At 44.4% G+C, this 272,948-nt stretch overlaps 14 protein-coding genes across 20 annotated transcripts in view; 7 read left to right on the top strand and 7 right to left on the bottom strand.

Moving 5' to 3' along the window:
• Window positions 1-2,090: 2,090 nt before the first annotated feature.
• Window positions 2,091-6,834, bottom strand: itfg2 (integrin alpha FG-GAP repeat containing 2). Of its 4 annotated transcripts, none has more exons than XM_061667750.1 (13): window positions 6,767-6,834; window positions 6,513-6,676; window positions 5,769-5,864; window positions 5,650-5,691; window positions 5,415-5,583; window positions 5,193-5,332; window positions 4,895-5,061; window positions 4,731-4,825; window positions 4,540-4,593; window positions 4,175-4,266; window positions 3,976-4,093; window positions 3,088-3,261; window positions 2,091-2,304 (listed from the first exon to the last, which is right to left on the bottom strand). In XM_061667750.1, the coding sequence occupies exons 2-13, from the start codon at window positions 6,606-6,608 to the stop codon at window positions 2,120-2,122; spliced, it is 1,428 nt and encodes a 475-aa protein (XP_061523734.1). In that variant the 5' UTR covers window positions 6,609-6,676; window positions 6,767-6,834; the 3' UTR covers window positions 2,091-2,119. The 4 variants fall into 4 exon arrangements, with proteins under 4 accessions (XP_061523734.1, XP_061523736.1, XP_061523733.1 ...); XM_061667752.1 differs by having other exon boundaries at window positions 2,091-2,230; XM_061667749.1 differs by having other exon boundaries at window positions 3,976-4,266.
• Window positions 6,835-10,130: 3,296 nt separating this feature from the next.
• Window positions 10,131-10,858, top strand: ascl1a (achaete-scute family bHLH transcription factor 1a). The gene is made up of 2 exons (XM_061668160.1): window positions 10,131-10,684; window positions 10,770-10,858. The coding sequence occupies exon 1, from the start codon at window positions 10,131-10,133 to the stop codon at window positions 10,668-10,670; it is 540 nt and encodes a 179-aa protein (XP_061524144.1). The 3' UTR covers window positions 10,671-10,684; window positions 10,770-10,858.
• A 44,052-nt stretch (window positions 10,859-54,910) lies between these two features.
• On the top strand, window positions 54,911-69,081 carry pah (phenylalanine hydroxylase). The gene is made up of 13 exons (XM_061667744.1): window positions 54,911-55,050; window positions 56,296-56,415; window positions 64,669-64,851; window positions 66,097-66,186; window positions 66,544-66,611; window positions 66,957-67,153; window positions 67,231-67,366; window positions 67,447-67,527; window positions 67,770-67,824; window positions 67,898-67,993; window positions 68,318-68,451; window positions 68,549-68,664; window positions 68,743-69,081. Exons 1-13 carry the CDS (start codon window positions 54,979-54,981, stop codon window positions 68,784-68,786), a joined length of 1,392 nt encoding a protein of 463 aa, XP_061523728.1. The 5' UTR covers window positions 54,911-54,978; the 3' UTR covers window positions 68,787-69,081.
• A 326-nt stretch (window positions 69,082-69,407) lies between these two features.
• Window positions 69,408-72,847, top strand: th2 (tyrosine hydroxylase 2). Its single transcript, XM_061667537.1, has 12 exons — window positions 69,408-69,668; window positions 70,421-70,595; window positions 70,672-70,760; window positions 70,841-70,908; window positions 70,977-71,027; window positions 71,104-71,249; window positions 71,736-71,871; window positions 71,944-72,013; window positions 72,085-72,141; window positions 72,296-72,391; window positions 72,471-72,604; window positions 72,682-72,847. Exons 1-12 carry the CDS (start codon window positions 69,435-69,437, stop codon window positions 72,845-72,847), a joined length of 1,422 nt encoding a protein of 473 aa, XP_061523521.1. The 5' UTR covers window positions 69,408-69,434.
• A 3,431-nt stretch (window positions 72,848-76,278) lies between these two features.
• On the bottom strand, window positions 76,279-92,850 carry nup37 (nucleoporin 37). Its single transcript, XM_061667884.1, has 10 exons — window positions 92,788-92,850; window positions 91,914-92,108; window positions 91,370-91,491; window positions 88,556-88,628; window positions 87,534-87,628; window positions 78,989-79,079; window positions 78,557-78,738; window positions 78,420-78,470; window positions 77,819-77,912; window positions 76,279-76,451 (listed from the first exon to the last, which is right to left on the bottom strand). Exons 2-10 carry the CDS (start codon window positions 92,091-92,093, stop codon window positions 76,338-76,340), a joined length of 1,002 nt encoding a protein of 333 aa, XP_061523868.1. The 5' UTR covers window positions 92,094-92,108; window positions 92,788-92,850; the 3' UTR covers window positions 76,279-76,337.
• Window positions 92,851-93,112: 262 nt separating this feature from the next.
• Window positions 93,113-104,096, top strand: parpbp (PARP1 binding protein). The gene is made up of 10 exons (XM_061667650.1): window positions 93,113-93,184; window positions 93,432-93,587; window positions 94,080-94,319; window positions 97,788-98,063; window positions 98,367-98,521; window positions 99,436-99,616; window positions 100,376-100,557; window positions 100,631-100,712; window positions 103,151-103,304; window positions 103,393-104,096. Exons 2-10 carry the CDS (start codon window positions 93,438-93,440, stop codon window positions 103,641-103,643), a joined length of 1,671 nt encoding a protein of 556 aa, XP_061523634.1. The 5' UTR covers window positions 93,113-93,184; window positions 93,432-93,437; the 3' UTR covers window positions 103,644-104,096.
• A 148-nt stretch (window positions 104,097-104,244) lies between these two features.
• Window positions 104,245-106,798, bottom strand: pmch (pro-melanin-concentrating hormone). The gene is made up of 3 exons (XM_061668244.1): window positions 106,363-106,798; window positions 104,407-104,533; window positions 104,245-104,323 (listed from the first exon to the last, which is right to left on the bottom strand). The coding sequence occupies exons 1-3, from the start codon at window positions 106,558-106,560 to the stop codon at window positions 104,271-104,273; spliced, it is 378 nt and encodes a 125-aa protein (XP_061524228.1). The 5' UTR covers window positions 106,561-106,798; the 3' UTR covers window positions 104,245-104,270.
• Window positions 106,799-110,321: 3,523 nt separating this feature from the next.
• Window positions 110,322-127,225, bottom strand: igf1 (insulin-like growth factor 1). Its single transcript, XM_061667800.1, has 5 exons — window positions 126,879-127,225; window positions 126,191-126,350; window positions 115,228-115,490; window positions 114,498-114,533; window positions 110,322-113,540 (listed from the first exon to the last, which is right to left on the bottom strand). The coding sequence occupies exons 1-5, from the start codon at window positions 126,927-126,929 to the stop codon at window positions 113,481-113,483; spliced, it is 570 nt and encodes a 189-aa protein (XP_061523784.1). The 5' UTR covers window positions 126,930-127,225; the 3' UTR covers window positions 110,322-113,480.
• Window positions 127,226-132,347: 5,122 nt separating this feature from the next.
• On the bottom strand, window positions 132,348-137,974 carry LOC133397142 (zinc finger protein 420-like). 2 transcript variants are annotated; one of them, XM_061667685.1, is made up of 8 exons: window positions 137,635-137,974; window positions 136,568-136,770; window positions 136,245-136,346; window positions 136,074-136,169; window positions 135,897-136,007; window positions 135,428-135,551; window positions 133,753-135,329; window positions 132,348-133,486 (listed from the first exon to the last, which is right to left on the bottom strand). In XM_061667685.1, the coding sequence occupies exons 1-8, from the start codon at window positions 137,660-137,662 to the stop codon at window positions 132,506-132,508; spliced, it is 3,222 nt and encodes a 1,073-aa protein (XP_061523669.1). In that variant the 5' UTR covers window positions 137,663-137,974; the 3' UTR covers window positions 132,348-132,505. The 2 variants fall into 2 exon arrangements, with proteins under 2 accessions (XP_061523669.1, XP_061523668.1); XM_061667684.1 differs by having other exon boundaries at window positions 135,897-136,169.
• A 518-nt stretch (window positions 137,975-138,492) lies between these two features.
• Window positions 138,493-195,430, bottom strand: btbd11a (BTB (POZ) domain containing 11a). Of its 3 annotated transcripts, XM_061667763.1 has the most exons (17): window positions 194,384-195,430; window positions 163,016-163,168; window positions 157,942-158,188; window positions 155,219-155,371; window positions 154,804-154,969; window positions 150,904-150,993; window positions 148,966-149,067; window positions 147,984-148,077; window positions 146,495-146,630; window positions 146,172-146,407; window positions 144,733-144,911; window positions 144,059-144,164; window positions 141,988-142,090; window positions 141,832-141,913; window positions 141,668-141,736; window positions 141,475-141,588; window positions 138,493-140,660 (listed from the first exon to the last, which is right to left on the bottom strand). In XM_061667763.1, exons 1-17 carry the CDS (start codon window positions 195,276-195,278, stop codon window positions 140,427-140,429), a joined length of 3,159 nt encoding a protein of 1,052 aa, XP_061523747.1. In that variant the 5' UTR covers window positions 195,279-195,430; the 3' UTR covers window positions 138,493-140,426. The 3 variants fall into 3 exon arrangements, with proteins under 3 accessions (XP_061523747.1, XP_061523748.1, XP_061523750.1); XM_061667764.1 differs by lacking the exon at window positions 148,966-149,067; XM_061667766.1 differs by lacking the exon at window positions 163,016-163,168.
• Window positions 195,431-197,590: 2,160 nt separating this feature from the next.
• On the top strand, window positions 197,591-204,729 carry cry1a (cryptochrome circadian regulator 1a). The gene is made up of 13 exons (XM_061667463.1): window positions 197,591-198,443; window positions 199,695-199,803; window positions 200,014-200,156; window positions 200,234-200,418; window positions 200,501-200,589; window positions 200,682-200,822; window positions 201,217-201,528; window positions 202,038-202,392; window positions 202,648-202,764; window positions 202,965-203,066; window positions 203,146-203,211; window positions 203,960-204,080; window positions 204,169-204,729. The coding sequence occupies exons 1-12, from the start codon at window positions 198,286-198,288 to the stop codon at window positions 204,052-204,054; spliced, it is 1,872 nt and encodes a 623-aa protein (XP_061523447.1). The 5' UTR covers window positions 197,591-198,285; the 3' UTR covers window positions 204,055-204,080; window positions 204,169-204,729.
• Window positions 204,730-221,483: 16,754 nt separating this feature from the next.
• On the top strand, window positions 221,484-222,408 carry tnnt2c (troponin T2c, cardiac). Its single transcript, XM_061667620.1, has one exon. It carries the CDS (start codon window positions 221,513-221,515, stop codon window positions 222,332-222,334), a length of 822 nt encoding a protein of 273 aa, XP_061523604.1. The 5' UTR covers window positions 221,484-221,512; the 3' UTR covers window positions 222,335-222,408.
• Window positions 222,409-243,900: 21,492 nt separating this feature from the next.
• The window catches only part of LOC133397019 (liprin-beta-1-like), a 36,930-nt gene continuing 7,882 nt past the window's right edge, over window positions 243,901-272,948 (top strand). Inside the window, 9 exon segments of the mRNA XM_061667406.1 lie at window positions 243,901-244,065; window positions 257,794-257,865; window positions 258,093-258,345; window positions 266,083-266,279; window positions 270,485-270,564; window positions 271,332-271,537; window positions 272,040-272,120; window positions 272,273-272,386; window positions 272,450-272,560. Coding sequence (XP_061523390.1) covers window positions 270,501-270,564; window positions 271,332-271,537; window positions 272,040-272,120; window positions 272,273-272,386; window positions 272,450-272,560 — 576 coding nt within the window. The 5' untranslated portion in view covers window positions 243,901-244,065; window positions 257,794-257,865; window positions 258,093-258,345; window positions 266,083-266,279; window positions 270,485-270,500.
• Window positions 245,753-252,251, bottom strand: syt10 (synaptotagmin X). The gene is made up of 7 exons (XM_061667405.1): window positions 251,921-252,251; window positions 249,875-250,280; window positions 248,261-248,822; window positions 247,478-247,598; window positions 246,624-246,795; window positions 246,407-246,536; window positions 245,753-246,127 (listed from the first exon to the last, which is right to left on the bottom strand). The coding sequence occupies exons 1-7, from the start codon at window positions 252,120-252,122 to the stop codon at window positions 246,056-246,058; spliced, it is 1,665 nt and encodes a 554-aa protein (XP_061523389.1). The 5' UTR covers window positions 252,123-252,251; the 3' UTR covers window positions 245,753-246,055.

Raw genomic sequence — 272,948 nt, 5'->3', positions numbered from 1 at the left:
ACTCAACATTTATAGAGATTTAGATGCAGAATTTGTATCTTGGCTCCAATTAGACTGAAGATGTGGCCAAAAAGAGCCAGCACAAGCCATCTTCTCCTTAATCCTCCCCCGCTAGTGAGGTCTCTCCTTTCTTCAAATTGAGCTGGTCAGGCACATTTGCTTTTTTTTTTGTTTTTCTTTTTTTTCCCCCCCCCCTCATTTCGGCGACGAGCCAAACACGAAGGCGACAACGGAAAAATAAGAGAAGGCGTGCGAGAGAAAATCCCCCGCTTCAGTGAGCCGCCTCGCTCGCTCTCTTTCGTCTCGCCACATCCTGTTAGTGAGCTAGCAGTGATACCTTTGCAATAAAAAAAAACAAAACACACACACAAAAAAAAAGCTATTTGCTTCTCAAGCACAACCGGTTGAAGTAGCAGCAAAATGTGAACTGGCGTCCCAATACTTTTGTAACTAGTGTAGCTCAGCTCGTCTCTCTGCAGGGAAGCCAACATTGATCGATCCGCCTGTGCGCGAGGCTTATGTAACGCTCCCCAGAGAGAGAGAGAGAGAGAGAGAGAGAGAGAGAGAGAGAGAGAGAGAGAGAGAGAGTAGAGAGAGAGAGAGAGAGAGAGAGAGAGAGAGAGAGAGACCCGTGAACCAGCCAGACAATGAAAAGCTCATTTTAAGTACCACTCTCGCTATATTTCCACACACATGCTCACAAACCCGAGGGTGCACGAGCATCATGCAGGGGGTGCGCCACATTAGAAGGTGCTATAATATGAGCATTTCAAATCTAAAATAATTCGGCCCAATGAGCATTTGCATTGCTGAGTCCTGTAATATTTGTTGCATGCATTTTTAAGCGTGGTGCGTGGCTTTAAATGTGAAGCAAAACCCCCCCGAAATCTGCCTCTGCAAAGCTAACAATACTAACACGATAACAGGCTTATTATTGTTGCATGATACGGGTCAACGTATTGGAAACGGCTCTCGTCGGCGGTGTCAGCTGATGAACTTCCCGAGGCGAGGGGCGCTGTCACTGCTCATCGGATCAAGCTTACGTAACGTGCTCGCCAACCAAAACGGCTCCAAAACAAGCAAGGAGAGTCTTGCTCTGGGCTTACATTTCCCTTGAAAGGTAAATAAATACAGAAAATAAAGATGAGAACAACAACAAAACCCTGACCTTCCTTCCCAGAAAAAGTTGTTCGGGGTGTGAAAATCGATGCGCTCACATTTGATCTTCAAATCGGACAGACGGGCCGGGTCATTTGGCGATCAAGTAAAAATAATAACGATCATTGTAATTACTCAATGAAATCCATCAATCAAACAATAATTAAAACATGCATGTAAAACGTTGAAATGAGAAAATAATTCGTGCCATTTTTGAATTTTATCATTCATATTTTTTTAACCTATTAATTGTTGAATAAATTGAATGAATGAATTTTAAAACTGGAGTATGTGAAATTGTTTTAGTTGTATTTAAGTATTTTCAATGATTCAACAATTTATTGAATGAGATGAATAAGAAATATAATTTCTTTTTTTCCATTTGTACATAAAATTAATATTTATAAATGTCAAATATTGAAAAACTTGTTATAGACTATCTGATGTATATTTCCAATTAGATTTTTTTTTTTTTTCAAAAATTTAACCCCGGTCCTCAGAACTGTGAGGCGGATGTGCTACATTCACAACAATATATTAAAAATAAAAGTTTATTGAAATAGCAACTGTATTATCGGCATCGGCGGGCCTCATTGACGACGAGGGTACGACTCTCCTGTCTGCTGGCGTCGCCCTTTTAATTCACGCTCGTGCACGGCGAAGCCGCTAAAAATGTCACAGTTGCGTTGAACGCGCTTCCAGTGCGCCGCGGCGACATGACATCAAAGGTCGGGTCGACGCGAGACGAGCGGCGTCGTTTTTTTTGGATGACGGCTGACGGTCATCCAGGCGGAGGTTACGAAATGTCTTTGAGGAGAAGAAGATTGACCCGTGGGAAAGACGGAGGAGGAGGCGCGGAGCGACTGAAGCGCTTTCACCGGCCTGTCACGTTTGATTGGCGGCTGCTTACTAAAAAAGAGGAGGAGGAGGAGGAGGAGGAGGCGTACTGCCAAGTGTTTATTCATATGCACAAAACTAGAAGAAGACGAAGAAGAAGGAGAAGAAGATCAGTGCGCATCCTTGTAGAGGACGTCTGACAGCAGAGATCTGACGGCCGCCGGGTCCTCGCCACCTGCGGAGAGGAGGGGCGACACAAACGAAGACCTCTTAGGGTCCTCCCGGAGTTCCGACTTATGCCGATGTCCGCTTGAGGCAGCAGAGAAAGAGAAAAGAAAAAAAAAAAAAACCACCACTAATTCATTTGGTTAAAATTTGGGAAAACTGCCAATCATTGTTTTCAAGATTGGTTGCTACCCAAAAAGGAAAAAAACTCAAGGGAAAAAGGGAAAAGCAATCGGAAAAAAATGTTTGGAAAAAAGAGAAATACACTCTTAAATTCACAGATTTGTTTCTGAATATATTATACACGTATGAACGCAACTGCGGAAAAAAGGTGCAAAGGTGTTTTCTACATTTCAGTTTTCCGGATTTTTGGGGGCGTGGCTAAAACAGTGCCTAGTGACACACTTAATGGCAGGAAAAGCCTACTAGAACATCTGAACTTTATTTGGGGTTCATCAGAGGCACTTGAAATGGCGTCATACCAATCAGATCAGTTCATTCTGAACAAAGCCACATCCCCAGTTATTAGTGGGTGTGCACACTTGTGCAACCACATTATCTCAGTTGTTTATTTTCGGTGAACTTGTTTTTTTTTTTTTTTTTTTAATATTTTTTTTATAAAATTGGGTTGTACAGGAAAGTTTTGAAATGATTTATCTTGGTCTCCTTTTTTGTATCACAAAAATCTGGCATTTGAACAGGGAGGCGTGTGCAGACTTTTCCCACCCACTGTAATTTAATCATGTCTCCCGAGACTCGTTTTCTCCGTTAACGAGCAGCCTTCCGAGGTGACGCGCCGCTGACCGCGCCCGACCGGTGAGCTCCGACCTCGGCCGGCGACGAAAGCGAGCGTAAGCGCGTCCTCACCGACTCCGAGCGCCGTCAGCCGCCGCCTGAAGTCGGGCCGCTCGTCCAGCACGCGCAGCAGGTTGGTGGACTCCATGCGCTCCAGCTGCACCTTCCAGTACACGTAGATCTTGTGGTTGAAGCTGACGTAGACCAGACACGGGCTGTTCTTGCCCTCCTTGCACGTGTACTGACCTGGGCACGCACGCACACACACACACACACACACACACGCACACACACACAAAACCAGAGGAAAAAAATATTAAGACAGCAAATAAATCGCTTGCTCATGGTAATAAATCTTGAAAAAAAATGAATGAACATTGGATATTATATTTCAGAAGTTAATTAGGTAATGAAAAATTAAAGGAGATGCTTTACATTCGAATATGTTCATATTGAATTGGCTTTATATTGAAGTGGCACAAAAATAATCCAGTGCAAGATGGATGGAGAATGTGAACCTCTCTGCTGCCACCTGTTGGCCGAATGAGGTGGGTTATGTTTTCATTTTGTTTTTAAGGCAATGACACAAACGTCCATCCAGCCGTCCACTTTCCGTACTGCTACAATGATGCAAATTAGAATCATAAAAAATAATTTGAAATTTTTTAATAAAATGAAAGATAAAATAAGATATATAGAAATCAAAAAGTTTGAAAAAAAAAATGAAAAAAAAGACTGATTCCATTTTATCTTCACTAATCAATCAAATGGTTTCCATTTGGGAGTTAACATTACTTCAATAAATACTATTTTTCATCTATGAAAACAATGATTTAAAAATCTATTTTAAGTAATTCGTTTGAAGGATCCTTTCTTTTCGGAGATTAAAATGAGTAAATAAAATTCGATTTCAAGAATGAAAAATGAAAGAAGAAAGCTAAGACGGAGGCCATTTCTCACCCGCGCAGAAGGCGTTCACGTTCTCGTCAAACTGGAAGCGCACCACGGCCCGGTTGTGGTCGATGATGTACGTCTGGCCGTCCCAGGCGCACGCCACCACCTCCTCGCGCCCGTCCCTCTGAAATCGTACAAACGGAACCTTGGAGTTCTTCCTTTCTGAGTACAAAACATCAAGACACAAAATGGCGAAAATTGCCACCGTGACGTCGAGCTTCTGCAGGGCGAAGAGCTGATGGTCCACCTGCACCGACCACAGCAGCTGCTCCGAGCTGTCCATCAACTTCAGGGTCCCTGCAGCACACAAGCACACATTACGATTCCATTTTGGGGGGACATTTTCTTTTCATTTCTCATCGGAAAATGAGGGAACATTCAGAACAAATGCTGTATAATTTCATCCAAATGCCTGGGTGGAGGTCTGCGCTCTCCCGGGTGTCATTCTATTTCATCCCGGGGGTCTCGTTTTTATTTATTATTTACTTTTTTTTTTTTTTTAAATCGCACACCGGCGGCCTCGGGGGAGGTCGCATAATCCCGCTCGTCGTGAAATATTGATGCGCTTACCGTCCAAAGTGCAGAGAGCAAACAGTCCGCATTTAGAAGACTCCTCTTTCGAGCCTGGAAATGACACGTCATCAACGTAGAGCGTACACACAAATTAAATCTCGCATTCATTGTTCATATAACTGGGCGCTTCTCAAACAAGGAATGGGCTGAAAAATATGACGTACGAAGGAATCAATTCAATGTGTCACCTTTGCCGATGCTCCCGATGAGATGCGTGGAAACGTTCTTGTTGTGGATCCGCCCGGTGGTCAGATGGAGAACGACATCTCGAGAGGGCCCGTCGCTTCAACGCGACAAAAGCGACTAACTTGAGTTGTTCACATTTCCCGAGATCTCGCTTGCGTTTTCGTACCCGGCGGACGCGGCCCGCGCGTCCTCCTCCCCGTCGCCGGCGTCGCGGGGGGGCGGCGAGTCCCGCTGCGTCCACGAGCAGAGCAGGACGGCGTAGCCGCAGCCGGGCTGCGACACCATGAGCTCCGGCAGGCCCTCGGGACCCGGGTTCACCGACAGACTGTCCACCTGAAACACGCCGACGTTGTTGAATTCGGCCGCTAGATATCAAGATCATCTGAGCGGATTTCCCCAAAGTCGGCAATCTTTCCACAGGGAAACTTGACTAAAAGTCCAAAGATTTTCCAAAAAAGTGGAACCTGTCCTTCCAGCAGCCATTTCTTGAGCAGAAGCAGCTGACCCGATCCGGCGTCGGAAGCGTCCGAAGGTTCTTCCCATCGGAACGCTCGCACCACCCGGTCGGTGTAGCCCACCACCAGCTCGCTGCGGCCGTCGCCGTCTAAGCCGCGCGGGAATGGAAACGTTGAGGTGAAAACGGCTTCAATGAACGCGACGGAGGAACAAGACGGAGCCGCCGGTACCGATATCGCTGATGAGGATGACTTTGGTGTTGGCGGGGATGTGCTGCGTGAAGAAAGGCTTCTGCTCGTCGGCGGCGAAACCTTCGTGCTGACCCGACGGGTCGGCCTTGGCGGCGCTCAGGTCGAAGAGGTGGAACCAGCCCTCCGCTCCCACGGCCACCACAAAGTTCTGCGCCCGAACATTTCGTGAGGACCCAACGGCGACGGCGCGCGCGCGCGAGAGTCTCGGACGTACCTTGCCCTTGTTGCGCACGTCTCCCACGGCGACGCACGTCAGCTGAGGAAGACCACGCACGCCGGGTGAGGAATTATTACGGCGGCGAACGTGAAATGAACGGAGCGGGTTTTGCTGACCGTGCCCACGCAGCTCCTGGTGATCCAAGCCTTGCTGTCGTCGTTCTTGTACACGTGCAGCTTGCCGCTCGTGTCGCCCACCACGAGCTCGTTCAGCTGCACGCGCGCGCAAATGAGCGGCGAAATGCATTCGGGCGAGGGGAAGGGAAGGGAAGGCGCAAGGAAGGGCGGGAGAGGGAAGGGAGCAAGGAAGAGAGGAAGGAAGGAGGGGAGGCAAGGAGAAAGGAAGGAAGGGAGGGAGGATGACGGAAAGGAGGAAGAAAAGGAGGCAGTGAGAATGAAAGGATGGAAAGAAGGAAGGATGGAAGAAGGAAGGAAAGAAGTACAGAAAGCTGGAAGGAAAGAGAAAAAAAGGAAAAGCAGATAGGAAGGTCACGAAGGAAAGAAAAAAAACAAGCAAGCAAGGAAGGAAGGAAGAAAAGTGGGTCTGAGTTAATGAAGGCAGCGAAGAAAAGAAGTAGGAAAGGATGACAGGAAAAAAGTGGACTTGGAGGAAAGAAGAAGGAGAAAAGAAGAAGGGAAGGAACCAAGGCAGTTGGATGTAAGAATGCATGAATGAAAAAGCGGTTCTGCGGGAAGACAGGAAGGGGGAAAGGAAAGGAAAGGAAAGGAAAGGAAAGGAAAGGAAGGAAAGGAAAGGAAAGGAAAGGAAAGGAAAGGAAAGGAAAGGAAAGGAGTGGCAACGAAAAAGATGCCGGACACTCAACGCTAAAAGTCATGCGGAGCAACGTTTTGACAAGTTACCGTGTCGTTGTCGGCATCTCCCAGGCAGATGGCGTGAGGGAAGAGCGTGCCGGTGAAGTCCAAACTCACTCGCTGCACGTAGTTCAGCGACCTCATAATGTGCTTCTGGAGCCCAATTAGAAACCCGCTCGTCAGCTGCTGCTCGATTTCAATGAAAACACAACCTTAAAAAAAAAAACTATGGCATTATTCAACAGCCGATTCCCAACGTGCAATAATGAAAGTCTTTTTTTTTTAATTTGAAACAAGCTTACTTTTGCTTCGTGGTTCGCTAACTCAGTTGTCGCTGGTAAACAAAATCACGTGACCAGCCACAGTACGGAATCTCAGGAAGGACGGAAAGCACTAATTCGCGAATTGTCTTTTACCAATTATGTCCACAGGAGGGCGGTGTTCGCTACAAGTTGTCATGCTCAGACGATGAGATGAGCAGGTCACGACTGTAAAAAGACATGAATTCAAAAAAAAAAAATGTTTATGAATGAGTTTTCATTGTGTAGGACTTTGGTATACATTTGTGCTTGAAAAGTTCTGTAATTTGACAGAACTTTTTGATTAGATATGTTGTTGTTTATTGATGATCTATAAAACATACAGGAAGCTGCAGTTAAACACAAAAAAATCTGTGCATGCAAATGCACTTTCTATTTAGTTCTGTTACATATCTGCAGTTATATTGTCCAAGGTTCAAATCTACTTCCTTTACATTCCCAAAACATGTATGTGAGTTACACTGAAGAAATGATCCAATTCAAATCTAATCATAAAAATGTAAAATGTCCACAGGTTGTTTGTGGTGAGCAGTCCAGGGTGTACTCCACCCGAAAGTCATCTGGGATAGGCTCAACCTTAATGAGATCAACTGGTTAGAAAATGGATGGATGGATAAATGTGTTTTGTTGTTGTTTTGTTTATGTTTTTTGTTTTGTTTCAAATAATCCCTAAGAGTGATTCTCAATGAGTGGTGGTGAACGAGCTCCCTCTGGTGGTACGACCCCCAAAATCACGGCCAAAGTACACCAGTACGATTTAACTTTTAAGTTCAATACATTTAACCTTTAAGAACTGAATGTTTTAAAACAGTTATTTAGGAAAAAAATGTTTCTCTAACTTTTATGTGCAATACATTTTAATGGAACCATTATTTCAGTGCTATTTTTTCAGTAGCTGAAATCCAATACCTCCTATCAGCAGGATTTTCTGATTGGCGGATTTCGCCCTGACAAATAGCATTCTGTTTAAAAAAAAAGGTTAGTTTTTTTTCTTTTGAATATAACATTTTTGCATTCAGGTACAGTGCATAATGTCACAGTGGCGTCCGACAATATCGTTGTATTTTTCTTGTTTTCAGTGAACACGTAGGCCACTAGCTACTAGTGATTCTATTTCTTGTTCGTTAAACAGTCCCAGGGAGCGTGTGGAGAAGGGCGCCCAGATGTCACGGCGTTGATGGCGGTGCACGACAAGCCCCCCCCCCCCCCCCCCCGTGGGCCAGCCTGTGCACGAGCGCACTGGAAGTCCCCACAAAGCGCTAATTGGACTCTGGAAGCGGCGACGAATGCGCGGATTGGTTTCACAGGGGCCGGCCGTGGCGAGGGGCTGCGGGCCCGGCCTGAATAGAACCCACGCTCCTTTTCGAAACTCCCTTGCTGTGCCAAACAGAGGCAGGACTAAAGGGAGGGAAGAGGGGCGGGGGGGGCAAATAAAGGGCAGTATTGGTGGAGTGAGAGAGTGGGGGTCTCCTTCAATGCAAGCTTGATTTTGAATGCCACTACCAACGCAGAAAATTGCACAATTTATTACAATCCCTCTTCAGGACACAGGGACAGGAATAAAGGAGGGAGTATAGGAAAGGAAGGGGGGTGCAGAGGTGCATGAGGGAGGGGGGCCCGGGTGTGGTGTGTGTGTGTGTGTTTGTATGTGGGGGTGTGGGGGGGGGGGGTCCGGCGGGGGCTCCACTTTGCTGTGTTTTGTTCCACCCTGACTGACAAGTCTTATTATGTCGCACTCTCCCAAAGCGACAAAAACACACACAGCACAGCGCCTGCTGGACGCTACTGTAACACTAGCAAGTGGAGACAATCGCACACAAAGACCCACCCCCTCACACACACATCCAACACCATACCCCCCAACACACACACACACCTTTTAGCCCCACCCACCTCTACCACTTCCAATCAAAGTGGAAAATTTCAGCCTGGAACATCAACAGAGGATGCAACTTCTCTTTTTCAATTTTTGCAACAAAATACAACAGAAATTTGTGTGATTTCTAATGTTTACATCACGTGATTATATCATATATGTATACAAATCAACAGGCTGTTTTTGTGTAAAAAAAAAAAAGCAGGCCCACTGGGAGAAACTCAGGGTTCAGTGTCTGGCACCTTTTTTTTTTTTTTTTTGCAGGGTCTTTTTGAAAAGTGACAGAACATACTCAAAAAGTGTAAATTTGTTGTTTTAGAAATGCGCTAATGGGCATATTTATACTCTTTTAGAATAGAACACATTTTAGATGAGCGGAAAAATTACATTTAAATTGGAAATAAACTCACAGGGTATTCATCCTACTATATTTACGATAGTAAAATCTCATGAAACCACAAAACAGAGCAGAAATATCGTTAAAATGTCAACCTTAACGACCACAATGCATGCATTTGATTCGCTGAACGTATTGAACTCGTGAAATTATTTCATCATCTAGTTGAAATAGTTGAATGTTTGCTTCTTGGCATCTTTTGTACATGCCCCCCCCCCCCCACCTCGCCCCCCCCCCCCAGGCCCAGCCCCCTTCATATTTATCTTATCTTCATTTTTTTCCCCCATTATTTTGAATTCTACAATCAACCCATTGAATGTTGAAAGTGGAACAAAAGAGACAAAAACAAAAAGTGGCAAAAACAAACGCCACTTTGAAATGATGGCGACGCAATGGGAATGGAAATATTTTGCTTCTATATCTGACGTGTATGCATGTATGTATTTAGCTATATCATGCACTGCGTATGATTTTCACTGCACTTGTTTTTCGTCGCAGACATACAAAAAGAACACACACACACACGCACGCACGCACACACAGACACACGCACACACACACGGTGTTTGTTTAGTGCTCCAAGTGGCACGCGTCAGGTGGGCGGAGCCAAGGTGTGGCCACGCGGCCGGCCGTTGAAAAGCGGCCGTCTCTTGTCTGCTGGCCACACTCCATGCACGACGCGACGCGACGCGGCGCGACGCGACGCGACACGGGACGCACGCACCGAGGAGACGCTTGCGTCAAACCACGTGACCGGCACGAGCGCGACACGCACAGAGAAAACTTTCATTGAATTAAACATTGATTTGAATTTATTTTCGGGCAACATTTTTGATAGCGTACAAGTGTTATTTCCCCCCCAAAACTTTTTCGCCCCAATTTTCTTTTTTTGGTTCCACGAGCGACAAGCACAACAACGTCCAAACTTTGCGGGAGGGGGGAAAAACAATCAATTGCTTCTCTGCTTTTTTTTTTTTTTGGGGGGGGGGGGGGGTGTTTCCCTCAACTTTCTGTCACTTTAGAAACTTTTTTTTATTTTTTATTTGTTGAATTTCAAATTGTCGGCGCGCACCATGGAGCTCGCTCCCCCCGCCTGCTTGTTCACCGCGCAGAGCGTCCCGCTGAGCCCGAGCGGCAAGCCCGTCTCCGCCAAGCGGCCCCGGTCGTCCTCCCCGGAGCTCCTCCGCTGCAAGCGCCGGCTGAACTTCGCCGCGTTCGGCTACTCGCTGCCCCCGCAGCAGCCTCACGCCGTGGCCCGGCGCAACGAGCGCGAGCGCAACCGGGTCAAGCTGGTCAACAACGGCTTCGCCACCCTCCGCGAGCACGTCCCCAACGGGGCGGCCAACAAGAAGATGAGCAAGGTGGAGACCCTCCGCTCGGCCGTCGAGTACATCCGCGCCCTGCAGCAGCTGCTGGACGAACACGACGCCGTCAGCGCCGCCTTCCAAGCGGGCGTGCTGAGCTCGTCGCCCGGCGTGGCGCAGGCCTACGCGGCGGCGGACATGAACTCCATGGCCGGCTCGCCCGTGTCCTCCTACTCGTCGGACGAGGTGTCGTACGACCCCCTCAGCCCGGAGGAGCAGGAGCTCCTCGACTTCACCAACTGGTTCTGAACTCCTACTGCCGGGTAAGGCCGAACCCCTAAACTAAGACCCCCCACCCTTCCTTCCCCGACATCCGATTAGAACCGAGCCTTGTTTCCCTTCACACAGGTGTAAGGATGCAGTCCGGAGGAGGCTCGAGAAGCACCCAGCTCTGGATTTTAAAACAGAACAAGGACCGCGAAAGACTCGGAAGGGGGTCTGGCGACCACACCCAAAAAAACGAGCAGCACATTATTTCATATTCACAACAAAAAGCAAAAGAAACTATGCTAAATCCAATCAGCCCGGAAATGCTTCCAAGTTCGAGAAAATGCTCTGTTCTGGGTTTTTTGTTTTTTTTTGTTTTTGTTTTTGCAAATATATTTTTCTATATGTAAAGAGATTCATAGACCTTTTTGTACACATCTTTTTGTGTTTTTGTATATATTTTGCTTACATCAGTCTATATATGTCACGTGTATTATTCCTTCAGCTTGTTCCCTGAACGCAACACCGACGTGTCTTATTTAAATATGTCAACTTGTCCATGATCAAAACTTATTATGCAGCTAGTGTCCAAACAAGCCGGCGTCACGTTGGCAACAATTGTTATTATAATGATCATCCGAATAATAATAATAATAATAATAATAATAATAATAATAATGATGATGATGATGAACATATCTTCTATAGTGCAACAATAAATGATTTGCTACTGAATTATATTGTTTGTCCTTCGGAAGCTTTTTTTGTGGGAAGGATGCCGCACGCACACACACGCACACACACACACACACACACACACACACCAAAAAAAAGCACAAATGGGACATGTTTGGTCATTGTACACACAATTGAACACTTCATCGTTTGCAGTTCAGCTGTTAAGTGAGCTTTTGCGGTGGCGCTAATCATCCTCGTGAGCCCCGAAACGACGTAAATACACAACAGAAGTGTGCACAAGTGGAATGGAATCCCGATTTTGGTGCAGCACAACAAGGAGAAAGAGTGTGATGTGGTGTGCAGCAAGAGGGGCGGGGTTGTTTCAGCCCAAACCAAGTTTGACAGGCGAGGGTGAGGGCCCGGGAGCCCGTGGCGTGTGCCCGCCGCCCAAAAACAAGCGCTTTGGTGCGCTTGCTTCATTTTAGTTTCAACCAATTGAAAAACACGGCAGGATGCAAAGGAATTCAAACGAAAGAAGAATCCCTGCTGAAATGAATGAAAACAATGGCCGTCGAACTGCCCGATCGCCACATCATTTGTCATTTCGCCGGCGGTACTTGAACGCCACACGTCTGCTAAACGTCAGCGTGACGAGCGATACAGAAAGTATACTTGTGCGGTGATGAGTCTGAGTCCCAAGTTCGGGCGCGGCGGGCCGTCAGAGCGCGCGGCCGTGTCTAATTGCCGACAATGGCGCCGTCTAATATCTGATGGGCGGATTATTCATTGTCGTATCGCCGCATTTGCATGAGAGACCCCGATAAGGCCGCCCCGTGCAGCACGGGAGCCGCGTTGCGTACGCAAACTGTTGGGTCCGATGGGAAAAATAAATCCTGACTGTATTTCCGAGTGGACATGGGGAATGGACAACTGCGACCGAGTCAAGGTGTAAAGCGGGTCAGAGTTTCAAGTCGGCAAATATTGCCAAGACAAGGTCAAGGAGAGGTCAATATTGCCGAGTCAAGATGTCGAGCGGGTCAACGTTGCCGAGTCAAGGTTCCGAATTAGAACCGAGACTTCAGGACCACAGACAGCAACCTGCGCTGACGGTTTCTTTTTGTTTTGGCTTTTATTTCTTTATTGTTATTTTCATGGGGCACCTTTGATCTTTCAGGTCAACACACTCACAGGACACTTCATTAGGTACAATCTAACGGCATCCAAAAAGGACTTTCGGCGGCCGTTGCCGAATTGCCTTCCTATTTGGTGCGAGCGTCGGTAGGCGGTCAGAGCCGCGAGGCGTCGTCGAGCGGGTGTGGATGAGCGTGAAGAGCGGCAGGTAGGCCGGGAAGTCCAGCATGTCCGGCGGCGGAAGGTTCCGGAGCTCGGGCGCGATGGCCGCCCCACGCTCCGGGCCCGCCTTCAGTTCCAGCAGGAGCTGCTCGGCGCTGATGAAACCTCGCCGGCCGCCCGAGTCCGCTCGCTGCTCCTCCAGGAGGAACAGGAAGAGCCGCTACCATTTTTGAGATTATGAGTGATATTCATATGTACATCATGTCAACATCATCCGACCAGCTGAGCAGGGCCGGGCAAACTTTGTGCGCGTGCGTGTGTAGCTATGTGCGAGTGCGCTCCTCAGGCGGGCCTCAGATTACCTCGGCTTGCTTGCGCTCTTGTTGGAGTGCACCTGTTTGCGCAGTTAATGCAGGCTGGATAATAATTGCTGGGGGGAGGAGGAGGGTAAGGGACGGGGGTGGGGGGTGGGCTGCCACTAATCCCCGCCCTGGCAATTAGCCAATTTCCTCCTGTAAAACCCGCAGGATAACAACGCTATCCCTGACAGCTCGGCCACGATCAAGCTCAACTACCTGCGAGGCGGCCGGTCTTTTGTGTGTGCGCGCCGAGTCCAAGGCGGGGCGGCCTGGACGGCGTGTCCACCGCGGGCGCTTTAATGAGATTAAGGCGGCGCTAATCTGTGAAAAGGGAAACGCAGACGCCTCCTTCCCCCCGCCGGGGAACGCTGCGTCATCGTTACGCCCGCGACAGACGACTCGCTTTGTTTTGGGACTTCTTAGCAACTTTGGCCAAAAATGTCAACAACCAAAACCCAGCCTAGGCAGAGCCGTGACCGAAATTCCGGTCCGACTCTATGGAGTGAAGCGGTCTTGCGTTGGAAAAGTAGGCAAATGTTGCCGAGTCAAGGTGTAGAGGTCAATATTGCAGTCACCATCGAGTAAGACCGAGTCGCAGTAGTACGTAGAGGAGTCCGTTTTGCCGAGTCAGCGTCTAGACGAGATCAATATTGCCGAGTCGAGGTGTGAACTCGTTCTGTTTGGCCTGGGTGGTATGTAGGACGAGTCGAGGTCTAGTGGAGGCAAATCTTGCAGCGGGGCCAAATTGCCGAGTCAAGTGTTACCTTGACTTTGAAGAGTCGCGCTTCCACAGAGCGAAAGTCCATGTCGGTGACCAGCGACCACTGCAAGAGGGAAAAAAAAGACCGCAGCTCCTTTTGGTGCCGGCGCCGTTTGGCGGCTGACGTCATTTTGGCGGGTCTCGTGCCGCGTTGCGTTTGCGTCGCGGTGATGGTAAAGTGTTGTGAGTTCATTGTGGTTGCTCAGCGCGGCCTGGCTGCCAAACAATGCGCGGGCGCGCACGCACGTCCCGCCACAATAACGGCTACAACTGCTCTGGGGAAGAGGGGCGCACGGGGGCCGCCGGAGCTGAGAGGGTGGCGGCTGCGGGGGTCCTGTCGGGGTGCGAGCCGTTCGTGTGGAAGCTGAGGGAGGGGCAGCGTGCGGGTGACACCGAAAAGTAGGTCTGGCGGGACGACGAGAAACAATGGGGGATTATTTGAAATCGTGTAATATTCCAAAAAAAAAAAAAAAACCTTGTGAGGAGAAGCGGCTCACAAAATGGATGGATGGATATTCTGAAAAGAACATTTTAGAATAAACATTTTCTACGCACCACGAGAATGTTTAGCCCATCATAAGCAGGAGGCATTTTTCATGAAAGATTTATTCTCTTTTTAAGAGTCAAGAAAGTCGTTTGAATTTTTTCAAACCACACAGTTGAAATGGAATTCTTCGAGGTATGCAAATAAATAGGAAAAAGGAATGTTTTGTGCAGTATGACCAAGAGGGATTTTTGTTCAATAATAACATTTTATTCGCATTGCTAGTAATAATAATTCAAGAAAATAATTTCATGTAATATACATTTCAACTATTTTCAGGTTTTTGTCATCATACATTTTAACCTTACAAAGAATTGTCAATTATTTTAACGGATGTCATATTTTTCAAAATATTTTCTCAAGTAATAATGATACATTTTTTAAAATAGAAATCTCCTAATTTAAATGGCACCATCCTCGGATGTATTCTTCCCATCCTTAAAAGTATTTGCCCATTATAAACAAGACGGATTATTTGGTGTGAAATATTTGTAAGAATTGTAAAATGGTTTTCAAACAAATCACATCATTGAAATGGAATTTAATTATTAAATAAATACTACAATAAGAATATATATTTGCACCCACTATATACATTAGGGGGAAAATAGTTGAATATTTTTAAGAGTCATTTTCTCAAAACTGCAAAATTTAAACGGCAATATTCGACATATCAAAATCAATATTTTTGGGGAGATGGAGGACAGTATAGGCAAAAGGAGTGTCCGGCGTAAACGAGCCCCTGCCGGCCGGTCGCGAAAGAATGAGCGAGCGCACGCTTACGCCTCAGCGCCCCTGCCCTGTGATTGGCCGCGGGCCGGCGGGGTCTTTTCGGGGCAGCTTGACGGCGATGAGGCGGGACAGGCCGGCTAATGATCATTAATTGCACTTGGTTAGAGGTAAAAGAGTCCAAATGCGACTGTGTGCCGAGGACAGCGGCGCGAGAATGTCTCACGTGAAGCCGCCTGCGTGCCATTTTGCCTCCCCGGCCCCCCGCCGGGCGCACACGGCGGCCTTCTTGCTTACGTAATCCCCTCCCCAAAACGTTTTGGCGGTCTCCACCAGCGTCTCGCGACCTACTTCGAACCGCCGCGTCGGTCGGCACCGATGACGACTTCCCGTCGGCGGGTCATGTGACTCGAGCGCCCTGGGAGGTTTGGCGGGAGACGCAAGGGGATAGATTTTTTTTCTGCTGCCGTTGACACGTCACACTTCTATACTGTCATTTTGGCATATTTATATGAAAGGTCAGCTTTGATTGACAGTATTCTTAGTGCGGTGATTGCTTCCGATGTTTTTGCGGTTCCGCTTTTTCTCCCCCGGCAGGCGTTTCGTGCGAGCTTAGCGGGCACAATCGATGCAAATCGGAGACGCCTGCTCAGCTTTCAAAGGGCGGCGAGCGCGAAAGAAAAGGCCGATTGTGTAAGTACAGTTGCAGCTCGCACGTAAAGCGGGATCAGACGACGGCGGGATTAGCCCGGGCCGCAGGTAAGAGGATCGGATCGGACGCTATTGTTCTTCTCCTCCTCGCTATCGTCCGCGCCGATCTCCTCGCGACGCGCGGATCTTTCCAATCCACCGGCGGCCGCGACAATGAGGCGGCCGTAAATCTCGGGCCCCGTGACCCCGGCGCTGCCCTCGCAGCGGCGCGAGGACTCCGGGAACGGGCCTTGACCTCCCCGCTCGGGTGGCTGCGGGCTGGCTCCCGTCACAAGGAGGCCACCGAGACCCCCGGGGCAGCAAGACGGGCGGCGCTGTGTGTGGGAATGAATGTCAGCCATATTGGGGGGAAAGAAGAACAAGGCGTTTTTGTGCGCACAAAAGTGCCACGTGAGGCTCGCAGCTTTTGGAAAGTGTCTTTTCTCTGATTCGTTTGCCGCGACAAAAGCAATGACGATGAGAACACGTACAGTATGCATGTTGTCAATTGTTATATGATTTGTCAGAATATTTCTGTGAAATGCTATACGTAAATATATATACCCTATATATTCAGCAAACAAAGAATGCCCATTGTTTTTTTAATGGGCAAAACGTCCAAGGATGATGCCATTTAAATGAGGTGAAAATTGTCTTCTCAATTTTTATTTGTACTAATAAGACATATCTATATGATTTGATGACAACAACAGCAAAAATCCCCATTTTTCAAATGGGAAAAGCTTCAGAAAGAATACTTCCAAGGATGATTATTAGTTTAAAAAAAAATACATTTCTAATGACTAAATATAAGGACAAATATAAAATTACTTAAAATTAAATGTGCATTGTTTATAAAAAAAAAAAAACATACTAATTTATAATATTACCCCCCCCAAATACCTTGTGTTTATATAAAAAAATATATATCCTATTTCTGCATGCTTTAAATGAAATTTGCTTTGTGTACGCAGAGTCAGCAGTTGTAATGTGAAAATTAATTTAATCTGGATTCAATCCAGATTAGGAAAGTCTGAATGTAGCCAAATGTATAAGCGTTCAAGACATTGTATATCGAATGTCATCAGATTGTCATGTGCTGTTTTGTGTCGTATCGTGACCTGTTTTTACCTATTAAAATTCTGGAATGACTCATTAATTTCGTTTCGATAAACGTCCAAGCCTCTCTGTGCCCGCACGGGAGAGGTTTCTTTGGGGGGAGGTTTTCATGAGCCAGTCACGAAGGACGACCGTCGTATCTGACGCATCAAAGCGCGCCGCGCACACTCGTGTTTTTCACATTTACAGCGGGGTCAGCCACTTACTCCATGGCGGCGATCTTCTGCGACAGGCTGGCAATCACGGCAAAGAGTGTCACGTCCACCAGGCCATCGGTCACGCGGAAGTCCACCAGGGCCAGGATCTAAACCCCCCCCCCCCCCCAAAAAAAACATGGTGTTTAAATATACTACGAATATTGAAACACCAAAATGTTCAACGAAACCATAAAATAACAAAAGTCTGCTCGCTTGGTGCTAACATATAATGCGATATGTCATAGACGAGCTCACAGAAATTAGCATAGATCTTCCGGTAATTGAAACCTTCAAACAAATGCTACTTTAACACACGAGGCTCAGAAACACATCACTTAAAAAAAAAAAAAACAACATCAGCAATACAGCGAGGAACCCTTTAAACCGATCGAAAACAAACCAACCCTGCAGACGTAAATCTCCTCCTCTTCGGACAGGATCTCGGTCCACCACTTGGATGCAGGAGACGTAAGCGTCAGCGTCGGAGTCTTCCTACGAACACACATGGATCGTTACATCGGGGCTGCCCCGATATTGACCTTTGCCCATACAAAGTGTTGAATTGACTTTTTTGGTTTCTTTCTTTAAACTCACTGCTTCAAAGGCCTTTTTTGTACTCTTCCAGCTTCTCTGGACTGAAGATACAATACTTTGCCAAAAAGCCGACCGCAAAGACAACAAGAAGACGGACGTTGAAATTGATAAGAACTTCTAAGGACGCCGAAGTATGAGAGGGCTGGAATTGTCCCCTTCTGGCCAGCGTGGGGTCAGGCAGGCAGACAGGACGACGCAGGGCGAGGGGGTCACAGGAGCAGGTCCACTTGGCCTGAGGGCGTGTGTGCGAGCGTGTGAGAGCGTTCATAGTTCCTTCGACAAAGGCGGCTTAATAGATGTCGGAGGAGTCGTAGGGGAGGCCGCCGGGACAAAGATTCTTGATGAAATTCCCAAAAGGACACCACAGCATCAATATGCTAATTTATTCATGATCTTCCACGGGGGAGGCCCAAAGAGACACAAACAATGGCTGGTCAGTTCATTAGGTACACCCGCCCCGTCCGAAGAGATCACAAAGTCTTTCTTTACCCAACGGGATGGTGCACACAATTGCCTCGGGGAGCACCCCTTGGCATTGTTTGGGAATTCAGCCCCTGAAGCCAGTTTCTTTGAGCAACATGAAAATTGCCAGACTTGTCAATCGTGAGTAGGGCCACAAAAAACGCCCAAGTCACTCAGGCCCAAAAGACACAGGAAGTCTGTCAGTTTGCTTTGAACTCGATATTTTAGGAGTTATTTCTAGGGATCCTTTTCAGCCCCCAAAGCCAGTTTTACTGAGCAACGTAACATTTGGTAGACATGCCCATCATGAGTAGACTCCCAAAAAAGTCTCCAGAAGCCATGCCTGGAAGCGCACAGAAAGTCCGCCATTTCGGTTCAAAGCAACCATTTTAGGGTCATTTCTAGGGATAGTCCACCTTGGATTTTGGGGGGCGAAATTCAGCCCGCAAAGGCAGTGTCAGGTAGCAACATGAAATTTGGTAGACGTGTCTATCGTGAGTAGACCCGCAAAAAAGTCGCAAGAAGCCGTGGCCAAAAATCAACAGGAAGACAGCCACTTTGGTTTCAAGCAATCATGTTAGCGTGACCGACTTTTAGATTTCGTCCAATGGCTTCTGAATGAAAACGTTTTTGGACGGTGGAGTCTTGATTGTGAGACATTCGAGTTTTTGGCAGAACTTTGATGACTCTCCTTAAAGGTCCGAGCAATTCCAGTAGCTAAAGTGAGCGAGAGGGTGACAATCACGAAGGGGGGAAGGTTTGGCTTTGAAGCTGCTGCTACTTCAATTTAGCAGATGAGAGTGACCGTGCCGCATAAAGGACGTATTCATGGCCCGTGGGGGGGGGAGCGGCAGACTTGATATCGGTGCGGTTGACTTAAACCTCTGGACCGGCGGGCTTTGTGCAGCTCGGGCCATTTATCAGCTTAGTTCTCATCCAAAAGCGGGCCTCCGCCTTTGTCATGCAGAGTGCGACATTGGCGTGCAGTCAACTTGACTTGTTGAAGCTTGATGGATCCAAAAAAAGACAGAAAAAAAGCTCCAGCATCTGTTTGCAAATATCTGGCAGGTCAGCTGGGTTTAAGGATGGCGAGGCGCTAGTTTGCGACTACCTGCTCTGTCTCGGGGGGCCACAAAAGGTGCAGTGGAGTGAGAGATTGAGGGAGTTCCAGCGGCGGGACAAAGCCGGACTGGAAAAGCTCCCGCCTGAGAGTCTTATCTGATTCCACTCCAGCGCCTGACGCCTTTTTTTTTCTTTTTCTCAGCAGCACAGGTTGCGCCTTTGCTGTCAAGCCGAGCAGAAAATGTTCATCAGCCAGACGACTGGCTGGAGAAAGACGAGACAGAAAGAGAGAGCGAGAAAGACACTGGCAATCTGTAACCGGACACTTCAGTCCTTCTTGTTTTGGTTCGGCCATAACGCAGGCATGGCCGGAGACACCTATGGGGTCCTGAGCACCTGCAGGTATGTCAAAGGACATACAGACATTTATTTACGTGCTCCCTCTTACATGTTCCAGTTCAGAAGCGAGGAAGCAACTGGAGATTTTTGAGGGAGGACTGGCTGGACTCCAAAGCAAATGCACAAACTCCCCCGTGCTGCCGAAAAGCGGCTCGGTCTTCTGCCGTTTGGAAAAATTGCGTTAGTCTGCACGCGGGCTTTCCAGGACAAATAACAATCACCGTCCATCATTTCAAACGTTGTCCGTCCTGAGCGGCTCATTGAGCGGTCGCTCGCGGACGTCACGTTGGCCAGATGAAAAATGTGACAAATGCGCCGATGCACTGCGTGGGATTTATTTTCTGCCTCCTGTGGTTGCCCACGCACGCACGCATGCACGCACACGCACACGCACACACACACGCACACACACACACACACGTGCACATGACCATCTGTCTCTCCATCGTCACACACACGTGCCAAGTAGTTTAACTTGACTTTTTGTCCATATTAATTGAATTTAATTCTTCATTCATATGACGACTTGAGAAACATGTCAACCCAATCAGGTAATGTTCCGTGAGTGGATCGGCCCCAGATCGCCTCGAAATCCGCTTGTCGCAGCGCTCTCGATTTTCTCCATCGCATATATTTGTTCGGGGGCGCTTATGTAGGCCGATGACGTTCTCCCGCCATGAACGTTAAAAGAGAGCAGGAAAAAAAGTGGGATGCGGTTGCGGGCGCAGAGGGGATGGGTCGCCCTTGCCGAATGTGAGCTTTGTTGACAGGAATTACGGGACACTTTGGAAACGATGTTGATGACGAGCTGAAAACAAAACTCAAGTCTGCCACAGATGAAGTGCACACACACAAACAAAGTCAACATGCAGCAAACAATAGCACACGATTGTACACTTGAATGTGCGTATGTGTGTGTGTGTTGTGTGTGTGAACGTGTGAGAGTCTGAGTTTCTGCGTGTGTGTGTGCACGTATGTGTGTGAGTTAGTGTTCGTGTGATTGTGTGCGTGTCGGCGTGTATGAGAGTGCTGCGTGAGAACGTGTGTGCGAGCGTGTGTATGATTCTTTGATAATGTGTGTGCGTTTGTTTGTTGTGTGTGTATATGACAGTGTCAACGCGTGTGCGTGTCAGTTTGCGCGAGAGAGAGCGCGTGTGCGCGTGAGAGTGCGTGTACCGTCAAGGTCAAACAAACGCCGCCGCCGCCGCCACGCTCCCGGGATCTGGCCGCACGCCACCGGGTTTCGCACGCTGACGCACGCACGCACGCACGCTCCCCGCCGACCGATCGGCCGGCTCGGCACGCCCACCCTTGCGCCGGCGTAACAGATGTGCGCCGATAACCTTCACAAAAGCCAAATCACGGCCTATTATGACAGGGCCGCGCCCCAGCACGCCGCCGTCGACGAGGCCCATTGTACCGCTTTCGACAGATGCGGCGCCCGCGTCGCGCGCCGCCCACCGCTCGTTAATGGCGGCCGACGGGAAAGCAAACACGCCACACATAAAAGGACTTGTTGCCTCCTTTCATCGCCTTTAATTGACTTTTTACCTGAGGCGAGTGGGCGGGGCCTAAGTCGGGCTGACCGTTGGCGGCCAGGTATTTGCTCGCCTTGTTGTTGACACAAAAGAGAGAGAAAAAAGACGCTTTACTATTATTAACAGATTAAAACGACAAACGACACACAAAATTGACCAGGTTTACGCACTCCACTACATTTCCTCCAGGCATTGGTTGAAAAAAATACATACGTTTATAGAAAGGTATGCAAGTATTTACATATTGCTATTTGTGTCATTCTTGTTATTCAAGGTGTTTCTAATGATGAAATAAATGTAACTAATGAAATCAAGTTTTAGCAACAATCTTTTCTTTTTATGAGAATTAATATACTTGCAGGTTGACAAAAGGTCAAAACCAAACACTTTCTCACCATTTGTCCGTCCGTTACACACGCACAGTATACGAATGTCTTTATTTCATTTTTTTGTCATCTGCAACACACACACAACAAGAACGTCCGCGCGCCACATAATTAGCTATGCAAAACTCCAAAAGACTGCAGGGCGCCGACACCAGCAGTTGGCAACATCAAGAGAAACAACAGTTTGGAGTTTAGCATACTGGAAAGTGACGACATTGACGTGAATATACGGCAAATATATTTGAATGTTTACGCACGTATGTGGTTGCACAAATGAACGGACGTGCGCAGCTTGCATTTATTTATTTTTGTGCATTTGTGCACTCACAACAATTCGGCCCTTTCACAGCACTCATGAAGGGCCGCCGCCACAAGTGTTTGGACGTGAGCGTGGCAATGTGCGCACACGCGTGCACAGTGCGTGTGTGCTTTTGAAGGGAACACATGCAACTAAGCCCCCCCCCCCCAAAAAAAAAAAGGAAAAGAACGAGATGACAGATTGTACCAGCATACGCAGTGTAAACACGACACACCCTGTGCACTCTCCAACGACAACCCCAAACACACATGCACGCACGCAGACACACACACTAAAAAACTTTTGTTTTGAAGCATCAAGATTATTCATTTGCATTGACGCAGACTGCGCGGCCCCGAGAGGTATTTCTAAAATGTCGGTGACCTTATTTAGCTTCACCGAGTGGAATCAAAAAAAAATCTGGGCGATACACGCTGGTCGTCTACAACTGAGGTTTAAAAATAAAGAAACAAATAAATACATGGACAATATGCAAAATGATACGTTTTCTACAATAAAATAATTCATATTTCTTTTTCATTTTATTCGATTCAAAAAACAATCTCACATTTGAGATGAGAATGAGAACAATTAAAATGTTGAATGTATAAGAGCAAATAGTTATTTTAATTTTTAAAATACATTAGAATAAATGGATTAATTATTTAATGTGATATGCAAATGACAAAATAAAATAAATTCATGACAAATAGTTGATTTTAGTCATAGAATAATTACAAATTCATACATTAGTTTCATTGAAATTCAAACAATTCTAATAATTAACCAATTATTTTATAAAATAAATTACAAATTTAAAATATACATTTATATATACTGAATTTTTTAAATTTATTAAGTAAACTATGTGCCAATTATTTAATAAGGTAAATGAAAAGAAAAAGCTCAAATCTATGCAGCATAGTGAATTCTAATAATAACATGAGAATGAGGACAAATTCATTGAATCATGATTCATTGACCACTGATTTATTAAAACAAATGACAATTGTCAATTGCTTGTGTGAAGTTGTTTATTTTACAATATTATTGACAATAGATCAATTAACCAATTACTTAACAAGCTAAATGGTGGCCAGCTGCAAGCGTCCTCGCCAAACTGTCCAATCAGCATCCAGGGTCAACGCTACTCACGAGAGAGCAGCTTGACCCAGTCGCTAAGGACCCCCGAACCGCCCCCTTCAGTCGTCCTCATCAGCCTTGACCTGAGGTGCTGGCCGCCATTGTGACCTGGGTGGGTGGGTGGGTGGGGGGGGGGGGGGGGTGGGGGGAGGGGTCCCGGAGTGCTGGCTAAAGTGATGCTCGGCCCCCCATTTAAAAAAAAAAAAAAAAAAAAAAAAAAAAAAAAAAAATCAAGTGCACTAATTGACGGGGAACATTTTCAGAGAGCGGCAAAAAGAAAGAAAAGTGTGGGTTTTCGTCGGCACAGGTCGGACAAAAGAATTGGGACACCGACAGGGAGTCGAAGTCGCAAGAAAACCAAAGTTTTCTGAAGGGCGGAAATTTCGCCATCTCTGTTCTACAAGTAGTAGTAATTTCCGTGTGTCCCAATACCTTTGTCCATTTCCTGCCACATATATTACATGCGGTTATATTATCAGGTGTCCTGTGAAAGTTGCTGCGTTCATTTTGCTGTTTTTTTTCCTCCCAACAATTGGTTAATTATACATTCAATTCATACACATTTATTCATTTGTTTTGACACTCAAGCTTGATTGTAACTCATACAATGAAAATAATAGAATACGATAAACATTTTAACATCATGCATTTCAATTTTCATTCATTCATCTTCCGTTCCGCTTATCCTCACGTGGGTCAAGTTTATTCATTACAATTAGTAAGACCATTAAAGAACGAGAATAGAGACTTACTTTATTACTAAAGTAAACTACTTTACGTACACGTTTGAATATTTTATGAAGTGAAAATTCCGATCTTTTCAATTGTAGTGGATGATAACTTCCGACAGGCAGACTCACAGTCGTCAAAGTCGGAGCGGACGTGGGCGTTTCCGGGGGTCTGCCTGGGGGGGGGGGTCCTGCAGCCTGTGCAGCATGTTCAGGACCTTGCCCTTCCTCTCCGCCACGCTCCAGTCCTTCTCCTCCGCTCCCACGTCCGCGAGCTCTCCCGGAAACGCCTCGGTTTGTTCCCAAACACCCGCAAGACCCCCATCAGAACCTGCAAGGAAGTGAAATAATGCTGCTCGTCATATACGGCACACTACGTTGAGAAACGTGGAAGAAGTGGCGTCGCAGTTTTGTCGACGCTCCTTCACCCACGTTTCTTTACTGATTCAAACCGGTCCAACTTGAAAATATCCTCAAAAGTTCGAACATCTCTGGAACCATTTGGCCACATTCAGAAATTGCTACTTTCCCCACAATTCCACATTTCCCAGGAAAATGAATCACTTTGAAATTCATTTGACAAACTGAAGTCATCGTTCCACATTTCTCAACCGATTCAAAGCATTCCAAATTTAAAATGTCAGTTCAATCAGGACAGTTTAGAAAGCATTTTTTCCACGCTCATCAAATTTCCATATTTTTTTAGTACTCTGCATTTGCTAAGACATTACCTTAATCATTTAAATGAATATTTTTTTTCAATCTCATATTTCCACAGCTTCTCTTAATTGTCCAGAATTTCAGTTCCGCATCAGCTCTTCAGCATTCACACCTTTTGTTGTTGTTGTCCTTGAAAGCAGCACGCATCTCCCCTCAGGAAGAGTCCGGAAACAAGCGTCCATTTTGTCACCGAGCAGCCAATTAAGAGTGCCATTATGCGTCTACACAAAGAGCGCGCACTCGTGCAGCCAGAGTTCACACGTGGAACATTTTGGATTGAGAGCAGAACATCCTTCAAGTCAGCGAGACGGCCGGTGGGTCGGCCGCCGCGATTGATGGCGGCGGCCATCCGGCACGCTGCGCACAATCACACCGACGGGCCCGACCCGCGTCCAGGCACCGCGGATGACGGAAAGGACAAGATGAGGAATGTGTCGGGGGCGGTCATTACGACGCCACGTCAAGCAAACGTCCGACTTGATGCATGTGGCTAAACCGACGCAAACCTTTGAAAAAAGAAAACAAATATAGCTTTGCTTGTCCAACCCGCCGGTAGAAACAACGCTAGCGGTTTGCAAACTTCTAATACAAAAATGTACATTGAAGCTAGCAGATAACTGCAGTGCTATGATTTACGTCAGAACTCATGCAGCAGCAATTTTGGACCAACGGGGAAATATTTACAAGCACTCTAGTCATGCAAAATCTGATCTCTCTTCCATAATGGATATTTTTAGGAAGAAACAGTGCCATGAAGCTACTACCACCTACCTGCAGAAATATCCCTTCTCCTAGGTTGAGTCAGAGCTGGGGCAGCAGCATTTTTGGAACTCTTTAGAGGATTTGGTCATCCAAAACGAAATCTCTCACACAAATGGCAATTTATTAGGATCTGAAAAATATGATCTATTCTCCCAGTTCTGGTCAGAACTCAGGAAGCAGCATTTTTTGAGCAGCTGTAGAGACGTTAGAGGCTCTGGTTGCCCAAAACGTAATCTCGAATACACCATTGACAAGTTTGATTAAGAAACAGCACAGTGAAGCATGCAAATAATTGAAGAACTAAGATTGATTTTCATCGTCCATGTCAGAACTCAGGAAGCAGCAATTTTGGACCAGCTGGGGATTCCTTAGAAGGGCCCTGGTTATCCATCATGTAATCTCTTATACAGTACATAATTGACCATTTCTTTAGTAACAAACGGTGGCACAAAGTTAGCACCTCACTGGAGAACTCCGATCCCTTCTCCTCGGTCGAGTCAGAACCTGGGCACCAGCATTTTTGGACCAGAGACTTTGGAGAGGCTCTGGTCATCCAAAATCTAATCTCTAACACCCAATTGACAAGTTTTTCCCCACTGGATTTGGGGGTCAAATCCCCTTACAGCGGACAACAAGCGCACAAGTCGCCCCGACACGAGGACAAGGCGAGGGCAAGGCGCTCCGACTTGTACCTCTTTCTTTACGCGTTTGGGAAAAGGACGGGCAGCGCTAGGACAATCGGCGGGGCCGAAGCTATTCAGCGATGCCACCCAGAGAACTCCCCCTCAAAGAATGCTCAAATTATTATTCATGGGGCTCTTTTATGCCGCACGTCGGCCTCTCAATCAGGCCTGACAAGTGCCAATCAAAGGCCTGCGCAGTCCGGGACGGTTTAAGAGCCACTGGAGGATTCTGGGGAGACAATGCCGGCAGACAATGGCGACACGGCTACTCTGTCAGTGTGTGGTCCTCGCGCTTACGCCGCTAGACTGCGTCCTCGGCCAGCTCAGATTAACGCTCTTTTGTGGCGAGCCGCACGTCGCCGTGATAACGTCTTTGGTAGCAGCTGAATGCTAACGGCTGGTAGTGGCGGGGATTAGTCCAGCTATGAATTCCTGATGAGCTCAAAGGTCTAATCGCGAGCCTCGCGGGGGAGCAGACGGCGAAGATTCCCCACAAGACTCGGCCGAGTGGAAAATCTGTGATTTTGTCACGCAGATGATGTTTTTTATTAAGTGACAGGGCAGTAAAGATAGCAACAAACCAGACAACTAGGATCACTTCTCATAGTTCAAGTCAGAACTCAGGAATAAGCATTTTGGAACTGCTGCAGAGTCTTTAGAGGCTCTGGTCGTCCAAAATCTGATATCGAATATCCAACTTGCAGTTTTCTAGTCAGAAACAAAAATCTTATCTCAAATACAGACCTATTTTAAGAAAGAAACAGTTCAGTGAAGGTAGCAAATGGACTGGATGCCTATGATCTCTTCTTCTAATTCTAGTCAAAACATGGGCAGCAGAATTTTGGACCAGTGGAGGATATTTTGGAGGGGATCTGCTTGTCCAAAATCTTAACTCACTCAACTCACAACCAGAAGCTTTTTTTGTAAGATAACACTGGAGAGGTGCAGGAGCATTTGTGGACCAGTGGGAGAGAGTTAAGAGGCTTCAGTAGTCAAAAATAGAATGACTAATAAAAAACTGACAAACTTTAAGTAAGCTTGCACCCGATGAATAAGATCTGCTCTCCTGGTTCTCGTCATAACTCGAGCAGTAGCATTTGTGGTAAGATGAAGAGTTTTTAGACGCTCTGGTCATCTCAGAGTCTGATCTCCTACACATACTGTAACTAAGACATTTTTACGTCGCTTGCACTGGAGAAATAACATCTACTCTCCTGTTCTTAGGTTTTCCCACAAGATATCATTGGAGAAATATCATCTTGCCTCCTAGATTCGAGTCATAACTCGGGCAGCAGCATTTTGGAGTAGCTGGAGAGTCTTTGGAGTCTTGCTGCGCAGATTATTGGCGTATCTGGTGGTCACAACGCTTCAGAAAATAGCGATTGTGGAAGGGACCTCCGTGACGAAGATGGGGGGAAAAGACAGATGCGTCGGCGTGGGAGGAGGCCCGGTCATCCTGACCTTTCTCCTTCGCTTCGACAAAAAGGTAAAGACGATATGCGGCGGCGAGGCCAGCTGGCTGTGGCGAGGATTAGGCCGGCTTAAGTGTACTGGAGAAGAGGGACGGCCAAAACCAGCGGCGACAAGCGAGGGAGACAATGGCGCCGATTACAAGCCGGCCCGCTGCCACTGAGGAGAGCTTTTAGCGGATCACCCGCTAATGGACAAAACCGACTCGCCGTGATTAACTTCACACGCGTGTGCTGTATAGGTCAAGATTTAAAGGGGTACAGCACCTTGTTCAGGCGAAGCTCTGGATGGGAAACAGTCAGGTGACGGACTTTGGTTTATGAGCCGTGATGAAGGAGACCTGGAACCTCCCACGGACCAATCCCGGAAGGATGGACAAATGAAATCTTTCGGATTACTTCAAACAAAGCTTCACGGTACATCCTAAACCAGTAACTCTCAAACTTTTTATACCAACAACCACTTCAAAAAAATACTTAGTTCTCCAAGTAGCACCATCAGGACCAACGTTATAATACAATAGCGTCGTAGGCCATCAAAAACGAGACAGAGGTTTCATTGCTAAGAAGAGCACTACCAGTCAAAGTGTTTCAAAACTTTTGACTAGTAGGGTATAGTTCATATTATTGTAAGCCACTGTAACATTATGCACAATCTGAACATTAAAACATTCGCTTGCCGTTGACGGCTTTAGAAGTCAAATATCTATGTTAACTGCGAAGGCTGGCAGTTAATGAGTTTCAATACTGTGCTTCAATATCGGAAAAAAGAAACGGATTCAATTGAAATGGATTGTAGATAAAAGTTAATCAAACCGAAACTAAAGACCAGTCGTTCAGTGAATACGATCACTTGAGATGACCGATGCGGGTGCCGTCGTGGTGTTTTTTCTTTTGCGCAAGGTCCCTTTTCATGAAATGGGAGGGGTGGGGTATATGATGTGGGGGTTAGGGGGAGCCAGGTCGGTCACTCACCGACTTGCCATCTTCCGGGACCTTCCGGGCCGAGTCAGGAGTCCTCATTGGACCTGACGTGGGGGTCAACGTGAAAGCAGCTCAGATCACAGGAAGTCATTTGTCTGCGGTCGTGTCGGGCAGCCTGGCAGATATTGTGCGTGTGTTTGCGTGTACATGAACGCTTGCCTCGGGCACACACACACACAAACACACACTTATCTTTTGTTCACAGATATGAGTAATGGCGCACATCGGGCCGAAGCCGTGTGTAATCTGTGAGCAAATAGTGGCTCTCAAAGACGAGCACCTGTCTGCAGGAGCGTGCCAGGTGCAAACATTGTTAGAGTGAGAGGGTTGGGGGGGGGGGGGGGTATAAAAAAAAAAAAAAAAAAAAAAAAAAAAAAAAGCACAAAGTCATTTTTAACATTCATACAAATAGGAGAAGTCGTGTCTCGTGTCCGGATCGCGGCGTTTTGTCGGCGAAGACGGGGGAACGCCTCGTGGTCCCGGAAGTCACCTCACCGTGGAGTCCCTCTTGGAGATTTAAAACTATTGACAACGATTTGTTGGGTTTGAATGTCAAGTGTAAATAGGATCCAGTTTTCTCAGTCTCAACTCTCAAATCATCTTTCCCCAGTGAAGTGAATGGAAATGTCAATAATGCGTTCCGGCCGCCCCAAAAACCTGACTAAAATGTTTGTAATGTGTTTTGAAATAAATAGCACTCTATAATATTGTACTTCATAAAAGCATGCAGTTATGACATAATTACAGTAAATAGGTTGTAGAAAATACTTCACAAATACTTCACTTCCAAAGCTATTGTGCTGCTCCTCCTGGTGCGCAGGCCTTGGCCACCTGGGGGCAGTACAATACAGACATTCGGATATCATTTGAGACGGTCACTTTCTTTGCAGAGGATAAAGAATATACGCCTGTGGGTATTACTATATTGTCTGTGTACACGTTGACGCCGTTTGTGCGCAAATATCCGTTGCTTAAAGGTTATAACACGGTCACGTAGATGCCATTGGTTAGCCTGTCTATGGTGTTCTGCATTGTTTGTTAGCATTAAGCTAGCGTATCATTCAAAGGCAAAGTTGCATGGTGGTTTGAAATAGTGTGTAATTGTCTTTGTTTCATGTTCACTTTGACAGTAAACTCCAATTTGGGAGCGGCAATAAACAGCATCCGATTGGCTACCACGCTACAGTTAGGGCTCATAGCGCCACCTGTTGCTTCGGAACGCACACCGAACCCCGCCGAGCGTCGTTATGGCCTTTTTACGAGCCCATAAACGAGAGTTTATCTAGCGGTTGCGCGAGCGGGCTATCTGTGTCGGACTTTCCCGGGTTAATGATCCACGCCAGCGGTTTGATCTTTATGAATATGGCGCATGAATATCGGGGGGGGGGGAGAAGTTAAGCCTTCACGGGCGGGCAAAACTTGAGACGCTAGCCGCCAATAAAGCCAAGGCGTCCTCGCCATGAAAAAAAAACGCCCGTACACGCAACGACACGCCTGTCTGCTTATCGAGCCATCTCGCCCAACAATAAAAAAAACGGAAGTAAAAAATATTTTGTACTCGGATTTCATGGAATTACATGTTGAATAAACTACTAAGATAATAATACAATAAGAATGACAATGTAATTGATAAAATAAAGCAAATAAATGCAAATGATTAAAATAAGTAAATGAAAATATTACAAAGAAAAATGAATTAAACAAGGAGCATGAATTAAATAATACAAAGTTACCAATATGACTAATATGGTACATCCAATATCTTACACAATCAAACAATCTTACTATTATGCAAAATATAATACCGATATAACTTGGACACAAATACTAAAGGCTGAATTGTAAGTGTAAGGCGCAATACCCGCCGAGGTCAACGTGACATCACGGCGGGGGCTCCACGCGCCGGGGGGGATGCGCTCCGGGTTCACCGGCGAGCTCGCCGGCGTCGAGCGCCGCCGCAGCGGCAGCAGCTGCGGCGGCACGCGGGACAGCGAGCTCAAATCCCCCGAATGGCGAGCCACCGACAACGCCGCCAGGCCCGCACACGACCGCGTTTCTGAAAACAAAATGTTTCACATGGATTTTCCGATTTGTAATAAATCGGAAAAAAGCCCAACAATTTCATGAGATAAATTCATTCAAAAATACCGACGACTGAATACGGATTCTCACTTGCTAGATTGTTATGCATCATCATTTTTGATGGGAGTTCATGAAGCAATTATCTAATGTGGTGATGAATGTTCATTTCTGGCCTTTTGAATGATTTATTGAACTGGATTGGGAAAGTACACAGGCACGCACGCGCCGCGGTCACACCCAATTAAAAGCGGCTCAGTGACAGTGTGGCCGGGTGCCCATGCAAATCCCTGGCGGCCCACGCTGGATGGGTGTGGGGATGGAATTCCACACGGAGGGGGATTTCAAATACACACACACACAAATGATCAGAACCACGGAGAGAAATTCAAACGGCATGTCGACCGGTGCTGGGAAAAGCTTTGTGGGACTTTGCGAGAGGAAATCCGGGGATCACAACAACAACAACGCCGACGACGGCGGCCGCACTTCCAGAAGCTCCATCATTAGCCCAAAAGTGTCCGAAAAGACTGGAGGAAACGGAGTAGCCCCACCCGCCACAGAGCGCTAATCTGGGGGCTAATGCCGCCGTTACCACCCACTCGTACGCGGCCAGCCGGACACACCGCTCGGAATATTTGCGGGAAGAAAAAATGAATTTCATACATCGATAGCAGTTGGCTTCTTTGCATTCAGCACACGTGATGTTATTATCACGTATGCTGAATGTGCTCATACGTGATGTTATTATCATCACTCAGTGAAAAAAAACAATGAAGTCAGAATACATAATATTAAGACGAAACAATAAATAAATAATTGAGCAATGAAATCCTATAAATAATGAAATAAAATACAAATAAAAAATATATTCTGCATAATTGACTGATCTGTAAAACTAAATATTTGTATCATAACTAAATAAAGAAAAAGATATTCAGTAGATATTAAATAAAAAGTAATAGAATAAATACATTTATAATACAATAAATATATATATATATATATATATATATATATATATATATATATAATCAATAAAAATATATTCAATGTACTTTTCTTGTATATTTCATGCGACGATAATTACATGAGGAATCAAATTCAACAATAAAACAATAGTAAAATAGGATTAATAATCAACATAAAACTAATAAAATATGAAAATTATAATGCCTTATATATTACATAATAAAATTAATATTGTGTGTATATATATATATATATATATATATATATATATACATTCTTTTTTTCTTCCACTTATATTTTATGCAAAAATAGCATCAGAAACAAATATAATAATAAATAAAATAATAAAATAGTTTTAAAATAGTTCATAATAATAGTTTAATAAAAAGTAATAACACTAAGAACATATCTAAATAAAAAATAAAAGTAAACAATAATTTATTATTACCAAGCAATAGCGATCCATTTGTGAATACTTAGATACATTGTTTTTTTAATTTGTAATACATTTGCAAAAAAAAACTACTTTTCATGTTGTCATTATGGGGTGTCATGTGTCAAATCACGGAGCAAGAAATACATTTCATCCACTTTGGAATGAGACTAAAGCATGACTATGCAAGGAAAAAGTAAACCTCTGTGAATAATTTAGGAATGCACTATATTTCCTTTTTTATAGCTTTTGTTTTGGGTGGGTGGGGGGGGTTTGGGTTGTATTACACTGCGGTTGCTGCGGCAGCGGCCCACCCTGATCCTCCCACGGCCTGGGGGGCAAAGGTCAGGGGGGTTCAGACAGAGGTTGTGACAAGCAAGTAAGCATGGAAGCAGGTTAAACACCTCGTCAGGGATTAGTTTGGAGGGAAGTCTTCATTTGGCGACACACACACGCACGCACGCACGCACACACACACACGCGTACGACACGTGAGCGGTTTTGTGCACTTTGGGCGGACACGGAGAGTCGCCAAGATCATCTGATCCACGTCGGAAGAAGCAAAGTGTGCCTAATTGAGACATTAGTCGGATGGAAATACGACGACGACAACAACAACAACAAAAAATCATAATGTCCTCATTATCATCGGGGAGTTCCCACTCAAGTGGACGTGCCCGATTGATGAACCAAATAGGACTGCGCTTCACTTTTTCCACATTTTGTTACGTTGCAGCCTAAATTCCTTTTTTCCTGCCTCAAAATTCAACACACAAAGTTGCCGTTGCTTAATTTGAGCAAATTTCTCAATAAATAAAAGACAATAAAAATATCACGTGAACATACAACACGTGAAACGAATTCCATTTCGGAATAAGCCTGTAGCATAAAATGTGTAAATTGTACAAAATGGAAGACATTTAAAATATTTCACTATAGTGAATGTTCTCCCCCCCCCCCGCCCCCCCCCCCTCAAAATTACGCACAAAACCCCAATAATGACAATGTGAAAATGTATTTGGCATAGTTATTGAAAATCTACAAAAACTAAGAAATCATATGTAGATACAATACATATTGTGGGTGTGGCAACAAAATGTGTGAAATGTGTTCAATGTTTGTGTACATTGTGATTTTTCTTTTTGTATTTGCATCAATTATTTCATTAAGTCATATATCATACTCAAAATTCGACACACAATTGATTTTGATTTGTGAAAACAAATGTTTTAAATCAAAAATCTAATAGGATTTTGAATAAAAATGCACTGAGATTATCGCAAAATGACATTTTAGGGGGGTTAGTTTTTTAAAGTTTTTTTGTTTTTTTTAAATTAATGATACAATACAACGATATTTTAAAGAATTTACAAAACAAAAATGTCCCCAAATTTGAAATATCGACAGTATTTTAGAAAATAAAATACCACAAAAGACCGATTTGATTGTTGGTGTCGATATAACTATGCCTGAATTAAGAAAAAATGTTTTTAAATCGGCAATTTTTTTGCATACCGTGGCGAGGCGAGGCGAGGCGAGGCGCCGCGGCTCGACAAGCCGCCCGCTCGGTCCGGTGACGAGCGGGACGAAGGCGACGGGGGGGCGACGGCGTCCGGTTCGTCGAACAGGCCGGAGGGAGTGCGGCTGAATTCCGGGTTCGAGTCCAGCGACGCCGCCGTCGAGCGGCAGCATCGTCCTGCGAGCACAGAATCGCCCACAAATGATGGCTTCAGAAATATGATTCATTCCAAAAAAAAAAATCACTACATTGACATATATTCACTAAATTTAGTACAGAAATGCACCGTAAATAGTTGACATTTTGTAGGGGTTACCTGACTGTACATTGTTTTTGACATAAAATTGAAAAAGAAAAAAAGAAAGAAATAAACGACTATAATCAGAATTTAGTGGAATTTTTTACAAAATGCAGTTTGCAATTGTATGGAATTATCATGTTAGTTAGGGCACAACACTGAAGTTGTTAACATCTGAATTTAGTATTTAGTGGCTTTTTTTTTTTTTACCCGTTTCATCAATTAATTAGATACAAAAAATAAAGCCTTTGAAATGATGTAATGTTGAATTGGAATTTAGCAGGATTGAGTTGAACATTTTTACCTTTTGTTCATCAAGTAATATGAAAAGAAAACTCAAATGAATGAATGAAATTACAAATAGTGTTTGTCATCCATTTTTTGTGGATGGGAAGAAGGAACTCAAACACACAAACAAGTTTGAGGTGTAAATAGGTGAGAAATTCCACAGATTCTCTCCCGAGGACGTCATCTAACTAACGCGTTGTTATCACAGCCGAGATCTCGACCCGAAAGTCTTCTCGGGTTTAGTTAAATCCGTGAGCCAAGACCCTCGGGTGGCGTGCGAAAGGGTCCGAGCGCGCTCCACCGGTCACGGCTCGGAGGCTCAAAGGTCTCCCCTCCGCAGATGCCGTTCTCGCCTTTCAGCCCTCATTAGTAGAAAGGTGTGCAGCTGATTCAGTACAAAAACGCAACGGAATTAGTAGCAAACTGACATTTGTATTCATATATTTTAAAAGTATTGCAATTTTTATGCAATTGAATAATTTCTTTGGCTAAGTGATAGCATTTATTGTGTTTATCAACCATCTTCGTGGAGTAGTCCGACGCTCGAAAATAGTACATTTTGGACGTAAAATTGTGCTGAAATTTACGTACAATTTCATCGTAAGTAAAACATTTGCCTTTGTAGATTGGAGCAAAAAAAAATATAGTCACAAATGTCCACAAACTCAAATTAGCCTGCTGTCATTGGAATTCAGTTGGATTTTGTACGATAAAAATGAATCGTAATTAGTAGCAAACTAACAGCTGCATTTTGAATCAATTCATTTTGGTATTATTTTAAGGAAAATTATACGGTGATGGCAAAACAAAGCATTTCTCTTTGTGGCACGAATTCCCTCAATGTTTTTTTCCGGGAGAACTGCGGCACTTTCAAATGATCTCGAAACATAGCACTGGTCGGCCATGTTGGTGGTGGCAGTTTCATCGGAACTGCTAGCCAGCGTGTATTATAACGACGGCTTATTATGCTGCTGCGGCGAGCTCCATTCTTTAGCTGCTGAAAGTAATGAAGCGGTGACACTCGCCGTGAAGAGAACAGCGGGCGACGATAGAGCGCCCCTGCCCGCGGCCCCCGCTCGCTCGCCCGCCCGTCGCAGGGACAAAAAAAGAGAGAAAATCCTCACACAATTTCCACATTGTTTGCCTCCTTTCACAAAGTTCTCGAAGAAGTCAGATGTCAGCGGCCTGGGCCTTTATCTGGGCCGCCGACGGTAAATTGGCGAGCGCGGGAAAAGGACGGGCCGCTATTCTGTTGTGGCGAGCGGCGGTCTGCGTGGATTTATGACCGTCGCCCTCTTCAGGCGGAGGCGGGGGTGGGGGGGGGACTGGGGCGCCTTTGAACAGCGAATTAAACGGTACCAGCTTATCACGGACACTGAAAAGTGGGGACGGGCAACACATCTTTTTGTCTGTCCAGTGGCGACGTCCAACCACATTTGTGGCATTAGTTTTATTCAAACAACAAAAATCGAATGTATTTTTTTTAAATAAGTAAAACAGCAGTCTAATTATGTTGTACTTTATAAAAACAAAGTAATGACATATTTGAATTTTTGCTTCAATTCAACGGACATTGTGCTGCTCCTTGTTGTGTGTGTGCCTCTGCCACCAGGGGGCACGAGTACAAAGATATCAGAGGAACTTGCTGCCAAATCATGTTAGAGATTGTGACAATTACACCACCTTCAAACAGAAAATAAATGAACCAGACCTCTTCTCATGGGTAAACTATTCTTTTTTGTCAACCATGACCTATTTTCATGTCATATTTCTACATGTTCTGTCCAGTTGTCATGATGTATTGTCTTTTTAAACGTTTTGAAAAGGACACAGTATGTACGTTTTAAGACCCACGTATGGCTCTCACCATTTAAGGAGGAGATGGGAGGTAGCACAGGCCAGCGACGGGGATCCGCAGAGGGGGTCCTTCTCGCCCAAAACCTGGGACTCATCAGGGAGGAACTGTAAAGGGAGTCCAATGGGTGAAATAACCTCTCTGGAGGCATCTCTGGGACGATCGAAGGTGTCTTCGGGTTCAACGGAACGACGGCGGACGATAGAAGGTGATCCGGGTGGTCCGGAATCAAACGGACTCGAGCGATGATTTCGATGACCGGATCCTTTCGGAAGGTTCGGTGATGCAAGCGAGAAGCTTCCCGACCTTGTATCTTCGGCAAAATGGACATGAAAAGATTATCACGTGCATGAATCAGATAAGGAAGGATAAACTGCAACGTGATCAATCATTATATATAATTACACATACGGACATTTCACAAGTCATCTTATACTGTCCGCGAGTGCTTGGATTACCGGTTAAAGAATTCATTCCAAAATAAAAGGAGAAAATAGAAACTTAGCATGGCACTATGATGGAGGAGGCTAAAGCTAAAGCTAACCAAGTAGCACGCTGCTCCGGCCGCTCGCCAGGTCGGCGCTTCGGCTGAAGAGACTGGACGACGGACGACTGAAGTCCGACGAGGGGCCGGCTTCGGAATGCTCCGACCCAGTTGGACGGAGGCGGAATCCCCAGTGAGGTTCTCCCGGGTCGCGTCCCTCCACCTGCTGACTTGCACGTTTCCCACCTTTGGGAACAAGACCACTGTGGATGTCGCCGGCGCTGCTCTGTGGTCGTGCGGGGTCAGCGTGCAGGGAATCTGGATGACGGATGGCGGAGGACGGAGGAATTGGCGGAATGTGAGGTAAGCCTGGAACAACGTATCGGAATTCTTCACGCGGTCTTCCGTCAGCTCTCACATGGACTGATCCTGCAAAGACAAAACATCATGAAATGCAAATAAAAGAATCTTGTTTTTGTGACGTTCAGGTCATCTGTTGCTGACGTTCCCGTTCCCAGCGGCCGCAGAGCGACAACTCGTTTTCCCTGCTGGGCGAGCGAACAAAAGCCGAGAAAAGAAAAAGCGCTCCGCCGGGCGCGCAGCAGCTGCCGCGATTCCCAACTCGACAATGGCGGCGAGGCCCACGTTGGATTCAGATCAGCCAACAGCTGGAAAAACAAACAAAACGAACGCTCAGGCTAACGACCAAATGACACCGAGGAAACAAATTTGAATCCTTTTCCACCATTAATGTGACCTCTAGCTTGTACAACTCACTCTTTACATTTGTTTAAAGAGGACAAATGAACTTAAACAACTGAGATAAGGTGGTTGCAGAAGGGTGCCCTCTTATAACTGGGGTTGTAGCTGTTTAGAATTAACCAATCACATTCTTAACTCGTGTTAGGTGTGAGTCAGCCCACACCTGCCACCATTTGAAGTGCCTATGATTGACCCCAAATAAAGTTCAGATGTTCTAGTAGGCTTTTGCTCACGTTTTTGCTTTCTAGCAAAAAAAATGAAGGTTTTTGAACTGTTCATAATTCCTTCCACCTTGGCTAAGGCCCCAGTTCAAGCTGAACAATAACAATAACTTTCCTGGTGGACCACTGATTAGACGTGTATATGTGTGTGTGTGTGTGTGTGTGTGTGTGTGTGTGTGAGATGGAGGGTGTGGGGTGGTGTTAGACAATCTCCTCTTGTTTCCTCCACCAAGAGGAGTCAGCGCAGGGGATAAAGAGAACACATTGCAGCACTGCTCCCCTCACAATGCGCCGCCATTCCCATCTGTTACGCAGGCACACCAGGGTCCAAGCGTGTGCGTGTGAATGACATGTGTCGGGGCGTACGAGCCACGCCGGCTTGCCTCAGGGCAATTGTGAGCGGGCCCGGCGCCATATGGCCCAATAATGACTTTTTAGGTCGCTTGTGCTGAGATATGCACCCCCGCTCCCCTTTCCCCGTACACTGAGGTGCGCGCTGGACGACATGCCTTCACATCAAAAAAGGAGATGCGCAACTACCCCCAGCCCGCACCCGTTATGCCCACCAAGAGGGCGGCGCTGTTTACACGGATGCAAAAGCAGAGAGTGGGATTAAAGCAGGCATGCTGGAGCATTTCATCCCGAAATCACAGAAATACATTGGTCAATTAAGCAGGTAAGTTAGCCTCACCGGACGGTGCTCGGCAGGGGCGAGCTGCCGGCCGCCCGCCCGCCGACGGAGGCTGCGGTCGCGGCTTGGCGCTCAGGAAACACGGAGGTCTGAGGCCTTGGCGGTCGGAGTTCATGCGAGACAGGAAGCGAGGACAAAGCGCCGATGGACGCTGGGGTCTAACGCGTGTCTGACCACCAAAGGAAGAAGAACAATTACTCATGTTGTGACACATTTGAATGCGAAATGGAAATGTTTTCCTATGTTTTCACGCAAACGTGTATCTGCTTTTTTTTCTTTTATGCATTCAATTCAATGAACCAAAAAAGATGACTTATTATTTTTTCTTTTAAAACAATTACATGAATTAAAAATATTTTTTAATGTAAATCATTCAAGTACTATATGTACTTAATTCTCTTTCACTGTGGTTGCAGTTGGTATTTGTGCACTACATCTTACTATACTAGGAGCAATTAGAATTGTTTTTTTTTTTTTGCCATGCTAAAAATATAAGAAATATAACTTCATATATGAAGATTCCTCCTTTCCCCGGCTGAGTTGAGTGAGTTCAAACGACGCTCGGCATCTCTGGCGCCTGCCGTGTGGCCACCACAGCCACTGCAGCGAGTGCTCGAGTCGCACATTAAAGAAGGCGGAGCCCCACAAAGGTGAGCAAGCAGCCACAGTGACCTTTCCACAGCAAATAAAAATAATTGTCCTTGTGTTTGACTTGGATTTAGGCGAGCCCCCCACCCCCCACCCTTTTAGCACACCATGAAAGCAAACATGAGCGAGAGCGATGGCGGGACGGATGGGGTGCGGGGGTGCGGAGGGTGGGGTATGTGTTCACTGTCTGGGCCTCACACGGCTTGGAAATCTCCTCCTCTCAGATGTGCAGCTTGAAAGATTTGCATTCTTGCGATGTACACGAGCGAGGCCGAAGAACAAGACGCAGCCCCCGCCCCCGCCCCGCCCCTCATTACCTGCCACTCAGGACCCTCAAAAGAGGTGTAGCCATGTCACACGCCAGCAAACCTTTCTTTTTTTTTTTTTTAACCTTGTCAAGCACCCAAGTAATCTATCCCAAAATAATAGGAACAGCTCTCGGTGTCTTGCGTTTATCTTTGGAATGGAAGCAATGCAGGCGTACCTAATATTTTGGCTGTGGATTCAATGTTAGATTGCCATATTTAGAAAGTATGAAAGAAATTAGGGATTTGATTTCATTTAACAATTTATTTATACATGATATTTGTATTTTGGGACTTTATTTATCTATATTTTTGACTATTTATAGATGACACCTTAAATGAGTTATCATAATGACTGGGAACATGATGAAAAACCACCTCCACCTCCTAAATATGATTCTTAAAGAGTCATCAAAGGGATGACCGCAGCTGTGACACGCTCCGCTCCCGTCACCCGGGAAACGTGGCGACCTCCTGGCGTCCGGCGACCCACGCGCCGTCCCCGCCCGCCCGCGCGCACGCACGCACGCACGCACGCCAGCGTCATTAGAGGCCATCCCGTGCCAGCGCGGCGACGCCGGACAAGCCGACGCAGGAAGCTCGTCTGTGGCGTTTCGTCCGCCCACTCGCCTCCAGCGCCGGCGCACGTGAGCCGATGCAGATGCGCTTCATTAGCCGGCGAGGACACAAGCGCGTCTATGTCCACAAACAGACGCGCACGTCTTGACAAGAAAGCAGGCTTGGGCCCTAACAAGGTTAAGCCCAAAAAAGATACTTTTGAAATCAGGGACATTTGTGTTTCTGCGGGGTGTAATTAGCTTCGCTGCAGGCCGGGGGGCTGGCTGAAGGGTTAGCGGCTGCTTCGGGGGGCCACACTGGGCCGCATTGTGGCCAGGAGGAAAATGTGATTACGGGCCGGAGTCAGAAGCCGGGCTCGCATGCGGCTTAGCCTCCGAGGCGGCGGAAATCTGGGACTTTCTGGCCCGGGACAATGAGGTCGCTTTGCGGGAGACCTTCGGGAGACCCCCGCCTGCCTTGCCCGAACAGAAAAACAGAACACAGTCGCCGCTTAAGCTTCCTTTTTAGGCACGAGCGATTCAATCAGCGGTGCGTTCAAAACAGGCAACAGTAGAATTTTGATTTGTACATCATTTGGATTTGGATTTATTCATTTTCATCAATGAAACAATCACATTCACTCTCAGTTCTGAAATTAACTGTTTCGAAAAAATACATTCTGACAGGCAGCGAAAGATCACATTTTTCTCCTTTATTTTCCAGACATTTACAGTACCGCATTCTTCCTCGATGATTGACAGGCATTTTTGTCAATGAATTTGTGCTTCATTTTATTTTCCTGTATATTGCAATACAAATGTCACATGTAAAAATGTGCTCTGAAAAGAATATTGCAAATGTAGTTGACATTTTTTTTTTTTTTTAACTTTACCCTGGAACTAGGAATTTTTGACTTTTAGTCCCCAGGGGAATACTACCAATAATAATAATAATAATAATAATAATAATAATAATAATAATAGTTCTAGCTAAGGTCCAGGAACTACAAGTACCAAGAACTAAAAGTTCCTGGAACTTCAGGTTGATGGCACCATATATTTCTTTTTCTGAAACCTCAAATGAGGTCGATGGTAATTATCATGTTTCTTCCTGCCCACAAGATGGCCGACTGCCACGTTTGCCGCCATACCGGCCGCTTGTTTGGGCACCTGTGCATTCTGACGCGTGGCCCCGGGTGACAAAAGCACCAGACTCGTTAAAAACACCTATTTATTCCACTCTGGCGGGCACGAGCGGCAAGGATGGCCCGGTATGCAAATGAGGCCGGCGTAGGCCGTTCACTTGTTTGTTTAGCCGGAGGCCGAGACAGGAAGTCTGCCGTCGCCACGGCAACCCTAAATAGCGCACGCCATCCGCTCGCACACTCTTCACAACACAAGAGGTACGAGTGGGAGGACTCGCTGACGCGCTGATCCAACACGACCATCCACACACAGCCATTTTTCAAGCTTGCGGCTTTAATTCTTATTGTTTCCTTGGCAACTAAATCCACTTTGGGTGACTTTAAAATACTTCAAATACCTCCTCAACTGGCAAACAAGCGTATTCTGGTAGAATTGTACTTTTTGGAAGGGTTTTACTGTGGGCAGCCTAAGGCACACCTGTGCAATAATCAGCATCTTCATGTGCCACACCTGTCAGAGGGACCGATTACCTCGGCAAAGGTGCTCACGACAACAGATTTGTGTACAATAGTTGCGAGAGTATTTCCGTGTTTAAACTTCACAACACTGGAACCTCGATGCTAGTTTTGTTCGCTTGTCTATGGCGTTTTGCATCGTTTGTCAGCATTAAGCCTAAGAGACTTTCTAAAGGCAAAGCGATGCGGTTGTTTGAAATACATAACGTGGAATTTTCTTTCCCCCCCCCCCCCCCCCTTTGACAGTAAACTTCGGCAGGGAGTGGCAATAAAGCGCTCGAAGCCCTTTTTTTGAAGAATTGTTCACAATCTCCCAAACTGCTGCTTGTTGTCGAGTTCACCGCACCGATTTCAGATTTTTGCACGCAAAAAAACTGCTCGTATCGGGCAAATTTACGGCGTTGGGTCACTCGTATCTCAAGGCACCGCTGTACTGGTGTGAACGCCTGGTGTGTTAGTGCGCGTTCGATGACTCACAGTCCGGCAGGAGACGGGCCTTCCCCACAAGACGGCCTGGCTGACAAAAGACACAAAGACCGGCCTCTGTAACGTGCAGAGAAGCAGACACGTTGATGGTTTTGATTAAAAGTAGCAGCAGAAGACGAGTACAGTGATGAAGGAAGACCCCCCCCCCCCCCTTCCTCCTCCTCACTGAGGAGTACATTAATAAGCCCTCTGTCTTGATTAGCGCCACCACTCGATGGAGTCTGCTCTCCCACGCAACAGACCAATTCGCTCCATCTGCCCCTCTGACTTTTTAACTGAGCGGGAGAGTTCGGAGGTCTCGTGGCCCGGCCGGGGGTCCGCCGCTTTAAACCCTCGCGTCGAGTCGTCCATCACGTCTGACGCGCGGCCGGAGCTCGGCAAGCCGCCTCATCCGTCTCACGGAGAGGCTGACTCGCGCCACACCGGGGTTCTTTTATGTGGCGTCACCTCAGAGCAAGGGCGGGCGACGCAAGGGCGACAATAGCATCGGGGCGCTAACCCCGAGGAGCAGACAGGGGGCAGCGTTGAGATTAAATGCAAATATATTGTACTCTACTTAAAGTTCAATACAACTGAACTGTACTAAAAACTGTGTAAAAAAATAAATAAAATGTTCTGGACTAAAATTGAAAAGTGTTTAAACAGGATGCATAAATAGATAGAAGCTTCATTTTGTTATGTTTGATTGCGTGTGCGTGTGCTAAATGTACATTTTATTTGCATTTATTTAAGTGATTACTTTGCCATCGTGCCACACTTTGAGAATTACTGGTCTATAACGGGGTCAATGTTACCTGAGCCTTGGTGGAGGTCGGCCATTCTACAACCCCAATTCCAACGAAGTTGGGTTAAACATAAATAAAAACAGAATACAATGATTTGTAAATCAAACTGATCAACTTGATTGTTTTTAGCAAATAATCCTTAACTTCGAATTTTATGGCTGCAACACGGTCCCGAAGAACTGGGACAGGTGGCAAAAAGGAATGCTCATCAAACACCCGTTTGGAACATCCCACGGGTGAACAGGCTCATTGGGGTCATTCACAAGCAAAGATGGGGCGAGGTTCACCTCTTTGTGAACAAGTGCGTGAGAAAATAGTCCAACAGTTTAAGGACAATGTGCCTCAATGTGCAATTGCAAGGAATTTAGGGATTTCATCATCTACGGTCCATAATATCATCAAAAGGTTCAGAGAATCTGGAGAAATCACTGCATGGAAGCGGCGAGGCCCAAAACCAACATTGAATGCCCGCGACCTTCGATCCCTCAGGCGGCACTGCAGCAAAAACCGACATCAGTGTGTAAAGGATATCGCCACGTGGGCTCAGGAACACTTCAGAAAACCAATGTCAGTCAATACAGTTCGGCGCTACATCCGTAAGTGCAACTTGAAACTCTACCGTGCAAAGCAAAAGCCATTTATCAACAACACCCACAAACGCCGCCGGCTTCTCTGGGCCCGAGCTCATCTAAGATGGACTGACGCAAAGTGGAAAAGTAGTTCTGTGGTCCGACGAGTCCGCATTTGAAATTGTTTTCGGAAATTGTGGACGTCGTGTCCTCCGGGCCAAAGAGGCCGTGTTTGCGCGTGCGACGGGCTGCCGTTTACCTCCAGGTACTTCCTGTGCTCCGATCCACGTCGAGCAGGAGGCCTGATCGAATTACCAATTTTCAGCTCATCGGCAAAGTGCTGGCTTCTCTTTGACTCCCGTCGCCATCTGCTCGGCCTCCTCTGGGGAGCCTGGCTCTCCACTTGGGGATGTTTTATTAATTCACCTGATTACCCCCGCAGCCTGCCACTGGGGGCTATTAATATGCATTTCATTGGGGTTTGATTAGCAGCCGCTTGAAGACAAAGCGGCGAGTCAGCGCTTTCTCCCCCCCCCCAGGGTTTTCATGCTTTGTACACATCAGCTTCAGTCGTTTTCAATGTGATGCCACAAGCTTTGGGGCAGCTTTGTCCATTTGTGTGTTCATTATTTTTTTTCCCCTCAAAATTCTAAAAGTGAAGCGCTGTGAATACATTACAGAGTGCATCCGGAAACTACTCCCAGCGCGTCACTTTCCGGAGGCCGTGTATATGTCACGTGGGCGGAATTCGGCCACTTTTGCCCGCAGCGTGGAGACAACGACACAGTCGCCGTTTTTTTTTAAAAAGCACCCCACAGGCAGGACCTCCATGGCACAAAAGAAGGAGGCCGGCAACCTCAGCATGCGAGAGGTCAGCCATAATCAAGCATGAACGCAAGCATCCGACCAATCCTTGGCAAAAAAAAAAAAAAAAAAAAAAAAAGGTTTGGGCAACGGGTGTTGCGTTGTGTGCCTGTCGGGGTCTGGGTCAGGGCGGCTGACAGGACCCTGTGACCCTGAAATGAGCTCCAGGAGTCACTAAAGCCCCCTGCTGGCGCAACAGATCTCCTTTTAGGTTTAAAATCTGCCAGCCTGGGGATCAATAATTCGACGACTACGGGTGCAGGCGTCACTTTCGAGGAGGGCGCCGATGGGGGGGTGCGGCGACAAAAGCCGAGCTGACAATGAGCCGGACCGGTGGCGCACCAGTAGATAACCTACTTAACATTCATTAGTGTCACAGAGGTGCACGGACGGCTGGCCACAATCTGAGTGATCGGTTCCCCGCCCGGCATGGGCTTGCATTCAGCAGAACGACGGCAAAAAGATCAGCAAAAGTCCAATGGAGGTGAGTGACGTGGGTGTCAGCGAACCAAAGGAGAGTTGGGCTGTTATGAGTTCAGGTTAGCGGCCATTTATTCTCAGAATTATGAATTTCCACATCCATGTCAATTTAGCCTCCTGTGTGATTTTCACTCTTGACGACAACTGGTTGAAATGAATAGCACGCACGGACCCAAGGAGTGCTTCCGCTCCGTCCGTATTCGGAAAATAGTAGTTTCCCGCCGGTGACGTCGGTTAGGAAAAGCCGAGTTGAATCCGTTTGAAACAGTACGGTCCTGTCCGAAGTTCGAAATAAAGCACCTTTTCATGTCGCCTTGATCAATGACATTCTCTGTCCAGAATTTGGACATTGTTCTTCTCAAAGCAATGTCTCACAGGGAGTCCACACCTAAAATTTGGAACTGCATTGCCTCCAGCTTATGCGGCGTACCATGACCTGGACGACTGAGAATGTACATAGACATTGGCAAAAAGAGCTGGCTGACAACTCACCCCGAGCGTCTCGACGCCTCGGCCTGGACAAAAGCCTCCGCGGACGCTTCAAGCCCACGCTTCTGGAAGCCACGGAAGACATGTTGTCCACATCTAAGTACCAACTTTGCCCATGTCAAGCCACAGACTACTCCACCTTCACTACAGCTGAGTCATGGACAAAGTGCTCCTTGAATAGCTCACACGTGTTAATTATTACCACCAACTCTTCCTTGCGTGCGCACGCTTTTCCTCTCCAGAAGCAGTCAAGGGGGGAGCGGGGGTTGGGACGTTGAAGGGGGCACGGAGCTTAAAAAGTTGGCGAAAGCCTGTTTTTCTTCCGGAAACTTGTTGGGGATGGACCATTTACCAGCAAAACATTTTTACACAATAGAGTACATTTTAGATTATACATTTCGAGAGCACATAAAAAGATGGCGAAACAACATACATGAAACGTAGCGTTACGCAGCACGATGTGGTGTAACACGACGTGGCGTAACGCGGCGCACCGCAATGCGAAGCGGCGTCATGCGACGTGCCGTAACACGACCTGGTGAAACATCTGCCATAATAGACGGATTTACTGGCAAAAAAATAAATACAGAATACAGCCAACTATAAGAACGTAACATAACGTGTAACGTAACGAAACGCAAGGTGGAGAAACACTGTGCTGTAACGCAACGTGCCGCGACATAACATCATGAAACACAACGTGAAGCCATATACATGACGTGCCGTAACACGATGTGTCGTGACATGGCAACATTTTCTTCATATACAACGGCTTTGATTTTTAACGCCCGAGTTCCCGATGATTTTGACTCATTCGTGACCGACTTTGACATAATGCTGCTCACGGACAAATACGAGCTTGTTTGTGTACATTGCCTAGAATATGACGAGGCTTTTCCGTGCCAGAGGTGAAAGGTGACGAGACAAAGCCGGGGTCAGGTGGTGTCTGCGGTACAATAGCACAAATGTCCCTGCTCTTAATTACATTAGGGTCATATAGTGGGGAGCTGTGTGCAAACAAGCCAGCCTATCGAGCACACAAATCAGCGTTTGTGTGTGTGTGCAAGTGCGTGCAAAGCTTATTATGGAGAGTGCGTCTCAAAGCGGAGCTTCTTCATCTTGTGACGTGTCGAGCAGCAAAATCCAGTTAAATGGCACACTGGTGTCATATTACTGCGCCTGTGGACCGGCGAGGGGCCAGTTGCCACAGCAACCACACCAAACATCCCCCCAGAGCCTCTCCTCTTTTTCACTATACGCACACACACACACACACAAGACTAAAACTCTGTCTCACCTCTGCTGGACATTTGTAAACACTGCAAAATGTTTTTATTTCATTTCTTGCGTAAGGAAGCAAGACCTACTTGGGTAACAAGTGCTCGGTGGAGCTGCTGCAGTGCATTTTGGGTAATTGAGCAGCTCCAATGGCAGTTGCTCAGACACGCAAAAACAAAATGTGTGCTTTTTTTTTTTTTTTTTTTGTCAGAATGTCATCTAACGAGATAGTTTATGCTCCAAATTCTATTAAACTGAAACATAAATGAATTATTAACCTGTTTGGAATTGATGCTTGAGTGAGGGTAGAGTTGGGCATTTTGCACTTAAATGAAAAATAAAAAAATAAAACCCAGTGGGACTGACATATCACTGGGGATGGATTTGTTTTCCCTTCCATCAAAATCCATGCATCCATCCATTTGTTTTCTCACTCGGGTCGCGGGCTCAATCAAAATAACAACAACAAACTCATAAGTAGGATTTAAGAGCAGATGTAACTATCTGCAAAACAACAAAAATCAAACTTACAAAACGAATTAAAGGTGACCAAAAAATGATTAAAATCATTTTCTAAATTGCCTGAATAAGAATAATGATAACATGTGGAACTGACCTTTTAGAGGGAAAGGACTTTGTTTGTTATTACCTGCAAAACAAAACAAAGTGGTTCTATTCAGCAAAACAAATAAAACGCTGGGTACTGTTTACATTGTACGTGCTGCACATCAAATGAGCATCCATTGCTGATTTAGTTGATAAAAATAGTCAAGGAGCAATTATGGCTATTCTTTGCCAGGAAGACAAAGAGAGGCCACAATAAACACATACGCATGCAAGCATACAAAGGCTGTCAAGGAAAAAGGTCTGAAAGCAGCATTACGAGGCTTTCACGCCGCGGCACACCGGGCGCTGCCCTTTGGCGCCTGCACAATCAGAGAGCGCTGACCTGCACCGGCACTCCACACCCCGTGCGAATCCCCCCAGCGGCCCCCCCGGCATGCTCCGTTATTTCCTCATCTCATCAATCTGTCAATGAAGCCTTTTGACACGCTGTGCAATATGCCGGTGCCATTTATTTCAGCCTATCTCAATACGGTTCCAGCTTTTTAAGGTTTGACACCTCGTCCAAGAGGTCCGGACCCCCCGGCCGGTGCCACGGCATCCCGGAAGGGGGCTCCCGGATATGGGGGGGGGGGGGGGGGGGGGGGTGTGCATCCTAAATATAGTTGCTAGCAGCTGTGGCAGCTATCAGGACAGGAATTAAGTTATTGGGTCCCACATATGAGACATTATTAAGAGCCACTAAATGTCCCTTTTTCTTTAGATTTACTTTATGACTGCAATTGTAGCTTTAGACCAGAACAGTTTTGTAAAGTAAAACAATTTTATGCATCGCTGATAGTCACTGAGTGGACAGCAACATGCAAAATGATGAAAACAAAATAAAATGAAACTAGCATTTTGACGGGGATGGATTTCTTTGGGCAACTATTTATTTTTTTGTATTTTTAAAAGAAAGAAATTGAATTGACATTTTATGGGTGACTGAGGTTTTGTGTAATTATCTGCAAAATAATAAAACAGAATAAAAAAAAAATATAAAATGTAATCACTGGAACTGACATTTTAATGGAGACAGTTACCTTGTAATTGACTTCAAAATACAAAAACATTCAAATTAAATAACTGCCACTGATATTGAAGTTAGGAGAGGGATTTTTTTTTTAGCAATTATCTGCAAAATAAATAAAATATAATTGATATTTAAGTGGCAGTGGATTTTTTTTGCAAATATCTGCATGGTAATGAAAAAAAAATACAATGAAAATTAAATAACCTGGAAATCACATTTCAGAGGAGTTGGATTGTTATTTTGAATTTACTTTGAAAATAATATAAAAATAATAAAGAGTAAATCAATACAATAAATTTTAAGCAACATTTTTGTGTGGATATTTTTTGCAAATACAGGTACTTGTTAAATTAAATTCGATAAAAATAAATTGGACATTCCACAGGTGCTGGAAGTTTTTTTTTTTTTTTAGAAATATCTGCAAAATAATAAAATAATAAATCAAATGTAACCGGAAAAAAAAAAAAAACATTCTCACTAAAATGAATGTTAATAATGCTGCTTGGTGTTTCAATGTGAGTTTGAAACTCTGCTCCTCAGTAGTTTAACTTTGCAGACCAAGCAACGTTTAGTATAACCATGGCAACCGTGCTGTTTTTTTTTGTTTTTTGCTCCTGGGGGTATAAGAGTGAGTTGGAGAAGCACTTTGTGGACAAACGTATTGGGCCATTCCATCTCCAGGAAGGGAAAATGAGAAAAAAGAAGAAGCGATGGGGTAGTTCATTTGTTTTGCAGATGGGGGTGGGGGGTCCTGGGGCGGGTCGTAGGGGGATGTACTCAACTCACTCGAAAAGAGACCATTCAATTTATTTTCAAGTAAGGATGAAAGGACGACTCCAAACTATGCGTGTCGCCTATTCAGGACTTAAAAAAAAAACAAAACAAAAAAAAAGTCTGGGGGACTTGTATTGGGGGGGTCTGCATAAATTTCATACATACAGCAGACAAAGTGATTGTCGCCTCCCCCTTGCCTCTCCCCCCAAAAACTTTTCTGTCCCCCTCTAGAAAACACTTTCCTTGCTGAATGGCCACCTATTAGTGACTCCATTATGGCCGGCGGGCTCTCGAATGGTTCCTCACTGTGCGTCTTTATCACAGTCGGGCCATGAATGCAGCCTGCCCCCCTCCCCGCCACCAATGACCCCCGCACCCTCCCACCTCAGTTGTGTGTTCCAGGTGTGGATGGTTAAAGCGTGTGCTGCTCCTGAGCATTAATTGTGATTTTTTGTTGTTGTTGTTGTTTTTTTTTTGCGTTATTCTACATGCATCAAGTCATCGGTCCCCAAGATTATTTGCACCACAGACCGGTTTGTTGTGCAGCAGTTACCTGTGGCATTGCAGAATTTTAAGCCTCTCTCACACACTTTAAACACATTTAAATGTATCAAAATACACTTTTCAAAGTTTTCGTTAGCACCTGTCCGCATTGCTTTGCTGTCAAGAAATGGGAGACTATCGTACAACATCACTTCGAGGAAATGAAAGAAAAATGTCCTTCTCTTGTTTACGGAGCACGTTCAATGCTATTCAGGTTATCATACCGTCAGAAACCGATATCAGCATCTGGTTTTAAAAATAAAAACTTCTTTCAGACTCCGATCAACGAAAGATTTGTTCCTTCAGACTCTCTGTGGCGCCAACTACGACATGTCCCGGAGCCTGGTCGCTGATCTCCATATTACCAGCACCTGCCTTCAAAACAAAAACAAAAAAGTGAATCACTGCACAGCGCTTGGCTGCATTGTTGCCGGATTATTCCGGAGTTCGTCGGAAGAAAGAGAATGTACTAAGAGGAGGGGGCCAAAAGTGGCTTCTTCTTTTTTTTCCAGCGAGAGGCCAAAAACACCTGCAAGAGAGCCTGATTGTTTATCTTGACTTTATCTTTTCTCCTAAACACCGCCAAGTACAGTAGGCCCCTGAATGCAACACTTTCTATTCATCAGCGGGCCCTTTAAATAACCTGTCACGCTCTTTACAGCCGCACAAAAACTACTTTTCTGGAGCTCTGAATGAGCCCTGGCACAAAGCGCGCAGTGAGTAAATATCAAGTGGAGTGTTGATACTCCGAAGAAGAGTTGGGCCGGACTTTATGATGAATATGGACGCATTGTGGGGCGGCTGTGGCGCTCACCTCCGCAGGGAACCATCTGCTCGCTGTCAATGCATCACCTGCTCGGTTGAGCCGTTGCCACGGCAACCAGGGCTGCTGTGGATTAGTTGGGCCGGAGGGGTTGGGGGGGGGGGGGGGGGGTGTGACCAGGATGCCGGCAGTGGACGACTGTCGTCCTCTGGTGGCGGATGCGGTCATGGAACATAACATTCGGAGTTTGACTGACAATCGGTCATCAGCTCCGCATTATGACAACGATGACGGCGTCTTTCGTGATCCAGGAAGCGGAAGCGCATTGCACTTGAAAAGCTGAGTAAACACAAAACCTGAGGACAGGAAATGAGACGCGCTTGATGAGTGAAGCGCCAGCTGTGTATGTAAGGAGCCAAGCGCAGTATGGCAGCGCTTGGCAACCCCCTCCCATTTTTTGCAAATTCTTTCAAGGATCATCCATAAACGCCACCTGCTTCGAGCCCCTCGTCCACTTGGGGCACCCAAGAGCACTTCAGTGCCAGCAGAACCTGACACAAACAAAAAAGTTACGTTCGGATAAAAGGTACCTTGTTACAATTACATCACTGCTGTACATTTTATTGATACTTTTATTGAATTGAGTGGTGCCTTCAGATACGAGTTTGACATTGAAATGAATGGAAATGCCACTAATACGTTCCAGCCACCCAAAATAAAAAAAAAACACAAAAATGCTTTCAGCGTGTGTTTGTTGAAAGAGAAACATACTATTTTATGCTATAAAACCATACAGTAAAGACAGAATTTAATCAAATGTAAAGAATAAAACAGTCTGGTCTTTGCACCGGACTATTGTATTGTATTAGTCATTCGAACTGCTCAAAGTGCAAGAGGACAATTGTCAAAAAAAATTATAAAAATAAAATCAAATGCGCCGGCATTACCAGATAACTAGCAACGCTTTCTTGCTCAGTGAGTGTTTTTTTTTTTTTTTTTTTTTTTTTTTTTTCTCAATGTCTTTATGACACAAAGGTGTTCTCTGTCAATTGAGTGTCTGTTGTCGTACTGGAGCGGCTCCAACTACCGGAGACAAATTCCTTGTGTTTTTTGGACACACTTGGCAAATAAAGATGATTCTGACACTGATTCAGATTTTTTGCTTCAGTTCAATGGACATTGCGCCGCTCCTTCTGGTGTGCATGCCTCCTTGGCCCCCTGATTTGCTTTGTTGTTGTTATTGTTGTTTGACGAGAGTAACGGACCGCAAACAGGTGATAGAAACACTGTATTACAATACCTAAAATCAATGAATTCAATATCATATAATATAAAGGGCCCGTTTTGCTGAGAGTGCCTTGGAGGCGAGCCTTGGCTTGACTGTTACCCCCGAGTGTCAGCCTTAGCGCCCCCTTAGGACCCGGGCCACGAGCCGCGGTCCGTCGCTCACCTGCGGCGACGGAGGAGGTGTTGAGTGACAGGTGAAAGTGACCACCGCGCCTGTGAGGGGTTAACACCTTTTGTGCGTGATCTGGGAGGCAGCGAGGAGCAGTGACCCCCCCCCCCCCCCTCAGGTGCGAGGGTCCTAGTGGGCCACTTCATCCATTGAATCTTATCTGTATCTTCAGCACACGGTGTTGTTTGGGATGCGAAGATTAGCGAAGAAGACAAGTGTCCATCTGCAGGGAGTACTTCCTGTTTGCACTTGTTCAGATCGGGGAGAGGAGTGGCGGTCGATCCTGGGAGACTTCCCGTCAGGGCCACGTGCGGGGGTGTCAAAAGTCAATTGTGCGAGCCGGTGGCGTGCGGAAGGACGGCTGCCCGTTCCCAGCATGCAACGGTGGCGGGGGTTAAGAGCCGTGGAAAAAAAGGCTCCATTATGCCGAGTGAGAACGGCGCATGTGGCCGGGTGTCTCAAAAGTTTCACTCTTTTCTCCGCTCCCCCTTCTAAGTCTCTCCGGAACAATGATCAGTCCCCCGTCCCCCTCGAGGAGAGAAAACACCGACGACACTCACAGGAGCGGTTCATTAAATCTTGGGAATCTTGTGAAAACACAATCAGGAGCCACGCAGTGGCGCTACGCTTGGCTTCCTCGCGCCAACTGGGCTTTTTCAACGACCGTGAGGCCCTTTTCCACTGAAACCTTACTGTTAGCAACTACGCTGCATTCTAGAAAAATGGGAAAACTCAGACCTCCGAATATGAAAATGTCATCCTACCCAAAGTCAGAGTTACCAATGTTAGACTCTCGCAACAATGCGCCCCCACGAAATGGCTTTCAAACTATAGATATCTTAATTGTACGAGAAAGGGCAGCCTAACCCAAACTTCAACAAATCCGAACCAGAAGAGACCATCCAGCAATGCTTTAATGCGGACTGTTTCGAGGTTCAGTGACGAGTATGTTTTCTGTTAAAATATGTAAATACAATTTAAAAAAAAAAGTAAATAAATTGACATCTTGACCAAGAAATTATGGGACGCATCCAGGATTTACAAAGTGCTTTAATGCGGACTCTTTTAAGTTTTATCGACTAGTACATTTGCTGTTCAGGAATGCAAGTAAATAACAAAAAGTTGACATGTTAATCAATAAATAGTGGGCTGTGTCCTGCATCACAAAGTGGGCTCTTTCCAGTTTCAGCGAAAATACATTTTCTCAGGATTGCAAGTAAATAACTAATATGACATCCAAATCAACAAATAATGGGATGCGTCCTGCAAAGCAAAGTCCTTTAATGCAGACTTGTTCATGTTTCAGTGACTAGTTATTATTATTTTTTTTTAAGGAATGCAAGTATATTCATATATTATGTCAACTTAATCAACAAATAATGGGATGCGTCCTGGAAAGCAAAGTGCTTGAATGCAGACTCTTTCAAGTTTCAGTGACCGGTTATTTTACTGTTAAGGAATGCAAGTAAATAGTACGGAAGCGTATTGCATTCACTTGGATTAAAAAAATAAAAATAAAAAAAAACCTCCTGTTTTTCTGACTATTTGTTTTTCTGTTTTTGGGACTCATTTTTTTCCACCTGTTTTTCTGACAAATTTTTTTCCGGAGTTATCGGGACATGTGGAACTCACGCGAGAACCTGCAAACTGCAAGTGACTCTTTCCGGAATCCGTAGTAAGCAACATGACCAGCTTATTCAGTTTGATCCAGTTTTATTTTGATATGGGTTTAAAACACTGGGAGATACTCCTGTCTTTGAGTCACGTAGATGGTATTGTTTTTAGTTTGTCGACATTACGCAGGCACCTCAATTGAACCGGTAAGGTAAACGTGTATGGGCAGGTTGAAGGTGTGCGAGCAGTAACCCGCCATTAGTGAGTCCGCAAAGAGTCACTTGCGGTTTCGCAGGTTCTCGCGTGAGTTTGATGTGTCCCGATAACTCCGGGAAAAAAATGAGTCCGAAAAACAGAAAAAAATAGTCAGAAAAACAAAGCCCTCAAAAAAATGACTCAGAAAAACAGGAGTTTTTTTTTTTTTTTTTTTATTATATATATTATCCAAGTGAATGCAATACGCTTCCGTTAAATAGCAATAATTGGACATCTTCCTCAAAAAAATCATAATGTGCTTCACAGTTTTTTGTAAAACTGTACATTTGGATAACAATAATAAGGATATTTCTTCATGAAATAAATAATTTGGTTCATGGCTGCCATAATTGTTGGCCACTTCTGTACTTCCTGTTGACCCGTCCCAAAGTGCGCCTTTGCACGTCATGCCCAGTCCTACACTGCCCTCTTGTGGCATCTGTTGCTGTCTCAGCCTTACAAATGGACTCGTTGGGAAACGATGAGTCCTTAGTCACCATTAGTACACGAATAAAGCTGCCTATTGATCAGAGAAATGTTAACTGATTAAAGGGAGGCAACACGCCTAACACCGATTGCCGATTAGTGACTAAGTTGTGACTGGTGCGAGTCCAAAGGAGACCGAATGGACCTTCATTTCAACTTTCACATGAATCTGATGATCCAGCGAGAACTTGCTCCAGATTAAATCGACTATGACCGGTTTTCCCGAGCAAAATAGGCCACGTTGTCTCCCTGCGAGTTATTAATAACCTGCAAAGATAACACTTTGCAGGCATTTTTTCCATACGTGTCGGAGCCACAGCAATAGATGTACGTAAGGGGGTTATGTGTCTGTAAAACATTTCAATTTAAGATGAAAACAAATTCTCTTACTTCATAAAAACATGATATATTAATTGATTTCATTGATGAATTCATCAATTCCCGAACAAAATAAATACACTGTTCAATGTAAATGTCAATTAATTTATTTTCCAATTTCTTACAAAATAAATACATTTACCAATTATCTTATGAGATAAATACATGGAAAAAAATGGATTTTTAAAATTTACACAGGTAAAAAAAAAAAAAGATTTAATGTGAATATTAAATAGTAAACTTACAACGACATAACTAATCCTCATTTTAACTACCTTTAATTGTAGGTAATTTAATGACAATTCACAAATGATCCTAAAGCTCTTAAAGTAGCTGTCATTAAGCCTCTTCTAAAAAATAGAACGCTGGACGCTTTCCGTGTTAACAAGCTACAGACCCGGCCGTCTCACAACTTCCTTTCGGAGCCAAGATTGTTGAGAAATTTTCAATCAACTCAGCAATTTCTTGAATTGAAATGGACTTTTTGACAAGCTTCAATCAGGTTTCCGAGCCCATCACAGTACAGAATCTGCTCTTATCAAAGTGCTAAGTGATATAAGGTTGAATACTGACTTGGGAAAGGTGTCAATTCTTGTCTTGTTGGATCTCAGTGCGGCTTTTGATACTGTGGATCATCATATACTGCTCAACAGGTCGGAAATGTGGGTAGGACTAAATGGAACAGTGCTTAAGTGATTCAGGTCCTACCTGGAGGAAAGGAGATATTTTGTAACCAATCTCATCGACTGACAATGACCTACGGGGGTCCCTCAAAAGTCAAAGGTCAGTTCTCGGACCCCTCCTGTTCAGCCTGTATATGCTACCCTTGGGTCAAACTCTTCAGAACTTGAATTTTGACTGTCATAGTTATGCAGATGACACCACCACCCCCAAACACGAGACCGCGCACATTTTAGGTCACCGCCATTCAGAGCACATGGGATCCCACCGCAGGGCTGTTTCACAAGTAGCGCCCTGTCACATTCCATAGCAGAGGGGTGTGTCTGTGTGTGGCGTCACGTGACCTGCTGCGTAACAAGAAGTGGCGGCCTCGCGAAACAAAATCCGGCAAAAGCCAAACCCTCCGTACACAAAACACACAGCACACCTGCACGTCAGAGAAAATGGACGCGGCTTACAAGAGAATCAACGGGAGGTCCAGTCAGGATGGCGAGCCGGAGCAGCAGGACAAAGGGGTAGGTCTGCAAAAACAAACCAAAGAACATGTAGCAATGCAGTGGTTTTGGGTAGTTTGCAGTTCTGAATAAGAGCAGGATGTCTAAAACAAAATCAGTAAAGCTCAGAGTAGCTTTTACTTGTATCAAGGCACACAGCACAAAACATTGCTGGATGCGAAAGAATGCTGTCATCATTCCTCTCCGTTCATATTTTGTCGTGTAAGCAGTGGTGTTTCTCACACCTGCGTTGCATAAAGTCCTCCAACCAGGACACAATTCCACAATTGCGGCAATCTACTGTATTTCTATTTTGAAGTGTATCAAATGTGTTATTGCGACAGAAAATGAAGAAATTATTTTGTTGTTGTTGTACTGTAGAAGCAGTGTTTCCCACCTGTGTTCCATGGAATCCACCAACCTTTCGGCAATTGTAGAAAACTATTTCTATTGCTGGCGCAATTGTGGAATGTTGTCCGAACATCCCGGTTGCTGGATTTCCATTCCACCAATGCCGCACGCACCCCTTAAGCACTGTTTCTGACAAGCGCTTCACCTCGGTGCTGCGTGAAGTCCGCCCATCGCTTGATCGCTGGACAATATTCCACAAAACCGCGAAACTTTACAATTGTGGAATGTAGTCCGACAACGAGGATCGTAGAATGTTGCTCAACGATTCCCGACTGGTGGGCTCCATGCAATACAGGTGTGAAGCACTTGTCAGAAACACACACACACACACACACATATATTTTTATGTGGAACCGAGATAGTGTGCCGAAATAAAAGCGACAATAATGATTTATTTTTGTTACGAGCTTGAGTCACTTTTTTAAAACATACTGCTATGACTTTTTTTAGGTGAAACTTCCAATGCGGTTTTCCTAGAATGAGTGCACAGAAATAAAATCGACTGCAAGAGATTGCAATTTTTTCCCCCTCATGTTTTAAACACGCTGTTGTTTTTGTTTTGAACTGTAACCGCGGTGAAAGAGGGCATCTGGACTGGAATATTCCGGAGACAATAGCTGGAACGTCAGAGGAACCTGAGCGGCAAAAACGGCTGATGAAATCTGACAGCGAGCCAATGTTTTGATTACCACAAACGTTTTGAGTTTTAATCCGTTTCCCTTCTGTTTGGATTCTCTGGGTGTGTTCGTTTGATCACGTAGCTTTTTTTCCCTCCTGACGTGGCAGCGCTTAAAAGGCTCAAATAGATGCAAATAACACTTTGGGATATTCATAACAAGGTGTTGTTGTTCTCAGAGGCGGCGTGGCTCCATGTACCTGGAAGAGGAAACCAGCAAAAAGAGCGAAGTCATCTCCTGCATCTTCTCGCTGAAGGAGGAGGTGGGCGCCTTGGCCCGTGCGTTGCGACTCTTTGAGGTAGGACAGGACCATTCGTTCATGCCCCTTTTCAAAAAAGCATCTTGAATTCCTGCGGAGACACACGACAACAAGAAATGAGCCAATAACTGGGCTGAGGCGTCGGGCAGAAATGCATATGCAACAAAAAGCATTTTAGAAAGCGCATAAGAAAAAGCAGCAAATTTACTGCTCGCACACAAAATTGACTCGCACTTGATTGCATTTAAGGGGCAAAAGGTCAACATTTGGGTCACATGTTTCAAACTCAAGGCCCGGAGGCCAGATCCGGCCCACCACATCATTTTATGTGGCCCGCGAAAGCAAATCATGCGTCAACTTCCATGAGGATTGCTGAAATCTGGCCCAAATTTCAAAGAGTCATACGGAATGAAAAATAACGTTGCGTTTTTTTTGCTTTGGTTACCAAACCCTTGAACACTAGTTGAACCAACTCGTCACGATCCTTGACTTCTGATTCCGAAATGAGTCGATCATCCATTTGTTTTTCATATATAATAATACGATGAGGCACTTAAACATTGAGAAGGTTTCACAGTCAGAAGGGCCCTCTGGGGGTGAATGTAACTTCAAATCAACAAAATGGAGTTCCACACCTCATACTCAGGGGAGGGCTGGAGCCCTGAAAATGGACTTTTCCCCCCCCAAGAGGAAGCACTTATTTTCACATTATCTGTAAAAAAAAGATATACGGTAGTACCTTGACGAGTACAGCTGCAACAATCATCAGTTAATCAACAACAAGTCGATTATCGAAGTCACCGACAGCTGTTTGGAAATATTAATCATTGGGACCTTATTTAACTTAAAATTGTCCAAATCCTCGGAATTTCAGCCTCTCAACAGAAACTATTCTCAAGTTTCGCCACTGTGTAGTTTGCTTTCGAGAGAATTAATAATCAATGAAATAAAAAAACAAAAACTGAAATTGATGATTTGTGGAAAAACAGAAAAATCTGCTATTTTATTTGAAGGCCACATCGCCCAGCTCTCCTTTGAGATAAAGCCCCTCCCACTTCTAATCACCTCACAGGACGCGGCAGCTGACTTTGTCGCCACTTTCATGGGATTTGTCGGTGGCACTCCTGGCTGAATGCCAAATTGTCCCGACTTTATGGCTGTGACTGCGTTTTAGTCAAATGAAAACGAACCAAAACGAACGGGTAAATAAATCATTAAGGTCTCATCGCTGGGCGTCTAAACGTTCATCCCAGTTTGTTTTTGTGCCGGCGACCTTTCGGAAGAGGCCTCATGACTAAATAAACGGCGCTTATCTCACATGGGTTCGCATGCCGCATTGATCCACTGACCCACAGGGCCAAACGACTATACAATAACAGGGCACGACGCGGCCCCTTACCCTCGAGATGGTCAACAGTACAATACGTATTTACTGACAAATAAGCCACACAAATGGTGGAGTTTTATAAATTTAAGGTGAACCCTAATCTTATGTTGCGGGTCAAACAGACCCATTTTGAAAACCTGATTTTATTATTATGACTTTTTTGATTATTATTAATAGAATTAGGTTGTTGTTGTTGTTGTTGTTTTTTCATCGATGAACATTGTTGGTAAGGAAGATAACCATTTTTTTTGGGTCAAGTTTAAGTTTGCAATGAGGTGACTTAACAGCGCCACGAAAAAGGGGGACTGATTCAAAGAAAGCGAGTATAAATGTATAATCCGGAAATAAACGATGAATATACGCACTTTGAAGCAGTCAAATGAAAAGAGGGATAAATGCAAAGATGAAACGATAGAATTACTTCCAAATAATGCCAATATGGATCCTGGGGTTGGGGGGGAACTTTCAAAAAGGGCAAAAAATTCATCTAACATTGAGTTGGGTTAAAATGTATATAAATTGCGGAGTAAACTACAAGCGTTAACCATAATATATTATAATAAAACAATAACATAAGGTGATAAGCTATTACTATTGTGTAAAACAGTGTAGGTATTCAAAAGTATAACCTGTTTAAACATGTAACTTTGCTGACATGACTACACCTGCCTGTGTTTTTTTAAAAATGGATTTATTATTTTTTTAATTTTATTGATTTGCAGAGTCTGCGTACGTGACTTATTGCTCGACTCCACAAGGATTGGCAGCGCTTCTAGTATTTAATCATCATCAAGGTTAGACATGTAAAAGTGCAACTCCCGCTAGGGAAAAGTAAGACGTGAAAATAACGTGAGAAGTCAACAGATGGAATCGTGTTTTGAGGATTTTTTTATTGTTCATGTTGTGTTAATTGAGTTTTGATTTTGTCTGGGGTGGGGTTGTCGTCGTCGTATGAAAACACAAGTTCCTCTCTGGACCTATGAGCTGACACCCTCCCAATCCTCCCCCTGACCCTCCCTCCGCCTCCTCAATAAAACAGCTGGAATGACCCAAATCCACCCCCCCCCCCCCTCACCCCCCACCCCCTCCAACCAGGCTCATCGCCACACTAATGGAGAGTGCGCTTCATGTGACTTGGCATGTGATGCCCTGACCTGGCTGCTGGGATTTTCGGAGCTGGCTTTGGCACCAGCGACAAAATTCAAAGAGCTTTTCTGCGAAAAGAACGCCGACCCCCGAAGGAGCAAGAAGCAGAATTGTGCCATTGTGGCTTTTGAAGTGATGATTAGTGGAATCCAAACTTGCTGACCTCTTCACATGAAAAGCCGTTTGAGCATTTATTCGATCTTCTTGATATCCAACTTCAGGTCCGTCCGTGTATAGTACGCTCTTTGTCACGAGTAAGACTATCGAGTGCGCTCGTAGAACGGCTAGGGCACACAAGTAGGGCAATTGCATGTTCATAATGAGTCAAAACTCCTCATTGGGATTTTGGTTAATAGTGTGTGACACATGCCTCGTCGTGTTCCTTGCGCAAAACAGTAGTTTGCGAGTAAGATTTCATTACGTACTAGTAGGCCAAAAGTGGAAAATTATGAGTAAGACACCATAGAGGACAAAGAGTGTACCGGTACAAGGAGCTTAAACTGGCGACTCAAGGATCTCCAATAACTGCTCAAACAGCTTTCCATAAAGCTTACTCTGAATCTTTTTCCCACTAGTGTCTTCCAATACTGTAGGACATTTCTGCATACAAGTAGGAAAGCCTCATCTCACTCGTGTGGCAAAACTGTGAGAACTGCGTGCTAATAGTACCGCTAATGACATCAAATTCTACTAGTTACCATCTAGATGCGCAGTTTTGATTCACTCGTATTTGTCCGACGAATATGCCAAAGTTGTCCTACTAGTGTGAAAAGACGTCATACAGTACTGCAAGAAAAAAACAATACTAGTAACTGAGACACAGTCAGTCTACCAGTGACCTGAATAGTCTTACTATCCATATATTTGCGTATTCTTGCGTCACAGTTACATCGACAAATTACGCACGGCTCACTTTCTAAAAAGCGTGGAACTCCAGATTTAGAAGGAAATCAGTTTAAAAGTATCACATGTGACCATTTTTTAGTGTTTTCTGCTCATGTGCTCCATTATGTTTGACCTCTTTAGTCGTGAGCGTTACTCATTCAGTGTGTTCCGTATGGCAACATTTACTGGCAGTTACTATACTTCGGCTTTTGTTGACTTGTTTTTAACCATTCGTCTCCCAGGGTGGAATGATGATGATAAAATGTACATCTTTAGTGCATTTGTAAATCCACAGATTCAACGTGTGCACTTGTTTAGAAATGACTTCAAAAGGCTCTATAATTCTCCTTCTACGCTCTTCACTGATTTCCTTGGACTTTCCAGTTGTTCTGAGCAGTGGTCAAACAAGACTCTCTCAGTAAAAAGGGCTCAGGCACAATTCATAGCGACGCTCTTTCGAAGCTCGTATGAGAAAATCAAAAGCAACATCAAACTTTTTCAATTCAATTCCTTTCAACACGAGGAAACGTGAGGTGCGTTACCTGGCTGCATCTCAACGAGTTCTCACATTCAGACGCTGCTCCCGTCACGCGACGCTCTGCTCGTCCGAGAGGCGGAATCTTGACGCATTCCCTTCGTCGACTTACATTTTTACATTCCACTTTCACCCTCGTTTTTACTTCTTGAGACTATTTTGAATTTTTGAGAGCGGAGTAGCCCAGTTTTCAAGGCTACGAGCTCCAGCCGCACCATCGTCGGACACCGACGAGGCTCTTCGGCTATCCCGCAGCCTTCGCCTCCAAAATTCCGACCAAATCAACGTGAGTATGGACTCGTGCACCACTTGCACCCTTTTGCTTGAGAGGCTTGCCCTGCTAGAGAGACTTGTCCGCCAACTAGAGCAGAGAAGCTTGAGCGCAAATGCCGTGCAACTAAACTGGAGGTGTTCCGTCAGGCATGCGGGGGGATAGTTTTCGAAAATACAAAAAAGCTCTCGTTTCAGCTCAAACTAATTATTTTTCCAAAATAATTGGCCTTAATAATAATCACCCTAAATACTCATTTGATACAGTAAAAATGCTAAAGGCAGCTTACTTCCTACAGCTCCTCCTTCGCAGCTGATGATTTCATGCAATTTCTCGTCCCTCTTCTTGGGAAACTTGTTGAAGAGCTGATTTTAATCTTAGGACCCTCAATCTCAAATATCAAAGTATCACTCTCTTCCGGCGCTGTACCTGTACCTTTCAAGACAGCCGTTATTTGTCCCTTATTCAAAAGAACCAACCTCGACAACTGAGAGTCTTTGCAGTTCCAGGCCAGTGTCAAATCTCTCATTTATTTCAAAAAGTCTTGACAAACATTGTAGTACAATAGCTTAACGATCACATGGCCTCAAGCAATCTAATTGGACTTCTTCAGTCAGGATTCAGGGCAGACCACTCTACTGAAACAGCCCTTGCAAAAGTGACCAATGATCTTTTACGAGCTATGGATTGAGACACGGCGGCCGACTGGTTAGAGCGTCAGCCTCACAGTTCTGAGGACCCGGGTTCACTCCCCCGCCCCGACTGTGTGGAGTTTGCATGTTCTCCCCGTGCCTGCGTGGGTTTTCTCCGGGCACTCCGGTTTCCTCCCACATCCCATAAACATGCATGAATTGGGGACTCTAAATTGCCCGTAGGCGTGACTGTGAGTGCGAATGGTTGTCTGTTTGTATGTGCCCTGCGATTGGCTGGCAACCAGTTCAGGGTGTACCCCGCCTCCTGCCCGATGACAGCGGGGATAGGCTCCAGCACGCCCGCGACCCGCGTGAGGAGAAGCGGCTCAGAAAATGGACGGATGGATGGATTGAGACACCTCATCAATATTATTATGACTTGACCTCAGCGCTGCCTTTGATACCGTTGATCACAGCATACTACTAGATCACCTCGAAAACGCGTATCGGTATTGCAGGCCCAGCACTTTCTCGGTTTAGAGCTTATCTCTCGGGTAGGACGCACCGTGTAATTCAAGGTACTGTCAACTCAGAGTATTGTAATCTCACTTGCAGAGTTCCGCACGGATCGGTATCCGGCCATCTTTTGTTCAGTATTTATATGCTGCCGCTCGGTGATAATATAAGATGTATATAAAATGAGCTCTCTCTATTATGCCAACAATATTCGGCTATACATGCCATTAAAACGACCTAGTCCATGCGATTGCTCTAATCTGGAGTGGTGCCTCACTGAGAATAAACAGTGGATGTTCTGTAACGTTTTGCTCCTTATCCCTGAGAAAACTGAGCAGTTGATTATTGGTCCTGCTAAACATAGCCACTTGTTTAAGGACACCGCTCTGAGTTTTGACAAAAGCACCATCTGGAGTGGTGTCTCGCTGAGAATAAACAGTGGATGTTCTGTAACATTTTGCTCCTTAACCCTGAGAAAACTGAGCTGTTGATGATTGGCCCTGCTAAACATAGCCACTTCTTTAAGGACACTACTCTGAGTTTTGACAAAAGCACCATTACCCAAAGTCAGACAGCAAAAAATCTTGCCGTTATATTTCATCCAACTCTCTCCTTTCAAAAGCACATTAAGAAGATTACCAAAACTGCATTTTTTTTTTTTTCATCCTCGCAATATCGCTAAGATACGGCCTATCCTATCACCTCGTGATGCAGAGATCATAATCCACACGTTTGTTACGTCTCGCCTCGACTGTCGTAACGTGGTGCTTACTGGTCTTCCCGTGTCCAGCGATAAAAGCCTGCAGTTAGTACAAAACGTTGCAGCCAAGACTTATGACGAGGACAAGAACGTTTGATGCTATTACCCCCATTCTGCCCAACTTCCATTGGATCCCGGTCCACTTGAGATGCGATTTTAAGGTCTTGTTACTTCCTCATACAATATTACACGGGTTAGCGCCCTCTTATCTCGCTAACTTAGTTGTACCGTATGTTCCGTCCCGAAACCTACACTTGTAAAACGCTGGTCTTTTGGTGACTCCGAGAGCCGGAAAGAAGTCCACAGGCTCTGGGGCATTTTCGATACGTGCTCTAGTACTCTGGAATGCCCTACCCGCATATATTTGAGCTGCCATCGCAGTGGAAATGTTGAAATGCCTACTTAAGACTTATTTCCACTCTTTGGCATTTAGTTAAAATAAAAGTAGCCCTGTTTTACTGCCGCTTGTCCTATTTCCCCCCCCTCCCCTCGTCTCCTGCTCGGAAAGAGGGCTAAGAGACGTTGACCAAATCAGAGACTGCCTGTTTGGGTTCTGCACCGACCAACTGGGACAAGATCTGAGGTGGACCACTTTTCCCCCCCGGAGTCGTTGCCATGGAGGATTCTGCTCGGAACGACCGGGCCAGGTCCTGAGGCAGAACCACCGAAGGCATCTACCCTGCGGTGCCTTTTTCTCCTTAATTGGACTCTTATGCCATCTTAATGAACATTGTACAGCATCTTGTCATTGTAATAAACATTGTACAGGTGCAGACTATGTGATAAATGTTGCCCACTCGACATCCATTGCAGCCTGCACACCCACCCCACCCCCCCATCTGTGGTCCCTTCCCTAGGTTTCTTTTTTTTTTCTTTAACCGATTGAGGTGTTTAGATTCGGGGATGTCATCAATCATTGCAAACCGGTGGGCCTGTAAAGCCCTTTGAGACTCCTTTGTGATTAAGGGCTATACAAATAAACTTAATAAACTTAACACCTGATTTAAGCAAGACAGTATCAGTCCTGACTGAGACACAGACGGTCATTTCACGACGGTCACATTTTTCTCATGACTTCTGATGGATGCTGGCATGCTTGGCTTTCAAGATGTGCTAAAGATAATTTGAACCAGATGTGGGAATAATGAGAGGCCTGCGTCACTCACGCCCTCGTGTTCCAATCGGCCTATCGCAAAAGAGAACACGACATACACCCTCTCCCCTCCGCCGTGTATGCTACTCGAAGATGCCTTCCAGCGGGTCCCAAACATCCTCACTAGTCTTAGATTTGTTTCATGACTTCACATTTATAGTCCATATGGAGACTCGGCGAATTAAGTCAATGTGTGTGCATAACGATCCCAAACATCTGAGAATTTTAATTTTGAGGGAGGATAAGCAGCTAGCTATGATCATGTCCAAAACCTTAGAGTAGCCTTTGTCATCTTAAACGCTGGTTTTGCTGGTTGAACTCAAATTTAAGACAGTTTAAAGGCCTCTTTGATAAAATTCAAAACCTCACATTCAGAAAATTAGAAATCATTTTCAACCAAACATTTATTGAAACTAAAAGTGCTGAAAAAAAAAACTGTGAATGAAAGTTGTTTTTCCATGAAGGAATTTGCCCACAAGTAAATGCCATCCAACAGCTGTCCATTTGTGTAGAGAAGTATGCGATTCTGCAATCTTTTTATAAAGTTGTTGTTTATTGTGTCTGTGGAAAAAGGTTAACAGTCTTTGGAAGAATGGATGCAAGGATACAATGTTTATTTATAATGATAATTGAAGCCTTCATTTAGGAAAACCACACTGTAATGCCTCATGATATGTTGAAGGTCAAATTGCAAGTTTAAAAAAATGTAGAATATTTTATAAATGGGGGGGGGGGGAAATATTTGGATTCATCTTCTATCAATTTATTCTTGTTCTTTCTCGCAATCAAACGCACAGCCGGCTAATTAATACCAAAAAAAATACAGATAGAAAAGAAGGATGAAGGATCCACTCACAAGTCCAAGAAGAGTAGCCTGAGAGCATTAGGGGTACCATTGCACCACATTGTGGTTAAACCAGTGAAGTGCAAAAAGGCACGACAAGAACAACAACCAACTAGCATCCACTTACTCACATCAATATTGTTGTCCTGGTGCCGTTTTGCAGGAAAAGGGCATCAACCTGACACACATCGAGTCGCGGCCGTCGCGCATAAGCAAGGAGCAGTACGAGTTTTTCATCAACGTGGACTCCAGCTGCTCGCAGGCGCTGGACGATGTCATCGACGGCCTGCGCACGCAGATCAGCGGCCAGGTGCACGAGCTGTCGCGTAACAAACAGAAGGACACCTGGTGAGAGCCAACCCTTAGAAGTAGTCCTTAGATGAATGCGCATCTTCATTTCTTGGGGGGCGGGGACTACTGATCTGAGTTTATTGAGGTTGCGTAGGTGGAAAGAGCAGGATTTAGAAAGATGTTTGACGACCACACGAAAGATTGTCTTGTGGTTGCACAGCTCCAACTGAAAGTACAGTGGGTCACAGTCGCCTCGAGAGGAAGAACGGGGGTATTACTAAAAAGGATGGGCAGGCCTTTACAAACTGGTCTATGTATGAGCAGGGTTGTGGTGCTTCATGGATCCACTCACTAATGGACAGCCATCGTCACTGACGAGACGGGTGGCTCGCCACCCGGCGCTGACCCCGTTATTAGTTGTTTCAAGAATGACATTAGTTTTGCTATAGTTGTGCTATCAGCACGAATAGGCCTGGCGGGAACAGGGGTGCTCAGTGTTGCCCCCGTCCAGGACCAAATTCCGGCCAGAGGGAACATGCCAAGGTCATGGTGGGGCAAGACTGACTGGCCCTACCGAGGCACGGCCACCAGCCGGTCAGAGTCAAGTGGACGCGACGATATTTATGGCCCTGTTGTAAGGGAAGCCTGTTAGGGCCTCATTGTCTCGGAGCAGCCTCAGGCTTTTGGACCACACGGCACAAATGGAAATTCATGAGTGTCTCTTTGCCGGTCATAAATCCAGCAGAACAAGCAGATAGCCTGTATGCACTGCTCTGCTGAGTGTCAACATGCAAAGACACCATGATGTCCGACAGTCCAAAACCCTCGTCATCACCAATATCCATTTGTGCTCCTCCAGCCGCACAATGGTTGATCTGCAGCTATTTTTTTTATGACATTACAATGTCGTTGCTTTTGATAGTACATTCCAGTACCAGTACCATAAAACCCAATCGGACAAAATCTCTCAATCTCGAAGTTTGTCTTTAAAGAAAATGGCAAATAGCAGACGTACTTTTATCTTTTTCTTCATGTTTTTTTTTTGTTTTTTTGCATGGCTCTATTCATGATAGACTTCCCACCAAATTGCATGCTTGTAGAAAGTGGCTTCAGGGCCTGAATGCACCCCCCCAAAAGAAAAGTCGTAAATGTAACATAAAACACATTTTCACCAGGAGTTCTTGGGTAGGGACAGCCTTCGAACTGACAATTTATTTGTCTCCCCCCCCCCAAAAAAAAGGAGAAATCAGAACCAATAAAATATCAATCTAATTCAGTGACTGAAAAACTCTACTCTCCAGTGCCGTGGTTCCCCAACGACATTCAGGACTTGGACCGCTTTGCAAACCAGATCCTCAGTTACGGCTCAGAGCTGGATGCTGATCACCCGGTAAAGTTCTGACGTGTGTCTGTGTTTGTGCATACACACATATCTTCTGACGCCCACGCGGCATATGAAACATGAGGCCCGCAAGAGATGACAGGCCGCCTATTCTCATGGAAACGCACAAATTGATGTCATTGCTATAATTATAGATAATTGCTCCCTTTTGCCACCATCATTAAAGCAAAATATATTCATCATAAAGCTGAAAACCCCTCTCTACAAAGGCTTCCTTTGAATGCACATTTGCATGCTCTCATCGGGGCCTGAGTGCGTAATGCTGTCAAAGGCCACGGGGATTCGTTTGGGTGTCATTTGTGAGATCTAACACAGTTTCTCCTTTTGTGTGTATGTGTCCACCAGGGCTTCACAGACCCTGTGTACCGGACCCGCAGGAAGGAGTTTGCCGACATCGCCTACAACTACAGACAGTAATTTAACTCTTAATTCCTCATCATGTAAAATGAAATTTAACATTGTTGCCAACATCTTTGACAGGTTCATGTGGCGGAGGAACCTGCATCTGAAATTGGTTAACATTGTTAGACCCTATGATCCTGAAACTGTGTTCGCAACAGCTTTTGTAGTACCACCTACTGCCTTGCATAGTTCCGATTCAGAATGAATATATATATATATATATATATAATATACATATATATTTTAATGGTTTTCTTTGTACTTCTCTTGTCGCATTCTGCCTGAAAGTGGCTACTTTTTACTGATTGATAGTTGCCTGTTTTGGTGCTTTTAAGTTTGTGTTTTTGTCCTTGCAGTGGCCATCCCATCCCGCGGGTGGAGTATACAGAGGATGAAAAGGCCACATGGGGCACTGTTTTCAAGGAGCTTAAGACCCTGTACCCGACTCACGCGTGCCACGAACACAACAGAGTCTTCCCCCTGCTGGAGAAGTACTGCGGCTACAGGCAGGACAACATCCCGCAGCTGGAGGACGTGTCCCGCTTCCTGCAGTGTGAGTTGGTATTGGCGTCCGTATTTTGTAGGCACTTTCGAGTCACTCGTTTTTTTTGCGCCTCCACCTTTCTGCAGCGTGTACCGGTTTCCGACTTCGCCCGGTGGCTGGCTTGCTCTCGTCCCGGGACTTCCTCGCTGGCCTCGCCTTCCGCGTCTTCCATTCCACACAGTACATCCGCCACGGCTCCAAACCTACGTACACCCCTGAGCCGTGAGTCTGGGCGGTGGATTCCGAGTGGATGACACAAAGAGAAGGTCTTAGTGTGCGATTAAGTTTGTTTTCTGTTACAGTGATATATGCCATGAGCTCCTGGGGCATGTCCCGCTCTTTGCTGATTCAGGTTTTGCCCAGTTCTCCCAGGTACACAAAGCGCTGGGGACAGACTCCCTTCCCTCTCAATCTGAATAACCCATTGAACACACCTAAAGCACGAATGTCACTCATTTTCAACACAGGCAACGTTGTAGTTACGGTTTCCCTCAGAAGTCTATTATGTCAACGTACACCTCATTAGGGGGCCACAAGACATGATAGTGGTGGGCTGGATGAGGCCTTGAATTTGACACCTGTGACCTAAATATCAATAACATTTCTTTTTTCCTCCAAACAGGAGAATCGGTCTTGCTTCTCTTGGCGCCCCAGACGAGTACATCGAGAAACTTGCAACGGTAGGTTTCTGCATCAAACTGAAGATTCTAGATCGAGCTTGCTGGTGTTGACCAGCCTTTATTTCTGTGTCAGGTCTACTGGTTCACCGTAGAGTTCGGCCTGTGCAAGCAGGGCTCCGAGATCAAAGCATTCGGAGCAGGCTTGTTGTCATCGTTCGGAGAGCTGCAGGTACGTTCATCAGCCAGCCACCACACTGAGTGGAGGAGTCTGCGCTCAGGCAGTGGGTTAGTGGTCCACTTGGGTTTAATATGTCACTGAGCCACACTCCGCCTGGCTGGTGAAGAGAAGGGAAAGGTGGTCCAGTGGCTCAGCGTGGGCCGACGAGCGTCGATGGAAGCCACACGTTGCATCAGTAGAGGATGTTGGCTCAGGCAGAGTGCAAGGGGGAAAGCGAGAGGCCGTAATCATACTCCACTACCTGTTTTTAACAGGAATCTCAAGGCTCACTGATCGTCTGAGAAGTCACTGAATGTGTCATTGCTTGTCTTCCAGTACTGTCTGACGGACAAGCCCAAACTGCTTCCCTTTGACCCAGAGAAGACCAGCGTCCAGAAATATCCTATCACAGAGTACCAGCCCGTCTACTTTGTCGCTGAGAGCTTTGAGGATGCTAAAGACAGAGTCAGGTATGCATGTTCCACGCTAAATACACTACGAGGGTCCGAACATTTTACCTGAAATCCGAAAATCCCTAACATTATGTGACTCTTGCATAACTTACAGGAAGTTTGCCGGCACCATTCCTCGGCCCTTCACTGTGCGCTACAACCCGTACACCCAGAGCGTGGAGGTGCTGGACAACACCCAGCAGCTCAGCAACCTGGCCAACAGCATCAAGAGTATGTTCCAATCCACTATTATAAAACACCAATTATGATAAGCTGCTTCCTAACATGCTTTTCTTCCCTTGGTTGCAGGCGAAATAGGGAAACTCTGTGAAGCCCTGCAGAAACTGGAATGACGTCGTGACCAGACAGCCTGAAGCTTATTATACTTGTATATCAGTTTTTGTGGAGTAAAACACACAACAAAATTACTAGCATACAATAAATAATATTCTGTGTTTTAGTTTAGTGAAACGTGAAGCCTCTCAATGTCAGCACCGTCTCATGTGTTATTCTAGTAGTACTCTTAATATGCACACTAAAACGTGATTTCACATATTATACAAGACTTGTATCATTTGATAATCATTTCCCCCCACATTTGTTTTGCATGGAATATGAATGAAACTAATAAATAGACTAAACTAATAATGTGGTCTCGGTTGTCCTATTTTGCCTTAATTTCAATATTCAAAGTGTTTATTTTCATATGAACACGAACAGCACGCAAATATGTTTCCACTGTACAATAGGAAATGTACATGGCATGGGAAAACAAACAAGGCTAAAAATACACAGCATTTTTGTATGCAACCTGTGAAGACCTGTTTCGGTTGAATGGCTATCACACACTGACGTTAGATAACAAGCGGCCGCTCAATGACTTGCTTTTGGCTCAGTGACGCAAAAGGCGCCCAAAAAGGGCACACACTCATCTGCATTTATCCCTCAGATGAGATGCTATTTAAAGGTCTCGGACTCACACCGCAGTACATCTTTAAACCATGAAGACAGACAGCAGCGCAGGCCAGGCGACACCTTTCAGCGGCCGGAGGCAGAGTTTGATTGAGGATGCCCGGCGGGAGCGCAGCATTGGAGGAGGAGGTTCGGCGGAGCCCTCCCGGGGCGTGGACGCGCGGGTTTTCGAGGAGAAGGAGGGCCGGGTGACCCGCAACGTACTCTTCAACCTCAGCAACGAGAAGAATGCGGGGTTTTTTAAGACGGGTAAAATATTTGAGGTAACCAGGGAGGGGGACACCAAAAACTCTGCCTTTCCGAACAAAATAATGGCTATTGTGTTCATTTAATAATGTTTGTCATTTTTTTGGCTGCTAAACTATTTTTAACCTTATTCAGCACCATAACAGGGTCAAATAAGGAATGTTTATGTAAGTTGTTTTGTGAGTTACAGCATTTTGAGGACCAACCCTTACCGCAGGTAATTGACACCACCCTGAAAATGTTTCTAATGGCTTGTATTAATACATAGTATTGACATAGATGTAAATATATCACAAACTGTGATACCAAAACACTTAAATATCATTCTAAACTCATCTCATTACATTACCCTTAAAAATTAATGGCACATTACAGATTTAATTTTGGAAAAAAAATACACCGCCAAGTGCTCGTGTACGTCTCGACTCTCGTAACTTCCACAGCCAACCCATGCTAAACTTAGCTCCTTCAAAAGCACCTAAAAGCTTGTCTTCCAGTCGAGACTGTCTTACTTCAATATACCTCCTTGGACCAATCACTGTGCAACTTTCCTATTTAGACAGGGCTTTAGTGTCATCTTGTGGCCTCTTCGGGTGCTTCAGAAAGTGCACAAAATCTCCCAATAGATTTTTCAGTAAAAGGCTGTGGATACGTTCCACTTAAAAAAACAAAAAACAAAATGCCAATAGGTACTTACTGAATTCTGAACCACGGCTGTATGGGTGATTACTGTATATATTTCAACAATGTGTGTTTGTCACATTTACAGACATTCGACGCCAAACTCCTCCACGTTGAGAGCCGGCCGGGAAGGAGGTCAAAGAACAGCACGTCCGACTTGGAGTTCTTTGTTAAGTGTGAGGTGAACAGCTCCGACCTGGATCTCTTTGTTAACTCGCTGAAGAGAGTGGTGGATAACGTTAGGTCTATCCCGGAGGAAAAGGGTGTGTTTCGCATTAGTATGAGGGCGGGTGGGTGGGTGTTCCGAGCTTTAATTGCTTGTTTTCATCTCCATCATAGTCCCCTGGTTCCCTCGACAGATAAAGGAGCTGGACAGATGCAACTTGTTGATAACCAAATTCGATCCAGACATAGACGAGGATCATCCGGTGAGCGAACAATAAAATGTTGTCAGCTTTGCTTTTGAAAAGTGAACCTGTGTACAAACCATGTGTGACGTGTCCCGCAGGGCTACACAGACGCAGAATACAGGAAGCGACGCTCCTTCATTTCAGAGCTGTCCTACAGATACAAACAGTCAGTCTTAAAGGAGAGACGCTCCTCCAAAATGTCACTCAGGTGTTGATTAATTTTGTTTGTTGTAGGGGTGAACCACTGCCCGAGGTGGAGTACACAGCAGAAGAAACAGCCACATGGTAAGACAACAGGTGCATGGTGACCATTGCAGGGAAGTGATGAGACGTGACCTAAACAAAGTGTCCATTCAAAAAGGAGGGAGGTGTACAAGAAGCTGCGGAACATCTACCCCAATCTGGCCTGCCGACAGTTCCTGGATGGCCTGCAGCAATTGGAGCGCGAGTGCGGCTACAGCGAGGAGCGCATCCCTCAGCTCAGAGACATTTCCGCCTTCCTCAAAGGTGACACGGCATAACAATCACACCCACTTACAATACTGAAGAGAGACAAAAGGCTTAGTAGTTGCTGGAAGGGTGTTGGGTGTTGATGAATGAATCTATTAGATGTTGGAAACAAAGCCCTCGTGGTCCCTAAATGTTAATTCTGTCCACTGTATACTTTCAACTTGGTAGGGGCCTTTTTCTGTTTCTATTGGGCAAAGCAAGGCCTATGAATGCATGGACATACTCAAAACAAAAACATGAAGTCTTCCTAGAATAGTGCCAAATTGTCGTCACTGCCCACTACCTGTAGGTGTCCATAGTTACTCTTCAGCAAACACTTCCCAAAAGTATAAGATCAGCCAGCTGCCAGGACATAGATGAAACAACTCAACTGTAGGACAGGAAGTTCTTCAGGTTTCAAGTAGTTTCACTTGAGTGATCTTCCAGGAGACGAAAAGGAAATGCTCCAGAGGGTGATAAGTTTGTTGTTGTTGTTCTCCCCAGAGAAAACAGGCTTCCAGCTGCGTCCAGTCGCAGGCCTGCTCTCTGCCAGGGACTTCCTTGCCAGTTTGGCTTTCCGAGTGTTTCAGTGCACACAGTACATTCGCCATGTGTCGGCGCCCATGCACTCCCCTGAGCCGTAAGTCCCGCTGGATTTGTCCACTCCCCTCAAGGTTTGCTCCTTTTACGGATGTCTGACCTCCTCCTACAGGGACTGCTGCCATGAGCTGCTCGGTCACATCCCAATGCTAGCAGACAAAGAGTTTGCCCAGTTTTCCCAGGTATATTGCGTTTGGTGTTCTTTGGTTCTTTTGCTCGAAAAACCTTCACTGATTAGCGTGATCACTTGCAGGAGATTGGACTGGCCTCGCTTGGAGCATCACAAGAAGACATTGAGAAATTATCCACGGTAAGATATATTGCTCTGAATGGGATTCTTTGCTTGATGAAGATCTTAGGACTGAAACATACCAAGAGGCTATGTCTACTGGAATGTGAGTCTTGAACAGCATCTAGTGGCTAAAGCTAATAGCTGCATCCACTTTGCCTCTTTTCCTTTCTAGCTATATTGGTTCACTGTAGAGTTTGGCCTCTGCAAACAGAATGGAGCAGTAAAAGCGTATGGCGCAGGACTTCTCTCATCCTATGGAGAACTTGTGGTAAGTGTCCACCGTGTTCATAACATAGCAGACTTCATCCCATTCTATGCGCCTTGACGCTCTCCAACCCATCTTCTAGTACGCCCTGTCCAACGAGCCAGAGTACAAGCCATTCAACCCGGAGGAGACTGCCGTCCAGCCATACCAGGACCAAAGCTACCAGCCGGTATACTTTGTCTCGGAAAGCTTTGAAGACGCAAAGATTAAATTGAGGTATTTTCTTTGCATCTATTTTATAGGTCAGACTGCTACTGCAACAAATATCTAATCTTTTTTGTTTCCGTACACAGAAAGTACTCTACAACAATTAAGCGACCATTTGTGGTGCGCTATGAGCCTATCACCTGCAGTGTGGATGTTCTGGATCAGCCTAGTAAGATCCAAATTGCTCTGTGTAAGACGCGAGAAGACCTGAAGATGCTGCAGGGCGCCTTGGAGAAGCTCAGCTCCTCCTGAGAACACGACCAGACCAAAAGACTGGAGTCAAATTACATCCATTCAAAATAAGATTCCAAATTTCCAGTTGAATTGCCTCAAATTGCCGTCTCTGGTACTTGGTCTACTGTGACAGAAATAAACATTTATTTTTCATGACTGCATCTAATTTACATATATGATAAGGGAAGAATCCAGCAGCACCAAACCACGACACAAGCAGCACTTGCTCAGAGGCCGTTTGTTTCCAAACCGACAATTTCCATGTTGAAAATTCTTGGAAGGCATTGATCTGTTGTTAAGCAGGGATAATGAGCTTATTATGAATGATTTAAGGATCAAGTTGCCTCCGCTGGTCAAAGTCGGAGCCAACAGTGTGGCCTAGCACATCGACAGGGCCAGGTCAGCGGGACCTCACAGTCGACCGAGCGTCGTCCTCACGGATGCAGTGAGTGCTGGCACGACGTAGTCATCCTTTCATTTCCTACGTGAGACTAGAGATGGACCGCTCTTTGAGGTTTTGACCAAACTCCAGGCTTCTAATCTCTACAGGCGACATCAGAGCCACGCTCATCAATACTCATCATCTCCATTATCAACATAGTCAAGGCCTCAGATCGTCCGCCTTGCTCCCTTTATTCCAATAATTCCAACAGCAAATTAAACCCTGCGCTGGCCTCTATGGGAAACTTTGGAAAAAGAGAATAGTGATAGGGAGTGGCGAGCACAGGCAAACCAGACGTCAAACCCTTGCTCACTCCTTGCATCCGACGCTTTCAAAGCCACAAATCCCAGAGAAACCCCAGCCAGGATGCGGTCTGCCCGAGCGCCAAATAACAGCAGGTTACCGTGGCAATGACGAAGAGATCCGGCAAGATTCCTGCGCTCGGCGCGGCTGACCACAAATCCCAACAGGCTGTATCATCCTGACTCCGAGCAGAAGCGTTTGCAAGGACATCCCGAGTCGACGTTACCGTGGTCGCCTCCTTTGGAGCGGGAACGCGGGTCACCGGGTTCACTGAGCCCTGCGAAGCGCGTGTGAAGTTCATGATTGCATTCTAAACCCTTTGAGGCTCGATACAAATCCTCTTCGCATAAGTTCACCGAAAGGACATGCATTGACTGTGAAGATCCTGACTGACAACATAAAAAATGAGACAAGGACAATGCAAGTACATGGATATAAAGACTTGGGTATTATATGATCTAATAGTGTTCGACTGTAGCTCTGCTTCCTGCAAGGCCATACATTAATCTATCACGGTTACGGATGTTTTCAGTCCGGATAAACCAGTGGAGGGACTCGGAAGGGCGAACAACTACAGTAAAATCATCTGGTTTTCCAAACTTTATTTTTTTGACATATTCTTACATCATTGTGGGAAAACGCTCACAGGAAACGGGACGTGAGATTAGACCAAACGTCCAACTCAAAAAGCTTTAATCTCCCCGCCTTCATATGATGTTGCTCATTAGCTCCGCTGCTCTTGTTGAGCTTAAGGCTTTAAGCAGGAAAAAAATAACCGGAGCAATTAGAAGATAGTCCGATTTTTAAGGATCAATGCAAGGTTGTAGGAACAAGGTCACAACTTACTGCCGTCGTTGTTGTTCTTCTCCTTAGCCTTCAGATGGCGTCCTCGTGGCAGACCTGGGAAGCCTACAAGACTCAGGACTCAAATTTCAGGGCGGGAAAATATCTCAGTGTGCAAATTGAGGCATTCAGAGTGCGCACAGACAGTTATGGCTCTCTGGCTTGTGTGCAGCTGCTGGTCCGGCACCACTTGCCCCCAAAAGCACAACAAACACCCGAGCGGCGACCGCACTGGATTTGTTCAAACAAAAAAGGACGAACACGGAGACCGGTAGCATGTTATGCTTTGCGGGCGGCGGTTTGACGCGCCCTGGCCAAGAAAAATACAAGGTTGACGTACTGGTTTTTAAAGAGTGAAAGGTCTTTAAAGGCCTTGCGTCGTTGTTTGAGGGTAATTAGATGTCAAGATCAGTAAGATGATTCCGTGGGAGGCCATGAACCACACGGTGCCTGGATGCAGTTGGACTGAAGTGCCCATGATCCTCTATCAGGATGTGTGTGATCATGGCCAATAAGTTCAAACATTGCTAAGGTTTAGGATGAATTAAACCAATGTCGGTACCCTTGAGCCATCCCAAACATCTTGTTGAATATCTGTTCATAGCTTTAGGAATCCTTAACAAATAGATTCAGGAAGCAGGAGGTTTGTAGTTTTTGTTTCTGATACCAATAAGAAGAACACAAATGTTTATAAAGAATCCTTGATCTAAACCCAAAGACACCACAAATATTAGCATAAATATCCGCTCATGGCTTTAGTAGTCATGCTAACAAGTCAGGAATCTAGAGGTTAACAGTGTTTCTGATACCAATAAGATCAAAACACAATTGGGTTTATAATTTTTCCAGGAAGTACTATACACAAACATTGGTAAAGAATCCTTGATCTTTACTCAAAAACACCTCAAATATTTCATCTGGAAATCTACTCAAAGCTTTTGTGATTTTGCTAAGAAATGAAAGGACCAAAAACCTCATACCCTTGAAAAATTATTTCAATATTTTTACTAACAGATTTACTTAGAATCGAAAGGTTTAATCTGAACTGCAAAATGAACGGCATCAGAAGGTAGACAGTAGTTTCCCAGAATTGAGACCTCGGAGGTTTCTGTCTTTTGGCACATTGCAGATTACTCCTCCGTGTGTCTGTTCACTGAAACCTCTGGTGTTTTTTGCAAAGTAACATCTATTTAGCAGAGGGTACCAGGGTAAAAAAAAAAAAATGCATTTCCACACTCAGTACATGATGCCCCCCGCTTAGTGTATGATTTAGCTTTTCGGTGCACGGAAGAGATCAGGCAAATATGCAGCATATTTCTGAGTTTCGGGATGTGTCATGGGTTGGGGAATGCTGGAAATCCGGCAATGGATGGATAGACGGACGGTGAGGCAGACTGGCGATGGCACAAATGCCTTGCCTTTGAACTGCGGCTCTACTGGCATGACATAACAGGCCAAAATGGTGTGGGTTGAGTTATATGCGAGCGCCCAGATAACCACACTGCGCCTCAGTGGGATGATACTATGCCAAGCACCTGACTGGCTGAAAGCTAACGGTATATCGCGATGAGTTACGACATCGGTGGATGGAAAAGTGCAGCAAATATAGTTTCATAAGGGCTGCTCACTCTAGGGGTGGGGGAGAATCCACAGCGTGCCTGAGCAATAAAGTCTCACTCGTGTGGAGTGTGAAGAGATTCTTCTGTGTGAAAAGCCTTGGCAGAGAAGTTGCCACATCGGTGCTCACAGGAAAGACAGATGAGGTGAGGCTGACACAAGAGTCAGGAAATAGAGTGCAGGGGGAAAAAAAAAGTGAATATATGTCCACAGATTTCCACGCACACGCCGCATCTACTCAGAAAAATATTTTATTGAATCCATTACAAGAACAGCAGCAGAGGCGAGAACACGTGCTACACGCTACATCTCTGTCATCCAGAAGCAAAGTTTTCGGTCGCCACCGATCACGCACAGCGGGAGAGTGCGGTGCCAGCTGAGGCCCGAGCCCACCGTCACCGAGCCCACCGTCACTGGCTGGATCAAAAGGAAAAACATCATCGGTCCTGAGAAGGTTAAGAAAAATCCCCCAAGAAACTACCTGCCGTTTTACCTGGAGACCTAGGTGCATGATTGGAAAATGTATTCGTGAACCATACCATGTATGCAAATGACCTGGTGGTCCTGACTCCCATTAAATACAGTGGTACCTCATTGAAATTCATTGAAATTCCATTAATTCGTTCCAGTTCCCTCCCAAAAAAACAAAATATTTCATAAGATTTTTAATGACAAAAAATAGCACTGTGCTGCATAAACATTCATTCATTCATCTTCCGCTTATCTTCACTAGGGTCGCGGGCGTGCTGGAGCCTATCCAAGCTATCTCCGGGCGAGAGGTGGGTGCACCCTGAACCGGTCGCCAGCCAATCGCAGGGCACATACAAACAAACAACCATCCGCACTCACATTCACACCTACGGGCAATTTAGAGTCTTCAATCAACCTACCACGCATGTTTTTGGGATGTGGAAACCGGAGTGCCAGGAGAAAACCCACGCAGGCACGGGGAGAACATGCAAACTCCACACAGGCGGGGCCGGGGATTGAACCCCGGTCCTCAGAACTGTGAGGCAGATGTGCTTAACAGTCGTCCACCGTGCCGCCCTATAGAAACATCCATCCATCCATTTTCTGAGCTCCTTCTCCTCACAAGGGTCGCGGGAGTGCTGGAGCCTATCCCAGCTATCTTCGGGCAGGAGGCGGGGTACACCTTGAACTGGTTGCCAGCCAATCCCAGGGCATATATAAACAAACAACCATCCGCACTCACATTCACACCTACGGGCAATTTAGAGTCTTCAATCAACCTACCACGCATGTTTTTGGGATGTGGGAGGAAACCGGAGTGCCAGGAGAAAACCCACGCAGCCACGGGGAGAACATGCAAACTCCACACAGGCCGCCCTGTACAAACATATTAAACGTAATAAAAAAAGAATGTAAATAAGCAGGATGTATGAAGTGTAATTGCTGTATGTACCCGTCGTGTCTGTGTGAATTTAAGGGGAGTGGCCTAGTGAGTGACACCAGAAGCTGGAGTCAAGGTTGGTTTGCGTGTGAGCGTCTAGGCACAAGTTGCGGTCTACAGCAGCTCCTTGTGAGTGTTCTCATTTTGTATTTTGTTTGACAGTTTGTCAATTTTAATAAATATCTGAAAAATCATCGGCAACTGTGGCTCTCGTTGCCCACATGCGAGGGCATCAGAGTAGCACAAAGTAACAAACAACTCTTAAGTCAAGGTACCACTGCATTTGTATCTTGTTGCTTTATACTGTATTGTGTATCCTGTTCATCAACAGTATGGATCTGGAGTCTGCAAATTAAGCTGATTGATTATCAACCTGCGGATGGCCAAGATGGTGGATGAGTAGCTGACTGCTGATCTTTCCGGGACATCCGGTGGTGGCAAAAAGGTTTTCTTGGGCTCGAGACCACCTGAGGATGGAAACCAACAAATTCTTCGTAAAATTCATCTCCTCGCATTTAAAAAGTTACATTCAACCTACGGGGGAACCATCATATTTAGCTGGAATTCATGCAAATACGAGGAGTGAGTTGACAGCGCTGAGGTCCACAACCATTCGGGTGAAATAGCTCCAAAATACTAAATACTTTGTTCACATTTTCAAGCCATTGCACCTGATTGTTTTTTTTTTACTTATCCGCACTAAATCTAGCACATAAACAAGATATTACGACTCTCTGTCCAGTCTTTAAAAACATATTGTACTCAAAATAACCAGCTGAGCAAACATCATAATAATTGAACCCCATAGGAACAGTGTTTATCGACTTATTTATGTGACAGGGGTGCCTGGTTTTGTGCTGCTGTTGTGTGTTCCCGTAATTGAGACTGGGGCTTGCTGGTTAGGGGACAAACAGGTGGAGCATGAAGGTAGAAATAACTCCTTTTACATTTTTTGGCAGCAAAATGTTTCTCACTTGAATTGCTGGGCTTTATCTCTGTGTGCCGGCCTTTTTTCCTGCGGGTAGCTGCAAACAGGAGGAAACAAACAAAAAAAAAGTCTCACTGTTTTAACCTGTGTGGTTTGTGTGACGCAGCTAACCTCGGACGCTACCTGGAGCGGGTGATGTCCCAGATGAGCCAGTCGCTGCCCGCCACCGCGCCCACTTTGATGGTGTTGGCCAGGCACCAGTCGGCGGCGCTGAGCGGCGACTGGCCGCAGTCCAGCGACAGGATGGCCTGCTGGCTCAACAGGTCATAGAAGCGGATGGTGCCCTTCTTCTCCGCAACCATCAGCTGATGACGAGAAAACAGCCCAAAACCGTTTCTTCTGTACGCGTATTGAGTGATGTCAGAGATGCGCATCAGTCGATACCGTGGATGCTCGTGTGTCATTTGATACACCCCCACCCACTGGTTAGCTAAAATCCCGGGTGGGTGGCAGTTTATAAAATGACACTCAAGTCCACACTACTGACAGATGCAAAACTTTTTTTTTGTTTTTTAATAGTTGTCCACGATGCATGAAAGGGTTAACGGCGTCAACCTTGAAGACTTCTTCTGGGTGCCAGCACACGCTGATGCCGGGAGAGTGTAGTCGGAAAATCGCGTTTTCATTTCCATCCAAGTCCCAAACCCTGGAAGAAATTACAACAGAATACATCTGAAATCCAGGAAAACAAGTCAGTGAAAATGCATCTCCTCTAGCATTTTTTATCGGCTTGCTGCATGTTCGAATAATAAAAAAAATTAACACAGCCTGCATCAGAAGGCTATGAGAAAAGGTTAAAATGTTGAAAGACTACACACTGATGTTATTAAATTGGGAATAAAAATATAAAAAAAGTTTAAATCTTTTAGGCTATTACACTTTTTATTTAAAATAAAAACATCCGAATCACATGCCCCAGCCACCTCATCTGGCTCCTCTCGATGTGGAGGAGCAGCGGCTCTACTCTGAGATCCTCCCGGTTGACCGAGCTTCTCACTCTATCTCTAAGGGAGAGCCCGGAGACCCTGCGGAGGAATCTCATTTTGGCCGCTTGTATCCGGGATCTTGTTCTTTCGGTCACGACCCACAGTTCGTGACCATAGGTGAAGGTAGGAACGTAGCTTTCGGCTTAGCTCCTTCTTTACCACAAAGGACCGATACAAAGTCCGCATCACTGCAGACGCACCGATCCACCTGTCGAGCTCCCGTTCCAATCTTCCCTCACTCGTGAACAAGACCCCAAGATACTTGAACTCCTCCACTTGGGGCAGGATCTCATCCCCGACCCGGAGAGGGCAAACCACCCTTTTCCGACTGAGGACCACGGTCTCAGATTTGGAGGTGCTGATTCTCATCCCAGTCGCTTCAAACTCGGCTGCGAACCGCTCCAGTGAGAGTTGGAGATCACGGCTTGATGAAGCCAACAGAACCACATCATCTCCAAAAAGCAGAGATGCAATACTGAGGCCACCAAACCGGACACCCTCTATGCCTTGGCTGGGCCTAGAAATCCTGTATCGGTGACAAAGGGCAGCCACGGCGGAGTCCAACCCTCACCGGAAATGGGTCCGACTAACTGCCGGATATGCGGACCACACTCTGACTCCGGTCATACAGGGACCGAACTGCCCGTATCAGGGGGTTCGGTACCCCGTACTCCCGAAAGCACCCCCCGCCCCCACAGGACTCCCCGAGGGACACGGTCGAACGCCTTCTCCAAGTTCACAAAACACATGTAGACTGGTTGGTCGAACTCCCATGCAACCTCAAGGACCCTGCCAAGGGCGTAGAGCTGGTCCACTGTTCCAAAAACCACACTACTCCTCCTGAATCTGAGATTCGACTTCCCAACGGACCCTCCTATCCAGCACCCCTGAATAGACGTTACCAGGGAGGCTTAGCAGTGTGATCCCCCTGTAGTTGGAACACACCCTGCGGTCCCCCTTCTTAAAAAGGGGGACCACCACCCCAGTATGCCAATCCAGAGGCACTGTCCCCGATGTTCATGCAACGTTGCAGAGGCGTGTCAACCAGGATAGCCCAAAAACATTCAGAAACCTTTAGGAACTCCGGGCGAATCTCATCCACCCCCAGGTCCTTGCCACTGAGGAGCTTTTTAACCACCTCGGTGACCTCAACCCCAGAGATAGGAGAGCCCGCCTCAGAGAACGCAGACTTTGCTTCCTCATGGCAAGGCCTGTCAGTGGAATTGAGGAGGTCTTCGAAGTATTCTCCCCACCGACTCACAACGTCCCGAATCGAGGTCAGCAGCGCCCCATCCCCACGATACACAGTGTTGATGGTGCACTGCTTCCCCCTCCAGAGACGCCGGATGCTGGACCAGAATTTCCTCGAAGCCATCCGGAAGTCTTTCTCCATGGCCTCACCGAACTCCTCCCATACCCGAGTTTTTGCTTCAGCGACCACCAAAGCTGCATTCCGCTTGGCCAGCCTGTACCCATCAGCTGCCTCAGGAGTCCCACAGGCCAAAAAGGCCCGATAAGATTCCTTCTTCAGCTTTACGCCATCCCTCACCGTTGGTGTTCGGGGAATGCCGCCACGACAGGCACCGACCACCTTACGGCCACAGCTCCGGTCGGCCGCCTCAGCAATGGAGGCGTGGAACATGGTCCACTCGGACTCGATGTTCCCAGCCTACCCGGAACGTGAGCAAAGTTCTGTCGGAGGTGGGAGTTGAAACTCCTTCTAACAGGGGATTCTCCCAGACGTTCCCAGCAGACCCTCACAATATGTTTGGGCCTGCCACGTCGGACCGGCATCTTCTCCCACCATCGGAGCCAACTCACCACCAGGAGTTGACAGCTGCGCCCCTCTCTTCACCAGAGTGTCCAAGACATGCAGCCGCATGTTCGATGACACAAAGTCGATCATCGAACTGCGACCAAGGGTGTCCTGGTGCCAAGTGCACGTGTGGACACCCTTATGCTTGAACATGGTGTTAGTTATGGATAATTCGTGATGAGCACAGAAGTCCAATAACAGAACACCGCTCTGGTTCTGATTGGAAGGGCCGTTCCTCCCAGTCACGCCCTTCCAGGTCTCACTGTCATTGCCCACGTGAGCATTGAAGTCCCCCAGCAGAACGATGGAGTCCCCAGCGGGAGTGCTCTCCAGCACCCCCTCCAAGGACTCCAAAAAGGGTGGGTACTCTGAACTGCTGTTTGGCGCATAGGCACAAACAACTGTCAGAACCCGTCCCCCCACCCGAAGGCGGAGAGAGGCTACCCTTTCATTATTTAAAAAACATTTTTGGGGAGGCTGGAACGGATTAATAGCATTTCCATTCATTTCAATGGGAAAGATAAGTTTCGATACGAGTGTTTCGAGTTAGTAGCGTGACCATAGAACAAATCAAAGTCGTATCCCGAGCCACCAATGTAATAATATCTTCTTGCTTAGTAACTGGTAACATCAAACAGAGATTGAGCCTGTTTTTTTTTATTATTTACATTTTTCTACTACTTCCCATATGTTGACTTACAGGATACTGAATTGGTTTTAAGCATGTTTCATAAACACAAGGTTAAGTGCACCCCCTGTTCCGTTTTCTGAATGTGACCCTCAGTGGGTTTGGACATCCCTGCTGTAATGGTTGAAAACCATGTCAAAATTTTGTGTTCTGGATACGGGCACTTCCATTTTGCAGCGCTGACGACACTTGGAAGTGTTGCCGCGATTTGGAAACAGAGCCCCGCTGTGGACTTGATGGCTTTACTGCAGAACAAGTTAATTTTACAGTAGGAAAATGACAAGCATTGTTGGGGAAAACAGTCAAGGAGGTTTTTTCGTTATAGCTTAAGCAGCTAAGAAACACACACACAAAACGCGCAAATGGACATCATGAAGGACTTGGACGGGAGGAGAGCTGTGGTTTCGAGAGATGTGGATCTCTGGTTAACCACCTCCGTATGAGGAAAGGTGGAGAGGAGGACAAAAGGGGGGTTGTAGAAGGGAACTTGCAAAGACGGGAACTGATGGATGAGGTCACCTCGCACGGTACCTCCCACGACTCGGCCCCGATGTGGATATGCCCCATTTCACGCTGAGGCCGCTCACTTAACACTACACTTTTTCCCCCCAGGAAGAATATTCACAGGGCCCCTCCCCCCCCCGGAGCTCCACACACACAGACACACACACAAGCACACGAACACACACACACACACACACACACACGACCACAGAAGTAAAACAATGACTTGGCCTTATTTTCGCAGACCGCCGGCCAAGGCGAAGCTCCACTGCACGCTACTCGACCGGCGCCAAAGTGCGGTCCACCACGCTACCCTTCAAACGGGGATCCGCGGGCAAACACGAACAGCGTTAAAAAAAAAAGAAAAAAAGAAAAGAAAAAAAAAAAAACATGAAACCGCTGACCTGCTGAACGCTACATCGCTCAGGACGCTCCAAAGGACATCTGAGGTTGGATCAAGAAAACATGCAAATCTATTTTTCCGCATAGAGAAACAGTATTAAGTTGGTCGTACAACAAGTTGTGCAAAAAGTAGTGAATCTTTGAACAGGTGGACATGTACATTCAAAATAGGTTTGAAATCATTAATCGAATAACTTGAATAAATGAACACCTGCACCTCACATGCACATGTAGTTGTTTAAAATGCAAAATCTAGTTGTATCCAATTGTGTGATTCATCGATGGGATAATCAGTAGAATCAATTGTAAAAATAATCAATAGCTGCAACCCCAAATCAAAAGTTTAGAAAAAGTCAAATTAGGTTCACATGTAAAGGTTATAGGGCCTTTTAGGTTGATAATATTCCAAACATTTGTTAGGAGTGTACAACCAATTTAATCCCAGTAGGTATCATCCAATTGTTTTAATAAAACATTTATCTCGACTGAGTTGACGTACCCCCTTCTCCCTCCTCCCGGTGGGACGTGCCCGGAAGGCATCCGAATCAGATGCCCCAGCCACCTCATCTGGCTCCTCTCAATGCGGAGGAGCAACGGCTCAAGTCTGAGCCCCTTCCAGATTCCCGAGTTTCTCACCCTCTCTCTACGGGATTTCAGATTTCGAGGTGCAGATTTCCATCCCAGCCACTTCACACAACGCTGCGAACCGTTCCAGTAAGAGTTGAAGATCACGGTTTAAGGAAACCACCAGAACAAGACATCTGCAAAAAGCAGAGACGCAATGCTGAGGCCACCAAACCGGGCTCCCTCAACACGACGGCTGCGCCAAGAAATTCTGTTGATCAAGGTAATGAAGAGAATTGGTGACAAAGGGCAGCCTTGACGGAGTCCAACCCTCACTAGAAACGAATCTTACAGCCGGCAATGTGAACCAGACTCTGGACACCGTACAGGGGCGGAAAAGCCCTTATTAAGGGTTCCAGAATTCAATACTCCCGGAGCACCCCCCACAAGACCCCCAAAGGGAAACGATCCACCACCTTCTCAAAGTCCACAAAGCACATGTAGATTGGTTGGGCGAAGTCCCATGCAACTTCGAGGATCCTACTAAGGGTGTAGCGCTAGTCCACTGCTCCACGGCCAGGATGAAAACCACACTGCTCCTCCTGAATCTGAGGTTTCACTTCCAGACGGACCTTCCACTCCAGAACCCCTGAATAGACATTACCATGGAGGCTGAGGAGTGTGATTCCTCTCTTGTTGGAACACACTCTCCACCACCTCAGTCTGCCAATCCAGAGGGACTGTCCCCAATGTCCACGTGATGTTACAGAGGCATGTCAGCCAAGGCAACCCCACAACATCCAGAGCCTTTAGGAATTCCGGGCGGATCTCATCCACCCCTGGGACCCTGCCACCGAGGAACTTTTTAACCACCTCAGTGACTTCAACCCCAGGGATGGGAGAAACCGCCTCGGAGTCCCCAGACTCTGCTTACTCATAGGAAGACGGGTCGGTGGAATAGAGGAGGTCTTTGAAGTATTCAGCCCACCGACTCACAACGTCCTGAGTTAATGTCAGCAGCACCCCGTCCCCACTATACACAGTGTTGACGGTGCACTGTATCCCCCTCCTAAGACGTTGGATAGTGGAACAGAATTTCCTCGAAGCAGTCCGGAAGTCCCCACCGAACTCCTCTGACGTCCAAGGTTTTGCCTCAGTGACCACCAAAGCTGCATTCCGCTTGGCCAGCCGGTACCCATCAGTTACCGCCGGAGTCCCAATGGCCAAAAAAGCTTGATAGGACTCCATCTTCAACCCTTATCACTGGTGTCCACCAACGGGTTCGGGGACTGCCGCCACAACAGGCACCGACCACCTTACGGTCACAACTCCAGTTGGCCGCCTGACCAAGGGAGGCGTGGAACATGGTCCACTTGGACTCAATGTCCCCCGCCTCCCTCAGGACGTGTTCAAAGGTCTGCTGGAGGTGGGAACTAAAGCTCATTTTGACATGGGACTCTGCCAGACGATCCCCAGCAGACGCTTACAAAACATTACAGGTCGTACTGGCATGTTCACTAGCCATCGGAGCCAACATACCACCAGGTGGTGATCAGTTGACAGCTCCGCCCCTCTCTTCACCTGAGTGTCCAAGACATGCGACCGCAAATTAGAGGACACGACCACAAAGTCGATCATCAAACTGCGGTTTAGGGTGTCCTGGTTATGTTTGAACATGGTGTTTGTTATGGACAGTCCGTGACAAGCACAGAAGTCCAATAAAAAAAGCACCGCTCGGGTTCTTATTGGGGGGGGCTGTTCTTCTCAATCACGCCCTTCCAGGTCTCACTGTCATTGCCCATGTGAGTGTTGAGGTCCCCCAGAAGAACGAGGTAGTCTCCAGTAGGGGCGCTCCACAGCACCGATGCAAGGACTCCAAAAAGGGTGGATACTATGAGCTGCTGTTTGGTGCATAGACACAAACAACATTCAGGAAACATACCCCCATCCGAAGGCAGAGGGAGGCTATCCTCTTGTCTACCAGGGTAAACCCAAACGTACAGGCATCGAGCCGGTGGGCAAACAGTATGCCCACACTTGCTCGGCGCCTCTCACCATGGGCAACTCCAGAGTGGAAGAGAGTCCAACCCCTCTCAAGAGGACTGTTACTGGAGAGCAAGCTGTGCGTTGAAGCAAGTCGGAATTTCTCGACCTCACACACAGCTTCGGGTCTTTCCCTGGCAGATAGGTGACATTCCACGTCCCTATAGCCAGCTTCTGTAGCCGGGGATCGGCTCACCAAGGTCCCCCTGCCGCCCAGCTCTCTACACACCTGACTCCCTTGGACCCTCCCAAAGGTGGTGAGCCCATGGGAAGTGAGAATTATATTTCTACCTAAAATACTGTAAGTACCTATCCATAATGAAAAAATTGAAGAAAAAGGTAACATTTTTGGGCAATCTTGAGCATTCTGACAACTAGGGTATGATTTGATGTAATATAACTGACTAAAGAGGGGAATTGTGGGTCAAACTTCCACATGCAGCAGCAGGTGCCTGTCAGCTGTTTGCAGTGAACCCAGTCAACCCCAAATGCATGTCGTTCCCCTTTTTGCTCTCTAGGTGGCACATTGGCCCACAGATTGCTTGTTTGGGCTGCGTGAAGCAAGTGTAAAGTGTCAAGAGGAAGAGGACGTGGGAGTCTGACTTGCCAAAACTGCAGGGCCACTGTGATACCGTGGTCTCATTTCAAAAAGTAATATTTGTGATTAAATGGCCGCCGTTGTAAAAGTCTTCACTCAGAGGGTGCAGACAATGTTTGAAGTAACATTTCAACACGCCTGTCACAAACGTGTAAACAATGTTCAACCTCTGACCAATTCATCACAATAAAACAGAAATGATAACTAATCGGATAACTAATAATAAATTGTAAAAATTGCAAAACATTTGCAGACATACCAGTACAGTAAGTCTCTTAAAAAAGTGTTTCCATCATTTTATACCTTTTTTTGTTTTTTTCTCATTGGCTGTCCGTAATTTTCGCATGTCCCACACACGGCTCTGCTAACTACACTGTGTGTAATAAGTGATTAAATGATACCAAATCCCTTTTTTTTTTTTTTTTTACATGGCTTTACTGTCCACAACAAGATAATTGTTAAAACGACTGATTTTGACTATGTATATTCTAACTCTATTGAACATTTTGCACGGGTCCTTGAAACTGAAAGAACTTTTTTTTTTTCTTGGTGAATGAAGAGTCTCCTCTTTCTTTTGGCAGCTGATATTGCCACAGAACACAATATTCTCTGGTTCTTGAAAGATCAGTCAAGATGCTCTAAAACGGCTGATAATATGGGGATCTCTGCAGCTGGCAGTGAAGAAGTGTCCTTATATGCTCCTTACACACCATATCAATCTAAGCTATCATTATTCTCACTGCTGGTCTTCTGGGGCGAAAATTCACAAGATTTGGTAAGTCTCGCGTGACGATGGCTTGAATTTTGAGGTGTAATTTTCTGGAGAATTCTGGAGGAACTCCAAATTGTTTCTACTGTTTCGAGCCTTTCAACTTCATGAGATATTAACAGTGACAAACCAACTTCCATAATAATGAAAAATGTACACTTGCCCAAGGAGAATGAGTCACAAATCTTAGGATGTGTCACATTCAGAGGTTTAGTTTGACTAAAAGTGTAAAAAGGCTGGATCTGGATGCTTTTCCCCATGTGTCTTGTGCTGCTTTGTGTTTTTTCTCTCAGGCTGAGAGTGGATGGAAACATTAGCAGCAAAACAAGCAGCTAAAAAGCAGCTGACTAGCCCAAGAAAGGCCGTCATGGGGCCCTCTCCAGGGGCGTGTCCCGGTGGTGACCCTTGCTACTCCTCCTCGCGCACTTATTTTTTGGTTAATGCTCCCCCACTCCTGGTTCTGGAGCGAGCGAAAAACCTTCTGCGGCTAATTGGATTTCCATATTTAAGCAATTAGCTCGCAAAACAGCTCGGTGCTTACGCACGGTCACAGCGGAGTGTGTTGTGCTTAGCGTCACGTTTCACTGTGGAAACACAGCCGGGACTTTCTGAACCCGTAACAGAAGAAGAAGAACAGAACTCCAAACCAGAAGCCGGGGGCCCGAACACACGTACTGTATCGAACGCAGCGGAAAGAAGAAAAGAAGAAAGAAAAGAAAGCGAGCTGGACCTGCAAGTGTGGTCATCGCTGACGGAAGCGATTTGTTTCCCTTCGGTGGGTTCGAACACCAAATGGTTAACGTAGCTGCTGTGGCCCTCCATCACCTTATGAAAAACACACAAGAAAAACAGCGTTACGCATACGTGGTTCTGTGCGCGGTCAAGTTCGAGAACTTTCAAGGGGAATTTTCAGACTTCTCTTGCTGCGGTGAATAACATCAAACAATGTGAAATTGCACATTTTGCCACTCAAACTCTTGAGTTTTGAGGACATCTTGAGGAAAACGAATTCTCCCGTATCTCTCAGTGCATGGTCTTCCTTTCACAAGGCTATTGGTGATGCTAAGCTAACGGGAAAATGCTCAAGAAAGATGAAAAAAAACGCCAAAAGTGTGACCGCGTTATAACAATTGAAACAACGGCTATTAGAACATGTAGACAGGTATTAAAACAATACACGCAGCCATATGCAGCATTCTTTATCCTCAGCGAAATACAACTAATATTACTGCAGCTTACCGAGGAGATGTGACCGCCTCCACGTTTATCCCTATTTCTGTAACATACGACAGCACGCACAGCAGAAGGAGCAGCACAATTGAAACAAAACATACGGCAAAAACTGTGTCATTATTTATACTTTCTTCAACTTTTCCATTCCTGTATGTGTTTTTTTTTTTTTTTTTAATATAAGGAACAGAATTATGGTGTTATTTCTTCTGAAAAAACATGACAAAATTGAGTCCGTTTTTTTTTGGGGGGCGGCTGGAACAGATTAATGGGATTTCAATTCATTTCAAATGCCAAAATTCTACTTGAAACATGACCTGTGCCGTTATTTAAAAGTTCTATGCCTGGAATGTAAAAAAACAAAACAAAAACAAAAAACACACACACACACTCATGCTTTAGGTTTTAAGTTTTAAGCATGTGAAAGAAATGCAACTTCAAAGCCCTCTATTCCAGACTGAAGCACTCTATTATTATTTCTTTTTGTGGGCGTGTGTGTATGTGTGTTAGACACCGCCGTACCTTGACCTCGTGTCGATCCTGGAGGTCCGACGTGAACAGGCGGAGTTTTCTGTTGGTGGCGGCCGTGCAAAATCTGCAAAGACACGGAAGCCAGCGTGTGAAAACAAAGCAGAAAAATGCAAAAGGGGTAAGAAAGAAAAGAGGCACGTCACTCCAAACATGTACTCTGTGTGTATGTGTGTGGTAGAAAGTTGGATAAGGCTGCCCGGGAGATTGTAATTGCACGCTAATGTAAACACGGGAGAGAAACAAGAAGGATTCCCTTCTCTGCTTCCCTCTAATCAGGCGTGCGGTTATTATTCACACAATTACACTGACTGGCTCCTGACAGGGAAGACGAACACACACACACACACACACACACACAGACACACGCAACACACACACACACAGAGACACACGCACACGCATCGGCAGTGTGGGACTTGGCAAGACGTCACGTGGCAAATCAGATGAGATGATATTAGCGCAGGCCGCACATTTAGGATGTTATTGAGAGCGGTGTCAAAGCAAAGTGATGGATGTCAAACAATCGGACATGCTCAAATAAAGCTGCTATTAGACGGAGAGCGGCACGACACTGCAACACGAAGCCGTCCGAATGTGGGAAAACTTCACTTCTGCCTCACAGTTCTGAGGACTGGGGTTCAAATCCCGGCCCCGCCTGTGTGGAGTTTGCATGTTCTCCCCGTGCCTCCGTGGCTTTTCACCGGGCACTCCGGTTTCCTCCCAAAACCATGCATGGTAGGTTGATTAGAGACTCTAAATTGCCCTTAGGTTTGAATGTGTGCGCGAATGGTTGTTTGTTTATATGTGCCCTGCGATTGGCTGGCGACCAGTTCAGGGTGTACCCCGCCTCTCGCCCGAAGATAGCTGGGATAGGCTCCAGCACGCCCGACCCTGGTGAGGATAAAGCGGTACAGAAAATGGACAGATGGATGACTCAACACTTGTTCATCTTCTCTTCTAGATAAAGTGGTTTGTTTTAGAAATCAAACACTGGAAAATAATAAATTGAATTTGTCCTCGGGAGATTTAATGTTTTTTTGTAGAAAACATTTTATATAATAAACATTATTTTATTTTTGTCACGGAAGCAACAGGATACTTTAATTTATCTTTAATCGATATATATATGTAATTTAAATTACATGATGCTTGAATTTAACAATAAATAAGAAACAAAAATGCATTGTTTTATTTCATTTCATTCATTTTTAAAATGTTTTATTAATTGTGTTTTTTGTGTTTATTAATTTTGTTTATTATCTACTCTGTTATTTCTTCCCCAATATATACAGTATATATTTTGTGGTTTAAGATAGAGGATGCTTGAATTTACCTCTGGATTAATAAAGTATATTCCCCTTTGAAAATTGTATTCAATATTAATGGAACCACTGGTAATAAAATAAGATAATGCTGCGTTTTGAGGTATCAAAGTAACACGTCCACCACAAGTGAGATTTATTATCTTGGTTGATCGATCTCTTACATTGGATCTCATTGTGTATTCTTCAAAAATAAAAATGAGTCATGCGCCTCCCCCACCCTCGTCTCTCACACTACGTCCGAGGCCCCCGCCTGAGTGGTTTCCTGGCAGCTTACGTGCGACGATGGAACCCGAGCGTCGAGTCATCGGCGCGACAACACGGGCGCACGTCACAACGCCTGGCCGCGACTCGGCCCGCGGCGGTGCGAGCGCCACGGGGCCTCGCCATTACGCAACGACGACACTCCGATGCCGGAACCCTCCGACCCGGCTAGCCGATTAGCGGCAGGGAAACTGCTGCCGTCTAACAACTGCGTCGATAGGAGGTACTTGGCAGGCAGCGTCGGGTACTTCAGCACAGCTGCTGCTTGTTCTGGATGGAATGATGAATGACTAATCATCCTGGACATCAGCAGGCCTGTCTGACATGTTGTATGTGCGCTTATGTAACACGAATGGACATGTGAATGGCATCAATCTGGAATTCACAGAGTACCCCGAGCGCCGACGACTCCACCTAATTTTCGGGGAACGTCTGACATGAGCTAACGAGTAGCAGAGATAGTCGTGGTGTTCTAACCGTTTGAGCAACGGCCATTTGAACTCGAACGGTGCATAAACACAAAACGATACACACGGGCATATTTTCTCTATCGTCTCCGAAAAAGGACCAATATTACTGCAGTTTACGAGCCACTTTCAGTAGTTGTGAAAGTCTTCTTTCTTTTGTGTCTTCCTGACTTGCCAGCAGTGGACAAGTCCAGCACACCAGAAGGCATCGCAATTCATTCATCATCATGCACAAACTGTTTAATTCTTCACATTAAATTGAATTGTGTTATTACTGTTTGTGTTGATAAAGCACAATATTATAGCCTGGTATATTCCTTATTATTAAACAAATTACAAAAAAAATTTTTGGGGGGGCGGGGGCTGTAACAGATTAGTGGCATTGGCATTTTGAAGCGGGTTCAGAAAACAAATTAAACTGGTTTCTCGGGGCACCTGGCACCACGTTATTTAATTGGAACCTGGGTACTATTGATAAAATAGCACCCAGGTTCCAATTATGGTGTAATTATGGTGGTGTAATACTGCAATTGCAGTATTACACCACAGTTACACGGTGGCGCTGTGTCAGAAACAGTTCGAAGACGCTCCCCATAAAACCGTCAAAGAAGAGCCTCGAATTAAGGATTTTCTTTCTGATTGCAAATGTGTTGGATCTGATTTGACATAAACTGAGTTGATTTCACTGACAAAATTTGAATCAGCGTAATTGATGGTAATTTCAAGTGTTCTTTACAGTGAAACCCTGATACCTGATTGTGGGAATCCTGTCCAGACGGGATTCCGGGCTCCATGCGAGCGAGTCCACTCGCGAATCGTGATGGAACGCACGGAGAACGTTAAACTCGACTCCCTCCACGTTCATGTCCTCCTCCTGAGGGAAAAGAAAGTTGGTGAAGGTGGATGTACCATTTTTTCCCCCCCTGAGCATTAACTTGCATCAACTTCCGCAGAGATAATACAAATATTTTTACCATTTATATACTACGAAAACGCTTTGGGTGTGAAACTGACTCTGCTGATGATGTTGAAAATTTACTACTCTGAATAGGTTGAAGAAAATATTAGAATTTTTTAATCTGTAAATATGTAAGAAGGAAAATTAAAGAAATGTGTCAATACGATAAATCGAAGAAACGTGACGAAATAACCAGTACTTGTTGTTGTTTAAAACCTGATTGATTGCTTTTTTTTTTTGGAAAAAGGGGTACACCCCTTTTTAGTGACCAAATCGCTACGTGGGAAACACTGGCTCCTCTCTCCTCGTAGCCATGTTGTTGTGTGCCAACGACCCACCTGGAAGAGGCAGGTGCCCACCACCACGCACTGGTTGCAGTCGTAGGCCAGCAGGGAGGCGGGCGTGCCCGAGGTGAACGGGCTGAACTCCACCACGTGGACGTAGTCGTCGCACGGCACCGTGTAGCTGGGACAACGGCTGGCGTCCTCCCCCGAGCAGAGGGTCCTGGCAACGTTCATCTCGGATCACAGTCACTGGAACGTTTCATTTTAAAAGTACACATACAAGAAATTCATTTTATTTACTGCTTATCTTTTTTTTGAATTTTTTTTTTTAAATCCTGGTAGATCAGGATAGATAGATTGACTATGCTGCAAATGCATTTAAAAAAAACAAATTTAAAGCAAACAAAATTCAAAATGCAAACCCTGAACCTCAGAACTGTGAGGCAGAGCACCTAGCTGACCATGCTGACCACAAGGAATTCATTACAAAAACCTCATTTTCCCGACACTCCAGTGCCACTGACCACATTTGCATATGTATTTGCATTTTAACATGACTATGAACTCGGAGGTCACTTCATTAGGTACTCAAGCACATCCAATTGAAGCCAACACAAAATGTGCGTTGAAAATGTCAGCCTATAAAACGACAGATCGTTACTTTTTGCCCATTCGTGTATCCACAAGAGTTGCGCCGCAATATTGCAAACAGTTTTCAGTGCACTTCAAATAATGGACACGACATAAATTCCGTTAGGAGTTGCAAAAGAAGAACTCTTTAAGCATGTGTGGCACGAAGCACAGCTATTTAGCATTTCAGACCCTCACAACCCCTTTAAAGTTTAACCTTCCAATGTGACTTTTATTGAATAAGTCTCACATTTGACGTAGAACAAGGAGCAAAAAAGAGGATGTATTAATGTTTCACCTTGATATTGAACAGTTCCCGTTGAGTCCAATGCAGCGCGATGTGAGTGATGTTGTCAACCCTCTTCCGGGTTTTGCTCGGAATGTACCACTATTGAAGCAAACTCGGGGGCAGAACTTCAGTGACCAATGAATGAAAACGTTTACATATAGTTTAAGCACCACTAAATTTAGTTTATATATATTAATAAGTTAATTTTAGAATGATGTATGTCTGAATATGGTGTTTTAACCACAATTGGACAAAAAAAGGAATCTATAAAACGATGGTATGGTCTCCTACAAGCTGATTGGTTTGTACAGCGACGTCACCCTTGGTTTAAAATTTTAAAACAGCTGCTTTCTTGTTTGTGGGTGTCTTGGGTGTTTTGGAGGTTGAATTAACAACAAAATTGCAGGTTAGTAGTGTTATTAACAATTTAAATTATCCATGCTATCTTTTACTATGTACTTATTAAATGTATAAATATTTTAGTGTGTATTTTGCTGGTGATTACTATAGGTGCTTGAAGTGAGTGGAGGAGTCAACTAAGAATTAAGTGGCAACCTATGTTGCTCTCTCTTTTGTAGTCTTGTAGTTACTCAAGCGCCATAATTGAGTGACTGATCACATAACATAGAAACAAGCTTTGTCTCTCGTCGCAGTGAGCAATGCGGGCAATAGGTGAGCGTTTGAAGCAGATGGTGAGACTCTTTCGGCGAGAGGGCCACCGGGTGCTGGAGTCGGAGAGGACCACCGTTCACGGGGCCGACGCCATGTTGATGGTGCTGCAGCTGGTCTTGGCCCAAGTCAATAAGCAAGTCAGTTGAATCCAGTTCCAAGAGTGCAGATACCTGTGAGGGCTTCACGATTAGCTCTCACACTCACCACTGAAACATTCTTACACACTACCATCTACAATATGAGCGCATTTTTATGATACTCATGCGATGCAAAACTACTGTATCTATTCCAGTATGAAATGTGTGAGCGTTTCGGCAGTGTATGTGAGTGAAAAAATGCAGCAGTGTGTCTGAGAGCGTGTGTCTGAGAGCATTTCATTTGTAGGTTTGTAGTTAACAGACACAGTATATCTTGATACGATGGACAGATTGACTGTAAAACTGAATTGCCCTTCTGGGCCGAATAAAGTATTGAGCTGGGAGCTCACGGCGATTTCTGTCCCAGACCTCTCTGCTCATTGACGTGACGCATCAAGCTGACTGTCATCGCGTTTCCACCTGACGCCATTCTGGTACTGGAACGAAAACCTGACAAATTGCAGCTCAGGCTGTCTTTTCTCTCGGTGACAGCAAAGCGGCGAGTTCCGAGCGGCCCTCGGCGACGTCCTGCTGGCGTGGGAACACTTAGTCGTGGACAAACTGGGCCTGCGGCCCCCCGACGGCGAGGCGGCGCGCTCCGAGAGGCGTGATGTCATCCTGGAGGCGTACGAGGCCTTCCTGAAGCGCTCCAACGCCGTGGATCTGGTCCACGTCCTCGTTCTGTACGAACGGCTGAGGGACCGCTCGGACCCCGAGGAGCCCGTCAGCCGTGTGAGTAGAACATGAGCGTTTGGCGAGGAGTCCTGCAGGAACTTTTGGAGCGCCCTTGTGTGTTTGGACTTCTGTCTACATTTTTTTTTCTCAGCTAGTTTATTTTACTGAGCTGGCGAGCAAGCTTTGATCTGAATCTGCCTACTCGCCAATCAAATGCTCTGATATGATTATGACGGATCGTCACATAAATCTGACAATCCTGCATGAATAGTCATATGTTTTTGTTTCAAACAAATGGCGTATTATTACAGGAATAAAGTCCAATTATTTTTTGGGGAGAACATGTATTTATTTATGATGTATTTTTCCAGAAATGGTCATCTTTTCCAAAATAAAAGGCATACTATTACGGGTACTATTACAGGAAGAAAGTTGTATTTTTGGAATTCACTTGTTAAAATATGACTCTTTACTCGTTATACTTTCATGTCAAAATATTACGACCATCTTCGAAAAATACAACTTTATTCTCGTAAAATTAGGGGCATTTCATCCCAACAAAATACTTTTTTCTTGGAACAAAACAACTTCATTCTCAATAACTGAAACTCATTTTCCGAAAGGAAAAAAAGAAGCTATTTATCATATCATTACAATTTTTTTCCCCCGATAACAGGCAATCCAATCAATTAACCAAGTATTTAAAGAGGTAACTTAATCCAATATAAATAAAACATGCTTTATTTAAAAAAATAAAATGACAATTCATTCTCCGTTATGAAATAAATTATGAATTAAGTGCCAAATGGAGAATCCATCCATTTTCTACCGCATATCCGAGGTCGGGTCGCGAGGTCAGTATCTTTAGCAGGGACGCCCAGACTTCCCTCTCCCCAGCCACTTCATCCAGCTCTTCCGGGGGGGCGTTCCCAGGCCAGCCGAAAGACGTAGTCTCTCCGGCGTGTCCTGGGTCGTCACCGGGGTCTCCTCCCGGTGGGACGACGTCCTGGAGGCGTCCGAATCAGATGCCCCAGCCACCTCATCTGGCCCCTCTCGAAGTGGAGGAGCAGCGGCTCTACTCTGAGATCCTCCCGGATGACCGAGCTTCTCACCCTATCTCTAAGGGAGAGCCCGGACACCCTGCGGAGGAAACTCATTTCGGCCGCTTGTATCCGGGATCTTGTTCTTTCGGTCACGACCCAGAGCTCGTGAGGGTTGGAACGTAGATCGACCGGTAAATAGAGAGCTTCGCCTTTCGGCTTAGCTCCCTCTTTACCACAACGGACCGATACAAAGTCCGCATCACTGCAGACGCTGCACCCATCCGCCTGTCGATCTCCCGTTCCATTCTTCCCTCACTCGTGAACAAGACCCCGAGATACTTGAACTCCTCCACTAGGGGCAGGATCTCATCCCCGACCCGGAGAGGGAACAGCACCCTTTTCCGACTGAGGACCACGGTTTCAGATTTGGATGTGCTGATTTTCATCCCAGCCGCTTCACACTCTGCTGCGAACCGCTCCAGTGAATGTTGGAGATCACGGTTTGATGAAGCCAGCAGAACCACATCATCTGCAAAAATCAGAGACGCAATACTGAGGCCACCAAACCGGACCCCCTCTACGCCTCGGCTGCGCATAGAAATTCTGTCCATAAAAGTAATGAACAGAATCAGTGACAAAGGGCAGCCTTGGCAGAGTCCAACCCTCACCGGAAATGAGTCCGACCTACTGCCAGCAATGCGGACCAAACAGGCCGTATCAGGGGGTTCAGTACCCCATACTCCCGAAGCACCCCCCAACAGGACTCCCCGAGGGACACAATTCCACAAAACACATGTAGACTGGTTGGGCGAACTCTCATGCACCCTCAAGGACCGTGCCGGTGTGGAGCTGGTCCACTGTTCCACGGCCAGGAGGAAAACCACACTGCTCCTCCTGAATCTGAGATTCGACTTCCTGACTGACCCTCCTCTCCAGCAACCCTGAATAGAGCTTACCAGGCAGGCTGAGGAGTGTGATCCCCCTTTTTAAAATGTTCCACTTGGACTCAATGTCCCCCACCACCCCCGGAAGATGAGCAAAGTTCTGTCAGAGGTGGGAGTTGAAACTCTTTCTGACAGGGGATTCTGCCAGACTTTCCCAGCAGACCCTCACAATACGTTTGGGCCTGCCAGGTCGGACTAGCATCTTCCCCAAGCATCGGAGCCGACTCACCACCAGGAGGTGATCAGTTGACAGCTGCGCCCCTCTCTTCACCCGAGTGTCCAAGACATGCAGCCAGCAAGTCCGATGACACAAAGTCGATCATCGAACTGCGACCTAGGGTGTCCTGGTGCCAAGTGCACGTGTGGACACCCTTATGCTTGAACATGGTGTTAGTTATGGATAATTCGTGATGAGCACAGAAGTCCAATAACAGAACACCGCTCTGGTTCTGATTGGAAGGGCCGTTCCTACCAGTCACGCCCTTCCAGGTCTCACTGTCATTGCCCACGTGAGCATTGAAGTCCCCCAGCAGAACGATGGAGTCCCCAGCGGGAGTGCTCTCCAGCACCCCCTCCAAGGACTCCAAAAAGGGTGGGTACTCTGAACTGCTGTTTGGTGCATAGGCACAAACAACAGTCAGGACCTGTCCCGCCCCACACGAAGGCAGAGGTAGGCTACCCTCTCGTCCAACAGGGTGAACCCCAATGTACAGGCACCGTGCCTCGGGGGGCAAGGGCAATAAGTATACCCACACCTTTTTGGCGCCTCTCACCATGGGCAAAAGAGTCCAAGCCCTCTTAAGAGGACTGGTACCAGAGCCCAAGCCGTGTGTGGAGGCGAGCCCGACTATATCTCATCGGTACATCTCGACCTCACACAGCAGCTCGGGCTCCTTCCCTGCCAGAGAGGTGACATTCCACATCCCTAGAGCCAGCTTCTGCAGCCGGGGATAGGATCGCCGAGGTCCCCGCCTTTGGCCACCGCCCAGCTCACACTGCACCTTACCTTTATGGCCCCTCCCACAGGTGGTGAGCGCATGGGAAGGGGGACCCACGTTACCCTTTCGGGCTGTGCGCCCAGCCGGGCCCCATGGGTGCAGACCCAGGCACCATGCGCTCTCCTTCGAGCCCCACCTCCAGGCCTGGCTCTAGAGCTCTCTGTGACTCGTGGCCGAGCAAGGGAAACCTAAATCCATATATATTGTTCATCATAGGGGTCTTTAGCCGTGATTTGTCTGGTCCCTCACCTAGGACCCGTTTGCCATGGGTGACCCTACCAGGGGCGTGAAGGATCATTGGGACACACAAAACCCTCCACCATGATAAGGTGACGTCTGCAGGAGGGGTAAATGTAAAATTGTTTGTTAAATAATAAGAAACAATAAGTCACATTTTTGTTGTTTATAATTTATTTGATTATAATCTATTACCCAATTATTTAATAAAATGAATGCAAAAAAAATTAAATATGGATTATAATGTTTTATTTACCAAATACTTTAATACTATAATTACTACTTCTGTTTCCTTTTTCAAAGGTCCAGCTGCACGAGTTCCTAACAGGCAACACGGAAGTCTCGGATGCAGCCGGCTCATCCGCCCTCTCGACACCGTCCGCCAAAGTCCGACCGCGTGGCTCCAATGTCAAATCTGCGGTGAGAAGAGTCTTCTGCTCGTACCTGAGCTTGCTGGTCAACACCAAGGACGACCTGGCCTTGGCCCTGACTCTGGACGTACCCAGTCGGGCGCTCGGACGACAGACGTTCACCCACATTAAACACGCGGCGCGCCGGAGTGGCATGTCCCTGTTTTTGGTAAGGAAGCAAAACTTTGCCCGACTTGGACGGTGTGCCTGAAGGTTCTCCGTTGACATAAGGCTGGGTGTCGAGTTTCGATTTTCATTTAATTTTGTTTGGTTTTTTTTGTTTTTTTTAGGGGGGTGAGCGGGGGCATTTCATATTTCTATTAGCATAAGGGAGAATATTTTTTTTATTAAAGTCAGATTTTTTTGAGGGGGAAAAAAAAATCGGAAATGGTATTTTTAGCCTATATCGCCTAGCCGTAACTTAACCTGACTCGGACGTGGCAGTTGAATTTTCCTGTCCCGACATCGTCAGGCGGTAACGTCGTTCGTGAGGACCATCCAGCTGGGAGGCAAGGGCTACGCGCCGGCGCCCTCGGACCCGCTCAGGAAGCACCTAAAGGGCCTGTCCGCCTACGTCCACTTCCTTGACAGCCTGGAGGAGATCCTGGGGGAGACGCCGGACCCCAGGTACCAAATGCGCTCAGCTGCTTTTGAATGAACACCTCCTTTTGATACTGGAGAAACACACTGAAATGGGCTAATCATGAGAACCGCCACCTCTCACAATGCAAATAAACACAATCACTATAATAAGAATTCACAAATGTCAATCCATGCAGCTAACAACTCTCATCCGCGCTCAATGTGATAAAATGCTCCGATTGCTCCAAGCTTTGCCACATCAGAGGAATTTGTTGTTCCCGACATCTCACTTTGATGGAAAATCAGCAGACCAGCGCAGCTACACGTGTGCGTGCGTGTGCATGTGTTCTGTTGGGAAGTTTGTGTGAGGTATTGTGTGCGAATGTGTGTGCGCGCAGATGATACTGGACGCGCAACACAGGTCTTGGCACCACAACACAAGTGCTTATCAGGAATGATTTAGCCTGCAGCTCATGTGAGGGGCAGGGAGCTCGGAGCAAGCAACACTTTGGGGCTCTCGGTTCACGAGACACGGATGAACTCGGACTGTGTACGCGCGTGTACGTGCTTCCTTTTACGCTCACACCTTCTGCGGAGGGTTCACGACCCCTCGATCGGGTAAAACGTACTTTCCCCAAAAACTTGTGGCTCCCTCAGCAGGGCCGACATGTAACCCTCTTCAAGTGGATGTAAAGAGACAGTCAATAAAAAAAATAAAATAAAAAAAGGCTTATTCCCATTCAACTACAGTAGGGACTGAAGAATGCAGTATTTACATTTGATGGAAGTTGTATTAAATTCATGTATGGATAGTCTTGACTCTGTTTTGGCTGATTCTTGACCTGGGCCTTGAACTTGACTTAGGGTCATGATGTTTTTTTTTTTACCTGGGTGTTGACTTGGTTCTGGATTCAATTGTTCAATTTGATGTACATCAGATAACTTGAGTCTCCTTCCAGTGTGTGCGGTTCCAAGCTGGTGTGTGCGATCCGGGGGGCTCTGGTGAAGGGTTGTGACTCCAGAGACATCAGCTCCGCCGCAGAGGAGACGGCGAGCCAGCTTAAGGACGAAATCTGCAAAGTGCACCAAATCCAGAAAGACACCGCGCACACAGCAAGCACTGGGATCAGTCCTGCCAGGGTAACACTTCTTGCAGCTTTTCATAAAACCTGGGTCATGACTTGGGTCTGTTTTAGACACACACACACAAATGTTTTTTTTTTTTTTTTTTTTACTTTTTCTTCGCTGGGTCTTGACTTGGTTCTTGAAACAGCTCTTGACATTTTCTTGACAGAATCTTCATGTGGTTCTGTACATATTGTTTACATGATTCGTGACATAGATCTTGATTTTTTTCAGTTTTTTGACTTTGTCATTGACCTGATTCTTGACTTCATTCTGTATGTGGTTCTAGACATGGATCTTGACTTGATTCTTGACTTCATTCTGTATATTGTTCAAGACATGGATCTTGACTTATTTTTTACTTTGTTTGGTGCATCGTTCGAGACATACATCTTGACTTTTTTTTTGGTTCTTGACTTTGTTCTGTATGTGGGTCTCGACTTGATTTTTGACTGTTCACTACATTCTTCTAGACATGGATCTTGACTTTTTTTTTTAGTTGGTTCTTGATGTCGTTCTTGACTTCATTCTGTACGTGGTTCTCGACATGGATCTTGGCTTGTACTTTTTTACTTGGTTATTGACTTCATTCTAAACATGTATCTTGTCTTGGATTTTTTTGTTTCTTGACTTTTGTCCATATGTGACGTGGTTCTCGACATGGATCTTGAATTGGTTTTTTGACTTGTTAGTGGGGTTCCTGACTGGTTCTGACTTGTTTTTTTTACATGGACTTTGAGTGGTTCTTGACCGAAGCCATCTGTCTTCCCGCAGCCGAAGGCATATGCCGTGAATCACTCCACGGCGTACGGCGGCCGTGATGCAGTGAAGGTGCTTCTGTCTCTGCTGGATGAAGAAGCAGTGACGACACCGTGCGCCAACAAGGCCGACCTGCTGTCTGAGGACCAGCCTGTACTCAATGGGAGCGAGGGCACATCGGTTCTCACCTTGTTCAGGTTCATCAAACGTCATACAACAGCAGCTACATGGTAACCAGACAACTAATCTTGTGCCCCCTCCCCTCCTCAGATCTCCTGAAATGTCCACTGGATCTGCTCCAGAACCCCGAAAGAAGAGAGTCCGGAGCCACCTGGACCTGCTCAAGTCGAAGGTAACGTGGCAATCTGAGCCACATCAAATTAAACCAGACGGTCAAATAATGTCTTTACATCCTGTCATTTCTCCCCACGCTTGTTTATTTGTGCTTCGCCCGAGTAACTTGCAAGTTACCAGCTGAGCGTTTGCACAGCTGCGTCTTCGCTTTCCACCGTCCACTGGCATGAACGCACCTACTGGAGAGGGTGGTAGGGAGCGAGAGGGTTCGAGGGGTTCAAAGCCCACCAATAGATGCTGCGCCATCGGAGCGTTTGCTTACGGCGCACAAAGTAACACTGAGAGCACGCTGAGAATCCGATATTCAATCTTCCTTCCCCTCGGCCTCCGTTATTGCTCCTGGCAGCCGCACGCTTGTTGCCTGCTAATTAGCATTCCCGCTAGTCCTTTCGCTTCCCTCAATCTCTGCATTGACTGGAGACCGTAAACGGGGCTACGCAAAATTGACATGGCAACAACAGAGGCTGAAATCTAATTGGACCAAAACAAAAAACAAAAAATCAAACATGCTCACAAATTGGAAGCAGTGCAGCCAAGAGGAATGCTACTAAATGAATACATTGTAGACTGGGCTCTGCAGTTTGACATACACTTAACACCCCTCTATTAGAACATGAATTTGAATTGTTGCAGCTGGAATGAGTTTTTATTTCAAAACTATCCGTGTTCATGCTGGCACAGCGGCCGTGTGAACGTCTACAGAACACCAAACGTATGCTAAACACATTTTGCTCCTTGATGTGATGCCGCGAGCAGATGTCATCTGACTTAGCCTTCCTCTCGTAGCAGTCCCTGGGCGTCTAGCCGCTTCCTCAACTTCTGCTTGGCGGCCGTTTTTTTGGGATGGAGACTCCAAATGTTTCCGCATTGTCTGTCTTAGCAGCACATCAACAGACATTCGCTTCCTGTTTTGAGGGCCAAAAACTTGAGGGGAAACTGCATGCGAAAGTGTCTCTTGCCAACTTTTGATTCACACTAAGCTTCTGGTAGCCTGGCTGCAACCTTGAAGTCACTATTATAGTATTCTGACAATTGTTTTTACTTGTTGTTTGCTTTGGCCTGGACCTGGTTCTTGACTGGCCTTGACCTGGCTCTAGACCAGGGTGTTGACATAGTTGTTGACTCATCTTGTCTGGGTCTTGACCTGGCTCCTGACCAACCAGGGTTTGACATACACCATATTGCCAAAACTATTCACTCACCTGCCTTAAGTCGCATGAACTTAAGATACATCCCATTCATTATCCATAGAGTTAACTATGACGTCGGTCCACCATTTACAGCTACATCAGCTTAAACTCTTCTAGGAAGGCTTTCCACAAAGTTTAGGAGTCTGTTTACAGGAATTTTAGACCATTTTTCCAGAAGCGCATTTGTGAGGTCACAGACTGATGTTGGACGAGAAGGCCTGGCTCTCAGTCTCGACTCTAATTCATCTCAAAGGTGTTCTATCCTGTTGATGTCAGCACTCTGTTGAGGTGAGTCAAGTTCATCGACACCAAACTCTCTCGTCCATGTCTTTAATGACCTTGCTTTGTCCACTGGTGCACAGGCTTGTTAGAAATGGAAGAACTGTTCCCACAAAGTTGGGAGCATGGAATTCTCCAAAATATCGGCTCCTTGGTTCCAAGGAAAGGAGCTGTGAAGGATTCAGCATACCAAGACCTTTTGAACAATACATTGCTCCCGACTTTGTGGGAACAGTCTGGGGATGGCCCCTTCCTGTTTCAACATGACTGTGCACCAATGCACAAAGCAAGGTCCATATAAAGACATGGATGAGAGAGTTTGGCATGAATGAACTCTACTACAGGATCAAGCTCTTGACCAGGCTTTTGACATTGCACTTGACTCATCTTTACTTGGGACTTGGTCTTGATTTGGGTCTTGACTGATCTTGACTTGGGGTCTGACCTGGCTGTTGACCAGGGTCTTGACTGATCTTGAACAGACCTTTGACCAATCTTTAGTTTGGTGTTGACATGGCTCTTGACTGTTCTTGACTTGAATCTTGACCTAGGTCTTGACTCGGTATTTGACCTGGCTCTTGACTTGGGTCTTGACCCGGCTCTTGACTTTTGCTATACGATTTTTGAGGACTTGGTTTTTGACTGTTTTTCAACTTGGTTCTTGAATTAACTCATCAGATTCTGGTATCCAGGCTGTCGTTGTGGTAACAGTTGCCACCATACAGTACGTGGACTGTAATCTAGAAATGAACATCTGTTTGATTTTCAATGCAAACTAGCAGTGGATAGGCCATCATTCAAAATAGGTGAAAATTCAAAGAAAAGCTGTTTGGAGCCCAGAAAAGGACAAAGTGTTCACATTTGACTGTGTTGGCCAAAAATCCCAATAAAAGCTCAAAGATTAAAGAAATGGGGTCCAAATGTCATTTAATGAGATTTTTTTTTTTTTCATTCCAATCTGCTCAAGGTAGGACACAGAGTCATCCGATCCCAGTTTGCCTGCACCTACATAGATGAGGAAGAACCGCCTCTCAATCGCGTTCTGGACTTCTCGAGCCCGAGCCAAGTGCCCACCTGTGTGCACCCGGCACCCAATCCCAAAAGCGCAGCACCGGCCTCAGGTAACTGGCTTCAGTCATTTATTTTGCAGACTGTTTTTTGACATTAGCGTCCAGTTTACCGTCTTTACTGGCCCAATTTTTCTTACAGCCGAAATTAGGGAAATCGTCCTCGCACTGGATCCCAGGAGAGGGAACGCCAACCCGGTCCGAGCTCCAGGTTCGGACAACGCAGCCAAGAAGACGACAAAGAAGAGGAAGCAGGCGGTTGTGGAAAAGGAGAACGAGCCACTGGAGAAGAAGCGGCCGCCGATGAAAATAAGTGTAAAAACCGCCACCAGAACCAAGAAGAAGAAGATGATCGCAGGACAAGCAATACTGACCAGCTTCTTCAGAGTCTGAATACTCTCCTTTTTGGGTACTGTTTATCTTATGTGGCAAGTGTGAAATGTACAAAAGTGTACTAAAATGTGCTTTAAAAAAAAAAAAAAAAAAAACACAGCACAATGCAAAAAGGCATATTTTATTTTGGGGAGCTTCTGTGTTCTTATGTGGGGGGGACCCATTGAGCTTTATTTTGAAATTCAAGTCCAACAATGTAAAGTTCGGGTTTGTGAAGAATATGAAGAAAAAGATAAGCAGCTTTTTTTTGGTCACGCTTACTGGAGAAAGGAGGATTTTTGGGTGTTTCTGTTTACTTGGTATAGGGAAAAAGTAGCTCCAATTCGACTTGTTTTGAAATTCAGAGCAAAACGGTACAGTTTCACGTGCCAAAGCTTTCCATACACGCACCACCAATGACAACCCACAGAGAGAAAATGTGAGAAAAAAAAATCTGTCGTCACTTACAGTTTAAGAGGCCATTATTCCTTTATTGTGGGGGGGGGGGGCAAAAGTTGATCCACTAAGCCTTATTTTGAAAGGATTAAACCACACTGTAAATATAATGCAGAATTCATTTTGAATAAAGTTTTATTTTGTTTTACACACGGTTTGTCTCAATGGATGCTTGAAGAAGACAGGTGGTGTTTATCTCCCTCCCCAGCAGGGTCTGTACACTCGTCCGATCATACACCGCAACACTGTATGGACCCAACACATACATGCAGGAAGTATGTTGTGAGTAATGTTTACTGATTGGTGGAGAGTATTTCCGGGTACTCACCGTCAATGTCGATATCCCTGCGGTCGATTCTCTTCTCCACAGCCGGATTGTAGCTCCAGCGTGGCTCGTCCATCACAGGAAGTCGGTGGTTGAGCCCCCGGAAACCCATTCCTCTCTGCCTCATGTCCTGCAGGGAAGGAATTTGTGCGGATGTTCTTCCACATTAAATGTCAGTTGGACAAAGACTTTTTTATTTTTCTCGATAACTCTAGAACCCCTTTGCAAACCACATATGGCATTTCAAAGTGATCATACAGCAGTTAAATCGCTAAATATGATGCAGAATGCGCCTTCTGCCTTTTGCATCCCGCACCATCCGGTCTTCGTCTCTTTCCGGCGCTGTGACGTCGCACAAGTCAAACATCCTGTTCATTCGACGTTGTATGCTGTTGTTCCCGTCCTTGTATATTTGTTGTCGTATGATTTAACGATGTCACGATGGTTTATCGTGTGGCTTTTGGTTGTACAAATGGTTCAGGCAGCGGCAAGAGTTTTTTTTGGGCTTTCCAGGTGAAGAAGGAAAACGCGACCTTTGGATAGTGAAAGTCACTTGACAAGGGAAGAAACGTGCTCAGCAAAGGGTGCCTAGCAAGCATTCCAGTCCTCCCGATCGGCTCAAACACGTACGGTTTGACGACGGCAAGTTCCGTCGGGTGCTCCTGTACGTCGAAATCCTCTTCCTCCTCATATTCCAACACGTTGCTCGCCATTGCGTATAGAGTGGAGCGCGCTGTGTCACTTCTGGTAGCCCTTGCGGCGGATAGTGTAACCACACCCGGTGTCTTGAGCTTTGGGTATGTTCGGGGAGGGCTCAATATGCGTCATAAAAACCTAGTTTTTAGCTAAACGATGGGTGAAAACTTGTATTATATAACATATAAACAATGCAAATATGAATTTTAACTGACCCCATAACATCGTTGTCATCTGACCTTTACACTCGTCCAAGCAGGCCCGTACGGACCTTAAAACAGTTCATCATACTGAGAAATGTTCCTAACATATTCATTCTTTGAATTCTACCTGCTGGTTTATTCATTCATTTGTATTTTTCTTCGATTGAATCTTATTTAACTTTACCTAAAGCCTTCTATAGGGCAATTATTTTAATAATAGATAACTTATACCTAATTGAAAAAAAAATTACCTTTGACCTTATCAATTAATTGAATGTATTTGTATTTAATTTGACCTGTTTTGCCATATTACTTTCAGTATATTCTATTGAATCCAATTTTACCTTCCTGATTTTCATCAAATGGTACTATACAATATTTTTAATTCAATGAGATTTCAATTAAATGTTCCTATTTTGCTGGATTTATATTTTGACATTATACCTTAATATTCTACTGTTTTAATAAAATGCTAATTTACTGCACTTTATTAAATTTATTTTAACTTCTGTTTTTGATTCATTTAAATGTATTTGTTACATTTTAACCTATTAATTTAAATGTATTTGTATTAAATTGTACCCTATTGATGACATTTTAAATCTTTTATAATTTACCTTATTAATTTTATTCAATTATTTTGATGACATTTTACACCATTAATTGAAATGTACTTTTAATTTTACCCTATTGATTAGGTAATTCAACATTATATCTAAAGTTTTATGTTTAGTTCATTTTACATTATACCTTATCAATTTAAATGTATTCATTTTAATATTAGGTTTTTCCTTATACCTTTTTGATTGATTTTAATCGAATGTATTTTTAATGAAAATGATCATTTGACCTTACTGATTAATCAGAAATATGCTCAGATGTTCTTATTTTGTCCATTTTTTGTAGTTTTGCTTATCTTCTTTCGATGAATTGAAATTTTTATCTATTTTTGACCTTAGAAGCGACAACAAAATATGTTGGTGTGATGCACCACTGCAAAATCCAAGCACCATAATAATCATATTGCTCACGAGCGCAAACTTCTTTTTCTGCCACTTACCGCCAAGAGCACCACTTTGGGGCCCCCGTCTCCATCCGTGACGTCCCACATCAAGTTCCTCCTGAGGACGGCGGCGTTCTCGTCCCCCGGCAGCGCGCTCGGCTCATCCTTGTCGGCGTCTTGACCGGCAACCAATCGTCCGCTGAGCCCCGAGAGCAGCAGCAGCAGCACGAGAACGACTCGGTGGAAGGAGGACATGCTGTCACCTGGACACCGATGCGGCTCAGACGGGTTTTTATAGGCGGTCGTCCGGGGAGCATCACGGCTCTTCAGATGATGGTCTAAGGTCACCCCGCGGTGTCAGACTTCCTTTGATCGGCTACTGAATGGAGTCATTTTGTCTCGTTGCGCAATTGTATTAGGGTTCAGGAGCAGGTTAGAGGTCAGGGCTTCATTATGAAGCTTAAAACGCTGTATACCAAGCCACCCATCAGGCCTTCCTCCACATCACAGCCATGCAGAATCACGAATAATAACAATGCAGCCTACTCACATTTTTCTGTAGAACTTGCAGTAAGTAACTAAAGCTATAGGCTGCAAAATGCCCCAATTCAAGCCTTTCTGCGTATTTTTCTGCTGTTTCTGGAAGACTTCAGAAGAGGGCCTGGCAGGCAGGCAGTAGAGGTTCCCAGGTGTGGTCAACTTCCCAAGATGATGCAGAGAAAGGTCTGGATTGAGATAAATAGCTGTGTTGGAGCTGCTGGAACTATCGTTGAAATGGAGTTCCAGGGCAATTTACTGGGGCTAAAAGAAGACTCTGCCAGAAAGGTGTCGTACTTCCACGTGGTCGAGGAACCGTTTAGGGTTCCTGGAACTTCAATTCCGTTCCTAGGTAATTTATCAGGGCTAAGAAACACTTTGTTCTTGGTATATACAGTGCCTGGAGCCAAAGCCAGATTTACACCTAAAGTTCACAGCATTAGTTCTTTATGATGTTGTTTCGTAAATTAAAGCGCTATTTCCATCTAAAGTTCAGAGGAAGTTTTACTTCTTGGTACTACTACAGCTGCATTTTCACCTCAAGCTCCAGGATCTTTTAGTTCTTCATACTTGTAGTTTTAGGAACTAATAGCACATTTGCAGCTAAAGTTCGAGAAACTTTTATTCTTGGTCCTGTCCCCAAAGCCGCATTTACACCTAAAGTTACAAGAACGTTTAGTTCTTTGTACTTGTAGTTCCGGAAACCACAGCCCCATTTCCAGGATTTTCCATGAAGTCTCAGTTTTTTTGTATTTGTAGATCCTGTACTTACAGCTACGTTTTCACCTAAAGTTCAAGGAACCTTTATTTCTTGATGCTGTAGTTTCTGGAAGTTTTAGTTCTTGGTACTTGTAAGGACTGAAACCACAACTGTATTTCCACCTAAAGCTCCAGGATGTTTTAGTTCTTGGTTCATGTAGCTCATGGAACCAAAGCCAATTCTTTACCTAAAATTCCTAAAAGGTTTTAGTTCCTGGTAATTTTATTTCATCAAACCAAATCTGAATTTTCACCTAAAGTCGAGTTTCAGTTTTTGGTACACGTAGCTCCTGGAACCAAAGCTGCATTACTACCTAAAGTTCCAGGAATATTTAACTAAATTCAGACAGTTCTTTTAGTCCAAACACATTGTGGTCCTCCAAAAGTTCCTAGAAAAGCTCATTTGTTCACATTTTCATCAATCACAGCAAACCTCAAAAGTGTGACATCAGCAACGGTCTTCCTCTTCGTCGTCTTCTTCTCTAACAAGAGAGGAGAACGGCATTAAGTATGCCTTGCGGTTTCTTGTGGGTTGCCCCCGAGAAGAGCCCCCGCACTTTCCTGGAAACAATGCAGCTGATGAGGACCTCTCCAAGGAAAACAAGGATTTGACATCATGGCTTCTTCAAGCTCACAGCTGAGCCAGCACCAGGGAGCCTCAGTGAATTTCCACTGTGGACTGACACTTGAAAAACGGGACAATCGCTCGGTAGTTTTTTTCCACAAGCGCTAATATTCCAGCGTCAGTGCAGGCGATGAATGCACTTGCTGAATAATGACACACTTCTGACATTTGACACATGCATTCGTCCATCCTTCCATAGCTACCCCCTCATCCATCTTTGTTCTATCCATACTGATATTCCAATGTGTTCATCCTCCATACCTACTCGTCTGTCCCTTCCAATAAGGTATCTTTAAGCACCTACTTGTCTAGACAGACATACCTATCCGCTCTCGAGCACTTCTTACCTACCTAGCCATCTGGACATACGTATTCTATCTCCCAGTAATCTACCAATCCATCCGTACCTACTACCGCTATCTCATTCTATCCTCCTCGACCATCCCATTTTCATGGCTAAAAATGGGGGTAACCCTTTCTCTAGATCAGAATGACTCTGGGCCCTGCTCAGATTTCTGATTCATCAATGACCAAAAATATACAGTATGGCAGAAGTATGACTCGAGAACAGTCCTGACCAGGTTCTGCATCTGGCGCAGACTAAAGATCACGTGTCTTCCTGTGATGTCATCCCATCCTGTATGAGTGGGGCACGAATGACCTTTATCCTCATCAACCATTCCATCCATACCTTTGTCCACCCGTATCGTTATCCGATCTATAACAACCCATCTGCCCATCACAACATGATCTTTCTGGCTATGCCTCCCGACCTACCGATCACTCTGCCCATACTTGACCAAACTTTCTATTGTTCTACCAGACAAATTCGGTCAGATCTCGGTGATAGTGACACGAGGTTGTGTTGAGGCCTTCCCATCACCTCCAATGAACATGTTGCAAGCTTTCAGACTACCACAGGGTCATTAGGTCCACATCATTGATTCCCAGGATGAAATAACATCCAGGATGGCAGCGGGAAAGAAGAAGTAGCGGAGAGGGGGGCGGGCGAGGGGCTGGGGGGTGGGGGGGGTGGGGGGGGCGTGTGCCAGTCTACCGCCTGTCCGCCGGCCAACTCTTCAAGGTTTTATATTTGGGGGGTGGGCGGGTGTTGTCCTGCACCGATTGACTCCGAGCGTCGCCCCCCCCCCACCCCCAAAAAGCGCTGACTTGGCAGCTCCGGCCGGCGGGAGCCGCCACGCCCCGCCGCTCTGTGTGCCTTGGCAGAAGCCGTCACCTCTTGGGAAGTATCGCTCGCAGCGGCAGCGCTTTCAAGGCACCGCGGCGCGGCGGCTCAAATTACGGCCGCTCCGTCTGGAGGCCGGCAAACACGCTTTAACGTGCGCCTTGCATAATCCCCTTTGCGATGGGCTTCGTACAACACCGCTGAACTCAAGAAATAATGATATTAATAATAACAATCACAATAATGATGATAATAACGTGATGAGATCCGGACAGGCAGGTGAGGCTCTCTGTGGACTGGAGAGAGCAGCGTGGTAAATTTCCCAAGATGATGTAAAGAAAGGTTCACATTTCTTTTCTTCCTTATTTACTTCCTTCCATTATCACCCTTCTTTCCTTATTTCCATCCTTCATCCATTTTTCTTTCCATTTTCTTTTCTCATGCCTTTACAGTAGTCCATTCTATCTTTCCTTATTTCCTTCCATCTTTCCTACATTCCTTCTTCCCTTCTTCACTCATTTCTTTCGCCTTCCTCCCTTCTCTTTCCTTCCTTCTGACCTACTTTCCTTCCTTCCTTTTCATCCTCCCTTCTTTCATTCCAACTGTCCTCCTTTAGTTCTTTCCTCCCTTTTGTCCCCTACCTTCCTACCATCTCTCCCTCTTCCCTTCCTTCCTTCTGTCATTTGTTCCTTCATTCTTGCTTTATTTACATCTTCCTTCCCGTGTTCCAAACTTCTTTCCTTCCATCCTCCATCCAAGGTGCCCAACTCAAGGTAGAGTCCTTCATGATAGGTGTTTTGAATCTGAGTATCAGGTTTTTACAGGTTGCAAAGCAGCAAAGAAAGCTCCACACACTCTTTGTGATTGTTAAGTGATTTATTCAGCAGGAATGGTGAACAATTTGTCACTTTTTCATTTTTACTACAGAAGGCAACCGAGCGCCGCGAGTATAACGCGGCGTTGTCTTCGTCGTCGTGATTGAACAATTTGCAGTGACAATTGTCAACATGGGGTCAATTTCTAGTCTAAAAAGTCGTTGGCTTGTACGGCGTTTTTGACCAAAAGTATTTGAAACGCTCAAATGACATTTTGTTCATGCAGAGATCTGTTGAATCAAACACATTACATTTAAAATACCATAGTGTGGACTAAGTGAAACCACGTAACTACTATGTTCATTCAACACACTTCAGCCATCTCAAACTTTGTGCTAAGCTAGGCTATTTTTTGGTGTTGAATAACATTTGGATGTTATAGTAGTCTCACTTAAAATACACAACTTTAATTAGGTAAAACCTTTGTAGCATAGCAGGCTATCTCAGAGCATTAGCGGGGGGTCATTTCACTTCACAGTACTTTTTGTGGAGCAGTTTTTCAATTTTTTTGGGCTTTCAGGGCTCTCGAGTGTCGATCTAATAATTTAAAAACAGTAGAAAAAAATAGCATTTTCGCCGCTATCTGCTCTTTTGAAGTTGCGTTCACAGATCTCGCCACAATTAAACAAATACAGTTCCACGGGCGGCCACTAGGCTGTGCAAAAGCAAAGGCCCCCCCCCCCCCTCCCCCTCCCCCGTCCGTCCGTCTGTCATCACAAAGTAGCACCATTATACAGTGGACACTTTTTCTTATAAGAAATAGTAATGCGTAGATAATAACATACGTGTTTAGGATAATACGCAGGCGGAGCGATGTCGATGACAATGATGAGTTTGTGTGTTTATTCTGTGTGTGTGTGTGTGTGTGTGTGTGTGTGCACGTGTGTCGGACCCAACACAAATCATTAATTCCGCGCAAGTGGCCTTGAACGCCGCCCCCTTTTCAGCTCACTTTCGGGCCCGACCGGGCTGTTGACAAGAATCCAATTTGGCTGCCGTTTTTGTGTGTTTGCCTTCTGCTTGTACCCGCCCAAATGCACTTTGAATCCGCAGGCGACCAATTTCTGACAAGCACCGTAAAAGGAGAATATTTCACTTCGGCTCCTGTGTTACACAGCCGGATTCTTTTTTTCGTTCTCTTTCTTTTTTTTTTCTAAACACCCACAAGGGAGATGCGAGTGCAGTATGGCTGTAAATCTTCTTTTAATGCAGTGGTTCTCAAACTGGGGTGCCTGGACAAAAACATTTGCAATGTATTATGTTATATCATTTTAAAAAGTGCATAGCTACATATGGGGATGCAAACTTTAACACTTTCACATAATCATATAAATCAGACATCCTTGCCTAAATGAAATCCTTTTTTTTTTTTAAACAAAAAGGCGCATTATTACAGAAATTGTCCCATTGTTTTGCGGAAGTATATTTTTTAGAATATAGTCCTACTTTTAAGAAAATAAAGGCATCTTCATCCGGATAAAAGGTGTATTATTATGAGAAATAAGTATTTTTTGAATTCCATTGATAAAATATGACATTTTCCCTTTAAAATCATAGTGTTATGACTTCCATCCCATCCATCCATCCATTTTCTGAGCCGCTTCTCCTCACAAGGGTCGCGGGCGTGCTGGAGCCTATCCCAGCAATCTTCGGGCAGGAGGCGGGGTACACCCTGAACCGGTTGCCAGCCAATCGCAGGGCACATACAAACAAACAACCATTCGCGCACACATTCACACCTGCGGGCAATTTAGAGTTGTCAATTAACCTACCATGCATGTTTTTGGGGTGCGGGAGGAAACCGGAGTGCCCGGAGAAAACCCACGCAGGCACGGGGAGAACATGCAAACTCCACACAGGCGGGTCAGGGATTGAACCCTTGTCCTCAGAACTGTGAGGTAGACCCTCGAACCAGTCGCCTACGGTGCCGCCTAATGTTATGACTTTATCTTGGAAAATAATACTTTAATCTAAAAAAGAAATGCTGTCTTTTTAACTGGCAAAAATGTTGTTTATTTATTCATAGTTGTTTTTTGTCACTTGTTTACTTTTCAAGTCCAGTCTTGAGATGCAGTGAAATTATTATTTTCCTGAAAAAAACGACTTCACTCTCAAAGCACAACTTTTTTTCTCTAATAAATATTAATTTAAAAAAATTAAATTATTGTGTTCTTCTTAAAGGTCCCATATTTTGGCTATTTTGACCTCCATAGAATGACTCTTTAACATGGACTTAGTATAAAAGTGTCAATTTCATTTCAAACAACACCTTGGTTTTGTCAGACGCGTGTCCAGAAAAGGGCCCTCTGACAGCTACTTCTGTTTGACCCACTTTTGTATCCGCTTTGTCCATATTTGTCTAAGACCTCCCCCTTTCCTCTGATTGGTCGCCTCCATGTAGGAGACCCACCTGTGAGCGCACGCGTGTTTGTTATGTCGACAGCGCTGGCTCAGGAGTGGAGAGGTAGGCGGAGAGCTTTGCTAGTGACGTAGCTAAACTCAAGAAATTCGAATGACCTGATTTCAGGCCTCTCACAAAAAAAAAAAGTCTGGAACTGAGGAATGCGTGGACAATTTTAATTCATATTTCACATGTTTACTGAGGCACAATAGAGCCAATAGGACATCCCAAGTACTAGACCTTTATGGATCTTTAAATTTGGACTTTTTTTCCTTGAAAATGGGCAACTTTGCTTAATTGCGGTCGAAAACATTTCTCCACTATGAGGGGTCCCTGGACCCAAAAGGTTTGAGAACCCCTGCTGTAATGGTCTGTTGTCAGGGTTTGGATTGCAGACCAGACCTGAAAGTCCTGACAAAAAAAGCTATCTGCGTTAAATATCCGACTATGAGCCACCTCTGTCTTTTTGGGGTTTTGTTAAAAGAAAAGAAAACCTCAGCAATGCATGATCAGAATCAGAATCATCTGATTCTGATGGGTAAATGGTAGGAAGATTTGAAATGGTTCGTGTCCACTTATTCACTTGTCTGTTAGCAACTAAACTAGCGTCTGTTATGTTTACAAAGAATTGATCCCGATATAGAACGGTGCAGTGTAGAAAACAGTGACAACATCTGTGGTAGCTTCGCTGCTCTCCATCCTTTTGTCACGTTACCGTCGTGGTTTAGGGCCAACCGTCGGGGGGCGGCAGAGGTAGGGGCGGCAGGTAAGGCCACGGCCTGCACCCCTCGCCTACATTCGATAGTTTCGGCCCGCGGTGTTGCTTCGACTTGAGTTTTTGGGATGCAAATCCTGCAGAGGAGAGAGAGAAATACACTAAGCAAAAGTAATCGCTCTGTGAAGGACACCTTGAAATGGCCAAAACGAGCCGAAAATGTCCGCTTTAAAGCAAAATTGCAGATTTCCTGTGTCTTTTCTGGCATGACTTGAGACTTTTTGGGCAGTCTACTCATGATAGACAAGCCTACCAATTTTCATGTCTTTCATTGAAAAGGGCTTCTGGGGGTGAGACATGTCGAACAAATTTGTTAACTGACATTAGTTTTGGCGACTGAATTAAAAAAAACAAAAAATTCAGAGGCCAAGTATCCCTGGAAATGAACTCCAAAAGAGCCACTTCAAAGCTACAAAATAGCTGAAACGGCTCATAATAGACATGTTTACCAAATTTCAAGTCGCTAAGTGAAACATGCCTCGAGGGCATAATTTTCCTGCAAAGAAATATGTGTGTGTGGGGGGCGGGGGGGGGGGGGGGGGGGGGGGCATGGTAGGGGCGTGGGTGGGCTCATGTGCAGTAATGTCAATGACACAACTTTGAAGATACAGGGTCCATATTTACGTCTAATTTAATAGTCAAAGAGAGATGCTAGCGTGCATTGAGGATTCTTCCTCGCATATTCTCCTTCTAATCTGGCAACGAAAACGAGGATTGATGTCCCGGCCGCGGGATGTCGTGTCAGTGCCTCCCCGCCGAACGCTGGAGATGAGTGCGATACCCTGGCATGCATCGGGCGGAATGCGAGCGCGTAATGCACAGTGGCAGAGCGGAGCGGGAGTGCCACTCGGTCTACCACGAAAACCACTTAGTTCCTTTGCCCGCTAATGCTTTTTCTGTCTTTTTTGGGGGGGCGACCAGGAGGGGAAAACCCCCCCCCCCCCCAAAAAACACACACACACACGTCACATTTAGCCGCTTCTGAAGAAACGTGTGACCATCAAAAGACAAAAGAGAAGAGTTGACGTGTGTACCTTAAAGGCTGAATGACTGTGTCCGGGTAAAGGTCTCTGTGGGTGGAAAGGGGAGATGCTTAATACACGGGCAATCATCGTAAAGCGAGCCTCCTAATGAATGGAACGACATTTGGCTAACACCTTTTAACGCTCTCCTTCCCGGGTGTCTCGGAGGAGGCAATCGATAGCGTCCTCGCGTGTAAACTGAATACACAGCTGTTACGATCGGGGATGGCCCAGTACCAACACCAGGTATCGATATCCAGGTATCGGGTACTCGAGGAGGGTGCCGATACAAGCCGCCGGTACTTCAGGCAAAAAGATGTAACATCTGCCATTGTGTTAACGGAAATTGGATGTATCAAAAGTGCTTGTGCTGTTGGTACTCACAAATGAAAAAAGTGGCATCGAACAGCTCTTCGTGTCCACTTATTCACTTGTCTGGTAGCAACTAAACTAGCGTCTGTTACGTTTGCGTTTAGTTATGCTAGCTAATATTTTGTTGTAAGAATGACAAAAGCTGGTTAAACAGGTTAATTGTACCTCCTGCCGTAGAGGAGCATTTTAATTGTTCTGCCTGTCACTATATGTCACGGGCACACAAAGATACATTATTTGTAGTAAATAAATAGTTTATACCAAACTAAGAGAAATAGTTTGATATATTTAGGGTTTAAACTATAAATAAAGGCAAATGTAGACATTTTTAGGGAGGGTGTCGACCACCAAATCTGCTTTTTCCGCCCACCTTCTTAATTTTTGTCTTGTCCGTCTGCACGGCCGCCCGTCGATCCAAGCCCTTGTCGGCCTTGTGGCCCGCGCCGCCCCCGCCGACCTTGGCGGCCCGCGGAGCGTCCGTGTGCCGCTGGGCGCGCACCGAGCGTGCGGCCTTGCTGGTCTTGGCGGGCGCGCAGTACATCTCCAGCCGGCGCAGCTCGCAGCTCTGGAAGCAGCACTCGTCCACGATGCCCCGTGACCGGCGGGCGTTGGGGCCGTAGCCCGTTGGCTTACCTGCAGGCGCACAAACAAAGGTTCAAGATTGGTGACTTTGGTCAATATGGACTCCGATAGCTTTAAAAGTCAGGTAGCATCATCTACTTACATCAACGCATCTCCAGTGTACCATATTTGTATATAATGGTCTACGCGCTTGTAGTGTACCATGATTGGTCCACACATTATGGTCCATAATTATGTTTAACACAATGATTTATTCACTGCTACTGTACCGTGTTCGCATTCTATTTAAATAGTATATGTCTGCACACCTTTAATAGACCATATTTACATCTTATTTAATGGTCTGTCCACCTCTAATGGGTTATACTTACATCATATTTAAGCCTTTATGTGCCATATTTACATTATATTTAATGCTTTAAGTACCATATTTACATCCCATTTAATGCTCTGTACGCCTCTAATGTTTATTGGTCTGCACACTTCTAATGTACCATCTTTACATCATATTCAATGCTCTATGAATCATAACTACTTCATAGTCAAGGGAATTTGCACCTCTCAGATACAATAGTTAAATATCTACCATATTTTCAACATTTTTAACGCTCTATGTACCATGTTTACATCTGATTGAATGGTCTTTACATCTTTCATGTCCCATATTTGTTCTATGCACATCACTGTGTCATATGTGCATCATATCTAATGCTCTATGTACCATATTTAAATCAGATTTAACAGTCTGGGCACCTCTAATGTCATGCATTTGCATCATATCTAATGAGCGTTCCATGCTTCCTGTTCCCACGACAGAGTGTAAACGGAGTTCTCGGGCCACGCAGGTAATGGGCTCCACATAAGAGGCGCACTGACTGGAAGAATCGCAGCGACACGGATTTCCTCCAGTAGAAGAGTTACAGTGGCTCACGTTGCACACTGCCGGCGAACCTTTATGGACGCCATTACAACCCCCCCCCCCCCTCCCAGCCCTTTATTGGAAGTGCAGTCACCCAAATGTCAAGCCTCCAGCAAGGCAAAACCGCAAGGTCTCTGACTGGGATCAGGCTGCCCAGAAAGTCCGGGAGGCTATACTAGTTGGCCTGAGGTCCTTCACGGATGAAACAAGCTACCAAATGGTCCGAGCCCTCCACGGTCAGGAAACAATGTCAACACAATTTTTCAGGTATCTGTACTTTCTACCCCTCGCTTTGTCAAGATACAGTAGGCTTGATACTTTTTGTAACCTCTGCAATTGACATGTAAAAAAAGAATTAAATAGAGAGAGGCAACAACTGCAGATGAGATTTTGACTGATTGGGACTTGAGTAAAAAACTGGTGTTAAACAAAATACCATTGAATCTGAAATCTGTTTTCAGTTATTATCATTAGCTAATTTGGCATGAATTTTTAGTAAGTTCACAACGACAGCAAAGCTAAGGAAACCTGTTTTGATAGCATGAAATCCTGAGCTAATGCTAAATAGCCTATTTTTCCTCAGTATGGGAACTATGCAAGTTAATGAAACTATTCCTTTTCCATTGTGCCAAGTTGTCAAAATGGGTATTTATTTGTATTGATTCATTTAACGTTTATTTATCCAGGTAAGACAATTGAAAAGAGATTCTGATTTGCAATACCGACCTGGCTGCAGAAAGCAGAGTAAAACAAAGCAAAAATAAAAGCAAATACAAATAAATACACATACAATAAACTGTACAAAGAGATATAGTTACATATTTCCAGAATACATTACATTACATCATAGCATATGATGAATAAAAGGTCGTTTGGGGCAGCAAATGGAAAAGAAGACCGATCAAAAGTAGTGCGGACGTTGCGGAACCAAGAGCTTAATAAGAGTGCAGGAATGGACAGTGAGGGTGGTGGTATGCATGGTGGGCAGGAACCAACTACTTTTCATAAAATAAAGGAGTGGAATCCGTCCAACCTTTATCAGAATATTTCTTGACACAAGTATGGGTACTTCTACCCAAGTACAAAGCGTGAGTACTTTTGCCACCTCTGAACCAAATGGTGGTACAGTATACATTGGTCCACATGCGTATGACCTTTGGAACAGTCCCCATTCGCAAACCCACCGCTGGCTTGAAGTAACGCAGGTCCTGATGGGCTATTCCTCGTTACCAAATGAAATAATCAGAATTTAATATGCCATTTACAAGGAGGAACTGCCTTTCCCTCTCACAGTTAATAGCTCTCTGCTCTCCGGCTCGCCAGTGCTGACAAAGTCCATTAGGTTCTGCCGGCCATCCCGACACGCTGTTGTTCTGCAGGCTTTCATTCAAAGAAACCCAAGCGACGGTTCTAATGGACGTGTGAACGAGCCGCCGTCCAGCAGGCTTTTCGGATCTAAAAATATGGCGTGCGGCTGCATTATTTAGGCAACGAGCAGATTCACTCGCGGGGATTCCGTCAAACTGACGCAATAGCTTGGAGCGCAGATCTGCAAACATTTTGAGCTGAGAGTTTTTTCCAAGAAACCCTCATAACGGCAGTTAAACACTACAATGTGTGACCTCAAATGCCAAAGGAATTCAAAAGTTGCCTATTTTTTGGGGTAGGAGAAAAGTCAAAATGTTGCAATAACAAATTCCCATTTTGAAGAGAAAACAGCATAGCATAACTAATACATTGCATAAAATATTACAAATGATTTTTCAGACCCCAAAGCTAGGGCTCGCAAACCCCAGTTTGAGAAGCATTGCTTTATTGGTGTTACATCGCCACCTGATGCACATAAATTCCCAATGAGATATAAGAAGTGTCCAATGCCAAACAGCCATCCAGACCTTATTACTTGGAGCGCTCTCCAAACAAAAAGCCTTGCAAATTAACATCCGCTGTTATCCCCCAAAATAGCTGAAAACCCCGCCGGCCGAGCAGCTGGATGGTCGGGGGTAAATAAATCAGCTGGCATCAGTTGTAAGATGTCAGATAATCAGCGCGGGCAGGTTGAAAAAAAACAAGCACATGATAATAATCAGGTCTTAAAACCATTGGCTTCCACGGTTGACGGCTATAATCCTGTGCAAACAAAAAGATCCCCCCCCCCCCCCCCCCCCCCAAACTCTCTACGCTGGTAACAAACCAGCTTTTCCACGGTAGAGACTATCAGTAGAGGCCGAAGGCTGCCCGGCGACGACACGCTGTTGTTTTTTCCAGCGCAGAATCGACGTCTCCAGATCAGGTCTGACACTTTTTCCCCTGCAAGATCCGCCGGCTCCTGACATTTTCCTACAAGTGATTTACTCTCACAGTCCATCTGTCAGCAGGGCCTCGCCACCTCCGCGCAAACAGTAGTAGCAGAGGCTTTCTTCTGGGCCAACATCTCAGCCTGCGTAGTCTTCATTCCTCTGAGGAACAGCCGTGGAGGGAAGGATCATCGGCTTGGATTCCCCTTCCACCGTCATTCCAGAAGGGCACACCGAGCCTCTTGACTTTTACAGTCTGGTCATGCTGTTCCTGAAAACCAGAAGCTTCTCGGAAGCTGGCCGGCGTTGAAGACGCTTTACGGCCGAGTGGGTGCGCGAGGAGCTGCTAGTTTTGGACCAGGCGTCGTCGTCATAAAGACTTCGCTCTCCACTGCATGGGTTTAATGCGTCAGATCCCGTCATCTTTTGGACATCTGGCCCTCGGTGTAAAAACTTTAAGACGCACTGGTTGATTGGGAAAACGTGAGCTCGCTCAAAGGCCATCTTTGACCAATACATCAAGGATGGCAGTTCCAAAAGAAGCACACGCTATGCTGTGTCCACCACTCTTCCATTTTTGAGTACTTTTAGCTGCATTAATGTAAATGCACCAAAATTTCCCAATGTAGTGGAGTTCAAAATCTCAAAATTACAGACTGTGTGGACATGGCAATAGGTGAAAAGATAGCAAAATGGAACATGTCCAGAGGGTTAATAGAATATTCTGCTGGAGCAAACAGGATTCCATTTTTGAAATCCTCATGTCTTTGCACAGAAGCTCCACATGTGTGACGGCATCAAACTAATGAGGTCCCGCCGATGTTTTCGTCCTCAGTGGACCCCCCGTTGGTGCTTTTCATGAGGGGTTTAGCTCAGGTCTTTGAGATGCTGAGGACACGGGCAGTCTTTCTTTGGACTGCGCCGTGCATTCAGGTTTGCCGCGGGGAGGGATGGGGAGGCGGATCATCCTGTAATCCCCCATAATCCCCTGCTGCTGAGGGCCAAGGCCTCGCCGTTTGCGTGCATGCATGTGACGTGGTGTTTACACATTCTCCGTCAGTGGCTTCCCAGAGTCAAATCGAGCGAAGGTGACGGCCGCTGAGACCAATTTCCAGTGTCGCTTCCACCTGTGTGGACAGCTTCTCCGCAAAGAAAATGCCAGACATTTATGAGAGCTCTGCGCCCAAACAATTAGGCACCGGCTAAAACGGAGGGATTTTCTCCATCTGGTCATTATTTTCCTTTTTTGGAGGGGAGGGTGGTTCATTAGGAACAAATCAAGAGAGAGATAACGGTTCTCACGCTCACTTGACAGCAAATTTTTCAGCTTAAACACAAAGTGGCCCAGCAGCACAGGAGACTGTTCAAGCCAGAAAATGCTCCCATAACAGGCTTGGATTCACTGCCGTCCCGGTCCAGCGGCAGAAGCTCTGCAAAGACCGACTTGGGATTTCTAGGTCAGAGCAATAATTGGAAAAAGTGACTACTGATGTGGATTCTTGGGCTACTGCAGTTTGTTTCCACCCAGCTAAGTATTTAGTAATCCTGTCAGGCCAGAAAATGTGTAGTCCCGAAGAGTAAGTGACATGTGTAAGGTGGATTGACGCTGTCCGCGATGCCGGCGGTGGTTGCGACTGTGCACACAATGTCAGTGGGCCAACACAAGCAGACGGGATGGGAACACTTCAGTGGCGACGGGGAGGGGCTGTCCTGAACTGGACGGTGCCCAAATGGATTGTCCAGATTGTCGAGGCGGTCGCGAGCGCGTGCGGCCTCCAAGCGAGAGGAGCAGCGACCGGCAGGAGGAGCTCATTTTCCCAACGTTGGCGAAACACACGGGGCGAAATGCGGCAGTGATACATGGCGGCCATGCCGCGCTACGACGTGAGGCAATGCAGGAAAGACAAACACGAGTCGCGCACCGCAAAACGGTCTGTTCTTGTTTAAGGAGTGTATCCTGCAAGATCGCTCAACGGTTTGGCCGCCGTTCAAGGCTTCCACATGAATACGACACTTTGTGCTCGCCTTCGGGGAGAAGCAGTAGTAGTAAAACTCTCGCTATTGGTAGCCAACGTTTCATCAAGTTCGCACTTCATCTCAGCCGTCGCTCGTCACGCTTCAGTGACGTTCTGACGTAACGACCACTCGCACAGCTGCCGGTTTGCGATCCGTCCGTGGTGTTTCTATACTGCCGATTCCTTGCAGGGCCGAGGCCTTTCCTGCCGGACGGACTGCGCACCCTGGACCGATCACCTGTCAGTCGCAGGGCTATGCTTACAAATGATTGAGTCTTCTGTCAACATAGTACAGTGCTACCTTGACTTACAAGTCCTCCAACATACACGTTTTACAAGTTATGAGCTGTCACTTGGTCGATTTTAACCCACCCATTTTTATCCGGGCTTGTGACCGACAGTGTCTGGGAATCCAACTGCAGCTGTCTGCGTGAAAGGCAGTAGAATGTACCGCTACGCTACCAGTGTGATCTGTGGGGGCGGGGGGGGGGGGAGTGCCGCAATTAATGAAGTGTAATGCTCTTGTCGCCGAGGAATTGTCTTGAACCGTCAAACACACAAATACACAATGAGAGCACTCGCAAGGAACAACTCCAGCTCCTGATGTCACTCACGAGGCCACACTCCTTAAAGGCACACATCCATCACACGAATACTACAGTATGTAATGTAATGTAATTACACGTTATAAAACCAGTTTGTTTGTTTTTTTTTTAACACAGTGCTATTTTTCCTTCTTTCTAAACCTAACCCTAGAAGCACATTTTAAGGTCTGGAACAGATGAAGAACATTTCAATTCTTTTCAATGGGGAATTCTTTTTATATGAGTAGATTGCGTTACGAGCTTAGTCATAGAACTATTTCAACTTGAAGTCCAGGTACCACTGTAACTGGTCTACAATCAAAACAGCAGGAAGGAAAACATGCGAATGCTCTTAGCGGCTCTGATGGACAAGAACATGGTGCGCACCAGCAGGAATCCAAAGAAGTAAAAAGAAAAAACTGAGTGTTACTGGCAGAAAGCTGGCACTGTCCCCACCACTTCAGCACTGGCGGCAATGCCAGCAAACTTTTGGACGGGCAGAGTTCGCCGCCGTTCAGAAGCTTGGTGCTCCTCCAGCAGCAGTCTCTGCGGCCAGATCCAAAGTGCCTGGCAGCTGTGCGGTGGGAAGGATGGATGGCGCCAAGCGAGGAGCAAGGTGCACTCTGACGCCATTCGGCTGCTGGTTTTAGACCACTGTGCCGTTCCTGCTTACAATGTTTAGGTTGTGGACTTACAGATGTCAGTTGGGTTTGCTTCAATCACTCCTTAGGGTGGCAGGAGCGCAGTCTTCTATGCTAGTGAAAAAGTTGAAGGCTTGCCAAGGACCAGGAAGGATGGAGATCGGAACCAGTTGCTGAAGAGATGCCAGTATCTCTGGGGTACTCTTACACAAGTCACCTAACTCGTTCACTACCGTGGACGTTCATATTCGTCAACTGGAATCTAACCGTGCCAATGACATATTCATCAAGTCTCGCCCAGCTTGTCTGTGAAATTCAGGTTTGTAAACCACTGTATTGACTAACAGATTCCAGTAGATGGGGGTGTTGCGTCACTTTGGATTTGAGATTAGCACAGTTTTTGAGTGGAAGATGACAATCTCGGTTTTTTACATCGATTATGAGGGAGAGAAATGCTGATACAAGTTTAGGCACCTCACACTCCAACGCAGTATGCATATGTATGGTCTAAAAAGTATGTGTCGCAGGAGGTTGTACAAAGTGCAAAGAAGACGCAGTTTGTGGATGTCCATCTCAAGCTGTGCAGTGACTCATAGCTCATTTCTTAGTTGTATATCTGTAAAAAATAATAATTTGCCATCAAACTGTCCTTTGTTAGTCTTGTTCTTTTATAGTTTGAGGTGTCACAAAAGCAAAAAAAAAATAATTTGGAGTGATACCTAAAGAACGAAAAATGCTAGAACAAACTTTTTCTGGAGAAACAGTCTACTCTTTCTTTTGCTAGTTTCAGCGCATATATTGTCACAACATGATATCTTGTGGGTTTTGAAAGATCAATCAAAATGCTCTAAAATGGCTGGCAATATGGGGATTCTGAGGAGACAGTAAATACCTCTACTTTTAAGTCACCCAAACCATCAACATGGAGATGAAGCAAAGCAAAATGGTGACTACAGGGCTACATTTTAGGACACCCAACTGGTCAAAGATCGCGGGCGCTTTGGTGGGCAAATGTGGGGGTTCCTGCAGCCTTCCTCTGCCAGCTGCCCCGTCAGGCAGCGGAACATTTGTTCAGCCAACGTCCAAAGCGCACACGCAAGAGTGTCTTGTCAGCTAAATCCTGACTCTACGCATGCACAGACGTCCGTTGGACTCGTTTGAGGAGCGGGTGACGTGCAAAAACGGAGGAAAGGGGGCCACCGCCTTCCACCAAAAAGCCTGCAAGCACGCATTAGCGGTCTGAGACGGCGAGGCGTGCGGTCTTGATGAAGTGAGCAGGCGCCTCCATGAGAGGAGCCCGCTGACAAGTCAATCAAGCACAGATGGCGGCGAGTCAGGAGCGCCGTGCGCAGACAAGTGCAGTTTCTGCCGGCGAGGGGCAGCAGAAGCTCCGAAAGAAGCCGCGGGGGCGGAATTTAACGCGACGGTACGACGACAACGACCGACTACTAACGACAAGTCATGTTTGCCACACTTGAGCAGAGGTGGGAAATGTAATCAGGCTTGTGTGTGTGTATATTAAAAAAAGAAAAAAAAAAAAAAACAAACCTTGATGCTATCCAAACGTGTTCCCATAGCTTTGGCTAAATTTGCTAATGATAACTGAAAAAAATGCAGCTTGTACCTGTTTTTCCAGATTAGACATTGAATTTTTCAATACCAGAAGCTGGTATTTTTTTCAGGCTGGGTCACATCAAAAAATTCTTTTCAATGCGTGGCCTCATTTAAAATAATTTTTCTTTGGGCAACATGTTGCTTTGGTAGCGCAGATAATTGCAAATTTAGCAAGAACCATTCAACGCAAGCATAACATTTGTTACACTTTGGTTCCACTCTTTTAAAAAATACCGCTGGCCACGCAAAATTACAAAACAGCGGCCCCCAAATCCAAGATGACGGCTGCCAAATTTGCTTTTTGCTTTATAACTCAAAATTCATGGATTATAAGCCCATTAAATGTACTCAAGTATAATATTTCGGTAACAAGCGTATGCATTTATTAAGCTTCTTGAGATACAGCAGGCAGACACGGGAGAGCAAAGTGGTATATTGATTTTTTGGGACAAATAAATGTATTAAAGTTGAATATGAATATGGCTATTCTGGACAGTTGGGTACCAAACGAATGCCTGTAGCGCTTATAGTTCTCAAGAAACGGCATGTGAAGATCTACATGTGATGCCAAAAAACGGGTTTATCAGTCATGATTTGGAAAACACTGATTTTATGCTTCACGAATATAATTAAACAAGCAAAGAAGTAGAAAGTACAGCTATCTGTTTTCAAATGTAGCAAGTAAAAGTACAGATCCATCAGAAAAAGCAAAACACAAGTTAAGTACAGGTACCTGACAAAATCTCTACTGGATTACTTCCCACCACAGCACTAAAGATAATCATAAAGTCAGAAAGGGAGATGAAAGTCAAGATGTAGAAATAACAGCATGTTCTCTCATCATCTAGTCCTTCATAATTCAGGCTAAACTGACCAATTAGTGGCAAAAGAATACAAGTACAAATGCCCTTGAGATGCTGCCGATTCCCCGCATGGGAATAAAAGTCTTGCTAGAATTGGCAGCTGCCAAATGTTGTGTGGAAAAATCTCTCACAGCTTTGGGACGGGACCAAAGCCTCGCTAATGGATGTCAAGGCGGCCCGCGGGTCCATCGATCCTGAGTGAGATGGGCTTGTGTGTGTGTTTTTATTTCTCTCTTTTTGATGGACACATTCAGGGTTGAGAAACAAGGACGGCGATGTCATGTTACACTGTAGGGAAGGAAGCAGCCGTAATGGAACAAGCTGAGATTTAACTCCTGCTTTTCTTCGGGTACTTTTCCCCTTCTCGGGTGGAAAACATGAAGTTTCTATCCCCCCGACTCCACTTAAAGACTTTCCCTGATGGCCAAAGCTGCCACTTGACACCCACCATCACCATTCGATGCTTGCTTTAAGCCTTACTTGTGGTTTCAAGCACTGTTGCTTTGCAACCAGAAGGTTCCAGAGTCATGTGTGCCGTTCGCATGTCTCTCTGGCTTCCGTTTGCTGGATTAGCATTGGAGCTGCTAAAATAAAATTAGCTTATGTTTCACAAAATGAACACTGAAACGATGAACAAAAAAAAAAGACAAGCCATTATGGATTTTCGGTAACGCCCGAGTCTTGAGCACACAGCCGCTCGGGCTTCACGCATGCAGAGAATATGATGCGAGGCCAGTGTGTGTGTGCGTGTGTGTGTGTGTGTGTGTGTGTGTGTGTGTGTGTGTGTGTTAAACACACTCTCGCCTGCTATCCCCTGACACACGTTGAAGATCTGATAGCAGATCAGAAAGCAGCAAATTGATGGGTCGGCTTTCACCGGTATTACGTCTTGCTACCTTGCATCAAAAGAGTTCTCGAACATTTTGGGTCCAGGGAGGATTATTTTATTTTTGAACATTCCAAGCTCAATATTCATGACCTGAACTTGACCAATTTCCATTGAAATAAATTCAATATTGATCTGTCGTTGCCAGCTAACGATATATTTAGCCCCGTCTGGGCCCATCTTGTACCGCTAATTAGATTTGTCGAGAAACCACTGCCCCCGAGGAAAAACAACCAATCAGAGACAGAAAGCGTGACTGACGCGGTGTAAATCATTGCCGTGCACCTTGCGCTGTCGCCTGTTGTGTTGGGCTTCAGGAGCTTCACTAAAACTTTTGCCGAGTGGCCATCTCCAGTTAGCAACAAAAGGAATCAGACGGAGCTCTTTTTGTTTTTTTTAGTCGATTCCGGATTCCCAAAAATAAAACTCCACAGTGAGGAATCATTTTCAGTTCACATTGTTTTGCGTATGACAAGAAAGGAACCAGAACCGAAAGAAGGCAATCTCGCTGAGCACTGCCAAAAACGTGATGCCCATTGCGAAAGCTAAGGGTGGAAACTTTTGACCAGAGGTAGGTGAAATAATTGCCAGATTATCAGATTTATGTGATGGTATGTCACTATCATCACAGAGCTTTTAGTATTTGTTTGTTTGTTTGATTGGCGTGCCGGTCCCCATTTGTGCAGTATCTTCAGAAAAAGAAAAAAAAAAAATGACAGGAGAATTTATTGCAGTAGTCCGGGACAGAGAACGACAGCGGAGAAACGGACCAAAAGCTTCTACATCGCAGGTGTGACAAAACGGGACGGGCCGAGCATCTTCCGGAGAGGACGCCAACGCGACTGCTTTTTTATTGATGAGCTCGGTTGGCCCCCGCAGACCGACTTCATGAATTAAAAATAAGAGCGGAGCGGGCAGACGGGTGCACTTACTGAAATAAAAGCCCCTCTCTCCGCACACAAACTGCAGCGTGTCGACCAGCTCCGCCCCGCACAGCGTCTCTGGCCGCGCTCCTGAAGCCGCCGGAGTCAGGCTGAGGACGCACAGCAGTAGCGAGAGGGTGTGGCTACGGGACATCCAGCACATCGCACTCTGCCGGGGAAGCACACGAACACAGAAAGTCACAGGCGGGAAGAGCACCGCACGCACTCCCGCGATCCAGTTCACTTGCACGCAAACCGGCTTTCAACTTCCTCCGTGCATAAGAGCATGCAAAGGCATCCACTTCAAGTATTGACACTCACAAACACTTGAAATAAAGTGGAACATTTTGAAAAAGATTCATGAAAAGAGAATATGCAAATGTGACCAGGGGGGGAGAGAGGAAAAAAAAAAAAAAAAAAAAAAAGAAAAGCTGCTGTCATGCGTAATTACACGCAAGAAAAAAAAAACTGCGAGCACCTCGAGGGTCCATTCATAAAACAAAAATAGCACGCAATAATAAAAAAAAAGTGATGCCATTTGTGCAAACAGAAAAAGACAACAAATGCTCAAGGAGGCACGCACAAATGCAAAAAAATAAATAATTAAACTTACGGATGCACATGCAAGGTGCGCAAGATAATTAGACGTGATGAAAATGATATCGAAAAGTGTGCGCATGGAGCAGCTACAAGTTACCTTGAGGACGTCCCATAAATGCCACCGGAGGGAGGAAAGAGCGCAGGGCATCCCCGACCAGGGTCTCCGCAACCAAAAAAAAAAAAAGCCGGCGACAAGTCAACTTGTTTCAAGTCATTCAAAAACTGAGGAAAGAAGGGAAAAAAGAAGAGAGGAAGAAGGAGAAGAGCGAACGGGGCAGAAAAAGCGGACGAGATGCGCGCGCCGGGGGCCAATGTCACATCTCAACATTCCCACTTTTGTTCCATTGCGCACGCTCCTTTTGGAGAGAAGTGAGATTTAGTGAACAGGAGACGGATTTAGCCAGAAAATCCCTCACATTGATCTAACATTGCACACACAGGGCGTGGGGCGAAGACATGTGCAGCAGCAGGAAACAGCTGGGCCAGCCTTCAGCCGCGATCGCGCTCCTCCGAAGTTATTCATTAACGAGTTTTGGGCACGCGTTCAAATCACGTCATTCGGGGGGGGGGGGGGGGGGGGGGGGGTTTCTCTCTCTTTCTGTTTTTTTTCCCTGCTTCTCAGAAAGGGCTCGAGTTGCCGGGCGAGAGTTTCTTTGTAGTGCGGGCATGCTTGAGCACACACAGCTTGACCAGGTGATGCTGCAGGTCACAATCAGACGAGTTTTCATTGCGGCGCGTGATGGCTCATCCGGGGTCGGTTTCACCTTGCGAGTTGACATGTTGTAGCGTGGGGGCCAGGGGGCGCCACTGAGCAATGACTGAGCACGCAGGGCACCGCGTGAGCCAATCGCAAAGCAGGACAGCCGAGCGTGCGTCCCGGCATGCATCGGCCACCTGGGCAGGGGGAGGGGCAGGGTAAAGTGGGTCAAAGCGCATGTGCAGGGGCGCGATGATGATGATGATGATGATGATGATGATGATGACGACATCCATGATGGCGATGACACCGCAAAGCTGCTTTGGGATCAGAGGATGACCCCGTTGGCGTGGCAACTAGTGTCAAAGTCACTCTTCTGTTTAACATTTTTGTTTTCACAAGAAAAAGAAAAAAGCTTATTTTCTCCGCTTTTTGGTCAGAAAACCGCCGTTTTTGGGCGAAACTAACCCACGTTCGACTGCTGATTATTAAGCAAAAGTTGTAAACACGCTTTTTTTCTGGCGAAAGCAGAGAATTTACTTAAAATGTTCTAAAACGGCCAACAGTGAATGAGCTCATTAAGACACATACGTGACAGTACTCAGTTTTGTTTTGTTTTTTCCTTTGCGAGTAATATCGATACGTTATATTGATTTGTTTGCTGCAAAGTGACGCCCAGTTATGACGCCACACTATTTGTCCGTGCGCACAGGTGGGGTGACATGAGGACGCTTGAGGAGGACAGCCATTAATCCTCTGCTCTCCAGATTAAATGTGACGCTTCTGACAGTCAAGTCTCATCTCTCAAAAAAAACATGTGCAAACAAGAAAACTAAAGCTGTTGTCCATTGTAGTTTATTCACACATACACTCACACAAAGATTTCAAAGTCCAAACTTTCCGCTTGGCTGATGTCGGACGTTCACATGGAAGAAAAAAAAAAAGGCTCACGGCCAAACGGTGGAGACGCTTGTTTTCTCGTTTCAGCAGTAACGTGCATGCGTCGCCGGCGTTTCCAGCGCGTCTGCTGACAATCAAAACCAAATTTTCAGCGCACTTGTCGGACGTTGGATATACTGCGTCACGTCAGATTCCGCCATTTGGAAGAAGGGGGAAAAATATATATATATATTTGAAACCACAGAATCCAAAGTGTCGTAAATGTTGCTTTTTGGCCAGCTGCTTCTATGATTACACTGCACGTACGTATCGGCTGTCTTGTCAAATATTCTTGTGGTGGCTTTATTTCAATATTTCAAAGTAGACGGGGGCCATAAATCAAACACAAACATTTGAACAAATATTCTTATAATGGCTTCATTTGAATGACAAGTGAAGCACGAATGGATGATGGGGCCGTAAATCACAAAACAACACACTCTCGCCACAGTTTGATGCCGGAACGGACGAAGTAAATTGTCATTTTTTTGGTGAACTTTGACGCAAATATTTTAGAGTCTTTATGTAAAAGACGCAATCAAAAACAAGTGGGACTCAAAGGCAAACTATGTTGTCATATTTCCGACTGACAAAAAAAAAAAAAAAAAAATCGAGCTTTATTTGAATGACGAGTGAGTGGGTGGGGCCATAAATCAAGAATAAAGTTGTTAAGAATAAACTTGTTAAAGAAAATCAAAGACAACCATTTCATGTGCTGTTGTATGATCCTGGAAAAGAGTTTTACCATTGTTTTTTTTGTTTTGCTGAAATGCAATGTAAACACTCATTTTTGTCAACTTGAATGCAAATATTATTTAAGGGGTGGGGCCATAAATCAATATTAGATCAAAAAGGCAAACAGTGCAGCGCTATGGACTGTGGGTGTGTGTGTGTGAGTGCAGCGACCCCCTCTCATGTTCCATGCAGTCACTTCCTTCATGAATATGAAAATGAGAGCCGGTGGGAGTGTGACGTGCGACCATTTTGAGAGTTTCTACGGGCTTTATGTAAAGGAATATGATATTCCTATGTACACACACACAAACACATCCACGAGGCCCCGCGTGTGTTGTGATACCTCACAGCGTGCAGGGAAGCCGCACACTGAAGCGATTACAGGCCGGCATCAATCAGCCGCGCTCCGCTTTGGCCCGCGAGAGGCTCGGCAAAGTCACTCTGACTTCCGGAGACAACACATCGGCAGCCAAGGAGAGCTGGAAGACAAGAAGATTGGACATGAGGACGAAAGGACCGACAAGAAGAGCGTCAGGAAGTTGAAGGTGTATCGTGTACTGTGTGAGGACTTCAGCAGGGGGCGAGACCGTCTCAGGGTCAGCTGCCTGCTGCCGATTTCTGCTACTGTGCTGACGCCTACTGGTCAATACAGGTCATGACATGGAGAGGACAACAGGATAGTGCTCGTCGTACTAGCGGCGCTCCTTTGAGATGCATTTCTTGTCTCTAAAAAGTAAAACTCTATTTCACACTTTCTAGATATACATTTCTTATGGGGTCAATCTAACAAGGACATTTTATATTCATATTTTAACTTTTTTGCATATTTTTTTTTTAGAAATTCTATTTGTAAGTGCTCTATCACATACTTTGTAAGATGTACTGTAACTCAATGGTAGAATTACTTTGCACATGGACTTCTAACCTCAAAAGTAGAATTCAACAGTGACATACTTTAGCCATTTCCTACTCCCAAAAATGGATTTGTTAAATTGAAGTAATCCAACAATTACATACTTTTTGAGGGCTAACATCTCGAGGGGAGAATTTAACAATCTCACACTTTTAACAAATTTCTTAGTCCACAAGTAGAATTTCTTAGCTCAAAAGTTGAATTAAATAAGTGCATCTTTTTTATCAATTAGGAAATTAGGATTCCTTACCTTATAATTGACCTTAGGAATTACAGACTTCTCAGATTTCTTACCTGAAAAGTAGAATGCATCAATGACATCCATTTTCTTTCGCTTATCCGAGGTCGGGTCGCAGAGGCACTAGCTTTAGCAGGGACGCCCAGACTTCCCTCTCCCCAGCCACTTCATCCAGTTCTTCCGGGGGATCCCGAGGCGTTCCCACGCCAGCCGGGAGACTGGGTCTTTCCAGCGTGTCCTGGGTCGTCCCCGGGGTCTCTCCTCCCGGTGGGACGTGCCCGGAACATCTAACCAGGGAGGCGTCCAGGAGACATCCTAACCAGATGCCCGAGCCACCTAATCTGGCTCCTCTCAATGCGGAGGAGCAACGGCCCAAGTCTGAGGCCCTTCCAGATTCCCGAGTTTCTCACCCTCTCTTTACGGGAGAGGCCGGAGAAGCTCATTTCGGCGATCTTGTTCTTTCGGTCACGACCCACAGCTCGTGACCATAGGCGAGGGTAGGAAAGTCGATCGACCGGTAAATTGAGAGCTTCGCCTTTCGGCTTAGTTCCTTCTTTACCACAATAAAAGTTGCAGTGATGCGGTGCAGTGATGCGGAAAATACAAAGTCCGCATCACTGCAGACGCTGCACCGATCCGCCTTTCCATTCTTCCCTCACTCGTGAACCAGACCCCAAGATACTTGAACTCCTCCACTTGGGGTAGGATCTCATCCCCGACCCGGAGAGGGCACTCCACCCTTTTCCGACTGAGGACCATGGTCTCAGATTTGGAGGTGATTCTCATCACAGCCGCTTCACACTCTGCTGCGAATCGCTCCAGTGAGAGTTAGAGATCACAGCTGGATGAAGCCAACAGAACCACATCATCTGCAAAAATCCGTGATGAGCACGGAAGTCCAACAACAGAACACCACTCAGGTTCTGATCGGAAGGGCCCTTCCTCCCAGGCACGCCCTTCCAGGTCTCACTGTCATTACCCATGTGAGCATTGAAGTCCCACAGCAGAACGATGGGAGTCCCCAGCAGGAGCTCTCTCCAGCACTCCCTCCAAGGACTCCAAAAAGGGTGGGTACTCTGAACTGCTCTTTGGTGTACAAGCACAAACAGTTAGGACCCGTCCCCCCACCCGAAGGATGAGGGAGCCTACCCTCTCGCCCCAGGTGAACCCCTCTGTACAGGCGCCGAACCGGCGAAGTATACCCACACCTGCTCGGCGCCTCTGACCGTGGGCAACTCCAGAGTGGGAGAGAGTCCAACCCCTCTCGAGAGGACTGGTACCAGTGCCCAAGCTGTGTGTGGAGGAGAGCCAGACTGTCTAGTCAGAACTTCTCAACCTCACACACCAACTCAGGCTCCTTCGCTGCCAAGAGGTGACATTCCACGTCTCGAGAGACAGATTCTGTAGCCGGGGTTCGGGTCGCCAAGGTCCCCGCCTTCGGCCACTGCCCGGCTCACACTGCACCCGACCCCGATGGCCCCTCCCACAGGTGGTGAGCACATGGGAAGGGGGACCCACATTACCCTTTCAGGCTGTGCCCGGCCACCAGGCACCTGGCTTGGAGCGCCACCTCCAGGGCTGGCTCCAGAGGGTGACCCCGGTGACCCACGGTCAGAAAAGGGAACCCTCCATCCATTTATTTTAGTCGTCTTAGGGTGTCTTCTAGCCACGCTTTGTCTTGTCCCCCATCGAGGACCTGTTTGCCATGGGTGACTCTGCCAGGGGCATAAAACCCCAGACAACTTCGCTCCTAGGATCACTGGGACACACCAACCCCTCCATCACGGTAAGGTGACTGCTCAGGGAGGGGTCAATTACATTTTAAGATTTATATACTCAAAAGGTAGAACTTAACAATTCCGTATTTTTAGGTGGATTTCTACACTCAAGCGTAGAATCTAACAGTGACATACTTTTGAAATCAATTCCTACTTTTTTTGAGGTACAAATTAACAATTAGTAAGACGTTCATGATTTCTTACCTCAAAAGTGAATTCAAAATAGGCAGAGAAAAGTGAATAAAAACAAAAGTGCAGTCCTGTGTTTGGTTTGTTTATTCAAAATATTACAGCTTGAAAAAGACCGAAGCAAGAACTCAGCGCAGGTGCGATTTATTTGCGAAAGCTACGGAAGCCCAGGCCACAAAGAGACGTAAGGAAGGCATGGAGCCTGAGAAGAAAGTGACAGCGGGCGCGTATTCCGTCACTGGAACTCTATCCTGACCTGCGTGAAGCTTTGCTCCAGCTTGACCTGGTGCGTGACGGCATGCTCCCACAGCGCCTTCTTGTGCAGGAAGGCAGTGCCGCACTGCTCGCAGGCGTAGCTCTTGACCTTGCTGGCGTGCGTGCGCTGGTGCTTCTTCCTGTGGAAGGACAGCCGGAAGCTCTTGTGGCACACGTCGCACTGGAAGGGTTTCTCGCCCGTGTGGATGCGCATGTGCGACTTGAGGTAGCCCGACTGGATGAAGGCCTTGCCGCACAGTTCGCACTTGTACGGCCGCTCGCCCGTGTGGTAGCGGTTGTGCAGCCGCAGCTCGTTGGCGGTGAGGAAGGTCTTGCCGCACACGGTGCACTGGTACGGCCGCTCGCCCGTGTGGATGAGCTCGTGGCGCTTGAGCGACGCCTCCTTCATGAACTGCTTGCCGCAGGTGGCGCACGGGTAGCGCACGCCGATGTGCACCTGCTCCACGTGGTTGGTGAGCTGCGGCTTGGTGCGGAAGGCCGCCTGGCACTGCGTGCACACCCAGGGCCGCTCCTCCGAGTGCGTGCCCATGTGCACGGTGAGCTCCGACGCCGAGCGGTAGCGCTTGCCGCACTGCCAGCACAGGAAGGGCCTCTCCCCCGTGTGCTTGCGCTGGTGCACCGTCAGGCAGTTGGACGAGCGGAACCTCTCCGGGCACGTGTCGCAGGCGAAGGGGAACTCGCCCTTGTGGATGCGCTGGTGGACGGCCAGGTAGGAGAGCTGCACAAAGCTCTTGTCGCACTGCGAGCACGGGTACGGCCCGGTGAAAGCGTGTTGCCGCTCGTAATGCTCTCGCAGGCGGCGCATCAGCGTGAAGCTCTTGTCGCACATGGTGCACGCCATGGGCCGGTGCATCAGCTTGTGCCTCTCAAAGGCGGCGGCGTTGGCCAGGATCTTGCCGCACTCCTTGCAGTAGAGCGGGTCGTGGATCCTCTGGTGCACCTTCGCCGACGGGGACGTGCACAAAGGCAAAAGTCAACATTCAGAAAAAGAATCAACTAGCTCAACAAGACAGCTCGTTAGTAAGTTCAACTTTTAGCCGGGGGGGGGGGGGGGGGGGGGGGTGTCATACTACCAGCAAAAACCCTGTACACTATATCCACAGGATATGAATGAAGTAGAATCAATGGGAAATAAACAATGCTCCAAACTGAATTTCAAACCAAAACCACACACGGAGCTACCGGAAAGGCCGCCGAGGGTCTCACCTTGAGCATGGTGACGCTCTTGAACTTCTTGTCGCAGGCGTCACATTTCAAGGCGTCGCGCAGGTCCGCCTTGCAGACATCCTGGTGCTCCTTGAGTGCCGACAGGAACTCGAAATGCTTGCCGCAGTTGGAGCACCACACGGGTACCTGGAGCAGCGGCGCGGCTTGCTGCCCGTCGCCGTGGCTGGGCCCAGCCCGAGCCTCCTTCTTCCAGGAGAGGCGGGCTGTCTTGGGGTGGCAGATGGCGTAGATCTGGTGGCGTTTGAGGCCGTGCAAGTGCTTGAAACGCTTTTTGCAGTGCACGCAGTGGAAGGGCCGCTCCTCCGTGTGGCTCTGGATGTGGCGATTCAGCGTCTTGACGTTGTCGAAGGACCTCGCGCACACGGGGCACGCTTTGAGGGTTTTGCCGCGAGTCCGTTGACGGGTGGCCGGCTGGGCGGGCTCCTCAGAGGTACCGCCAGCCTCTCCCGGGTTCTTCTCAGCTTCGGCCAGGATCTGCTCCACGCTCTTGCTGGCCTCCTCACGAACGCCCTCGTGGCCGAGGATGATCTGGTGCTTCTTGAGCGTGTCGCGGTACTTGAAGCCCTTATCACAGCTGACGCAGATGAAGGGGCGCTCCTCCGTGTGAGACCGCAGGTGCTTGGCCATGTCGGCGCTGATCGGCAGAGTCCGGCTACAGACGGGGCACGTTTTTCCCTCGACGGGGGGTGCCAGCCGGGGATCGGGGCTCTGCTCTTCGCGCCTCTTCGCCGCAGGCCTCTTGAGCTCTTTGCTCTTGCAGAACTCCTTCTGGTGTCTTTTGAGGACGTAAGGGTTCTTGAACCTCTTCTCGCAGAAAGAGCACTTGTACGGCCGATCCTCCGAGTGCGACATCATGTGGCGCTCCATGTCCATCTGCCACGCAAAGAACTTCCCACATAGGGTGCAGTTTTTGTTGTCCGACATCTCCAGAGCCTCGTTCTCACCCACTTCGTCGTCCGCGTTGGCGTCGTCGTCTTCGTCGTCCCTCTCGTGGACGCGCATGTTGTGCCGGTTCATGTCGTACTGGTCGCGGAAGCGCTTGTCGCAGTGGGCGCACTTGTACTTGAGCTTGCGGTTCTCCGAGTGAGTCTCCTGGTGTCGCCGCATGGCGGCGGCGCGCAGGAAGCTCTTGTCGCACATGGGACACGTCTTGTCGCTCGGGTGCTTCTTCCTCTGACGCTTGGCCGCCTCCGAGGAGTCGTCGTCGTCTTTTTCCGGCCCGGTGGCTTTCCTCTTCAGCTGCAGACGTTTGCTTTGCTTGAGTGGCCGGAACGCCGCCGGCTTCAACGAATCGTCGTCGTCCGCTTCCTCCCGTTCTTCCTCGTTGTCTTCTTGAGGGGCAGGCTCCATCAAGTCGGGCGTCTGCTCAATGTGAATGTAGTCCAAGAGCGTGACCGTCTGGCCCTCCACCTGCACGGTGACGCAGCCTGCCATCTGCTCGGCGGGCGGCTGCAGCTGGATGTGGTCGCCATCTATGACCACCTTCTCCAACTGCGGGAGGGCCAGTGAGGACAGGATGCAGTTCCCGAAGGAGGACGGGATGGTCTGAGAGTCGTCTAGTCAGGAAATGGACAAGCAGTGTAAAAAAACAAATGTTTGTTGGGGTTTTTTTCTGGGGGGGGTGGGTAGTGACTTTTCCACCGAGGAGACTCACCAGTCAGTTCAAAATGTTCGAGCGCAGCGTGTTGCAGGAGCGCCGCCTTCAAGTGAGGCAGGTCGGGGACCGAGTGGACGCACTCATCCAGGGCGCCCGGGGCGGCGCTCAGCATGGCGGCCGTCTGGACAAGGACGCACGATATTACATCAACAATAATGAAGCACCCAGGCGTACTCGCGTTGTTACTCGCCCCGAGGGTGGCTTGTGGCACATTTGCTCACAAAAGCGCTTCAAAAGTCTGGTTCTTTTTACACTATTTTCTCATGCAATTCTTTGACTCTCCAACTGTTTTAGATTAATGAAAATGTAGTGAGGGAAAAATGCATTTTTTTTAAAAACATGCTGTCTTTGTATGACGTTACATTTCAGGCTGTTCTGGTGCTGTAGCTTGCTTTGGCATGCGCGACATTCATTTGAAAAACACCCATGTATTTGTACTAAATGCATTTCACTGTGGTTCCAATACCTGCTGGATGTCCGGCACTGGAAGAAGCTTCTCCAGCCTGGAGAGAAAGTCCAGCATGAGAACCTGAAGAGCGCTGTCATATTCGGGTCCAAAGTCGGTAGGGAAAACATCCTGAAACGGGATGGCCACAAAGTCGTTTCTTCTCTGTCTGATATTGTGGCAGCGACCCAAACAAACCTGGAAGAACCTGTCCCTCTCGTCGGGGTCTTTCAGGAGCAGCTCGATCTGATCCACAAAGTTGGATTCGGGGAATTGGACCTCGGCAAAGCACGGCTGGAATACGAGGGTGCACAGTTCACGTGGACAATAATGAAAGCTGCTCATTTGATTTCCAGTTAAGAGGCCAACCTGAGCTGCCCACGTCGAGACGAGGCCCCCGATTCGGCTCAAGTGCATGTCGATGGTTTCCCTCTCCGGGATCGCCTCGGATCGACACAATTCCAGAACCACCTGCAACACACACAACCAAATACACATTTTTTTTGTCCACTTCACGGAAGCGGTGGTGTATCTGATGCTTGCCTGTACCCTAACCCCCCCCCCCCCCCCGCATACACACGGTTTTGGATTTAAAGACAAAGCGCTTACTGATGGTTCATCCACTCACTTTTAAGTTGGGTTAAAAACTATAAAAACGCCCTCATCTTCCATCAGGCCTTTTTTCCTCTTACCCGCGCCCGGAGACCCAGCAGCAGCTGAGCCTTCTGGTCGGCATTCAAGAGCTGGGGTAAAATGTCCGTGATGGCGCTGACGAACTCCTCCACCGTGCCGTAGTCCCGCACGTCGCCGCGCTGCACCACCTGCCACATGGCGGCCGACACCAGGCGCAGAGGCGGGATGAAGAGACGGAGTGACGGCAGCAGGAGCGGAGAATCTGGAGACACACCATAGAAATTACCTTTCTTAACTAGTCAATTACATAATCCATTCATTTTATATACCGCTTGCCCGCATTTGGGTTATATTTGTGTTGTGGACTAGTCGCCAGTACATCACAGGGCACATATAGACAAAAACATTCAACCAATGAACAATTAGGAGTTTTGTGAGCTGAGATTCGAACCCGTATCTTCCAATTGTGAGGCAGATGTGGTAACCACTAATGGTCCATTGAGCATGTGACAAGTTCAGTATCGTTAGGGGGTTGAGTTTTATTGAAATGTCCATCTTTAAACGCAGACACGACAAATAAGCAGCAAGTCACTACTGCTGCCTTCAGGGACACAAACGTGTCGTAATTTTAACACACTGGAACAGACGTCACTTTCGTGCATCAAAAGGTGGGTGAAACTGTGACGCAATACGCTACTTTAGTCTGACAAAAAGTCGTTTATTCTTGAGTTTGACTTTCATATAATTTGACATTTGTGTTGTGCGTTTATTGTTGAAGCAACGCTTTGAAAGGAAGTCCCGTTTTCGGTTAAGTCCCCAAACGCAACATGTATGACAGTTGGTAGAAAGATGATCATCAGTAGCTAAACCGACAGCTATGCTTGCTGGATTTCCTCTCATTTCGCCCGGCTAACATTGTAATACAGTAAACATATCGTGACATCTCTTAGCTTAGCATAACGAGCCGCCGCTAAGCTTCTTCCTGCCAAATTCTTAGCTCGCCTGCACCAAACCAGCGCCATCTCACAGCGGGCTACGCCATGTTGCGAATCGGGCGCACACACGACAAAAGAAAAGCCCGGACACTCGCCAAGAGTGACACGTCTGTCACTTGTGTTCGCTTTACCGTTTTCGCTGCGGTGTAAAGTGTCCATCTTGCCACGGAGGTCGTTGAAAAAGCGAGCAAGTTGACGTCGGGGTTCGATTGTGAGTCGGCGTCCGCCCGGCCCTGCGGTGCTCAGGCGGCGCGATTTTCTCTTCTGACTGCGCAGGCGTCGTCCTTCTCAGAGGGCTTCTGACGTCTTCAGTCAGCTGTCACTTGGCATTGGAACAATTGTCCACTAGAGCGTTATAATCGACCGTTGACTCGGGAATCAAACACCCACGACGAGGTAACATTAGCAAACTTTGGAAACGCTACTAAAGAGGAAACGCGGCTCTTCTTCGCCCGGGATTTATGCAGTGAGGTTATCGATCACTACCCTCTGCAGACCATATGGAGTATTGCACCAACTAAAACCCTATCCACTTTTTCTAATTCAACTATTTTTAAAGGTACCGTAACTAATGGGAAATAATTTGAGTCAAGAAAGCAGAAAGTTGATTCTGAAGCAGTATTGGGCAGCCGTCAAAGGCAGGATGCAAAACTAAAAGCGGCTCCAAAAGAAGGAAAGATGTGCAAAGTAAAGGACTGAAGTGAAAGCAAGGAGGAAGTATGCATGAATGAAAAAAGTGTGACGTAAGGAAGGAAGGAAAGAAGGCCGTCAGGGAGGAAAAGATGTCAGGAAGGAAAGCAAGGAGGAGAGAAGGTAGGAACAAAAGTTTGGAAGGAACGTCCGAAAGGATGGCAGGAAGAAAAGAGGGAAAGGCTGGACTGTAGGTTTCAAGTTTCCATATTATGGTCCCGTTAAATATGAAATGATTAGTTGTTTGTTTGTGACTCACACGCACGTAAAAACGATAGAATTCAACATATAGATGAAAATGTGGTCATTTATTGTCTGTCCACAAAACACGGAATGTGCAGCACGAGTGGAACATTCCTCTTTGCCGTAAGACTCAAACTGCATCCTTGCCTCTCACACCGTGTCTCATTTATGAGACCTTTTCATATTTATACACTGGATATCATTTGTATACTATACACGTTCTCCAAGGCAAGAAAAAAGAAAAAAGAGGTCCATTTGCAGGGGTGGTAAATTATTTTTTTCCTCAAAATTATCAAATTGAACTCCTGGTGAATATTTCCACAGGGCTTCGCTTTGAAAGACTTTTAGAATTTTACGGGGGAAAAAACCCCCCAAATTGAATCCATTTTGTACAAAAGCTGTAACGTAACATTTCGGCAGGCAAAGTAACAGCAGGAGATACGACGGGAAGAACGGACGAACAAAGCGCGTCGTCAACAAGGGGAAGAACCGTGCGGGCCCACGCCGACACTGAGACCAGCACTTCTAGCAATAGCGTCGGCGCACCAGCAGAGGCGCAAGCGAGCAAACTAGAAAAGCCGCTAACGGCAACCAACCGGGAGCGACGTTCTCCCATTAAAGAAGACAAAACGTCGAGTAAGTGACTCCCGCTACGACGACTCGCCGGCGCATCTGCAGGAGAACAAGCGGCAATGCAACAAATAAAATAAAGTTTGATTGCGCTGAATAAAAGTGCGTGGCGTCATTAGAAAAAAACATCGAGACGATTCCAACATTTGAGAATTCAACGGACATGTGACTTTTCTATTTCCAAAATACTTCACGGTAAAATCAAAGTTACTTCTCCCCTTTGCGTTCGCTCATTGATCTTTATTGTTGGCGCTTCACATTTCTGCTACTGCAATAATACCTGGAAATATACAATTGTTGAAATATTGCTTTTCATAGGATACCTTTTATGTGCACCAACAAAATAGATGCAAAATTAAATCTGTATTGCGCTGCATGTATGAAAATAAAATAAGATTTCTCTCACTATTTACATCATTGAAGTGCCTCAATCAACAATTTATCTTGTACTGAATTATTGTTATGTTTTTTTTTTTTTTGGTTTTTGCTGCACTGGGCACACTGCACATTTTGTAATTATTCATGAATTTAAAAAAATATTCGCTGCCTGCCATCTTTGTGAAGTTTCCATCCTGCAGCCACTTGATTAGGTACACCCGCAGCTCAAACCCTGTATCTCTCATCATCTTTCCATCCTTTCTTGATTGTTTTTGCTCAATTTCTTTATTTTGGTTTGCCGTTGGACTCGACATACTGCACATTTTGATATTTGAGACTTGTTGGAGGGTCCAGCCATGATAGTCAAGTCTATGAAATTCCATGCTGCTAAGTGTAAGGGGGGCTGGTATTTAAAGAAGAAAAAATCTGCGGCAAAGGTATGGAATGGCTGACATCCTGTCTCTTTTGGGACATAGCTTCTTGAGGCTTTTTTGTGGGTCTACTCCTGAAATCGCTCCCAAATTTCACGTTGCTAAGTGAAACAGGCTACTGGGGCTGAATTTCCAAAACACGACTGAGGGCAAGCACATCCCTGGAAATGACCCCGAAAATGCCATCGTCACTTTTCAATCCCTTGTTAATACTCTCGCTTGATTTCAACTAAGTGGAATATTACAGCGGGGGGAACATCCAGCTAAAGCAAGATGGCGGCCGGCTACAGATGTGCAGCACACACACATTCAAGCCAGACACAAAAGTGCTCGACATGAGAACAAACGTGGTTCTATTTACACTTTGCATTATTTGAGTGGCGTCCTCCACTTCCTCCGTGGGAAGGCTCTGCATAAAAGGGCCTCATGCACAAAAAAGAAATCGGGCTGGGGGGTTTCGGTAACACAGTGTCCCAGACGCAGAAGGCTCGGACCTGAAAAGGTTCCTCTGCCCGCTTTGCTACTAATCACTCGCGATCGGAAAAACGACGTCACACCACCGAGCCTTTGGAGGCGGACAGGTGCATCGAGCGCACGCGAGAGGCCAGCGTCTTCTCAAGGTCGCGCAGGATGTCTGAGCGGAGGGCGGAGGGCGCGTCGGGGCCCGGGGGGGCCGGCGGGGGCTCGTACAGGAGCTGCTTGAAGGCGTCCAGCTCCACCAGCAGCGCCATGTTCTTCAGGAAGTAGCCCTCGATGAAGCGCGTCAGCTCCGAGGCGCACAGGAACTGCACGGCGGACATAGAAGGCATACTTCAAGATATGAAAACAACATTCTCAGGAGAATAAAGTTGGCTTTTATGCGAAAGAGAAGACAGCTCATTTTGGAGGAGGAAAAAACATTTGCAGAGCGAGAATACATTTTTTTTTTTTTTTTTAATTTTCTCTAAATATACAAAAAGCAGTCCTCGTTACCGAATGGTAAATCAATCATTATTTATCAAATCGTACCTGAAGTCCTTTTTCGAGAAAAAAGCTCAATTTTGACTTTTTTGCCTTGTAAAACGTTGAATTTAATCTTGTAATGTTTGGGCTTTTCTTCTCTAAAATATGACTTTCTGTCACAAGTCATTAAGAAAAAACTCCCAGAAGAAAAAAAAAAAAAATGTTTTGTCACATAAAATACAACATATAAAAATACAAATTTGTATCTAAAAAAATGTGACTTCTCTAAAAAAATTAAATAGTTTAGTTTTTTTGTCTTATGTAAAAAATATTAGTGTTGGACTTTTTCTTAAAAATATACTTTTTTTTCTCCAGAAAAAACAAAAACAAAAGAGTGTTGCAAGTTATATTATAACGATAATGCAATTATTAATATTGCAAAAAAAATAAAAATGACTTTCTCCCGAACTGTAATACATGTCATCGAAAATAAAGCTTTCTTCTCCGAAGATTCCGTGTCATGCGAAATTGAAGTAATTGAGTGAACTTTTTGACCGCTAACTTCGTCCAAGTGGGGTTGCCGTACGACAGATTCGGCAGCGTGTGCGTATTAGGTCGGCACAGGGCCGAGCGTGTTCATTCTGGACGTCGTCTGACCTTGGCGTGCTTGTAGAGGTCGACGCAGGTCTCCGTGGTCATGTTCTTGGAGCAGATGATCTCACAGTGTCTCTGAAGCGCCTCGAGTTGGAAGAACTTGGAGGCAGACAGCAGCTGCGCGACACATGCGCCAATCCCAGTTATGCACGCTAACGCCAGCTAGCACACGCTAACACAATTGAAGGCCTCTTACCTCCATGACTTCAGTGTTGCGTATGTGCAAGAAATCGGTGCCTCCGCAGTAGAGGTACTGCATGACCAACTGCAACACGGGACGGATACAAATCAGCGTTTCCTGCTTATTTGGGTGACTTGTTATCGCCACACGGCCCCCTAGCGGTTTGGAGTGAGTCTTACGTGGAATATGTTATATTTGACGTGGCTGATTTCGATGCAGGTGTTCTCGGCCGCCGGTCGGTTCTGCAGCAGCGACTTGAACCTGAAAGTATGTGTTGAATTAACGAGTTTGCAGCTGATGATGACGATGATCATAATAAAAAGAGAAGACTTTACCTGGGCGATGCGGTGAAAAGCAGAACTTTGTGTGCATAAAAGGGTTTCCCCTCCACCAGGAAGGTGACGTCCGACATCTCCTTGTTGTTGAGGAAGTGCGGGTCTGCCGATACGACCGCACAAAACGCCTCATTAGACATCTTGTCTGAATGCGGCACCAGAAGAAACTAACGTGCTGCTTCACTACACGGCTCGCGAAGTGGTTGATACCGACGCTTTATGAAAACACAACAATTAGTACATTAAGGCTGCTAGTGGTGACTAAACGCTTTGTGAATGTTTTCTCTGACCCCGCGGTGTTTCCTGTTTTATGGTGAGTCATCAAACTTAACCGCCATGCTACGCTAACACGCAGTTAAAAAAAAACAAAAAACAAAAGTCTCCCAATTTAACGCCGCCCATCTGTCTAGTACACATGGGCCAGATTTAGGAGCAATCGGACAAGATCTGTAGGAGGACTCGTTGAAGGAAACCTTGAAATGGTCAACATGGCCCTCGAGTGGAGGCTTCGAAGCAAAATGGCGGACTTCCTGTGCGTTTTAGGGCACGGCCTCTTGAGACTTTTTTATGGGTCTACTCATGAGAGACATGCCTACCAAATTTCACACTGCTAAGTCAAACTGGCTTTGGTGGCTGAATTTTCAAAAGACAACTGGAAATGATTGCTAAAAAGGCCACTTGGAAGCAAAATGGCAGACTTCCTTGTGTCTTTTCGGGCATGGTCTCGTGTACTTGTAATAGACGTCCCTACCAAATTCCATGTTGCCAAGGGAAACTCAACAGGAGCTGAATTCAAGTTTTGTTTTTTTTTTACCCCAAGAAAATTCGTTGCTGCAATGAGGCTGTTTTGAACAGTAGGCGGTGCTATAACGCAACCTATTTTTTTCATTGAAAATGCGTTTTTTTTTCACCTTACAGCAGATTTGTCCATCCTTGCAAAAAAAAGAAAAAAAGAAAAAGAAACAAATAACTGAACCCCTCCTTGAGCCGTCACCTTATCGTGGTGGAGGGGTTTTTTGTGTCCCAATGATCCTAGGAGCTAAGTTGTCTGGGGCTACACGCCCCTGGTAGGGTCACCCATGGCAAGCAGGTCGTAGGTGAGGGACCAGAAAAAGCACGGCTCAAAGACCCCTTATGATGACGACAAACTATGGACTCGGTTTTCCCTTGCTCGGACGCGGGTCACCGGGGCCCACCTCTGGAGCCAGGCCCGGAGGTGGGGCTCGAAGACGAGAGCCCGGTGGGCTTAGAGGGGGTCCGGTTTGGGGCCTCAGAATTGCATCTCTGCTTTTTGCAAACGATGTGGTTCTGTTGGCTTCATCAAGCCGTGATCTCCAACTCTCACCGGAGCGGTTCGCAGCCGAGTGTGACGCGGCTGGGATGGGAATCGGCACTTCCAAATCTGAGACCGTGGTCCTCAGTCGGAAAAGGGCGGCGTGCCCTCTCCGGGTCGGGGATGAGATCCTGCCCCGAGTGGAGGAGTTCGAGTATCTCGGGGTCTTGTTCACGAGCGAGGGAAGAACGGAACGGGAGATCGACAGGCGGATCGGTGCGGCGTCCGCAGCGGTGCGGACTTTGTATCGGTCCGTTGTGGTAAAGAAGGAGCTAAGCCGAAAGGCGAAGCTCTCGATTTCCGGGCGATCTACGTTCCGACCCACAGCTCGTGACCGAAAGAACGAGATCCCGGACGCGAGAGGCCGAAATGAGATTCCTCCGCAGGGTGTCCGCGGAGGCTCTCCCTTAGAGAGAGGGTGAGAAGCTCGGGCTGGATGAAGTGGCTGGGGAGAGGGAAGTCTGGGCGCCCCTGCGACCCGACCTCGGATAAGCAGTAGAAAATGGATGGATGGATAAAAAAAGAACTGAAGAATATTTGAGCCCCCAAAAAAAACAAAAAAACTTTTGTCGGACAAAAGAGCGCGGTGACATTTAATGCGCATTTGGGGAGGAGCTTCCAGCATCTTAAAAGCTTTAACATTTCACAGAAAGCTAAAAATAAGCATCTTCAGTTCGTCAGTCTGCCACGACAAACGAGTTCTATCTGTAAATGTCTTTTGCATCTTGAGCGTGTCACCTAAGCGCGAGGTCTGCTTCTTCTTGATCTCGGTCAGCTTGGGGATGGGGAAAGGACCGTAGCACTGCGTGAAAATCACAGACAGCTGCTGGCTGATCACCTCGTTCTGCGCACACGCACACGCACACGCACACAGTTAGGATAGATGGTACCATTCAATTTTGATTCATGCTGTTACAGTCTGCTTGCATTGAAGCAAGACTATAGTACCCTTTCCTTGAAATTCATCACTTAAATTCATCACAGTTTTTTTGTTCTCCTAAATTATTCCTTTTCATATTGTAAAATTAGTTCTTAGGTGGTGTAAAATGATGATTTTTTTTTTTTTTTTTATCGAGTAAAATATTTTTTCCCTGGTAAAATGTAGACTTTTTTTTTTAACATCTGCCATTTGTCTTGTAAAATTATGATTTATTTATTGTAATTTCTCCAGAATTTCAAGATGATTTTTCTTGCAATAATCCAATTTCTTTCTTCTCATAATACTCCCCATGATCTTTCCACATCATACTACCACTTGTTTCCTGTACAATTAAGATTGAATTGCTGTAGAATGCATGAATTTCCTGCTCATTTTTGACTGTCCCCCTAATTTTCCCACACACTGTATGTATTTCTTCATTCTTTTCAGCGCAAGCCTAAAAACTGGGAAACCGCAGTTTTCAAATGCGGACCTTGCAGGATCGTAGGATGCGGAACATGAGCGGCAGGCCGTGCGTGAGCAGCTCGTCCGTGTACTCGTCCTCGCCGATGCAGCTGAAGTCCTTGAGCAGACCCTGGATCAGCGGACGGCGCTGCTGCGCGAAGCTGGTCCGCAGCGACTCCAGCCACGTGTGCAGCGACCACGGAACGCCTGCCCACAACAACCGCAACCGCATCGACAGTCAACACGCACGCACCGGCTCAGCACTGTCAAGGGCGGCCATGTTGACATCAATTGATCATATTGGAGCGTGAACGCGAGTGGAAGTAACAGAGAGGGAGTTCAAAGTCCTCATTTTTTTGAATGATATCTACTTTTGAAGATAATATCCCGCAGAAGTGGCACACCTCCAAATTTGTTGATGAAAATCAGATCTGAGATTGTTAATTGGACTAATCTTATGGGAATAATGTCAAAATATTACCAGAATAATATTACAAATTATGAGAAAGAAAGTAATAACAGAGATTTTGTTATTTTATTTTACTCGAGTAAAATATTATGCTATAATATAAGAATAATGTCATAATATGAAGAGAATTATTTTGTTTTGTTTTGTTTTTATTTAAGAGATTTGTTTTTCGAGAATATAAATTATATTAAGATGAATGAATTTTAATTCACGAGAACATACAGGTAATAATTATTTTCATTTGAAAGAAATAAAGATAAATGAGAAATAATTCTTAAAACCTGACAAGATTAAAATTAGTTTTTAAAGAAGAATAAAGTCAGACTTAAGTAAAAGAGCAAAAATAAAGTCATCATTTTATTTAGATTTTAGTCAAATGTATTTATATTTTAGTAAATGTAATATTTATATTTCAGTAAAACGAAAAATGAAAACAATTTTGACGAGAATAACAACGACAACGTCTTCAAAAATGTTGGCCCCCGAATGAATGAGAAAATGTTCCGCTAAAGCTGACACGAGCCTTGCTTACGTCAGGCGGAGGATGAAACGAGCGCAAAATGCAGCATAACTACAGCAACTTATTGATGATGATGATGACGACAGTACAGTGGTGCCTCGAGATACGAGGTTAATCCGTTCCGTAATCCCTCTTGTAACGCAAAACACTCATTTTTCCCCATGAATATGAATCGTTCTTTGCAGAGGATAAGGAACAGAAAGTGTAATATACTGTCTGTCTACATGTGCGATACATCGTTCGTGTTCAAATATCTGTTGCTTAAAGCGTAATAACACGGTGCTAGTTTCGGTAGCCCGTCTATGCCTTTTTGCTTTGTGTGTTAGCATTAAGCTAAGTTGTGATGTTGTGACGTGAGTTGATTTCACTGCCAAAAAATCCCAAGTGGAGTGACTCGTATCTCCAGGCGCTGCTGTACGTTGTTAGCATAGCACGCGTGGGCGTACACGTGCGCGACGATGCCGGGCGTTAGTCTGACCTAAGCTGCGGATGTCGATGGTGATGTCCACATGGCCGTGCTCGGCGCTATGGTACATGGCCTCTCGCAGCGCTCGCAGCTTGGCCTTTCCTGGTCGCGGCGTCCCGCCGCCGCCGTTAGCTTGAGGGGCCGAAGACTTCTGCGCGGACGCCGAGCCCTCGGCCAAGATCTCCTCCAGGGAAAGAACGTCACCTTTGTCCTTGTCCGACTGGGACAGGAGCTTCCGGAACACGTTCCTATGACCGCAAATTGCACATTTGTCAAAACCCTGCAGAATATCACAAACGAAGAAGATTTCTTTGAGGGATTCGGGTTGGGGCGACCTGTGTCCGTGCGCCGCCGCCAGGCTGAAGGAGTTCATGTCGCCTAGCGGCGCCGCCGAGATGCCGTTCCGACACGTCGTGCCGATCATGGGGTCCGCGCCTCGCTCCAGCAGAAGACTCACCAGCTCAAAGTTACCTGCTCAGGTGGCAAAAAAAAAAAAATTAATAAATAAAAAAATCTGAATAAAGTTGTCATATACTGCCTGGAGTTCCATTATTGTAGCCGGGAGGGCGCTTTGCGTTCTCTCTCTCTCTCCGCCCTCCCCTTCTCTGTTTTCAACACCCGTCTCCAATCAGCCTTATCACCACCGGTATATAAACCTGCCTGCTCCAGGAAACCCTCGCCGAAGTATTGCAGTTACTTTCAGTGGTACCACGGCCCTTTTACCTCCCGTAAGTCACCCTATTCCTCATTCCCTTTTTGACACCTGTGTCTCCTTGTTCCAGTGTGTTCCCCCCCCCGGCCCCCCCACCCCCGTGTTCCTGATCCACGTAATTCATGCCGCCAAGCCAGGCGCCTGTCCGCGCCGCCACCTGCCAACCCACCAAGGACCACCGCCATTACCTTTCATCAATAAACTATTCATCCTTTCACATTTGCCAGCCACTCTCTGTTCGTGTCCAAAGTCAGAATATTAAGGAAAAAGTCAACATTTTCTGAGGATGACAAATGCTGACGAACATGTTCAATTTTACGAGCTACAGTCAGAATATTACCAGATAAAAAATAGAATTCTACAGGGATAAAGATGGAAAATGACGCTATTTATTTAGTTTTTATTTTACAACAATAAAGTCAACATATTTTGAAAAAACAATTTAATTTCATATGGGGATATAGTTATAGTTAAGATGTGAATATTTATTTATTTTTATTATCAATAAAGTCAAAATACTACGCGGCCAAAAAGTTACAAGAAATAGATTTAATTTTCGACAATAAAGTGAGAATATTACATGAAAAAACACATACAATTATAAGACTAAAGCTGAAATATGAAGAGTAGTTCACCAATTATGCATGGAGTAATCAGATTCAAATTTATTGTGCATTATTAAATGCAATAACCTTCAATTGTCTGGCAACCAGTTGAGGGTGTACCCCGCCTCCTGCCCGATGACAGCTGGGATGGGCTCCAGCACGCCCGCGACCCGCATGAGGAGAAGCGGCTCAGAAAATGGATGGATGGAAACGCAATAACATGCATGTGAGGTGCAGGTATTGTTTTTGTCCACTTGGAGTCACTATCCCAACGTTCTATTGTAGTATCTGTGACTTTTGAGTGAACTATATGTAACTCTATGTATTCCATATTTTCCTTTCAGTGATTGTCTAGCGTTTCCAAGAATGGAACCAGCCAGCTGATCCCAACGCGACGCAACGTCGCACTGCAGGTCCCAAGTCAAAGCCAACAGTTAACGAGGTGCAACCGGACCGTCCGCTCGCGCGGAACGGAGCGCGAGCGGAAGGTGTCGCGGTGCTGCCCACCTGCGGCGGAGGCCAGCTGGAGCGGCGTCTCCGTGTAGTTGTCGGCCCCGTCTTGCAGCGAACCCTCCACGTTGGCCGCGTTGTCCAGCAACAACTGAAAGCACCGACAGGGCATGAAAAAAAAAAAAAAAAAAAAAAAAAGGAAAGAAATACACAACATGGAAATGTTCCTGTCTTTAGAACATTTTGGGAATCTTCTGGAAGCATTGCCATCAATGTGTGTGGAATTATGGGGACACAATTGGTGGATTTGGAATGCACTACAGATGAATATTAATCCATATAGAATATGCCTAAATAATGATGAATGATTTTACTCTTTATCGACATACTTTTACCATAATTCAAGAAAAACGGACACCCTGCGGAGGAAACCCATTTCGGCGCTTGTATCCGGGATCTTGTTCTTTCGGTCACGAGCCACAGCTCGGGAGAGGGAAGTCTGGGCGTCCATGCTAGAGCTGCTGCCCCCGCAACTCGACCTCGGATAAGCGGTAGAAAATGGATGGATGGCTGGATAATATCTATCAATCCATCCATTTTCTGTACCGCTTATCCTCACTCGGGTCGCGGGCGTGCTGGAGGACTAATTATAATATCCATCTATCCATCCATTTTCTGAGCCGCTTCTCCTCACAAGGGTCGCGGGCGCGCTGGAGCCAATCCCAGCTATCATCGGGCAGGAGGCGGGGTACACCCTGAACTGGTTGCCAGCCAATCGCAGGGCACAAACAAACAAACAACTAATTATAATATATGATATATATTTTATCGTATATGTAGATGTGAGGATAAAACTCTCAAACCTTTAAAAATACTCAAATTATAATTCAAAGCATGATTGCTGTTGTTGTAACACGTGTTCATAATAATTATAATTGTGCAATATTTCAAAGCTTACTACATTCTTTGGGATTTTCTGCATTTCTTTCCTATACGGGACAACAGTCGGCCCTCATTCGGGCGTCAGGGGTGTCGCTACCTGCACGACGGGGGCGTGCCCGTGCAAGACGGCGAACGTGAGCGGCGTCCCGCGGCGTGCGTCAGGGTAAACGGACGGGTGCTTGTGCACTGTGGCGGGCACCTGGGAAGTCACATTACACGTTAACATAGGCCATCGGGGTGGGGGGGGGGGTGGGGGGCGCTAGCGGGCCGGCCACAAGCAAAGCAGTTGCAAGAAGTAGCAGGCGTAGCGTTGTTTAGATTAGCCGGAAACGGTCGCCGGGGGTTACGTCTACTTTATGGTTAATTTTTATTTTTTGATATTTGCAGAAGCCAGTGCTAAAAATATTAGTATTGCTAAAATGTGTTAGCAGTCAGTTAATATCAGGTGACACCATTCCGCATCCTCGCTAATCGAAATACTCCCTTCCTGGGCTCTCGAGGCTTTTTTGTGCGTCCGCTAATGATAGACACAACTAAACTTTCTTTGACGGCAGATTTTCTTTTTTTTTTTTTTTTTTTTAATTCAAGGGGCAAGGAACTGTGGAATTTACCCTTTAGATGACCCCTTCAAAGCAAATTGACAGACGTTCTGTGTTGACCTCTTGAGACATTTTTGTGGGTCTACTTATAATAGACATTCTTACCAAATTTTAACTTGCTTGGTGAACGCGTCTTTGGGGGCTAAATTAAAAAAGAAACTCCAAGGGGCAATGACCCCTTTGATGCCCACTTCAGAGCAAAGTGACAGACCTCTCGTGTATTTCTGACCATGGGTTTTTCAGACTTTTTTTGTGGGTCTCGTCATGATAGACATGCCTACCAAATTTCAAATTGGTATGTCAAACTGTCTTCGGGGGCTACATTAAAAACAAAACAAGGGCACATTGTAGATACGGTTTTCCACAGAGGGCCATTACGATTCTAAAACCATATCAATGTTTAATCGCCTCATCATATTATTACACATCGACAACAAATTGATGGATAACTAGTTTTGAAATCAGAAGTCAAGGATAATGGTTTATTCAACTATTGTTCAAGTAACTGTAAAAGGGGTTTGGAGGCAAAACATGCTTACAATCGTTCATTGCTATTTATTACATATGAATATTATTTCAAATTATTGAAATATAAAATTTGGAACAGATTTTAGCAAGAATGATGGAGGTTGACACACATGATTTGCTTTCGTGGGCCACATAAAATGCTGTGGCGGGCCGGGTCTGGCCCCCGGGCCTTGAGTTTGATGGCCGTGCCATAGACGGCCACTTCAAAGCAACATGGCTGACTTCCTGTGTGTTTTTTTTAGGCGTGGGTTCTTGAGGCTTTTTTGTGGGTCTGCTCATGATAGACATGCCCACCAAATTTCATGTTGCTTTGTCAAACTGTCTTTGGGAGCTGAATTTTTATTAAAACAATGTTATTCAGCGGGCAAGGATCTATGTAAATGATACCTAAGATGGCCGCTTCAAAGCAAAATGTCCAACTTCCTGTGTGTTTTTAGGTGTGGCCTATTGAAAACTTTTTCATTATTGAAACTTTTTTGTGGGTCCCGTCATGATAGACATGCTTACCAAGGTTGACGTAGCAAGGTCAAACCGTCTTCGGGGGCTGGAATTTGATGTCAGTGTAAGCGATTTTATTTGTTGTTGTATTTGGGTGAACTGCTGATTTCAGCGCACACTTAAAGAGATGCAATGGTCAAGTCGACTATGAGGTGACAGCATCCATCACATTGGACGTCCGGCGACTCGTTAAACACACTTGTTTATTAAACGTGCAGCGTGCTCTCTGGACTGCGGCGGTGATTCACGCGCACTCTCGAGGAATGCCGACGATGCATGATTGATGAGCGGCAAAACAAACAAAAGAGCCCCACGCAGCGACGTATTTGTCACGCCGCACATTTAAGCGGGGCTCATCGCTCGAGCGGCAGGAAAGCGGCGAGCGGGAGGAACGGCGAGAAGCGCCTCACCTCGCTGTTGATGTCGGCACCGGCGTCCAGGAGCATTTGGACCATGGCCTCGTCGCCACGCACGCACGCGTACATGAGCGGCGTCATGCCCTGCAACACAACACACACACACACACACACACACACACACACACAGTTAGTGAGTGTGTTAGGAAGGATGGTACCGTTTAATTTTTAAAGGTATATTTATCCATGGTCTGATTTTTGGGTGTTACAGTCTGCTTGCATTTAGGCCAAAATTCGGTCTGTTTTACTATAAAGTCAAGACTTTTTTTCTTGTGATAAGACTTTTTTTCCTGTAAAATTACAAGGTTTTTTTCTTGCTAAATTCAGACAAATTTTCTTGGTGCATTAGTATTGTTTTCTTGTACAATTTGTAGCATATATCGGTTTGTATAAAATCGTAATTAATTTAGGAGAAAGGAATAAGCCAGAAGCGAAGAATTACTTCCGGTTCCGCGTGATTTTAAGTTTACGCGCTAAAGTCAAATTATTTTCTCTTGAAAAGGGTACCACGTCTCTTTTTAGACGTGTAAAACTTCAGGACAAAGTGACGAAAAACCTCTATGTCTCGTAATCTGAAAGTTGCTGCAGGAATTAGATAAAAGTTCTCTCTTTTGTTGAGCCCAAACACACACAAATGATACAGGCAGTGGAGTTTTAAAGAACATTGAATGAGATCTAACAGGGGAATCTACGGGGGAACAATGCAGAGAAAAAGCAAAACAAAGGACAGACGAACATTGGTAAAGGAGACTGGACTTGTGATGTGAGGGTGGAAAGAGCTTGCGGTGACAATGCATAGAGCTGGGGGTTCCTGTTCTCGTTAATTTAAACCCAAATATGCACCAATCTGTACTTTAGTAGACCGCAAGTTGGATTTACGTCGCATGGAACACAATTCAGGCAGGCTGGTCGATCTCCCGAATGTATATTCGGTTGGCCAACAGATTTAACCAGCAGATATTCAAATACGGAGAAATACAATCCCTCGTGACATTTGTGTGGTGATAGGCACTGGGAAGATTCATGCAAAGTTCGAAAGAAAATGTCACGCAACATTCAAATTTGGTGAAGCTATGTTTGCAGTAACTCTCAATAGCTGGGCGGAATAACTCTCCACCGCCTGTGGGTGTCGCTCGTGTCCCATCCATTGTCCCAGAGGTCTTCAGTTGCATTTCAAAGGACAAATGGTCCCTTTGAGCTTTGATCTTGGCATGCGGGACCAGCGGATTTTCAAGCTTTTTCGGTCGGTATCTTGAGCTCTGCACTCGGGGGGTCTTCTGACGACTGGGAGTCCAGGTTTCTGGGGTAGCTGCTAATTGATTTAAAGTCCAGGTGAGAAGTCAGGATTCCTGGTCTCTGGTTTTGATGAGCTCTTTCAGACTGGCTGGTAATTCATTCAGCGTCCGTGCGAGATAAACCAGCCATCCCCGTGACCGTCTGTCTCGGCAGGGAAGCGGAGACAGGGATGCAGTCCCAGTCCGAGGTTGGGGGTCAAGGTGCCATCTGGAGAGACCATGTCCGTTACAAATTATGTTTCTCATGAAATGTTGACTTTTTCTCATAATTTTACAAGAAAAGAATCAGAATTTCATGAGTTTTCTCGTGAAAACTTTTTTTTCTTGTGTAATAAAAAAAAAGGCGGCACGGTGGCCGACTGGTTAGAGAGTCTGCCTCACAGTTTGCATGTTCTCCCCGTGCCTGCGTGGGTTTTCTCCGGACAGTCCGGTTTCCTCCAACATCCCAAAAACATGCATGCTAGGTTAATTGACTACTCTAAATTGCCCGTAGGTGTGACTGTGAGTGCGAACGGTTGTTTGTTTGTATGCACCCTGCGATTGGCTGGCAACCAGTTCAGGGTGTACCCCGCCTCCTGCCCGATGACCGCTGGGATTGGCTCCAGCACGGCCCGCGACCCTAGTGAGGAGAAGCGGCTCAGAAAATGGACGGATGGATGGATGTTTGTTAAAATTTTGACTTTTTCTTGTCAAATTATGACTTTGTTCCTGTAAAATGATAATTGTTTGTCCTCAAAAAATTAGGACCTATTCCTTATGATATCACTTTTTTCTTGTAAAATTAGGATCTATTTTATCCTTGGGATATTCTGAATTTTTTGTAAAATTATAATGACTTTTTGCTCGTGAAAATCAGAATTTGAATGTAAAATAGATTTTTTTTCTTGCATATCGACTTTATTGTGTCATGTTTTTTTCTCTGTATAACTAAAAAAATATTTCCTGCATAATTATGACTTTTTTTCTTGTAAAATTAAAAAGTTTTTTCATGATTTATTTTCTGTTGAAAAAATGACCCGTGAAATAAAAAAAAAATGTTAGCGTAAAATTGGCATTTCCTTCCTTGTGAAATGATTTTTATGACTGTTCTTGAAAAACGTTATTTCTTGTAAAACTATGACTTTTATATTCGGAAATTCAGACATTTTGCCTTGTAAAATGATGCCTTTTTCTTGTGAAATGTGGACTTTTTTCCTTGTGCAACAAAGGTGGCAAAAAGGATTGGCCTTCGTGCCATCGGCGTCTGTGTTTCCCGCGTTTTTCATGGCCCTCCAACACATCCCGCTTCAGCCAAACTTCTGTTCCACTGGATTAAATGTTCCCCCATCAGGTTGACTCATTGCTTTGGCTAAATCCTCTCGATCCTCACTGTGTTGCGCCACAACATTCTGCATTCAAATAGCTTTGTCTTTATTTTTATTGTGCAAGTGGCGGCGACAGCGAATAACTGGCAATCGGAACGATCACGTTAATTATATGACTGTCCTGTACATTGCACTATGTGTTATTGTGGGCTTGTTTTGTTTCAATTCTGTGGATTACTTCTTGTTATTGTTTATTTCTAATGGGCAAGATGGCGGTTTTGAAGAATAACTGGCGAGGGAAGCCATCTCTTTCGGCAAGTGAAGGGCCACTCGGGCCTTCTGCTCAACCACAAAGCCGTGGAAGACAAACACTTGTTTGCGTGGGTGACTGCGACTTGGTGGCGCATACGTTGGCACGCGCCAGGAGAAGATGCTTCGCGTTCTCAACTCTTTGTGGTCTCGTTCCCGAAGCCAAACGGAATGAGTGACAGATAGCTGAGAGGCGACGTTGGCAACGTGGCCAACACTTTCCCTCCTTCCACTCGGTGGCACCAAAGACATTTTGTTAGTCTAATATTATAATTGCGTGAAGCAGAGTTGAACGTTTTCAGAAAACAAGAGAAAAAAAACTCAACCAACAAAAAGAGTCCAGTTGCCTCACTTCAACCTTTGCGGATTACCATGACCTGATGACTGACAATCTACACACACACACACACACAGATAGAAAACACTATTTTTATGCAAGCACATTGGTATTTTTATATTGCTATTGTGCCAGTGAGTTGAAAATGTCTTAGACAATGATGCTAACGGGCTCATGATTAAGGAACAAAGAAGTACGGAGGTTGAAAAAACATTGTTTTTGTTCCCCTTCGTTTTTTGGGTAGCACTTGAATCTGGGGTCCAAAAGCCCAAAACAATACAATAGAGTGGAGCCCCGCTATTCGTGGGGGAGAGGGACCGCGCCAGATAGCGAATAAGGAAAATCCGTGGACAATTAACGGCCATTATATTTGCATTGGAAACATTTTCTTTTTCTTTTTCTTTTTTTTTAAACCCCACAAAATCTTGACTACACGGAGATAAACCACCAATCACCATTTTCGAGGTTGGTTCCAACCCCAAAAAGCAAAAAGCCAAAAAATAATACAATAAAATAGGGGAGAAAAAAAAAAAAAAAAAAAGAAAGAAATTGAAACAAATCCAATATATATGTGAATATGGTGAATCCGCAGGTGCCAAACCGCAAGTACGCCGTATTGAATTTGGCCCGGCGGGGGTCGGAGTCAGACCTGCTCGCTGATGCTGTTGATGCCGTCGGGTCCCAGCAGGTTGACGGCCTGCTTGACGAGGTCCGTGCGCCCGCAGTTGAGCATCCTGAAGCCCAGGTCCTGCAGGAACTTGACCTCGCTGGACGCAGCATCCAGCTTGGACGCGCCACACAAACAATCCTCCGCTCTGCACACACACATCAATCCAGTACACACTGTCAATACATCACTCCACAATTTCATTCAAAATTGCAAATACAACTCCCTTACTGGAAGCATTTCCTGAATAAGACTTGACTTTCAATTGATGAAAACGGTAATAAAAACACATTATAGTGCCCTCACTATAAGCATGTTCTCCTTCCTCCTGGACCTAAACCTTTAACTCAAAGTTCCATTTTCTGAAATTCCAGCATCCAAAATCCTGAGAGCTCACCTGATTTGTCTGGGCTCGCAGTCGACGCCGGGCAGCATGAGTCGGGCGGCCTGCCGCACGTCATCGCTGTCCACCGCCGGGCTGCGGCGGTGCTCGGCGTGAGCCACCGCCACGCGGATCCACTCCATTAGCGGCGGCTGCACGGCGAACGGCCTGCGGGGCGATGCAAACCGTGCGCGTCAATAACGCACCTTGCAGAAATCGCGCTGCATTGACTTCCTCATTACAGCTACCCATAAAGGCAGATCCATATTCATAAAGTATATTTATACTTACTGCGGGAAGGGGGGGGGGGGGGGGGGAGACAGAGATGCAAAAACTGTTACGGGTGGCCTTTCATCAAAAGTAACGCTACGAGCTTGCCTTCATATTTCTTCATCATTTAATTGCAGTGTGTGCTTTACATCACTCGTTTTGTCTTCTAGTTGGAGACATATTTTGTTTTACTCGTTTTGTCTTCTATTTTGTTTTATACAACTTAAAACACTTCCTAGTTCTCTTGAAGATCCTGTAAAGTGAAGTCAGAGCTTTGTTTCTAAATAAATGTTTGAAAACAATTGTTGAAAACATGCAAAGACGAAGAACGATGGAGTACTGAATTGTGGAGCTTTAGCGTTAAACTGTTTTCCACCATTTCAGGTTTCCTCAATTTTGGGGCGTGGCTAAAACAGGACATTTGCAAAGTGCCATTAGCTAACTTAACCATGCCTGCGCCTCAAAAAATTAATCTTCCCGTCAGAGAGTTTGCTGACGTGGCCCCTTTAGAGCACCTCGTTGTTGGCCGTGAGTGCATGCACATCATTCAGTGAAAGGTGGAATAGCGAGGGCGGGGGGGAGTCTGACTTCACAGCCACTGTGTGGAACGGGGCTTCGGCCTCGTGTGGTCACTTTAGAGTGCCTCATTGTCTGACTTGAGTGCACGCATGTCACAGAGAAAAGGCGGAAGAGTGAGGTCAATTCTTTTTTTGAAAGTCTGATGTGACAGGGCTTTGGGCTGCTTTAGAGTGCCTCGTTGTCACGAATATTGGGATATATTCCAGCCACCGGAGGCTTTAGGCGGATATATTTTGGTGTCTCAACCATGTAGTTGTGTGTAAGCATATGAAAGATGCTTGACAAAGTAGCCTCTGTTTTCCAGGTCGTAGAAGCGCTATTTAATTTACAGTTGAAAGCAAGTCATTAACTAGCAAGGTTAGCTCCTTCCGCGAGCCAGCTTGAACATCAGCGGACAACAACATCGCCTGTTTAATTCTCTGCGCGCTACAAAACAAAAAAAAAAAGAATTACACATGGTGACACTTCGGAAGCGGGTAAATAAATTATTGACGTGCGCAGCATCTGCTGCGGAGAGGAGTAAACAAAGATGGCCGCACACGCGTCGTCATGATAAAATGGCCTCCAACGTGCATGTGCACGCGTGTGTGTGTGTGTGTGTGTGTGTGTGTGTGTGTAAATATCCCAATGCACGCTCATCATCTATGGAAAAAGACACCCGGGAACAACATTAACATTACAAGCTACGCTCCCTCTGGCTCGGGTGGTCGAATTAGAGCACCACACACACACGCAAACAAATACAAACACAGATACACATAACACACATGCACTATCACGTACGCACGCAGGCAAAGAGACAGACATACACGCTGGAAGTCAAGTATAAATGTAAAAGAGTTCGGAGATGCAGAAATGAAAAAAATACACGACCGCGACTATTTGCCTGCCCCAAATTAGCTGGACCTCATCTGGAATTGTCTTTCATCGTCGGGTCGCATTTTGGGCCCGTCTTCAATTCATTGTTGCGTAATGAAGCTTTCGCATTCACATTCGTCTTTTCTTCTACTGCTCGGAAATGGCCGCAAAGAAAGAAACACTACACGGATGTCAGTCAGCAAAGGCACAAGCGACAATCACAAATCATTCAAAATTATAAAAAGAATTATAAAAGGCACATATAAAAAACATTTTTCAAAAATCTGAACAATACAAAAAAAAAGACGACACTGTATGGATGTTACTAATGAAAGGCACACGGTCAATGAATAAATGAAAAACAAAAACAACTATATATATATATATATATATATATATATATATATATATATATATATATATATACACATATATACATACATATATATACATACATATATACATATATATACACACATATATATTCATACATATACATATATATACATACATATACATATATATATATATATATATATATATATATATATATATATATATATATATATACGTAAAACATATATAAATACTAATAATACAAAATATATGGAATTGTAATTTTAAAAGGAAATAAATAAACACTGCAAAGGCACATCCAAAAGAGAAACATAAAAAGTAATTGAAAAAAACAGTCAGAAACTAGAACTGCAAAAGAAGACAAAATTTAAAAAAATAGACAAATCAAATTTTTTTTAAATAGTCGATTAAACTGCAAAGGCAGACAAATGACAATATGCAAACTGAATAAATAATAATTACAAAATAAATAGTGCAATGTTGCCAATAATCAAAGAAAGTAATACAGCGGACCACCGGCCAACCATGAATAGTGAAAAGCTGTGAATAATTGACACCCATAGCTGCCATGAGAAAAAAAAAAAAACTGCGACTAAGCAGGGGATCGGGTTAAAAACAATTCCGCGAATAAGTAGGTTTGCGTGAATAACGGCGATAGGTTCACGTGTCCTTACCTCTCCGTGTGCAGGCTGACCTTGGAGGGCTCCACGTCGGGGTTCTCCCACTCCATCTGCGGACAGTGCATGAAGTAGCACAAGGTGTACAGCGCCTCGGGCTCCCAGTGGATGCCGGCCCCGGCGGCGCCATCGCCGCTGCCGCCGCCGGTGGCCGTCTTGTGGTGGCGGTGGAGCGGCGTGCCGTTGCTGGTGTTCTTGATGTGCAGCGGCTGTAGGTGGTGCACGGCCCGCGACACCAAATCACCTGAGGGGAGACAAGGCCGGGTCACGTGGGAGGATAAAGAATGCTTCGCTGCAATAGGATCGCTAAAAGTGAGACCCCGGTTGACAACAATCTCGCCGCGTGACTCATGGCCGTCGAGTCAAACAGTGACGCAAGTCTTGTGATTCAAGTGGAAGTGTGCTGTCGTTATTGCCTCCTACATAAATGCACCTCAAGATATACAGTGGCTACGGAAAGTATTCAGACCCCCTTCAATTTTTCACTCTTTGTTATATTGCTAGCGATTTGCAAAAATTATTTAAATTCATTTTTTCCTCATTAATGTACACACACACCCCATATTGACAGGAAAAAAAAACAATTGCTGAAATTTTTGCTGATTTGTTAAAAAACAAACATTGAAATATCACACAGCCATAAGTATTCAGACCCTTCCCAGTGACACTCATATTTAACTCGGGTGCTGTCCATTTTTTTCTGATCATCCTTGAAATGGTTCTACACCTTCATTGGAGTCCAGCTGTGTTTGATTATACTGATTGGAGTTGATTAGGAACGCCACACACCTGTCTATAGAAGACCTTACAGCTCACAGTGCATGTCAGGGCAAATGAGAATCATGAGGTCAAAGGAACTGCCTGAAGAGCTCAGAGACAGAATTGTGGCAAGCCACAGATCTGGCCAAGGTTACAAAAACAATTCTGCTGCACTTAAGGTTCCTAAGATCACAGAGGCCTCCATAATCCTTAAATGGAAGACGTTTGGGACGACCAGAACCCTTCCTAGAGCTGGCCGTCCGGCCAAACTGAGCAATCGGGGGAGAAGAGCCTTGGTGAGAGAGGTAAAGAAGAACCCAAAGGTCACTGTGGCTGCGCTGGGAGAAAGTTCTAGAAAGTTAACCATCACTGCAGCCCTCCACCAGTCGGGGCTTCATGGCAGAGCGGCCCGACGAAAGCCTCTCCTCAGTGCAAGACAAATGAAAGCCAGCATGGAGTTTGCGAAAAAAACAAAACACTTGAAGGACTCCAAGATGGTGAGAAATAAGATTCTCTGGTCTGATGAGACCAAGATAGAAATTGTTGGCCTTAATTCTAAGTGGCATGTGTGGAGAAAACCAGGCACTGCTCATCACCTGTCCAATACAGTCCCAACAGTGAAGCATGGTGGTGGCAGCATCATGCTGTTGGGGTGTTTTTCAGTTGCAGGGACAGGACGACTGGTTGCAATCGAAGGAAAGATGAATGTGGCCAACTACAGGGATATCCTGGACCAAAACCTTCTCCAGAGCGCTTAGGACCTCAGACCGGGGCCCAAGGTTTACCTTCCAACAAGACAATGACCCTAAGCACACAGCTAAAATACCGAAGGAGTGGCTTCAGAACAACTCCGTGACTGTTCTTGAATGGCCCACAATTTTAAAACATTTAATATTTTTTCTATCAGGTTAATACACATTTCGACAAAAAAAAACATTACTTTTTTCCTTGTAATAGTCAGACTTTAGTGTTCATATAATATTTCTCTCAATTTAACAACTTTATTCTAATCAAATTAAAAATACAACATTTATTCTACTATAGAGATTCTGTTAATATAGCCTCGTGACTATCTCATAAAAGGTTAATCGCACAATTTTATTCCCATAGAATTCCATTTTTCTCACAATATTCAGACTTTTTTCTCATAGAATGTATATTTTATTCTGGTCAAATGTCATTCATTCCTTGCAACATTGCCGGACGTCTTAAGACCGAATTTGACATTTTCCCCCTGTAAATGGAGGCAAAAGGTAGATAAAACGTGAAATAAATGAAAGCTTCCAGGGGGCGAGCTTGACTCCATTTGATCTTTTTTTTTTTATTTTTTTTCTTTGAGTTGCTCAAGGTTGTTGGTCACGCACGCCGTCTTTCCAGGAAGCGGGCCTGGCGTGCAGATAAAGAGAGCAAGCTGCTTCCCTGCTCGGCTGGAACGCGTCCAATCCTGGCGAGCGTGGCAAAAAAACGCCGAGAGGATGGTGGCCGCAAATAACAACTTTGATTTTTAACGAGACTAACTGCTAATGCCTCCCTTGATGAAGCGTCGTGTCGCTTCATTAATTCTTCTGCTGCCAGTGCTTGTTTTTTTTGGTTGTTGTTTGTTTTAAGGGTGTGCTCTGATTCGCTCAGCAAAATAAAAAATAGGGTGCTATAAAACAGGGTGCTAGTGCATTTGCATGTTGGTATAATTGAATCTTATTTCTCATCTTCAATAAAATATCGCTAAATGTGACGGACTTGGAGCACTATTGCGCTAAAGTAGTTGGCCTCCTGTGTGTGCACGTGTGTGAGTGAGTGCGGGGTCAACAAGCAAGCGTGTAATCCCCGCTGACAAAATGCGGCGAACCGATCGCAAGATTCCTCCGCCGTCGTCCGTCAAGGCCCCGCGGCGGTGGGTCCAACCCCCCGGGGCCGCATTACACATTCGGGTGGGGGGGACTATTCGTCACGCTCAATCACGGGACATGTCACCATCCTCATAGTCATCACCATCATCATCCTCATGAGCTCCTTAAATGGGGATTCATCACGCAGACATGTTGGATATGGAACATGAGACGGTAGCTGGGTCATTTATTATTCGGAGTAATATTACCATTTTATTCTTGTAAAAAAGACCAATATTTTAGAGGCAAATGTATTTTTTTCTTGTAATTCTTTTCCCCCATCATTTTATTTTACTATTCAGATTTTATGAAATCATTATTCTTCTTTGTAATATTCTGACTATTCCTTTAATTTGACTTTGACTTTAATTTGTATTTTTTCTCATAATATTCGCACTTTTATAATTGGAAGATGTATATTTTCTCTTGTAATATGACAATTTTATTCTTGGAATTATAGTTTTTACAGTGCAATTATTTCATTCTCATAAAGAAATTCTTGTAATATTACTATGACTTTTTTTCATTAATTTGTCGAAACCAAAAAAATATTAATTATTGACATAACTATTATTATGTGCAGTTGTTGTCTTACTGTACCATCACTTCTTTAAAATTTTAACTGGTTAAATAATTAAAATTCCATCATTCATGGCCTAACATGACATTTAAGAGTCCAAAGTAAGTCCGCAGTGTCAGCATAGAACAATACATCTCAGCGTTTTCCTGTCTGATGTATATTTTGTGGTGGGGGGAGAGGGGGGGGGGCATTCTTGTTTGGGATTAATGGATTCATTGTTTTAAGTGAACCCTTGGCAAGCGTGGCCGCCGCCAGATCTTTGCCGCCTGTGTCGTCCTTGCGCTCGCTCCTGGAAGGCCGCCTTTACGACACATGCCAAAAGGATTGTAGGGGACGCGCGCCAACAAAACTCCAATCCAACAACACAAACACGAATAAACTGCAAATATGACTGAGTAGTATCATTAAAATCTACACCCAAGGACGCTTCATTAGATACACTTGAACAATTGAATGACTTGAAAACCTGAGGTTTGACTTATTAGAGTCTCGTGTATTATAGGTATTCATCCTTTTTTGTGGCTCTTCTCATGAGAGACATGCCGACCAAATATCATGTTACTATGTTGAACTAGTTTTGGGGGCTGAATTATCGAAATAAATCCAAGGGGCAGGGATCCCTTCAAACCAAAATGGCAGACTTCCTGTGTCTTTTTGGACATTGTTTCTTGAGACTTTTTTGTGGGTTTACTCATGATAGGCATGCCTGCCAAAATTCCCATTGATAAGTGAAACTGACTTCGTGGGCAGGATTTTCAAGACAAATATGGGGGGGCAGCTACATAAAAATAATTGGAATCTCATGAGTTGATGCTACTTCATCAAGTCAATGATATTTGAGAGGCGAGTAGAGAGAAGTCTCATTACTCCAGAAAGACACTCCCAAATGTCTCTAAGGTGCTTAACAACCGCGTTTATGTTTATAGAACAGCTCATAAATGCCAAGCCTGATACTTCTATCATTAATTAAGCGCAGGTCAGTGGAAGCAAACATTTTGCAATTTCAGCTGCAAAGCCTGTTTCCCTAGGCAACATGAAATTTGGTAGAAATGCCAATCATGAGTAGATGCACATAAAGTCTCAAGAAAACATGCCACAGGAAGTCTGCCATGTTGGTTTGAGGTCGCTATTTTAGGGGTCATTTCCAGACATCGATGCCCATGGATTTTTTTTTTTTTTTTTTTCAACCCACAAAGCCAGTTTCACATAGCAATATGGCATTCGGCTTGTCGATCATGAGAATACGCACAAAAGAGTCTCAAGAAAGCCATGCTCATTGCTTTGGATTGGCCACTTCAGTGTCATTTCCGATCATTTCTAGCAGTCCTTCAAAGGTGATTCCTCCTAGAGATTTCTTTCAATCGCGACTTATAACAAAGGAGACCTGTGAGGGATTTGAATTTCAATCATTGCGTGTGGGTGGAGCATGGCGGAAAAGTTAGATGACTGGCGATAAAATAGGAAAGTCAAATAACTCAACTCTAAATGTCACTTTTCAACATCTGCGCACCCTGTCAGGCATGCGTTTGCTTGCAGCTTTGATTCTAGTCTACATTTCCTTCATTTTGAATGTGTCACATCAAGAAAAATGAAGCGTGGCAGCATATAAAGTCCAAGATAATGAAAAATAGATGGCCTGGAGATGAAAGGCGACACATGCCGCTGAATCTCTTGGCTGTCTACGAGTTGAGAAGCTCTTCCATTAGAAGAAGCCATTACAATCCCACGAGAACATCTGGATAATGGAGATGACGTGCTTTAAAAGCACTCGGAGGAAAAAGACGTGTGAACAAGTCTGTTTATTTCCTAATTTTTTTACACTCGAATGTCACCACGTGATACTCACTGAGTTCAGCGATGCTTCCCACCCGCGTGGCAAGCAGCGACTGTTCCACGGTGCGGAGTTCAGCTTGAGTGTAGCAGCCGTGACCTTCGCCTCGGCCCGAGCGCTGCTGCTGATCCCGGTGGAGGTTCAGACTCTCGGGTAGGCTCAGCACACCTGCGGAGACACCAGGGAGAAGGTCAGGAACAGGATGTTTGGAAGAATAGGCCAATGAGAGTTGCGTGGAGGTGAGGCAGGAAGTTCCAGGAAGTTCACAGAAGTCCAGCTCCCGTAAGGACTTGCTGAAGAAAAACCACGCAAGCGGGGAGAGAACATTAAAATGTTTATTTATTATCATCTTGACCATTCTCTGTCCAATAATCAACACAAGGCTCTCTGTCTAGCCTGCCCCCTTCAGCTACCCTACCACTGCACTTACAACCCAACAACGCAACTTATCTTGGCACCTTTCTCCAATTTTCACAATGGAAACACTAAAACAGACGGTGTTATCAAACTGTACTGCTCGGGTGCCACTGATGAGCAGACAACCAGAGGATTAAGCCACAAGTTCCTCTTAATCTGATATCTTACGTTAAACACCACAAAACACTTTTATTCTGTCAAACTGCGCGGCTTATAGGATGTTTGTTATCAACGTGACTCCAGAATTTAATCCCCGTGCAAACATGCACACAGACTATGCAGCGCGTAAGCATTTACTTCTTGTCTTGGGGAAAAGTGCGGCGTAAACAACATTTGGAGTCAATCCCCAGAAGTGAGTTTGGAATTCAGCGAGGAACGTCGGCTGGCAAACGCAAGCAGCAGGAATTCCAGCAACCTCTCCCTGAAAAGTCCCAGCGAGGCCTCATCAAAAAAACATTCCGGCATCAGGAAGATTCGATAAAAGTATACAGCATTTGAAGGAAACTCATCAAACTTTGCCGCCATGCTGTGCCCACACGCAATCGGAAAAGCCTTTTCAGACATGGCTTCTTGAGACGTTTTTGAGGATACACTCAATATAGACATGGCTACTAATTTTCATGTTCCTAAATCAAATTGTCCTCAGGGGCTGAATTTTAAGAAAGAATCCTGGGGGCAAGAATACCTGGAAATGCCCAACAAAATGACCAGTTGAAAGCAACATGGCACATTTTCGGTGTCTTTTTGGGCATGGCTTCTTGAAACATTTTGATGGGTCGACTCATGATAGTCATGCGAGCTTCAGGGGCTGAATGTTCGAAACAATACTGGCGGCAAGGATCTCAAGAAAAAAAGCAAAATGGCAGACTTCCTGTCTTTTAGGGCACATCTTCTTGAGAATTTTTTGTGGGTCTACTCGTGATAGATATGCCTACCAAGTTTTATGCTGCTAAATCAGGCTGACTTCAGGGGCTGAATTCCCCCTCCAAAAAATTTTCTTTGTTATTCGTATGGGGAACAAGCATCCATCCATCCATCCATTTTCTGAGCCGCTTCTCCTCACTAGGGTCGCGGGCGTGCTGGAGCCTATCTCAGCAATCATGGGGCAAGAGGCGGGGTACACCCTGAACTGGTTGCCAGCCAATCGCAGGGCACATACAAACAAACAACCATTCGCACTCACAGTCACGCCTACGGGCAATTTAGTCTTCAATTAATGCGTGTTTTTGGAATGTGGGAGGAAACCGGAGTGCCCGGAGAAAACCCACGCAGGCACGGGGAGAACATGCAAACTCCACACAGGCAAGGCCGGGGATTGAACCCGGGTCCTCAGAACTGTGAGGCTGATGCTCTAACCAGTCGCCCACCGTGCGGGGAACAAGCAGTAAGGCATAATGGCTTTTTCCTGAGGTTCTATTTGATGGCAGGCCAATCCCTCTGGAATGCCGGCTGCATTTGTTCACATTGCACCTTTGAAAAATTTAATTCCTTTTTCGCCGGGATTACTGTGTCGATAAGCCTCGTCAAGGTCAATTAGTTCACAACGATCCCCCGTCTTGATGACGTTCAACTCGCGACTGCGTCAAACACACAGGCTTTCTTTTTTCCACCTGCAGGAATCGATTCTCTCCATGAGGAGTGCGGCAATCCCTCCGAAAACCCCACCACCGTTGAGAAAACTCTCCCGGAATATTAACAGGCAGTCGCCATGGCAACAGGCGATTGCACTGTGATTGGCTCAGCAGGCCTTAGTGTAAGGGAAGCACAAACACAATAAAAAAGACCCTCACAGCTGCATGCATGGATGGGTGAGCACAATGAGCTTCCCCTTGTAGCAGTGCTCCTAACAGCAGTATCCTTTAATAATAACAATAAAAATAAATCAATAAATAGTTTTTCGAAGAATTGTCCCTTCAATCAATCCATTTCAAACCCAACTCGGTTGCTCCCTCAAAGGGCTGCGGAACGAAAGTGAAACAGGAAGCAAAATTACACGCTGAAACCTTTCCAGGCCTAACACGCTTGTGCCTCAGAAAGCAACCCAAGTAATAAAGGAACTTTGGGAGGCGGTAGGTGGAGCATTACTGTGCTATTGGACATTGTGAGGCCATTCCAAAAATAAAAAATGTAGGAAAATGTGGAATTGACATTGAAATAAAAGGTTGCTGTGGTAACAATGACTAAAAACAAAACATCTCCTCGTACACAAAAGGTGAAGCCGGAAAAGCAGGGTGACAATCGTCATGACACAATTCGACACGTTTGGGGACATTCGGAGAGGCAGCTACAGCTTTTCGTGCAACCGCCATGCAACAAATGCGCTTCCAGGTCAACGGACAACCAGTCACGAAGGTTGGGACGCTGGTTGAAGTCCGCTGCTGTGATGGCTGACACCCCCCAGGCTTCTTTGGAAATACTACAGTCAGGAAATGGTACAAAAATATATTTTACCCGAGACAATGAAATTCCAGACCAGTGTTCAAAGACGAAAAGTTATTTTTCCCCATTCTGGGAACAAATCAATCTCAATCCTGATGAGTGACAAATGATCAAAAGTCCTTTTTTCACCATCCATGGGGAAAGGATTATCATTCCAGACTCGTGCACAATGACCAAAAATCCTTCTTCCTATTCTGGAATCACAAAATTCAAACTGCAGACCAGTGTCCAATGAAAAAAAAAAGTCATTTTCCCATTGTGAAGTCAAAGAAATCTCTTTCCAGACCAGTATCCAATGACCAAAAGTCATTATCTCCCATTCTGAGATCAAGCAATTCTAATTCCACACCAGTGTCCAATGACCCTAAGTCATTTTCCCCCCATCCATGGGAGCAAATAAACCTCATTCCAGATCAGTGTTCAACAACCTAAAATCCTTTTTTCCAATTCCAGAGTCAAAGGTATCACATTCCAGACCACTATCCAATTACCTAAAAATGTTATTCCCAATCTAGGATAGAAACATTCTCATTCCAGATCAGTGTCTAATGATCAAAAGTCCTTCTTCCTTTTTCCCAAAAAGGAGTCTAAGAAAACATCATTCTCGGCCAGTGACCAATGACAAAAAACTTTTTCCCCCCCAAAAAATGATCATTCCAGACTAGTGTCCACTTACCTAAAGTCATTTTGAAACTGCAAGACTAAAAGTTGCACACAGCAATGAAAACAAAACCTCCTTGAGGGAGGTAACGATGCTAACGGAAGTCCTGACAGTAGCATATCTGTGCAGTTAAGACGTAGTTCATATTCTTTTTGCTGTTGTCAGCACTACGGCGGCAGGGGTGGCAAAATTCCGGCCCCTGACAGCTTAGATGCTGACTGAGGTTGAGGGGGCGGGAGAAGGGGGGTGAGGGTCGAGGTCTCGGGCGGACCAGCGTCCGGGCCTGCCACTTACTGTCACCGTGACGATGCCCAGGGGGACCGCGGGTGACGCCGCACACGTTAACGGAGGTGTCAGGTGCGCTGCCGACTTTCGATCGTTCATCCAATCAGACGCATTATCCAATTGGAAGGCGGTCTTGGACTACTTTCCCACCAGGAGACAGCAGTGATGTGACAGGAGAGGCCCCGCCGGCGTGGCGTTTCCTGGCAGGACTGATGGACGCTCCAAGCAGAGGAAGCGTCAAACTGACACATCAGGTCTGATTCTTCCCCGACGACAATTCCTGCACGAGAATTAAAGCTGGAGACCATTCCTGGAACTCGCAGCCACAAAAAAGGGGGAAAACTATGAAGTTTTTATCAGGGGAATAATTTTTATTTGAATATAAATGACATTTTAACATTTTAAAATATATCGTAACCAAGTGACATTTGTTTTTGTTATGAAGAAGCATGCAGGACAAGGGTCGTGAACCCGGCTGTACAACTGAAGTGTGGTGGGATAAATTATGTAAATTATAAAAGTCTACAGGACGAGAGTATAAGTGAGGGGATACACAAGCGATTTGCATATTCATGAGTTATTTGTCGCAGTAAGTGACCCCACACTCAGTGAGTCCTAGAGTGTGTGCCTGCGGATACATGCAAGTGAATTGACACCGTTTTACATGTACAAATACTGACAGAAGTGTCCTGTAATTGCTGTGGCCACACCACGGAGGCTGAGGACCCCACCCAATCAATCGAGGGGCGGGATCAGGCCCAGGGGTCCACCCGAGAGCAGCCCGGCGGACGGGACACGTCCCAGATCGAGGGACCAAGGGCGGTCCGCCGGCCCCACCAAAGCACCCCGACAACTGGCCACCCAGTGGGGGCCGCAGGGAGCCAATGAGTGAGGTATTTTCCTGGCTTTAGTAATAACTTAATTGAAGCTGTGTTCATGTGGCTACTAATTATACCTTTATTGTTTATCTCATTTGACTGTTCTGAAAAACAGAGGCGCTAGTATTGGCCAAAAATGTTTAATGAATTCAACTGGGATTCCGACCGGGCCAGGCATCTGTCCCGGTTGCATATTTTTTAATACGTTATGTAATTCTGTTCGGTCGTTCGAAGATCCGTATAAGATGCGATAAAAATTGTAAAAAAAATCATTTATTTCTAGCGGTGACACCTCACCAGGGAGGCGTCCGGGAGGCATCCTAATCAGATGCCCCAGCCACCTCATCTGGCTCCTCTCAATGCGGAGGAGCAGCGGCTCTACTCTGAGCCCCTCCCAGATGACCGAGCTTCTCACCCTATCTCTAAGGGAGAGCCAGGAAACCCTGCGGAGGAAACTCATTTCGGCCGCTTGTATCCGGGATCTTGTTCTTTCGGTCACGACCCACAGCTCGTGACCATAGGTGAGGGTGGGAACGTAGATCGACAGGTAAATAAAGAGCTTCGCCTATCGGCTTAGCTCCTTCTTTACCGCAATGGACCGATACAAAGTCCGCATCACTGCAGACGCTGCACCGATCCGATCTCCCATTCCATTATCGTGAACAAAACCCCAAGATATAACTCCTCCACTTGGGGCAGGATCTCATCCTCGATCCGGAGAAGGCACGCCACCCTTTTCTGACTGAGGACCATGGTCTCAGATTTGGAGGTGCTAATTTTCATCTCAGCCGCTTCACACTCGGCTGCGGACTGCTCCAGTGAGAGTTGGAGATCACGGCTTGATGAAGCCAACAGAACCACAGCATCTCCAAAAAGCAGAGATGTAATACTGAGGCCACCAAACCAGACCAGTCTATGCCTCAGGTGCCCCAAGTCCATAAAAGTTATGAACATAATCGGTGACAAAGGGCAGCCTTGGCGGAGTCCAACCCTCACCGGAAACAAGTCAGACTTACTGCCGGATATGCAGACCAAACTCTGACTCCAGTCGTGCAGAGACCGAACAGCCCGTATCTGGGGGTCCGGTACCCCATACTCCCGAAGCCCCCAACCCACCCCCCCACCCCGCAGGACTCCCCGAGGGACACGGTCGAACGCCATCTCCAAGTCCACAAAACACATGTAGACTGGTTGCGAGAACACCCATGCACCCTAGAGGACCCTGCCGAGGGTGATGTCTTTAACATCATATGGGCTTTTCGTTAATATAATTACAATTGAAAACAAATATTTGTCTTGATATTATTTTATTAATTTCACTTATTTTTTTATTCAATTAATATATGGTCCTATTTTTCAGTAAAAACATAAAATTAAAAAAATGCATCGGTATATTAAAACTTTCTATTTGGACATGGATTTTTCACTGCAGACCAACTGGGGGTTTCTGGGTAAGGTCCACAGAGGCGATAGCATCTGTATTCGTGTCTTTTTCGACGGCTCTCCTAATGCGGCATTTCGCGGGCTGCCTCTCCTGCCCGCGGCACAGCCGATCCCGACTGGAACACAAATGAGGCAATTTGGGGATAATCTTCCCTTTTCGGAGCGGCGCTCAAGCATCCTCGAATGTTCTCAGTGGGCTCCGATGGGCCGCTCGCGTTACGGCTTTGTTGTCACTTAGCGATTGCGCTCGCTCAGCCGTTAAACGCGCTCATTTGTGAAGCTAAAGCGTGTTTTCTGCCGAGTGCTGGAAACACGCTGCTTTCTTTCATGCTGACAACACTCAAAGCGAACAAATACAAAAGGAGGATTTGGCTCCAAAGAGCTTGGAGGAGTTTGACGTGGAAGAAGCGACCTATGATGTCACAAAATTTCTAAAAGTTTTCTCAGATGAGAGGATGCAAAATGTTTTCTCCACTTACTATAGGCCAACGGTCCTAAGACACAAAGCCATGGCCAAAGGTATTAGGACATGTGCACTTAATCGAGAGCTGGGAAAAAGTTTATATTTAACTCATTCAATGATGATATTAAAAAAAACGCAGTTATTTTATAAAAATGTTACATTATATGTTAAATTGTATATTTTACTATTTTATCATTTTATTATTGACAAGAAATAATTTGTAAAACTATTAAAAAATATATTTTACTGTATTCATTGTATTATACATAAAGTTTTTATTTATTATTATTTTTATTTTATGTTTTAGTAAAATACTGTGTAATTTTAATTTGTATTGTAATATTGACTAAAACATTTATTATAAGTAAGTAATAATTTTTGTTTAACAAAATATCACCTTCTTAAGTGTATTATTCATGATTAATTGAATCACAATGAATAATTTTTTTAATAAACCAACTCACATCTTGTATAATATTTACAATTAATTGCAATCATTAATAATTAATAATAATTATTATTTTACAAGTTTCAAAATTAGCCGCATGGTGCACGACTGGTGAGAGCATCTGCCTCACAGTTCTGAGGACCTGGGTTCAATCCCCGGCCCCGTGCCTGCGTGGGTTTTCTCCGGGCACTCCGGTTTCCTCCCACATCCCAAAAACACGCAAATGGTTGTTTGTTTCTGTGTGCCCTGCAATTGGCTGGCAACCAGTTCAGGGTGTGCCCCGCCTCCTGCCCAAAGATAGCCTGGATAGGCTCCAGTACGCCCGCTTAGCCTTGTGAGGTTAAGCGGCTCAGAAAATGGATGGATGGAAGTTTCAAAATTCCTATTAAGAATAAATCAATAGGAAATGTTTATTTTAATAAAATAATGTTTTGATTAGAATTGTATAGTTTAAATAATGAATCAATTATTTAATACAATACATAAAATATAAATATATTTAAAATAAATGTATTTATTATTTACAACTAATCAATTATTTCATGAGCTGAATGAATGGAAAATTACTAAATAGATTTTACGAAAGGCAATTTCAGGATAAAACCCGAAATGAATACAACAAATATTACAGGACTCTCGATGAAGTGAAGACTCATTTAGCCAGATTACAGAACTACATATTTTGTTTTTGTTCTGTGGCTTCTCGTGTGTTGTTGCATCCAATTAGGGAAGTGGGTCAGGAGCAAGAGGAGCAGTGGGCCATGAGAGCAGCTGCGGACATTTGGGATTTAGCTGAGGCAACACAAAAAAAAGCTCCCACAAAGTTCCCACTACATTGTGCACCGCCTCGCCTCGCCTACATCAGTCATACATTCCCCAAATAGTCCAGTCAAAAGGATGAGGCCAACCATACCAGGAAACGTTTTTATTGTACTTTCTATCATTAACTTCAGACCAGGATGCAAGGAAAATGAGCTGAAGTTATTTTTTGAAGGGGGATATTACAATATATAGATGGTCGTTGCGTAATATTCACCAACTCTGTATGGTTTTCTTAGCAAATAAAGCGGCATAGTAAGCAGCAACTGGCAAATACACATCCCATTCTCGCAAAATTTGCACTCTTGTGAGAGTGAAACGACCTAAGATGGCGGCCCCCATAAGCAAGTGGATGAAACAAATTTTTCTGAAAACTTTGTAGATTTAAGTAAACAATCGCTGATAAAGAAGATTTTGCACATTTAAAGTACAACACCAATTCCAATGAAGTTGGGACATTGTGTTAAACATAAATAATAACAGAATATAATGAATTGCAAATCATGTTCAACCTATATTTAATTGAATACACTACAAAGATAGATATTTAATGTTCAAACGGATCAACTTTATTGTTTTTAGCAAATAATCATTAACTTGTAATTTTATGGCTGCAACACGTTCCAAAAAAGCTGGGACAGGTGACAAAAAAGACTGAGAAAGTTGAGGAATGCTCATCAAACACCTGTTTGGAACATCCCACAGGTGAACAGGCTAATTGGGAACAGGTGGGTGCCATGATAGGGTAGAAAAGGAGCTTCTCTGAATTGCTCAGTCATTCACAAGCAAAAATGGGGCGAGGTTCACCTCTTTGTGAACAAGTGCGTGAGAAAATAGTCGAAAGGTTTAAGGACAATGTTCCTCGACGTACAATTGCAAGGAATTTAGGGGTTTCATCATCTACGGTCCATAATATCATCAAAAGGTTCAGAGAATCTGGAGAAATCACTGCATGGAAGCGGCGAGGCCCAAAACCAACATTGAATGCCCGCGACCTTCGATCCCTCAGGTGGTACTGGATCAAAAATCAACATCAATGTGTAAAGGATATCACCACGTGGGCTCAGGAACACTTCAGAAAACCAATGCCAGTAAATACAGTTCGGCGCTATATCCGTAAGTGCAACTTGAAACTACTATGCAAAGTAAAAGCTATTTATCAACAACACCCAGAAACGCCGCCGGCTTTTTTGGGCCCGATCTCATCTAAGACGGACTGATGAAAAGTGGAAAAGTGTTTTATGGTCCGACGAGTCCACATTTCAAATTGTTTTTGGAAATTGTGGACGTCGTGTCCTCCGGGCCAAAGAGGAAAAGGACCATCCGGACTGTTATGGATGCAAAGTTCAAAAGCCAGCATCTGTGATGGTATGGGCCTGTGTGAGTGCCAATGGCATGGGTAACTTACATATCTGTGAAGGCACCATTAATGCTGAAAGGTACATACAGGTTTTGAAGAAACATATGCTGCCATCCAAGCGACGTCTTTTTCATGGATGCCCCTGCTTATTTCAGCAAGACAATGCCAAACCACATTCTGCACGTGTTACAACAGCGTGGCTTCGTAGTAAAAGAGTGCGGGTACGAGACTGGCCTGCCTGCAGTCCAGACCTGTCTCCCATTGAAAATGTGTACTGCATTATGAAGCGTAAAACACGACAACGGAGACCCCGGACTGTTGAACAGCTGAAGCTGTACATTGAGCAAGAATGGGAAAGAATTCCACCTACAAAGCTTCAACAATGAGTGTCCTCAGGTCCTAAACGTTTATTGAATGTTGTTAAAAGAAAAGGTGATCTAACACAGTGGTAAACACTTTTTTGGAATGTGTTGCAGCCATAAAATTCTAAGTTAATGATTAATTGCTCAAAAACAATCACGTTTATCAGTTTGAACATTAAATATCTTGTCTTTGTAGTGCAGTCAATTAAATATACGTTGAACAGGATTTGCAAATCATTGTATTCTGTTTTTATTTGCTTAACACAACGTCCCAACTTCATTGGAATTGGGGTTGTATAAAAGAAAGTTTTGACGTCTTGATTATAGTTCCCCTTTGTCAAATGTGTCAATTGCGACCTTTCTTGACGACTCTTCAGTTCATTGTTCGTACCTTGCTTCATTATTCCCTGCCGCAAAAAAACAAAAACAAAACAAAAAAAACAGCGGGACGTCGTCCAGTAGTTGTCTCGACACTTCATCTCACGAGCTCTGGATTCTTCTGTTCTTTTCTCCACTGACCGCCGTCGTACGTTTCACATGCGACATCTCCCTCCCTCAACATCGCACGTCTCTGCGGCAAATCTAAAAGAAGGCAGCCCGAGCACCACACATAAAGCACTTCAATCAACTTTCAAGAACTAATGCCGAGTGTCATACTTGTTACTTTGCTCCTCAAGGGCTGAACAGAAATGTGTAAGTGCTTTCCGTGATGCGTATACCAAACCGAGTGAATTAACCAAGGAAACAGCTGCCGCCCGAGCGCGACCTACAAATAGTTCACGTTGAAGAACTAACGTGAATCTTTATAATTGATTTGCTTAAAGTAAAAGTGCTTTACATGATATGTAAAAATGCACCGAACTGAGTGAATCCCTTAAGGAACATTGCAAAACAAATGCTGCCCGAGCGCGACCTATAAATCTTTAACTGAAGCTTTAACTAACACGTGGCCCCGTTTATGTTAAAATAAAGAGTGAGGGCTTTACATGACACATAAACATGGGCCTAGAAGAGTGAATCTTTTTAGGAACACCACAAAACAAAAGCTGCCCAAGCGCAACATAGAATCTTTGACTTTGAAGTGGATCATTACACTTTTGCCCCTCGAGACCTGAAAAACAAAGTGCAAGGGCACATAAATGTAAGTGAATGCAAACAAATGCTGCCCGAGCGCGACGGCAAAACCAATGCTGCCCGAGCGCGACCTATAAATCTTGGATTTTGAAGTGGTTCTTTATATTTATAGACTTGCTCCTCAAGACCTTAAAAGCAAAGTGTAAGGGCACATAAATTTGGACCTAATTGAGTGAATCCCCCAAGAACACCACAAAACAAATGCTGCCGAGCGTGACAGCAAAGCCAATGCTGCCCGAGCGCGAGGTATAAATCTTTTATTGCGCAGAATTAACCTGGATCTTTTTACTTGAAGGTTTGCTCGTCAAGATCTTAAAAATAAAGTGTGAGGGCACATAAGCGTAGACCTAAATGAGTGAATCCGTCAAGAAACACTGCAAAACAAATGCTGCCCGAGCACAAAATCGTTCACTTTGAAGAGGATTTTAACACTTCTAGCTTTGTGTCTCAAAAACAAATGAGGCCTTCACATTACACATAAAGGTTTGCCTAATTCAGTAAATCCTTCAAACACCGAAAGAAGACAAGGAGGAGGAGGAGGTGAGACTCTCACCAGGCAAGAAGAAGAAGCTGCTGGCTGTGTTTGCTTCTCTACAGCAGCATAAATATATGTATATATATATATATATATATATATATATATATATATATATATATATATATACTGTTGTGTATATTTAAACGCAGCACGCATCAATCGGGGTGAACAGCGGTTTTCCCTGGAAAAATCCACACGGCTTGACGAGACGATATCATCTACCTGCTCCAGGGAGAAAATTATCTCCCCCGACATGAAAGCAGCCACAGAGACCGTGAAGTCGAAAGATCCACGGTCATTTCCCGTCCTCCTTCTCATCCTTTTGCTTCTTCTTCTTCTTCTTCTTTTCCTTCTATGTGATGTTTTTATTTTGCTTTAAACTCGCTAGCTACATCCAGATCATACCCAAATTCAAGTTTCAAGACAGAGTTTGGGTTTGAAATTAGTTTTTCAAGGCAGGTTTCAGAGTTTCAAACCTCAATCAGGGTTTCATCGTATGATTTCAAGGCTGAGTTAAGGGTTGAAGTTGAAGAGTCAAACAAGGGTTAGGGTTTCAAAGTTGAACTTCAAGACCAAGTTAGGCTTTTAAGATGGGTTTAACATTTCAAAGCTGGGTTTCAAACACAGTTTCAGGTTTCCAAGTAGGGTTTCAAGCATGGGTTAGGCTTTTAAAGTAAGGTTTGAAAGCAGAGTTTAGGTTGCATAGTAGGGTTTATAAAGTAGGGTTTTAAGAACAGGGTTACCATTTCAAATTAGGATTTTGAGTCAGGGTGAGAATTTCAAGAGAGGGTTTAGCATTTTAAAGTAGGGTTTCAAATAATCCAGGATTGTAATTTCAAAGTAGGCCTGTGAGCCACCGTTTGGGTTTTCAAGAGAGGGTTAGCGTTTTAAAGTAAGCTTTCAAGGCTAGGTTAAGGTTTTAAAGTAGGATTTTGAGCCTGGGTTAGGGTTTCAAACCAGGGTAAGGGTTTCAAAGTAGCGGTTCAAGGCAGGATTCAAGTATTAAAGTAGGGTTTCAAACCAGAGTTGGCATTTTAATGTTGCTCTGGGTTGGGTTTTCAAACCACAGTTACAGTTTTAAAATAAGGTTTCAAGCCAGGGTTGGGCTTTCAAATTGGGGGTTTAAGCCCGAGTGTGGGTTTTAAACAAGGGTTCAGGTTTCAAAATAGTGTTTCAAGCCAGGTTTAGGGTTTCAAGTTCGTCAAGCGCAAAACGAAGTGCTGTGATTTGAAAATGATGACGCCGCATCGTGTTGCAACTATCAGATCGATGCCGGCTGCCCGGCGGCACGCGGTGTCCACTCCCGACACGGAGCGCCCCAACGATTTGTGTCATCGCGCCCGCTCTCGATCAATAATCACTCCTCCTGGGCCAGTGAGCACAGCGGCCGTTTTCAATCCACAAGATTAGACCGGCGCTGCGCTAATCGACGACTGCGGCGCCGGCTGAAGCCTGAGCGCTCACCTGCTCACTTTCTGAAGGAAAAAAGAGCCATTGCTACTGCATTGGGGTCCACATGAGGGCGCTGGGGAGCCCGGGAAAGATTATTTTGTCTTTTTCCCATTCTGTCCACCAATCAGTACACAGCACTGTGTCTAGTCCCACCCCTTTAGGTATCTAACCAGTTGGCCTGCTACGCAAATGGAGGGTGCCAAAAAGAGGCATGGATTGGTTATTTTTTGCCACTAGAAGCGCATAAAAACTGGATCATACTAAGACTACGACACCCTACGATCACCCCGAAAGGTATTTTGGCGGTCACTAGAGAACACCAACGAACCATTGACCATACCGTTTAGGTACCCCACCACCGCACCAAAAGAGCCCTACAATACTCGATGATTTCCCAAAACGTATTTTGGTAGCCACAAGAGCCCTTGACTGAAGACTCCAATTGGTACCCTACCACCGCACTCGGTACCAAAAAGTAACTTAAAAAAGGATAAAAGTATACCAGAATACTAGTAGTGACCTTGTGATCACCCCATAAGGTACTTTGCTTTGTCCCAAAGAGCCCTTTATCAAATGCCGCCTTTGGGCACCCTACAACTGCAATTGGTAGCCAAATAGAGGGTGCCAAAAAAGTGTTGTTGGTAACCCTGAAAGAGGATAAGAAGCATACCAAACTATAAGTATGATACACCCTGTGATCACCACAAAAGGTACTTTGATGGGTCCCAAAGAGCCTTTGACAACACACCCCCTTCAAGCATCCTACCACTCACTGCCCTTGGTCCCCAAAATTGAATGGGATAAAAAAGCGTACCAAACTACCTCTACATCGTGCTAGGATCCACTAGTGTGAAGTAATCCAAGCCAACATGGGGCAGCGCATGCTGATGCATACGGCTGGTGAAATAAAGACTGTCGGCCCTCAGAGGAAAACACTTGATTGTTTCTCCATTTTGCCCTCAGCGTGACAGCGAGCAGGAGGCGGGTGGCGATGAGGCCGTCGATGGCGGCGCCGGGGTCTTCGGGGTGCATTGCGACAGATTGTAAATTCAGCACTTGCCCCTGCAGCCGCGCTCCGCTGCCATCCATCTTTTCATTCCGTCTTATCTGCGCCATCGCTTGTTGTCTTTGCAGTGCATCTTTTCTTTAAAAAAAAAAAAAAGAGAGGAAAAAAGAGCGAGGAGCGATAACAAGGCGGTGAGATATACCTAGATATACGCAACAGATGGTGGCGCACAAAAGCTTATCTTCAGCATCAAAGCTGATGTAATTAGCACCCTCGCTAAATGGAAATATGATGGATGAATCACCAAAAACACTATCATCATTATTAACAGGCAGACAGACTTGAATTATATATTAGCAAGTGTGTTTGGAACCAAAACAACCTGAAATGCTTAGTTATGGAGCACCCTGATGATTGGCATATTGGAAGAATACATGAGTTAAGACAAAGAAAATAAGACCAATGAATCCATTTTCAAAGACAAAAATGTGCTACAAAAACATCACTGTGCTTTGGTTGGAGACATCTGTTGGATTTATCATACAAAAGAGTTTTTTTCTGAGTGAAAATCGGAGCGATGGCTCAATTTTCAAACACTTCTATGCGAGTGCGAATGTGTTTGGAAATAAAACAAGCAGAAATCCTTGGATGTATACCACCATGACAATTTATCCCAGCAAATATTGGATATTATCATGCAAAAGATGACTTTTGACGAGGATTTTCTCACAGTAAACAACACAAACAAATCCATTTTCAAAAATATGTATGTAAATGTTAACATCATTGCATTTTTTTAGACCAAACAATGCTCGGTCGTTGACCACCGTGACAAGTTCCACCGAGCAAAATGCCCAAAAAGTAATTTTCTGTCCTTTTTTTCCACACCTAACTTGTTGCTCGCCACGGAGCGATCACTCAGCAGCCTCGACTTGTTTACCCACAATGCAACGTTTGTAGGTCGACATAAATGAATTGATGAAGAGCCGCGTCCCAATACATTTGTCCGGATGCAACCTCCATTCATTAGTTTATTGACCGCAATTGACCACAACTGTGCCTCGCGCTAAACCAGGTCACTCGTGCTCTGTTAGTTAATTACAGTGTGCGTGTTAAAACACACACACACACACACACCAGCCTGCAATGCAAGGAACTTACATGAAAAAAAAAGAAGGATGCAAAAGACAGAATATTAATAAAAACCAGGAAAGGCAAGTCGTGGTAATTAAGCCGTGATGGACGACCATTTAGCGCGCTACATCCGTCATACTAATTTCCGGAATACTGCACACGCCTTATTGCGGTAGAGCCCATTTACCATCTGGTGGGTGAAGTGAGGAATCATGCCAAAACTGCGGGTTGTTTTCCCTCGAGAGCATTTGTCAGCTTGGACGCAGCCATTCTGGGGAGAGACTCCATTCCGTACTCAAGTGTTTATTTGAGGACGCAGGAAACACTTTCACACGAGAGGACGCAAACTGGGGGAATTTTTTTGGGGCCGGGTGTGAGTCGCTTAGATTGATCGGGATAAGTCGCTCGGACAGGAAGTCGGCATCAGAGAGAAGCCGCCCAAAACAAATGCCCCCTGAGCAGATTGGCGGCAAAAGAAGAACAAGCAGTAGAAGAAGGCCATAGTGCCGCTCGCGCTCCCACCGCACGCCAATCAAAGGCCCTGCTAGTCATGCGAACAAAAACAATCGTTTCAATTCATTTGTATATTAAAATACGGCACCATTGTTCATTTTCATCCTATCGTGGAAAACCTAGACAAAAAAGCATTGCAGAGGATTCCAAGATTTGGCAACAATGACTCTCATTCCAATAATCTGATCATTGAGAACACTGTTAAAAGCTCCAACCCAATTTAAATGCTACATTTTTGGTAAAATCGACATAAAGGGGGCAGTGAGGTGTAAAAGGGGGTGGGGGCGGGTGGGGGCGGATGGGGGCGGATGGGGTCATCCAGCTCCGGGGGGGCATCCAAGGGTTTGGGTCGGCATTAAATCCGGTCCGCCACTTTCCATCAGTTTTTGAAAATAGTACAAATTGAGAACCCGGACACTTTTTATCAACCTAAAAATTCCTTGTTTTTCCTCATGAATGCAGCCTAGCTTGTCCTAATTAGCATCATTTTCCTATTGCCTATATAAGGACGTGAAACTGGGTGGGTCGTGGTAAAAACAAAAACAAAATCTCTTCCTTACAAAACTTTCCCAAAATTACGAGGATAAAAGACAAATATGTATGTACAATTTCCTTGCTGTAATTGGGCTTTAGGATTAAGTCATCTCGATGTAAATATGTACGCTACGAGGGCTAATCTTTAGCACCAAGCGGTTCACAGAGGCTAATTTCAGGCCTCTACTGTCAAGTATCCGATATGTATTTACTCAGCTCTGGAATATCCACCAGCCTGGAATTCTAATCAGGAAAGGTTGAGGCAGCGCAACAGAGGAAATAATTTACAGTATGTCAAGATTGTCCGTAGAAAACGGAATTTGTGACGCGAACCGACAAGAACGTCGGCCTGTCAGTGCGGAGCAAATAAAACGTTCCAGCGTTTCAATTATCTCCCAAAGAGGGGGGAAAAAATGACATTTACTCACCTCCCCAAAGAATGCACGAGGAGACGGCGCCTGAGAGGAGAGCGGAATACCAAGTGCCGGCGGAAACACCGGGAAGCACCTTCACAAATTCCACCAAGGTCAGAGATTAGCGCGCCGGCCGGCCCGGGAACGTGCAAACCGAGCCAAGAAGGACCCCGTATGTCAGAAGGGGAGCGAGAGGACGGGGAGAAACGGGAACGATCCGGATCATTTCCCTCGGGATACGACCTTTCCAAATGTTAGGAAGTCAAGAAATCGAATCAGAAATACATCAATATTAATACACACACACTAAAAGAATCCCATCAATTCAGCGTAGACACTGGATGGCCTTGTTCACAATGAATTCGGAACACGGGCTGAGATCAGATAATAATGCTGGTGAAGCAGCATGTGGCATATCCTCCAAGGTTATTTTTCAACGGTTCCACACTGTTTCTACGCATAAAGTCACTAAAGAAGAGGCTAAATAAAGCGACCAAACTAAATAAAGCGACCAAATTGCTCAACTTTAAATACCAAATCCGCTTTAGTAAACACTGCGTGTCCGTGGTGACGCACTATGAACAATGGACGCTACAAAAAACAAATTACAAAATTAAAAATCCTCACAAATAAACAAATGTACTCAACTTGCATGGGTGAGCTTGTTTCCAGGGAGGAATCAATTTGGAGTTACAGCGCATTTTGGAAGCCAGCCCAGATAAACGTGTCATGTTGTCGCGGGATTGGATGATGTCATGTGATGGAATTAGTGCATGTGTGTGTGGCAAGCATGCAAACTTCTATTGTCAGGTTTGCGACTCCAGCTTTGATTTTTATTATTATTTTATATCCCTGTTTTGAATTGCGCTGCACTGCTGTGTCCAAGTGACTTCTCGATTATCCTAATTAGCGTAACACTACTGTTGCCCATATAAGGACACGCATAGTTTGGAAACAATATACTTTATTCCGATAATCCAATAATTGATAACACTATTTAAAGAACCCTATTTAAATGCCGCATTTCTGCTAATTCCCATCATATTCTTGGGAAAGAAAAAATTACCAAAAAAAAACACATCAGAGGATTCCAAAGAGCGTCAGCAAGCAGTTTGAGAATAATGGACCTCATTCCGATAATTAACAACACTCTTAAAAGGTCACGGCCCCGTTTAAAATGGCTTATTTCTGTTAATTCCCATTATGTTTTTGAAAAAGCCGATGAAAAGCAAAAATTGAGAAATGGAAGGTTCCCAACAAACAGATTGGGAACAATGGACCTCATACTGATAATGCAAGAATTTTTGTATTTTATTTTACACGATTTTAATGCTACAACACCGTGTAAATGCAGCATTGTTTTTATTTCCCATCATATTATGGTGAAACCTGACCAAAACAATTTATTTAGGAGAGTCAACAAGCAGTTCGGGAACTATGGACCTAATTCCGATCATACAAAACGCTATTAAAAGCCTCTTCCTCCATTTAAAATGTTACATTTGTGTTCATTTCCATCCTATTTTGGAAAAACCCAATGAAAAGCACAAACCAAGAAGCACGTAGAGGGTTACCAACAAACAGTTTGGGAACAATGGACCAATAACAACCTTATTTGAAATGAAAAATATTTGTTCATTTCCATCTTATTTTCGAAAAAAAAAAAAAAGCCATGAGAAACACACAGACGGTTCCGAAATTTGGGAACAACGGACCTCATTCCAAGAATTTATCACACTATTTAAAGGCTCAAAAAGCGAAGAAAGTTGACACATTCACAACTTAACTGTCAAATTCAGACTGTCCGATGACGACAAAATCATCGATACGTTTTGTGGCTTCCGCATCCTCGTCATGACTGCGCCGATGGAGGCGAGCTTCCCGTAATTGCCCCAGCTCGGAGTGTTGCCGAGGCAACACAGTGGCACATTTTGCAGCGGCGGGGACAAAAGTCATGATTGTTTTGTTGTCGTTTTTGATTGTTGTTGGATGTTTCGGTGTCCAAAAGAGATGAGCCACACGTGCCAAGTGTGCAACACGGGCCCGCTGTGATTTCCACAGCGTGTGGCATCCATTTGACCTGCAGCTGTCTCGATTCAATTTTGCTGTCTCATTTATGTGTAAAAAGCATGCTAAACCTTCCTCGCGACCCAGTCGATTCAGAACCCCCGTTGGCTTCTCGGAAAGTAGCATTTGCCTCCTCTTGTCAACGCATTTGTCCTTCGTCACGTCATGTGACTCGGTCACACGACCTCCTCCGGTGCCTTCCACATCATCGGCAGGGATCAGGACCGAAATAATTAATCGAACTGACTAACTAAATAACTCACTCATTCGTACTCTTTCGCTGACTCCCATGTTACTCACCAGGCCAAGCCCCATCTTTCAAAGCCACACACGCTCATAGTCACAGAGATTACCGTGCAAAACGTGATGATGGGGACCTCAGGTGGACAACAATAACACCTGCACCTCACGAGCACATTTTGTATCCGATGAATCAAATGATTGAGTCTCTAAACAGCTGCAACCCAAGATTATTTTCTACAAGGGAAAATCAACCATGCGCCTTTACCGTTGTTACTGTTAAACGCCCCTAATAGCACACGCTGCTATCCTCACATCCAACCGACTCAAGTTTTCGAAAGCCGCCGTTAGGAGCAGAAAGTCCTGACCGCATCAAAGTAATTTATCGCTGCCCAACTGGAAGTTCGGAAGAAGCCAATTACAACTCTCGCGGCGAGCGAGTTTCAGCCGGCTGCGGGTACGAGCGCACTCGTGACTGATGGAGGTCCATTAGGGCTCGATGGAGAGTCGGTCAATAAAAGACCAGGAGGAAAATTACAGCACAGATGGGGAACAGGGGGGCATTACCATTAACTTAACAAATGTGCACCCCACCTTCATCGCTCACTTGCAACCACAAAGGTCTACGCAGCAAGATAAGACCGGACTTGCGCAACAATGAAATGGGGGGGGGGAACAAAACTTGAGAGGATCGGACAGGAGTGTGTCACGCCGTAGTGCTGCCGACTGCGGCGTGACACACACTCCTCTGCGGCTCGCTCGCTCGCTCATGACTCAACACACGCCAGCTTCCAGTCCTCCCACTGCGGTGCCCTCACGCTCGCGCCGGTCGCCGCCGATGTCCATCGTTGCCGTCAATTATCTCACGATTGCTTGTTTTTTTTGTTTTTTTTTTGGGGGGGGGGGGGGTGATTTGCTGGCAACTGCGACACACAAAGCAGTTATCGGCAACAGTGGCTCTCCTTGCGCACACGTGAGGACATTACCGCACCAATTTTGCGCCACTCGCGCAGTACGTGATGACGTCACGGGAAGAAGACAGGAAAAAAAGAGGAACGTAAGAAGCCGATTTTTAGTCTTAGCCAGAAGCCAAACCTGCCGGAGACTCCATTCCCGAGACCGTTTCTTTTGAAATGTTACCATAACTTAGTTTTTTTTTTTTTTTTGTAATTGTTGTTAGTTAATGAATCGAGGACGATGAATCCAAAATCTGACCAAGCACCGTAGTCGTTATTGGACTACTGCACGGAGTCACGTCAGCCGTTCTGATTTTGAGAACTAGTCACCCTCATTTTTCAGTCTTAGCCAGAAGCCGAACCTGTCGCAGACTCTGTTCCTGAGACAGTTACTTTTGAACTTTTACCATATCTCAGTTGTATTTTTTGGGTACTTATTATGACAGTGAATATGAAATCTGACCAAGCACTGGAGTCCTTATTGGACGATATGGACTGGACGCAAGTCAGTCATTCTGATTTTGAGAAAGGGTTACCCCCATTTTTAGCTGACAAACTTACAGTACTTTTGTTGACACCTGTCGCCAACAGTGCACACCCAATGCAGTGCCCGCAATTTAGGATGTAAGTAAATCAGGCCCTGTCTCCTGGCTGGCCTGCGAACACCTTAGGATCCCCCTGGTGGAGCTGAATGGAGAGGCTGAGGAAATGAAAGTCTCAGCCTCTCTACCTTTTCCAGATAAGAGAAAGATGAAATGGATGGTTGCGCTTCCTGTTTTCTCACCAAGTGTGGTTATTTTTACCACCTGCAGAGCGCCGCCATCATTCCCAAAGGAGCGAGCTCGGCGGGCGGCGCCATCCATCAAGCTTGTCGAGGGGTCGCTTCGGGGCACTTGGCGAGGAGACGCGCGGGACTCGGCTCATTTACCCGCCGTGACGATCCCCGATTTTGCCAGGCGAGAGCAAACGTGGGGCGGACGGCAAGACAGTCTAGCAGGCTAGCTCTTCTTGTCCTCAAGCGGTTGGCATTAGACACTTCCGTCTTGCTAGCGTTACCTTTCGAATATATTTATGCAGCCGGAACGTCAGGCTGGTTTTCCTTTAGATTCCCACTACGATCTCCTTGACACACGATTATTCAAAGAGGAATCAGTAATTCTCCTAATTGTTTAACATGCTGTTAAAATGTACTCATTTTATTTATTTTTCAATTATCTCTTACCACAAATAACCAAATGAAGAAGATTCTGATAAAAATATGAGTCAAATAAACAATTTTATATACATTTCACTTTAAAAAAAAGTGGCTCATTGATTTATTGTAAAAATATATAATAAAATATATTTTAGATGAGAATAAAAATGTTTAGCCACACAGCGGCACGGTGTGCGACAGGTTAGCACATCTGCCTCACAGTTCTGAGGACCGGGGTTCAATCCCCGGTCCGTGCCTGCGTGGGTTTCCTCCCACATCTCAAAAACGTGCCTTAATGGAAGACGCTAAATTGCCCGTAGGTGTAAATGGTTGTTTGTTTCTATGTGCCCTGCGATTGGCTGGCGACCAGTTCAGGGTGTACCCCGCCTCTCGCCCGAAGGTAGCTGGGATAGGCTCCAGCACGCCCGCGACCCTCGTGAGGATAAGCGGAACGGAAGATGAATGAATGAATGTTTCGACACACAGTATGTTAAAAAAAAGCTTTTTGCATTAAATCATTATTCAAGTTATTTAGTGTAAATAACAAAATAAAAACTATTAGTAAAATAATTTTACGTTTAACGTTTCATTTTTTTCATAAAATAACGGCTTCATTGTATTTAATCAACTAAAACAATTTGTAAAATTAACTTTTTGATATACATTTCATATTTTTTTTCACTTATTTTATTATATAACTGATAAATTGGTTCATCAAAAATAAAAAACAATATTAGTTGAATAAAAATGGCTTATTTTTGTTGTTTTTAAATTGTTTCGTATACTAATGGCTTGATTATGATTTCAAATGTATTATACAGGAACATTACAAGAACTATAAAGAATACGCTTTTAAAATGATTATTATTCACATAAACTCTTTTCCATGCACATTTTAAATACTCAATTCAGTCTGCCCACCCCTGGTTGAACAGCTGTGGGGGTAAAATTTCCGAATCCCTTTTTTGGGTTCTCAGACTAACGAAAACATTCCAGATCATTTCCACAATGTAATGGATGGCTCCCGGGGTGATTATCGAGCAGGCCGCAAAATCTAATCAAAACTGCTTCATTAGTTTTTACATAAACCCACTCACGCACGCACGCACACACACACACGCACACAACTGCTTACTTAAAGGGTTGCAACGCTGAACGCTCTGTGTAATATTTCAAAATATTATCCAGTAATTAAAAAAAACGACCATTATTCTTTTAATGTGAAGGCACAGCTGAGAGGATTGATCACTGTTTTGCACGAAATGACGTCTTGTTGCGATTCCTACGGCGGTATCTGTAAAAAGTGGCTTCAAATTCAGCTTAGTGAGTGTGTTTCCCTTTTTCTTTTTTTTTTTTTGCTTTTTCTTTCGCTACCAATCTTCAATAAACCTCAGCTGATTTTTGGCAAGAGAAGTGAGGTACACCCTGGACTGCTTGCCGGTCAATCGCAGGGCACATATAGAGAAACAAGCATTCACACTCACATTTACACAGATGGACAAGTTCGACTTCAATGACCCGAACATGCATATTTTTTGGAGTGTGCAAGAAAGAACATTCAAACTCCACACAGGAAGTCAAGATTCAAACTGAGAACTTTTCTGTGAGGCAGACGTGCTAACGATTACGGCACCGCGCTGCCCACTTTGGAAGCGCCGGTGTATTTGAATAAGGTCTTAAAAGGCGCCTCTCGCTCGCTTCCTTGGTTGCAGGCGCTTTTGGCTATGATCTGGCCTACTTTTGAAAAGCCCAAAAAACCCAACACAGGCCGTCTGGCCCCGCCCCCCTCGCCTCCTCGCCCTGCTAACCCGCATGCCCGCGCCTCCCTAGACGGGCTGCTGGGAGGCTCATCATCCTCTGCAGCGCCGTTTGCACTCGCCCGTGACCTCATCTGCGGTTGACTCACCAACCGAGCACCCGCCCACACACACACACACACACACACACACCACATTTACACAATCCATGGTTCCGTGCGGTCTTGTCTATAGGGGCAAACATGCATCTGTGCAATGATTTATGCAGGGGAAGAAGGGATGGATGGATGAATGGAGTGATGGATGGATAGATGGATGATAGGTAGGTTGATGATGTGGTATGCTTTGGGTTATGAGTTATTGCTCGATAGATAGAGAGAAACAAATATAATCTAATATTTGTACAATTAGTGCAAAGTGATATATAATGATAGAACTTATAAAAAGCCCAAAATGCACAGAAACGGATGAAACTTTAGACATGCAAAACATGCACGGATAGTGTTTCTGTCACACAGTGAAAGAAATTGAAGCTAAAAAAAAAATGAAATGTAAATATGCCGTAGTCATACAAGTAAAGATTGAAGATAGAATCACATTAGAATCCCGCAGACTCAACTCAAATATTCCTCCTCTAAATCTCAAGTAGACACATCACGGAACCCGTAGGAGGCTGTCGAGGCTTGACGTCTCCAGTGTGTGCGTCAAATAATAAAGAAGCTGGCTGGTGAATTCTTTGTCAGACGAGCGCGCTCACACACTCGAGGGGGCCAAAGACGAGACTGTCAGGAATCAGACGAGAGGCCTCCTGACACAAATGCAAAACCACCGCCGACCCCCCGGACTGTGGCACGCTTCATGCGCAGGCCTGGCACGGAACAAAACCTCATTTGGAGCAGCACCTCCTGCCTTACACTCAATTATTTGGCAAAATATGTCAACTGTATCTGAATAACAAAGAAAACATGGATAATTGGAGAAAATCCCAGGATATTTTTCCTTAATTTAACAAAACAGGCCTACTCAAATGTATCTAACTCAACCATTTTCACCTGTTACTGTCTAAAAAACAGACTTTTAATCTTGAGGTGACAAAACGGCGCACGACCCCGCGGAGTGAGGAAACGGGTGGAGTTGTACAACACTTCTCTGACATTTCAAGTGTTCAACAGTGTTAATAGATTCATTCTCAAACTATTTTCAACACTTTAGATTGGTTAATAAGGCGGCAAGATAACAGACGATGTGAGGACTGACCAACAGTATCGATTTGTGAACAAATATGAAATTGACCATATTTGGTGACGATATGCTATCTGTCATCTTTACCTTTAATGGGTATATGGTAGGAAAATTATTTCCCTTACTTGCTCTGCAGCTTCTTAAATTTGCCAGAAAGAAATTACAATTTGTTTTCTTTTTGTTTTTCCAGGGATTGTGTACATATTTTGCCCCCCGAAAAAACGAACCTCTTGTACGAAACAGATGGGCGAGACTATATTATTAGAATTTTCGTCATTGCCTTTTGTCACCTTCCGACTGAAGATAGCCAGCGCCATGTTTATGTTGCAATATCACACACATACAGAAACCTCGCAGCCAAGTTTGAAGTTAAGAGAGTCTGACTCATCCACTTACAGAAAAAAGGAGGAAAAAAAAAAAAAGCTCTCATGCCACAAAATGCAGGTCAGAGAAAATATGATGACACACTGTCGGGTGAAAAGAAGCCAAAAAAGCACCCAAAAAAGTGTTTTGTTGTTGTTTTGGTGGTGGATGATGATGATTTGTGAAGCGGCTTCTGTGAGAAAACAATCTCCGCCAATGCACCGAGGCGTAGGTGTGCGTGCATTAGCGCGGCATGTGGCAATACAGCGCAGAATGACCCAAATAGAGCGGATACAGTAAGTTATGTAAGGCTTTGTTACACAAGCAACAGGTGAGATCAGTGAGCAATCGTCCGCTGCTTCTATCTACTAAAAAACACATTTGTGGTGGTACCTTTTACTTGATTAATGATCATTTCCCATCCAAAATGTGTTTGTGTAGCATTAGAGTGGATATTTAAAGACATTCCCTTAGCTAATTATCGATCATCATCATCATAAAAATGAACTTGTGCAAACAACGGGTCTGATTCACTGATATGCTTGTTTTTTTGAAATAAATTTGTTCTTAGGAAGCAAATCTTGAGGAAAAAAAGATTTACGCCGCCTGTGAGACTGGAGAGGAATCATGATTTTTATCGCAGCACCAATGAGGCAGTAAACTAGTTTTTATTGGTCACGTCGTGGGGCTTTATTACGACCGCAACATCAACTTGTGGAATTTCCACACAATTCAGAAACTCGCGCAAAGAAAACAGGCCTGATTCACTCATTTGATGGCAAGAATTTTATAAAGTTTTGTAATACATTTGTACTTGGAAGAAACGATAAAGATAAAATAAGATTTACATCATCTCTGGGGTTGGAGTAGAATTTGTATTTCTATCGCCGCCCGTTGAAGCGGTCAGTTACATGTCGCCGAGCTTTATTGCTGACATGTAACATTGGCTCAAGGATCCTTCCACAGAATTGACATTCTAGTTTTCTACATAAGCCCGTTGTAGAGGTTAACGACTATGAAATGGTTGCTACCACGTAGTGAAACCATTAGGCGTATATTCATGTCAAGCTTATCGTCATGCTTTTTCAAGGAGATGGTTTGGCTTTGGCTGAGATCTGCACTCTACTGAGGAATCATCTAGTTTCATTTGGACTTCTACAACACCCCGTTCAGGCAGGAAACCATTATTGCCGCATGCTGAAAACCACAAGCAACAGCAGTCGTGATTTTCCCGTCAAACGGTTCAGACGGTTGATGTTTTGTGGGGCCATTCTAGGTTGCTTTCTCTTTCTCCCGCAACCTGTTCAGGCAGGAAAATATTTCTTTATAATCATGCTTAAAGTCCCAATTCCCAAACGCAAAGCAATCAGTTAGACATTGATAAATCATGCTTATGTTGAAATCTTTGTTCAGGAATAAAACAATGCGACAAATGAACGGATGGAGCAAGTAGTAGTAGTAAACCAGAGATGCACACTAAAGGTTAAGATGTGTGTGGTGGGGATTTTTTCAGCAAGCAAAGTTCCCCTTTGCAACACGTTGTCTTTTGTAATAGTTATGAAATGCATCATGTCTGTGGGAGGAGGAGGAGTTCCCGCCTCCACATAAGCGAGCCTGCATGCTCTTCTCTGTGAAGAGCGTCTCATTGGCCTATTTTGTGTCATGGTGCCACCAGATGGTCCTCCCCAGAGGCGCCAGGAACTCGCCCCGCACTCGCCCTCGTTAATTAAAGCAGCAGCCGGCGGTCCTAAAACCACAACCTCACAGAGGACAGCGACCCAAAGTTGTTGTTGTTTTTAATCAGCCGCAACATGAAAGCGAAGCTGAGTCTCCGTGTTAGCGTTTGGGCTAATCTCATCTTATAAAATGTGAAATGAAATGTTCAATAAGATCACCCAAAAAGGTCCAAAGTCTCATGATGTAACAAATCACAGGCAGCGAGCATCTCCACGCTAGTGACCCTGTAAACCTCCACCGCTCACTATTATGACATCATGCCAATGAAGGCCAGACTATCATTTGTTTTTGGAGTTGTGACAAAAAATTGTGAAGGCCGGCCATCATTTTTGACAGATGAGATCAAGCGGCCGGTTCGCTGGTGCCCAGGGACCCACAGGGGGTGATCCACCGTGGGACTGGGATCACCACATGAACCGAAACGTTGCACAAACCAACTCACAAACCTAACCGCCACATAACCCAAAACACCACGCCAACTGACATATGAACTGAATCGTCGCATAAACTGAACCGCCACACGGACTCATCCTTGGGCCCCGAATATCCGCACGAACCAAACCACTGCACGAACCAAACCTCAGCACAATCCAAACAGCCACAAAAACAAACTACTGCACCAACCAAACCGACGCACAAAGTGAACCATCACAAGGACCTCTGTACGAACCAACACTGCGCAAGAACCCAACGCTTGAAAGAACCAAACAACTGCACGAGCTGAACTGCAATATGAACCAAACTGCCGCACAAACTGAACCACTGCACGGACCCACCGTACAGCCAAACCTGCGCAGAAGCAATCTGCCAAACAAATTGAACAAAAGCACAAGCCAAACAACTCCATGAAGGGACCTGGTGCACAAACTATACCATCACAAGCATCTGTGCACAGACCAAACCTTGTATGATCCAAACCAACGCACAAAACAAATACACAACGCGATCCTCCACACAAACAGAATCACGGCACAAACCAAACTCCTGCAATTACAACCATACAAACCGAACCGAACTGCTGCATGAACAGCTGTACGAATTGAACATCTGAATGGACCGCTGCACAAACTGAAACCCGCAGGAACCAAACCGCCGCACAAAGTGAACAACCATACAAGCCCAAACTTTGCATGAACAGTTGTACGGATTGCACCTCCTGATGAACCGTTGCACGCACTGAACAACCGTATCAACCAAAATGAACAGCCGCAAAAACAGAACAGCCACACGGCCCAAAGTCTCACGAGTTGCAACACAAACCGATGAACGAACCAAACGGAACAAACCGGACCGCTAAATGAACAAAACTGTTGTTTGAACCAAACCGCCGCACAAACCGAACCTCTGCACAAATTGAAATGCCACATGAAATGCCACCTGAAGTGCAAAAAGGAGAAAATGTGAAATATTAAAAAACTGTGTGGCTCAACAAATCTTTGTCAGAGGAGGCGCTAACCTGAGTCGCTAGCATCAGAACTCACATACGCTGGATCGGCACTTTTGGAAGCACAAAGCCTCCGCAGACCAAAGAAGAAGAAGAGTCGTCCTTGAGAGCTTGTGATTGAAAGCCTGCGACGGGCGAGAGAAAAACATCGTGACTGACTGACAATCTGACAGCATGATTTTTTTCAACCACATGGCATCTCAGTCGACGTGACTTGACAACACATGAGCTGGATAAAATTCCACTTCTGCTAGTTAGTTCAAGAGTGTGTGAGAAATAAAGCAACGGAAAAACATCTTTTAAATCAAATGTGGGTCAGTGACATCTCAACCAGTGATTCTCAAACTGGGGTCTAAACGTTCTGGTTGGGGAACCAGCCGCGTTGTCAATATTGTCATGCCCCCCTCCAGGCTCAGTGTCGCACGACCTACGCCGCAACAAAGCACAACCGTAATCTCCTCCGTCTTCCCACTTTTGACCCAAGGCAGGTGGCGGCATCAGGTTGAAGGCAAACTCACAGCAGGGGGGGGGGGGGGGGGAAACAAGTCAATGGCGGTGTGGGAGCGACGCAGTCGTAGCGGCTGCATTCGGCAGCGGGAGGAGATGAGACACAGCATACCTTCACGCTACATTTGATGCCATCCAGCCGCGGGAAGTTGAATATTCATGACGCTGTTAAAAAGTAGAGTGGATAGCATGCAGCTATCATGAACATTACCCCCCCAAAAAAAGAAAATTTTAAAAAATCAAACGCTGAAAATTTTTATATCATGTAAATACATTTGAAAATGCACATGAACTCAAGCTAACATTGGAGCCTGTTGCCACCACAATTTAGTAAGATTCCAAACAAAACAATACTTTTGTCGCCACAACACTTTACATCTTGGAAACACGCATGGAACACCACATGGAATTCTGTAAAAGATTGCAAAAGCTACTTAAGCCTATTCCCACCCAGATTTCACACAAAATGTAGCATTATTAGTATGCTTGACACATACAAACAATCATGGGACGCATTCGTGCCAATTGCACCTGCTCTGGTGCTCCTCCTGAGGTGACATTTACACTGAGTGCGAGGATGTGTTGCAGTCTAATGAGGGCTTCGAAAAACGACGTGTCATTAAACGTCTCACAGCAACAAATTTGAGTAATTGTTGTCTTTTCCCGCCTGTGGATTTCTGAACTCAACGACTTCACAAGTGTTGATGACAAGGAGCTGGTTGGGGATTCTGTCCCTCAAAAGCAGCCCATTCCGGCCACGGGTTCCGGAATGGGGGTGAAAATGTATGAGAGGTACAGGAAAAGAAAGTCGCGGGGGAGCTACAAATGGGATGCAGCTCATAAAACCAAAGAAACAACTTTCCGATTCGGCTTTTTTTTTGTCTTCCGAAATTATCTGCCGCATAAAATCCATCACGGCTGACGGAATGACGGTCATCCGTCAGCCGGCTCGCCCCGAGGAGAGCAGCTAATAACCGCACAGACGACAAAAGGCTTTTAAGCGGGAATAAATATGCAAACTGGGAGGTCGCCCCCCCTGGCAGTTGGCATCATGAACGATGGAAGCCGGCAGGAGGAAGAGGAGACATCCCGCTGCTAATTTAATAGCGCGGCTACGCAATAGCATTCCGCTGCTGTGTCATCTATCCCGCACCCGGCAGGGCAGCTCCTTGGGGAAGGTCGCAACAAATGAGACATAATCCTATACGATCAACACGATGGGAATTCCAAAACCAGCGGACGGTCCCGGTAGGTCGGCCCGGATGATGACTCGCTACAAGGAACTTTGCATGTACAGTGAACTATTTGTACATTTATAACTGCCTGTATGAATAGTTTAAACTGTAAATATACCTCAAACTCTGATCCTAAAACACTTTATCATTTCAAATTCATCTTACATTAGCCTTGAAAAAAAAACGGCTGACATAAAGAATATACTGCAACAATTTACTCAGGTGAAAAATACTGCTAACCGCAAATGCATGCCAATGCCAGTAATTGGCCGCTAACGGTCAATATTGACTGCTAACGAATGCTAGTGGACGCTAACAAAAGCTAACGACCGCAAATGACCACTAACAACCGCTAACGAACAACTGCTTCTACCTTCTGGTAGTGACTATTTAACACGGTCAGTGACAGCTACCGGTCACTAACTACCACTAATGAATGCTGGAGAGCTAATGACAGCCAACAACCGCTAATAATAGCTAACGAACGACCGCTAGTTCCCGCTCACAAACGCGAAGGATCGATAGGTACCGGTAATGACTACTAGTGACTGCTAACAAATGCTAACAACAGCTAAGGACCGATACTTACCACTAACAACCACTAATGACAACTAACAAATACTTATGACTCCTAACAAATGCTAAAAACAATAATGAGCGTTTATGACATCTCATGACTGCCACCGCAAATAGCGAACCGCACCTTTCTCTGCAAGATCATGACAACTTTACCTCTCCGACTTCTCTGGCGAAGACACAATTCCGTTACTTCCCGTGTTAAAAACTGTTTCACAATGGGAGCTAAACCAGCACACCGCAACGGATCCTGCTGGACTTTTAAGGCTATCACAGTATTTGCAACCATGTTCCCAGATAAAAATCAATACTAATCTTGCTGTTACGGACAACAATAATCCCTGAAGGGGTGTGGAGTGGAAAGAAGTAAGCTCGGCTGCCATCTAAGTGTGGAAAATCATAAAACGTCAGCAGGATCGTCGCTTTAGACAATAAATTGGACGTATAAGATCAAATGTGGCATCGTCTGGTTTGGCCTGGAATTGAAGATGTGCTTTTTTTCGCCGAGATAACAACCTGTGATGTTGTACCCGGGCACATCACTGAGTTTTGGGGCGCCCAATTTCTCAGCCTTGGGAACAATCTTCTCTCTCTAACGAAGCGATGTCTCGCTTGCGAGGCAAGAGCGCACGATTAGCGGGTGCGTCATCTTTGTTTTGCGTTCATTTGCATCTCCGTCCATGAATTGAAAATTTGAAAAAGACATCACCAAAGATGTGGTTGCCGTTTCTTGCTTATCTTAATTAAGTGGATTAGCATCTCTGTACCGCATTAAAACACACACAAATGCTCACACAAACGACAAAGAAATGATAAACAGCGACATCGTTAGTACTAAATGAATGTGCACAGTGAATGACGATAATTGGATCATTTGCCACTTTTGTATGTCCCCGAGGGGAAATTCAGCTTGTCTCACAACATGCACACGCAGATGCGCGCACACACACACTTTACCCTGGAACCCCGGAACTTGGAACCTTTGGAGGACAACTTCATGAGTTCTAGGAAACAAAAAGTACCATAAACTACATGTTTCTGGAACTTTAGAAGCAGGAACTAAAAACTTTTGGAGGACAATTGTGTGTTAGATCCAGGACCTACAAGTACTAAGAAATACAGGTTTTGGAGACTACAGGACTAGGAACTTTACCCCAGACAAGGACATGTTGGAGGACCATTGTGTGTTAGTTCCAGGAGATGCATGTACCAAGAACTACTGTACATGTTTCCAGGACCTCAGCACCAGGAACTTAACCCAGGACCAGGTACTTTTGCAGGACTGTTGTGCGTTTGGATGGTGGGAACCATGGTTCAAATGGTGTTGGGGGGGGGGGGGGGGGGGGGGGGCTGGTAGAGATCTGCGACACCCGTCAAGCGCGCCCCCGTGTACGATCCACGGGGAGGGCCATATCAGAAACTGCCACTGGTAATAGACCCTGCGAGGTGAGTCGTACTTTGTAGCGGTCCAATTACTTTTGGAGTAGGTCCTGCAGGACCGAGAGGATCTGAAAATGTAGTTCCGGTGTAATTTATCGGGCCATAAGGAGACGATACTCGGTGGGTAATACATTCAAGGAACCAGAAACCAACTTCAGTGGTGCAGATCCTGCCCACCACTGAATGGATTTGGTTATTTTTTTGGGGGGGGGGTCTGAACTTTATGGGCAACACTGAACATATGCAAGTGGCAAGTTTTAGTTCCGGGTACTACAAGTATTAGAACTCCAAGTTCCGGAATTTTAGGTGTGAACGGGTGTCTTACCGCCGGAGTTCTTCCCGCAGATGAGGTGCTGGCAGGGCTGCAGCAGCCCCCAAATCTCCGCGTCGGCACCCAAGGCCCGCTCCAGAGCCTCCAGGCTGAGGTCCGGCACGCCGTCGTCCTGCTGCCGCAGCGCGCTGTGCACCGCGCGGCCCAGCACCTCCCGAAAGAGGCTCTCCACGCACGCCGTCAGGTAGATGGCGGCGTGCTCGTGGACGCGCAGCGCCACGCGGCTGTCCACCATCCACCTGAAGAACTTGCCCACGGAGAAGACGAGGCCGCAACGCGCCGACTTGCCGCGGCCGAACTTGTCCGCGGCGCTGCTCATGTTGTACAGGGACAGGGCGCTGAGCGCGGCCGCGACGCAGTTGACGGAGACGGTCCAGGAGAGCACCACCTTGACGGCGGTGTGCACCTCCAGCTTGGTGCACTTGGCGTAGCGCAGGCTGAGCCGCTGCGCCTCCCGGGCCAGGCGCACCAGCGCGCGGCTGACGAGCGCAGAGAGCCGCGACAGGACCTCCGGAGACGGCGGCGGCAGCGGCGGCTCCTCGTCCCCCTGCCGCCGCCTGCGCCGCAGCGCGTCCTCCACCTCGGCCAGGCTCCACGGCACCTCCTCCGGCTCCGGCAGCTTGGCGCACAGCTGGGCCGCGCACTCCAGCGCCTCGGTGTCCTCGGCCAGCACGGTGTTGACCGTGTCCAAACTGTTCTGTCGGCTGTGCATGGATTCCGTCAGATGCCAGCGGTTGTTGCCGCCGTGCGAGAGGGACTGCAGGGGCGGGTCGGAGCAGCACAGCGACACGCTGGACGACCGGACGGAGTCCGCCGCGCCACCATAACCGGAATCGAGCGTTAGGTCCTCCAGCGTCCTCACCGCGGTGCTCTTACCGTTGCCTGCCATCGCTGCGCCGCATACTGCTGGGTATGCGTGCGTGCGTGCGCGTCCGCGGTGCTGTCTTCCTTCACGCTCCTGCGCGCGTCATTGCCCGGGTTTGCTGCAACGTCGGCCGGCGGGCAAACGGAAACTTTCCCTTCCTTTCTCGCTCTCGCTCGACGCTGTGCGGACGTGCGTGCAGCTTCTCGTGCGCAACTTGGAGGAGGAGTCACTGTTTGTTGATTGACAGCGACAAAACAACCTGCAGAAACACGCTTGGGTGTCGCAATTCAGGGGTACACGCAAGGTGCACGCCGCACAACCTGAAGCGGGAACCCCTTCTCGCCCTCACACACCCACATTTAGCATTTGGGGCAAATGATTTCCAATGTGTAAAATCCAAAAACAATTTCAATGTGAAACGGTAACACCATACCACCAATAATTTGCTGTGCGGGCAAAAAAAAAAAAATATCCAATGAAGGCATTTGCAGAAGATTATTTGTATTTTATATTCATTTACAATGGCGGGGAAATGCACTCCATTTGTTTTGGAGTCGTGCATTTTTGGCTCCTATCCTCTGTTGCGTTCATGACATAAAGTGGGCTAACTCCGTTTGTCTCCTTTGTAAGTGAAGTGCAGAAATGAGAAAAGGCACAACTTTCAGGTGAATACTGGTGGAAATCAGGGTTTACTTCCATTTTGGAAGTCCATTTTCCCACCGATTCATGAGTGCAACACCGGGCCAACTCCAATTTTCCCAGGTGGTCTCAACCATGAAACCAGGCTTCACCTCCCGCCAAAGCAGAAAGTGAGGTTCAAATATGGACTCAGAAAGTAAGTCGGGTTTTAGCTTGGGTGCAGTCGTCTTCATGTTACAACATTCATTCATTCATTCATCTTCCACTCCGCTTCTGCACTCACATTGACACCTACGGGCAATTTAGAGTCTCCAATTCATGCATGTTTTTGGGATGTGGGAGGAAACGGGCGTGCCCGGAGAAAAGACACGCAGGCACGGGGAGAACGTGCAAACGCCACACAGCCGGGGCCGGGATTTGAACCCCGGTCCTCAGAACTGCGAGACGGATGTGCTAACCAGTCTTCCATCGTGCCGCCCACGTTAGGACAAGTACGTGTTATTTATCCTTGATCATGACATATTGACAGATATTTGGACTGAGACCACTATTGCACCAAACTTGTTTTTATTAAACTGGTTCATAAATAGTGTATTTATTATAATGTATAAATATTGGTACATTCATCATAATTTATTATTATTACAATATTGCCTCCTTGAGCTGTTACCTTATCGTGGTGGAGGGGTTTGCATGATAGGGTGATTCAGTTAGGGGCTCAGACTTGAGCCGTTGCTCCTCCGCATTGAGAGGAGCCAGATGAAGTGGCTGTAAATACTTTATTATACAGCATATACTGTATGTTCCTGTGCACATTTGTTGCACGTGAGTTCCACCTGCTACACTGACTAGGTGGGCAGCTCTCACATAAATCCTTGCGTGCACTGTGTGGAACCTCTGAAGCTACTTTGTTAAGCTCCGGTTGCCTGGCAACTACAAATCATGATCATCGAGTGCATTTTTTCAGCACGAGTAAAACATATATATACACGGTAGTGCTGATCCTCTTGTGTACATAGAATTTCATATTTTTAATCTGAAACGAACTCATAATCCAAAGCATACCGCATCATTTATCTATCTGTGGAGCTCAGAATCCAAAGAATACCACATCATCGAACTGGTATTTCTGCAGTAGTCCCAACCTGTCCGTTGCTGTGGTGTTTTACCGCCACCCAGTGGACAAGATGTGTCGGTGCCTCCTCGCGAGCCCGCATTTGTTCCCTTACATAAATTAGAGCAGTATTTATGTCAGGTCATTTTTGTGGAGAAAATAAGAAGTTCAAAGTGGAACAGAAGGCAGCAAAACTTTTTTTAAAAAACATGCGTACGACATAGATGAGTGCACTCCATGCTATAAATGTTACAAGTATAGAAGTTTTTCCTTGATTAAAATGTATGTATATATATATATATATAATATACACATTTGTTTTATTTTATTTTGTTGACAATACTATTAATTACGAGCATTTTATTTTAAAATCTCGGTTTGTAAATTGAAATCCAAAATAAAATGCGGATTAGTATGCCAGTAAATAAATGGGTCACAAGGCGTCATAAGCAGCACTGTTACATGATTGCGAGGCTTCTCTCGTGTCCAGTAAAGAAACCACGCTGCAGGAACGTGACTGCGCTTGGGGCGAGGCGGACCAATCGGAGGCCGCCCAGCAATATGCGTCATGCAGTGGGCGGGACTAAAGCGGAAGGTGCGGCGCTTGGCTTGAGCTGACATTCGTGTACGTTGCGGAGGAAGTTTAGCTCTCAAAACAGCCAAAACACTCGCTCAACCGCGACGGATAAGAGACAGAACGATGCAGGAGTCGTTTAGATGAGATAAGTGCATATTTGCGTTGCAATCTGTCGCCGTTTTTTTTAATGTAATCGCTGTTGTTACGTGTATTTACATAACCAGCTTTCCCCGGTGTTGTGGCGGGGGCATTACCATCGAATTGCAAACTCGATCAGAGCATCGCTCGTTGCAACTCCGTTAAAGATCGTGTGTTTTTGGCGCATATCTTTGCAAAAACAATCTTAAATCGGCTGAACTGTCCCTCTTTTTTGCCCCCGTTTTCGACAAACAAGTTATACAACGAGGCGGCCTTGGCGGCCATCCGCGCAGGTCCTAGGCCCCGCCGTTTTGTCCTTCACGTTGCCTCTTGAGGGCCAAATGGTTCAGACTCTGACGCATTCTAAATTCTTCGTCACGATGGAAAAGGTTTTATTAGAGCAAGGTTAACTCCTACACGCCTCGGCCACCATATTTACAAATTGAAACAAATCGACTTTCCTTTTAGTTGGTATCGGGCCTGGATTTGTGTCAGTATAAACGAGCCGTATTTCCCAAAATAAAAGGACATTTCCAAGCTTGAGGCCTCCATCCATTTGAGTGATGGTCGTGAATACGATCCACTGGTTCAGGAAGGGCTTGCGGCTCCATGACAACCCGTCCCTCAAAGAGTCCCTGCTTGGGGCAGACACCGTCCGCTGCATCTACATCCTCGACCCCTGGTTCGCTGGTTCGTCCAACGTGGGCATCAACAGGTGGAGGTGAGGAAACACACCTGTATTTTAATTATAGTACTCGGTGAGCCACGTGTTTTTTGAAGTGGTACTTGAAATAAGTACCACTTAATAACCACTGCTTAAAGGTATGTTTTTGATGATTAAAAAGTCAAAAGCACGGGGTTCTTTACATTAAATTGCAACTTAGGGTGTATATTTGCATCCTGCAGTGGGTATTTAATGCATTTTTGTGTTTGTGTTCTCTCACAAAAGCCTAAAAAAATGATCAAAATTCCCCAAACAAGCTTTCTGACACGAATAGAGAGTGGCTGGATCCAAGAGCAGTCGGAGGCAGATGTGAAAGGATGAATAGTTTATTGATGAAAGGTAATGGCGATGGTCCTAGGTGGGTGGGCAGGCGGCGGTGTGGACAGGTGGCAGGCCGTGGTGAGGGCAGGCGGCAGGAATTACGTGGATCAGGAACACACTGGAACAAGGAGACGCAGGAGTCAAAAAGGGAACGAGGAATAGGGTGACTTACGGCAGGTAAAAGGACCGTGGTACCGCTGAAAGTAACTGCAATACTTCGGCGAGGGTTTCCTGGAGCAGGCAGGTTTATATACCGGTGGTGATAAGGCTGATTGGAGACGGGTGTTGAAAACAGAGAAGGGGAGGGCGGAGAGAGAGAGAGAACGCAAAGCGCCCTCGCGGCTACAAAAATGGAACTGCAGGCACTGTATGACACTTCCAGTATGTCAAAACACAACAGTTCCAACATTCCAGGTGGAATGTTATGATTTTGCAAAAAAAACAAAACATCTACACACTGGTGCCGAATTTGTGGCATTATTAGTGAGTCCCTCCTTTCCAAAGCCGTAAAATCATGATCAACAATGTAAAAAAAAAAAAAAAAAAAAAGAAAAAAGTCTATTCTTCCATGTGGAGCCTGACTAGGTACAATTATACAACAAGGATAGTTGGGGTGTCGTATGGTTCTCTAAAAATATAAATACACAATCATGACACCTATAAATCCGTATGTGTATGTATCTATTGACTTAAGTGTGAAAGTGATTAATCGAGTGTGTGTGGATGTGTTCTCTTGCAAATTGGGGCGGGGGTGGTCCCACTTAAGCATGTAATGGGACGCATCCATGTTGGTTGCGCAACCGCTGACGCAGACGCTTTTTGTCATGCGTAATAGGAAGCATTGGCCGCCGCATGAGACCAAACTTTATTGTAAGATTCATGCAAATATTGAGAGTCGACGTTCCCGTCCTGTGTGCCCACCCGCAGATTCCTGCTGCAAAGTCTGGAGGACTTGGACTCGAACCTGCGCAAGCTCAACTCCCGTCTCTTCGTGATTCGGGGCCAGCCCACCGATGTCTTTCCCAGACTCTTCAAGGTGGGACGGCCGCATCTCGTTTAATACAATAATAATACAATACAATATTAACTTGCATACGGTTACTGATACAGTAAGTTAAAAAAAAAAAAAAAAAAAAAAATCAGTTTTTTTTTTTTTTAACCACATTCAACGCTGCTGAATATTCTTTCCGTCCACTTCGCTGCTTGCGTGCTCAGACTTTGTTTATTGTATCGTTTGGTTCTCCAGGAGTGGAACATATCCCGTCTGTCTTACGAGTACGACTCGGAGCCCTTCGGGAAGGAGCGTGATGCCGCCATCAAGAAGCTGGCCTCTGAGGCCGGTGTGGAGGTGACGGTCCGCATTTCGCACACCCTCTACGATCTTGACAAGTAAGCTGATGACCGGGACCCCTAATCTCACGGCCTCCCTTGTCGGACAGCCACTGAGCTCAAACGTTGCCCCGCAGGATCATTGAGTTGAACGGCGGTCAGTCGCCGCTCACCTACAAGCGCTTCCAGACCCTCATCAGCCGCATGGACGCCGTGGAGGTGCCCGCCGAGTTCATCACCGCCGACGTGATGGGGAAGTGCGCCACGCCGCTCTCCGACGACCACGACGACAAGTTCGGAGTGCCGTCGCTGGAGGAGCTGGGTGGGTAGAACGGGACAGAAGAAGCGTAGACGTCAGGCGTGGACCGAGGATTAACGTGTAACATTTCACGTTCCTCCCGCAGGTTTCGATACCGAGGGCTTGTCGTCGGCCGTGTGGCCCGGTGGGGAGTCCGAAGCCCTCACGCGACTCGAGAGGCACCTGGAGAGGAAGGTTGGTCCCACGAGACCTCGCAAGAGTACATTTAAATTCTAATTCCCTGAATATGCGCAGTTTCTAATGCCATTTTCTTCTCTTGGCCACAGGCGTGGGTGGCCAACTTTGAGCGCCCCCGGATGAACGCCAACTCGCTCCTGGCCAGCCCCACCGGCCTCAGCCCCTACCTGCGATTCGGCTGCCTCTCGTGTCGCCTCTTCTACTTCAAGCTCACCGACCTCTACCGGAAGGTAGCTAGTTACCTCCTTCGTAGTGTATGCAGATCTTTAATACATTTACCAAAGTGAAGGCCTGTATGATGCTTCAAAATTACACACAGTGCTTAAAACCACAGTTTAAACGCCTTAATAATGCCACAAATCCAATTATGTTGACTGACATCTTTAAAATAATTTAAAAAAAGAACATTTATTTTCTTAGAAACAATTTTGACAAATGCAAAAAAAGAGGACAAATAGATTATAAATGTAGATGGGTAAAATGCAATGTTGTAAACACAATCAATGTTACAATATCATCAACAAAACGAAATTACATCAAAAATGAAGACAGAAGTAAAAAGCCCACGAAATAAATCTTTGATCACATAAAGTGAAAGAAGTGCATTTGTCCCTTGAAACAAAGGTGAAGAAAAACAGCTCGCCACCACTGTCGCTGTACGGGCAGCTGCTGTGGCGCGAGTTCTTCTACACGGCGGCCACCAACAACCCGTGCTTCGACAAGATGGAGAGCAACCCCATCTGCGTGCAGATCCCGTGGGACCGCAATGCCGAGGCGCTGGCCAAGTGGGCCGAGGGACGCACCGGGTTCCCCTGGATCGACGCCATCATGACGCAGCTGCGCCAGGAGGGCTGGATCCACCACCTGGCCCGGCACGCCGTTGCCTGCTTCCTGACCCGCGGAGACCTGTGGATCAGCTGGGAGGAGGGCATGAAGGTAGGCGCGGGAAGTCGGACATTTTAGGTTCAGTTTGGCCATTTTAGGCTGTAGTGGGTATTTTCAGGGGTCCTTCAAAGACTTATTACACCAACAGATTTTGTCCCGTTTCTAGCAAATTGAAACCTCATCCTACAAAAAAAAAAAAAAAGTCTCAAGAAGCCATGCCTGTAAAAACACAGGAAGTCAGACAGTTTGGTTTGAAGCAGCCCTTTCAAGGGTAATTTGCAGCAATTCGTGCTCCCTGGAATTGTCACTGGAAATTCAGCCCCCGCAGCCAGTTTGACTGAGCAACATGAAATTTTGCTAGTCGTAGATCTCATGAGTCGACTCACAAAGAGACTCAAGAAGTAAATCTGCCATTTTGTTTTGAAGCGACAATTTCAGGGTCATTTTGGCTTCAAAGACGGACTCAAACCGTGCATGATAGACAGATGGGTGAGAGGTTTGGTCACCTTGGAGGTACTCTGACGACTCAACGCTCCAATTGCTGTGTTTTGTGTGCGTAGGTGTTCGAGGAGCTGCTGCTAGACGCCGACTGGAGTGTGAACGCCGGCAGCTGGATGTGGCTCTCCTGCAGCTCCTTCTTCCAGCAGTTCTTCCACTGCTACTGTCCCGTGGTGTTCGGCCGGCGCACCGACCCCAACGGCGACTACATCCGCCGCTACCTGCCCGTGCTGCGGGGCTTCCCGGCCAAGTACATCTACGACCCGTGGAACGCGCCGGAAGCGGTGCAGAAGGCGGCGCGCTGCATTGTGGGCGTGCACTACCCGAAACCCATGGTCCACCACGCCGAGGCCAGCCGCGTCAACATCGAGCGCATGAAGCAGATCTACCAGCAGCTGTCCTGCTACAGAGGTCTCGGTAAGAAATTCGGAGGGCTCTTCCCCCTTTCTTGGAAAATGCGTGCAGACCTTCACACCTTAGCAGGTGCTGCTAGGTTCTCAACAGACATATAGAAGTTGATTTCTTGTAATCGTCCCAATTAAAAGCCAGTGTATACATATGGCATTCTACGTTATGACGTTATAACACGGCACAGAATAAAAAACATCCATTGCACTGACACCCATCACAGCTCCGATCCCCAAGCTTATTTTTGTCTCGATGAATCCACAGGGATGCTGGCGTCCGTTCCCTCCACCTCCAACGGAAACAATAAGCCCCCCTCTGACGTGATGGGGTACTCGGTTGAAGGTCCTCACGATGCCGCTGCGTCTGCCGCCGTGTCTTCCGGTGAGCCATCTTGCTTCTTCCAAATTATGGAAAAGTAGGGAATTTCAGTCCAATTTTTCCACCCTTTAGAACTGAATATCGATCTGTTCTTGGGTGCTTTCGTCACCGTTTTGACAAAACTAGCTGGAGGAAAGTTTAGGTTTCGGTTCCGATTTCCTCTGCCAACTCGCCAACTGACCATCGCTCTTTTGTCGCTGCAGGATATCCCATGCCAGGTCAGCCCCAGGCCGACTGGCAGAGCGGCGGCGCCATGATGTACCTGCAGGGAGACTCCCAAGCCGGCGTTGCTGCGCATCAGCAAGGTAAGCCTTTCAATGACTCATCGGAAAATTTCACATTCCCTGAGGAATTGTAATCCTTGACGCTGCTTTATTTTTCCAGGCTATGTCAGCTCCAGCATGATGTGCTACGCTCAAGGCAACCGCCAGAGTCCCATGCTTCAAAAAGGTCATTTTTATTTCAGATGTATAAAAAGATACAACTGCAGTGAAATATGGACGGGCATGAGCAGTTACAAAAACACTAAACATTTTGGTATTCAAAAAAATACTCGAAAATCAGTGTTCGTCAAATACAAGGCAGAGGCTTACTTCTGAAAAAGTGTATTTCATATTATTTTAAGCTACTGTAACATTGTGCACCGTTTGAACATTAAGACCGCTTTGAAACTCAGCAAAGTAAAACACTGGACCGCAAATGATTCATTCATCTTCCGTTCCGCTTTCCTCACGCGGGTCGCCCTATCCCAGCCGTCTCCGGGCGGGAGGCGGGGTACACCCTGAACCGGTCGCCAGCCAATCGCAGGGCACATAGAAACAAACAACCATTCGCACCTACGGGCAATTTAGAGTCTCCAATTCATGCATGTTTTTGGGATGTGGGAGGAAAGCGGAGTGCCCGGAGAAAATTCACGCAGGCACGGGGAGAACATGCAAACTCCACACAGGCGGGGCCGGGAATTGAACCCCGGTCCACAGAACTGTGAGGCAGATGTGCTAAACCACCGTTCCACGCCAGCTAAATTAACATGTTTTATTTATTTTATTAATTGATTAAATAGAGATAACTTCTTTAAAAATATATTATTGTTTTATTATTATAAACTATTTTACATATTCATTTTCAGCTTGTTAAATATGATTGCGTAAAAATTACAAACCTATAATTTTTATATGTTTTTAACTTGTCTTTCCAGGGCTTGAGCATCACTCCAGTGGTGCGCCGATGAGCAGCAAGCGTCACTGCGAAGACTCCGGAAACGGCAAAAGCTCCAAAGTCCAAAGACACTAAACCACAGGAGAGGGAAGAAAAAAAAAGTGAGTTATTTTGTTCTTGGTTCACATTTGCTTGCTGGGATGAATTTCTAACACTTAACATTTCTTGCATCGCTTCTGCCTCTTGCAGGAATCTCCACGTGGTGACGCCCTCACTTGCCATGAAGTCGTCAAATTTGTATTATAAATGTGGACATCCCGGGAGCATCACACTTTTTCTTCTTCGGGTGTGAACACAAAGTCGTCATGTATATAATGAACTTTCCAAAATTCACATACAACTTGTACATATTTGACTATTGTGTGTGTGTGTGTCTTCTCTCTTTGTGTAGCATCATAGATCTATTCTATATATTTTTGATATGATACCAAGAAAAGAAAAAAAAAAAAAAGACATGAGTGGATGTTTCTTTTGGGGGACATTTTTCATAAAAACAAGTTCAACTAAAAAGCTGTCCATTTAAAAAAATAATAATAATTTAAAAAAAACTTTCATAAAACATCTTCCGGTGCGACTCATCCCTCGTTTGGGCCTATGTAACAACAAAGTGTTTTCGTGCTGGTTGACTGGTTGTGTTTTCCACTGTAGATGCAAAATCACTATGACCTTGGTATAACCTTTTTTCCCCCCACAATTCATATCATTGTATCATGACCCCCACCCACGACTGTAAACAACTGCTTCTAAATGTGCGTTTTTTTTTTTTTTTTTTTTTTTTTAATTAAAATGACATAAAAGCACTGGTGTTTCTCTCTTCAGTCTGTGTCCTTGGGTGCTTTTATTACCAAGGCGTTTTTCAAAACTAAACGGAGCTTTTTTTTTTTTTTTTTTTTTTTAATATACATGCTCTGCCAAAATTTGGTATACACTTAAAAAATATATAATTTTAAATCGTTTGAAAGGAAGTAAAGGCTATGGTTATAAAATAGGGTTTCAAGCCAAGTGTTTAGTGTTTCACTCTGAGCTCCATAGAAGGCTTAGTGTTTGAAAGTAAGGTTTAACTGAGACATGATTAGGGTTTTGAATTAGGTTTTAAATAAGGTTACAAGCCATGTGTCGGGTTCTAATTTAGGGTGTCATTGAAGGTTTAGACTTTCAAAGTACCCTAAGTAAATAGGGATTTCAGCCAGGGTTAGAGTTTAAAAATAGGGTGTCAAGTTTGAAGTTTTACAGTTTCAAAATAGGGTTTAGTATTTTCAAGTTGGATTTCAAGTCAGGATGGGATTTCATTTTGGGTTTCAAGCCAGAATTAGGGTTTTGAATGTAAGGTTTCAAGCAACGCGTTAGAGTCTCAGGGAAACGTTAGGGTTTCAAAGTCAAGTTTCAAGACAGTTAGGATTTCAAAGTAGGATTTCAGCCCTAAAAACGGCCCACATGTGTAACGTAACTTTTCAAACTGTATTATCTTATGATGTTGATTTTTAAAGTGAGTATTTGTACTAAGAATACATTCACGTGTTTGTTTATTTATTTATTGTTTTTTACATTTTTCTACCATTTTCGCAAGATCCCTGAATCCATCATCCGGGTCCTTTTTAGGAATTTCCATGACTCGTCGAATGAATTGGTCATCGATTCAAGGCAAGTAAGAGTGACACGACCCCTGAAATTACGCATATATATTTGATTTAAAACGTTTTCACGCGATATATGTTACTATTTACATAAACTACATCAACTTTGTAGCCATAAGTATTTCTTAAATACGAAACGAATGCCACTCCGCCCCATATAAAGCCAGGCATTTCATTTGTAGTCGAGGTAGCTAAGAGTAGCTAACAATTAACATTTCAGAAAACCACGATGAAACTCGACGCAAAAGTACAGTGAGGGCGCCCATTTAGTTTTTAAAATTTTAACTAACTAACATTTGATACTGTTTGGGTTGAAAAAGATGAAGCTACCAGTAAGAAATACTGTATAACTACAAATGAATCCGAATGTAACAGGTTAACTAGCTTGTTAGCTATTTCGTGTACACCAGGTGCTCACTGGTTGTAATCAAGGTATGAAGTGAATACTTAAAAGCAGGATTCATAAAATTTTCATATGAATTAAAATATAAATGTACAGTGAAGGCGCCCATTTAGTTTTTTTATTTTATTTTAACGAAGTAACATTTGATACTGTGTCGGTTGTATAACTGTATAACTTAAAATGAATCCGAATGTAACAGGCTAACTAGCTTGTTAGCTATTTCGTGTACTCCAGGTGCTCACTGGTTGTAATCAAGGTATGAAGTGAATACTTAAAAGCAGGATTAATACAATTTTCATATAAATTGAAATATAAATGTACAGTGAAGGCGCCCATTTAGTTTTTTATTTTATTTTAACGAAGTAACATTTGATACTGTGTCGGTTGCATAACTGTATAACTTAAAATGAATCCGAATGTAACAGGCTAACTAGCTTGTTAGCTATTTCGTGTACTCCATGTGCTCACTGGTTGTCATCAAGGTATGAAGTGAATACTTGGAAGCAGGATTAATAATTTTTTTCATTTGAATTAAAATATAAATGTACAGTGAAGGCGCCATTTTAGTTTTTTATTTTATTTTAACTAACTAACATTTGATACTGTGTCAGTTGAAAAAATTAAGCAACAAGTAAGAAATACTGTATAACTTAAAATGAATCCAAATGTAGCAGGTTAACAAGCTTATTAGCTATTTCGTGTACTCCATGTGCTCACTGGTTGTAATCAAGGTATGAAGTCAATACTTGTAAACAGGATTAATACATTTTTCATATGAATTAAAATATAAATGTGGGTTTTTTTTTCTCCCCCACTCCCCCAGATCAACAAAAGCAGGAAAACTCCACATTACCCCCTGGCATTTACAGTCAAATTCCATTTTGAATGCAGTGTTGGGTGAGTAACGTGACATTTTTTTGTAATTTGATATTGTAATTCGGTGGACAAAATACTGAACTGTATAGACCAATACCTCTTGTGCTACACAATATTGGCCAGAAGAGGTCATTCAAGGCCTCCATCCTGCATTTTGTTAAGTTTGACCCTCTTCCATAACATAAGGTAAGGTACAAAACTGATTAAAAACGGTGTGGCCCAAATATAATTTAAACCACTATTTTATGTTCTTTGCGTGGGATTGCAGCAGAATAGTGCTGCTCAAGAAGAAAAAAAAGTGCAAGGAAAATTATTTTGAACTGACCCTACCCTGTACACCACCTTTCCCAGCTCCTTTCCTCTTGGGAGAGTACATACATGTTTTTACAAAAGGAAAAAAAATACACCTTATTTTCACATAAACTGTAAAGATTTTTTTTTTTGAAATTACATTGTCTCTGGCGGCACAGTGGGTGACTTGTTAGAGTGTCCGCCTCACAGTTCTGAGGACCGGGGTTCAATCCCCGGCCCGGCCTGTGTGGAGTTTGCATGTTCTCCCCGTGCCTGCGTGGGTTTTCTCCGGGCACTCCGGTTTCCTCCCACATCCCAAAAAAACATGCGTGGTAGGTTAATTGACAACTCTAAATTGCCCGTAGGTGTGAATGTGAGTGTGAATGGTTGTTTGTTGAAATATTGCACAATTATAATTATTATAAACAAGTGTTACTACAACAGCAATCATGTTTTGAATTATAATTTGAGTATTTTTAAAGATTTTAGAGTTTTATCCTCACATCTACATATAAAATAAAATATATATCATATATTATAATTAGTTGTTTGTTTGTTTGTGACCTGCGATTGGCTGGCAACCCTGCCTCCTGCCCGATGATAGCTGGGGTAGGCTCCAGCACGCCCGCGACCCTAGTGAGGAGAAGCGGCTCAGAAAATGGATGGATGGATATTATCTCTGTGGAAATTGATGCAAGTAAATGCTTGGGAAAAAAAAGTTTTCAAAGCTTTTTTTGTATCAGGAGAAATAAAGGAACTCAAAGAAGGGGGAAAACACATTTTCTTTATTCTGTTGTTGGTCAGTATTACTGCACTCCTGCACACTTTATGTTGCTTAATGACTCGATACATTTGTATGTACAGTATGCTTTCAATGTATATTTTGTGATTGTCTTTTTTGCTAATGTAAAACCCAAATGAGACAAGCAAAAAGTCACAACAACAAGTTACTCTAACTACCGGTGACACATTCCTGTCCAAGTATGTGTTTTAACATACTTGGCCAATAAAGATTATGATTGTGATTCTGTTATTTTTAGTTGTCAGTTGTCCCTGGCCACCAGCAAGGCAGAGTGTCTCGCTTGGCAGCCCGGGAGCACCTGCTGCACTCGTTTCGCACTCGGGCATATTTGCTTAACAGGCAGTTCCCGCTGGGCATCCAGGTTTTGCCGGCGGCATCCTAAGGCCTCATTTAGCTTATCTTCACGTTGCGATTTGGAGCCTGGCTGAAACTCAACCCTGGCTGAAGATAATGAGTTCTCATGGCTGGAGGAGGAGGCGCAAAGAGGCCATTTTAATTGGGATTCTCGTGTGCCAGAGAGAGAGAGAGAGAGAGAGAGAGAGAGAGATCAAGTGTGTAAGAGAGAGAGCACCTGTCCCTGCTGTCACTTAGCTAGCTCATCCTTCCCAAAAGCGCCTTTTGTCCTTTTCCACAAATAACCCCAAGACACGGGAAGCCCTGCAAGCGCGTCACTATCTAAATGTCGCCACGCAGGGGCAATTTCTCCTGCTAATCCACTCTGCTGAGAGCCTGGGACACGCTGCATTGTTTTAATTACATTCCAGAGTGGAGACGGACACATGCTTATCTTGACAGACGGATGGATGTATGGATGGAAAACTGTGGATAGATGGAATAAATAAAGGCAGGCTAACCCCTGTGTGAACCTTTCAACATGAACTTTACAAGTGCAATTACCCATCAGGCCTTGGGAACAAACTTTACTGTCATGTCGAAGACGTGGATGGTTTCTTAGAGTTAATGGTAGTGCACAAGAAAGAATCAGAATCATCTTTATTTGCCAAGTATGTCCAAAAAACACACAAGGAATTTGTCTCCGGTAGTTGGAGCCGCTCTAGTACGACAACAGACAATTGACAGAGAACACTTTTGAGACATAAAGACATTGACAAAAAACAGTCACTGAGCAATAAAGGGTTGCTAGTTATCTGGTAATGCCGGTGCATTGAAAATATTTTTTTTTATTGACAATTCTGCAAAAAGATGCAGAGTCCTCTAGCAGGTTTTTGAAGGTTCTTTGTAGTTAGTGTGTCAGATCAGGTTCAGATAAGTTGCATGCCTTTGATGAGTCTTAGAAGAGCATTAAAATAGTTTAAAGAAGTGTCTTAGACTAAAATCCATCCATCCATTTTCTGTACCGCTTATCCTCACTAATAATGCTCATAAGAGTTAAAGATGAGTCTGACAAGACGAGTAGAGTCTTTGAGTCTTAGAAGAGGTCTAAATGCTCCCCTAAAGGGTTGTTACGACCTTTATGGAATCTTGTTCTGAACAAGTAGCAATTTCTTACTTCAGTGGAGTATCCTGCACCACCTGTCAGCTTTATTAGTCACCTCTAAATACTGTAATTTTAGGTCCAGTTTGTTGGCCAGTATACAGATAGGAGATGCTAAATGTCAGTCAGTTTTAGTTTGTTTGTTTTTCCATTGTCAAAAACAGCGTTCCCAGTGAGGGCTCATCATTGGGAATCGTGACAGCTGGTCATGTCCACAAGTGTTACAATCGTGGGTGTCCCTGACATCCTTTTTGCTTTGTGGAGGGACTTTCACGAGCTTGACTGGTGCCAATGCGCTTGATAGACTATCTGCAGAGATGTCAAGGGATTCTCCTGATGCATACTCCTAGAATGTCAAGGCAATTGTGCAAAAAATAAGTTTTTATGTCGCAAAAGTGTTCTCTGTCAATTGACTGTCTGTTGTCGTACTAGAGTGGCTCCAACTACCGGAGAAAAAATCCTTGTGTGTTTTTTGGACATACTTGGCAAATAAAGATGATTCTTATTCTGATTCTGATTAAAACTGTTGCTTATATAAAAAGGAAACCAATTAGTCGTACGTTATTAAGTGAAAGGTCTTATTTTATCTTTTTGTATTCAAAATGACTCTTTAACCAAGGTAAAATATAGTTTATCCAAATAATTGATGGTTTAATTACATTTTCAGAAGGATCCTCAAGTACTAAAATATTCGTTGGCTGCAGCCATTTTTATTGTTTCCAAAAAAATCGTTGCTTTGGACCCCAGTGGGATTAAGCTGAAAAGAATTGGTCCTCAAAATTAGAAAGTTGCTCCTCAAATTAAGAAGTGATAAGCCAAACTGCTCTTCAAAGAAAGAAACATTTTGAGCCTTCTGTGTGTGTGTGTGTGAGTGTGTGTGTGTGTGTGTGTTGCTGAAGTGCTTTCACGAATCATTATTGACGAAAGGAATGTCCTGAAGAAACTTACATTTGCAAGGATTTTTTTGGGATGGGACAGTATTGACTGTAACAGTCAAGACAGCTACCAGGAAAGGAGTTCATTTCTTATCTGCAGATAAAAGTCAAAAGTTTGATTGTTTTAGTGCCTACACAACTTTTTACCTCTCATTTTATGCATGTTATAGTATAAACAGTTACAGTGAAGAAACATTTAGTATTTAGTGATCATTGGCAAATGTAGTGAAAATAATAAGGAATACAAATGTGTCCAAGACGAATTTTCTCATTCTCCGCCACAAATTTCAATCATTGTTCAAGTCCTGAAGAAACTTACATTTGCAAGAATTTTTTTTGGATGGGACAGTATTGACTGTAACAGTCAAGATGGCTACCAGGTAAGGAGTTCATTTCTTATCTCCAGATGAAAGTTAAAAGTTTGATTGTATTAGGGCCTACTCAACTTTTTAGCTCTCATTTATTCTATACATGTTATAGTATAAACAGTTACAGTAAAGAAACATGTAGTATTTAGTGATCATTGGCAAATGTAGTGAAAATAATAAGGAATACAAATGTGTCAAATACCAATTTTCTCATTCTCCGCAGCAAATTTCAATCATTGTTTAAGTCCTGAAGAAACTTACATTTACAAGGAATTTTTTTGGATGGGACAGCATTGACTGTAACAGTAAAGATGGCTACCAGGTAAGGAGTTCATTTCTTATTTCCAGATGAAAGTTACAAGTTTGATTGTATTAGTGCCCACGCAACTCTTTAGCTCTCATTTATTTTATACATGTTATAGTATAAAAAGTTACAGTGAAGAAACATGTAGTATTTAGTGATCATTGGCAAATGTAGTGAAAATAATAAGGAATACAAATGTGTCCAAGACGAATGTTCTCATTCTCCGCCACAAATTTCAATCATTGTTCAAGTCCTGAAGAAACTTACATTTGCAAGGAATTTTTTTGGATGGGACAGTATTGACTGTAACAGTCAAGATAGCTACCAGGTAAGGAGTTCATTTCTTATCTCCAGATAAAAGTTTGATTGTATTAGTGCCAACGCAGCTTTTTACCTCTGATTTTATGCATGTTATAGTATATACAGTTACAGTGAAGAAACATGTTGTATTTAATGATCATTGGGAAATGTAGTGAAAATAATAAGGAATACAAATGTGTCCAAGACGAATTTTCTCATTCTCCGCCACAAATTTCAATCATTGTTCAAGTCCTGAAGAAACTTACATTTGCAAGGAATTTTTTTGGATGGGACAGTATTGACTGTAACAGTCAAGATGGCTACCAGGTAAGGAGTTAATTTCTTATCTCCAGATGAAAGTTAAAAGTTTGATTGTATTAGTGCCGACGCAACTTTTTACCTCTGATTTTATGCATGTTGTAGTATAAACAGTTACAGTGAAGAAACATTTAGTGTTTAGTGATCATTGGCAAATGTAGTGAAAATAATAAGGAATACAAATGTGTCCAAGATGATTTTTCTCATTCTCCGCCACAAATTTCAATCATTGTTCAAGTCCTGAAGAAACTTACACTTGCAAGAATTTTTTTTGGATGGGACAGTATTGACTGTAACAGTCAAGATGGCTACCAGGTAAGGAGTTCATTTCTTATCTCCAGATGAAAGTTAAAAGTTTGATTGTATTAGGGCCTACTCAACTTTTTAGCTCTCATTTATTTTATACATGTTATAGTATAAACAGTTACAGTAAAGAAACATGTAGTATTTAGTGATCATTGGCAAATGTAGTGAAAATAATAAGGAATACAAATGTGTCAAATACCAATTTTCTCATTCTCCGCAGCAAATTTCAATCATTGTTCAAGTCCTGAAGAAACTTACATTTGCAAGGAATTTTTTTGGATGGGACAGTATTGACTGTAACAGTCAAGATGGCTACCAGGTAAGGAGTTCATTTCTTATCTCCAGATAAAAGTTTGATTGTATTAGTGCCAACGCAGCTTTTTACCTCTGATTTTATGCATTTTATAGTATATACAGTTACAGTGAAGAAACATGTTGTATTTAATGATCATTGGGAAATGTAGTGAAAATAATAAGGAATACAAATGTGTCCAAGACGAATTTTCTCATTCTCCGCCACAAATTTAAATCATTGTTCAAGTCCTGAAGAAACTTACATTTGCAAGGATTTTTTTGGGATGGGACAGTATTGACTGTAACAGTCAAGACAGCTACCAGGTAAGGAGTTCATTTCTTATCTGCAGATAAAAGTCAAAAGTTTGATTGTTTCAGTGCCTACACAACTTTATACCTCTCATTTTATGCATGTTATAGTATATACAGTTACAGTGAAGAAACATGTAGTATTTAGTGATCATTGGCAAATGTAGTGAAAATAATAAGGAATACAAATGTGTCCAAGACGAATTTTCTCATTCTCCGCCACAAATTTCAATCATTGTTCAAGTCCTGAAGAAACTTACATTTGCAAGGAATTTTTTTGGATGGGACAGTATTGACTGTAACAGTCAAGATGGCTACCAGGTAAGGAGTTCATTTCTTATCTCCAGATGAAAGTTAAAAGTTTGATTGTATTCGTGCCTACTCAACTTTTTAGCTCTCATTTATTTTATACATGTTATAGTATAAACAGTTACAGTGAAGAAACATGTAGTATTTAGTGATCATTGGCAAATGTAGTGAAAATAATAAGGAATACAAATGTCTCCAAGACAAATTTTCTCATTCTCCGCCACAAATTTCAATCATTGTTCAAGTCCTGAAGAAACTTACATTTGCAAGGAATTTTTTTTGATGGGACAGTATTGACTGTAACAGTCAAGATGGCAACCAGGTAAGGAGTTCATTTCTTATCTCCAGATGAAAGTTACAAGTTTGATTGTATTAGTGCTCACGCAACTCTTTAGCGCTCATTTATTTTATACGTTATAGTATAAACAGTTACAGTGAAGAAACATGTAGTATTTAGTGATCATTAGCAAATGTAGTGAAAATAATAAGGAATACAAATGTGTCAAACACCAATTTTCTCATTCTCCCCAGCAAATTTCAATCATTGTTTAAGTCCTGAAGAAACTTACATTTGCAAGGAATTTTTTTGGATGGGACAGTATTGACTCTAACAGTCAAGATAGCTACCAGGTAAGGAGTTCATTTCTTATCTCCAGATAAAAGTTTGATTGTATTAGTGCCAACGCAGCTTTTTACCTCTGATTTTATGCATGTTATAGTATATACAGTTACAGTGAAGAAACATGTTGTATTTAATGATCATTGGGAAATGTAGTGAAAATAATAAGGAATACAAATGTGTCCAAGACGAATTTTCTCATTCTCCGCCACAAATTTCAATCATTGTTCAAGTCCTGAAGAAACTTACATTTGCAAGAAATTTTTTTGGATGGGACAGTATTGACTGTAACAGTCAAGATGGCTACCAGGTAAGGAGTTCATTTCTTATCTCCAGATGAAAGTTAAAAGTTTGATTGTATTAGGGCCTACTCAACTTTTTAGCTCTCATTTATTCTATACATGTTATAGTATAAACAGTTACAGTAAAGAAACATGTAGTATTTAGTGATCATTGGCAAATGTAGTGAAAATAATAAGGAATACAAATGTGTCAAATACCAATTTTCTCATTCTCCGCAGAAAATTTCAATCATTGTTTAAGTCCTGAAGAAACTTACATTTACAAGGATTTTTTTTGGATGGGACAGCATTGACTGTAACAGTAAAGATGGCTACCAGGTAAGGAGTTCATTTCTTATTTCCAGATGAAAGTTACAAGTTTGATTGTATTAGTTCCCACGCAACTCTTTAGCTCTCATTTATTTTATACATGTTATAGTATATACAGTTACAGTGAAGAAACATGTTGTATGTAATGATCATTGGGAAATGTAGTGAAAATAATAAGGAATACAAATGTGTCAAATACCAATTTTCTCATTCTCCGCAGAAAATTTCAATCATTGTTTAAGTCCTGAAGAAACTTACATTTACAAGGATTTTTTTTGGATGGGACAGCATTGACTGTAACAGTAAAGATGGCTACCAGGTAAGGAGTTCATTTCTTATTTCCAGATGAAAGTTACAAGTTTGATTGTATTAGTTCCCACGCAACTCTTTAGCTCTCATTTATTTTATACATGTTATAGTATAAAAAGTTACAGTGAAGAAACATGTTGTATTTAATGATCATTGGGAAATGTAGTGAAAATAATAAGGAATACAAATGTCTCCAAGACGAATTTTCTCATTCTCCGCCACAAATTTCAATCATTGTTCAAGTCCTGAAGAAACTTACATTTGCAAGGAATTTTTTGGGATGGGACAGTATTGACTGTAACAGTCAAGATGGCTACCAGGTAAGGAGTTCATTTCTTATCTCCAGATGAAAGTTAAAAGTTTGATTGTATTCGTGCCTACTCAACTTTTTAGCTCTCATTTATTTTATACATGTTATAGTATAAAAAGTTACAGTGAAGAAACATTTAGTATTTAGTGATCATTGGCAAATGTAGTGAAAATAATAAGGAATACAAATGTGTCAAACACCAATTTTCTCATTCTCCTCAGCAAATTTCAATCATTGTTTAAGTCCTGAAGAAACTTACATTTGCAAGGAATTTTTTTGGATGGGACAGTATTGACTCTAACAGTCAAGATGGCTACCAGGTAAGGAGTTCATTTCTTATCTCCAGATAAAAGTTTGATTGTATTAGTGCCAACGCAGCTTTTTACCTCTGATTTTATGCATGTTATAGTATATACAGTTACAGTGAAGAAACATGTTGTATGTAATGATCATTGGGAAATGTAGTGAAAATAATAAGGAATACAAATGTGTCCAAGACGAATTTTCTCATTCTCCGCCACAAATTTCAATCATTGTTCAAGTCCTGAAGAAACTTACATTTGCAAGAATTTTTTTGGATGGGACAGTATTGACTCTTAACAGTCAAGATGGCTACCAGGTAAGGAGTTCATTTCTTATCTCCAGATAAAAGTTTGATTGTATTCGTGCCTACTCAACTTTTTAGCTCTCATTTATTTTATACATGTTATAGTATAAACAGTTACAGTGAAGAAACATGTAGTATTTAGTGATCATTGGCAAATGTAGTGAAAATAATAAGGAATACAAATGTGTCAAATACCAATTTTCTCATTCTCCGCAGCAAATTTCAATCATTGTTTAAGTCCTGAAGAAACTTACATTTACAAGGAATTTTTTTGGATGGGACAGTATTGACTGTAACAGTCAAGACAGCTACCAGGTAAGGAGTTCATTTCTTATCTGCAGATAAAAGTCAAAAGTTTGATTGTTTCAGTGCCTACACAACTTTATACCTCTCATTTTATGCATGTTATAGTATATACAGTTACAGTGAAGAAACATGTAGTATTTAGTGATCATTGGCAAATGTAGTGAAAATAATAAGGAATACAAATGTGTCCAAGACGAATTTTCTCATTCTCCGCCACAAATTTCAATCATTGTTCAAGTCCTGAAGAAACTTACATTTGCAAGAAAGTTTTTTGGATGGGACAGTATTGACTGTAACAGTCAAGATGGCTACCAGGTAAGGAGTTCATTTCTTATCTCCAGATAAAAGTTTGATTGTATTAGTGCCAACGCAGCGTTTACCTCTGATTTTATGCATGTTATAGTATATACTGTTACAGTAAAGAAACATGTTGTATTTAATGATCATTGGGAAATGTAGTGAAAATAATAAGGAATACAAATGTGTCCAAGACGAATTTTCTCATTCTCCGCCACAAATTTCAATCATTGTTCAAGTCCTGAAGAAACTTACATTTGCAAGGAATTTTTTTGGATGGGACAGTATTGACTGTAACAGTCAAGATGGCTACCAGGTAAGGAGTTCATTTCTTATCTCCAGATAAAAGTTAAAAGTTTGATTGTATTTGTGCCGACTCAACTTTTTAGCCCTCATTTATTTTATACATGTTATAGTATAAACAGTTACAGTGAAGAAACATGTAGTATTTAGTGATCATTGGCAAATGTAGTGAAAATAATAAGGAATACAAATGTGTCCAAGACGAATGTTCTCATTCTCCGCCACAAATTTCAATCATTGTTCAAGTCCTGAAGAAACTTACATTTGCAAGAATTTTTTTGGATGGGACAGTATTGACTGTAACAGTCAAGATGGCTACCAGGTAAGGAGTTCATTTCTTATCTCCAGATGAAAGTTAAAAGTTTGATTGTATTAGGGCCTACTCAACTTTTTAGCTCTCATTTATTCTATACATGTTATAGTATAAACAGTTACAGTAAAGAAACATGTAGTATTTAGTGATCATTGGCAAATGTAGTGAAAATAATAAGGAATACAAATGTGTCAAATACCAATTTTCTCATTCTCCGCAGAAAATTTCAATCATTGTTTAAGTCCTGAAGAAACTTACATTTACAAGGATTTTTTTTGGATGGGACAGCATTGACTGTAACAGTAAAGATGGCTACCAGGTAAGGAGTTCATTTCTTATTTCCAGATGAAAGTTACAAGTTTGATTGTATTAGTTCCCACGCAACTCTTTAGCTCTCATTTATTTTATACATGTTATAGTATAAAAAGTTACAGTGAAGAAACATGTAGTATTTAGTGATCATTGGCAAATGTAGTGAAAATAATAAGGAATACAAATGTGTCAAACACCAATTTTCTCATTCTCCTCCAGCAAATTTCAATCATTGTTCAAGTCCTGAAGAAACTTACATTTGCAAGGAATTTTTTTGGATGGGACAGTATTGACTCTAACAGTCAAGATGGCTACCAGGTAAGGAGTTCATTTCTTATCTCCAGATAAAAGTTTGATTGTATTAGTGCCAACGCAGCTTTTTACCTCTGATTTTATGCATGTTATAGTATATACAGTTACAGTGAAGAAACATGTTGTATGTAATGATCATTGGGAAATGTAGTGAAAATAATAAGGAATACAAATGTGCTCCAAAGACGAATTTTCTCATTCTCCGCCACAAATTTCAATCATTGTTCAAGTCCTGAAGAAACTTACATTTGCAAGGAATTTTTTTGGGACTGGGACAGTATTGACTGTAACAGTCAAGATAGCTACCAGGTAAGGAGTTCATTTCTTATCTGCAGATAAAAGTCAAAAGTTTGATTGTTTCAGTGCCTACACAACTTTATACCTCTAATTTTATGCATGTTATAGTATATACAGTTACAGTGAAGAAACATGTAGTATTTAGTGATCATTGGCAAATGTAGTGAAAATAATAAGGAATACAAATGTGTCCAAGACCGAATTTTCTCATTCTCCTGTCACAAATTTCAATCATTGTTCAAGTCCTGAAGAAACTTACATTTGCAAGGAATTTTTTTGGATGGGACAGTATTGACTGTAACAGTCAAGATGGCTACCAGGTAAGGAGTTCATTTCTTATCTCCAGATGAAAGTTAAAAGTTTGATTGTATTCGTGCCTACTCAACTTTTTAGCTCTCATTTATTTTATACATGTTCATAGTATATAACAGTTACAGTGAAGAAACATGTAGTATTAGTGATCATTGGCAAATGTAGTGAAAATAATAAGGAATACAAATGTGTCCAAGACGAATTTTCTCATTCTCCGCCACAAATTTCAATCATTGTTCAAGTCCTGAAGAAACTTACATTTGCAAGGATTTTTTTGGGACGGGACAGTATTGACTGTAACAGTCAAGACAGCTACCAGGTAAGGAGTTCATTTCTTATCTGCAGATAAAAGTCAAAAGTTTGATTGTTTCAGTGCCTACACAACTTTATACCTCTAATTTTATGCATGTTATAGTATATACAGTTACAGTGAAGAAACATGTAGTATTTAGTGATCATTGGCAAATGTAGTGAAAATAATAAGGAATACAAATGTGTCAAATACCAATTTTCTCATTCTCCGCAGCAAATTTCAATCATTGTTTAAGTCCTGAAGAAACTTACATTTACAAGGAATTTTTTTGGATGGGACAGTATTGACTGTAACAGTCAAGACAGCTACCAGGTAAGGAGTTCATTTCTTATCTGCAGATAAAAGTCAAAAGTTTGATTGTATTCAGTGCCTACACAACGTTATACCTCTGATTTTATGCATGTTATAGTATATACTGTTACAGTAAAGAAACATGTAGTATTTAAGTGATCATTGGCAAATGTAGTGAAAATAATAAGGAATACAAATGTGTCCAAGACGAATTTTCTCATTCTCCGCCACAAATTTCAATCATTGTTCAAGTCCTGAAGAAACTTACATTTGCAAGGAATTTTTTTGGATGGGACAGTATTGACTGTAACAGTCAAGATGGCTACCAGGTAAGGAGTTCATTTCTTATCTCCAGATGAAAGTTAAAAGTTTGATTGTATTTGTGCCGACTCAACTTTTTAGCCCTCATTTATTTTATACATGTTATAGTATAAACAGTTACAGTGAAGAAACATGTAGTATTTAGTGATCATTGGCAAATGTAGTGAAAATAATAAGGAATACAAATGTGTCCAAGACGAATTTTCTCATTCTCCGCCACAAATTTTAATCATTGTTCAAGTCCTGAAGAAACTTACATTTGCAAGGAATTATTTTGGATGGGACAGTATTGACTGTAACAGTCAAGATGGCTACCAGGTAAGGAGTTCATTTCTTATCTCCAGATGAAAGTTAAAAGTTTGATTGTATTAGTGCCGACTCAACTTTTTAGCTCTCATTTATTTTATACATGTTATAGTATAAACAGTTACAGTGAAGAAACATGTAGTATTTAGTGATCATTGGCAAATGTAGTGAAAATAATAAGGAATACAAATGTGTCCAAGACGAATTTTCTCATTCTCCGCCACAAATTTCAATCATTGTTCAAGTCCTGAAGAAACTTACATTTGCAAGGAATTTTTTTGGATGGGACAGTATTGACTGTCACAGTCAAGATGGCTACCAGGTAAGGAGTTCATTTCTTATCTCCAGATAAAAGTTTGATTGTATTAGTGCCTGCGCAACTTTTTACCTCTGATTTTATGCATGTTATAGTATATGCAGTTACAGTGAAGAAACATGTTGTATTTAGTGATCATTGGCAAATGTGAAAATAATAAGGAATACAAATGTGTCCAAGACGAATTTTCTCATTCTCCGCCACAAATTTCAATCATTGCTCAAATCCTGAAGAAATTTTCATTTGCAAGGATTTCTTTTGGATGGGACAGTATTGACTGTAACAGTCAAGATGGTTACCAGGTAAGGAGTTCATTTCTTATCTCCAGATGAAAGTTAAAAGTTTGATTGTATTAGTGCCTACTCAACTTTTTAGCTCTCATTTATTTTATACATGTTTTAGTATAAACAGTTACAGTGAAGAAACATGTAGTATTTAGTGATCATTGGCAAATGTAGTGAAAATAATGAGGAATAGAAATGTGTCAAATACCAATTTTCTCATTCTCCGCAGCAAATTTCAATCATTGTTTCAGTCCTGAAGAAACTTACATTTGCAAGGATTTTTTTTGGATGGGAGAGTATTGACTGTAACAGTAAAGATGGCTACCAGGTAAGGAGTTCATTTCTTATTTCCAGATGAAAGTTACAAGTTTGATTGTATTAGTGCCCACGCAACTCTTTAGCTCTCATTTATTTCATACATGTTATAGTATAACAGTTACAGTGAAGAAACATGTAGTATTTAGTGATCATTGGCAAATGTAGTGAAAATAATAAGGAATACAAATGTGTCCAAGATGAATTTTCTCATTCTCCGCCACAGATTTCAATCATTGTTCAAGTCCTGAAGAAACTTACATTTGCAAGGAATGTTTTTGGATGGGACAGTATTGACTGTAACAGTCAAGATGGCTACCAGGTAAGGAATTCATTTCTTATCTCCAGATAAAAGTTAAAAGTTTGATTGTATAAGTGCCTACGCAACTTTTTACCTCTCATTTTATGCTTGTTATAGTATATACAGTTACAGTGAAGAAACATGTAGTATTTAATGATCATTGACAAATGTAGTGAAAATAATAAGGAATACAAATGTGTCCAAGACAAATTTTCTCATTCTCCGCAACAAATTTCAATCATTGTTTAAGCCTTGTTATATTGCGGGTCAAAAGTTACCTACTGCCATGTTTAGCTTTCGTAAAAATACCTTAAACTATCTTTTTCCAACTTGAAATTTTATGACTTTTCCTAAAGGGACCCCATCATTAGAAAAAGTGATACTTTGTTTTTGTTTATGTTTCCATGTGGGCTGTACACCACTGGGGTACAAAGGTTGTCTTATGGGTAATTTTTGACCCGTCATTTTAAACACCAGAAAGAAAGTTCAAAGGCCAAACACAAACTCTCTAACACACAGATATATACACACACACACACACACACACACACACACACACACACACACACACACACACACACACACATCAAAGAAACTGGATTGGTGTACTTGTCATGTTGCTACTTACTACGCATTCCATCAACGTATCTTTGTTTTGCTGTCGTTCCGCATTTCACAGATGTTCACTTGCATGATTGTGTAACACGTGGCCGCCTCTGACGTCCTTAAGACTTGCAGTTGACTTTGTCAAAGGACTCCGGTAGGTTTAAACAAACCCAATGAATTCATGCATTCCCCGTTCCATAGGCTGCGACCCCATGACGTTGTTGTGAAGATTTATAGTAGAGTATAGAGTTATTTTGGCACTATAGCTGCTTGCATAGCTTATCAACAACCTTCCACACTCTTGAATTTCATTGGTTGTGGCTGCACAAGTGTGTAATGCATCTGTTGTGCCTCCGAAATAGTCTTTCATGGTGTCCTTACAAAGGAATGAGGAGAGCCGCAGGGTCACACCGGAGCAAGGGGGTCTTTGGGGAGGAGGGAGGTGAGGGACAAGGGTGGAAGACTTGGAAAAAATAGACACTTGCATCTGTCTCGAACTCTTCCCCGCGGAGAATTTGGTGTGTCACATGATCCCAGCAAAGCATTAAAAGAGTCCCACCAGCACTACCCAGAGCTCAGTCTTCAGACGTTAGCCAATCTTGGTGGTCCTCCCGCTTCCAGGAAAGACATGTCAGACGCTGAGGAGATCCTGGAGGATCAGGACGAGTACGAGCAGGAGGTGAAGGAACAGAAAGAGGAGCAGGACTACGAGGTGGAAGAGGAGGAAGAGGTGGAGGAGGATGAAAGACACCAGCATGAGGAAGAGTCTAAACCGCGACCTAAAACCACGTACGTGCCCAACATCGCCCCGCCCAAGCTGCCGGACGGAGAGAAGGTGGATTTCGACGACCTCCACCGCAAGCGCGTGGAGAAGGATTTCAACGACCTGCAGGGCCTTATCGAGCTGCACTTCTCCAACCGGCAAAAGGAAGAGGAGGAGCTGGTGGCCCTGCGCAACCGTATCGAACGGCGCCGCTCGGACCGGGCCGAGCAGCAGCGGGAGCGCGCTGAGCAAGAGCGTGAACGCCAAGCCCGGTTAACGGAGGAGCGAGTGCGGCGAGAGGAGGAGGCGGCCAAGCTACGTGCTGAAGAGGAGGCCAAGAAGAAGAAGACCTTTACCAACAAGTCTTTCGGTGGCTACCTACAGAAGGTGGACCAGAAGAAGGGCAAGAAACTGACGGCGCGCGAGGAGAAAAAGAAGGCACTGCTGGAACGCCGCAAACCACTCAACATCGACCACCTCAACCAAGACAAGCTGGCCGAGAAGGCACAGGACCTGTGGGGGTGGCTCCACCAGCTCCATTCCGAGAAATTCGAGCTGGGCGAGAAGCTCAAGCGGCAGAAGTACGATATCTACGTGCTACGCAACCGCGTCAGTGACCACCAGCGTGGGTCCAAGTCATCCAAGACCTCGCGTTGCGCCAAGGGAAAGTCGGGCTCTTGGAAGTGACCATGGGGAAAACACTTTTTTCAGCTCCCAGCTGTTGTAATGGCCACTCATCAACCCACTCTGTTATTGTTTGTTCACACTCACTATTAAAGTCACTTGTTTGGTGGCGATGTGTATTCCACCACAATTTTGTAGTTGTTGGCTTTTGTGACCACATGCAACACTTCCATTCACAAACTGGGTATTTTATTTCGAGGTAGCAATTGTTCATAAATAAACTCTACATTCTTTACTGTTTTAAAAATATGAAATATTGTCCTTGTCAGGAACATCCAAATTCTAATGAGTCCCAATATAAGATCTGCATCACAAATTGTGCCTTAACATAGATAATACTGTAGACATTTTGTAGTTTTAACAATCTAGTCTGTGTCCAACTTTACCCTATTTACCAACCTGAGAGGGTCTAAATTTAGAAACGTACGATGCAGTACAGTTGTACATCATCCATGCAGTGCACAATATCCTCCCAAAACAGACCAAATTGTAAAATTGAGGTTAATGCCCACAAGGGGCGCTAGATCATTCAGCGGCAGGCTGAGTTAGCATCAACATATCTTTTTTTTTTTTTTAAAGTGAAAATTAATCTAGTCTAGACAGGCTTCAGCACCACTTTTATATATGGAGTGTTGTATAGAGTCTGTGTTTTTGGGAAGTTGTTATTGAAAACCAATGACCAATTATTTTGTGAAAATATCATTTCTGAAAGGACATTCAGTGTTGGGCAATTATCGAAGTTGACAGTATGGGGTTGATGGCCACTATTTTAGGTCCAAAGTGAGTGGCTAGTACTTGTGCCTAAAGTGCAGTAGCATTCAACCCCCCCAAGCTTTTCCACTGTCACTTCAACGGCCATGACAGGCCATTACAGAGCCCGTTCCCAGACGTGGTGGCTGTATTTTGTATGTCCGTTCATACTGTCAGTCATCCTCCCACTGCTGTGTGCACTCTGCCACTCCAGCTTCAAGGTTAGCGCTTTGTATTGATGACGGCGTGGAATGGGTGGGGAGAAAAAATCTTAATGGGCTCCCTGACCACGCGTGCAAACAACAGCGTGTTCCCGCAAGTCAATGGCATGACAGGTGGCTGATGGGAGGTGTACATTTTATCTACCTGACCTGCTGTGTGTCCCGCTAGCACGCTGATGAATTGCGTTGAGCTTGATAAGAAGCGATGTGGGGATGTATAACAACAGTTGGGGGAGGAGGGGGGAACAGCAGACTCATTAGCGCCCTGCAGATAAGGCAGTGTGATTGGCAGGTCACTATCCTTTAATTTTTTTCGTGCTCGGTTTCAGACAAATGTCATGATTATGTTAGATTATGTGGAGGAGCTGAGCCATTATTGGTCCATATTTACGTACTATTGCATTTAACTTTAATTCTAATAATTTTTCGTTTAAATACTAAGTGGATAATATCATATTTTTGGCACATATAGGATTCATAGGATTATCAATGTTCAAGATACTTTACATCATTCCAGAATATTTTCATTGTTAGGCAGTCCCAAAAGATGTGAGTGATCCCCAATCATACCACAGTTCCTCCAACAGAGTGGAGATATTGTGTTGTTATAAAATGTTGAAAGAACCAATGGAGTCTGAAAAAAAAATATTTTTGTTTTACAGTCAAATTCCTTCCATAAATTACTATTGATACCTGAGTGGCATTTCAAACCCGTCTTCCCATATTCTGTCCTCTCTTATCACATTCATTTCTTGCTCACATTTCTCATTTACATCAAGTGTATAATCAGACATATAAGCAATTATGTTACCATGGATGTGCAAGACTTAGGCTTAGTTGGTATATATTTTTTTTTAATTTATTTTTTTTCCCACATTTGTGGGGTCTCTTTTAATCCTGTCCCACTCTGTATGAGTTTGGATATGCCTAATTTGTAAGTATCAGAAGAAATACCTTGGTGTGGTGTTGCAAATTGAGTCTGTATCTGAAAAAATTATATTATTTTGTGACCTTCAAATATTTGATTAATTGCTTTCAGGCTATTGCATTTCCACTGTTTGAATCCACTGTCCCACATTGATCCGTGTTCCCAGCCAGTTGCATGGCTCTTGATGAAGATGTCTTGTGTAGTCTTGTCCCATGCACTCAAAGTGTGTCTAATCCATAACCTGCTGCAGCGCAAGTCCTGTGGCTGCGAGCTGACCCTGCTTTGGCATAAGACAAACAAGAGAAAGACAAAGTGAATGAAAAAAATAAGATAAAGCCAATGCAGAGTAGGAAGACAGCTGAAGGACTTGAGGATGCAGGGTCAGATGATGACGAAGAAGACAAAGAAGAAGATTAAGAAGAAGAAGAAGAAAGAACATTAGGACGGCGAACACAAAGATGAAGAACAATATGAAAAAATATGAAGCTGATGACGAGGATGACAAAGATGAATAGCATGAAGAAGAAGACAACAAAGACAAAAAGATGAGGAAGATGAAGGAGACAAATGAGACGAAGACAAAGAAGCTGAAGGAAATGACGAAGATGAAGAAGATGATGGAGAAGACAAAGGAGATGAAGATGAAGATGACGAAAACCAAGAAGTAGATGAAGACGACGAATACTACGAAGACGACCACGAAGACAAAAATGATGAAGGCGGAGAAGTCAAAGAAGAAAAAGATGAGGACGAGAAAAAGGATGAAGATGACGGAGAAGAAAATGAGGAACTGTGAAAACAAAACATTAAGACGAAGAAGATGAAGACAAAAACGACGAAGATGAAGAAGATGGAAATGATGAAGAATAAGAAGTATATGAGGAAGACGAAGAGGACAACAAAGAAGATGAATAGGAAAACAAAAACAAGAAAAGGACGAAGATGTATACGAAGACGAAAAGAATGCAAATGAGACGTAGTAGACAGAGGAGGACAAAGAAGACGTAGATGAAGAAGACGAAGAATATGAAGAAAACAAAGAAGAATAGGACGGCGAAGAAGAAGACGATGGAGACAAAGAAGTCAGAAGACGATGAAGAAGGTGACGACAAAGATGAAGAGGATGAAGATGAAGACGTCGAATAAGGAAATGAAGATGAAGTGGACGAATAAGATTTGAAGACGGCAAAGTAGAAGATGAAGATGCCGCCAACAAAGTAGAAGACAAAGATGAAGATAGAAAATTAGGAGAGCAAAAAAGACCACGAAGACGAAGAACAATATGCATTTTATGCATGATATAGTATAAACAGTTACAGTGAAGAAACATGTATTATTTAGTGATCATTGGCAAATGTAGTGAAAATAATAAGGAATACAAATATGTCCAAGACCAATTTTCACATTCTCCGCAGCAAATTTCAATCATTGTTTAAGTCCTGAAGAAACTTACATTTGCAAGGAATTTTTTTGGATGGGACAGTATTGACTGTAACAGTCAAGATGGCTACCAGGTAAGGAGTTCATTTCTTATTTCCAGATAAAAGTTGAAAGTTTGATTGTATTAAGACAACAAATACAAAAAGGTGAGGAAGATGAAGGAAACGAATGAGACGAAGAAGAGTAAGACGACAAAGAAGCTGAAGGAAATGATGAAGATGAAGAAGACGCTGGAGAAGACAAAAGAGATGAAAATAAAGATGACGAAAACGAAGAAGTTGATGATGAAGAAGACAAATACGACGTAGAAGACGAAGACAACCACGAAGACGAGGATGATGAAGGCGAAGAAGTCAAAGAAGAAAAAGATGAGGATGAGAAAGGATGAAGAAGACGACAGAGAAGAAAATGAGGAACTGTGAAGACAAAACATAAAGATGAAGATGAACACGAAAACAACAAAGATGAAGATGAAAATGATGAAGAATAAGAATATGAGGAAGACGAAGAAGAGGACGACAAAGAAGATGAATAGGAAAACAAAGACAAGAAAGGACGAAGATGAATACGATGTCGAAACGAAGGCAAATGAGATGAAGAAGAGGCCGAAGAAGACAAGTGCGACGAAGAAGCTGAAGAAGGAGATGACGATGAAGAAGCCGAAGAGGACAACAAAGGCGACGAAGACGACAAAGACCTATAGCTGCCAACACTAAAAGACAAGTATGTTATGTTGTTTTTCTATTACGATAAAAAAAATTATGGTTTCATTCTCTCTTAATAGTATAGTTTGATTATGTATCCTGCATTATATTGTCTTGTAGATGTATTCTACTGCTTTTTTACATCTTGGCCAGGGGACTACAGATGAAAACTAGCCTTCTGGCTAATTCTGGCTTTTTTAACCACGTGTACTTCATGTGTTTTATGAAATTGCATTGTCCCCTTTCAAAAATAAACTGAAACTGAAACTGAAGAAGACAACAAAGAAGAAAATGAGAAAGAAGACAAAGAAGAAGATCATTAGGACGGCGAAGACAAAGATGAAGACGCTGAAGAAATAGACGACGAATATGAAGAAGACGAAGAGGGCGTCGAAGAATAAGACAAAGATGAATAGGACACAGAAGAATACCACGATGACAAAGAAATTAGAAGCCAACAAAGATGAAAAAGACTAAGACGATGAAGACACCAAAGATGAAGAAGACGAACACATCGACGAAGACACATTTCTTGTGGCAGTCATCAGACCCTTTGTCGGGAAGTCTTGACCGTCTTCCAACTCTGCTTCAGCACTAGAAGTCCTGCTGCCTGCATCTGACCCTTCTGGAGAAGATGGATGAGAGGAAGATGAAGATGACGAAAACAAAGATGTAGAAGAAAGAGGAGGACAAAGAACACGAAGAAGGCGACCACGAAGAGAAAGATGATGACAATGAAGATAAAAAAATGATGAGAAAAAGGAAGAAGAAAACGAAGAAGAACATGAGGACAACGAAGACAAAGATAAAGAAGATGAATAAGACGAAGAATATGAAGAAGACAGAAGAATATGATGAATAGGACGGCGGAGAAGACGATGAAGACAAAGAAGTCAGAAGACGACGAAGATGAAGAAGACGGAGATGAAGATGACGACAGAGATGAAGAAGATGAAGACGAACATGTCGAATAAGAAAAGGAAGATGAAGAAGAGGACAAATAAGATGGCAAAGTAGTAGATGAGATGAGAACGAAGAAGACAAAGATGAAGAAAGAAAATTAGGGGAGCAAAGACAAAGATGAGGAAGATAAAGACCACGAAGACGAAGAACAATATGATGAAGAGGATGACGAAGACAGAAGACGATGAAGATGAAGAAGAATACAAGGACGATGAAGAAGATGAATGGGACAAAGAAGAGGACGAAGAAAAGGAGGACGACGAAGAAGCTGAAGACAACCAAGAAAGCAAAGATGAAGAAGACGGGGAATAAAATGAAGATGAGAAAGAGGACTGAGATTGGCTGGCAACCAGTTCAGGGTGTAGCCTGTCTCTCGCCCGAAGATAGCTGGGATAGACTCCAGCACGCCCGCGACCCTAGTGAGGATAAGTGGAACGGAAGAAAATGAAGACGAAAACAGCGAAGAATATGAAGAAGACGAAGAGGACGATGAAGAATAAGAGAGAAGACGAAGAAAAAGACGACAAAGAAGTCAGAAGACAATGAAGATGAAGACCGCGTCTTTGAAGATGAAGATGAACACGTCAAAGAAGATGTCAAAGGTGAAGAAGAGGACAAATCAGATGTGAAGAAGGCAAATAGAAGACGATGCCGCCGGCGTAAAAGATAAATAAGACGACAAAGAAGATAAAGGTGTTGGGGCCTTGCAAGTTCCTTCTTTGCTAAGTCTTGAGTTACTTCCAACCCTGCTCCAGTGGCACAAGTCCTATGGCAGTCATCATACCCTTTTTCAGTAAGACTCCACCGTCTTCCGACCCTGTTCAGTGGTGCAAGTCCTGTGGCAGTCGTCAGACCCTTTGGTGAGTCTCAAACATCTTCCTGCCGTGCACTGGCGGTGCAGGTCTTGTGGCCGCCAACTGACCCTGCTTTTGCAGCATAAGTTCTGTGACCACCATCAGAGCCTTCTTTTGAATGTCTGGAACATCTTCCAACCCTGCACTGTTGGTGCAAGTCTTATGGCCGCCAGCTGGCGCTGCTTTTGCAGCACAAGGTCTGCGACCACCATCAGACCCTTCTTTGGTCAGTCTCGACCGCCTTCCAACCCTGCTCCAGCGACACACTTCCTGTGGCAGTCATCAGACCCTTTTTCGGGAGGCCTGACCGTCTTCCAACTCTGCTTCTGCACCACAAGTCCTGCTGCCTGCATCTGACCCTGCTACTGTGGCGCATATCCTGCGACAGTCATCATACCCTACTCTCACGGCGCAAGTCCTGTGAAGGAGACGATGAAGGAGATTCCAACAACTACAAAGAAAATGACGATGAAGATGAAAACAGAGAAGAGAAAGAAGATGGAGATGAAGAGGATAAAGAAGATGATGGTGGAGAAGACAAAGATGAATAAGACAACACATTGACAAAGTGGATGAAAAAAATGAAGATAAAGATAAAGCCAATGCAGAGTAGGAAGACAGCTGAAGGACTTGAGGATGCAGGGTCAGATGATGACGAAGAAGACAAAGAAGAAGATTAAGAAGATGTAGAAGAAAAAGAACATTAGGATGGCGAACACCAAGATGAAGAACAATATGAAAAAATATGAAGCTGATGAAGAGGATGACAAAGAAGACGAATAGGATGAAGAAGACAAAGACAAAAAGATGAGGAAGATGAAGGAGACAAATACTACAAAGAAGACGAAGACGACCACGAAGACAAAGGTGATGAAGGGGAAGAATTCAAAAAAGAAAACGATGAGAATGAGAAAAAGGATAAAGAAGACGACAGAGAAGAAAATAAGGAACTGTGAAGACAAAACATGAAGACAAAGAAGATGAAGACAAAAACAACGAAGATGAAAATGATGAAGAATAAGAAGAATATGAGGAAGACAAAGAATAAGACAAAGAAGATGAATAGGAAAACAAAAACAAGAACAGGACGAAGATGTATACGAAGAGGAAAAGAAGGCAAATGAGACGTAGAAGACAGAGGACAAAGAAGACGAAGATAAAGAAGATGAAGAAGATGAAGAAGACGAAGAATATGAAGACGACCAAGAAGAATAGGACGGCGAAGAAGAGGACGATGAAGATGACGACAAAGATGAAGAAGATGAAGATGAACACATCATATAAGAAAATCAAGATGAAGAAATGGACGAATAAGATTTGAAGACTGCAAAGTAGATGAGGATGCCACCAATGAAGTAGAGGACAAAGATGAAGAAAGAAAATTAGGAGAGCAGAGACAATAAAGAAGATAAAGACCACAAAGACGAAGAACAATATGCATTTTATGCATGATATAGTAAAACAGTGACAGTGAAGAAACATGTAGTATTTAGTGATCATTGGCAAATGTAGTGAAAATAATAAGGAATACAAATGTGTCCAAGACCAATTTTCACATTCTCCGCAGTAAATTTCAATCATTGTTTAAGTCCTGAAGAAACTTACATTTGCAAGGAATTTTTTTGAATGGGGCAGTATTGACTGTAACAGTGAAAATGGCTACCAGGTAAGGAGTTCATTTCTTATCTCCACATAAAAATTTGATTGTATTAGTGCCTACGCAACTTTTTAGCTCTCATTTTATGCATGTTATAGTATAAACAGTTACAGTGCAGAAACATGTAGTATTTAGTGATCCCTAAAGGACCCCTAGCTGGCTCCTTGCTGAAGCCATGAGTAGACGTTTCATTGTCCAACAGGTCCTGGATGAGAGATTTTCAGGAGCTCAAGAGGAGCAAGAGGATGAAGATGTATCTGAAGAGGAAGATGGGGAGGAATACAACCCAGAGAATGATGCATCTTCAGATGAAGATACAGAGGGAATCCCTAAAACTGATGAAGAATTTTTGTTTGTCAATGAACAGCAAAATTGCATGGTCCTCATTAAATTCAGACAGCAACCAGGGAAGAACAGCAGCACCAAGCATCATAAGGATGACTCCCGGGCCAACAAGGCTGCCCATGTCCAGGACATTTCATCCACCTTTCTCCTGTTCATCACACCAACCATTGAAAGAATCATCCTGGAGAATACAAATTTGGAGGGTTTCCGGAAACATGGAGAAAACTGGAAAAATATGGATGAGATTGACCTGCGTGGCTACATAGGGCTTTTGATATTAGCAGGTGCATATAGGTCCCGTGGCAAGGATACATATAGTCTCTGGGATGCAGAGAGTGGCAGGGCAATTTTCCATGCCACAATATCGCTGAAAATCTTTCACACTTTTTCAAAAAGGCTGATATTTGACAACCGTGAGTCAAGACCAGTAAGGCGTGTAACAGACAAACTGGCAGCCATCAGAGAGGTCTGGGACAAGTGTGATGAGCATCTCCCATACCTCTACAACCCTGGACCTGAAGTCACAGTAGATGAGCAGTTGGTTCAATTCAAAGGTAATTTTTTATTTTCATATATGCAATGTTACTTACCTGAAATATATTTTATTTTATTGTGATGTAACATCCTGGATTCATGCAGTTTTCCGTGACACTCAGTGATTGTAATCTCTTTTTTTTATTATTTTTGTTTTAAATCAACAGGTCGCTGTCCTTTCCGGCAGTATATGCCAAGCAAGCCAGCAAAATATGGCATCAAACTACAGGTGGCCTGTGATGCAAAATCCAGCTATGTATGGAATATGCAAGTGTAATAATAAACAGTGCAATAATAAACCTTTACTGTGTAAAAGGAAAGTGTTATGACAGCTGGCTTGTGGTAAAAAAAAAAAAAGAAAAAAGTGTAATTTTTGTATTGTGTAACAAAAAAAATACATGACAAAAAATGAATTAAATTGAGTTGAATTGATAAATTACAGGTTGTTTCATCATGCAAAATAGATTTTGGATTTAAAATTCAATTAAGCTGCTTTATTTTGGGGCTTTGGTTGGGTGAGGCATTTTTGACCCGTAGGACAAGGGGAGGAAACAGAATGTTAGGATCACAGAAGGATTAAGTCCTGAAGAAACTTACATTTGCAAGGATTGTTTTGGGATGGGACAGTATTTACTGTAACAGTCAAGATGGCTACCAGGTAAGGAGTTCATTTCCTATCTCCAGATGAAAGTTAAAAGTTTGATTGTATTAGGGCCTAGTCAACTTTTTAGCTCTCATTTTATGCATGTTATAGTATAAAAAGTTACAGTGTAGAAACATGTAGTATTTTGTGATCATTGGCAAATGTAGTGAAAATAATAAGGAATACAAATGTGTCAAATACCAATTTTCTCATTCTCCACAGCAAATTTCAATCATTGTTTACGTCCTGAAGAAACTTACATTTGCAAGGATTTTTTTTGGATGGGACAGTATTGACTCAGGTAAGGAGTTTAATTCTTATCTAAAAATAAAAGTTAAAAGTTTGATTGTATTCGTGCCTACAAAAATATTTAGCTCTCATTTTATGCATGTTATAGTATAAACAGTTACAGTGCAGAAACGTATTATTTAGTGATCATTGGCAAATGTCGTGAAAATAACAAAGAATACAAATGTGACGAAAAATATGATGAAGACGAAGAAGAGGGCGACGAAGAATAAGACAAAAAATTAATAGGACGAAGAAGACCACGATGACAAAGAAATTAGAAGCCGACAAAGATGAAAAAGAAGAAGACGAACACATCAACGAAGACAAAGAAGAAGATGGTGAAGAGGATGAATAAGATGTGAAGAAGACAAAGTTGAAGATGAAGACGCTGCCGAAGAAGAAGACAAAGATGAAGAAAGAAAATTAGGAGAGCGAAGACAAAGATGAAGAAGATAAAGACCACGAAGACGAACAACAATATCATGATGAAGAGGATGACGGAGACAGAAGAATACAAGGACGATGAAGAAGATGAATGGGACAAAGAAGAGGACAAAGAAAAGGAGGACTACGAAGAAGCTGAAGACAACCAAGAAAGCAAAGATGAAGAAGACGGTGAATAAAATGAAGATGAGAAAGAGGACTGCGTTTGGCTGGTGACCAGTTCAGGGTGTACCCCGCCTCTCGCCCGAAGATAACTGGGATAGGCTCCAGCACGCCCGCAACCCTAATGAGGATAAGCGGAACGAAAGATGAATGAATGAGAAAGAGGACAAAGAAGAAGAGCATGAGGACGGCAAAGACAAAAATGAAGATGATGAAGACGAAAACAACGAAGAAGATGAAGAAGAATATGAAGAAGACGAAGAGGACGATGAGGAATAAGACATAGAAGACAAAGAAAAATATGACAAAGACAAAGAAGTCAGAAGACAATGAAGATGAAGACCGCGAAGATGAAGATGACAAAGATGAAGAAGATGAACACGTCAAAGAAGATGTAAAAGATGAAGAAGAGGACGAATCAGAGGTGACGAAGGCAAATAGAAGACGATGCCGCCGACGAAGAAGACAAAGAAGATAAAGAAGAGGACAAAGAACATAAAGGTGTTGGGCCCTCGCAAGTCCTGTCACAGTCTTCTGACCCTCCTTTGGCGGCGCAAGGCTTGCTGCGGCTATCTGAACCAGCTTCGTCAGCGCAAGTCTCAGGTCGTCTTCCTACCCTGAACCATCAGCTGCAAGTTGTGGCAGTCATTAGTTCCTTCTTTGCTAAGCCTTGAGTGACTTCCAACTCTGCTCCAGTGGCACAAGTCCTGTGGCAGTCATCAGACCCTTTGGTAAGTCTCAAATGTCTTCCTGCCTTGCACTGGCGGTGCAAGTCTTATGGCCGCCAGCTGACCCTGCTTTTGCAGCGTAAGTTCTGTGACCACCATCAGAGCCTTCTTTTGAATGTATTTACTATCTTCCAACCCTGCTCTATTCACACATTCCTGTGGCAGTCATCAGACCGTTCTTCGGGAAGTCTTGACCGTCTTTTAACCCTGCTTCAGCATTAGAAGTCCTTCTGCCTGCGCATGTCTTACGGCAGTCGTCGTAGCGTACTTTTGAGGCGAAGTCCCGCGAAGAAGACAACGAAAGAGAAGATGACAACTACGAAGATGATAAAGATGAAGATGAAGACAAAGAACAAGAAGACGAGAAAGACAAAGAAGATGGAGACGATGAGAACGAAAATAAAAAAGACGATGATGAAGAAGAAAGACGTAAAAGACGGAGGATGAAATGAAGAAGATAAAGATGAGGAAGAAGACAAAGCAGACAAAAAAGACGAACAAGATGAAGAAGGCGATGACGACGAAGAATAAGAAAAAGATGAAGAGGACAATGAAGAAGAAGAAGACGATTAAGACGAAAGGACGAAGAAGACGAATGAGACGAAGAAGAGGAAGGAGATGATGACGATGGAGAAGATGGAGATGAGGAAGATGAAGACAACCACGAAGACAAAGATGAAGACAACAAAGAAGAAGACAAAAGATGAAGATGATAAAAAGGACGAAAAAGATGGCGAAGATCATGGGGATGGCTAAGACAAAGATGAAGACGAAAACGATGAGCACTGCGCAGAAAACAAAGAAAAAGAGGATGACTAAGAATTAGACGAAGATGAATAGGACGACGAAGAAGAAGACGACGAAGATGAAGACGGCCAAGAAGATGAAGGCGACGATAAAGAAGATTAACATGTAGAAGTCATCGTACCCTACTTTAGAGACTCCTGCAAAGAAGACGACGAAGGAAAATATGACGACTACAAAGAATAAGAAGATGAAAAAGAAGAGGAAGAAGGATACGAAGAGGACAAAGATAAAGAAGGGAGGGAGGGAAGGATAGGACAAGCTAGAACAGGACAAGGACAGGAGAAGAAGCATGCGGGACAAGGGTCGCGAACCCGGGTGTACAACTGAAGTGTGGTGGGAGTGACTATGTAAATTATAAAAGTCTATCAGAGGTGAGTGTGAGTGAGGGGATACCCAAGTAATTCTCATATTTATGGGTTATTTGTCGAAATAAGTGAGTGGCCCCACACCCAGCAAAAAAGTACCAGGGGTGTGTGCCTGTGGACACATGCAAGTGAATTGACACCGTTTCGTGTGCACAATGACTGACAGAAGTGTGCCGTAATTCCTGTGCCTGCACCGTGGAGGCTGAGGACCCCACCCAATCAATTGAGAGGCGGGATCGGGCCCGGGAGCCCACCAAGAGCAGCCCCGCGGACGGGACACGTCCCACACTGAGGGACCTGGGGCGGTCCGCCGGCCCAACCCGAGGCGCCCCGACAACTAGCCACCCGGAGGAGGCCGCAGGGACCCAATGTCACCCCCCCCCCCAGCATTTATGGTGTCTTAAGACTTGTGGAAATAATTGGGAGTTTTGGAAGTTTGATGTGTATCTATTTGTTCCAATTCTAGCCAAGAATGATACTCCTCATTGTGGTGCAACCATTTGATGAGGTATTGGAATTGGTTAGCTAAATAAGTATTGTTTTTGTTTTTGTGTTTTTCGTCCGTCTTTGGAGACCTTACACGACTCACTTACACAAGGGGAGACCTGCTAACCATCAAGGAGGCAATACCGGACTTTCTGTCACCAACTTTCGCAAATCCGCTCAGTTTTTTCCCCGAGTTATTCACCGGAGCGGCGTCCGCGGTTTTCGGCGCATGGAGACGGAAGTGGCGCCACAGAGGGATACGAGCCGGCATTCAGGTGAAACTTCGCAAGAGAGGACACAGATTGGCGTTCCCGTCGATCCACCTCGCGAATGTACGCTCCCCACCCAACAAAATGGACGAGCTTCATCTTCTGTTAAAGACCAGTAAAGACTTCGGACGTTCCGCGGCCATGTGCTTCACGGAGACCTGGCTTTGCGACGCTGTACCCGATGGCGCCGTCATGCTTCCCCGCTTCCACATTCATCGAGGGAACCGCGACATGGAATCATCGGGGAAAACAAAGGGCGGCGGGATATGCCTCTATATGAACAAAAAATGGTGTACGGACGTCACGGAGCTCAGCACACACTGCAGCCCGCATTTGGAGTCGCTATTTTTAAACTGTAAACCATTCTACTCGCCACGTGAGTTCGCATTATTCATACTGGCTGGAGTCTACATACCGCCTCAAGCTAACACGAACGCCGCACTGCTAACGCTCGCCGAACAAGTCAACGAAATTGAAAAAAAACACCCGGGCTCACCCCTCATTATTCTCGGGGACTTTAACAAAGCAAAACTCAACCACGAAGTCCCTAAATACAAGCAGCACATCGACTGTCCTACCAGGGAAAATAATACTTTAGACCACTGCTACACTACGATAAAAAACGCATACCGTGCTATACCTCGTGCAGCCCTGGGCTCGTCTGATCACTGCTTAATTCACTTAATACCGACGTACAGGCAAGAACTTAAATGCGCGAAGCCTACAGTGAAAACGGTGAAAAAGTGGACCAATGAAGCCAAGATGGAACTTCAAAGCTGTTTAGACTGGACAGACTGGAGTGTCTTTGAAAATTCAGCTGGCAGCCTGGATGAATATACAGACACTGTTACATCCTATATCAGTTTCTGTGAAGATGTGTGTGTACCAACAAAATCATTTCGCACATTCAACAACAACGAGCCGTGGTTCACTGCTAAACTTAAGCAGCTTCGCCAAGCTAAGGAGGACGCATATCAAAGCGGGGACAGGTCCCTGCATACTCGAGCTAGAAACCAGCTGACTAAAGAAATTAACATTGCAAAGAGGAACTATGCAGCAAAGTTGGGAAAACAGTTTAGCGCAAACGACTCTAAATCAGTCTGGCATGCATTCCAATCGCTGACTAATTACAGGCGACGATCCCCCCAAGCTGAGAACAATAGCACACTAGCCAACGACTTGAATACCTTCTACTGCAGATTTGAAAAGGACAGTTTCCCACCACACACCCATCCGGCCGCACCCCCGACCACAATCACACCTCTGTTTCTGCGTTAACCATCCATGAACAGGATGTGAGACGCATCTTCAAACAACAAAAGATTAACAAAGCGGCAGGCCCGGACCATGTGTCCCCATCCTGCCTCAAAGTCTGCGCGGACCAGCTCGCTCCAGTCTTCACTCAGATCTGCAATAGATCTCTGGAACTGTGCGAAGTTCCATCCTGTTTCAAACGCTCCACCATCATTCCAGTCCCCAAGAAACCTGCAATCTTGGGTCTGAATGACTACGGGCCTGTCGCTTTAACATCTGTGGTCATGAAGTCCTTTGAACATCTTGTGCTGGACCACCTCAAGAGTGTCACAGGTCCCCTGCTGGACCTCCTGCAGTTTGCCTACCAAGCGAACAGGTCTGCGGATGATGCAGTCAACATGGGACTGCACTTCATCCTAGAACACCTCGACAGTGCAGGGACCTACGCGAGGATCCTGTTCGTGGACTTCAGCTCTGCGTTCAACACCATCATCCCTGAACTCCTTTCATCCAAGCTTCTCCAGCTCAGCGTCTCACCTGCCATCTGCCAGTGGATTTACAGCTTTCTGACGGGCAGGACGCAGCAGGTCAGGCTGGAGGAGGCCACCTCATCCACACGCAGCATCAGCACTGGGGCGCCCCAAGGTTGTGTCCTCTCTCCGCTGCTCTTCTCTCTCTACACGAACGACTGCACCTCAGCGAACCCGACTGTCAAACTCCTGAAGTTTGCAGATGACACCACTGTCATCGGCCTCATCAAGGACGGTGACGAGTCTGCATATCGACAAGAAGTGGAGCGGCTGACACAACCTGGAGCTGAACACGCTCAAGACTGTAGAGATGATCGTGGACTTCAGGAGGCATCCTTCGCCGCAGCTGCCCCTCACGTTGTCCAGCTGCCTTGTGTCAACCGTCGAGACCTTCAAGTTCCTGGGAATTACAATCTCTCAGGACCTGAAGTGGGCGACCAACATCAACTCTGTCCTCAAAAAGGCCCAGCAGAGGATGTACTTCCTGCGGCTTCTAAGAAAGCACGGCCTGCCACCGGAGCTGCTGAGACAGTTCTACACAGCGGTCATCGAATCACTCCTGTGTTCTTCCATCACAGTCTGGTTTGGTGCTGCTACAAAAAAGGACAAACTCCGACTGCAACAGACAATCAAAACTGCTGAAAGGATTGTCGGTATCCCCCAACCCGCCATTGAGGACTTGCACGCTGCCAGAACTAAGACAAGGGCGTGCAAAATCCTCTCGGACCATCCGCACCCCGGTCACCAGCTCTTCCAGCTCCTTTCCTCAGGTAGGCGCTACCGATCAATGCAAACTCGAACTAGTAGACATTCCAACAGCTTCTTCCCTCTTGCGATCAACTTCTTAAACACCTGACCTACAATTCCATTACAACATGCTGGCAATTTTTTGACTTGAGTTCGTTGTCACATTTCTGTGGGGCCAATTATGTATTACTCGTGCACTCACTGTAGTTGTCTCGCCATGCTGCACTATTTGCAGATACTGGCCACTCATGCCAGAGTAGCATCTGCTCCATTTGCACACTGATTGAGGAATATCTGTAACATTTGCACAACCAACATTGTCCCAGATTATCGCACGACTCGTCACTTTAAACCGCATACACTCCTTGAAGTCTCAGCGCCCTTTGCACAATGGTCATTGCACCGGACTATTGCAATATTAGTCATTCGAACTTTTTGCACAATTGTCAAAAAAAAAAAAAGTAACGGCATTACCGGATAACTAGCAACCCTTTACTGCTCAGTGACTGTTTTTTTTTTTTTTTTGTCAATGTCTTTATGTTTCCAAAGTGTTCTGTAAATTGACTGTCTGTTGTCGTACTAGAGCGGCTCCAACTACCGGAGACAAATTCCTTGTGTTTTGGACATACTTGGCAAATAAAGATGATTCTGATTCTGATAATAGTGTTTAAAGTTGGGAGGGTTTAGGCCTCCCTCCATTTTACTTTTCTGAAGAGTAGATATTTTTCTTATTTTGTGAATATAAATTTAGTACCCCGAACGTTCTTGGGCAAGTCCATTTTCCGAGTCTGCTCCAGTCGCGCAAGTCCTCTCGCGGTCATTGGACCCATCTTTGGTAAGTCTGGACCGTCTTCCGACTCTGCTTCTGTGGCATAAGTTCTTTCGCAGTCATCAGACCTTTCTTCGGTAAGTCTTTAAAGGGCAGATGACAAAGATGTTATGGGGTCAGTTAAAATTCATATTTGCATTGTTTATATGTTATGTAATAAATGCACATAACAACAGCATGGAACAATAGCACGAATGAACGGGATGTTTGGCTCGTGTAACGTCACAGGGTCGGAAAGAGACGAAGACAGGAAGGTGCTGGATGCATAAAGCAGAATGCGAATTCTGCATCATATTTATCGATTAAAGTGAAATGGCAGATGTGGTTTGTAAAGGGGTTCTAGTGTTATCAAGAAAACATTTATATCTTTGTCCTCTGATCTTTAATGTTTTACGACCCCGCTCCAGTGGCGCAAGACCTGTCGCAGTCATCAGACCCTTTTCTATTCATTCTATATGGTCTTCCAACCTTGCTCTAGTGGCGCAAGTCCTGTGGCAGTCATCAGACCCTTCTTCGGTAAGTCTTGACTGTTTTTCGGCCCTGCTCCAGTAGCGCAAGTCCTGTGGCAGTCATATGACCCTTCTTTGGTAAATCTCGACCAACATGTAACTCCTCTTCAGTGGCACATGTCCTGTCGCAGTCATCAGACCCTTTTCTATGCATTCTCGATCGTCTTCCAAACCTGCTCCAGTGGCGCAAGTCCTGTGGCATTCATAAGACTCTTCGTTGGTAAGTTTTAACCGTTTTCCGACCCTGCTCCAGTCGCGCAAGTCCTGTGGCAGTCATTGGACCCTTTTCTATTCAGTCTAGATTGTCTTCTGACCCTGGTCCAATGGTGAAAGTCCTGTGGCAGTCATTTAACCCTTCTTCGGTAAGTCTTGAACATTTTACGACCGCGTTCTAGTGCCGCAAGTCCCGTAGCAGTCATCAGACCCTTCTCTATTCAGTCTAGATCGTTTTCTGACCCTCCTCCCGTGGCGCAAGTAATGCTACCGCCATCTGAGCGAGCACAGTTTCAGCGGCAGTGATTAGAACCTGCACCGATGGCACGTCGTGCTGCTGTCATCTGACTCGTCAGCTCCGGTGGCGGAAGTCCCTGCAGCCGCTATTCGATTCATCAGCTTCCGCGGCCAAGTCCTGCAGCTGTCATCTGACCCTTACTTCTGGCCACAGAAAACCGTCGCTGTCAACACAGGTAATTTGTAATTTAAATTATTTTTAAAGACAATAAATCTTGATCTCGTCAAAACTACAGTGCTTATTTGCATGAGACTTTCCAAAGTGTCTTGGCAGATCCTACAGTGTACTGTTCTGGTGTAGTGATGTCATGCCATTTTAAGCCGCCTCACCCAGACACACACACACAAATGGTACCGTCCTGTTGATCAGGATGAAAATGATACTGATCAGTTTTGTCGTTTATTGGAATTTCAATATGTCGTCATGTAAACATACCATTCCAGGATGATAGTAGAAAGAAAGCTTCAGTGTTAGCCAGCGAATAAATTAGCCTGCTCCAGGCTCCAGGTTCAGGCAGCTGCTTCATCCTCCTGCAAATTGAGGTGGGACGCGGCGGCGATCAGGGGTATGAAGGAGATTTGGGTCCCTCCGACAACACATTCATCTCTGCCAAGTCTTAAAGCCCCCGCAAGGCCAAGTAAAGATTTTTTGTCACTGTGCCCAGTCAGAGGAAGCGTTGTTTGTATGCTTTTTTTCCTGGATGAGAATAGCAACAGCGACAACTTCATCGCCTAACCTACCCTTTGAGCTTTATTTTGCTGCTTAATAAGACATTTACAGAAACCCCATTTGGACCTGAAGAACCTCATCACCAAAGGCTGTTAGCATCATAGAAAGTTATTTAATCGGTAACATTATCAGGAGCTCTGTAAAACCTTCGGTTTTTCTTTGCGTCATCAACATCCTGTCTCGGACAGGATGTTTCGGTGATAAAAGTATTTCAGTCCGCAACTGAAAATGTACTTTTGGGCCATTCTCGGTGGGCGAAAATTTTCAGTGACTTGGAAATTTTTAAAGGCTCAAGCGGACCATCGGGCCCCCGTTAATGACGGACCCTGTTAATTATAAACAATGATGAATATGAACTATTATAATATCAAAGTAAACTGTTTTTCATACAATATTTTACATATACACTTTTCTATTTGTTTAACACATCTTGGAATGACCTGGGCCATATTTCCATTTTAAAAATCAAATGTGGCCCTTGAGCACAAAAGTTTGCACACCCCTTGATTATTGGTATCACGCTGTTAATACTGTTGCTGACTTGAGGCTGGTCACGTCGCTCCCGACTAGTTCGTCGTGGGCCATCGGGTTATGAATGGTGCTCCTAACCTGTGACGTCTGATGAACTGCCACATTTAGATTCACGCTCACGTCCTTTGCTGTTTGTCTCTCTGGTGATTCATGCCTACTCCCACACGTGTGCTTGCCATCGATAACTGTCATGATGGCCCGAGATGGATGAATCACAGTCTATTAGCACATCATAGTAGTAAGACGTGCTGTGGAGCCACGGTGAAATACTTTCAGTGGGGCGCAAATTGCTCTAATTGTGGTTCTTGAGGCTAATTTGAGGACTCCTGAGTGAGAGGGTACATGAGAGCAGCACATGTTGAAAACTTAAACCTTTAGCTTCAAATATATTTGTCAGAATATTTTTTTCTCAAATTGATTTTATTTTTTAGCTGGTTGTATAGTTCATTTTTCTATGAGGTAGAACAAATTTCACAAGAAAAAAAATATTTCTATTATTTTTGGACAATGCAAGTTAATGTTTGGAAAAAAATTGTTTTAAAGCTTGGTTTGGTATCAGATAAAATGAAGCAAAACCTGGAAGAGAAAAACAAAAAAAAACAAGAAAACAAAAGCAAAGCATGTTTTGATTAATGTCATTGTCAAACTGGGGGAAAATACATTCAAAGAAATCACAGCTTTTCGTTCAAGGCCATATCAGCCTAACACTTGATATTCACCATGTCTGTTCTTTTGTTTGAGAGCTATTCACAGGCCAAAGTGCCAAATTGTCCCACAAATTTTTCTAATTGTCTCCAACGTCAAAGTTCATTAATAAGAAGGGGGAAAAAAATTGTCGCTACTAATCACATCAAGTCATACTTTGATTCAAAGGCTACAATGAAGGCTTTCCAAATCGATCATTACTATGGCATAATGCCCTAATTTGATGACACAGTGATCAAAAAACATGTTGCCGCATGGACCTTTGATGCCTTGAATCTCTGAACACGGCATCTCCGAGTGACCACCAGCTTCCAAAATTTGTGGTTATTCCAGAGTTTTTTTTTTTTCTTCCTGTCAAGACGCATCAAGCAAAGGCGGACAAGTAATGAGAACGGATGCTCGGGCTTGCACCCATGGGGTAAAACATCTATTTATAACATGCAGCAGTACTTCACTAACTTAAAATTCAGAAATGGCCAATAAAAACAGAAAAATACTGTACTTAATGTTTTCCTGGAGGATGCATTTGGGATTAGCCTTTGAAGTTGTTAATAGTGACAAATAAAGTGAAACAGACAATGATTTTAGTCAATTCTTTTCTAGAATGAGTGCTTAAAGAGGAGGATGCTAATCATGTGGCACAGCTTGAAGCAGGCATCAGGTGCAGGTGGAGATGGGCCTGGCTCAAGATAGAGGCCAAAACAAAAAAAGCAACGAAATTAGGCAAATTTAATTTTAATCTTAAATTTCTACATCAACATGTACTTGAGCGGTGTAAACAAATGTTTTCTGCATGAAGAATTCTTTTTTATTTTGCCATATTGTACTCTTCAGAGTATTCCAGATTGCTTAATTTATGTTAAAATAAAAAAAAATCCCTCCAGACCCCCCTATAATGTTTTTTTTGGTCACCTTTTTCATGCCTTTGGTGTTTGCATGTCTGTTATAAAGACACGGAGCATCAATATGTTTATCCCCCAACTGCACTTTGCTGAACGCTAAATGAAAAAATGATTGTTAGGATTTCTTATACATTTTTAGATGCAATCTCATAAGAATATTCATTGAGCTTTCTGTATTTGATACGGTTATGCACTTACCTGATACACCTGCCAGCATGATCTAACGAGAACCCGAACAGACTACTACTGTACATGTGATCAGATAATCATCTTCATACTAGGTGAAGCACCATGTGACTCATTATGAACGCCCTGTTCCACGTAACAGTCCACAATTCTATGTTTGTGACAACGGCTTATTGCAAGGAATAAACTACAACGGCAACTGTTGGTGTGTCCTTTAGAAAACAATTGACCGAATATATAATTCTAGCTTTTATTATAATTTTATCCTTTTTACAATATCGTCCTGCATCAAAGACATCATTCATTTTAATGGAGGTGCCATAAAACCGACCATTAAGGCCATAATGGTTGGTGACATTACATAAATGTCTATCCATTTTGGCCCTTAATGCCGATTGTTCTTAGAATACGAGCGCAAGCTGCTGACGCGCCATTAGTGGCGTGACCTCTGACCCGCCTCGTGTGCAGCGGAAAACCTCCCTGTAATGATAAAAAGGAGGTGTCGACGCTTGGTAGCGCAAACACCCAATGAATTTAATACAACACAATTTCCACCTTCATAAATATTCATGCGTTTGCAAAGAAAATTCTCCACTTCATCGCAGAACAATGATCATGGTAGCCTTAATCTAGAAGGAGTAGACCATACAGTATAGTGCAATAGGCTACCAATGTTTCTATCCTGTACCTTTGTCATCGAAATCATTTTGTCAAATAAACCAGGAAAAGTGGGACAGATAGATTTAGCATGATGATGCAAAAACAACCAATTTCCACTAAACTTTGTCGGGGAAGAAAATGGTTTCAATCTGGAAAAGTATGAATACAGAAATATATGTTCTATATTTTTCGACTGGCAGTGTAACCCGTCCACCTCGCAGAGTCATCATGGAACTTCCTGTCCGTTCATAATCGTCAATAAACCAGAAGGTAGATTGTTAAATAATAAATATTGGGACAAACAAACTCAGTGTTTGTTTGTCCCAATATTTATTATGGTGCTCATGTTTTCACTTTTATTAACAGTTTAACCCTAGCAGAGGTATGTAGACTAATTAAGCAGCTGCGTTGTTGACGTTTGACCTCGCAAATAGCCTGCTTGCCTTTTAAGCTTAAATTACACGTATTAATGGACGGGGCAATTAGGCCATCCTAAGTAGGCTTTTGGCAGTGCTTGTTGCCAAGGGAAACCAGCGTTAGCATCGCCGCCTGTTGTGTGCGTCTTTGCTGATATAAAAAAGGAAGATGTGTGCAGCACCAGATCAGAATGTTCTCTTCGGTCATCAAAAGACGCATTTGTTTTTGCCTAAACCATCTCAAAACCACTTCTAAATCCTTGTGACATTTAATGGTGCACTAATGTACACCACTCACAAAGGGAGAAAACCACCATCCTTTACTTCTGTCTTTTATGTTAAATTTCAAAGACTAAACTATGCTTAATTTTTCCTTATATGATGATTTTTTTTTTGTCATAAACTACAATGGGCCCTGTGCCTCCTCATGCTCCCTAACCCTTCTGAAAGTTGAACAAAGTCGGTACGTTTCTTACAAACAGCGGTTGTAAACAAATGTCAGAGTATGAGAGATAAAAAAGATTTGATTTTAAAAAACTAAATAAAAAATTTGAAAGACTTTGTATTTTTAGGTTGGCCGGAAAATACAAGCAGTGCTGCCCCTCCACAGCCTTCCAAAAGTCGGGTAAAGTCGGTAAGTCTCGTCTTGGAGATGTTTAAAAACAACAACAAAACTCCAATTATCACTTGGATGTAACTATTGGTTTATTTTGATAAAATACATATAAAACTGATACAATAAATGATATTCCAAATGTGGACTTCAAATTAGAAAAGCTATCACAAACTGTCTATATCTGGATATGACGTGACGTGGTACAGAACGTGTAAGAAACGTCACTCCATTGTCACCAAACAATAGAAATACAGCAAGTCCGTACATCTCTTTTCATTATGTATAAGTGTAAACACGACATATTCATAACTTATTCCCTAAGACGTGAGAGGCATGCTACAAATAAAATGTTGATTTTGAACATAAAGGGCGCAGGAGAAAGTATCATTGTACAGTGCATTTGTGCTAGTATAATTAACAGTACATAGCCTTTTTTTTTATTATTACTGACAAGACACTCATTCATTGTAAATGCATCAAACACTTGTATGGCTTTGTGTTAAAATATACATAGATCTTAATTTTTTTTTTCCACTTTTAACCTGGAAAAGTCACTGTACAATAAACACCTGTTAGCTGTTGCTAATTGCTATGTTCTGCCAGTTGATGATAAGTTCTCTTGTTTTCAAAGAAAAAAGTGAAGGAATATATTTGTGAAGCTAGCGAGCTAGCGCCTTGCTCCATAAGAGGGAGCCGTAAAAGATTTGCGCAGAAGTCGAGTGAAACTGAAATTATTTGAGGACAAAGACAAAAACGTGAATATAACATTACCACTGTTAGCATACCATCCCGGACCAGAATAGTAGATGCACTAATTGTTTTCTTCAATAGTTTATTTTTTAGCTGTTAGACTGATGACATACGATTTGTATTTTATGAATCATGACACGTTAAATCTCGTCCATATTAAAACATCCATCGGTAATTCACTGTACTGTACTTATATATTATGTACTGTTTTATTGTATGTAGACTGTAGAATTGTTCAGTTGTCTGTTGAACAAACGGACAGAACCATCACTTCGCGTTTTAGTTTGACCGTGATTGTAGACTGAGAAATTAAATTAAGGCAGGGATAGTCACATGTGGGATGTACAAGTTGTAAATAAAAATAATTATGATGTACTCTATACTCACTAATCTATCTGTACATACTGTATGTCTGCTACATGTATCTGCTACATTCTTTCATCTAATAGTCTGATCTGCTTGTGTTATGACTGATGCATGCTCTGAGCTATTGACCCAGCCCTTGTCCATTCGGTTGACTGTTAGAGATCCATATCCGTAACGCTTAGCCTCACTAGGGTCGCGGGCGTGCTGGAGCCTATCCCAGCTATCTTTGGGCGAGAGGCAGGGTACACCCCGAATTGATCGTAGGGCATAGAAAACAAACAACCATTCACACTCACACCTACGAGGAATTTAGAGTCTTCAGTTTACCTACCATGCATGTTTTTGCGATGTGGGAGGAAACCGGAGTACCCGAAGAAAAGCCACGCAGGCATGGGGAGAACACGCAAACTCCACATAGGCGAGTCCGGATTTGAAACCGGGTCTTCAGAACTGTGAGGTGGACGTGCTAACCAGTCGGCAACCGTGCCGCCTACGAACACACACACACACACACACACACACACACACACACACACACATATATATATATATATATATATATATATATAGAGAGAGAGAGAGAGAGAGAGAGAGAGAGAGAGTGTGAGAGAGAGAGAGAGAGAGAGAGTGTGAGAGAGAGAGAGTGAGTGAGTGTGTATATTGTACCCACTAAATGCTTTTATGGCTCAGAGCATTTTGGCCCATACACCTAGTGCCATTTCAGAGTAAAACGTTAAGAGTGGGAAAATAAAGTGTCTGTAAAATCAGGATGGGATCTTTGAAAGATGTTTCGTTAAAGTAAAAGCCAGAAAGTTGATAGAAATACCTTTCTGAGATGGATTCATGTGCATACAACCTGCTATCAACTTCATGTATTCTTATTGGCGTTATGTCACGGCGTCTGCGGAGTTTTTGGTGACAGACATGACGCTTGACTCTCGAAGCTTGCCCCCTTTCCAGGCCACTAAAAGATACAAAAACAACAAAAAATCCATTGACTTTTGTTGTCTGACATAAACGGGCTGCAGTAGAAAATTAACAGAAAAGTAGATCCATAACTGGATATCTGTTGGCTGTTTTATTCTCCAAATAAATTATATATACCATATTCATTCTGAAAACTTTCTGCCGAAACAGCAGGGCTTTTATCAAAAGTGCCACATCAGTCAATGTCCCGTGGCTCTGAAAGGCATCCATTGTAGACCCTTGTAAATAGCTTTTTTAAAAAGAAAAGAAAGACTACCTCTCCCAGGGCGTGCCAGTGGGTGATGGGCTTCCGTGGGTAAGCCAACATTTCGTTCCAGTGATCCCGTCCAAGGCCTTCCGCATCTGGCCCGGTGCGACAGACTCCGATCACCTCGTTGTGTCCGACCCTGTCAGCGAGATGGAGTCGCCCGTTTTGTTAGCAATACCTCAGAGACTTGCAGCTTAGCATGATGATTTTGTGGACATATGCTCACCGATCGTAATCCATCACCATGATGGAGAGGCTGACCTGTTCCACGTTTTCCGGGGGAATGTCAAAAATGATGGCCTCGTTGTACACGGGGTTAAGCGTGCTCTTCTTGGTGGTGGTTTTCCGCTTCTTAAGCCTGCGTCCGTCACAGATCAAGTGGACTTTAACGTATGGATCTGGAAGACAAAGTGGTCACAATGTGTTTTAGGTGACCAGTCTGTTCAAATAACCATCCATCCATCCATTTTCTATACTGCTATTTCTTATTTAGGGTCATGGGTGAACCAGAACCTGTCCCGACTTTGGGTGCGAGAGGCAGGGTACACCTTGGACTGGCTGCCAGCTTATCAGAGGGCACATTCACACTCCCATTCACACCTCTGGATAATGTAGAGTCTTCAATGAATTTAACATGCATGTTTTTGGAATGCGGGATGAAGTAGGAGTACCCGGATTCAAATTCAACACAAGAAGGCTGGAGCCAAGAATCAAACCCCGGACCTCAGAACTATTGAAACAGATGAAACAGATTGAAAACAGACTACGACACGGTGCTGACTGTTTGGATGGATAGTTTTGGTCTTTGAAATTTAAATTAAATTTTACATCCTGTAGATCTGATTTTGTTTTTGTTTTTTTTTGTTTTTTTACTACATAGTGGGGCTTTTAAGAATAGCTTTAAAGCTTTATAATTGAAACTACGGCTGATGTCTTGTATTTGAGCCCTGTTCCCAATTAGGTAATTAATGAGTTCCTGGCGCCTTCCTGTGTCATTCTCCTTGTTGCTACTATTAAGTGGCCACCTGCTGTCGAGTCGGATTTGTGGTCCTGTGAATGCTTTTTGATGTGTGGGCGTACCTGAAGAGCCTGTGATGTCCATAGCTTTGAGGTTGCGGCATTTGATGACCGTCAGAGTCATCCTCCCTGCTGTGGGGAGGTAGCACAGCGAGTACATGATCTCCCCCAAGTCAACGGTCTCCTGGGTTGAGAGAATGACGACTTTGTTCATGTTATCGTTATAAAATGTGTGATTGTAGCAGGTTGACAGGGTAGACATGGTTAGATAATTTTTAAAACTCGGAGAGCCAAAGTTGTTTTGAGTTGGAAAAAAGCTGTTGTCATCCAGCTATTTGGTCGACGTGGCCTTCATGTACTACACTTAGCTTAGTGAAATAAAAAGGCTTTGAAAGAGCAAAAACAAAGGCAAGACTTGAAACTAGACATTTAACAATATTGACTAAGTCATAATGTACTGTATTTGCCAAATAACCTGGCCACTGCAAATAAGACCAAACCATTTATTTATTAGCACTTTCTAATGTTTAAAAATACTAACGGAGATTTTCTAAAAAGCTTACGTTCCAGTCTTTTGGCGAAATTGTTAGCCATGTCTGGCCAAGTACTCTTTATGTGTTAGTTCGTATTTAAATAGTAGAATGTGTTGGTGTTATGATAGTCATCTATTGCTATAATTACGCTTGAGTACCCAAGAGTTTCTGGAAATGTGGTTGTTATTGGATTTATGTAATGCATTTCAATTGCCACTTTTGGATTACGCCTGCCTCTCAGATTATGTGTTCCACTTCACTTTCCAGCTAAAAAAAAGGTTTTATTCACTGGCCAGGGTAGACGCTAACTCACCGTGGTTGCGGCATAAATGTCCTTCCACACCACTGCCTCGCGAGAAAGGTCAGAGAGCTCAAAGAGATTGTCCACCACCACCTCGCCGATCATGTCATGGCTGGTGAACCGGTCGAAGTCATAGACGCTCAAGTGCAGCTTGCGGTTGCAGAGCTCGTCGTACACCACAGGGAAGCAAAAGGTCTCGTCGAACATGGGGTTCAGGTTTTTGCGGTGGACCCGCGTCTGGAACTTCTTCTTCCTCTCTGGCAGCAGGTAGATCTTCACGTAGGGATCCGAGGTCCCTGTAAAGTCTTTAGCAGGCAGGTCGACGCCTTTGAGGATCCTCACCACCAGCGCCTGCTCCTCGTAGTCGTAACGCAAGGAAAAGCTGAGCTTTCCGCACGTATCGGCGGGTTCTCTGGGCTCGCCATCCGAGTCCACAGACTTCTGCTTGTAGAGTTCTGGTTTAATTCTCCCGATGCTTGCCGTGGACGACTGTCGGAAAGGCACCATGTCCATACTGAAGTCGAAGCTGTTGACGTTCATCTGACGGGGAAGGTGGCGCCGGAATGAATTGTGCCTGTGGAAAAAGGTGGCTGTGAGGTAATTTGGGTATACGGTCCCTCATCTTGTCCTGAATGCCCATAATGAGGTGAAATTAGAATGTTCTAAACCAGCCTCCAACCTTCATCGTTGCAAATGAAATTCCCCTCATTGTCATTCTTCCTTAAAAACAAGCTCAGGTCATTGCCACTTGTTACAAATCCAATGAAACAAATTATTCCTTAACGCCGCGGGTTTTAGCCTCAAAGTAGTGTTGACGTTCAGATTTATGCTTACACACAAAAGCACCTAAAAGCCTTGAATCTGCGAGCAGCTCACCTCTTTGGCCACGTTTGCCTTGCCTATCTTGTCACCAAGCAACTGGCCCGCCTTCTTTGTAATGCTTGCATAACTGCGATGTTCCCTCACCTGTTATGGCTGAAATTTGACCAACTCATCTCTAAATACTATGACAATTCAGAATCTAACTGCAAGACCAGCCAAAACAAATGAGGAGGCACTTCAGAGTGTATGTCATTAAAAACAACTTCTGTTCGCATGAATAAATAAAATGAAGGCCTTATAACTAAGTTTACTTAAAAAGTAAATACTCGTTGGAATCTTTAATCTCTTCATTCATTAATGACAGGAGTTCAAGTCATCGGGAGTTCATCTGTATTTAATTAGTAATCCTAAGCGAGTGGGTGTTGTGAAGGTCCACACAGTTGCCTGCCGCATCATATCCTTGGGCAGCCCACGGCAATGCTAATTGTGGACGCTGGCCTTGAAATGCCTTCCTGGAAAACAAAGGCAAAACGCAGGGTGGTTGTTTAATTACTGGGGTTGCTATGGCAACTGGGTTCACACGCACAGCTGATAGTAGAGTTCCAAGCCTGCATGACACAGCTCATGAGCCTGGAGGAGTATTTATTTTTATTTTTTTTACAGTGAGACACACAATTCCCACAAGAGAAAGTAAAGGTCAGTGTGACACTGCGTTAAAAGAGACAAACTGGCCCGGAGATGCTGGCCACGTCAACATGACCCGACTGCACAGTGTTGGCATCGGTGAGTGTGACTGGGGGCTACCTGGAGGACGATGTCGGCTCAGTGGTCTGCCTCTGGATCTTGGCCTGATGGCTCAATTTCTCCCTCAGGGTGGTCTGCACCTCCGCTGGGATGTCTGGTGACGTCTGGCTGATCTTCATGGCCGCCTCCAGAAGTTTGACTGAGCTCCGGCCATTTACCTTCACCTCGGGCGAGTGCTTTTTCTTTTCTTCTCCCACCACCGGCCCTGCCTTATCGGGCAAAGGTGGTGAGTTGTGGGGAGGCGCTTCTGGAAAGGCGACACGAAGCCCCACATTTCCTCCGTGTGCCGTCAGTGCCTTGCTCCTCCAGAGAGGCCAGCACAGCTTCCAAATGACAAATAGGGACACCACCAGCAAGGCGAGGACGCAGAAGCCCACAACCACAGCTAGGAGGCTGATTGAGATATCTGCAGAGAAGACAATCACGATGTGAAGAAGACACAGTGACAAGGGAAAGGGGATGATAAGGCGGTCAGAAAAAAAAAATCTGAATCCTGGCAAGGATATGCTCACACAGACGTTGCGGCTTCACGTATTCAGATGATTAGATAAGTTGCAATGTCAGCCCCAACCTGTGGGACGGCGAAAATTGCCTTCAGCACAAAAGGTGCATGGCCAGCGAGTCTCTGATGTTAAACTTCACACTCTGGTTGTGGCGTTACACCTCTTTTGCTACGTTGGAAGGTGTTAAACTTGAAGGTTGACCTCAACCCCCTGTCCCGCATTGTTACCTTACACAATGGACAGCAAGCCATAAAAAGCTGGCTTTGCTAGCCCGTGTTAAAATGGCTGAAGTCTTCTGTCTTGTTCACTGAACACTGGTGCTCGTTTTTAAGGGTTTCAGTGTTTAGAAAAGTACTTGAAGGCTCAACATGGGCAATAAATGTTATCTCCTACTAGTTCAAGCCCCTCAATGGCTGGACTTCGGTTACCTATTGATTTACATCACAGGTGTCAAACTCAAGGTCTAGGGTCCAGAGCTGGCCCGCTACATCATTTTATGTGGCCCGCGAAAGCAAACGATGTTCATCAACTTACATGATTCTTGCTCAAATCTGTATCAAATTGTCATATGTAATAAATAATGTTAAAAATAGAATTTTTTTTTACTGATCCCTTTTTACAGTTACTGAACAAAGTATTACCCTTTATTTCTGATTTCAAAAACTGTTATCCATAAATTTGTTGTGTATGTGCAATAAAATGAGGCGATTAACTATTTTTATGGTTTCACAGTCATAATAGCCCTCCGAGGGAAACCTTAACTACAGTGTGGCCTGTGACAATAATGACTTTAACGCCCCTGATAGATGAACAGCTTTTACGGTGCATATAGTATCAGGATGGCCCTGTGAGATACACCAAGTTGGTCGTAAACCATGAATTATATAGTTTAAAGGCAACGGTTTCAGCCAAACATGCCCAGAAACCTTTTTTTTTTTTTTTTTTTTTTTTTTGCCACCTGTTGCTACTAGGTTTTGTTGATTGCTGCAGCAGACAGAAGTTTAATTGAGATAATTTATTATTCTGTGGGCACCACAGTATATGATCGTTTGGTTATGAGTGGTTGGGCCTCACACTTCTGAGGTACGGGGTTTGAATCTGGGCTGTTCTTTCTGTGTGGGTTTTCTGCAGATGCTCTGACTTCCTTCCAGGTTCCCAAAAAATGCATGTTAACTTCATTGAATACTAAATTGTCCATAGGTGTGAGTTCGAATGGTTGTTTATTTACATGAGTCCTGACATTGACTGGTGACCAGTCCAGGGGCTTCCCCGCTTCTCTTGTCCAAAGTCAACTGGTATAGGCTCCAGAGGACAAAAAAGATGGATGGGTATTAATCTGTATCATTAACATTGTGATTGATGAGGAATGGGATCTGAATAATTCCGTTTGGATTGTCTCCAGCTTGACTAGGATGACCATGAACATGTGATAGATGAATAGAGGGGGATTTGCCCTATTGTTTTATTCATATACATGCAGTGAAGTTTGTTGAAGAAAAAAAAGGGCAATGACGTCAGTTGCATTTACCTGCATGTCCTTTACCTGGTATGTTGCTGCTCTCCAAGGGGAAAATATCCGTGCATTTCTCCCGATCGACGTGTCCGGTGAGGCAAAGGTCCGTAACAATCTCCAGAGCCCTTTGGCACAACGAGACGCCGTCCCCGCTCCGGACACTCATGTCTCTCTGGTTAAGCCATTGCATGCCAGAGGAGGATAAGGAGGAGCTGGGGTGGCGGGGGTTCATCTGGAACGCCGGTCGCAGGGCAGCCTGGCGGCAAAGGCGTGTGGTGGCCGCGTCAGCATCCACGCTCACAACAGCAGCGGTGATGGTGGTGATGTGAGTGAGTGCAACAGGCGGCGCGCAGTGCAGGCAGCCTCCATACGCGTCCTTGTGAGACGGACCTGTTGCGCGACTAGAGTACATCCCCCACCTTCCCTGGGACCATCCCTCCTCCCAGAGGACAGACCACCTGTAGCACAAAGAGATGTGATCATAATTATTGGAGCACATTTAAACAAGAGCTTCTACTGAAGGGGGGAGGGTGTTTTCCCATAACATTTTCACCTTCTCATGTGAGTAAGATGGGCAAAACATTAGGGACTGCTCTCAGTTTGATGCAGCAGATGACTACAACCTTGAAATGAATACCTCCATTAAAACTGACCATTATTCATATTTTGTATGAGCAGAATTTTGCACCGGCTCGCAGATCAGCGTTTCCCAACCTTAGTTGGCACATACGTTACATTACAACACCAAACAAAAATGTTACAAAAAGTAGAAATGCTGAAACTATGATGATTTTGTCTCAATTTACGAACAAATTTACTTACATGGAAAGTTTGAATTGTAACAGGTGAAAGGTAACTATAATTAGTCGAAAACCCATCAAATGATGAGCACATTTTGGCAGCAAAATTTGCCATTTTCAATCCAACAAGGTGGAGACATTTCTGTCTGTTTTTGCGTGTGAATGGATTAATAGAAAATATATGGAATTGTGACTTTTTAATCAGATTTTATACCTTCATGACTAAAATGATTGCTTATGATGATGATGATGATGACAGTGATGATGAAGCATATTTTTGGCAGCCTACCTATATTATTACTGCTTTAACTAGCAGATGAGCCACATAAATCAAGAGGTTTTGCAAATTGGATAGCTAAAGTCAAGTCAATAACGCGTTGGATCCCAGGCTAATCAAGCATGCTTATGGATCGTAAGGACTTATTTTGTTGTATTTTATATATTTTTTATCATTTTTATCACACATCCCTCACCTGCCCTTGACCCCTCTGGGAGTGTTTAATTTCATCTTAAATCCTGACCTGAAATCTCCTGACTCGAGCCACACAGGTGTCTCCTTGACGACAGTACACACGGGGAATTGTTCTGCGTCTGTCCGAGCGAGCACCCCTGCCGTTAATTCTTCTGCTGAGGGGGGGGGGAACGAGAGAGACCATAAACGGATAGAGGGAAAAAAATGTCTGCCAGCGTGCAGCTATCAGAAAATCAGCTGATAAGCAATAAAACCATTGTACCTTATACAAGGATGATGGTTGTCTACCTGGGCCGGGTCAAACTATTTTCCCTCCATGTGAAAGGTTCTTGTGGGTTGTCTCTAATCCTCTCCAAATTTGCTAATTACTTCTTCACCCTGTGTCCTTTTAAATGTAATCATAATTACACACGATTGCGGGAGATTTGGCGCCTCGTGTTACCATGGTTACGGTAATTAATACCACTCGCAACCTCTCGACTTGCTGTCAGAAAAGGACACATTAATTACAAACAGGAGAGAGTGTACCCTCTAATGAGCTTTGTTAGTGTCTATGAATTACTAAAAAAAGGCAAAAAGAATATAGATAAAAATGAGAAAGCCTACAAAGTGGCAAAAAGATACATTTAGTTAACAAGAGGTTAAAAAAAGGCTAAAAAGTGGCTAAGAAGTGACTACAAATGGCTAAAAGAGGCTAAGATGAGCAAAAAAGTGACTACAAACACTAAATAGAGGCTAAAGTACCTCAAAATGCAGAAAACAAAGATTTAAAAAAAAAAGCCGAAAGGAGGTTAAAAGCAACTAAAGATTCTAAGAAGCGTAAGAATATGCTAAAAAGGGACTAGAAAGAATCTTGAGGCATAAAAACACTAGGAAACAGAAAGTTGTTAAAAAGTGACACAAAATTGTAAAAAAGAACAGAGGCCGAGCAGCTATTCAGAAGTGGATATACCGGCAAACGTTAAAAAAAGACAAAATGATCATTTCTCTTGAGGATGAATAAAGTACCAAAAGTATCTTACGTATCTCTATCTAAAAACAGAAAAGGTTAAGTATCGATTTGTGGTAGTGCCAAAATATCAAACGACGACAGGAAATTTGAAGATGGCAGCGAGAACACATTTTTTTATTTATTTTTTTCTTGCCAGACGCGTACTGAAGTCGCTGCAAGTGACACTGAGCAAACATGTTCCTACAGCTGGCTTTGTTTTTTTCCTTCATGGACGCATTGCACAACAAGAAAAAAGAAAATCATCATAAATGTCCTCCACAGCGGTTTGTCCATCAACAAGTTTGGCCGGCAGCTTGCTGTTTGCAAAATGACTGGCATAATTGTTTATTTTGGAAACATTTGAACACGTCGTCTGCTTTCCTGGCAGAGCACAGCTGGGTCTTTGTCATTGTTAGCAGCGCGATGGTTTAGTGTTTGCTTGAATGGACCCACAGGAATTGCTCACCAAATGTATTTATTAGTGGTCTGCTGCTAAAAAGAGGTTAAAAGTGTCGCGTGCACAGCGCACGTGATTAATGAGCTGGTTGATCTATCTATAAGCGTGTGGCTGCAGTGTTGATTAAGAAGTCATTGTCCTTTGGAAACCGCCCTCATCTTCCTTTGAAACCAAGACATGGTTGAATTGTCGATTGCTCGTCAGTCAAGACTTTTTGTTCTAAACACGGTGGGATCCAGAGCCTCCGTGTTGCTTTTTTGAAAAATCTGTTGTCATGGCAACCGGGTGCCGCTGAATAGAACCTGGGTGGCACCGTAGACACTCGCCACTAGTTGGCAAGCTATTAAATGTAACTTCCAGCAAACAAACCTGCGCTAATATTGTTGTTTTTTTTAGCAAATTGGCGATGATGTGTTAATCAACTAAATATGGAGATGTTTTGAGTTACGAGTGTGATCACAGAACAAATTAATTGTAACTCAAGGTACCACTTGTAGCAGGCACTATAAAATTTAATTGGCCTCACAAACAATGAAATGAGTAAAAAAAAAAAAAAAAAAGAAATTGATGATGCACTATGGAACTTGTCCTTTGAATTAGCGACGTCACAAAATCAATGGATGCAGTAATGGCCAAAGAGGCAAAGAGAAGCCAATTTATTTCTCTTAGGAACCCCTTCGAGTCGGCGGACTGTTGCAACTTTATTAGTGTCCCGAGGTTGACGACGCACAATTGTCAGCTGCGAACACCCAAACAAACACAGCTGGAAAGTTTTCTTCTTCATTAGAAATCATGAATATTGATTAATGGGTAAGACTTTCCTTTGTGGCCGTGTCTTTATATTTATAAAAAATTGGGTTTGGGCTTGTTACATAATAGCACGGTTTGTGTTGCGTAACACCTGTGGAGCATCACATGCTGGGATTGACATGCACGATGGGAAATGGTTCTCTCACCCCGTCGGATGATTTTGGCGGCCGATAGGGATGTGAGGCACGATGTGCGACCGTGAGACTTCAAAGCTACCTTCAGTATTGCAAAAAAAAAAGAATAATAATTCTTGTCTGGACCTCCTTAACCCTTGGGAAAACCTGTGGACAAGGAGAATGCGCCCTTCAGGACACTCAAGGTCACCGTACAGGAAATTCAAAACACAGTTGATAAACCAGAAAAAAATATACAATAAAATATCTAAAATTGCAGCAGAATCAAGTGAGAACAATCAAAGTAAATAGGCCTGTCTTCGAACAACTTTGGCTATTTTGTCTCACATTGGACCCAAAATAAACAGTGCTCTTGATTTTTTTCAATCACAAAAATCCCAGAGGCATCATTTTGAGAAAAATAATCCTAAAAAAGAATAGGCTTCTTGATTGGCCATATAAACAACACTCTTGGAGAGTTTATAAAGATAAGTTGAAAATAGTGTCCAATAGAGAGAACTTGTACAGGAGAAAACCAAGTACTGGAGGATTTGTGCCAGATACTGTTCCAAATCAATAGGTTTCTTGCTTTCCCTCACCCTGTCATAACGTTCTTGTCTTCCTCAGATGTTTTTGTGAAGGCCGCAAACATTGACAGGTTGTGTGATGGATTCCAGGGAGGCGTCAATGAGTGCTTTAATCATGATTCCGCACATACAATTAGCAGACAGTTAATCCCCCCCCGTAAGTGGTTTAGGTGATATCCCGCCCCTGCAAAAGCAATCTGTTGAGCCTCGTCACTGTCCACCGACTGATAGCGAGGCATCACAATTGCAATTATGTTCATATTGAGCGCGATCACGTTACCAGCTCCTCCAAAACGGGAGACTCCTGGGGTTTACGTACTTTCAACACTTGATGGTGAGTGGAAGAGGTGGCAGAGCCCTGTAATTAGAGATGGGCGTGTTGGCCTTGACAATGATATCATTCAAAACAGGTTTTTGTTTTATTTCTATTCATACCAAGCAAACTATTTTTTTCTTTCAATTGTAACTTGATTTAACTTAGACCATAGAAGTCATAGAAATCCATATTTTATTTCATTGCAGATAATGTGAACATAAGCTTGATTACCGTTCAAAGGTTTGGGGTCACCCAGACAATATCATGTTTTTCATTAAAACACACTGCATTTTTTATATTGTCCTCATTTTTGCAAAGCATTTTTTTTTACCACATTAAAGTTCCTTTAAAGTAAAAATAAATGTCTTTTAAATTAGACACACCAGAGAACAGTGTTTGTATCAACACTGCCAAATTTTAATGATTAAAAGAATTGGAGTGTTTAAAATGAGGCTTCAAAATGGTGAAAAATTCATTAATCCCTAAAATTGATTAATGCCCCGGCCCTACATGTAATGAAGGACTCAGGATTGCGACGATTAAAAACCACTTTTGTTTCCTCACAGTCGTCGTGTTATTTGGTTTGAATGAGGGATTAAAGCCACCTTTTATCATGTCAACAACATGCTGTTATTGTATCTTATCGGTGCCTGTAATCCAGAGAATATTGTCTGTTGTTGCCATGGCAACTGCCCCTGGATCAACTTCTTTATTGCTCAGTAATAACGGTGGACCGGCCTTGCTTATGTTGTACAAGCGCTGATCTAATATGACTCTTAGAGGAAGTCGTTGATGGGGAAAAGATGGAAAATAAAATTCAGAGAATATCTGATGGTAGATTGTAAAAATGCTCAGGAGAATACACAATGATTGCATATTTTGCAAGTCATACAAAGCAATGTAAATTGCAAAAAAATACTTCTCCATACTGAATCATATGCATATAGAAGAAAACAACTTTGGTAAAGCTGTCCACCGTCGTGACTGTTGCCCAACTTTGGCATCAAGCATACCAAAGGAGACATTTTCTGTAGCGGGCACTATGCATCATAATGGACGAATGTTTAGCGAGTCAAACAAACCAGTGCCACATTTTGTTACAATTCAAATGAAATACAGACACAACATGCGCCAGAGTTTGTACGTATTTGTTTGCGGATGGCAGGGAAAAAGGTCAAGGTTGTAACTAGTCAATGTTTGTCTTGCATCCACGGAAACACATCCGATAACGCAAAGGTCAGATCTTGTCGAGATGGAGCAGAGTTTTCAGGAGGCTCTTATCCAAGATAACTTGCAAAGTTCTTGAAGGGTTTTGTTTCATGTGAACTTTATATGATTTGATTTCATTTGATTACAGGGAAGCTGAAGCCAGCTGACTGGAGGCGGAGGGCAGTCAACAACCCGGTTGGGTCGGCAGACTGTCTCATAGGTAAAAGAGCAGTATGCCTATGGGGGTTTTCATAATGGCACCTTTTTTTAATCATTATTATTTCAGTATTTTTGGGACATTTTTTGTTTGGTAGCATGCTGTGAGATTTTTCTAATGTAAAATGTGTCCCTTAGCTCAATATAAATGGGAGTTCAGTTGGACTCTAGTTCTTTCTGCAGTTCATTTGGACAGGTGTAAACAAAGCAAACCAACTATGGTGCTCACAGTCAACAGGTTCGAGATCTCCTGCAAGAGGTGGTCTTGACCTCAACAGTGTGAACACCAACCAGAGGGCAAACTGACATTTTTCACAACCCTATCAATCGATTCAGACCGGAGAGGGCGAACCCCAGGCGAGAAACCACCATTAGAACTGTGTGGCGGAATTGCTGTTACATCCAACTCAAGAGAGCAGCATTGACTTGTTCCCCCCCGAGTCAAAAGGTTTCCTGTCAAGCAACACGGTCTGCCTGGGAGCGGGTAATTATTCTTTTTGGAGATTCAAAAATCCTCCCGTCACACTGCACATTGGTGCCATCAGTACAATCTTACGGGTCACGTTCTGCCAAACCCTCGTTGCCCCAGTCGTGTGAATCAATGCCTGGGAAAACCCTCAGACTTTTTTTGCTGCTCCAACTTCTCTGATAGCTCATAACAGACCAACAATAAAAAAAAATAAAAAATTAACGGAACAGACGTGTGTGACGTGGGAGGTTGGGTTAAGGAAAGAAAACAAGAAGTGTGATTTGAATATAAAATGCTTATTTGTTAACAGACGAGCAGAATTGATTGATTATTAGTAACAATGTAATTGCTTTCAAAACATGGGGGGGGGCGCTGTGCTCGGGTTCACTCCCATAATAGTCTTTTCACGGCGTAATTCTAAACTCAGAAGGTCCTGACTTCTGTACGCAGGCTTTGCCCAACATGGATACACCACAAATAGCCCCTGCCATCGATACAATCTGAAATATCAATGCCTCTTATACCAGAAGATTGACTGTCAAAATTAACTATCAATACGTTTGATACTTCCGCCAGTTGAGGGACTGTATTTACAGTATGGTATCAGAATGGAAATCGGTGGTATTAGCAGACGCTCAGATCGGTGGTATTAGCAGACGCTCAGATCGGTGGTATTAGCAGACGCTCAGATCGGTGGTATTAGCAGACGCTCAGATCGGTGGTATTAGCAGACGCTCAGAAGGAGCACATAGCGGCGCAATCTCTGTGCAGCAAAAGCACACACAATGCGCCTCTCACTGGCCAGGAGGTGAATCGATTCAGAGGATTTGCTGAATCAATATTAAATTGCTGGGAGAAGAATTGCAATGCATTGATGAATCGATATTTCACCCACCCCTACTCCTTTGGCATTTGCGATGGTGTGAGCACATTGGTGTCAGATTTATAAAATGTAGGAGAAGGGTGAATCAAGGGGAAATATCATCGCCCTCTTGACTAGACAAAAAACACCGATTGTCATTCCACAGACACCTTTAAAGTTCAGCCATTTTCTAGATATCAGAGACATGCAGAGAAAAGATGACATCTTTTTTTTTCCAGTTCAGACCCCTACTTGAGTTTGCCCATCATCATCTGGCTCATCATGTGTGCGCACTCCACCAACTGTGTACTTTATGACTTCTATACTTCCATGCATGCAATTAACATTTGACCACAATCACATAATGCCTTCCTGGAACAATTTACTATCTCCAAAGCTACTTCCCTAGCAATTGAACACTGAGTAGAAATGGCGGCAGTTGTGTTATAGAGGGAAAATAACCTTGCCTGTTTGCTAACAATGGCCACGGCGTTAGCTGCGGGTCAGTGGTGGGACTCATTAGTCGCTTACGAATCGCCAATGTCGCAGTGACACCTTGATTAGTGCGATCACTGGCTCCGCAGATGGATTTGGGAAAGTACATAAATGGATAGAAAAGATGGCAGCACAAAGCGCCGGATTTACCAGTCCAACCGGAAGGACCAAATCGAGAGGATACAGCAAATCTTTTTGTAATGCGGTGCAAAGAAAGGCTACATTCCTTTTCTCATTTTTTTCGGGAGGCTATGCGACTACTCTCTTAAGTGGCTACCCATATCCCGAGACTTTCGGCCATTCTCTTGCTCGGTTACAAAAAAAAGATAGATTGGGTTTTTCCTTCTTTTTTTTTTTCCTTCTTTAAATATCGAACAATATATATGTTCAACTGTGACTGAGTAATGCTAACATGTAGCCACCTAGCATTGTGACATCCCATAGAAAGTCAGAGGTTGACTCAACTTCTAGCAAAGCTTCTCTGGCTTTGGTCTACGAAATTTTGCAGCACATTTGCCAGATTTAGAGCCTGATAATGTCAAAATGACTTCATTTTGACATCTTTTATGCGTCGACCCATATCCTGAGATTTTTGGGCCCTTTGCTACACAGTTATGACAAATATGTAGTGGTTTCTTGACTTCTTTGAACATTCAACACAAGCTACATTCATCTTTTGGGGACTTTAAAATCTTAGTGTTAAAACTTAAGACACCGAGCGTGACATACCAAATAACGGCAGGACTGTGGAATTTAAATCCTAGTTGACACACACGTTTCTTATTCTAAATTTTGCTATAGAGTTACCTGATTTAGGGCCTGATAATGTAATGACGTTTTTGGTATAGCCACCTAGCAATGTGACACAATTAATGTGAAAGGATTTGGCGGAACATTTGCCCGAAGTCAGCTGGGATAGGCTCCAGCGCCCCGCGACCCTAACCAGGATAAGCGGTGTTAAAACCGGATGGAAACGGATTTGGCGGAAATGAAGCAGAAGCACCAAATGAGAAATTAACTGCAGCACTGAGAGCATCCTCGGTGGCATCCCGCCCAACAGTCCGCATACATTACTCTCTTGGATGGCTGATAGACGACACGACAATGTGGGAGAGAGGCGGCAAGCACGGCGTCTTTTTTTCAAGCTAATGGGCTATATGGTGGCGACGCGGAAACGAGCAGCGCATTATTCTTCACGCTCGCATGAATCAATGCTCATTCTACTGCCATCCAATAGCGCGACGCAAATTAGACCTGTGAAGTAAATGGAGGGTTAGGCGTAAAAAAAGCTGTCCCTTTTTTAATAACAGTGGGGTTTTTTTGTCATTGAAATGCTCTCACTTTGTTTTGTTTTTTAGCAACTTTTAGTTCTTGTTACTTGTATTTCTTTTGTATTTCCACCTGAAGATACAACAACTATTAGTTCTTAATGGTTCCAATCAGATATGTTCACTATAAACCCCACCCCAAAGGTTCCAGGACCTCTCGAAAGTATTACCCCCCTAGCAGGGTCTTCTTGCTTACATGATTTCTAGTAAATAAAGTCTATAAATAATTTTCAAACCATTTCAGTAAAATTGGCACACCTGATGATGTCTCACGGCATAGTGATTGGGAATCACTGCCTTTACGTACTAAAGAGACACAAAGTTCCACGCCATTTCGATCATATCCTGATTGCTTTTCCTGGTCGTCTAAACAGTATCTGCCGACCCTCCCACTGGCTGGCTGTCACTTTAAATCAATTCTGTTTTGCAGCAATGTCTTGTTTACTCCCTGTCGCAGCTAGCTGCGGCGAGGCGCTTATGTAACGCCAACACATAATGTACCCTCATCTCTCAACAGTCACAGATTTTGAACCTTTTCGCTGGATTTCTCCCCACAAAGCAGTTCCTCCTTATATGTCGGTTATTTATTTTTATTCATTTCGGGGCAGTGTTAAGTCACGTCTTCTAACACATGCAAATGTTTCACATGACCCAATAATACATCTCAGAGGCGCGAGCTGTCATTTTTCCCAACAAGGACCTGTTTGCCTCTCACGCCCCATGCCTCCGCCGCACTTGGAGGGCGGTAACGCTGTTGACGTTTACGTCGGCAGGAGGCGCACTAAGCTAACTGGTAGGGGAGCGGGCGTAAAGGTTTTAGCGGCGAGAGTTGTAATGAAGCGCAAACATCAGCACGAGAATGGGGTCGCTAGATTGCACAAGGCATGTTGTTCTTCAGTCCTGTGTTCAGTAGTTTCAGATTAATATTCAGTGACAGACACGCCTACCAAATTTAATTTCGGAAAGTGAATTTTGCTTCTGGGACTGAATATTTAAAACATTATATCGGGCCAAGAATCTCTTCAAAAGACCCCAAAATTGTCCACTTCAGAGCAAAATGGCAGACTTCCTGTGTCTTTTCTTTAGGCATGGCATATAGACTTTTTGGGGGGTCTACTTGTGATAAACACACCAAATTTCATGTTGTGAAACTGGATTCGGACTCCATTTAACAAAACATTTTTACTGTTTATCTTGTTTTCCCCCAGAGATGTCCTTCCAGTATGCCGCATGCAACGAAGATCCTCAAATGAATCAATTTAGCTCACAGTTTACGCTTCAGCGCCATTGCAACACTCAAGATGCTTCACTTCCTTTTAGTTGTGAAGAACTGGATTCCTGCATCAAGATAAACAACAACAAGATGTTATTATTCCTGGACCGCAGCAATAACTCAATCATGGTCGTCCTTGGCTGTCAGCAAATGTTATTGCTTTCGAGCCTCACATTGGTGCTCTCCTCCAAGTTTTGAGGTCCTGTTTCAGCAGGTGGCAATGTGTCTTGCCTCCAGGAGGCACTCTGTCTCTGCACTGAAGGAAGTTTTCTGAGCAGAAAGATAGTGAGGTGCAACAGTACTGCCTTATGTGAAATCTGTGGCTTTGTATAGACACAGTCATAATGGCATTTAAAGTAGTTTTTTCGGCGAAAGACCGCAAGCCAATTAATCAGCATTTAAATTCTATTGATTTTGATTGACTTTAAGCTGGGCTTTTTTCAGTCTCAATTGATGTAGAAGTTGATACCATTCTGACCGCATTTTACTGTTCTTCAACATTTTCTTTTTATTAAATCATGTATGTTAGCCTAAAATGAAAAGAAAAAAAAAACAGGAACCCTGTTTGATATTATTTTAAATATAACAAAAGTTCTTGTGTACGCGTCCAAAATATCATCCGTGCTCGCTCGCCGAGTAAACAAATCTTTTATCTCAGCAGCCAAGTGAAAGCCTGCCAGCGTAAACAAAAAGCCCGCGCCGGAACCACCATGCACCAACATGTTTGTGCGACTTCTCGTTAAATACGCCGCTCCACTAAACAGCGCGACTGAAAAGCCTTGTTTGAGGCTTTTTCTACCAGAATTATCAGCAAAGGTGTGTGGGTGTTTGTTTCGTGTCTTGTTCATCCAACCGCGATGTGTGTTTATCATTCCGGACGACGTTGTATGTTGCTAAGTTTCATGCCTCTCCACCTGGCACAGGATAAGTCAAGAAGACGACTTTGAGTTGCCAGGAATTAGTCACAGTGATTAAGCAGACATCATATTTGTAAATAGACAAGAGCAAGTATGGAATGAATGACTGGATTGATACATGGATCGATGGACTGGATAGACTGATACAAGATACTGATCTTGTCAAGGATGGATGTGGAGGTAGACTAATCGCTGCACTGTTAGTTTGTTAGATGGCTGTTTGGACTGTTGGATGAACTTGGAGTCCGATTGATGCCTGGACGCAGTGAATGATGAACTTGTATGACGATAGAAAGGGTTAGATGTAGTTGGGGATGAAATTAGAGCTAGACTAATGGCTGGGCTGAAGGAATGTTGGATGGATTTTTAGCCAGACTAATGGCTGGACCGAGTGAAATATGAACTTGGAGAGAGACTAGTATCTGGATCTTGTGAAAGATGGATGTGGAGGAAGACTAATTGCTGGACTCCTGGCTTGTTAGATGGCTGTTTAAACTGTTGGATGAACTTAAAGACAAACTGATGCCTGGATGCAGTGAAGCCTGGTTGAGAGGGTTGTTGTAAAAGATGACATAGAGACAGACTAATGGCTGGACATGGTAAGGAATGAACTTGGAGACAAACTAGAGTCCGGACTGGTAGCCTGTTGGACTGATGCGGTGTGGGATGGATGTTTGGACTGTTGGATGAAGTTGGAGCTAGACTTATGGCTACACATAGTGAAGGATGAACTGTCGAATGGATCTTTGGAATATTGGATGATCGAGACAGACTAATGGCAGGACACAGCGTTGGATGGTCAGGACAGACTAATGGGTGAAGCGTGAGGACGCAAGGAAGCGAAAAATGTTTTAGCGGCAGTCTCTCAGAGAACAGCAATGGACGGGTTGGTCCAGCACGTTGTCATTAGCTCGTTCAGAACAAGGAGAAAATGAGGGGTTGTCATGAGGAATAGGAGAGGCGGTCTTTGTTACTATTTTCGACGTGCGTCCTTCCAACTCAGAGCACAAAAAAGTCAAATGAAGTGACGGCCAGTTGTGTCTGGTGTTCATGTCTAAATTAGCTGTCATGTGTGATTAGTCATCACGTTTCAACCTCTTCATCGCGTTGGTATTTGCAGATGCAAAGTGAAACAATTGTTGCCCACACACGCGCACATACAGTACAAGACATACAGTATATTATGAACATGCTTGTCTTTTTAATTGTCTGCCGGTCACACCACAAATAGCAACTGCCAGCTGAGACAGTTGCACGTTTCAGTGTGTATTAAAGGGACAGGATGCAAGAAGTGCATTATTATTATTGCTGTTGTTGTTATCATTGTCATTGTTAAAGATTTTAATATATTGTATGTACAGTATGTGTATGCAACACGCTTGTATAACATGCCAATTTTCCAAGAGGGTTCTTCCCACAAAAACCCTCATTCTCGTGAAAGATCCACTCCAGTGGCCCTAATTATAACAATAATAATATTAATAAATAAATTTAAGTAAAATTGATATAAGAATACAAATGATAATTGAGTAACTAATCATCTTAGTAATGATGAACATATATAATTGAAAACATATAATGTATTGTACTTATGAAGCATCAAGGGAAAATAATAACAGTAATGATAATAACTATAATAATACAAACGTGCTAATGAATATTATTGATGCTATATAATAACAGAAAGATGGCAATAATAATACTAGTAAATATATTAAATATATAATATATAATAATAAAAAAATACTAATATAACATGATTAAGTAAAACAACAACAGTGGAAAGGGAGTGTGAAATAGTTTTTCAACTCCCAGACTTGAACAACGGGAATTCACAGCAAGAATCAAAATAATTTGATTAATTAATATATAACATATATATTGGGGCCTCAGTAGTTTATATGTGTACTTAGGCTTTTGAGCCAGAGGACACAGGTTCAAGTCCCGCTGTGGACAAAAATGTCAAGATGGCAACTAGTTGTAAGAAGAGATGCTAATCTCCTTGGAAAGCCACAGTGGAGGTGCCCTTGAGCAAGGCACCGTCCTCAGCTCCCATTCTATTCTCATTCATATGCAGCTCTCCTTGCATACATTCATGTGTGTGATTTCATTCCGTGTGGTGTGCAACACAAAATATATACAGCAGAGTGTAAGTTCGATTTCCCCTCGGGGGATTTCACGAGTTCAAAAAATGCAATTCCTTGCTGTCTGCACAGGTACTTCCAAGCAACAAGGTTGCCATGGCCACTGCATGATGAGGTAACAACGCTACAGATGAGCTTGTTGCAAAATTAAACGGTTGAATCCCAGAGCATATTTGGTCGGAGTGGTGACCGCTATTTTACCGCTGTTATCGTATATATTGCAAGTACGCTCCAGTACCGCGATATAAAAAACGTCATATGTGATTCTCTGTAGTGTGTTTTTATGTCCTAAATGAATATTTTGTCACAGTGGCGTCTGTTGTTGTACTAGAGTGGCTCCAACTACCCTTGACAAATTCCTTGTGTTTTTGACATACTTGGCTAATAGGTAAGTACGAGTGCAATTCAGTATGCAAATAGTACAATACTGTTACTTTGTCCATGTGAGGAATTGCATTAACGCTTTTAAAAACATAAAAACGCCTCTATCGCCCTCTGCTGGTGCGTATGCTGAAAATAGTGTGTTAAATACGGCTTCTTTTAAATAAAAGCCTCTCATGCATGTCACGTTGCATTTTAAAGAATATTCTCATCTTTTTTTTTTTTTACTAAATCATACAGTAATCATTAAAAGAAAGACACGTTTCTGCTTGATAGAGAACTAGATTATCTTGAGGCCAATGGCTGGTTCAATTTGAAATACACACAAGACACATCCTGCTTTGTTTTGAAGGCTCGGGTTCCGGTGTGTTCCTTGCCTTGCAACGTCGAGCTTGATGGCGCCTCCTCCTGTCAGAAGAGAAATAAAGTTGAGCGAGGAGGAGGTCGATGCAAAAAGGCGCTCGTCCGTAATGAAGTTACGCTGAAAGTGCTCGAAAGTGACCCGAGCAAGGCCACTTCACCCCGAGGATTTTATATTTTTCCAAACCGGTAAGTTTATTTAAGTTTTCTTGCCCTTTTTTTTGTCGTTGCTTGAAACGATAACAGCGGTAAAATAGGGGTCACCACTTCCCCCCTCCATTTCACCCTGATATATATATATATATATATATATATATATATATATGCTTGAATTAACATTAAAACAGCGCTTTTTTTTTTTTTTTTTTTTAACCTTGCAATTACTATTTATCAATAGGTTGTTTACATTAACCTGAGTGGTGACCGATTCTGATAAGTTCATCTTTTTATGTTTTATGTATTGGTGTTAAGGTAACTGTCAACGTTATTTGTCAAGTGTCAAAAGTGTCAACTACTTGAAATGTACTTATTTTTGTGTTGTTTTAAATATAATATAAGTATTGTAAGTCGCTATTGTGCAGCCAGTGTTTACAAGGTGCGGCATACCGACAGTACTGTACAGTTGTGTGTGGTGATGCTCAGCTTCGAGGATGCGAGCTGAAAATGACCAATTCTTAGCTCATTGTTGGCTTATGATATCGATTTTATTTATGATTAAAATGACTGCAAAGCTGATAGTTGCTTATAAATATGAAGACATTCGGTACCATGTAAACACATTTGCCAGGGATTCATTCGGTCTGGGAATGTTGTGTGTACAGTATTTAACGTAGTTTTCAGGAGTTATTGGGTTTGTTTTGACTTGCCTGGCAGCGCGTTGGCGCAGTAGACTTGTCAGGATAGAAACATGACAAGCCTGGCCAAGCTACACCAGTCTGCTGTGGTTACGGCTACTAATCTATGGTTAACTTTTAAGAGAGAGAGTGAACATGTCTGTTTTGGGTAGCCCGGGAGCTCGTTGAGGCAGCAGCTCGTCGGGGTAGTAAGCTTCACCGGTCTTCTTTGTGGCTACAGTATTTAATATAATATAGAGTTTGCTCTTCAGGAGTCTGTTCTGACTCTTCTGGCAGCCCGTTTAGGCACGAGATTAGTCGGGTTGGAATCAACTGCACCTTCTGTTGGTGGGGAAAACCAACAGGCCCTCCGTTGCTACCATAATGAACTGTAAATGTGTTGCTATGAGTCTTAGATGGATAAAGTTTCACGTGATCCGCATGTTAGATGCATTTATGTAGCGCAGCCCTTAGTTGATTTTCTTGTCTAATTTGATGAAATTAAGTGTTTCCAAGCACAAATTTGTGTTCTTGGAACTCCTGCCATGAGATTTATTTAGTTGTTTACAAGTTTTTTGCTTTAATAACATTAAAATCTTAATTCCATTTTCAGTAATTGGCCTGCCGTGACCACAATTACAGACTGTTTTGTTTCGTAGCTAGTTCTTCCATCCTTGAGTTGGAAAAGAGTGTCACCCCAATGTGGCAGGAAGCGCTTCCTGGCGGGCCCACGCTAGTCTCTTCCTGAGGGGTCTCTTCAATCCCTTTTATGGTTCCGTCCTGGAGAGGCAGGAGCATTGCGGCGATCAGGCGAGTCGTGACAGCCGCCGCTACAGCGAGGACGGGAAGCTTCTGTGCTCCGCTCCTGATTACTGGCGGTTTTTCTTGGCCCACTTTCCAACCAACCCACCCCCACACACGCTCCACGTGGTGGAAAAAAAACCAAAGCCGTGAGATCTGTGCATCTCAGAGCTCCCAACATGTGAGCCCACGGGACACAAAGAGTGATTTGTGGAGGAAAACAAAAATGCTGCTTCAAAGCGCGTCACTTTTGTCCAACAGTGTGACCTCATCATGACCAGAAGGAGGCCCGACCTTTAGTCCACTGTAGTTGGAGTGTCAACAAAGGCCACATGACATCCACAAGTTAGTTCACTGACAGCCTCAAAACCTGAGCTACGTTGAAAATACTTTTCCACAGTGAAGTCATTAGTCATTCTTAGAAAATGATGCATAAGCCTTAAAGCAGCCGTTCTAAGGTCCTAATAATGCCACAGACACCCTAAACAATGTTGGTGTGCTTTCTTTGTTGGACATATTTGAAATGTAGTCATTTTTAAAAGTTAGTCCTAAATGAAGGCCTTAGTTATCCTTAAAAGTGACACAAAATCCTTCAAAGTATTTGGCAAATTTACGATGAGTGTTTTGCCTTTTAGCCCATTTAGACTTTGGTGTTTGCTTATCAATGTGGCAACTTTTGACGAGACTGGCCAGTTGTATGATGCACATCTGTGCCACAGCTGTACCTTCTCATTAGTTTGTGTGGGTGTGTGTGTGCGTGTGGGTTCTCGAGCCAGACAATTCGACACTGGGTCAAATGATCTCAATCCGTATATACATTTGCACCATCTGGTCGGGGTTAAAATACACGGTTTAGGCCTGGTTTAGCCGTTCTGTTTTGTCAGAATGTGCTTTTGTACGACTCAGCCTGGTAGTGAGACGTGAACATGACAGACAGTTGTTTAAAGTCAATGAATGATATTGAACTCAGTATGGCTGGTATTGCAGTCATTGTATGCCTATAGCGAATTGGCCTTTCATTTCCACCAATATGCTACAATTAGCCACATAGGTAAGCCAAAAACTTGGTCGGCCACGACATTGGGAAAGTTTATGTACATTTAAGTACGTTTAAAAGGTTGTTGTCCTGTGATAACATTGAGATTGGAATGTAACATCTACCTTTCTTTCATAGGTTTTCACTGCATCCAGTCCGACGCTGGAGTAGCACGTAGTGTGTTTTATTTTGTCAGTGTGAAAGGCAGAGGGGATGAGGGTCAAAAAGGTCAGCGGGGATGTCGGTACCAGGCACTTTTGGGAGTTTGGGAGCGTTAACCTGCTCAGGAATGTGCGTCGGGTGGGTCGAGGAGGCCCGCTGTGTGCTATCAACCCCTCGCTAAACCTCTGGAAAGCAATATTTTTCTCAGCACTGTTGCCATAATGTCATAATATGATAGAAAATCACGGGGGAAATCTCAACACAGGATTTATATTATTACGTTAAAATGAGGGCGAAATGGAGAGCTGCATGCGAGCAGTTAGCACAGGGGTGGGGTGAAGTAGGACATTGTCAAGAGTACTGTAATATTTTTGACATTCATTTCACAGATTTTTCATAGAATTGGTCAATTAAAAATCATAATGTATTTGTTTTTTATGAAGTGGTCTCATCGATTAATTTATTTTGTTGTAAATAGTTCAATAGTAACAGTTTTTGTATTCATGGCTCAAAATGTATTTAGCTCCTGGCCCAGTGAGAGGGAAAATATTTGGATTTTAGGGGTATAAGCTTTATTTTTGTCTTTGTGTGTATGCTAGGGTAGAGGGCTAGCAGCTGACCAAATAGAGCTTGCACCCCGCTGTGATGAGTGCTTTTCCATCATCCTGCGGAAATACCTGTAGAGAAAGAAAATTAGCCTTTGGGAAATTTTACATCGAGAGTCGAAAAGCTGAGGTTTTTGGTAACAGGCTTCTTGTGTTGTGTTGTGCCAACGACACAGGAAATGAGGTAAAGCCTACAATGATGTGAACAAGGAAAGCCACTGTCCTCACGTTAGTTGAGCTCATGCCCGTCGCGGGAAAAATCTTCATCGATAAGCGTCTGATGGACTAAACGTGACAGAGACAATCCTCACTTGGACATGCCAGAGCGACGTGGGGGCTGACACCCCCACGTGTTGCAGAATAACACCATTATTCCTTGAGAGATGCCAAGCGTTGGACTGAAAAGACGCCCACCGCTGTGCTCTGGAGCAGTGGGAACTGGTTGCACTGAGTGACCAATCCCATGAAGGCGCGTGATCACATGATAACCGCCAAGCAACCTCCGAGCGGCTGGCGTTTAGGATGGATGGGTTAGAGTTCGGCGCGTTGTTTTTCCATCTCTTCCACAATTGTCTTTCTTCAATCATCTGATTGGCAAAAAGTTTTTTTGGGGGGGGCGGGAATTATAACGCCACTGGTTGTGATTTTTTTTTTTAAACTAAAAATATAGGTTATTATAAATATTTTCGTACTCGTAGTTTGTCGATAGCAAACTTAGTCCCTAAACTCCCGCGAAATGACTTTCTGCAAGCTTCCGCTTGGTCAAATGACTTTTTGTTGTTAGATATTGAGCATCATCGGTTGCAAGCACAATGCCAAGCCCAGGATGGAGCAGAGCAAAGTACGCCCCCCCCCCCCCCCCCCCCCCCCCCCCCCCCCCCCACTGTACCCTGAAAAAGTGGGAGTCAGTTGAACTGCTGTACCTTTTCCACAAGTGACTTGGTTCTTCCCTGCCAGGTGATTGGAGGAGAAGATGATGTCTGACGCCAGCGAGATGTTGGCGGCCGCCTTGGAGCAAATGGACGGGATCATTGCAGGTAGGAATTGGGGGGGTGCACATCTGGAAAGCATTGCAGTGCATGCTGGGAATGTGCCCCCAAAGACCCCCTCATTTCACCCCTACCTGCTATGTAATGTGAGCCCCTCTGAATGTGAGCTTTGGAATAACGTTCCTGTTTCTGCTGCTGCTACTGGACAGCTTCCTTCTTGGAAAAAAAACAACAAGTTTCCATTGTTCCGTGGCGGGATGCATGCTAATGATTATTCAAGCTTTGGCACTTTTGCGCGAAGGCTTCACTTTTTTTTTCCGCTGACCTTTCCAATGGGAAGGAGGATGACATGAGAAAAAGCCCTTCCCCCCACCACCACAACCATCCCTGCAGAAAGCACGGCCATCGTTGTTTTGATATTGAAAGATGACGAATAAAAAAACAGTAGGGCCTGAGGCTCAGAGCTAAATGTACATATTGAGCTAACACAATAAAAGATCATAAGTATGAGTGTGTCGACATGACAAAATTGCCTAGGGAGACTTGTCACATTAACATGTCAGGCTGGGGAACCTCACGCCATTCATTTTTACATTATTATTACTTTCTTCAATCTTCTGATTGGCTGAATGGTTTTTGTTTGTGTTTCTTTGATGATTTGATTCAGTTGCAATGCACGTCAAACAGAAAGGTGACTCTTTGTTGTGCCGGGCTCGGATACCGTGGACTATTCCTACGTCCTTTCTTCAGGCTTCTGTTTGGTTAAGTTGTTTTTGGTCACCTGTTTCATAAGTGGTGGCTTGTTGTTGTGCCAGGCTCCAAGGCCATGGACTACTCCAACGGACTGTTCGACTGCCAGTCCCCCACGTCGCCGTTCCTGGGCGGCCTGCGGGTGCTGCACCTGCTGGAGGACCTGCGGGCAGCTCTGGAGCTCATGGAGAACGCAGAGCGGGACAACCTACGTTGCCAGATCCCCGACGCCACTGCCGAGGGCCTGGCCGAGTGGCTGCAGGGACGAATGGTAAACGTCTTCGCTTGCTGCAGTTTCGGCTTATCTGGACGCTATCCAGAGCGTGACACAAATGTCTAAACTAATCGGCGGAGACACTAACCAGGCTCTAGAAGTCCTGCTCTGGCTGTGTCGCCTCGCGAAACGTTGTGCTATGACGTGCTGAGTGAATGATGGGTCTTCCAGAAAAGAAAGGAAATAGTTTCCATCGGCCAAACTCGTGCTGTATTTTTTTCTTCCACCAGTGGTTGTGTTGTCAAAATGAATGCAATTCTGGGAGGAAGAAATGGGGGACTCGAGCCTCGACTTGACTCGAGTCCAACAGAAATTGCCAATTGCAGGAGTTTGCCCTTATAACTTGGGACTTGCTTAAAATTGAAGGTTAAGATTTGACCCTTACTTATGACTTGCAAATATGTGATTTACTCCCACCTATGCTTGGAGGATCTACAAAGAAAAATTGTACTTTAATCATGACTTTAAAGAAACTTAAGAAGGTTGTCAATGGTTACAGACAAATGGCAACAGCTCAGAGGCGGTCTACCAAGAGCGCTTGACCAGACTGGAGAGTGACAAAGAGTGTCTAATTCTTCAGGTTGGTCAGTCAAAGTGTCTCCTATCGCCTTAGTTTTCATTTTTAATGTGATAAAGTTACAGGACCATTTTAATTTGGCTATGAGATTCTGGAAAAGCTCGAGATTGATCTTGAAATGTGTCCTTGAACACAGTATGATGATGGTCTTGTAGGTCAGTGTCCTGACAGACCAGGTGGAGGTCCAAGGGGAGAAGATCCGGGACCTGGACAACTGCCTGGACCTTCACCGGGAGAAGCTCTGCGCCTCTGAGGAGCTGCTGCAAAAAGTATGAATGAGAAAGAACATCAATTGCAGTCCAACATAACGAGCGTTTGTGTCTGATCCAAAGGAATTGTTGACCCGCTCGGCACTGGAGACCCAGAAGCTGGAGCTGATGACCGAGGTATCGGGTCTGAAGCTGAAGCTGAGTGCAGTGGAGAGGGATCACAGAGATAATGAGGTAGTGCACCCCACTTGGCATGTCAGAAGATGTTCCAAGCCTAATGTAAGTACTACTTACTTCTAAATTGAGGCATGAAACTAGTCAGCCCTCAATTGTTTGTTTGTTACAATGGTCCATGCACACTTCCTCATCACGATTAACATTTAAGAAGGGTGGTCTTACAATATCTACTCTGAACTTGAAATTTGTCCCACAGCAAGCAATCTTTCTTTTCAGAAGCAAACTAGTCGGGCCTGAAATAACTTCGCCCTCTGCTGGACGCTGCCGAGTAGTGAAAGCCATCTTGGCGTAGTTAAAATCCCACCCGATTCACAAATCGTTAAAAATCGATGTATCATACCCATCTAAACCCGACATGCATCAGTCTGTGCAAAGCGTCATCTTT

The sequence above is a fragment of the Phycodurus eques genome, chromosome 22, assembly GCF_024500275.1.
Source record: "Phycodurus eques isolate BA_2022a chromosome 22, UOR_Pequ_1.1, whole genome shotgun sequence".
Classification (NCBI taxonomy): domain Eukaryota; kingdom Metazoa; phylum Chordata; class Actinopteri; order Syngnathiformes; family Syngnathidae; genus Phycodurus; species Phycodurus eques.
This window is presented reverse-complemented; position numbering and strand designations above follow the sequence as displayed.

Coding starts and splice junctions, on each gene's coding strand:
- itfg2 (XM_061667749.1), bottom strand. CDS start 6,608: ATGAGGTCGCTGAACTACGTGCAGCGAGTGAGTTTGGACTTCACCGGC. Junction 5,333..5,414: donor CATCCTCATCAGCGATATCG/GTACCGGCGGCT, acceptor CGCGCGGCTTAG/ACGGCGACGGCCGCAGCGAG. Junction 5,062..5,192: donor AATGGCTGCTGGAAGGACAG/GTTCCACTTTTT, acceptor GGCGTGTTTCAG/GTGGACAGTCTGTCGGTGAA.
- ascl1a (XM_061668160.1), top strand. CDS start 10,131: ATGGAGCTCGCTCCCCCCGCCTGCTTGTTCACCGCGCAGAGCGTCCCG.
- pah (XM_061667744.1), top strand. CDS start 54,979: ATGGACGCGGCTTACAAGAGAATCAACGGGAGGTCCAGTCAGGATGGC. Junction 66,187..66,543: donor AGCTGGATGCTGATCACCCG/GTAAAGTTCTGA, acceptor TGTGTCCACCAG/GGCTTCACAGACCCTGTGTA. Junction 67,528..67,769: donor TTCTCCCAGGTACACAAAGC/GCTGGGGACAGA, acceptor TCCAAACAGGAG/AATCGGTCTTGCTTCTCTTG.
- th2 (XM_061667537.1), top strand. CDS start 69,435: ATGAAGACAGACAGCAGCGCAGGCCAGGCGACACCTTTCAGCGGCCGG. Junction 71,872..71,943: donor CCCATGCACTCCCCTGAGCC/GTAAGTCCCGCT, acceptor CTCCTCCTACAG/GGACTGCTGCCATGAGCTGC. Junction 72,392..72,470: donor CATCCTATGGAGAACTTGTG/GTAAGTGTCCAC, acceptor CCCATCTTCTAG/TACGCCCTGTCCAACGAGCC.
- nup37 (XM_061667884.1), bottom strand. CDS start 92,093: ATGAACGTTGCCAGGACCCTCTGCTCGGGGGAGGACGCCAGCCGTTGT. Junction 78,739..78,988: donor ACCCAGAAGAAGTCTTCAAG/GTTGACGCCGTT, acceptor TCTCGTCATCAG/CTGATGGTTGCGGAGAAGAA. Junction 76,452..77,818: donor ACCATCTTGGCCATCCGCAG/GTTGATAATCAA, acceptor CTTTTGATCCAG/CCAGTGACGGTGGGCTCGGT.
- parpbp (XM_061667650.1), top strand. CDS start 93,438: ATGCGGGCAATAGGTGAGCGTTTGAAGCAGATGGTGAGACTCTTTCGG. Junction 93,588..94,079: donor TGGCCCAAGTCAATAAGCAA/GTCAGTTGAATC, acceptor TCTCGGTGACAG/CAAAGCGGCGAGTTCCGAGC. Junction 103,305..103,392: donor AAGCGCAGCACCGGCCTCAG/GTAACTGGCTTC, acceptor TTTTTCTTACAG/CCGAAATTAGGGAAATCGTC.
- pmch (XM_061668244.1), bottom strand. CDS start 106,560: ATGTCCTCCTTCCACCGAGTCGTTCTCGTGCTGCTGCTGCTGCTCTCG. Junction 104,534..106,362: donor CCAAAGTGGTGCTCTTGGCG/GTAAGTGGCAGA, acceptor CCTTCCCTGCAG/GACATGAGGCAGAGAGGAAT. Junction 104,324..104,406: donor CAGGGATATCGACATTGACG/GTGAGTACCCGG, acceptor GGGTCCATACAG/TGTTGCGGTGTATGATCGGA.
- igf1 (XM_061667800.1), bottom strand. CDS start 126,929: ATGCCCTGCGCTCTTTCCTCCCTCCGGTGGCATTTATGGGACGTCCTC. Junction 126,351..126,878: donor ATTTATGGGACGTCCTCAAG/GTAACTTGTAGC, acceptor CTTCCCCGGCAG/AGTGCGATGTGCTGGATGTC. Junction 114,534..115,227: donor ACAAGACAAAAATTAAGAAG/GTGGGCGGAAAA, acceptor TTCCACCCACAG/AGACCTTTACCCGGACACAG.
- LOC133397142 (XM_061667684.1), bottom strand. CDS start 137,662: ATGGACACTTTACACCGCAGCGAAAACG. Junction 136,771..137,634: donor TTTACACCGCAGCGAAAACG/GTAAAGCGAACA, acceptor GTGTGTCTCCAG/ATTCTCCGCTCCTGCTGCCG. Junction 135,552..135,896: donor CAGTGCCGGACATCCAGCAG/GTATTGGAACCA, acceptor GTCCTTGTCCAG/ACGGCCGCCATGCTGAGCGC.
- btbd11a (XM_061667763.1), bottom strand. CDS start 195,278: ATGGCAGGCAACGGTAAGAGCACCGCGGTGAGGACGCTGGAGGACCTA. Junction 146,631..147,983: donor CCAGCTGGCCTCCGCCGCAG/GTGGGCAGCACC, acceptor CCACCTGAGCAG/GTAACTTTGAGCTGGTGAGT. Junction 144,912..146,171: donor CATCGACATCCGCAGCTTAG/GTCAGACTAACG, acceptor TGTTGTGGGCAG/GCGTTCCGTGGTCGCTGCAC.
- cry1a (XM_061667463.1), top strand. CDS start 198,286: ATGGTCGTGAATACGATCCACTGGTTCAGGAAGGGCTTGCGGCTCCAT. Junction 199,804..200,013: donor TCTTTCCCAGACTCTTCAAG/GTGGGACGGCCG, acceptor TTGGTTCTCCAG/GAGTGGAACATATCCCGTCT. Junction 200,823..201,216: donor TCACCGACCTCTACCGGAAG/GTAGCTAGTTAC, acceptor CTTGAAACAAAG/GTGAAGAAAAACAGCTCGCC.
- tnnt2c (XM_061667620.1), top strand. CDS start 221,513: ATGTCAGACGCTGAGGAGATCCTGGAGGATCAGGACGAGTACGAGCAG.
- syt10 (XM_061667405.1), bottom strand. CDS start 252,122: ATGAACCCCCGCCACCCCAGCTCCTCCTTATCCTCCTCTGGCATGCAA. Junction 250,281..251,920: donor GGAGAGCAGCAACATACCAG/GTAAAGGACATG, acceptor TCTTCTCTGCAG/ATATCTCAATCAGCCTCCTA. Junction 247,599..248,260: donor ACATTTATGCCGCAACCACG/GTGAGTTAGCGT, acceptor CTCTCAACCCAG/GAGACCGTTGACTTGGGGGA.